Here is a 282,332-nt window from a genome sequence, read left to right as displayed (position 1 = left end):
AAAAATTTAAAATTCATGTTATGCAGAAAAGTCAGAGACATTAGGTAATTTCCCAACAGTTTTCATAAGAATTAGCATGTGAAATCTCTGGACTAGTAGCAAATAATATTCCTCTATATTAAGGATTGAACATGGCTGAAGAAACTCTAAATAAAATGTATTTAAAAGAAACTATCAAGAGTGATAAGGTTTTCCAACCCAAGTCACTAATATGTCTCACGTATAGTGTGCTAAAGGCTTTGTCTAGAAGAAAAACTAAAGCTGACTTTGCTGAAAGAAGCATATCTGTCTGGAGACAAACTGCAAGTAACATTTCTCAAAGATAACTTGACTCATACAAATTCACTGTTTTCATGAATGACCACAGCACAGAAGTGAAGAGTTTATGAACTTTCCCTATTACTAACAATACACAAAGACCACACTATTATCTCTTCTAAGGCCATTTATTTCTGCTTAGTAACTAAAACAGCATGAAATTTAACAGTACACAATACAGTACTCTGTACTAACCATATAAAAAAACAAGTCAAAAGCTGGGAGTTCTTTGATTGGAAAATGACTAGAAAGGAAATATTCTTGGCCTGCAAATCTATCATTTCATTGACTGCTGAACAAAGATTCCATTAAGTCATCCAAGAGTGCACTGTTTCTGCAATATGCACACAGCAATAAATACAGAAAATACTTTACACACAACTCTAAAATCAGCAGCACTGCAATGAACTTTTACAGCTCTAACATCTGTAACTATAAGACCACTCAAATCTAGATATATACAATCTAAAATGGAGCACTCTGCTTTTCAGAAGCTCTTTAACCTGACCTGTTATGTCCCCAGAAATTTTAGCTGGTTAGTTTCCCCATCCACACTTGACAGAAGGTTTTCTCAAATAACTTGAGAATTAAATAATGTGTTATCATGTGAGGCACGCATATAGCATTGCTGTTCCTAATAAATAGAAATTTGCATTTGTATTCACAGATGATCTTATACAAAAATAATTTGTCATGTCAAATTTACTCCACTGATGTATTCCACCAAATTCAAGTTTCAGCATCAAAAGTGTCCGTCTGTTTTAGCTCTGCAGGTTCCCTTTAGTTTTATAATTAAAACTGAGGTTGAAAGGAGAGCAAAGGTAGACACATTACTTACTGTCTTAAAAACAATAACTGAGGATTAATTTCACTGGGAAAAGAGGTTTTTTTTGGTTTTTTTTAAAAAGTAGTTTCCCATGAAATGAATCATTGTTTGACACATCAAAGTAACACATCCCAACACACTGCAGTACAGACAGTTCTCTTGGACAGTCCTGCCCTAATCTTCACCAATAAAGCATTTTCTAGGGTGTACTACATGTAAGGAGCAATGGCTTCTTTGGATGAGACTGATAGGTATTTGGATTTTTTCTTAAATTATTTTTTAGGAAAATAGGTGGAAAATGAAGAGTTGAAGATAGCAAGACAGACTGCTCAGTTAAACTAGTCAGCCATAAACATTACTTACTAGATATTATCTCAAAGCCATCCCAGAAGTCACGCACTTTCACGTCTGAAATTATGGCACAGTTCCTGCAGTTCACCAAATCTACATCTTGATCTCCAAATTCCAGGCTGAAAGCTTCTGGTTTCCAAAGCTCTGACTTCAACTTCTTATGGACACCAGATACCAGCACGGGCTGAGAATACAAAGATGAATGCTTACTCCACCATAACCAAATTTCTTACACATGCAGCCAAACTTTCTTAAGAGAGCCATGACTCCTGGCTACCACCATACAAAAGACACCACAAATTTATTTTCATCCATGTCTGGTTTTTGTGCAGAGCAAACAACCAGAGTCAAAGCAAACTTTAGTGCCACGCCATGTGCAGTTGTCTTAGAAGTGGCGCTGGACTAGACTTGCCAAGGCAAGTGCATTAGGTCTCTGTGGCAAGGTGCTGGCAGCAGGTGTAGACTCTGTGAGAGGAAGCTGGGAGCTGCCCCATGGTTCCACCTGGCTCAACAGACCCATCACTGGCCAAAGTTGAGCCCACAATTGATGCTAGTGGCATGTCTGTGATAATGAGAAAGGGTAAAAAGCTCTCCACAGCTGATGCACGTGCATGTGTGTGTGTGTGTGTGTGTGTGTGTGTGAGAGACAGAGACAGAGGGACAAACAACACATGAACGGCAGGCAGGGGGAAGAGAGAGAAAGTAGCTCTGCATACACCAAGGTCAGTGATGGAGGAGGTGCTTGCAGCCCATCAAAGAACATGGTGAGGCAGGCTTTCCCCTGCAACCTATGGAGGACCATGGTGAAGTAGAGATCCACCTGCAGTCCACAGAGTATCCTGCACTGCAGCAGAGGGATATTTGCTGGAGGAAGTCCATAGAGACCCCATGCTAGAGCAGGCTCTGGCAAAAGCTGTAGGGAAAATCTCACTAATAAGCAAACTTTCTGGCAAAAACTGTCTACTGGGGACTCACACTGGAGCAGTCCATGGAGAAGACTTACGTTGGTGCCATTCATGAATGACAGCATCCTGTGAGAGGTACTCTACACAGAAGCAGTGGGAATACATGAGGAGGAAAGGGCAGCAGACTCTGTTCTGTCTCACAGATCGCAATCCCCATCACCCCCCCTGTCACTCCAGGGGTTGTGGCAGAAAGGAGGTAAATAGTCAGAAATGAGAGAGTCAAGTTGAGCCTTTACAAAAAAGGTGAAGTAGGGGTAAGAGGTAAGGTGTTTACTGATTTATCTTTCTTCTCTACCATCCTACTCTATTTTTAATTGGCAACAAATTCAACTTGTTAATCATTAACAAGTTAAACCTGTTTTGCCCATGACAGCTAACACTAAGCGATCTCCCTGGTTTTATCTTGACCCAGAAACTTCTTCACCTGATTTTCTTCTACTGTGCTGTCAAGAAGGAGGAGTGAGAAAGCAGCTGGGTAGAAGGGTCTGGCAGCCAGAGTCAATCCACCTGTGGTGGAATCCCACCACCTGTCCTTTTTCTGAGGCACACGTGCAACTATCACTAGAAACAGCACTTGTACAAAGCCTTCTCATGTGAAATTCTAGTATTTGAATATTAATTATTTAACTATTTCACTTGTTACTCTTGGGTACCCATAGACCAACATTAATTCCGTAGGACTAAACCAAGTAGCAGAAAAAAGGCTGTTCACTTGCAAGAGGGGTTTTAAGATGGTTAGGCTAATGATGTATATGTATTTCACACAGATATTTCCATGGTCTCTCCCCAGAAACACTCAAAGCATTTGCTAAATTGACAACAATTGGGAAAGGTATACCAGACAATCCTCCCAACACTGCCAAAACCTTTTCAGTTCCTCTCACCCTGCCATCTCAAAACAGAGTTACCAAACTTCAGAGAAAACAAAGAGGGTACACTAAGTGAACTTGGACTATTCTCACCTGAAAAGCTTTAGCTTTAGTAACTGCTGTTTATGTTCAAATGGCAACTATGTCCAAGGCTACGCAAGTTTGAATTAATTCCAAGCTGTGCCCTGTATGTCAACAACGATCTGATGGTGAGTCTTGGCTTTTATTCACCTGAAGAGCTCAGCACAACCCTGAGAAGCACAGATGTCCCTAGACGCATTATCAGTGTGTTAGGCAAAGATACCTACAAAGCTATATACAAGCAACTTCAAAGTTACGCTGCTTAAAAACAGTAACTAACTGCTGCTTCCTTTGTATTGTCCTATGGCCTCTAAAATGCCTAGTTTCAATTTTAGTTCCTAAGTGACGACAACTATTGAATCAGAAATAAAGGGGAAAAATCCCAACTCTGGGGATAACAGAAATGGCCTTGGTTTTCAAATACAACACAGCCAATAAGTTCTAGAAGGCAGCAATAAAACCTCAACTCCAGAAGAACTGTTGGTTCAATGTGCTGCATGCATTAGTGTACAGGTACTTCAGAAAGACACCTAGTCACTTTCATTTTCCAGAAATGGTGTGAAAGCTTTCTTCACAATGCTGTGATGCAGAGATCCTTACTTACATGCATATACTGGAAGTGGACATCTATAATCTATGAATTCTTGAGCAAGGGATTACTCCTGTTCACATCACCTCACGCAGCTTGCTTGGCAAATCAATCAACTAATTTCTTCATTGATCACTGGTCATACTCTCCCTCCCTTGCTCCTGCTTATAGCTCACATAAGGTTGCCCAGCCTGTTGGCAAAGATGTTTGTTGGGGTTTCTTTTGTTTGTTTGTTTGGTTGGTTTGGTTTGGTTTTGGTTTTTTTCTTAGATGGATCCTATCTCTTGCAATCCTCAGAGGTTCCCGTGATCTTAAAACTCTCTTGGTTAAAACCAGCCTTGCAAACTATGGTTGACATGCAGGATCTGTCCACTCCCCTACCCCTCACTGGCAGGAGTAAGAAAATCATGAGGGCTCCATGGCCCTGATTAATACTCCCAGAGTCATACAATCACTCTTGATACTGTCCTGGTCTCCCCAGTAGTACTGTGTATGCCAATATGGAAAAGCAGCAGAGAACACATGGCTTGAGGGACAGATAAGCTTTGGCAGTCTTTCCACTATGTCCCAAATATGACACCCTGACCAGGAGCAAGCTGCCCTAAGATGATAAAGCAAATACAGCAATCTCAAATCTTAATATAGTCCCTCATCCCAGCAAAAATGTTAACATTAAGGCAATAAAAAAGTTTAAGCATATTCTACAACAAATATTAGGGATCACGCATGAGTAAAATAACAGTGTCTTTTGCAGGATGTGTAGAAAGCATTGCCTGGTAGACTTGAAGCTGATGGCTGTCTTCAGTACAGAAGAATAATGACATTTTGATCCTTGCTGTATTCACTTGACCACTTGTAAATAGCACTTAGAAGCCCCAAAACAACCAAACAGCTTAACTTAGTAGAACCCTTCTGGCTATTAAGCAGCAAATTTGCCAGGGAAGAAAGAAAATATTCTCTCTAGTGAAGAACAGATAGGGCTCCAAGATAAAATGATAGTGGACTTGCCTGGTAGACATCTGCCAAATCTACTCTCAAACTACAGGGAGGTAACAATAACAACAACGCTCCAGTACCATACCAAATTTTCAGTGTCTCAAAAAAGAGAAATCCTATCATGAAAATTCAGAAAATACCAGGCTGCTATAGGATGAGAATCCTAACAGTATCCCCAGATGAGCAACAACCATTTTCAGGAGAGCAAGATGCTCTTGAAAAACAACTTCAGCAAGAATTACTCTTATGGTCTCTCTGTGAATTCTGGGATAAGATAGAATTTAACTTATTTCTGACAATTTCTAAGACAAAGGACTCAAAAAATGTCGCTCTTTTTGAGTGACACAGAGTGCCATTTATTGTCTAAGCATTAAGGGAAAAAAATTTTCTCTTTTAACAATTTGGGATGCCACCACAGCCAAGACCTTCATATGGCACAGATCTAGTGTTCAGTGTGCATTTATGTGCCAGGGAGGGTGGATAAGGGTTTTTTTTTCCAAATAACCTTTCCCAAACCACAAAACAGGAAGAGGATCTGGGGAACGGTGGTAGAATCAATGTTCTTTCACTTCACTTTTAAAGGTGCAGCTGGGATGTACAGGAGCATACAAGCCAAGGAAGAACTGTGACAGAGCACAGTTTCTTGAGAGAGTCTCTGCTAGAAGAAATTCAGTTTAAAATAACCTTGTTGAGACAGTAACGCCTGCCTGGGTCACATGCTCTCTCTTTTGCAGAAACAAGGGAGGTTGTTTGATTCCTTTTCATATTTCAACAGGAAACTCCAATGACTGCAACACCACCTCGAGGATTGCTGAATGAGCAAAGGACATGCCCAGTCTGTTCCAATTCAAGGGGTCTATTGAATGATAAAATGATCCAAAAGCATCAATAGCATGCCTTGGGGCAAAGCCTAAAACAGCAAGTCACAAAGAGTTCACGAACATGGCAGTTGTAGCCAGAGCCTCAGGGTGTGCACCAATTTGCATGGCGATGCACACTGCAAGTTACACATCAGACACAAGATCTGTAATCACGTCTCCAGACTCCATAAGCAGTCTCTCAATACTCATTACCAGTCAAGAACCCCACAGTCACAAGCAACATCTTGCATATGGTGACTGCCACTCTCATTGGTAAAGAAACTGACAAGCACCCTTTTTGTAGGCATTCCCAAGATGTTTAGAATCCTCCTAGGAGAGACAGCAGTTGAGTGAGAAAGTGTTGAGAAAATTATCATGGTAGACTAACCAGAAACTAAGAAGCTCTTTGCAAAGAAAATGAGATGATGGACACCACAGCACTGCAGAAGAATTACATGAAATCCCTTGTAAATCAGAAAAATATAACAGGATAAAAATAAAAAATAATAGAAGGAGATTTCTATGCACCCCAAAAAAGTCAGGACAGGAAGGCAACTGCACTTAGTGGGAAGCTGTCAATGAAGTTTGTAGTCAGATAAGCAAGGGTGTGCTGTGCTGCACAGTACCTTCCTCTAACTAGCAGGAGCTGGCCAGAGGAATTATGAACAGGAATATGGCTGGTGGCACAACAGTCATCTTTGCAGCCCTCACGGCTATGTGCTAGTACTGCTTGTGCCCAGGGAACCCAGAGAATGTGCAGTTCCATGGGATAGATACACTTAAATGAAAAGTACACTACTTATGTAAGGAATCGACTCTGAGTGCCAAAAGAGGTACATGCTGTTCCTCCACCACACCTCAGTGTCTTATGAACAACCACAAATAAGTATGGAATGTGACTGCCAAGTGCATTAGCACTGTAACAACCAAATAGCTGATGACAAGCATTTCTCCAGAAAAGATGATGAGGGACCTAATGGTCTTGCACCAATGGTCTCAACTGTGAGAACTCAGTGAAGGTAATTGTGTCAGAGGCAGCTGCAGAAGCAAGTGCCAAGAATACAGTTTGAACAGCAATGGACACTATCCCCTGTTAGAGCTGTGGGTGCACTTCCTTGGCAGCAGCAATTACTCACCCAGGTTGTCTGACCAGGCTGATCTTACTGACTCTCTTGAGAAGTCTAAGCTACACCACTACAGACTGACATCTGAAAAAGTGGCAGAGCAGGGCTAAGGTACAGTCTGTTCTCTGAAAGCCTAAGTGCTCGATGGCACCAAAGACAATCCACGAGAGTGCTCCATGCATGAGTTGCTGAGTCCAGAACAACACTTGGGTTCCCACTGGCTGTAGGGCTCAGGGTGAGATACTGTATCAAGTATGTCCAAAATTCAGTAGACTACTGCAGGAAGCATTTTCGCTCTTGCACATGCTGCAGCTGGAAGGAATGGACCTTTCCCTGAGGCTATAAAGCATCAAGTGTGGGGTAAACGCTAAGGTGCACACAGGAAATTACAGTGGATTTACTACTGGGCTGTAGTAGTGTAGAACAGGTTCAGTGCAAAGCACACTACAACTGAAAGGGCTGTCACAGCAAACACACTCATGATGGTAAACTGAGAAAATTTCAATATGCAAGAGCACATGGGCTCAAGTCAATATAGCATAGAGTGAACAGGGCTGCTGTGTCCCCTGTTTATAAAGCTACAATTGAAATATTAATTCACCATATTCACTCAGGAGCAACTGGCCAAAGTTTGAATGGACTGTTTTTACCAAGATACAGCTTACAATTTCAGGACACTTATAAGCAGCAAGGGTTGGATACTTATCACCCACCTGGCCTTGTTTCCAGCATTCCCTGAAGATCTTCCAGTTGTTTTTGTTGCTGGGATCATGAAGGCAAAGAAGTCTACCATCACACAGCCAAGAGTGGGAAGTGTGTGGATCCAGCACGTTTAATCCCATTACCATTTCCTTCACCTCTCTCTGCGTGTCAGCTAAATTACTAGCTCGTTTTGCAGCATCAGACGTCTTCTTATTTTCCACCACAGAAGCAATGATATGGTCCAAGAAGTTTGGCAGGCTGGCTTTACCTTTCACTCCCTAGAAGATGTAAATCCAGAGGTAAGTTTAGTCTTGCAACAGTGTAAGTATTAATGTGTATCTGTTCTCCTTCAGACTTTAGTCACAGACACCTTGCTACCAGGAAAACATACAACAGAAACAAACTGGGTCAGAGACAGACATGCATCCAAGAGAAATGGCTATGGCTCTGTTTTACAATGGTAGAAGTTAAAATAACCAGCTAAAGGCTACCTAGAAAACTATTACACAGACATAACAGAAAACTTTATTGATCTAACTTCAGCTACTTTGATATGAAAAATAGTTAATATTTTTCCTAACTTCATTAATAACTCAACTCTATTTCCCCATTTTCCTCACCCCATTACTAAGGAAATGAATGAAGCCTTGGGACATGTAAGCTGATGGACATGTGAACATCAAGGAAACACCAACAGAAAGAGAAGAAAGTGCTTCCTGTATGTCAATGGAACCACTAGTAGATAGACTCTCCAGTTCTGGTTGCCATGCTCCTCAAGGGACATTTAAAACTCAAGGTGTGTTGAAAATTTGTAATGGGGTAGCAACAGCCTTAAATTTTGTTTTAACTTAAAAAAAAAAAAAGCCTGCCTATAGGCCTTGTATATAGTGAAATACTTAATATACTAAATCTATTTTATGTATTCAACAGAAAATAAACACTTACTGAATCTTTATTCACACATCTGTGGGAGGGGGCATGGGTGTGAGAGATTTCTCATTCAAGTTTAAAAAAAATCATAACAAACCAATCAACACCACTCCCTCCTCCACCCCAAAAATTACCATCTTCTTAAAAAACTAAAGTTCAACAGATAAAAAAATTACCATATATAGAGCTATCAATCTAAAACATATAATTATTAATTACTGAATATATTAATTCAGGAAAAAATACTTAATGGAATTGTAGAAGAGTCTAGGTCCAATAGAAGATCTAGAGATCATCTGGTATAAATTTCTGTTGAAACTAGATTTTGCTCCCCTGGGCTGGGTCATGCCAAATTTTAACTTCACAGGGAAGGAGATTAACTAACTTCTCAGGGCAGCCTATTCCACTGTTTGAATGTAAAGGGAGAATTTTTTCTTATATCCAGATAGAATTTCTCCTGAAGCAACTGGTATTGCCCCTTGCCCTGTTAACCCTGCATCCTTATGAAAGGAGTACCTCCATATTCCCTACAACCACCTTTTAGATATGGTAAGATTGATCAGCTCCCCAAAGCATTCTCATCTCTAGGATGAAGAGAACCAGTTTCTAGAACCTTTCTAAATGTGTCAAGGTCTCCAATGCTTTAATCACTCTTTATGGCCCTTCACTGGATCCTGTGAAATTTTTCACTGTCATTCTTCACCTGGTGAAATCAAAACTGGAAACAGTGTTCCAGGTCTAGCCCATCAGGGGCTGAATAAAATAATGACATTCCTTGATGAGCTCCAGCTGTATGCTTCCTGATACAGCCCAGGAGTGTTTACTTTTGCAGCTGTAGGTGTGCAGTGCTGGCCTGGGTGCAGCTTGCTGTCCTCCAGGACCCTGGGCTCCTCTGAGAGGCACTGCTCCACTGCTAGCCTGTATCCACTCTCTACTGCTGCCTGGAATTATGTTAAGTTTTCTACAGCCCATCTTACCCAAATAAAACTAGATCATAACGTCATCTGCTTCGGATGGTCTTAAAAATGCACCGTTACTCTGACTCTCTAGAGGCCGTAAGACAGATATTATGCAGCTTAACTGTTAAAGACAATGCTTATCATTCTTCACAACAGACTACCAATGCTCCAGAAAGATTAAGATGATTCTCTCCATGAGCAGCAGTCTTGCTTCTCTCAATTTGAGTAACACAACTGTTGTTTCTCAGGTATGGTTTGCTCATTCTATATGAAGCATCCAGACATTCAAATCAGGAGCTGGACCAGAGTGCTCTGTAAGTTCTTTAAATCTAAATTACTCAGTGAAGATCAGAAGTCAGGAAAATAAAAAAACACTTTACACAATAGATCTGATTAGATATGGTGAGAGAATGCATGGAGTTGCCGGAACAGGGATACAAGTTCAGACAAGTTCTCAAGCCTTGTAGGAATAAGTCACTTTAAAACAAGTGACCACAATTTCTTCCTGTACTCAGCGATGAGAGGCAGAAGTATTCTTAGATTCACCTTCTGGTAGCAGCATCATATTTTCACGTGTGGTTCCCTCTACCAAAACCAATGAACATGAAATATTATCTAGTCTCCAGACAGACAGACAGTCTGGCAGAGAGTTACAAAAAAACCCACTGAGACAAGCCATTTCATCTTCCTCCTTACTCTGCCTAAGCTTTTGGAGAAAATATTCACCAAAAAGAGCTAAGCATTGATAAATTCCATAGAACCTATCCTTCTCCTTAAATGAAATGCTTCTAACCACTTCAAACAGTATTGATTCATTCAGGTTTTTTCAAAGTTATTTCTTCCAAAATGGATTAAAATATCCTTATTCCTGAAAAGGCATTCAGAAATAGCAACTACACCTTAAACTCACAGAATCACAGAACCATAGAATATGATGAGTTGGAAGCAAGCCCATCAGGATCATCGAGTCCAACTCCTGGCCCTGCACAGGACACATCAAGAATCCCATCCTCTGCCTGAGCACGTTGTCCAAATGTGGCTATTCAGCTGTCTGCTGGATATTTTGTCCAGAAGGATACTGAGAGAGACATCATCAAAAATTTACTTCCAGAAAGATTACATCTACTGGCTTTCCTACATGAATGAGGTGGCCCTGTCATAGAAGGAAATCACATTCAACAAGTAGGACTTTCACCCACACAAAGCCACACTGGCAGTGACTGATGAGTGCATTGTACTCCAGATGTTTTCCAATACTTCCCAAAATAATCTTTTCCATGATTTTGCTGGACACTTAAGTGAGACTGACACACTTGTGGGCTTCCAGGGTACTGCTCTTTGCCCTTCCAGAAAATCATGTTTTGCCAGCTTCCAGTCAGACCTCTCCAGATTCCCACGATCACATGAAACTCTTTGAGAGAGGCTCTGTGATGACATCAGCAGCTCTGAAGATTCGTCTCTGCTCAGCTGAATCCCATCAGACCCCATAGATTTGTAGCGATCCAGCTGGAGCAGCAGATCCCCTGCACGTATATTCTAGCTCAAACGCCTTTCAAGTACACATAAGTTTAAGGAACTCTTTGTCTTTTTTTTCTGTGGTATGCTCTTACAATATTTTTAAAGATGTGAATTTTTAAAGTGAGCTTTTGAAGGGATGCTGATTATCAACTAAACAATTTATAGCCTATATTTAACCCATTTTCTTGGTCTCTTGAAAAGAATAGCTTCTCCTCAGCAGCAGTAAACTAAAACTAAAAGTCAGCATGAAAACTCTCTTCAAATATGTGGAGTGCTGAGTTTTGGTGAGATATTACATTTGTTTCAACATTTGAGAGTAGAATACTATAAAAACATTTAGATGAAAATTCTTCCCTAGAACAGGTATCATTGAAGGAATACAAAATTATTTACCGTAGAAGCTGCAGAAAAGACTGGAGGAAAGGGGATTCCTGTGTCTGATGGGACCTGAGGAAGCTTTCCTGGCCCTGTGTGTAGCAGATCTCTGAGGCTGGAGCCTTCAGCTTTGTTGCTAGATGTCACTGGGCCCAACAAGAGGCTATTAAACAGCTTTGGGGTTAGCGGGGAAACCTTTGTACTGGAGTTGAAGGAATCTAATCCAAAGGGTGAATGGGATTCTTTATTAAGCACTGATCTCAATGATCCTGATTCTGCAAGATAAATATAAACATTACAGGGAGGGGAGAGAAAAAAACAACCCAAGAGACAAAGTTAAAATGATCACAAAGTTCTCTGAAATTATTTGCTCTTGCATTACACAAAGGATATTAAAAGAATCTTGTGGTTATGATAACAGTGTAGGAGGAAAACTGTAAACTGATAAACTGTAACAGTGAAGGAGGCACCTCAATGAGAATCAGATATTTCACATGGATTTTGCTCTCCATATGCTACTACACTTTCAAATAGCACAACAAATCTGAGCCAAAAAGATCTGACACACGCAAACACACAATTTGTTAACAGATTCAATTAAAAAACGTTTCTCTGATTTTCTTAATTAATGTTTTGACATCAAATATTTCAAATTTTAATGGTAATCAAAATATTACAGTGACTAAGACCTGCAAAACTTGCAAATGATTCACCAACATTTAACATCAACATGTAAAGTAGTCCCTTCTAGGCATAAGAACAGGAACAAATCCTGTGTTAGTCATGCTACCTCTGACATAAAGGAAGTGTAATCAGTCCAGCTACTGAGTATTAAAGATGCTCTAAGCTTTCATCCGACTCTCCAACTGGACTCTAGTCTCAGTTCCTTGGAAATGCACTCTTCACATAGCACACAAAAGAGCTGTATTTACTTCAACAGTTATGAAGCGACAAAGCTGCATCTGAAATTACTAACTATAATTTCACATCAGGAAAATAAATACACAAACTGGCACAGAAATAAAGTGTGAGTGACAAGACAGTATTCTGCAGCTGTGTCATCTTTCCAGCTCTGCATTTTCCTAAGCCTGTAAAATAAAACTGGTTCTAAGAGGCAAAGGAAAACATACCTTTTTTTTATTTAGGGCTAGACACTCTGTCACAAAGTATAGCAATCAAACAGTATATTATCATTTACCTTTTAATTCTAACCCCAGAGGTCACTTCTTTTGCTTACCTTTTGTTTCCTCTTTTGCTTTTTGCGTTGCTAAATCTGCAAGCCAGTGTAAAGCTGACGATGGAGCTGTTTCTGGACAAAGTGGTCTGTTACTCTTAACTTCCCCAGTGTTATTGCTTGGCAATGTCTCTGTTTTTGCAGATTCTTCTATCCTACTATCAGCTGCTTCAGATTTTGGTACAGAGTCCATTTCTACTTGCCCCACTCCTGCTGTCCCTGCTCCAGTGGAAAAAGCGTTCTCGTTTCCAGAGACTGATACACTAGGATTTAGAGTTGGAAGCTAAAACAAACAAACAAAAAAAAACAAAACCAAACTGCTAAATGTTGAATAAAGGGAAGAGTTCAACTTGAAAGACATTTTCAATATCCAATGCATTTGATTTTGTCTGCTGTTTTTCCATTTGCTATAAGCACACAGTAAAATTCATTTATGCTTAGGCAGCAGCAGAATACAGGAGCTTATCTGTGTGTATTCACCTTTGCACTGTGGTGTGAATTCTTACCATGTCATCTTTTAACAAAAGCCAATTCTTTTTGATTTCTTTTCTTTCTGTTTTTTTTTAATTACAGGAGGATTTTTTTATGTCGATAGTTACAGAACTGCTCTAGCTTCCTTCAGGAACTACAACAAAATAAAAGCATATGTTGCAAGCTACTCACAGTGGTTTGTTTTAAAATGCAGCATCAATATGAATGGCTTCTTACCCAATTTCTACTTAAGAGTATTAGCCCAAATAACCACTTGGTAGATAACAGATGCAGTTCATGTCCCTAAAAATTGACCCAGAAGACTTACTAAACTAAAACACTCAGAGAACACATGGAGAAGGTAAAGTCCCTGTCTCACAATAGATTCGCCTCAAGGATCTAACATCTTAATCAAACATCTTAATAGATCTTAAGAATGTAAATGTCAAACAAGGTTAATTTCAGCTTCAAATTACATACCTGTGATATTCCATTAGTGACAGCTGGTCTCAACACCGATTTGTTCTGTCTGTTAATACACGGACAATTGGCTTTAATACCCCATTTGCCTCGTGCTGCATGGACCATGTCTCCAATATTGTAAAGTGCTGTAAATAAAGTTAGGTCTTTAATACCACATGCAAAATCTAAAAAAAGGCCTCAACTATATCTTCAAAGAGGTGGGGATTTTTTAATATTATTGCAAAGTATCTTTAAGGTCACATGCTATATAACAAGACATTATGCCTGAACAGTACAATGTGGCAAACAGTGCTGACTCTACCTTCGTGATGTCACTGAGAGGCTGTCAAACCTGGCAAATGCTACGGATTATCATCTGCTTCTACTGTTCCATGTAGGGTCCAGCAACACTGCAGTGATATGACTTTGAACCACCACAAGAAGCTATATAACCCTTGAAGCAATGCTGAAAGGATCTAGAGCACAGATGTTCACCTCTATCCTCCTAGTACACAGACAGATGTAATGAATTGACCACGTGAATACCTAGCTGCGTGGCTGGTTCCATACTCAGCAGTTTTGTCTTCTATATCCACAAATCTACTTCTGAGAAGTCAGGTCCCTTGGGAGCAGATGGGATTCACCTGTCCAAGCAGAGCAAGAGAGCCTCTGCCAACAAGTTGACCAGATTTATATGAAGAACTGTAAAATTAGACTTAGTAGTGAAAGGAGATGCAGATTTGAGCAACAGACAAGAGCCAGGGGCTACCAAAATATTAGAAGGCAATAGGGAAACGCCTGTGAAATAACTCAAAGGAATCTGGGCATGTTCCTGTCAAGAGGGGTAAGGCTGATAGCCCAGTTGGAGGGCCTCTTCATACTAATGCACGCAGCTTGGGTGATGAGCAGGAGGAGCCAGAAGTCATGGTGCAACTAGAAAGCAACAATCTAATCATTATCACTGAAACGTGACAGAATGAATTGTAGAACTGGTGCATTGTGGGGAGGTGCTCTCCATGTGGAACGGCATACCGACCACACAGCGCTATCTTTGAAAAACAGCGATGAACAGGTCAAGAACTTACAGGTAAAAATGAGGGACCAAGCCAACAAAGAAAACCTCACTGCTGGGGTTTACTCCAGTCTCCACCCAGCCAAAGGGAGCCTGCTGACAAAGTGCTCTTACTTCAGCTACAGGAAGCATCATGCTCACATGATGATTAAGGAAATTCAATCACCTTGACATCTGCTGGAAAAGCAACACAACCAGCTGCAAGCACTCCAATTCTGGAGTGCTTTGAGGATAATTTAAACCATGACATAGAGAGACCGACCAGAAGAGAAGAGCATTACTGGACCTGTCACATATGACCAACATGAAAGAACTTATGAGACATGTCAAGACTGGTGGCACCCTGGGCTGCAGTGACCAGGCCCTGGTGGAATTCACAACCTTGAAGGATGCAGGCCAGATCAAGAGTAGAGCCAGGACACTTTTTAGGAGAGCACACTTTCACTTGCTTAGGGAATTAGTGTATGGGATGCTCTAGCAAACTGCCCTCAAGGACAAAGGAACAGAAGAGAGCTCACAGCTCTTTAAGAACGCTTTTCTTAGAGTGTGAGCGCTCTCAGTTCCCCTCTGCCCCACCCCACCTCCCCACGTGGAGTTCAGCCTTCAACTCTGGGCTGCCCAGTACATGACTGACATGGAACCTGTTCAAGGCCATGAAAATTATGAGAGGGCTGGAACTCCCCTCCTATAAAGAAAGGCTGAGACAGTTGAGGGGGATTGGCCTGGAGAAGAGAAGGCTCTGTGGAGACCTCGTTGTGGCTTTTCAGTACATCAGGGGGATGATAAGCACAAAGAGATACTTTTGACCAGGGCATCTAGGGACAGGATATGGAACAACAATCTTAAACTGAAAGAGGGTATGTTTAGATCGAATCTTAGGAAAAAATTATTCCCTATGAGGGTGGTGAGGCACTGGCATAGATTGTCCAGAGAAGCTGTGCTTGCCCCATCTCTTCAAGGGCAGGTTGAATGGGATTTGCAGCAACCTGGTCCAGTGGAAGGTGGTCCCTGCCCATAGCATAGGGTTGGAGCTAAATGATTTTGTAAGGTCCCTTCAAACCCAAACCATTCAATGATTGTATGCCTGAGGAGGAGCTCTAGATGGGGGGGTGGTTGGAGACACTGTCAGGACATCAGAAACCAAACCCTCCACAAGTTCTGAAAGAAATCTTTCTTGCTTGTTAAACAAATTTACTTAAAATGCAACTTAAAACCAGCTAAGGGCAACAAGTCACAGCTAATACTAGAAGGATGCACACTTCAAATCCACAGCTTGATCTTACTTGGGTTACCTTCCCTTGAATGCTCCTGCTGTTGCAAGTGGAAGTGTCCTCTAAATCCATGTCAGAAAAGGTATCAGCTACAACATCACCATCTTTATCTTTTTTCCACTTGCTCACTCAGAATTAATACAAAATTTGCTATTTTTCCTTTCATGTTTCAAGCATTACCTGTACCAGGAATGATCTGTGTTGGCATGAGATTCTCTGGTTCATGAGACTGACCCTTTGCACACTTCAGCCATGAGAAAACTTCTTCATCACCAATCTCCTCTGTCTCTGGAATAAAGAAAAAAAGATTTTATACCAAAACTTTACAACACAGAATATTTGTGCATTGTTTATTTAGATTCTTTACAGCGCAGGAAACTAACCTGGTGATCTCAGAAATAAACTATAAATACAGACAATTAGGACTGGATATAAAGCAACTTCTGTCTCTTCAGATTATACAGCTACCACAGTAATTTTCGCTGCATTTCTTTTTTCCCCCTAAACCCTTTCCCCCAGAAATGGAAACCTGGGAAATGGAAGAATGGAACAGCAGACAAGTTCCAAACATGCAGCCTTCCAAGCTGATACTCAGTAACTCTCCCACAAAACCTTCTGCAACCTCCCACAAACTATTTCCTGACTACAGTCATTTCAAAGATTACAGTGGGGGGGAAAAATGTCCAGTACTCACCACTACGCGGACGGTTCTTCCTCAGCCGGTAACAGTCCAGACAGACCCCAAAACCACACTTCCGACAAACCCAATGAATATTGAAGAGTGTCGTCTCACATACATCACACATCTCCCTCACACCACGTACGGCTCGCTTCCATGCCACCTTCTCTATAGAGAAAAGGCACACTACGAATTATTGCTTTGGCATTTTGCATTTCTCCCACCTAATTTGAGAATATCACAGTAACATTGATAAATTCACAACAACATGACCTGAAGGCAGAGTATAGAAACACGTAATAGCCCCATTCTTTGAGTTGCTAGTCCAGTGGCATTATTAAAATTCCCATTTCTAAGAATAGGTAAGGTTAGGTATCAAAATGCACACTACAAGGAAATGCAGCACCTTTGAGTGTTCTGTAATAACTGAATTTAATGGAGCACTAATGGAACTTACAGCAAAATTACAAATCTTCTAGTACTTTCATGAACAAGTGACATCAATATATAAAACTATAAAGAAAGTGTATTTTGTTTTACTAATCAGATCTCTGTCAACTATTTAACGCATTTGCCGAGGAAGGGGATCTCCAAATGGCTGCCCTTGTACATTGCAGAAACTAAAGGGAAAAAATCAGACAGTCAGTTATCCATGTGATAAGCTAAACTGGCTATTTTTTTTTCTTTTTTTCCCCTAAACCCTTTCCCCCTGAAGTGGAAAGCTGGCAACTAGCTGCTCAGCTAACTCCTTGTGGGTTAATTTAAGGTACTGCTCCCTCCCTAGAAAACTGAGCTTTTACATGATGTCCCTGGAGCATAGAAGGATAGGGTAGGCGCTCTGGCTTATTTCTATTTTCTTAGGAGCATGAGCCAGCTGATTTTTGCATTTAGTTATTGAAAAAATAATTCAACGTCTGGGAAAGTTACCATTAGCTTTCCTTGGTGGTAATGTTGCACTGATCCAAAAGAAAGTATTCAAATGCTGGTCCCTCAGTCACACCCTCAAGAGGTGAATATAGCCTCTCTTTGGAAGAGCAGGAAAAGTATTTCAACAAGAAATTATATGACATTTTCAATTCTATTCCACTGTATTGTACATGCATTATACAGAAAGCGTGGAAAAAAAAACATGACAAAAGCCCAACTTACGATGTGGCTCCACCATCATCATTGCCTCCTTCTCTGACATAACAAGCTGGCAGAACTGGTCCCCAACATTGGCCAAGATATATTTGGAAGTTTCCAGATCAATCCCCTCTGCAGGGGAAGAAGAAGGAATCCATAGGCTCATGGCATCAGGGTCACTTTGTTGTGGATTCAAGAAACCTTCTACTCGCAGTATACCTTTTCGGGTAAATACCAGCCTGCAGGAAATAAGACGGAGTAATTGAGAAACTGCTCAACCACCTTTAATTAACTTACAATGACATCTCTATCAAAACATAAACCCAGAAGGTGGGGGGGGAAGACGTCAGCTAGAATGCTATATTCTACAGACAGTACACTTTTTATGCAAATCCCAGTAAGACAGAGAATAAGGAATACAGAGCTGTGGCTACAACAGCCATTAGAATGAATCCCAAGGTCCTAGTAAACATTGGTGGGAAATTCCACCTAAAAGAAACTGCTATGGCTTGCTAAATCCCACTTCTCCATCTTATTAATAGAAAGAGATTACAAAATTCAGTTTCACCTGCTGCATGATGCTGTTTGAAAATTCTGTATGGCTGTCACTCTAAATTTTAATTCATGAGAAAGAAATATTTTCCCAACTTTTGAGAAAACAGTGTTTCAGTTCTGGCTAGAGCTACCAGCACCTTGGCAACTCTTTTAACAGCTCACATTACAACATATGGAAAAATCCTTGTCACACTGGTCTCCAGATAGATGAATCACTACTGTTTTACCAGTAGCTGTTCATCTTCCTAATCCTTGTGTGGTAAAAGGTGTAAAAATGTATGACAGAACCCTAAACATCTCATCAATATCAAAGGTAACTTTGTTTTTAAGCAGAAACCATCTCATCTTTAACCTCAAGCTAGATTAATTTTTCCCAAGTTTAGGAAAAGAAGCAGCATGCTTACTGGATGGGTGATACATACTAAAAACACACTTCATCCATTACATGCCAGAAAGTCAACTAACTACTTTTAGAAAAAGATGCGTAGCACTTTCTAGAATAGTAGTTAAAGAAGACAAACACTACAGGTCATGGAAGTGTAAGACACGTACACCACACAGAGGGAACACAGACGCAGTGTTCTACTCGTGAAAATTAGTCACTTTATCTTTGAAAAGCAGCTCTTTCTGGCCCAGTGAGGGAATTCCCAACAGGTGATGCAAGGAAATGCAAGACACTCAAAATCCTACATTACTGTACCCAAGTATATTTAATAAGTAAAACATAATTACTTTGTGCTTGGACATGGCCCAAGCTCTGCACAGAGACTACATATGAAGAAAGGAAGAATTTGAGCACCTCCGGAAATGGAAGAAGCGACATGCCACAGTTGAGTCATCCTGCTCTTGCTCCTTAAATTTGCGGTACCGCTCCAGACGGCACTCCCGACACTTGTGCAGATGTGGAGCTACATTGATGCAAGAGCCATCCTGGAGAAAAGGCTCACCTGACTGCTTCAGCTTCCTCACCTTACTCATATCTTTCAGCACAGACTGGCCAACTGAGTGAGGCAAAGTAGAAGCAAAAATCTATTAGTTAACTGCAGCAGCAAAAGGATACTGGCTTCAATAATCTTTTCAGAGATCTGTATGTTCATACATGTAAAACCAGTAATTCTCTTCAAGCCTATACCATATCACACTTCTGTCCTGAAAGATTATGCTTAAAGATTTATCAAACTGAACACCAAACTCACACACAAGAAGCATTAAGCTTCAGCCTTGTAAGCATCCTGCGTGCTGCCTACTGAGCATGAATGAGGTTTACAACCGTGGTTAGTTTACGCAGTTCATTACACAAAAGATAACCCAGTATCCCACCTTCTTGTGCTTCCAAAACATCATCTGCATTCAAGTAATCACCTTTCAGAGGAGCTGTGCGGGGCCGGCCCTTTGGGGCTTGCTTGCCCTTTCCTTTACCCAGCAGTAATTCCGCATTGTGCTCCGCATTGGGGCCCAGCTTCGCCATCAAGTGGTCTGGGATACCCTTCATACAAGCCTTAGCCTGCAACTGGTCTTCAGAGTCACTCAAATCTGACAGATCACTATTTGTACTGGAGTCGGAGTCCTGTTTGGATGTTAAGCTCCGCTCATCTAGCGAGAACCTTTTCACAGCTTCAAAAGGGGCTTTCTTCTCCTGTGGAAACTCTGCCTGTGAAGAGAAAAGGGTAGGTGGATGTCTGCCAAACACATTAGAAAAAGTTTTCAGAAGAGGATTGTCCTGCTGCCCAGGTCCGACAGTTGGTTTTTCTTCTGTTGGACTGGAGGAGAGCGTGGGCATCTCGATAGGCTGTGTCAGGCTGCTGCTTGGTGAGCTGGAACGGCCATTCCCTACAGTGGAAGGGCTCTGAACACCAGCAGCAGCTGTTGAACCAGAAGCACTGGAGATCATCTTTGAGGGGTCAGTTGTTATAAACAAAGTTTTCTTCTTAGCTAAAGAGTCTGTAGAGGTGAGTGATTCTGGCCAGGCAGAAGTGGCCTTATGACCCACAGGTATAGAGGGAGCACAAACCCCCGCGTGAGATGAAGATGCAAAGCCACTGAAAGGACTAAGTTCTGCTTTCTCAGCAAATGCCAGGAAAGGGTTTGAGGGTTCTTCTCGTGATAGCTTTGGGGGCTGTAAAAATAGGTTTTCATGACTATCAGGGGGACGAGTATTTAACAGACTTCGTGAAAAGGCTGGAGTAAGGGTAGGCATAGATTCCACAGGCAACTTCCGCTCAACAGAACTACCAGACTGCGCTCCTGGCTTAGTGTCCACTGAAAGAATTTTACCTTTACAAGTCCCAGTACCCACACTCTCTGGACACTGCTTGAATGAGTCCCGACCAGAGACATTTTCAGCCAAGCTCTCTGAAATGACCGTGAAATAGTTACTGGAAGGAAGATTCTGGGACATGCACTGAAAAAACAAGTTCTTGGACGAATCAGAATCTTTCTGAGCCTCCTGTCCAGTACCACAGCCAAAAGGAAATCCAGAAGGTTTGCTTTCTAGAGCCATCACTCCATTTGATTGGCTCCTTCCAGCCCCAAATACCAAGGACTGGGAAGCACCTGGGAGAGAGACTCCAAATCCAGAAGCCAAAAGTGAATTTCGGGAATTCTGAAACAAAATTAATAAGTATTAGTCCATTATAAGATTGTTATTTGATTCAAGAATACTTTAGTTCACCTCACTGTAACATGAGCATTCTCCTTACCCATCAAGAATAGAAATTTTAAGCAGACTGACTTACTATGAAGAAACTCCTTTAAACAATCCTACCCATAAGCTATTGAAGATACACAGAGAAAATGAATACTTAATGTCTTATCACACTTTAGAACAAAGGTGAGACACCAGACAGGTGAACTAACTAATAGAAAAGCAAGTTAGTAAAAATGCTGATCATTTGAATTCAAATCAACAAAAAGGGAACCTTAATTGAAACTGCTTTTGAATACTCTCCAATCTTTCACCCTCTTGCAAGAGCATTCTGATAAGCTTCACCTATTTAAGTAGCACCCCTGAAATAAGTAATTTAATTTGCAAGTACAGTAATTTCACGACTATAAGGCGCACCTTAAAGCCTAAAATTCTGGTCCGAACTCGGAAGTGCACCTTATAATCTGGTGCCCCTTATATATGGACAATGTTTGGAAATTTGCCAACCCGTAAGTGCGAGCAGTGAGCTGAGCCATGTGGGGCCGCGTAGGGCTGGGGGGTGCTGGAGTGGGGCCACGCGGCTCAGCGGGACTGGGGGGGGCCGCGCGGTTCGGCCGGGCCGGGGCCACACAGCTTGGCGGGGCTCGCGCAATTCCGTTTCTTATTGGTTACTTTGTTGTGCACGAATGCTTGCTGCAAAAAAAGAGGCGCGCCTTATAATTTGGTGCGCCTTATATAGTGAAGAAGTTTGGGAATTTTTCCAGCACCCGGAAGCGCACCTTATAATCCGGTGCACCTTACAGTCGTGAAATTACTGCAATTTCACGATTACAAGCCGCAGCATTTTGACTAAAATTTTGGTCCAAACCTGAAGTGCGGCTTACAATCAGGTGCGGTTTATATATGGACAAAGAACGAAAAATTGCAGTTTTAGTTTGGAGGACAGGTGTCTGCTAAGAAAGGCAGGAGCTTCTCTTTGAAATGGAGAATATAAACCCCCTCCCTCCAAATTATTAGAATTTTGAAATCAAGGGGCTTTCAGGCAAAATTATGGGAATTAGGAATAACAGTTTTTTTCTAGGGAAATTAAAATAGAAATACAGTACTACAAAGAAACAAACTCCAAACCCTGACAAAGTCAGAGTACAACCTGACACCCGTCAGGCAGGGTGTTGGTAGCAGTCCCATTAAATGGTGGCTGTATTCCTTTTGTAGTGACAGATGTGGCTCAGTTGGAGCAGTGCTCCTGTACAAGGTGCAGTTTCCCTCTAAAGGTCCAGTGGTGATGTGGAGAAATCCCATTTTCCTCTGGAGTCCAGTGGAGAAAGGGGCTGCCTTAGTGTCCCAAAACCTCTGTTTTTATTTTGGTAAGAAATGTCGGGCTTTCCCCCCCCAGCTGGAGCAACTCCCAATGGGATGCAGTAATTTTATCAGTCCCACAGTGGGACTCAATGGCCATGAGCAGCTGGAGGAAGGATGGGTTGTGAAAAGACAAAGAACAATGCCCTGCCTGGTTTCAATGGATGGCCCATCAGCAGAATATCTGCCATTGAGATAAGGATCACTGCCCCCACACCCAACAGATGGTGATAGAATAGATACCTTTTATCACACTCTGTATTGTAATGTGCGGCTTATAATCAGGTGTGGCTTATATATGGACAAAGAATGAAGAGTTGCTGACACCCGAAAGTGCGGCTTATAATCAGGTACAGCTTATAATTGTGAAATTACTGTACTGTAAATTAAACAAAGTATGCCCCCAGAAGTTAGCAGACAAACTATTCCTGGGCCCCATAACCCATGTCTGCTGACAGGTAGGTAGATGCCTAGGATGTGGTGCCTCCCAGGGAATAACCCAGTAGAGATTAAACACAAAAGGCTTAAATTTTATGACCACTAAATACAGGAAGGTTTGGTGAATGGCAGATTTCTACTAGAGCGATAACTGTGATATGGAATATTCACTTGCTCTCTTCTCAATTGGTACTTGCTCAGATTTTCCAATTCTGACAGTACTACTTTAACTAACTATATACTGTGACTAAGTCCTCATAGGATCATTTAGATCAGCTGTACTCCTTTTCTTTGAGTTTCCAGTTAGAAATCTGCTCATCATTATCAGTTTTATTTCAAGGTCATGTTAAATACAGTCACAGACTGTGCAACATATCCTACAGGTCACTAGTGTCCCTGCATACTCTACTGCATAGTAATGTTTGGCTTGTTCCTCATTACCAATCTCCAGCTGTAATAACTTTAATAACTTAAACATTTAATAATATTAACAGTTCTTCTGGATATTAGAATTTCACCTATTTCTTTTTAGAGATAAAAATAATTTTAGAAAACTGTGTCCTAATACTTTTTAAAAGAATATTAATTTGAATGGAAACCAAGGTTGTGAAGTCACAATGACCAAGTCACACTATGATATAGTGGACAGTCTGAAACAGTAATACATGCGAACCATCCGCAACACTCTTGCTGATTTATGCTGGGTTCCCTCCAGCAAAAAAAAATGTTTAGAATGGACTAATGGTCTGCCTACCAACTCTGAAGCCCAATTAATAATATTTTTAAGAAGTGATGTGGGGTAGGAGAGAGGGAAAGGAGGAGAGGTGGTACCAAAATTTCTCAGTACAATTACATAGTCTGCAGTTGCCCCCAACTCTGAATTTATTTATTGGGGGGATAGAAGAGTTTATATTACATTATATTACATTATAGGAGTTCATATTACATTACATTATATGTTCATTATACAACACCCCTGTTTTCAACAATTCTATTTCTCCTTTACAGCTTACCATCTAGGAATCTTTATCCAAAGGTAAACATTTAACCTTTCCACCTATACCATTACCTACTACAAAAGACGGGGATGATAATAATGCCTTTAACTTCTCAGCAATCACACTGGACTCTCTTCACGCATCTCTCATTTTCTTCACTTTTTTTATACAATAGACAGTGAAATTCTTTATTTTTGTTGTACTTACTGAGGTGGGTTTCATTTTGTTTTGTTTTTACAAACCTAAACTTCATTTATTTAAGAAGTCACATTTTGTTTTTAACAAGGTTTCCCTTCTATTTTTCCACTCCTTTCCTTGTAAACAGGGCAAGTCTGAGCTCTCATCTCCGATATTTTAATTCTTTCTTTGGTTTTAGTCCTAGGCAGTATATAATGCAACTAGCTCACTTTTCTACTATATATATAACACAGCTCTAACACACAAGATAGACATCTGTTAATGGTCCTCTAAATGTAGGCTCATTGTTTTTCTGGTTTTGAGGCTTTTTTAAAGTACAGTAATTTGATGAATATAAGCCACACCACTTTGACTAAAATTTTAGTCTGAACCCGGAAGTGAGGCTTATAGTCCAGAGCGGCCAATATATGGACGATGTTCAGAAATTTGCCAACCCGGAAGTGCAGGCCTGCAGCAGCCCCGAGCCGAGCCGGAGCCCGCCTGGCCCCAGCGGCCAGGTAGCGGCAGCGCTCCCCAGCACGCTCCCCCGCTCCCTGGGTGGCCGGGCAGTGGCCAGGCACAGCACTCCCCCGCTTCCGGGCAGCAACAGCCGGGCACGCCACTCGGAGCTCCGCCAGCCACCCGCTGGGCTCCGCTCGGAGCTCCGCTGCCCATGCGGCTTTGCTCAGAGTACCGCTGCCCGCCCGCGCAGCTCCACTCGAAGCTCTGCTGCCCGCGCGGCTCCGCTCAGAGCACCGCTGCCCGTCCACGCGGCTCCACTTGGAGCTCTGCCAGCTGCCCTGCCCGGAGCTCCGCCGCCCGCCCGCCCGCCTGCGCGGCTCTGCTCGGAGCACCACCGCCCGCCTGCCCGCGTGGCTCCGCTCAGAGCTCTGCCGGCCATCCGACTGTGTGGCTCCGCTCAGAGCTCCGCCGGCCGCCCGCCCACACGGCTGAGCGGCTGCTCAAAGGCAATGCGGATCCGTTGGAAATGCCTGCAAAATGACCACACTGTTGTTCATATCTTTTTCTGCTTTTAAATAAATTGCAGGGTACACTGCCGCAGCTATTGTCTGTATCTTTTTTCACTTGGAAATAATGTTTCCAAGGTCAGCACCTGCCAGTAAACCCTGTGATTCTGTTACTAATTGGCAACTTTGTGAAAGTTCGCTGTCAACGGAAGTGCGGTTTATAATCCGGTGAGGTTGATATATGGACAAGACCTAAACATTGCCAACACCCGGAGGTGTGGCTTATAATCATGAAATTACTGTAACTTGAATGTTCAACTCTGAGCACATTTTCATGTAGACTTGTTTATATAAAGGCAAGAGATTTTAAGTAGGTTATCTTGTGTATGACACAACAAAATTAAGTGCAGTGCTTAGTGTTGTTTTAAAGAAGCATTTTTCAGATTAAGGCTGAATAAACATAAGAGTGCTACACAGTTATCTCTTACTACTCCTTCACCAATTACCTTAATTTTCTTTTCAGTCATTTCTTAGATCAGATAACAGGTTTTCTTTGGGAGGAGACACTCATGAGAGAAAAAGTAATTTTTTCAATTCCATGGACACACATTTTAACAGGAGTATGGTGCAGAACATCTGTTGTAAACATGTCAATCTTTCTAGAACACGTTGAATCAACATGATTGAGCTACTCACCTCTCCCTGAGCCTGCGATCGGACAGCTTTTGGTTTCTCCTGTCCAGTAACAGCTGGCAAACTGGTATCAGAGATTCTCACAGTTGTTGGCGTCAAAGCAGTTGTAGTAACTGCAGTTGTGGAAGTCACTGTGCCTTGGCCAACCTGTTCCAGTGGTTTTCCTGCCTCTTTACATCCAGATCCAACTAGTAATGGTTGTCCAGCCACAGAAGAAAATGGAGTGAAGGGCAATGGTGTGTCACCAACAACTGGCTCATCTTGGACTACTAGTGTTCGGCCATTCTCTTTGGTGTAAGTAGCAAAACGAATATTGCGATTAATCTGAGGAATAAACGAAGGCAACTGCTTGGCCCTTGGATCCAGTCCCGTTTCACTACTGGAGACTCCTTTCCAGGGACCTCTGCTTGCCTCACCTCCATCACTACCATTGCTATCTGTCTCACCCTTCTCCTTTAGCTTCTTTGTTGCAGGATCGCAACTGGGATCTGACACAGTTTTCCTTCTCCTTCCATCCTTTCCCTCCAGGCTTTCTTTCTTCTTTTTCCCTTTAGATGATGATTTAGCTGCTTTTAGGCCCCCTCCCTATAACAGACAGAGCCACGCAATCACGAAACAGAATAATACAGATCCAAGTTCAAAGAACTTTTTGTTGTTAGAACAGAATATATTACACTACTCTGAAGTTTAGGGACACTCTATCACAAATTGAGACATCTAGAGAGAGACTCTGTGAGCACAGAACACAAGCATTAAGCACAGTCTTGACTTTTTTGTACTAGACTAAGACCCGCACAAGAAATTTTTTAGCTGAGCTACCTTGCTGTAACATGAACCACATCTTGGCAAATTTTGAGAAACACACAATACTCCAACAAAGCTCCTCATAATGTATGAATACATCCGTACTCTAATTTTTGCTCCAAGTATAAACCCCATGATCCTTTTGAAGGCACGCTTTCTGTCCACTACACAAAACCTACAATATTTAACTGCAGGAGATAGCTTTAGCCTAAGGTAAAAATTCAGATTCAAATGTTAACATGGAACAAACATCTCAACTGAAGCAGTGAAATGTCACAAACATACAAGCCTGCTTACACGGCAGAGCACCAGATGGCAATTTTCAGAAATCACTTAAAAGATATGTGAAGCAGCACAGTAATCCTGTTAGAAAAAGGCAGCAACACTACACTTTAAAACCACCACGGTTATACCACTACTGATCCCCTACTGATCCACAATAAACTTAGTAAACAGGCCTGAACAAAAAGAGAAGACTGTTTGAAGAAAGCTATGACTATCAAAATGGTGAACAAAACTTTCCTGTTCCAATTTTTAAGAGGAAAATCACTAAAATTATCCAAAGTCCACAGTTAACACTGCATAATTTTTTAGTCCTTTACAGATTTTACTTATTTCACATAAAAAAATTTATGAAGTTTCACGCTGTATATACAAGTCCTGAATGCACAGCTGCAGTACCTCACTTGGAGAAGTGTTATCCATCACCACATGAATCAGTCGAGGATCCACCGACTTTATCTCACCACTCTAATTTTTATACAGGTTGATAAGGAGGAAGTAGAAGAAAGAAAAGTAGAGGTTAATTTTTAATTCAGAGTATATAGTATCAACATAAGAGACCTAAACACACAGTTACTGTGCAGGCCCTCTCCCATTTACCTTTTCTTACCATCTCACTTCCTTACTAATACTACAGCCTTCTAGTTCACCTTCTATCCTTTTGCTCTTTTGCTATTGCAAAACCTTCCATATTTGATGCCTGTCACTGTCTCCTTGTACGTTTGTTCTATTGAGCATTTCTAAAGGTATTTATTACATTAAGTGCAGTCCTTGAATTTAATTTAGCATTGTTACATGCATGTTCACTCCACGGGATGTAGAAAGGACTACTGTGGAAGAAGCAAACCAGTTCAGCCTAAGTGTCTCCCCAAAAGGAGCAACGAATATCCAATCTCTGTAACTGCTCTTGCAGGATACTTTTTATTTCACAGTAAGTACACAGGAAGCTCTGTGCTTCCTAGCATGCATCTGCTGAATGCACATAACTCCACAATTTCTATGCTCCTCCAAAGTACTTTACTGATTTACCATACATAGTATACTTTTTTCCCTGTGTGCCAGCAATAGCAGTAGCCAGAGTACTGGATTACTGCTCATTCAGTGCATTCAATCTACACATCGAAGAGGCTGCAGGGGCAGCGTGCATGAGACACAGGATGGGACCTGAAAACCAAGACAAGTGCTGCTGCTACACTGCACCATGGACCTGTCCTAGCTGTGCCTGAAAAAGGAAACCATCAGGAGCAGGTCACCGGCAAGACTGAACTACCAGTCAGACCATACAAAAGCACACAATAAAAATCAGAAATTCTAGCAGTGCAGATTCTCTGTGCTGTACACAGGTTTCCTGATAGGAACAGGGCAAAAGTAAATAGTCTGAGATAAAATACATACATCCAGTTATTTATACTAAGACTTCATTTGATTTGTTACAACTGTTTCAAACCACTTGTACAGTCTATCAGATGGAAACCAATAGAAGGCATAGGAAGGTCACAATATAAGAGACCAAGAAGGTAGCTTTCTATACATCAGCATGCCTTCCTTTCTGAAGAGTCATTTCCAATATTTTTGCTTACAGCACTCACTTCCAGTGAAACTTCTACAGCTTTTTTTTTTAAATAGAAGTGGTCTGTGTGACATCATTTATTCTGTCATCGTAACAGGAAAAAATACTGTGAATCACAACACAAATAATTACTCATATTTTAAAGCAAAAAACCAAGCCAAAGTAACAAATTTTGGCAAAGCTGTCATTCTGCACATATAGATATTGAGGAATGGTATTTTAAGAATACCAAAACAGCACTTCATATTTTTACCTCAGTCACAGACACCTCCATAAGACGAGTTATTGGGTCTTGGTGGCTCACAATACCACAGAGCCAGCTATTTTCATCCTCTGGTTGATAAACTTTAACTCTTTGGCCTTGGACACTGTAAGGACCTGAAAAAGAAGGACTTTGAGTACATTTCCAAGCAAGCTTTGTATCATACTAGTTAAAGAGTCATACAGTACAACGGTTCTGTGCAGCTAATTAGGGCTTGAAGTGTCATCTTCCAGGTGGAAAGAAATTAAAACACTAGGGCTTCTGCTGCAAATCCTGTGGCAGGCACTTTATCCTAACAAGGCATTTTATCCTAAAAAGTCAATAAGTTCTCACTGTTGTAACTCAAAGCTATTGCGGAGACAAAATGAATACCATTTAGGCATAAAAAAACCCCAAACGTGAAAGACCAAAATTGCCTCACTCATTTGACAAAATCAAACTACATGGGGGATCCTTGCTAACTAAATTATTTTGTTTTCTAACCTACAGCTTAGTAATTATGCAGCATCCATCCAGTGAACAGTCCCAGTAGTCTGACTTGGTCCAGATGTGTCCAATCCCAGAAGAAAAGCCATGCATTTCAGAGTAGAACCATGTATTTGGATATCCAACATATCTAAACCAACCTGTTTCAGTTCTTGCATACAGATAAAAGATCATCTACAGAAAGGTTTCCTCTCACCCTGCCCTTGTTCTCCAGATCAGCTTGCTGAGCTTTCCTGCCACCCTAAATCCAGACAAAATAAACCTCTACTAATCTTGGATCACCAAAATCCACATGATCCAGCAACCTGTATGTGGCACAGTCAGAATTAGGCACTTTAGAAGGCTTCAAACTGGACAGTTTTTAAGCTACTTGCTCATGTGAGAAGTATTGTCCTCAGAATTTCTACGAATAAAAATTTTATTTGACCGAAAGGCACCAAATTCCCATTAAGAATTACATCATCCTTCAAATGTAAGACAGTGGTCTGTCACTAGGGTGGCTCCCTGGCACATGAACTCTGGATAGGAATTATTTTAGCACTTGACCAAGATGACCCGAATCTGACAACAAAAGTCACAATCAGGCTTAACCTAATACACAATCCAGACAATATATATTAACTCTATGCTGACCAGCCACATCCACCCATATATTCAACTTAATTGATGAATTAATTATCAAACATCAAAATTTGAATTGCCATTACAAGGAAAGTTTCTGAGGGTCAGCAACTACAAAGAAACTTCACTTCTAAATTTCCACAGTTAAAGAACAGAACCATAGAAAAGAACCAATACTTTAAAAATTCCAAACTAAAACTTAAAACAAAGAAGTTGAAAATACAAGGCCTACTCCCTAAACAACCATTCAAGTAAGTATTTCTGGTTGTATCTCAGGCACTATCTGTGATAATGTTACTTTGTAAAGGACTTGCGAGATACAGAAAATCGACCTTCCAAATGAAACAGTAACAGAAACTATTGCAATCCTCTTTCACAAATTCTACCACAGTATTATAACTGTTGCACAACAAAGTATCTCTAAGAAAGAAAACACACCTCACCTCTACTAAATATCTCTTGAAGCTTCTGGTCGCTGAGCAGTGCATTGACAGATTCTCTCAGTGAAGGTTGTTCCTGCAGAATCTGATTTTGACTCTCTGTTCCCATCTACCAAAAACAAACAGTTTTAACAAAGTACAGTCTTCTAAGGTAACAGAAACATCAGTTTTTATAAGACAGCTCTTCTTGGACTGCAGTCAGAAATTGACAAACCAGATAAAAAGAGTAAAATAAGGAAAAATACTACTGAATATGCCAGGAGAATAAAAGAATTAACTATGCAAAAACTGTTGAAAAACTTCCACTGTAATTATCAGCTACTCAATGACAGCTACTCTCCAGCTGAACAATGCAGAGAGTATCAGTACTTTTCACATGCAAATGGAGCTCAGTGTAAGGATCCAGAAAGCAGGGAAACAAACACAAATATGTGACAGGGCAGTGAAAGGAGAAAGATGGGTATGTTGATGGAACAGTAAAAAAAAAAAAAAAAACAAACCCAAAACTAATCTGATAAGAACAGCACACGAATAAATTTACATTTTAACTGAACACAGTTCAAATACCTGAAATAAACGTAATCCACTGGCATCAGACAGGAAACGTAAATGTCTGTCCACAAGAAACTCCACTGGGACCACAGAGCCTAACCCCAGCTTATCTACTAGAGGAGTGAAGGTCTGTGATGTACAAAAAAACAGAAGTTACCAAATGACTGAGCACACATACAGGTCAACAACAGACGAATTCACATGCTATTCAGATTTTTAAAAATTAAAAATTTTAATTTCTCAACTTGTACCACCCAGTGCTTGAGTTTTAATGTAAAGTATTAAGCCAATAATTCTTGCAATACAAGCAGGAATTACAGGCAACTGGATCCACTTTTTCATTAGATCTTAGAGCAGAAATGAAAATACCTGTGGTGGTATTTGGTTTATCATAGGTAAGTGCCTTCTGATGTTCAGGTTAAAAAAAAGAAAGCTCTGGTTAAGGTTAAAAAAAAAAAGCTTTGGTTAATAACATATTTCAGATGTAGCCTCATGAAAGGAGTGGTTTTATTCTTCTGTAGAAGTTAGCTGTAAGGAATTGATATGCTTATTATTAAATGAGAGCATTTTTGGCTAGTGTTTTGTGAAAAACTAAAGTTCATAGGAAACGTAGTATTGATGTTCAAGATGCAGAGCAAATCACTAAAAATACCTAGTGAATTCAGAAACCTTGTAACAGTAGAATCAGACAACTTTATATCATAACTTGCTGATGGAAGAGGAAGTTGCCAACCAGAGTCTTTGAAATGTTACCCGTCTCATGCTCACACTTAACATAATTTTAACACAAGTATTCATGACATTTTCCCTTAACAGCTCTCATCAAGTTTGTTTACACTTCATTCTCTCGTGCACAACAGCATAAATATAGAAATCCATTTTCTCAGTTTAAGCAAAACTATCCCCTGAAAGCAAACAGGGCGACAAAAAAGAGACAATTAAGAATGAAAGCACATTCGTAAGTGATATAACTTAAACAAACAAAAAAATCCCAACAAAACCAACCATCCCCCACACTCCTGAAACACACCATCCCCTTTGTAATGCTAAGTAGTTCGTTTCCCATTGCAAATATGTACTCTGGTGCTTTGACTAACTCCAGTCTGCATTCCCGTGCAGTTATCTGGGTAGGCCTGTAGTACCTAGAGAAAAACTTCAACGCTCACGTGGCTGTCCTGAGTATGGATAACAGAAACATTTTTTCAGCAAGTTTTCAGATAAAGCTTGAGCTGTAGTGGAAGTAGTCTGGAATCATTACATAGACAGCATGCAGACTATGGTAACACCCCCAAATCACTCCGATTTTGACCGATTTGGAAAACAAACGAAAGATGCTCATCACACGTAAAAACAGTTTCCCAGATGAAAGTAACTGGAGTTCATTCTTGCAGACAGGATGGAAATACACTGAAAGGAAAACTTCGCCTATGGAAAAAACACTCTCGACAGAGAGTAAAGGCCTTGTTTTCTTCTGCCTTATGCCAAGTGCAATAAAGAAACTGTCAGAGAAAGGCGCAGTGATGGACTTGCTGCTTTGAGCCCAAGTGCCCATTTGTAACACTAATTTCAAATTCTACCAAGGCACACAATCCTTGACAGGAAAAAACTTATCAGTGTACCCATGCACAAAATGTGTTAAAAAGCAGAGAGTAAACCAAGGACTACAAGTCCAAAAGCAGTCCAAGGACTGTGGGAGGAGAAAAGAAACAAAAGAAGGCGCAAATAATAAAAATTAAACAGCATAAAAATGAGGGAAGGATTCTCACGTATCTTTCCTCTTCAGAAGCCACTAAGAGAATAAATATATAAGGAATGCTCTTCACTATATACTACTCATCAGGATGTGTGCAGAATGGGTATATTCAGATATGCTAGCTAAAATATACTGGCTTTGTTTTCAAGTGTCACGACATGTAACTGCCATGTAAATAGCAATACGGTTAACCACATCAAGAAACATGAGAAAATTCTGCATGTCACGTTAGTTAATGCTGACGACAAAACTGAAATAAAATCTTTAGATCAGGAGTGGCCAATTTATGGTTTATATGTCAGGCACAGCACGCTGTCTATTCTCTTCTCGAAAATGCCTTCTGGTATATCTATTTAATTGATGCAACAGCCTTTATCATACAGAGCTCTGAAGAGTCCTTCAAAAGGCTTATTTGCACAATTCAGAAAACCCCAGCATATACAAAGTTTTAAAGTAGGGAAAAAATAATCTTTTCCCATATATAACACATTTCTTCAGAGATTAACTTGTAAGTCACGTAAGAAAATATCACTTTTCTTTACAACATGTCACAGCAATTTCTGGGGCAGGAACTGGAAGCGTACTGCCTCTCCAATGCCTTCCCAAAAGGACTATTAAGTGCCAGTTAAGGAACTCCTATTAGTAAAAGTCAATCCCCAAGCAATTTTTGAACCTCCAAAATGGTGCCCTGTACAATATCCAAGCCCTGAACTTCACAGTGGAGGTGATGAAAACCTCAGAGGTTCTAAGGGCTTCTGGTCAAATACTCACCAGTGCAGGCCACTGTGCCTGCGAGACTCGAGTCCCCTGAAGCATAACTGGATCATTTCTAGGTGCCCAAACCAATGATCCTTCCAGCAGCAATACTATAACTTCTTCAGCGTGGACTTTCACCCACGCATGTTGGTTCCAGTTACAGCCATCAAATTCCACAAAGATCTGATTAAAAAAAAAAAATTCATCTCTTTTCAGACACTTAACAGAAAATCATATTCCTACAATCCTTACAGAAAATGAGACAGCAACTTTAGTAAGAAAAATCAGGATAATTATGGCAATGTTAATATTGAGAATACATCTACATAGCTAAGGGAATCAAATTAACAATTACTAACCTATGAAAAATTATTTATCCCCAAACATGCATCACTGGCTCCAAATGCCGTGTTTTCCTATACAAAATTAAAGACATGAAAATTGTTCATCCCAAAATACAGATGATGACCCAATGCAAGTTCTTTCACAGTAGGATTTTTTAGAGAATTTCAACACTCTTACTTGGCACTTGAACAAACAGCTTGTATCAGTATGGTTGACTGACATTTACAGAACTAAATCCTTCCACCTTCAAGGTTTGTGTTTGCAAAACACACTCTAAATCAGAAGTTTCGTCTTGTCTTATTGCACATTATTAAACTCCCTGAACAAATGCAAATATTTTGGATGGCATGAGATTACTCAGAATTACATATTTGCTAGATTTTAATAATCTTATTTACAAGTGTAACAATATAAACCAAACTACACACTACAAATCTAAATCACTACTCTGAGATATCATCCTCTTTTCTTCCTATCACAAAAGATAACTGTTAAAGTCATTTGAAATTACATGGCAAGAACGCTAAGGTTACAAATATCATTCCATGTCCTAACAACTGGAGCTATTAAGTGTTAGAAAAGTCATATTCCAACTTCTCATCTATAGAACTTACTTGCCAAATATAATCAAACATGTCAGATAAGCAGCAAAAAATTACTTAACAATTAAAGGAACATCTTAAGCTGGGTATCAAAACAGGGTTTTGTAACCATTACAAGATCACTGGGAAGCGAGAAGGCACTAACCGGAGACAGACAGCTCTCTGCTTTATCAATAAATCCTATCAACAGAAGTATTAGAGACCACTTACTCCTCTACCCCACTCCTCCCCCCAGATTCAAAAGCTCAAACCTCAAGGAATGAATAGGAAGCAACTCCCTTGAGGAATTCTTGAAGCTGCCCTGCTGAGAAACAGTACCAGACCTTTCAAGAGATCCTTCTACCAATTCAACAATTTGCAGCAATATAAAATAGACTAAACACCTTTCCATTGTCAGTGGGCCTACAGTTTTCTTAATATTATATTTGTGCTACTTTGCCAGTAGTCTCTAGTCAAAACACTTTGTGTCCTGGGCCTCCTAACTTTCATGGTATTGTAGAGTTTGCCTATCTATTAAAACAATCATCTCTCACACTTCTGTTCCATGTAAGAAGAGCAGTACGGTTCTTCATGTGGCACACAGAGTTATTTTGCCATTAGTACGCACCATGTATTTTTACAATATTAGCAACAGACTGAGATAAAGCTCAACAGGTCTTCAATGATCCTGTTGTAGTAAACATTTTGAGAAAGAGGATAACACCTGTTTCCATATAGAAGAGGCAAAGTTGTTTTCTAATTGCAGCATAATTTTTCCTCAGGATTTCTTCTAGATGCTCTGAAAATGGGACAACAACTAAGACTGGCCTTTATATATATTATTTTTGTGGACTAACCACAATTAGATTACTCCACAATATATTAAAGTAAGAATGTCTAAGAGCTACTCTCTGTAACCAAAATTTTACAGGGGAAAAATATCCAAAAATCATTCAGAGGTTTTACTCTACCAGAAAAAAAAAAAAAAAAAACCAAACAAAACCACAAACAGAAAAAAACCAAGACCCATGTTTTTAAGTTTTATAATTCTTGTTTGTTCCCAAGATTTCTGGCCTAGAATGGTGCAAACATGCAACTGCACTTTTGTATTTCTATAAGCCCAACGTGAGACTACAGGCTAGTAATTGAAACCATCCTTATAGGATACTATGAGAAAGGACAGACTTAGATAGATCAAAGAGAAGAAAATAAATTTCCTAGCCTTTATCACACCTAGTCCACATTATTGCCTTAGAAGAGTATTTCCTAAGCAGTGGTTGACTGCTTGGTGCCAACTCACCACTTCTGACAGAACGAATTTATAAAGAACTCTTTTCTTCTGACAGTATATCAATGCCATTGTCACAGTAGCATTCATTATGCATGAAAAAGTCCACGAAAACACTGAATGTCCCACATTACTCTAAATTCTGCCTCGACTATTTTACTCAGTTCACATTTTACAGTTCTTGCATAGATTTTTGAGATGTTTAGAGACAGTTACACCCCTGAAACATTAAGTGGTTATTAAGTGTTAAGGTTATTGATGAAAGGAACTGGGGAGAGAGTTGCTGAATGAAGATAGTGAATTCACACACCAATGAAAATGTAAGAGTACTGATGACACACATGTCCAATGTGCCTGCTACAAGAGCGGCTCTTCAGCTGGATTTTAGCCCTGACACACTTTCACAATTCAGATAGTCTTAAACACTTGACACATTTCCATTTTGAAGAAATGTTCTCTGCATGGGTTCTTTCCTCCTCCTTGAACAAGTTAGGCAGCAGCTTGAGTACATGGCCACCGCTCTCAACTGCAGACACAGGGTGCCAGGCCCCTCAGGTTTGCAAAGCCAAACACACCGCATTGCTTTCTGCCGACAGCCGTAGGTGCAGTTCTAGGGCAAGGCCAAAGAAAGCAGTAACACTAGAGGATGGATATTAAGGAAACAGCTCAAAGTTGGAACTCTGCAAACAAGCCCAAAGAACTTATGCTAACTACTAATTTTTAAAAAACTAAAACTCTTCATAAACACAGAACCTCATTCCTGCTACCATGGGTCACTAAATCAGACACAGCCCTCCAAAGCATGCCAGCCTGCAGAACTGACCACATGCAAAGAGAAACGCTGCCAATACATTTCAAGAGCTCTTTTTAGGATCTTCACCCAAGCGTTTCACTGAGCTATACTAGAAATAAACCAGACAAATGCTAAAGAGTACTTAAACACATTACACGAAGCCTGAATCCCTACAACTTAGAAAGAACAAAATCTGAGAGAAAATCAACTGGATTAACCTCACTCGAAACTCAGCCTTCAATATATATTTTCATATACAATTCACGCTGATCGAGAATATTTAACATCTTCCCGGCGGAAAAACAAAACAAAACCCCCCAAAAAACCTCCCAAAACGACACTTTGAGGTTGTATACATACAGATACATCGACACCAGAAATGTCCCAGACGTATTTGTTTCATATATGTGCTACTTCCAATCACCGCAACGGCGGTGCTGGACCCTTCACATACCACCTGCCCTGTCGCTCCGCCGTTGCGCTCGACGCAGGCAGGGCCCGCCACCCCCAGCCCCGGAGCGCGTCCGGCGGGCCCGGCGCTGCAGAAGGGCTCGGGCCGCCGGCACAGTTCGGCCGCGGCACCCCGCCCTCCCCGAGTCTAGCCTGGCCCGTCGGCGGCCCTGGCGGGAGGCTCGACTCGCGGCCTCGTCCACGGTACTGTGCGCCCCGCTCCCGCCCCAGGCCTCACCGCCAGATCCTGGGGCACCGCTCCGCTCATGGCCCTCACTGTGCCGCTCCGCCAGGCTCGCGCGGGCAGCGCAGGCCCCGGCTCCGACCCCGCCGTCTCGCCCTCGCCCGGCCCCGCTGCCAGCAGCAACAGAAGCCGCTTCCCCACGGGAGACGCCGCCGCGTCCGCCATCCCCGCCGGGCAGAGCTGCCGCCGTCGCCCGAGCGCTCCGGCCGCAGCCGCCGCCCGAGGCACCGAGAGGCTCCTGCCCCGCGCTGGGCCCGAGCGCCGCCCGCCGCCGTCCCGGCGTGCACTGCGCGATCGACCCGGCCCCACAACGCCCCGCGCGGGACGGGCGGGACCCGGGCGGTCTGAGGGGCCGGCGGGAGGGACGGGCCCCGCGGCGGAGCGGAAGGGGCGGCCGGCGGGCACGGACCTTGCCTCGGCTGAATCGCTCACGACCGCCAAGTCAAAAATCTGGAATTATCGCAGAACTGCTGCCGGCCCTAGAGGACCGGTAGTGCCGCACAGGATAGGTGCTTCGCTTCCCAGTGAGGCAGATTTTGGAAAGGGAGTGCATTTAGGAAGTAATTAAGATACAAAATCACTATGGGGATTAATTCAGCTTTCATGATTAGCTAATACATCTGGAACAGTTATCATGTAGCACAGCACAATGTCCTAAACCTGCGCCTTTTCAACATGAACCACAAAGTACTTAAACATCCTACAATTACAAAAATTACATGCGATTTTTTATCTGTTTCTGGTTGTGCCGTTTCTGGTTGTGACATAAACTGGAATGAGGAGCATATGCTATACTCCATGTTGTTCTTTTGCATGCATTGTTTCTTCATTCTGGCAGAGTCTCATGTGACACTGAATTAGCAACAGCGAAGGTAATTTGCTTGCTTTCACTTCCATTTATTCAAATGATTGTGCCCGATTCTTTTAAGTAGATATTTCCTTTTTCTTACTTTCTAGTTAGAGGGATGAAATGTACTGACTGGAACATGGGTAAAGCAATTGCCAATACCAGTTGAACAACTACGCAGAATTTAAGAGTATCAGCGCCATCAGCACTCAGTGCTCTCCTCCTGTACAGCATCTCCGAGTTTGATTTACTACATACAGCTAGATTTGTTAACTCCCCTCCCCCATTTTTTTTAAGTACAATTACCTACATGAAACATTACTGAATGGTAGCAGAGCCAATTATGTCTTGCATCTGAGTGCCATGGTAAATTCAACATCAGTACTACATTCTCTGAAGACCAGCTTTTGCCTCATGTCTTAAGTTTCTTCACTGAAACAGTAAGATCATCAGCTGTGCACCAGAAAGAGTACCAAAATGTGAAAGATTCTAAGTGCTCCTATGCCCCTTCCCATTCTACCAGCTCAGACTCCCATTGTCATGATAAAGCAAGCCAAACATTTCCCATCTCCCAAGCACGGTGCTGGATATTCCAATGGCATATAGCACCAGGTGGGCCAACAGTGATAAAATTTATCGATACTAGGAGGTTTCGTTAGTGTCATTAATGATTGACTCAGACAGCATAGGCCATAAAGCATGAATTAAATTCAATTTATGAAACACCTAACAACTTTTCTATGCTAATTCTATTGCACCAACCTCTATTAAAAGTTAGAAAAATTAGTTTCATGAGCTGCATGTTGATTTCAAATACTATTTTACTGTGAAAGCATAAAGACAGCTACTGCTGTTAAACTACATATTTAAATGGCTGCAAAACCAGACATCACAATTTTAGCATGTGAGAAAACAGGTAAGTAACCACCAGCATACATCCAAAGGTGTCCCCTAAGCACTGAAGATGGATTCTTCACCAGACTGCCACCTGCACAGCAGCCTTGACTGATGGTCAATGCTACAGCATACAAAGAAAGTAATTTCCCAGAGTGGCTGATCCAGGGACAGATTTTGTGGAATTCACATAATTTGAGAAAATTGGGACTGATGCAGACACTCACTTGTACAGGTTTTCAACCCTACCCTATGGCTACCCCTTCCATAGACAGCAGCCATGTTCTTTGGAGAACTTTATTAAAATATATCCAAGAAGTAATCAAACATTTTCTAATGAGCCAGGAGAGAACTGAAGTGAGGAAAACATCTGTACAGAGGACAGTGCTGTAAGGTTTTGTTTACATGCTTTATTTCAATGTTTCACAGTTTAATCATTGTCTACAAAAATATATTTCTGAAACTCTGAGTCCTCTATAAAAAAAGCTGGTCAGCAGCAGTGACCCTGACAAACAGAATGTACCTTGGGATAGTGTGAGCACCTCCTGTAAGCAGATTAGTGCGGCTAGGGGAACTCCTGCCTCACCCTAGGAGACTTCTGTTCTTTGGGATTAAAGCTCTGCACTAGTTCTGAAGGAAGGCGTTAACAAAAAAGTAGTTCCACGTCTGTATACTGCACTAAGCTTGGGAAGAGGAGCTGCAAGTTCAGTGTATCACACAACAAAGAGTGCTAACAAAGCACTTGGCACTCAGGGAAAGAAGACAACAGGATGCTTTAGTACCAGTACATTTTTCTTTGAGTTATCCGTTCAGAACAGCCTTTGTCTGGTGATAAGAGGTTCAGGCTGTCAGCAGAGGTACAAACGGCACACAAGCAGAATAATCCTATAAATGCAAAAGGAGTCCTTCTTTGAGGACAAGGTGAGGGTTCTGTTCTTTTTTACCTCAACATTTTCTGCTGTGGCTTTAATCAAAGGCAAAATTGCTGTCATATCCAATAACAAGCCTGTATCGTGTTGGATAGAACAGAGCCACTATCAATGTTGTCAGCTTCAACTCCTTGGAAAGATTTCTTACATTATCAATCATTTAATTCCTATGCTTACTAGTCACTACTGTATCTAGCCACCAAAACTGAGAAACTCAAGTTCCCCCAAATGAAATCTTTCTATCCTTCCTCTGCTCAGTTATTTGACTGCCTATAGAGTTACTTGCAGCTAGGAAGAAAAAAAATAAATTGCCTCTTCTAAAAAAATAAATCTATCTTGCATTGTGCTCTAGAAAAGACAAGATCAATGTACCCTGATCCTCAAAGCTCGTAACTAGAAGCCCCTTTCTACAAAATAATCTCAGACCTGAACCCCTGGAATTATCAGCAGCAAATAAAGCATAGTTACTGACAGACTGCTTCCCTAGTGTGGTAATAGAAGATGAGCTCTCTGAAAACTTTTCCACACCTGCCTGTCAGAAGATTTTTCTGAGCCAGCAGCTTGTGAAATCTGAATTTCCTAGAGATTAGAGAATTCAGGAAAGTGCTGATGGTTATTTTAGGTACATCTGCAATCAACGGGCTTCTGAGCTCCAGGCTTTTGTTCAGAAGAAGTCCTCCTGTAGCTCATGCCTACCACCAGTCTCAGTCTGAACTGCTAAACCTGAGCAGCCAAGGAGGTATATGAATTTGAAGTAGAATCAGAATCATCCACAAAAACACAGAAGCCAAAAAACTTCACTGAGACGAATACCTTATCAAAAAAAGATAGCACTAGAAAACTAGTATTATCTCACTAATACTAAACAGCTAAAGTGTAAAATTTGTAAGAAAACACCTGAAGTTTACTTCTTAACTATTTTCCTTTCTTGAATTGCTGGGGGGCGTGGAGAAGGGGAGGAGAAAGGAATGAATCACTGTATTAGTAGTAAGCCACTACAGAGAAGGCAGTATTGGAGAAAAATTTTGAACCAGGAAAAAAAATCTGAGAACTTAGTTATTATGAAAGCTTTCCTTACCTTCCTAAATAAAACAGCCTAAACAGAGAATTTTGTCCATACTTAAAGTTGTTTTTCCAATCTGTTCCCATCTGTTCAGCTTCCAGTCACAGACACACAATAGAGAGAAAAATCAAGGGAGGCAGAGAAACCCACACATAGGTTATGCCTCCCACATAGCACCTACTTTAATATATCCAAACATTAACAAATCAATCAGATATTATTACATCTTGTGCATGGAAAGGCTATAACTGAAGTGTAACAAGATGAAATTAAAGGAAGATGTGGAATTAAAGAAAAATCTTCTCCTGTGGAAGCTCTTTCACTGAAGACTCCACACCCCTCAAAGAAGCAATTCATATTCAATCATTTGTGAAATGGAGAAGACTTGCCAACAACAAACCTGCTTTGGCTTCAGGTGAAAAACTGAGAGTATTAATACTTCTTTTAGTATCACAAAGCCTATTAATGTAAAACAAAACTGCTGTCTCGTGTTGCCCTGCTGCCCTGCCCTGACACAGAGATGCAGTAGATCATCAAATCATAGAATACGCTGAGTTGGAAGGGACCCATCAGAATAATGAAGTCCAACTCCTGGCCTTGCACAGCACACCCCAAGAATCCCACCACGTACCCAAAAGCATTGTCCAAACACTTCTTGAACTCAGGCTTGGTGCTGTACCGGCCTCCCTGAGGAGTCTATTCCAGTGCTCAGCCATTTTCTGGGTGATAAATGGTTTTTTTCCCTGACTGTTAAAAGTTGCCTTCTCCACCAGCACAGACGAGTGGGACACTATTTCTAGATGATACAATTATGCAAAAAGAAAAAAAAAATCTGTATCTTAAAGCTGTAAATTCTAGTGTGATGGATCCCACGTGGATAAACACTGCCACAGACTACGAGGTACTTGCGTGTGAGGAACCAGCAACTGCAACTGCACATTATTGCTACTTGCTGTCTCTCAGTGCATGTTTTCCCTATTTCTGCATTTTCTTACCTTCTCCAAGTTACAGACTCCACGGTGAACAATTCTGAAGTCTCACAAACATGGTGGCCATCAAAATACATTTGATGACATTTTACTCCTTCCCTTCCAACTATTTAAAAGGCTGGCTTTGACACTGTTACTTTTAACTTCAGGTCTAGAACTGCATAGAGAAAACTTTGTATGGTCAAGAACTAACAGTGCCTGCGCTATGCCTGTTCTCACAGGAAACAATAATTAAAACAAGCAAAGTAACACACAGCTTAGCCTGGCTGCCTTCTATGAAGGTTATAATGAAGACAATAGTCACAACTTCTCCAATTCACTAATATTTCTTCTAATATTCCCCCTGGCTACACTTAAAAGAGGTTCAGCCAACTTAAATCTAAGCTACAAGTCACAACTGAAAAGTGTGTACTTAAGTTCGGAACACCGAGGACCATGCCCGATCAGGTGGCTTCACTTCCATTTTCAAGCACACAAAGACAGTTCCCTGTCACAGATAAAACTGAAGCAGATGTGTGGGAGAACTGATTCGTTAACCCAAGGGGAGGCAAGGTCACTGCTGCCATGCCCCAGAGAAGGAGAAAGATTCATTAAGAAATTATAACTAAAAGGTTACAAAATAAAGGCAAGAGCTAAAGTCTGTCGGCAATGAAATGCATTCTCCTGTCCCATGTGAACAGGAAACAGTGTCTGTAGGGCGTTAAAGAAGGTCCTAGGAGGAGATGCCCTCCTACTCTTTCCTGCTGCCAAAGGAGAGAAACACGCTGCTATTGGTCAGCAGGAATCTCTCTGTCTGCATCCAGTTTGCTTGTCTCTCCTGGGGAAGGGGTACGTGGTGCAGAGTGAGAAACAGGAGGGATCCCATGAGCTACAATCCCTTCCACTACTGGTGGTTCTGGTAGCCCAGGGTTGGCTACTCCCACTACTCCTGGAGGAAACCTAAAACCAACAAAAACATAGAAATTACAAGCTTGTCCAACAGAATCATTCAAAGGAAAAGGAGCCACACCCTCAGATGTGCTGAAAACAAATCCCTCTTTCTAACAGAAACACTCTGACATAGAACACAGGAAAAGTCTCCAGAGCTGAAGAGTAGTAGTGGTATCCTAATACCACATGACACCTGTTTGCAGACAGACCTAGACAGTCTGAGGTCACACGTTAAGCATTAGAAGACAGATAGAAAATTTATCTCCAGTTGAAAACTTCATGAAGCACTCTATGAAGGCACCTGGAGGGCTAGGAATTCCCTCCCCAACAGCAGGAGGGGTGTAAGTTGCAGATATCCTTCACTGAGCTCCAAGGCAGAAAAAGTAAGAAGCTGAACTAATAAAACAGCATGATGCAAGATGAAAAGTAGGAGAGTGACAGTCATGAACTGCTAATGAATTATTCTTCCATCATTTCCATTCTGCTTCTCTATGCCCTCTCCTTAAATACATCTCAACTTCTGTAGATCTCTCATAGAAGGAAAGAAAATGTATTTCCTACTTTGCAGATGGGAGACAAACAAAAGGGAAGCAACCTGCCCACAATCACTTAGCAATCACTTAGTAACAGATAAATTCAAATACACTCTGTTTAGACTACTGAACAAATCCACTGGACCATGTCTCAGTAATAGTCCATACCTGGGCTACCTGTAAGAACTGTGCTTTGTTTATATAGCCCTAATGATATGCACGACTCCTAATGTAGAGTTGCAGTCCTTTTTTGGGACATTCAGCAGGCGTTCTTATATTAAGGTATCTATTGGGCATGACTTCCAATGATTTGGAAATACCGACCGGTATGCAGGTGGAACTAAATATGACCAAGTACATGTTAAATACTCGTACAGCTTTAGAAGTGCTGCTGTGAAGTTTTTGGAAAGAGCTCATATACAGTATACAGGAACAGAGACATACCTGTTTGCAGGTACAAACAGTTCTCAAACCCCTGGCCTACTTCAGCAGGAAGATATGCTTGGATAACCTACGTATCTCACCTGTAAGCTGCAGCTCCGTTGAGTTCTGGGTGGACAGTTGCAGGATCAATATTGGACCACTGAGCTGCTAACAGCAAGTACTCCTTATTAACACAGTTCCTCAAAGCATCAGGTATGTGACCTGCAAGGGCACCAAAAAAGAAAAAAAAAAAAAAAACAAAAAAACAAAACAAACAGAAAACAGGTAGGAGAGACTTGTTCCCTTCAGCATTTACAAAGGAAAGCAGAAAGAGAAAGTGCAAAATCTTTTCATCCACCTCCACAGAGTAACAGTAGGTATGGGAGACTCTCCTCTAAGCATCTGGCATCTGGGGATGGCAAGAAATTAATCTTTTCTTCCCACTTCCATGATCATGTGAAAATTATTGCCACAAACTGCAACTGGCAAGCCTCACCTTTTTCAATAGACAACATGTATTGCTCAAGGAAAAAAAGCATACAGTAAAACTGTCAAAGGGATTTTTGCAAAGGATTTGGAAGATGTAGGTTAAAAGGCTTTTCCAAGGGAAAGAGCCCATTCTGGCATTAGGTGTAAGAATTCTCAGAATTGCCTCAGAAGGCAAAAGATACAATTACCAACTTACACTTCAATTCCAGAAACCAGTTAAGGAGTCTAAGTTTTCAGAACAATCAGCATAATCCTTGCAGTGAACTAACAAAAAAACACTAATTCAGCAGCAGCTGCAAATCTTCTTCATTACCTGTAATAGCTCTGCGGATCTCTTTAGCTGCGTCTTCTCTGGATTCAATGGAAGCCTGTTCACTGTACCAGGCAGTGTGAGGGGTGCAGATAACATTGGGCGCATCTTTTAAAGGCCCCTGAGCAAAACTGGGGGGAAGAAGGAAAAAGAATCACTTTTTTCCAGAAGAAGGAAAAAGAATCACTTTCTTCCAGAAGTGATTACTCCATCTGTCCTCTTGTGCATCACTATAACCCAAATAACAACAAAAAAACAACAAAAAAACACAACCCACTGAAAGAACCATCCAGTTTAGGTGAACCACCAGATAGCAGCAGGCATGCAGGTACAGCATTACCTGAAAGGCTCAGACTCATGCACATCCAATGCTGTTCCTCTGATTCTCCCCTCTTTCAAGGCTTGTGCTAAGGCTTTCTCATCTACCAGCCCTCCTCGGGCTGTGTTCACTAAGAAACAGCCCTGACGCATCTGGAAGAAGAAAAATAGTATGTGCATTGAGAATGAGACTTTTCATGAAAGCTAAGTGAATCTTGGGAAGTCTACTGGAAATGAGCAGGAGTCTGCAGTGATTAGATGAGGCCTGGAGGAACTAGGAGTGCTTTCACTGCAAAGCTTACCACAGGGGAAATGCCTGCAAGCAATGCTTGAGAAATTTGCTTTAAAAATCAAAAAACAAAACCACAGGACAACAAGGGCAAAAGTGGACTCTCAAGTTCTGCACTCCGTATTAGTCCTACTACATTAAAAAAAACCCGAGGATGGGAATCATGAATCAAGTATCCAGCTGTACAAAACTGGACTAAAATGTCTCTCATAATAGCACTGGAAAGCATTCATAGACTATTAGAGTTTAGCCTGAGACTAGTTTTGCGGTGGGCTTGGGCAGAGAGGATTTGGCAGTGCTGTGTAAAACAACGTACACAGTCCCAGCCACACCACATCTAGCTCAAACCAGTGCAGTAAATTATTTTAAAGATAGTTTGAAATTATGGAATCACCTAAAATATTCTTTATAAAGGAAACTACTTTGCAAGAAGAGTCAATCCTATTCTTCTCTTAACATAAAATTCTATACAGCACAAAGCACAGGCACCCGGATCCACACGCTCCCAGCCTCCAAAGGCAGCAGGAGGCACACAACAGAGGCAGCAGGATTCACATGCTCTCAGCCTCTGTGAAAGCAGCAGTTTCGGTTTGCATTCATTTCCACAGTGCTCTGTGGGGGAAATCAAGCTCCTGCTGCACCTGTTTAATAGTGAAGTCATTGATGAGGTGATGGTTATGTTCATTCAGGCTGCAGTGCAATGTGATGCAATCGCTGTGCATTAGTAGATCCTGCAGGGTTCCTACTCGCTGTAAACCCAAGGATCGCTCCACTCCATCCGGCAGATAGGGATCATAGAAAATCACGTTGAAGCCAAAGGACTTGGCTCGCAGAGCCACTGCCTGTCCAACTCGGCCTTCACAAAAGAAAACCCACAATCATCAAGGAAAGGTAAAACAAACTTTAAAGACAACACACTAGGGTAGACTGGGAGCCTACACTGAAGTTTACTGCCAGGGCCCAAGGGACTGCAGCCCTGGAAATCCCTAGGATTGCCATAAGGATCCAGAGGAGGCTATTCAGTGCTGCTCCTATGTAGCTAATTCTAGTTCTTCCCCATGCAATAGCCAGACCTTAGTCAAGAAGCAGTTCTGTTTTCAAACAAGTTTCTGTTTTCATACCAAATCTAGACTTCGAGTCAGAGATAATAATCTGGCTACAAGAACTTGGAGAAGGAATTGGTAGCCACCTTTCAGGCAGCTTTGTTACTGATACAGAACCTAGCACAGAGGGAAACAGTTACTGAGAAGAGCTGTACGAATGTTCCAATTCTTCTAATAATTTGAAATTGAAAAAAGAATACCCAATCCCCCGACATATACCCAACTCTTGAAGATATCCAGAATAAAGCACTATCTTTCCTTAGGAGTCAGCGTGTCTCACAAAGAACAGTTATAGAATTACCACTTTTCTCAGTATGTGACTCTTAGCTTCCCAAAAACATTCACAGTTCTCTGTTCAGTCTAACAATTCCCATCACTTACCTAGTCCAATGATGCCCAAAGTCTCCCCACGGATACGCACAGCACCTCCAGCCACCTCTCGAATCTGTTCTACACTCGAGGCTCGATTCCCTTCCCGCAGAGCCTGATGTAGCCAAGTAACACGGCGATAGAGGTTCAAGATGTGGCAGAGGGTGGAGTCAGCAGTCTCCTCTACTGAGGAGGAAGGGATGTTGCAAACTGCAATGCCTACAAAACCATAGAGGTCATATAAGATTTTTAGCATCACAATTCTGAACCAACATAAAGCTCTTTAAGCACAAATGCTGAAAGATGATTCAGTACTCCAGAAATCAAGAAACAAAGGATTCATTTCAGAACCTCATTCTACAACAACACAGATATGACCAGCCATCTTTTCAATCCCCCAGGAAATACCATTCTTTCCTTATAAATATCTATTTGATTAACACACTCACCAGAAAAACAAACAAGTAAACAAACTGAAATGAAAAAACTGGGCAACTGACTGTTTTAAGAGATCGGCATTCAAAAAGATGTGCTCCTTCCACACATACTCCTGACAAATTAATTACAGCAGACTGTAGAAGAATTGAGACAGATGGCTGAGCTCCCCATGCCCCGTGGTCCAGATGCTCACTGCAAGCACCAGCCTCTCCAGGAGCAACAATAAGTAACTAACTCATTCAATGCAGAAAAAAGGCCCAGGAGCTTCTCTAAATCCATTTGAAGGACCATAAAACGCATGGCTACAACTATCAGGTAAAATAGTAGTGTAAACAGAGTTTAAGTCCTAGAAGCATAAATTATTGTCAGAAAAGGGAAAGATGGAACACTATCAAAATCTGGTAAGTCCCGAGCAGTCTATCGAAAAAAAAAAGAATAGGAGGGAGGAGGCTGGAAACATACCATTTCATTCCTGCTGCTCTTCATTCGACAAACCAGCCAAGAAATGAAAAAAATTAGATGGAAATATGGTCTCTTCCCAAACATAACCTCAGACACTTGCCAAACCAAGGCAAATGATCTACCTCAAAAGTCCACTACTTAGCTAAAAACTGGAAATAAAAGCTAGGCAATGGTTGAAGGCATCAGTGTTCTATAAGCCTAGTCAGAGGAGACATCTGGCTAAACTCAGACCGTGCTTTCCCATGAGATTTAGGAGAGCAATGGCAAAAGACAATCCCAGATATCTGACTGTTTTTCTCTACCAAATTATTTCCAATTTTGCCATAATGCCACAAAGATAACTCAGACGATATGAGTAGGGGTGATAGAAAAACCCAATTTCTCTTAATCTCACTGGTTACCATCTCATTCAACTCTAGACAAGCCCTATTCATCCATCTATTACACAGCCAGACACAGATTTGTGTTCACACACAGTATTATACCTAAATGTAAAAAAACACAAACACAGACAACAGCCTTTTGGTCTGAAGATTCAGAACACACAAGGAGCAGTATCTTTCCTCTGAATGAATTAAAAGGCCTGGCTAAGCATTATAAAATAACCATTAATTGTCCATGTGTAAGGGTCATCACACTGTCGCTCCAAAGCAAAAGTGGTAAGCAATGGTCTGATGCTGAAAGAACTTTGACTCATTTCACCTTGGATAATCAGTGTGCAGTGGGGGAAAAGGGAAATCTTTGAATCAGAATAAATCAAAGACATGGATGGTGACCTTAAGTAGAGAAATGTAAGACTAGTTTAGGTTCCAAACTCAGCACAAATACGTAAAGGCTGGATGAAAGCCAAGGACCTTGACAGAAACTCTCAAGATTGTTTCTTTGAATCATCGAAATGAAAAGGCTCTTTTGACCTAATTCAAGCACTAGCCCAATACACACTCTCCATTTATTAGAAATTCACCTGTTTTTACAGATCTGAAAATTGCAATACTTGCCTATTTCAATTTTATATACTAATACCTGTATTTGATTTAAGCTTAACAAGACTTGCTTTACATTAAGGAAGCATTTGGATCCCTTGCACTTATAAAACTTAAAAAAGAAGGGGAAGGGTAAGTGATCCATTTCACCTAGGAGACGAAAAAGATCCAGAAGTCTCACTGTCACCTTTTTAGTAAATGGCACCCTTTTGTCACCTGATCCAAACACTTCTCACATGCCTAGGGCTCTAAAGGGATAAATTATAAAGTTTTGTATCAGAACCTACTTGCATATACAAAATTAGGAGGAAAACTCATGAAGCATTTACAGTGAGTTTATCCTGCATCAGCATTTGCAGGTGGCTTTTAGACATCAGTTTGCTCAAGGGTCACAAAAAGACGAAAGTCACCTCACCAAAAGTTACCTAGACACTATATTCAGATTCCTGAATCCCAAACAACAAAGAAGACACCAACATCCATAGCAGAGCAATCTGAAAACTGAGAATCTTTATTTTAAGCCACCTACCAGCTCCTCTATTGGTCAGCTTCCTAAAGACACCTGATACTGAGCAGCACCAAATCTAAGTTTTTAAATGCACTCAGTTATAAAGCACAAAAACACATGCAGTGTTCCATTTCACATCCAGTTCTGATCACAACAGACACCTAATGGTGTCATCATACCTAATTCGGCAGCAGATTTGATGTCAACATTGTCATAGCCACTGCCAATACGCACAATGACCCTGAGGGCTTTGAATTTCTCCAGATCCTGACGAGAAAGGGTAATGGTGTGATACATCAGAGCTCCTACTGCCTCATTCAGCACCTATAACAAAAAACAGTCCAAATCAGTATCTGGTTTGGTTATCTAAGAGGCAATGCTCTATTTCTGAATCTTCCACATGTTCTTGCTCACCTTTTCATGAATTTCCTGAGTTGACTGAGCATCACAAAATGCCACTGTAGCAACATCCTTCAAGATGGGCATCTCCACAGTGCAATCTCGCCCATCCAGGAGTGCAACCAGTGGCCGTGCTGGCATTGGGCCATTCACAATAGGAGGCCGTATGCCTATTAAGAAAGTCAGCAGGAGTGATTAATGACAGACAAGAACTCTGGAACCCTCATCTGCTAGTCCAATAAGTTACTAATAGTATTTAGGAACAGATTAGGCGAAGCAAAAGACATGAATAGGAAAAAACACGGGGAAAAGACATTGGGAAAAAACCCACAACCACCTCTGCTACTACTTAGACGAAGAAAAATAAAGTATCTATTATCAATAATAAAACACTAGAGGTGATCTACTCCAGGCTCCTGAAAGGAGTGACAAAGTCGCTTCATACCTCCTACCCAGTGACCTGCCCCACCTCCATCCCAGCATGCCCAGATAGTATTTCCCCCTTAAGCGAGCAGAACTTGTACATCCACAGAGTCACTAGCATCCGGTCCTTTCCAGAAGGCCGCAGGCAGCGCCTCCGCGGGCGAAGGGGCCCTGCTCGCCGCCGGCCGGGCGGACGCTCAGTCCCACAGGCGCGCCGCGGCTGCGTCGCGTCCCCGCAGCACAGGGCAGGTGCCGCTGCTCGCCGGCCGCTGCCGCTGCCGCCGCTGCCGAGGGGCGCCCGCCCCGCCTCACCTTCGCAGATGCGGTCCAGACGCTGCCGCTTCACTTTGTGCCGGTCCATGGGCCGGGCGGGGCCGCGCCGCCCTCGGCGCCGCGGAAGGACCCGGGACCCGTCACTCGCCACCCGCGCCGCTCCGACGGAACCGGAAAGACGCGGCTGGGCCCACGCGAGCGGCATCGCCGCCACCGAGGGGCCGCGCGCTTCCGCTTCCGGTCCGCGAACCTGGGGCGTGCGGGGGGAGCGGGACCGGGCCGGGCCGGGCCGCTCCCGGCTCCTTCGGTACTCCCGGCTCTTTCGGCACTCCCGGCTCTTTCGGTACTCCCGGCTCACGCCGGCTTCGGGCCGGCTGGGGCTGCAGGGAGTGGACCAGGAGGGTGGTTAAAAAAGCTGGGAGGTGGATCCTGGGATGTAGCTTCAGGTCTTAGAAAGCTCTCTGTGCACGGGACAAAACAGGGAGCTGTTCAAATCGGTTCTGCTTCTGTTTTGTCACCTTTGCAGGCACCTTCCCACACCTGTCCCGTGCTTCTGGGAGTGGATCAGCGCTGCAATACTTGCTCGTCCTGAGAATCCACTACATAAATCACGATAAGAACGCCACTAAGCAACTTCTGTACAGTTTATTGACAAACAAATTAAAGCTATTTATTACAAAGACGTTCCTGATGTGAAGTCTATACAGTTAATCTACTTCCATGCGGCCCTTTTCTTCAATACCTCCTACATTTCATTCAGTTAGGCCATGATATGTTTTAACAGACCTGTGTGCATTCTTCCTGCTGTATGTTAGAGTTAGGTGGGCAAAAAGTAACGTGATAATTGGAACTGCCAGCTGGTGTTGGGAGGAATGGGTTAAAAGTATATGACTGCCTGTTGAGGAAGATTGTAAACATGAAGCTGGGAATAACCTTTGCTAAACCAGTGTGAACACTCTGGTGATCCTCTGGCATGAATCCAGTTTAAAAGTGCCTGTGTCTCCCCTTGTGTGCCTCTGCCAAAGGGTTGCTGTGGGGATCCCCCAGTTAGCAGGGGAAGGGAAATAAACTACTCTTTGGAGTTAAGCCACGGGTTTGTGGCTGTCCTGGCTGCTGCCCACCTGTGCTGACACTCGGGCAGTTAAACAATAGCAAGGTTAGAATGTTTGGCAAAGATAGAGTGCTTAGAAAAATGTGTTTCAAGGCCCACTGGGTTTGATGACCCTTAAATATCTCGGATTATTTCATGAACTGGTTGAAATAGCGACAAAACCATGAAGAGTGACTCTTATACCAGGAACCTGGATGAGGCAAAATCCCATCTGTGTGGAAAGAGACAAGAGGATAGGCTAAGGAATATGAATTAATAAATTTGCCTGTAATTAAAAAAAAATAATCTGGTGCATGTAAGTTGTTTGTGGCAATCAGTGAGACTACTACTCGTTTCCAACAGTTTGTCAAGAATTAATCTGGTGTCTATGCTACATGAGGCTACTTAAAAGAAATTGGGTAGATTTATCCATTTGGTTTGCATACCAAACCTCAGAGGCAAGCCTTCTAGCACATTATTCAAACAGCCCTTGTCTTCTGGAGCAAAACTGCATATGGCCCAGCGAGTCTCCCTTTACATTTATGCTGGCTGACCTTCATGTCTGTATAAAAAACCTCAGCTAAAATCTCCCTGAGTACATTCAGGTATCCTCCTCACCTGTCAACACTCTTGCTGATAGCTCTTCAGGCAAGTACTTTGTTGGATGCGTAAAAAAAATAAGGGATAGGAGGCAAGAGAGGATTTTTGAGGACAGACAAATAAATTTGAAATCCTAGAAACCTTGTTGCCAGGGGCAAAATTAATAAAGAAAGCCTCATCTATCTGGGTACAGCTACTCTGTATGTACTCAGTTGGAAGACTCATCATGATCATCAAATCTGACTCCTGGCCCTGTGCAGGACATGCCAAGGGTGCCGTGATGTGCTTTGAGAGCATTGTCCAAACATTTCTTGAACTCAGACAAGTGCTCAGCTCTGTGACCGCTGTCCTGGGGAGCCTGTTCCAGTGCTCAACCACTGTTTGGGTGAAAAACCTTTCCCAGATACCCAATCTAAACCTCCCTGACTCGGATCCATGCCTTTTCCTTGAGTCCTGTCACTGGTCATGAGAGTGAAGTGATTGGCACCTGCCCCTCCACTTCTCCTCATGTTGGAAGAATGTTGGAAGACTCCAATGAGGTCCCCTCTCAGTCTCCTCCAGAATGAACAAACCAAGTGACCTGAGCCATACCTCATAAACTTCCCCTCCAGTCCCTTCTCCATCCTTATGGCCTCCTTTGGATGATCTCCAGTAGCTTAATGTCTTCTTAACATTGTGGTGCCCCAAACTGCACACAGCACTCAAGGCGAGGCTGCACCAGTGCAGAGTAAAGCAGGACAAGCATCTCCCTCTACTGGCTGGCAATGTTTTGCTTGATGCACCCCAGGACATGGTTGGCCCTCCTGGCTGCCAGGGCCGTACTGTTGACTCAGTAGGAGCAGCTTGTACCTCACTCTTTCCTGGTAGTCTCTAAAGCACATAATGCTGATGATAAGATGCAAAGTAAACAGCCCCTGTGCTGCTGCCCTGCCATGTGCCCATCTCTTTTAAAGCAAAGAGGAGAAAATTTACAGGAGTGATTAAAATAAGAACCTACTGGCTCTGGTTCTGTGTTCCACAGCACTGAAAGGCAGTGAAGGTGCCAGCAGAGTGAGACCACTGATCTTTGTGGCCTAATGTGGCTTTAAGTCCTCTATCTCATGGCTTGAATGAAGTCTAGTCCATTTCCCTACAGAAAGCAGCTGCAGGACTGCTGCTGAAACAAGGGGAAATAATTTAATCCATGTTCTTTAACTTGATTGCTTTAATACCTCTTTAAGTACCTTCCCAGCCTACAGGAAAGTAAAATCTTTGGTTTGGTTCCTGTCCTGATTTTGGCACGGATCAGTGGGAGGAGGCATGGCCAATATCCTAATATTATTTGATACCACCTCACATCATTACTGGAGGCAGAGAAAGGAACTTTCACTTCTGAGGAGAAGGGGTTCCTTCTGGTGGGGGAAAGCATGGTTGGGAAGAGCCAGTCAGTATTGCTGGACTTTCCATGCAAATAATTTCTTTGTCTTATACTTTTGTTATTAATATTGTTGCTGTTACTGTTCCTTATCTCATTCCTGTTTCTTATCTCCACCCGTGATCTTTGCTTTTTGTTCTTCCAATTGAAGAAAGATGGAGAAGCAAGCAGTGCAGTTTTAGTGGGAGAACTAAATTGGGAAATACTCTTCCAAAACCATGACAGTTCCATTATTTTTCTGACTACACTGAACAGCTACAACCCCTAAGGCCTGGGTCTGTCTTGCCACTGCCAGATCCACTGTCCTGCATGCTAATTAAGCTTTGCTTGGGACAAGAAGAGACATCTGCAATAGAGAGAGACAAGGAGAGACAATATGCATCATGGATATACCTGGGTCAAAAAAATGGGCTTACAGTGCATCACTTAAATGTCTTTGACTCAAAATATAGTGGAATGCACTATTAAAACTATTTACTTTTTCTGCATTCTTGCCTCTGAAAAAATGTAGACTTAAGGTAGCAGAGCAGCACTGTTCTAAGGTACTTCTCCTTTCTTCTCTTGAAAAAGTATTTTTGTTTTCCTTTTACAAATAATTTTTCTTCTGAGTTGCTCATGCCTTAAATTGCTTCTGTCATCCAAGCATGTGCACACTAACCACTGCCTTAACTAGCTGGTAGAGGGGTCTCTGATCCAACTTCTTTGTGCTAGTCAGTACAGATTCAAATATGTCCATAGATAACCCATTTTAGCACTGCACCAACTTTTTAGTGAAAAAGTTTTTCATAGCACCCAGCCTGAACAACCCGAGATGAAATTTATGGCCATCATCATATCTTGTATACCTGCCATTTGGGTTTATCGCCTTTGCAGTTCACCTTTAAATAGCTGTATGGTGGTACAAGATCATCTCTAATTCCTCTTTGCCAAGAAAACAAGCCCAGGTGTGATAATCCATTTGTAGGTCATGTGCTACTATCTCGGTAGCCCTCCACTGGACCCTCCCTAGTTCCTCCGTATCCCTCTTAAACTTCAGGGGCAGGAAACTGCTCACAGCAGTCCAGGTGTGGCCACACCACTGCTAAGTAGACATGAATAACTTCTTTCAGTCTCTGGCCATGTTCTTCTTAATACAGTGTGGTGTGGGGGTTGTTTTATTCACAATCACATCTTACTGGTATCCATGGCAACTCCCAGGTCCTTCCAACAGGAATGCTTCTCATTCACTCAGTCTTCAGTCACGAAAGATGCATGGGGTCACTGTGCCCTGTTTCAGAACTTGACTCTCCTTCCTAAATGTCATAAAGCACCTGATGACCTAGTTCTTTCATTTCTCAAAGTCCCTCTGGATTGAAGCTATGTTGTTCAGCATGTCCACTGCTTACCCCGAATTTTTATCATCATAAATTTATTAGTTCCTTTTTCCTGTAGAATGACTTGAAATTATTCTCACCAAAGATATAGTCTACCCATTGAGCTGTATTACTGTACTTAACCAGACAGACCCCTAAACACTTCTCACCTTCCTACTGTGAACCACACTGAGGCTAAAATACAAGAGCAGCTTTGAAATCTTTATTTATAGGAACAAAGGAATAAAGCCAGAAGTGGCCAAGTATCTCAGGAACTGAAGCACAAAACTATGGGTAGCTGCTATGGACGTCAAACCCCTGAACCTTCTTTGGCAATGAGCAGCCAGAGCTGTTTAGGGCACTAGCACTCATGCTAGGGAATGGAGGAGGTTTTTATTTGGTTTTCCATAAATACAGACATCAACTTCTGCTGGGTTGTTTGCATTAGGTTAATATTTCTGTAGTGTACAGGTGTTACTATTAGCTGTAAAAGTCTGTTGTCTTTCTCTAACCCTGTAAAAAGCAGAGTGTGGTGCTGTAAATATTAACCCAGGCAGAGAAGTGTTTGCTCAGCCCTCCTCTGTGTTACCTCCCTCAGTAGCTCTCTGACAGTACTCCGGACAAATGGCCAAGACTCAGCACCTTTTGCACTTCTCAGTAATGTGCTCTGGTTTTGACTCAAGAAGGGTTGTAGTGGTCAAATCCTGAAAAAAAGCAGCAGAAGCACCAGCGTGCTGTAATCTTCATAAGGTAAATACTATATAAAATAAGGTATGACTAAGTAACTCAGCACCTACAGCAAACAAAATACTTCCTTGGTCAAACCCACTATTCCCTGGCTGTGGCAGTCATGAAATGTCTAGCATATCACTGAACTGCTACTTGTTTTAATATGATGATAGACAGTAATTTCCATGCAGAAGAATTCTCTCACAGCAGTTCCCTGCAGTAAGCAGGAGAACTAATCTTTCTTAACTCAAAAAGAGGAGGGCACCACTGAATTAAATTGTGAATACTTAATGTAATTGCAAATTACCCTTTATGTTGGGGTTTTCAGACAGATGGGGTAGGTTTGTCTATTTATGCAAACAATTGACTTACAAAACATTTGCCTCATTTTCACATACTAATGTTTGACATGCATGTGTTGGGCTGTAACTTCTTCACACTGATTAATTTGATCTTAGGATGCAAATTAAAATGAAGTATCTGCTTGAAAGAAGCACAGCTGCCTAAATGTCATGTGGGCTCTCAGAAATGCCATCTTTCGTGTGGGTGCAGACAAGAAGCTCAATCAAGACAGAGGCAGCAACAGGTGAGAAATTGAAATAACAGCCTTCACAACAAAGCCAAAAGGAAGAAGCCACAAGCTCAGTCATCCCTTCCACAGACCCAAGAATCACTTGGGGAATCTACAGAGTCAGGCTCTGTATCCTCCAAGAACACTCCCTCCAGAGTGGAGACCCTTCTAAGTTGGAGATTCACTGTCCTTTACCCAAGTACGCCCCCGAGGGCGCGCAGTTACAGCTCTGCTCTCGTTACTGAGGTGTGCTACGAATCACAAAGCAAACGCCTCGCTCAGCCCCTTCCAAAACGCCCCTTTTGAAGCGTCCGTGCACTGCCCGGTAGCCCTGGGGACAGCGGCCGCTGGATGACCCCCGCCACCCGGCCCACGTCGCACCAGCCCGACGGCTGCTCCGCTTCCCCGCGGCCTCCACGGGCGGGTCCCGGGCCAGCGGTGGGCCGGGCCGAGCCGAGCCGGGCCGGGCCGGGCCGGGCCGGGGGCGGCGCTCGCCGCGCGCACCTCGACGGGGCGGGCCGGGCTCGGCGGCACCGAGGCGGGGCTGCGCGCAGCATGCGAGCTGCAGCCCTGGCGCTCGGAGCCACCGACCGCCAGCATGGGGCCGGCGCTGCTCCTGGTGCTGCTTCTCTCCCGAGCCGGTAACAGCGCCCGGGGCGCGGGGCGGGCGGGGCGGGGCAGGGCAGGGCAGGGCAGGGCAGGGCGGCACGACCCCGTCCCTCTCCCGGCGGGCAGACAGCGGCATCGCCCGCACCCCGGGCCCGCCGCGGGGCGGCCGTGGCGTGCAGGGGCCGCGCCGGGGTCGCTGGGGTTGAGCGCTGCTCCCCCGGTACCGGGCGGGCGCGGAGCGCGTCCCGAGCGCGGCGCTCGCAGCCGCTGCCTCGGGCGCAGGCGGCGGGTGGGAATTGGCGACTCAAACCGGGAAAGGCGGCAGCTGCTTTGGCCCGAATGGAGAGTCTCCGGTGTGATTGTGGCCAGACTGGAGGGACGCTCTGGGGAGACGACCGTCTGCCCTGGAGGCAAGGCGTGAGGAGGCGAGAGGAGATGCCGGGAGCCGATCCCCGAGTGCGGCCGGACCGGCACAACGCGGGGATTCGTTCTCCGGGGCTGGTCCCAGCTGCGTCGCGCTCTCGCTGGCTTCGCCCAGAGCAGTTTTTCATCACTAACCCCCATGCATTCGCCCTCTTGAATGCTTAAGGCCCATAGTTTTTTGAGACTAGGCTCAGGTTGCCAAGACCAATCCAAGGAACTCCTGCAGAGATGCAGCTGATTGTTCTATTCTGCCTTCTACTACTGCAAAATTATAAGAGCTGAGGATTGAAGTTATTCCTTTTTCTAGTTCATCTCTTATTCAGGCTTCAAGGCTGATGTGACTAGGAATAAGGAAATTAGAAACTGCTCTGAAGCATTCCTAATTTCTGTCTAGGAGTGCTTTGCACCCAGAAAAAACTGAAGCTTTTTGACTGCTAAAAGATTGGTCGCTGCACTTAGACCACAGTAGGAACTGGTAGCCACATGATTGCAAAAGATTTCCCACAATTTGCCATATCCAAATGTCAATGCTTCTTTGGTAACTGTGTTTAATAAAGGAAGAGTTCCCTTTTGTAACTATTGTCTCTTTAAATAGCGTGGTGCACCAGGGCCAACAAGATAGACATACCTATATGACAAGACATTGAAAAGGGAGAATAAAGGTTTATTTTAGTACCTGATTTTTTTTCCTAAGGTATAAATAATCATAATGTGTTAATTGGTTATTACCTTTTAACTTTTTTCTTTTTTTTAACTACAGATGTAATTCCCATGCACATACATCTTTAACATGTTCTGCAGCCTAGACCACAGATCTAGGAAAGAATTAGCTTTCTCATTCTTTCATATTTTTACTGGACTACTAAGACAAGATTTTGAAAAAATTAAATGACTTGCCAAATTTCAGGGCTTGCAACAATGCACAGCTAGTAAATGATGTCTATAGAAGAGGACTGTTTTAAAGCTGAGGTTTAGAGCAGCTTCACCTGAACCCACTGAATGCTGGATACAAAGCATTCCTGATGAGAGATTTTTCAGGGAGTTTGAAAAGTCATAAGTCTCTACGTAAGTGCCAGGTGAACTACAAAGTACAGTAAGTTGTTAGAAGAACAAAGAAACTTGTACAAGTGAGACGAGGTACCTAGATAATATGACTGGGCTGTAGGGAAAGTAGAAACTTTGAGAAGCAGGCTGGCATGCGTTCTACTGCTTACAGCAAATAAACGGATGAAGCTAGCAAAAATGAAGTGAGAGAACAAATTACACAGGGAAGATGGTACGCTGGGCAATATGAGTTGTACCAAGATTTCCCCCTAATTTATAGTGATGGCAGACTGAAAGAGTACTACTGCACCTGCTGAACAAGAGAATGATAGGTAATATGGTGTAGCCAAAGAACACTAAAGGTAGATGCAAGGCTCAGCACAGTCATTTCTTAAAGCCAGCCAAGAAGAAACATATCAGCCTATATATAAATTTTGTTAGGAAACTGTCTTGTTTCAGGATTCATTGTACTTGTACCATAAGCATAGATTCATATACTGCAGAAATGAAGAAAGATTACAGACTGATTTCACCTACCCGTGACAACATAATCATAAAATTATAGAAAGACTTGGGCAGGAAGGGACCTTACATATCATCTTGATCTACACCCCTGCCACGGGCAGGGACACCTTCCACTAGACCAGGTTGCCCCATGTCCCATCCAACCTGGCCTTGGACACTTCCAGGGATGGGGCAGCCATAGCTGCTCTGGGCAACCTGTGCCCTTACCAACCTCTGAGTAAAGAACTTCTTCTTAACATCTCATCTAAATCTTGCCTTTTTATTTTAAAACTGTTCCCCATTGTCCTATCACTATCTGCCTATATAAAAAGTTGCTATACCTCCTTTTTTATAAGTCCCCTTTAAGTACTGGAAGGGGGTCCATTGGGGGTCTCCCTGGAGCCCTCTCCAGGCTGAATAACACCAGCTCTTTCAACCTGTCTCATAGTGGGAGGTGCTCCAGCCCTCAGAGCCTCTTTGGGCCTGCTCTGGACCCATGCCAACAGGTTACTGTCCTTCCTGAGGAAGGGCTGGATGCAGCACTGCAGGTGGGGTCTCATGAGGGCAGAACCTACTCCCTTGATCTGTTGACCATGCTGATTTTGATGCAGCTCAGGAGATAATTGCTTTTCGGGCTGCAAGTGCACATGAGCAGCTCACCTCTGAGAACCCCCAAGTCCTTCTCTGGAGGGCTGCTCTCCATTGGTCCACCTCTCAGTCTGGACTTAGGTCTGGATTGCTCTGACCCAGGTGCAGCACCTGTACTTAGATTTGTTGAACTTCATGAGATTCTTATCGGCCAAGCCTTCATCTGCATTTTTGGCAGGGATTTTGGGGACTGGGTTCTATGTACTTTAATTGACTGCATATCAGCCCTTCTAATATGAAGCTACTTGCATCCTTTGTTAAGGGCTCATTTTATTATGCAAAGAATACATATTCTTAAGTCTTCAGGCTCATTAAAGAAGTTGTTTTTATACTCCATAAAGGGTTTTCTCAATACATCTCTTAATGACTAGCATATACTTTAGTAGTTGCAGCAGCACTGACTCACAGTACACAGTATGGTGTTACTATGTGCTTATTGCACTGTGGTTTTCAGTGCTCAGATAAAAGAGCTTCTTCAAAGCAGGCCTCAGCAACCCAAACATTTCACAGGGATTTACTAGTCCCTAAAATACACAGCAATCCTGATTCTGACCAAGTTGAACAAAATTATTTTGGAGGCTTTTATTTAACCTTTTGTTCCCTCTTTCATTTGTACTCATCCTTTTCTTTTCTAAATGGAGACAGCTCTTGTTCCTTAACTACTCCACATGGAAGATCTCAACAACTTTTGTTTCTTGCAAGGAATCCTTGTTGAAGAGAGGATCCCTGCAGGACAATGACACGGTGCTTGTGTGGCATTCACCTTGACTGGGGCCCTAACAGTCTTTTCTCTACCTGTTCAGGGGACCTCATGGCTCTGCCCAGCAGTGACTGTGTCATGGCAGAGCAGCTGTGCCTCTCCGATTCCAGCTGCAATGCCACATACAGGACCCTGGAAAACTGTGCCCTGGCCAAGACTCGCCTCCTTTCACTGGATCATGATAGCAGGGTCAGATGCCTGAATGCAGAGCTTGACCTCGGGAACAGCTCTTTGCTGCACTGCAGGTGTCACCGGCGCATGAAGAGACAGGAGCACTGCTTACGCATTTTCTGGACCGTTCACTCCAGCATGACAGATGGTGAGATGAAGTAAAATATGTTTACAAGCTACTAGTAAGGCTTATCCCCACCCCCTAGCTGAAAACAACTGTGAAAGTCCACTTCCCAGCACTGTAGGTAATTGCTCTGGAACCATATCTCCTAGTAAAGAGCATTCATTACTGCTCTGTTTGATAAGCAGTAAAAACTGATCTGGTATGGGACTAGCCCTTCAAATACACCAGCAACCCTAAGAGAAAAAGACAGCTACACTGAGATAGTTAGATTTAGTGCTGTGAAAAATACCTCAAAGTCCTGTATGTCCACCACTGAAAGAATATGTGAATATGACACATATTGCCATGGCATCTCTAAGTGTTCTTCTGCTTTCTTTTGTGGGATGCTTCTACTTGACCTCCCACTAGAGCCTACCTATGCTCTCAGCTCCTCACACTTACTGAAGCTGAAAAATGCAAATGACAACATAGACCAAATTCCAGCTGGACAAAATGTAATTAGGGTTGTACACAGTAATAGCTTTGCATTTCCAGAAGAACCATTCTTGGCATTTGGCTTTGACTGAGACAGAGCATTTCTGAACTCCAGCCTGAGGAAAGAACCAGGCATAAATAAGAAAATTATCCATTCAAGAATAAACAAACAAACAAACAAACAAATAAATAAAGCTGGTCACAAAGCATTTCTCCCACAGCATTAAATATCTTGTACCTTGCCTAGGTTATTTCAATTTGGAGACTTCTCCGTATGAGAATCCAGCAAATGAAGAACACTGGAAGACGGATTATAATAAACTGGCAGCTCTGGTATCAGGTAAGAATTCTAATGGTTACATGATATAACACTGCCCTCTCTTTTCATGGGTTGAAGATTATTTGAAGAACAATTTGGGGTAATGGCCCCTTTAATCAGAGGAATGCCTGTTCTGGCTACTAGCCTCAATTTGTCACTCCTACCAAGTGTAAATATCGCCACAGATCCAGGCCCATTAAACCAGTAATAACCCACAAGGATCCATTTTCTGAAACAAGCACCCTACTATGAACCAATAAAAACATACTCTTGTGTAACTAGTATAATTACAGTGTCATGCCGCAGGCACATAGAAGGACTGGTTTGTTCTTTTTGATTTTTTGAATCTGACCATCAAAGAAGGAGTACTCCTGCTTTTATACACAATCTCATCTGGAGACTTGCTTCATGGTTTTTGAGTTTCTTCTGTCTTTATAGGCTCACAGTTAGCAGGAGATGCAACAAATCCATGTCTGAGAGCAACACACGTCTGTAATCTGAGCAAGAAGTGTTTTCGTCTGCGCACAGACTACGCCTCCATCTGCACCAAGGGAGCAGGAAGTGAGGATGTGTGTGACCGGCGCAAGTGCCACAGAGGGCTAAGGAATTTCTTTGAGAAAGTTCCTGAGGATTTCACCAAAAGGATCCTGTTCTGTCCATGTCAAGATGAATTTTGTGGAGAAAGACGCCGTAAAACCATTGTTCCTGATTGTTCCTTCCAGTATAACACCAAACCAAATTGCCTCTGGCTTCTGGACTCCTGCTTAGAAGACCATATCTGCAAGTAGGTCAGGCAGCAGAGGATGTTATCCAAGAGAACAACATCAACACTTATGGTCTCATTTTCCTTCCCACAGATCCCGACTGGCTGACTTCCAACAAAATTGTCAACCTGTAGAGATGTCTCCAGATGGCTGCTCTCTGCACAACCATGCTGCATGCCTGCAGGCTTACATGGGGATGATTGGTAAGTGATATCCACAGGAACATACAGAGTAGACACTTTCAGGCCACAAACTTGCAGGCACTCTCTGATGCTGTGAAGGACCATCCTGGTCTCCTGCAGGAAGTAGCACTCAGTATACTGGTGAATATGCCTTACAAATTGATGCTAGTGCTCTCCCTTGCCTCAGAGGTAAATGCAGTCTAAAAAGAGCTCTTCTGTGGCATTTTTTGCTGTACTTTGCCCCATCCTTGCCTGAGATTTCTGGAAGCCTCTCTGCATCATGGATCGGTGCAAAGCACTTTAAGTGCCTCATCAACAGCAGCTTGTGTGAACTTAGTCACTGTCATTCCTAACGAGGGAGTTACATCCCATCACAGCAGTGATTAACATGGCATTCCATCACTGCCTGACTTTTAAACTCCTGATGGCTTGTTAGTATTGTGCACCGGGCCAGCCAGAACATAGGACTACCAGCTGTTGGAAGGAAGGTCATCTTTGGTTTTAGTTATTTACTATTTATCAATCTACTAAAACGTTTTCGGAGTGGCTCAAAAGAGGACGTAAAGAGCAGCAGTACCTCAGAAGCTGTAAAGCTCGACTATACCTTCCATTTTCAGATGGCTCTGCTGGTTTTGTGCTAGATGAACACTGCCTGAGTGGCACACTACACGTGTGCAGTATTTGTTTGCCAAAAGGTACCTGGCTACACAGTGTTGCCAGCTACACAAGAAACAAGAGTACCTTTTGCTGCCATATGTTAGAACCACAGCTCAGCCCACGCAAGTCCTTCACAATTTAATGCTTGCAGCATTAAATTGCTTTGCCCCCATCAGTCTGCACTGAGCTCTGCAGGTACAGTTCTCAACATTGCTTCTGCTGTGTACACCTCACAATTTAATGCTTACACCAGTTTCAGTTCTCAATACATCTCAGAGTGCTTGAGTCAGGGGTAGCAATCTCAACACTTTCTCACAGCTCAGCAGACTTCAGGTAGGTTCATCAAGCCTGGGCCACCTAGCTGGCACTCCTGATCTTGCCTGGGTAACATGTTTATCACAGTGGAAGGCTTCTGCCTCCAGGGCAGCATTTCCTTTAGTATAACATGATTCATAATACTTCTTTAATCTGTGGGGTTTGGGACAGGCACACCCATGACACCCAACTATGTCAGTAACTCCAGTGTGGAGGTCTCCCTGTGGTGTACATGTGAGAACAGCGGCAACCAGAAGGAGAAGTGTGACCAGATACTCGGCATGTTTGAGAGCAACAAATGCCTTGGTAAGCATCAGTCACATCACAGACAAACAGCTCAGCAGAGAGCAATTTAAATCCTGTGGTTTTAAGATCCTGTGTTGCACTGCTCTTGTGTATACTTCTATCTTCTTCTGCAATGTCTCCATGATCTCCTCTGCAACCTATGGGACCAGCCTGGATCTGCTCTACAAACTGTTTCTGTACCTTTTGGCAACATTTCTCTTCATCTCAAACACCCTTGAAGCTATTTCCAAACATCATTCAAATGAAGGACACTGCAAAAACATCACCAAGGGGAGGCCAGACATGCTGTATCCATAGGTTGCTGAGTAACCACATCTGTGCACCAGGATTATGGGTGAGGATTCCCCTTGTCCTCTGTTTCGTACTCATCCCTGGCCCTCATTTACTCAGTCAAGATAAGTAGCTCCTGACGCAGCCTGTTACTAGATTCAACATAGCAGTTGCAAAAGTCCTGTTACATCCAACTGTGTAATCCCAAGTCTGTATTTCTTTTACCTCAGTAGCATTTTAGCAACATACCTTAATGAGATTTAAATATTTCATGTATGTAAAAGCTTTAAAAGGATATAAAACAGCATAATTACATAAGTGATTAATATTTAAACCTACCTCCTGCAGTATATAAAAGGCCAGCACTATAGACACAGCTACAATTTAATCATCTCATCCGAGATACTACAAACCTGCCCCTTACAAAATAGAGTTGAGAAAATCACAGAGGGACCCAAAAGTCTTCAAGTACAGTTCAAATTGTTTTTGCAGTCTGCTCAATCTCACAAGTAAACCCACAAACTGACAGGCCATTCACGAAACAGAGAATACATATTTTCTAAATCAAGGCCATACAGCCTGTGAGTGCCTTTCCTAAAATAGCTTCTGTAGACTTCTGTTCACTAGATTCCAAGCACAGTAAGACACTCACTTTACTTCTGTTTGCAGAAAATACCATTTGGTCTCAAATGCACCTGAAGCAGAGAGCTCTAGAAAGACAGGAAGACTTACTTTATTCATCTTCCCTAAGCTTCCAAGGAGACAGTGCCAGCACATCTCTCTCTTCAGCAATGTCCCAGGTACGCAATGCTGTGTTGCCTTCACAAAGCAGCAAGTCAAGTAGCCTAGAGACAGTAGTTGAAAAACCTTGGATCTGGAAATACATGACTTTGGACATCAAACCAAGGGATGCCATGTGCATGCAGAACACTGGACTACTCTACCTTAAGTTGCTCCTTCCACAGACAAGCAGAAATAGGAGGCAGTATGTCTGGCCATAGGAGTTTCAATAGTCTCACATCAGTGCTCAGAACTAGAGGTTCTGCAGCCAGAAGTCTGAGCATAAATGTGTCTAACTGAGATTCATCCCTCCTTTTTATTTCCTAGGTGGCTGAAGGGAAGACACAGCGAGACAGCTCCAAACAGAGCAGTATGCCTGTGGCCTCCTCTGTATATTCTGGAGCTGCTACTTCCTGGCCTTCTCTGGCTCTGTTCCTGCCCCTGTTGCTGAGCCCACATTAATGTGGCATAAATGGAATCTTTCTTTCCCATATTATTAATATTATTCCATATCCAGGCATGTCCCAATACAGATTTACCTTTGGGAAACAGAAGGCTTTCAGACAAGAGGAACCGCCTTAACCCAGAATGGCAATCACTGGAAACCTCCCACGTACTCGCACCCCGCTTTCCCCCTGTCAGTTTGTGCTGAGCTCTGCAGGTACAGTTCTCACCACTGCTTCTGCTGTATACACATTCTGAGTAACAGGCTAATGTTTCAGCTTAATAGGTTCAATCAAAGGTCTGATTTCTTTCAGAACTTGTGCAGGGTTTGGTTTCTGATGTCCTGACAGTGTCTCCAACCACCCCACCATCTAGAGCTCCTCCTCAGGCATACAATCATTGAATGGTTTGGGTTTGAAGGGACCTTACAAAATCATTTAGCTCCAACCCTATGCTATGGGCAGGGACCACCTTCCACTGGACCAGGTTGCTGCAAACCCCATTCAACCTGCCCTTGAAGAGATGGGGCAAGCACAGCTTCTCTGGACAATCTATGCCAGTGCCTCACCACCCTCATAGGGAATAATTTTTTCCTAAGATTCGATCTAAACATACCCTCTTTCAGTTTAAGATTGTTGTTCCATATCCTGTCCCTAGATGCCCTGGTCAAAAGTATCTCTTTGTGCTTATCATCACCCTGATGTACTGAAAAGCCACAACGAGGTCTCCACAGAGCCTTCTCTTCTCCAGGCCAATCCCCCTCAACTGTCTCAGCCTTTCTTTATAGGAGGGGAGTTCCAGCCCTCTCATAATTTTCATGGCCTTGAACAGGTTCCATGTCAGTCATGTACTGGGCAGCCCAGAGTTGAAGGCTGAACTCCACGTGGGGAGGTGGGGTGGGGCAGAGGGGAAGAATCACCTCTCAGCCTGCTGGCCATGCTTCTTTTTATGTAGCCCAGGCTGCAGGATGGCTTTCTGGGCTGCAAGTCTAGTTTTCCACCTAGCCATGTATCCAGGTCCTTTCCTGCAGGGCTGCTCTCAATCCATTCACCCCCCCAGTCTGTACTGATACTGGGGGTTGTCCCAAACCAGGTGTGGGACCTTGTACTTGGACTTGTTCCTCTTAATGAGTTTTGTTGGTATCCACTTCCCAAGCCTATGAAGGCATAGAGTAGAACTTATTATCCTAAAGACTAGAAGTCTGTTCTTCAGGCTGGGTTGCAAATAAAGCTCAATAAACATACACGTGAAGTCCCTAGTAAACACCATCTCTGGATTACTTTCAGTTCCCTTTTCAAATCCATTCTTTTAAGTGTATGAAAAATACCAGTCCAGATCAAGAAGACTATACTAGTGTTTATGCTCCATTGTGTTTTGTCCCTTCAACATATACATAATCCATTATTGCAGCTAGTGACACACTTGGGCTCTGTTCAAGATGAACAACTTCACCTTGAAGTGCTCAACTTCAGTAGATTTAGGCTTATTTCCATAACTCATAGAGAATGCATTTGGCTCCTTGAAGGTACATTGACCACAACCCTGGGACATTCAGTTGCAAAAATGTCCTTCTACCTGTCCACATATACAAGTTACCAGTGTTCCCTTCCAGCCACCTGCCCCATCTTCCTTCTCTGCCACGCACTATTTCATGACCTGTTTATTCTGAATGTAAATGTGTGCACTGTGTAACTGCTGTTAGTTTGTACTGCGTTTTGTCTGTTAAAATGTGGTGTTAAGTGAATATTGATTTCTGAGCATAGGTTAACAGTCTACAATCAATTGTGTGCAAGAGTTGCCTCATCAGCCAGACTACATTTTCAAACAGCCAGAAACTCAGCTCAAAACAGCTCCTCCATGCACACATGTAGAGCCCATTGCTCATCCTGAGAGGCAACAGATATGAACAGTACTATACACATCCAGACAAGACTGCAATCCTGATCAGAAGCAGAGTAGCTGAGTATTTCTTTTTTTCCTGTGTTTTATCTGTTGCCTGGGAAGTACCAGCTAGGTAATATGCTGTGGTTCCCAGTCACTGTCAGACACCTTATTACAGAATCTTACATTGTTGTGTGTATCAAAGTAATTATCCTTCTGCAGTGGTAATATTTCCAATTCCAGACTTCTCTTTATTTCCTGGGCAGGTAGAGCAAAGAAATCATGCATGCAGCAGCATCGTCTCCTCTGTCACACAGAGAAGCAATGTATTATTTACATGCAATAGGAATGAATATGTCTTCTTAATAAACAGAAGTAATAATGCTGGTATTTCTCATTACCTACTGAAATATGGCTGTTTGGAGCAAGAGACATGTTTCCACATGTTTACCACATTAGTTAATAAAAACAGAGTCCATGTAACCCTAATATAGTATCTACATTAGGTGATCCTCCATATGGTGGGACTTAGAAATGTGTCAAGTCTCTTGACTGTAACGTAGCAGCTTCTGTCATCTTAGGAAGTTAATGGAGAGTGACAGGGAAGAAGAAAATGTTATTCTTTCCACTATTCCACACAACAGAGAGAATAGTTGTGAGAATAATGGAGTAGATTTCTGAGTGATTTGTACCACACACACTGGTACACAATGTACTTCATTGATCTTCCACTCATCTGCGCTGTGATCTTTCCTCTTTCCCAAATTTAGTGCCGTAAGACAGATTGATATGGAAAAGGGGATGAGCATTTTCTTGTTCATGTTTAGGGCACTAAATCCCTACTGAGAAGGTTATTGATTGCAATTACAGTCTTCTGTCATATCCTGGATTGTACAGGAAATGCTTGGCACTTGGACAAATCATGCTCTAGACTGAAACTGAAGCAAAACATGTCAGTTTGTAGGTTTTTTTTTTCCAAGTGTCCTGTGTCCCTTTTTCATGCACCTTTATATACACAGCTGCCTCTTAGCTTGTTCATCAATAACTGCAAGTAAAATTAACTTCTAACTACTTCTTGATTCATAGGTACTTACACTGTTGTGAGTACAAGCCCATTTTCACTTAGACTTTTCTAACACCTGATCTCCAAATATCACAGTTTTTCAACTACACATGCATACACAACTTAACTGCTACTAGAAATATCATGCCAGTATCACTATCAATTCAGTTCTGTCAGCACCACCAATGTTCCAAGACTGACACATTTCATACTACAGGGCAATTAACAACCTCCCCTCAGCTTGAAAACGACATCCTGGGAGCACCTGTGGTCACACAAAAGATAATCCACGAAACACAAAAATAATCCAATAAAAACTCTCTATCCAGACAGTTTTAACAATGAGCATTCAGCAAACATATACAAGGAGGGAACCTTCTAATTACTGTAATGTAGATTATTTTTTAAGGAGTAAAACAATGCGAGGTCTGACTAATAAAATTTATCTTGCAACTCTAGAAGTCTCTTGCCTTCCTTTGCATTTCATTGAAGCTACACTTCTTGTTTCCACTGATGGAGGCATTATGGAACAAAAATGTTAAGAACAGAGTTAGAATTGCTTACAAAACAATCTTGACAACTCACTGTCAGGTACTTCAGATGTGGCTTGGAGAACTCTGATAGAGCCTTGGAACTCTTAACATGATCTAATGTAGCATTTACAAAGGGCATTCATATAGTCCTCCAGCAGTGAGCTCAGCCAACTGTTAGATGAGTGGTTTCTTGCAACAAGTGGGAGAAGCAATTCACATTTCTTGCCTGAGGTCATTAAGCACGATGATGCCAGAGATAAACCTTGATTTTGCAAGTCCAAAATTAGTGTCCTTGCCTCATTCAAATCATTCCCACTGCCTCCAAGAAACGCCTATGTTGTAGTAAGAACCAAGTGGCTGCAGCTTTCCTTTTAGAAGGGGGAACAATATGTTATTGCAGATGGCAAAAAGCTAAAGCACTGTTGCTTTCAAACAGTGATTCCTGGCTACAGATTCCTGGCACACCTCTCAAAATCAACTGACAATAAAAAATAATTTCAGTTGATTGGAAAGGGCTACAGGTTCAGCATTCTTCATATAAAGAATGAAAGTATCTTTTTCAATACATCCTAAAAATCATGTCACTATATTTGCCAAAATGGTAGGCAACTTTATACAAGAATAAAAAGGAGAATTGTCAAAGTAGTAGGCAAAGTAGTGGTGGTAGGCAAAGCTTTGGGGGACAGCAGTGGAGCAAGAGGAAGCCAATCAGCACTGCTGAGCTCCATAGGATCGTTCAGCACTGCTATGGAATCACAACCCACAGCTATTCCACTGCTGCTCCCCCCACTGAAACAGATCCTGGTAAATACAATCAAGGGCTAATCACTTCTACCCCAGGGACTTTGTGGCTGAACCTTTTTTCATTTGAGGCAGGGTCGGTTGAGGCTGAGCTTGGTTAGTCTCTAATGGAAGCTCTTCTGATAGGTGATTAGCTCTCCTCCAGGAAGTGACTTGGTGTTTGGGTTTCTTGCAAACCCCAGGGTTAGCAGAGGTCAGGGGACGCTGCACTTTCTCCAAGTGCCTCCATGAAAATAGCCCTACATACTTTCCATTTACAGCTGATCACCTCCATTATCCCCAAGCTAGGAGGAGATGATCAGCAATTGTTAAGTGCTTGAATCAGACTAATAGCTCATTGCTAATTCCCCCAGTAATGGGAATCTAAATTCCTGGTAAACAAACGGACTGCTTTTCACACACAGGGATGAATGCCAAAAGCCTAATATTAGTGCTCTGGAACTAAAGCTTTTAGAGCAATCCTGTCCACTCCAAGATGTTTAATGACATTATGTACTAAATAATTAGAAAATGAAGGCCCACTTGGAATCAATGAGTTACTGTCTAATTAAGATGACAAAGGGGCTCTACTCTTTTTTAAACAAGTTTATACTAAAATGGTGTACCCGATAAATGGTTCTGATAACTGTGTCTTTACCTTTGGGCAGAACAAACAGGCATTAAGCTAGCACAAAAAATTGTGTGATTTTTGGCTCATCTTTCTTCCCATTGGTCCCACCTGTTTTCCTGTAAGGCATGTGATTCAGCTATTCCTACCCCCATCAGATGACAAAATTTATTAAGCAACACTCAAATCACTTATCCTGATGCAGAGAAAATAATCTTTGCTTTACTGTATGGCCAGAATCACAGAGTTCACACCATGCAATGCTTGAAGAGCTAAGAGGTATGGACTGGACCCTCTAGAAGCACTTTGCAAGAAGAATTGCTAGTGAGCCTGAGAACAGAAGATTATTTATATACAGAGATAACTGTAAAAATACTGAGAAGTGTTTTACTGATAATATGGCTGACTCAAAATTGATTAGTAAATCACAAGATATCCTTATCTCCAAACTGAAGAGATAGAATTTTGAAGGGTGGACAAATTGGTGGATAAGGAATTGGCTGGATGGAGGCAACAAGAGTGTTGTGGTCAATGGCTCTGTGTCCACACAGGCTGAGCAAAGTGCCACTGTACTCTCCTCCCTTTCACCTTTTTTCCCCACCAGTCTACTACTTAAATTACTTTATCTTCAATGTAAGTTTGCCCATTAGATACTGATATTATAGGACACTGAGCTTCACTGCAAGAAACTGAAATTTCTTTAACCATCTGCACACAGTCACTTGTTCTCCAGCTTTCCAAAGCATCATCTTCTTCCCTTTTTTTTCTCCTCTCCCTAAAGAATCTTTTGATTAACTGAAGTCAATTTTGCTAAGTGCTAGTGGCTCTAAGAAGCTTGTCTTGTCAATGATCCCCAGGGCTCCATTATGTTTTCAGGGCTACAAAACAGGAATTGCTCGGTCTTTCTGTAGAAATGTGAGATTAGCAGCTAATTCTTCCAGCCACAAGCTCTTTGGATTTCACACCCATCATTCCAAATCAGAGTATGTGCACCTGATATGATAGTTCTAGCAGAAATCAGCTAAGAGATTTCCCATCTTTTTTCTCAATCTCAATGCATTCTTGTGCAAAAATTTTAATGCACAAGGAATCCAGTTCCACGAATACACTACACAACCAATTGCTATTCTACTCCCAACTGAAAGCTGCAGTGTTATCTCAACAGAAGCTCTGTTGTGCACTGAACACTTAATATTTCATATGCAAATACAAATCAGAGTGTAAATTAAACTAATACAGAACCACAAATCACAGTGAAAATGTCGGTTTCATACACATTTTGAACACAGAAAGCTCTTGAGAGAAAGCAATTTACTATAATATTTGGAGTAATATCTGAGCTGTTTTATTAATACTAAGTAGGACTCTACAGTCACTCTGCAAGGTTGAAATGCTGACACTGAGAGCTCAAGCTTGGCCTCTGTTCTCAAACATCACTGAGTTACATCTTTCATCTGGTAAATCAGGCACAATAAAATGGTAATGAAATGGAAAAGACGATGAGCTGATCGATTTGCTAGTCTATTTTTCATTTGTTTTTGACTGATCTCAGTTAGCAGGTGTCACCAGGAGTCCTGCTATCACTCATCATAGCATAGTATTGCTCAGGTATCCGAGTCTGTATTTAATTCAGATTTTCAAGCATGAACTTTTCAATTCAGATTCCAGATGCCTATGTTAAGGTATTTCCAAGACTGACTCTAATGCCCTGTTTTAATTTTTATTCTTCAGCTGTCATAAGAGAGATGCTGCAGTCTCCACAGCAAGAGAAAGCAGCTTCCTGCAGCACTTGTCACTGGGTTTGAAGCTTCTACAAAGGTAAAAATGTGAGAGAATACTGACTTCACATAATTTTTCCTGAGACTCCCAACCTTCTCCTAAAGAAAAATGGCAAACACATATGTCACAATAGCACACATAATGAACCCAAACAGCTGCTTATGATGAACTTCTGCAAACTAGTGTCTTTAACTTATTAAGTGATGTAAAAAACTATGCATTTTATTTTTTTCATATGTTGACATCAAAATTTCCCAAACTGAGAACTGGTGGCTTGTAATTTTGGCAACACGGTTTCATAAGCAGATTGCCCATTCCAAGCTAGCAATGTTTTTAGCTTGATTTAAATCCCTTACATCTCAGTTGTTTCATAACATAAACCATACAAAATGACCCATTATCCTCAGATCTTCATAGCCCATCTTTATCTCAATTTACACCTTTCTTGGCAGCCTCAAATCAGTCAAAGGAGCTAATAGTCCATGGGGAATGAAGGTTTAGAAAAGCACCCAGTGAACCAGCTCTGGACAGGCTTCCCAGCAACACATGCCCAGGAAAAACAGGCCGAAATGGAGACAGCAGAAAGATAAACTTGCTTTACAAGGTATTTAAAAGTAAAGTCAATCATTTAGATGGTCTGTTTTGCACAGACTCACCTAATCTGGGCAAAATATAACAGAAGGACACATTTCATAACACAAACAAGTGGACAGCTTCAAGCAGGGGGCTCTTTTTCAGCCTAATGCAGATGTCAGTTAATTAGAGTAGAAGGCTCTATCATTAGCAGCCAAATCAATATAAAAGGAATTAAGAGCTTGAACAGCAAGCTTTCCTGCTTTCCAGCACAGCACCCAGGGCTGTATTTAGCTAAAATTCAATACACATTAGTGGACAATCAGTGTAGTCTTGTGTAGTCTTGTATGGGGATGTCTTCTTGAAATATTTTAATTGGACTCTCCAGTGTTATCAGTGCTAAACAAGATGTCAGATTAACGTAGATGCCGTCCCAAATGGGACCGGCAGCCCACAGGCTGGAGAACACATTTACTTCTATTAAAACCTCACTGGTTTTCCAACATGTATTAATAGTATTATTTTCACAGCTACCTTAATAGTGGCAGAAAAGCATCTTTACATACAGCTGCTCCATCCTGTAAAACTCAGCAGTCTCCATACTGACAATAGCAGATTCACCTGTTTTTGCCATTTCAGTGCCAGGCTTCATTACACAAGATCTCATCAGGCATACCAGACCGACAGATTTTACTCTGTTTAACACCTCTGCAGACAATACAAATCTAAATTGAAATCAGCAAATGTAAAATACTTGAATGAGAACTCCTGTCACTGGTATGACATTTGACATGGCAACATTATATGTTGCAGCATAAACTTCTCATGACAAAAATTAAAACTACTTCCCATTCTGCAGCAATACTGTCTTGTTCCCCTAACAAGGAAGTTATGTTTACTGTGTTAAATTTTATCTTTAAAGGCAGCATCCAGCAGCTACATTACAAATTTTCTGCGCTGTAGAGTGGATCTTACGAAACAAATCAAATCTTTCCTCTGAAATGTTTTACCTAACAAGATCCAAAACAAGATGGACAGTACTCAGCGAAAATTCCTAAGTTTATATCAATGCAATCTGTGTAGCTTTAAAATGTCATATCACTTCCATTCTGTGTCTTGGAAAAAAACATGAAGCCATTATTTCTCCCCAGTAATAAGTCATCTAAGCAATCTAGTACTTTCTGTAATGGAAGCGCTATACACTGTATCTTCCATTACCTTCCAGTTTAATTAAATATTCCTTGAATAAATCTTGTGCTTACACTCTTGTGACATGCTACCAGTGCTGACTTCTCCATTTATAAACTGTCTGGATTCAGTCCAATCACCCCTGCTTATTGTACCTGTCACTCCCTGAAAACTCCAGACTCAGTCCTCCTTGGACCTTTTTTTGCTAGTTACTGACTTGATATGTGTGTAGAACTGAATTAACCATATGAGCTAGGTATCAACATACCTCTTGTAGCTTGCTTCTTTGGAGTGGCCAAGAAGTTGAAGGAGGATAGGACACCAACATTTTCTGAAGTGAAACTACTAGAAGAAATTCAATTTACTAAGCAGCAACACAGGCACTTGATTTAGGTTCAGTTTTCAGTTAGGCAGAAAGCATTGATTCAGTGAGCATGAAGAGTCTTCTCTGCCTTTAAATACAGAATCTTCTTACTCCTCTCCCTTAACAGTGCAACAGCAGTGTGGGAAGATGACTTCAGACAAATATTGAGCAATTTTAAAACATGAGTATCCTTTAAATGGTTATATATTTCTAGCCCACTGAAACACCATGGTGATTTAAGCTAACCTGCTTTGTTTTTAGTAATAACAGATGAGAGGAGAATGTATGTTCAACTGCCTTCCTTCAAGATGAAAGGACATCTTACAGAGAGGATGCTGTAGTAGTGCAAATCACTCTTAACTTAATGATTTCAGTCATGTGACCAAATGACACTATGCAACCTTGGAAGAGACAGCCTCAAGTGCTGTAAAGTTATTTCAGATCATGTCAACACAGAATGAGGTTAAGCAGTAAATCACGTGCCACTGGGCACCTACATAAAGTGATATTTTTTCTTTTCTGAACCAGGGCAGTTACCAGGAATGTTGTATTGTTGCTGTGATGTTGTATTTTGATGTACACTCATGGTTACTGGGATTTGTCCGAATTATTCATGGTGATATAAAAGCAAACTACTTTTATCAAAAACATCCCTACATAATTCTTTATATTGCATCTCCACTACAGAGATGCAATCTAGAGGGTTTTGTGGGGATTTTATATTTCCTGCTCCTAAAAGAGAGGAAAAAGGACATAATCCATACATACGTTTAAAATATTTTAACAACCTGGGCATCTAGACAAAATTCACAAAACTCTCACAGAAACAGTTTAAAAGTATGAATTACAGTAAACAAATACTTCAATGGCTAGAGGTAGCACTAACCATATCAGTTGGAGTTAAACTGGAAGTTCTTATTACCTCAATTTCTGTTGACCTGTGGAAAATTCATAGGAAACAAGCTGTCACAGATTATCCATCATAATGCAGCTAGCACCAGACAATTTAGATACACTAAATTCTGTTTCAGAATAGCATCACTCTCAAATAAAGAAAATAAAGTCAATTATGTACAGAACATACTTTAGAAATACTTAATGTAATTTTCCTCAGGATGTCTAGTATGATACACTGATACACCAAGGAAATAAATTTTGCATTTGTATCAGATCCAGTGGCAATGGAAAACACTTTTGAAGCAACTCATCAACATGGTAGAAGTCTACATGCACACTACTTTATTTTCCATCCAAATGAGTACACCTCAATCTAATTAGCACAGGTTAAAAAAGCCTTGTAATTTAGCACTGCTGTTTACTTGGATAGTCATGATGTCCTCAGAAATTCTTCACTTGAGCAAGGCTTGCAAATCATTGTGTTCCAAAAGAACTGGTGAAATTTCAGGAGCCATCACAACTATACTGAAAAGTTTATTAAAATTAATTTTATCACCACAACAGTAGAAAATAACCTGCTAAAAACCACTTTAAACTTAATTCTAACAACAGACTATGAAGCAGAAAGAAAATTACTTTCTTAATACATGCACCAGTTTATGCTGGGGGCCACCCAGCTAGGAAGCAGAAAAGGACCTTGATCCTGGAGGCGCCAGGCTGCACACAAGGCAGGAGTGTGCCCTCGCTGCAGATGGAGTGGGATGCATCAGGAACAGCACTGTCAGCAGGTCGGGGGAGGCGATCTTGCTCCTCTACTCAGCACTGGTGAAGCCACACCTGGAGTGCTGTGTCCAGTTTTGGTCTCCCCAGCACAGGAGAGACACGGACCTACTGCAGAGAGTCCCACAAAGGGACATAAAGGTGAGGAACCAGAAATATTTCACAAATTCAGAAGGCTTTCATAGTAGTCCAAAAAGCCTTCTAAAGTACCATGTTTTAGACAAGTTTCTTCCTATCACATACTAGTTTTTTTCCCATAGGAGTAAAAGACAACACACAACCCAAGAGTTCTGTTTCATAAACTCTTCAACTATCCTTCATTTTCTCATTTGCTGAACTTCTGCTTACTCTGGCTATTAAAAAACCTCTCAAACAAACAAAACCAATACCAACCAACCAAAGAAAAAAATCCAAATCAAATCCAAACCAAACCTGGGTGACTCTCTTCACTTTATCATCTTGCTCAGACATTAGTTAGGATTTCTGCTCTTGAGCAGTGAAGATGATACTCACCACCTTTCATAAGCTGTCCATAGCTGCCAAGACAAGCTCTTTTTCAAGGTAAATTCTACAAAGGTATCCAGAGTACCAACATCTTCAGCATATTCGTGAAGATATTAGCCACACCCTTTTGACAGCTATCCACCTCTGTTTTGTTTTTGTTCTCCAGTACATACAGCTCTACTTTGCACTGTGCCTTAATTTGCCTCAGGAACTGTTATGCAGAAAACAGTCAGAACATTATTTTCTGGAGATTCACTGGTTTTATAGCAGGTATTTAAATAATTGCTTTTTCATTGACCCAGTATGCAGAAAATATTAAACACTAAGGTTCAAAAGAACCTTAAAGAAACATTGTGTTTTATTTTAAAATATCAAATTGAGGATGACATCCTTCCAATTAAATATATCCTCTTTGTTACACTGATGCGAAATGGAAATGCTACCAAGCATTCTGATTTTGTGCTGCACTGAGCAACCATAAGTCCCCCTCTTACAATCAGGAGGAGCTGTGGGTGCCAGGCATTCAGTTATTTTGCAAGGTCAGAACTGTATAAAATGGTACTACCTTAAAACACAGTAATGGATTGCTGTTCACCATAAAACATCCTCTTCTTTTCTCAAATGGAGAGTAAGTATAATGAAAAGGGGAGAGGGGAAAGTGCCTGGACAGACCAAATATAAGTAAGGATTTTGCAGAAAGCACTTCTAAATCTCCTGACATTAGAAATCTGTTCTGACTTTCTCAGTAACAAAGCTCACACATAAACTACTAGCAGCTTCTTTACATTTTTTTTTACCAGAATGCTATTTACTTCCCTCTTAAAGGGAGGACAGGGAAAGAAAAAATCACAGCATATCAATAACTTCTATTTATTCCAGCAATAACAAAAGGGGTAGTTCTGCTTTCCCAAATCCACTTGCCTCACTCTTGACTTCAGTGGCCCCAAGAAAAAACAGCAATGGATTTGAGACCAAATGAGTTTTCCATTACTGCCTAGGTACACAGTCTAGCACTGAAGGGAGGATAACAGGACTAGGACTAACCTTCACAGCACACACGCCACAGTTGTGTCAGACAGCAGTGCCATGGAGCCCCAGGCTCCAGGACCTTAGCACTGCCCAGGCTTCTCAGCAGTTGCAGATTCCAGCTGCACACATGGCAAAATGATCACTACTCCTTGTATCATCTCCAGACTCCCTTCTCTTCCATGACTCCAAAGATGCACAGCAGCACACTAAATGTAACCCAATCAAACAAATTCCTAGTTCCCAACATCCAGCCTAACCATAATTTTGACAACTGGTTAAAACAAATTTCTTGGTCTCCTGAAAAGGGAGCAAGTCCATGCTCCATTAAATGGGGAACTGCAGTTTAGCAACAATATGAAGGTTCTGGAATAACAGCATACTAAGTATCTGCACGATTCTTTACACCCTCACTGTGATATCCAGAGGTCTTAGTGGGCAATATGCTAAGCAAATGGTTGCCTCATGCCATATATTTTCTAGTTTTGAGAAATTTGATTTAATTGCAGCTTTTGATGAGCTTGGAAGTAGTAGCAGTTAGGCGTGCATGCTGGTTTTCTCAGCATAATCTGCTGAGATATATGCACGCCTAACTGCTACTACTTCCAAGCTCATCAAAAGCTGCAATTAAATCAAATTTCTCAAAACTAGAAAATATATGGCATGAGGCAATGAATTTTTCAGATATGGAGAAGTGATTCAGGCATAATAAACACTTCTGCTGCATTAGTCCACAGCCCTCAGAGGCATTTTATGTCACTTCATCTCAATTAACCTCTCAAGAAAACAACTGAGATCTGAACAAGGGGGGGAGAATGACATTACTGACTAAACAATAGCCTACTCTGATGTCATTATGCTGTATTAATTGAGTCATAGGCAGATTTCCTGGAATTCAGGTCTCCTACCCTTTGAAACTATCCCCAGTTGGTGCAAATTTATTCTTTCATCTCAATTGAAATCAAGTATAAATGGTTTTTCTCATACTTTAGGGTCACATAGTTTCAAAGTTTTAACATTAATGATGTCCCAGCAGATTACAAAAAGCAAAAGTGAGAGTTGTGTTAACTATGCTAAATAGTAGAAAAGAAGTTCTTATCACATCAGACTTCTCAGTGTAAGATTATACTGGAAACTGTAATCATAGCTGATCTTTAAAAATGTTTAAAAGCAGTTTTACAGCATCATAATAAAGAAGTTCAATTCTCTAACTGTCAATAGATGAAACTAACTGTATTGGCAAGACACTTCACTCAGTAGACCACTTACATAGGATTTCATCGAGCATCAGCTGTACATTTGAAGATGTCAGTTCTGAAAAAATATTTCTTTTAAAGCACCTGCACAACCCATCAGTATGATGGACACAATTTCCAGCCTTTCATCACCCACCTTCCTTGTTTTTGTCAACGTGTTTCTCTGGGGGACTAGAGACAAGCTCATCCAGGCAGCTGTGCGATAACATGGGGCACAAGTTCCCCTCTTCCGAGCACCCAGTTAGTATTCTCAGTTAATCTGTATTTCCCCAAGATACTGTTTTCATGCACAGAGGATTTAATTAGTCTCCTGGCTCTAAAAGCCAGCCTCGAGTGTCACTTCAGACCCATCTATTACAGAATGGAATGACAGGAAGAATTAATTACGAGTTCTCATTATGAAGCAAGTATTAAGCAATTGAATTATTGAACTCAGCCAACGCGAACTTTCCTTTCACCCTCTTCTTGCTGCTTCGAGAGCGCAAAGCGCCATCTCCTGCTGAGCAGCTGCAACCACAAATACTGATTCCGGCAGCTGATCAACTGCTCCAGGGACTCAAAGCCGTCTAGTTAGCTACCAAGAATTAAATACGTTTTCTCCCTGAACAGCTCAGTATGTCACAGCTGCCAGAAACGCTGTTCTGCGAGAGGACCAGTCGTGAACAGCTGGATCACAGCTGCCCCGGGCTCACACACCAGCAACGTGGCACAAACGGTATTGTGCCTGGATGTCAGCAAGAAGACAAGCAGCTCTGCGCATTTTTGCAGCAGGTTCCGTATTTTGTATTGAAATCTCACTTCAAACGTGTTGTCACAGTTTCCACCGGGAACACAGCACATGATACCCAGTGGGCCCAAAACTGAAGATAAACAGACCGTAATAAAATTACTTCATAGACCTCACACACGCATACAAATTTCTTTAAATATCTTTGTAGTCATGTAAAAACTGGACATCCTTAAATTGAAATCAGTAGAAAATCACAGAATCATTCAGATTATAGGATAAGAGTTCTAAGATCATTGAGTCCGACTAATGGACCGATGTAATTGTCAAACAAATAACAAACACAACATTTAGGAGCATAGAACGCTATCAGCTGATCCCTACATATGGAGAACATAGGTGGTAAATACAACAAAAATTTATCATCAGAAAAAAATTCTGAGGCTCTTTTCACGTGTATTTTGGGATGGGGCAAAGAGAGAGAGAAAATGAGGTATGAACCAGGCATTGTGTTGACAGGACTCATCTGTGTAGTAGCAACAATAACGAAGAAGTTTTTATTTACATTTTGGATATATGGGCTGGCAGAGTAATAAAAGTATTTTCTGCCAAAGCTACAACTGAACTTGCAACACATTTGGCTAAAATTAAGAGAGGGAAAAACCTATGTAACGCTAAAATTTTACTTCAAATAACGGTCTAATTGGCTTTGTTTGAAAGACTTGTGAGTCTATAAGGAAGTCTATAAATAACTCATCATTTCCCACTTTAACAACAAACTGGGCATTTCCTATCTCTGTCAATCTTTGTAGAACAACCTTAATTTCAGCAGGGGACTCTAGATGAAATGGTTCCAGATCAACACAACCTTGAAAAAAACCTTGATTTTTAGCACCTAGCAGTGTATGAGTAAAAATTTTGAAATTATATTAAATGAGAAAGTGTTATCTATACGCAGGCAAATTGAAATACCTCTGTAATATATGTTATGTTGTAATTCGTGTTTATATAATATAAAATGTTTATATGAAATAAAGAAATAAGGAAACTTTTAGCGACAGCCAGGCAAGGATTGCTTCACCAGATTCCAGCACATGGAGCCATGAACAAAAAGCCTTGATTAACATGTTAACAGACCTAGGGCAGACCTGAAACTGCATAACGACCGATCGGGAATAGATCAGCGATAAGGACGTGACAAGTACCACCCGTCAGGACGAGCCGAGAAGCCCCCGGCAGAGCCACATATCGATACCAGTTCCCGTAAATCCAGTCATCTCCCCTGGGAAAAATTATATTCCAAAGCCTTGGTTCCCGTAAGCGAAAATGAACCCTCCCAAGGAAAATCACACCTCGATACGGAGCACACCCACCCCTCATCGGGATCCATCGATGCGCAGGGAGGACCTTTGTCCTGGGCAGCACCAAGAAAAGAAGTTATCTGAATATGAAAATCCACGGCAAAAACAAAAGGGACTCCTTGTCCCTGGCCAGAAAAACTATAAAAACAGACTTCCAGGATGGCATTGGTAAACACGGGGACCTGGTGCGATAGAGGCCAGATCATCGTTGCGTGTTCACTCAACTCCGAACCCGAGCTCGGTGTTTTCCTTTTCGGTTGTGACTTCCCAGGACCGTATTTTCGGTCGCAAAAATAAAAATTGCTATTTTAATATTTTAATTCAGCTTAATTCCTTTATCACCTATAACACCTCCTTAAGAAACAATCAACTGATCTTGAAGACTAGAACTTGAGGGCAGGGTGGCACATAATGAGCATTTCCCCTGTCACCGAAGAACTAAACGAGAAACTAGGAAGCCTGGTGCTCTCGGGTGTCGGAGCGTCTCGATCCCTCACGGCCACCGGCGCCGAGCCCCGCGGCGGGAGCAAGGCCTGAGCCCCCCGCGAAGAGCGCGCGCCCCGCACAACCGGCCAATCAGACGGCACGGCTGCGGCGCGCGCCCTCCAAAGGCGGCCAATCAGACGGCACGGCTGCGGCGCGCGCCCTCCAAAGGCGGCCAATCAGACGGCACGGCTCCGGGGCGCGTCTGGGATTGGTCACCCAGGGAGACAGCTCCGTATGGGGACGGGGAGCGCAGTGCACGGGGCTATGATTGGTCGGGCTGGCGGGTGGGGGCGCCCCGGCTGTGATTGGTGGAGCGGCGGGCGGGCGCGCAGTGTGCGGGGCTGTGATTGGCCGGGCCGGCGGGCGGGGCTGTGATTGGCCGGACGGGCGCGATGGCGGCGGCGGCTATGGTGGTGGCGGCGCCGGCGGGTGGTGGCGACTTCTCGGATCTGCGGGAGATCAAGAAGCAGCTGCTGAACGTAGCGGAGCGGAGCCGCGAGCGCGGGTTGCAGCACAGCGGGAAGTGGTGAGCGGGGCCGGGCACAACTGACCGGGCCCCAGCTCGGCGGACCCCGGCCTAACATGTTCTCTGCCGAGAGGGAGGACGCGACGGAGATAGGTTTATTTAGTCTTGAGAAAAGGAGTTTCGCGGGTACCTCATAATTTTCTGGAATTCCCTGAAAGGAGGTTGCAGTAGGGTGGGAGCCAGTTTCTTCTGCCGTACCTGCAGGGAGGGGACCAGAGGAAATGGCTTTAAGTTGAGATAGGGAAGATTCAGTAAGATACTGGAATTTTTTTTTTTTTCTCGTTATTCAGCTGGTCAAGCACTGGAATAGATTTCGCAGGGAGGTGGTAGAGCTACAGTCCTTGGAGGTGCTTAAAAGATGTCTGCATCTGGCGCTAGGTGATGTGGTTTAGGGATTATAGTGGTAGTACTGGGCTGACGGTGGACTTTAATGATCTTACTGGTCTCCTCCAGCCTTGATGTGTCAATGATTCTAATGCTCTCTTTCCCTCAGGGCTGCTGAACTTGCATTCGCCCTGGAGCCACTGCCACTGAACGAGCTGCCACCTCCCCCCGAGCTCACCGAGGTACGGCCCCAGGCTGTGCTTGGGGGAGAGTGGCTGAGAGCTCTAGGAGAAGGTGCTGCAGCTCTTGGGGGTGGCCTGTTTAATCTTTAATACGGAGGAAAATACGTGATTACAATCTCCAAAATCCCACGGGTGGGAGTCTGTGCTGAGCTCCAGTCCTGCCATACTGGGAGCATCGTTTCCATAGTGTGTTCAACGGGGTGACAGCTGTATGTGCTTTCACAGATAAAAGCATTATCTGTTGCTGTATCTTAAATGAGGCACTCTGTAAAATTCGAAATCACACGCACGCTACGTTATTTTTATTCCTTTTTACTGAGGTCAAAATTTATTTTAATGCTAATTATGTTTTGGCATTAAACTTGTGCTCATTGGGACACAAGAGAAACAAGTTGTGTCTCCATTCCCACCTCTGTAGGAATGCAGTAGAACTCATAGGTATCTGCCTGTGCTGGTGTATTATAGAAGTGTGATATGTCGTAAATGTATTTCATGGTATACTTACCAAGGAAGTGTTCCCTTGTGTGTTGGCCAATTAATATTCTTTTATATGGAATTCCTTAGCATACTAATTCCTTCATACTAATTGAAAGGCTAAGCCTTGCCTCCTGGCAGCTTGCCACAATTTGTTTCTGGAATCTCACAATTTATTTTAAATGTTCCTAAGTAGTCTGTACTTGTTGTTTGAGAACTCCAGAACTGGATCATGTGAGGGAGTGGAAGAAGTTTTCTGATAGTACCATCTGTACTGTATCCATCTGTAAAGATGGATAAACTACATCTTTAGCTTTTGGAGCAATTTCATTGCTATGTTTGTAACCATGATTTTCCTAAAGTCTGTCAGAGCTTCTTGGGTCTTAAAACTCGTGTGTCCCTGTAGGAGGATGCTCGTGATCTGGATGCCTACACGTTGGCCAAATCTTACTTCGATCTCAAAGAATATGACAGGGCTGCCTACTTTTTACAGGGCTGCAAGAGCCAGAAAGCTTACTTCTTGTACATGTACTCCAGATACCTGGTAAGGTAGAAAAAAAGGTTACCTCCTAGCACTGAACTCCTTTACCTCCTTACCCCTCTCTGGCATATTTTATTTTTTTGCTTATTCTGTTCCTAATGACCACCTTGAAGTCCAAATTGTGTGTTGGAGTAAAGGAAGATAGGGGTGTTCTCTTCAGAGCTGTGTTGTCTGAAAACTCAGTTTATACACTGCTGCTAGTGCTTTAGCAAACATAGGAAATATACTACTGTAATGTAATCTTAATCTTGGATTTCCTTTCTTTTCCACAGTCAGGGGAAAAGAAAAAGGATGATGAGACAGTTGATAGTTTGGGTAAGTCTCTGGTGTCAAGAAACTCATGACAAGATAATGAAGCTTTCACTGTTGACTCTTTATGTGACTCATCTTGGGGCTATGGCTTTCCCCTAATTTTTTTTGGATAATAGTGTGCTGTAACGTGATTTCTTTCATTCTCTTTCAATTCATTGATGTAATTACAGGTTACAGATTTTCATCTATTAGGTCTTCTTTTAAACTGGATGACCAGACTAAGCGATTTTCTTTAAAATGGGGAAAATAAACACAGGCTGGGAAGCCTTCATGTCATGTCAGTGATAATTCTGATTGTACCCTAAACTTTGCATTGCTGTGGTGAGACTCCTTATTGAAAGCTAACTGTGTGACTTTCTTTTCACGTAGGACCTCTGGAAAAAGGACAGGTGAAAAATGAAGCTCTACGAGAACTGAGAGTTGAGCTCAGTAAGAAACACAAGGCACAGGAGCTAGATGGATTTGGCCTTTATCTGTAAGTGCCCACATGTATTTCTTATATATTTGTGTGGATATGCAGAATTTCATGATTCTTGTCAACCTGATACTTTTTTTTTTTACAGATACGGTGTTGTGCTGCGGAAACTGGACCTGGTGAAAGAAGCAATAGATGTGTTTGTTGAAGCTGCTCATGTATTGCCTTTGCACTGGGGAGCCTGGCTGGAACTTTGTAACTTGATTACAGATAAAGAGATGGTAAAACTTTGGTGATCCCAAGATGTGGTAACAAATCTCAAGAGTTTAGCCTGATTCAGTGACCAGTGGTTTTGTTGCCACCAGATTGATGTTGCCCACGGCTTCATTCTGTGGGACACTGTCAGGCAATCTGTGACTGTAAATTGTTAAATCCTCTTTATCTTTGGTTGCTTGCCATGCTGTAGGTTGAGAGTCTTTATACAAGCAGGGCTAATTTATTATCATTCACCCACAAAGTGGTTTAAGAAATTTCTAACTCGTGTTTTGGAAGTAGTTATCACCTTGTCACATGAAGGAGATCCTCCTAAGAGACTTCCCTTTTTTATTTTTCTTAATCTGGTTCTAATTCCTCAGTTACTGAGCACTTTTGATAGCTCTAAAGGATATATAGAACCACTACTTTCAAAACTGAAATGATAATGTACAAAGCCAAATAGGAGGTGAATTGTATAAAAGAAACAAACTGCAGATATAAAACCAAAATAGATTATTTTTCTTTCTGCATGGAATTTGAGTCCACTCCTGGAATTCTTCAGTAAGTTCTGTCTGATTAAGTATTTAAAACAGTACTTTAAAAAAAAAAGTTTAAAAAAGTGATGCAGAAGAGAGTATTACCAATTTGTGGAAAAAGGGAAGTGCATTTTTTTATTATATAATTTTGAGTTGGCTCACACAGTTCATTGAAATTAGTGTTACAGTATTGATGTTCAAACATAGGAAGAAAGTGCAGTCTTTCAAAGGAATTCTGAATTTAATGGCTGAAACAAGAGCCAGATGATGTCATATTTGAGGACAATTTCTCCCCCCATTGATCAAATGGGTTTAAGAAAGTGACTGCAGGAAAGCCTCCTGCCTCAGGATCATCTGCTAAGTCATGGGAGGGAGGATAATGGATTCTTTGCCACATGTAGCTTGTAGAATACTTCTCATTGTCATCTCTTCTTCCTCTGTTTAAATTCTTGCTAGCTGAAGTTCCTGTCCTTGCCAGATACATGGATGAAAGAGTTCTTTCTTGCACACATTTATACAGAGCTGCAGCTGATAGAGGAAGCTCTGCAGAAGTATCAGAGTCTCATTGATGCAGGATTTTCCAAAAGCACTTATATCATCTCTCAGATTGCAGTTGCCTACCACAATATAAGAGGTTAGTGACACTTCGCAGGAATGACCTTAATGCAGACTTGGCATTTATAGTTGTTGGTGTCCCATATGCTGTTCTTTCTTCAGATATTGACAAAGCTTTATCCATCTTTAATGAGCTGAGGAAACAAGATCCTTACAGGATAGAAAACATGGACACTTTCTCCAACTTGCTCTATGTTAGGGTAAGCACTCTTCCTGTGGCCTGTCCATAGTGATGGTGTTTGTTGGAGATACATTAAATGCTGGCAAAGCAGCTGGTGCTGTCTGGCCTGTCTGAATACAGGCTTTCTGCTTCTCAACTCCATAGAGGAGATGCACTGTATGCATTGCCAATTGCTAGGTTTTCTTTCAAAACATAACGTACTCTCTCTCATAATTTTAATCTTTTGTTCCACTAGAGCATGAAGCCCGAGTTGAGCTACCTGGCTCATAATCTCTGTGAGATAGACAAGTACCGTGTTGAGACCTGCTGTGTAATTGGTGAGAGCCACTTCTTTCACATGTTATTTTTACATCTTACTTTGCTGTGTGAGGGAATCTTGGAAACAAGGCAGCAAGGCAATCAGAATCATCACTTGGTGAATCTGGATTCAGGCAGCCTGAAAAGCAGACTAAATGACAGAGTACTCTTTCCCTCATTTATCTCTGAAAGCTGTAGTATTACCAGGGTAGAAAGGAGACCTGTGTATCTGAAAATCCCTTTACAATCTTCAAACTCCAGTGGAAATAATTCTGTGTCAGGAGCAGGAAGTTAATTTGTTAGATCATGACATTACAGGGGGATGGAATCATAAATTGATTGGTACAGCTGAGAAAGGATTGACCAGAGCACTGGTGAGCAGAGTGCAATTAGGTCTTTTGAGGTTTAAATTAGTTCTGTCTTTACTAGGACTCTTTGTAATTTGTTAGGAGGTAGTAGATAATACACATTACATCCTTTTTTCTACTTTTCTACTGGTGTTAGCTTTTTTTGTTGGTTGGTTGTGGGTTTTTAAAATTTATTTAAATATTATGCCTTTTACTTTAGGAAATTATTATAGCTTGCGTTCCCAGCATGAAAAAGCAGCACTCTATTTCCAGAGGGCCTTGAAACTGAATCCTCGTTATCTAGGAGCCTGGACACTTATGGGACATGAGTATATGGAAATGAAGAACACATCTGCAGCTATCCAGGCTTATAGGTACAGCTCATGTACTGCACAAAATGGTGTTTGCTTCTGAAATAGTATCTTGTGTTTTTAATTAGTGATTTGCTGCAGTTGGTTTTGATGCTGACTTTCTGTCTAGTTAATCTCCTTTTCTTTACAGGCATGCAATAGAGGTGAACAAAAGGGACTATAGAGCATGGTATGGTTTGGGGCAAACCTATGAAATCCTCAAAATGCCATTTTACTGTCTCTACTATTACCGACGGGCCCACCAGCTCAGGTAAGAGTTGAGAATGGAGCTATGTTTATTGGTCTTCATTCTGACATGGTTGATACTGGGTAAGGAATTTACATACAAGAACTAAGTTAGGGGAGGAAAAAAACATTGATGCTTTGTGATATGTGCAGTCTCAATGTTTCAAATCCTTTTAGTTGTGTAAGTTAACTGTCAACAAAAGCTTTATGAGTTAAATGTTGAGGATTACTGGTTAGGAGTATGAGTGATGCTCTATGCTAAAGGATGACAGACTGCCAGGTGTAGATTATTTTTTTCCCTTGACCACCTACTCCCACCTTCCCTTTACCCTGAGATTAGCTGGCAGTGCATTAAACTACCTGAAGAATTGCTCTTTTACAGACCAAATGATTCTCGTATGCTGGTTGCTCTAGGAGAATGCTATGAGAAACTCAACCAGTTGGTGGAAGCTAAGAAGGTGAGAACTGATGTGAAAGACTTTAGGGTGTCTCCGAGAACACTGGGTGAAATTGCAGCAAAATTATGTAGCCAGTGCTGCCTAAACTCGTTGGCAGTTACAGTTGGGGAAGTACTGCAGCAGTATGCCTAGAGCGGCTGTAAGGAGTTGTCTACAGATACATGCCCCTTTTGCTGACAAGCCCTGTAGTTTTTTGTTTCTGACTTGCATGCTGGAGTCATGAGCTGGAGTAATTTTTGTGGCCTGCTTGACTCACTTTCCTTCCTTGACAGTGCTATTGGAGAGCTTATGCTGTGGGAGATGTGGAGAAAATGGCACTTGTGAAACTTGCCAAGTGAGTATGTACCCTCACTGAACTGTCAGGGCTGTGTTAAATGCAAGTCACACTTTGATACCTAATGACAAAATACAGAATGTAAACAAGTGTAAAAAAAAAAAAAAAAGACCTGTGTAAGAAGTGTAAGACTTGGTATCTTTAGGGCTGTAGTGACTGCAAATTTTGGTGTCTAGCTTTATCTTTGTTTCCATCAGGATAACTAGAGGGAATGATAGCGTAATGTGGGTTGCAAAGGACTTCAGAATCCTGAGGTGATTTGAACAGGCAGTGCTAGCAATTGTATTTGTCGTATTGCAGCTTAAAAGCAGCCCATGACAGTAGGTGATGTACACAATTGTTTGATTTTATTTTTCCTTTCTTGTATATGCCTGTGACATTGGAAGAGGTCTAATGTGAATACTGTGACATTGGCACTATTTTTTTTGGTGGGGATAACATAACATAAAGTGGGAAAAGTGAAGGGGGAAAAAGGGCAAGTGAAAAGTGAAATTGCTGTACAAATTTGGTCTGTAGCAGAGGAAGAAGGAGCACTGAAGGAAATAACAAGTAGCAGGGCAAGGTAGAATGGCAAAGGTCTGTTAAAAGGTTTAAAATGCAACAGAATAAACAAATAAATTGCTTTGGTTGTCACTGCTTCTAGCTGTCTAGTCACTATCTGACTGCCACCCTGTCTGTCAGAGTGAATGCAAACTGGATCATCCCTTTCTACGAGGGGCAATACATGTTGCATGTCCTGCAAATTCTGAAGGAAAGGACCTGGCTTTAGTCCAGGTCAAGATGAGCAGGTACTTTCTCATAGACCAAGAAGGTCTTCAACAGTGCAGTCTTATTCCAGTGACCCACTTTTCTCCTTTTCTAGGTTGCATGAACAACTGAATGAATCTGAACAGGCAGCTCAATGCTACATCAAATACATCCAAGATATCTATTCCTGTGGGGTAAGATGCTGTCTTGGGAATAAAAGAAGTAAACACGGTGTAGAACTACTTTGGAAGGCACTTACAGATGATGATTTTTACCCCACTCACTGTAGGAGGTAGTGGAGCACCTGGAGGTCAGCACTGCATTTCGTTACCTGGCCCAGTACTACTTCAAATGTAAGCTTTGGGATGAAGCCTCAGCATGTGCTCAGAAATGCTGTGCCTTCAATGATGTGAGTAGCTGTGCAGTCTTTGGTGCTTTTTTCTTAAGGGATCTGTGACCTTGATCTTGGCTCCCCTCAGAGTAGAAGGAATCTTTTATGAAGGAATGAGGACTGTCGGCCATACAAGTCACATCCTGAATGGTGGTCGTTGTGTATAGTCATGCTGAGTATGGTTGATAAAAGTCATGCAATGTAATGTAGATAGTGAAATTGAACCATATCTCATTGGTATTCACTAAGTAAAAGAATTTGAAGCTTCATATGGCAGTCCTAAGGCTGCTAAAACTCTTGGTGGTGAGGAAGTAGTTGAATGGTCATGAACTCCCACACACTGTGGAGTGGTGGTACTTCTAAAACTTCTTTTTTCTCATCTTCTCTGTGTAGACAGTGCAGAGAATATAATAGTACTTGGGTTTTGCATGCAACTCCAAACTCTGCAACTCTAAGTGGTCGGTTTGGGATTTTTAATTTCAGCCTGAATGCAGGGTGTTTGGCCTGTCTTTGACAAAGTTTCCTGGAGCTCTCTACAACCTGAATTCAGCTTATTTGAAGTTTTCCCAATTTACTTTTTGCTGGAATATTTAGACAGCTTCAGTGGTTGATAGTTGTGTTCTCTGAAATACCCAAGAAACACACCATTCAGGACTAAAAGGAGGAAGGATTAAAACAAAAGTGACTTACCTTAAGGAGCAGAAGAAAAAATAATTGGGAATGGCTTTTATAGCTTGTAGCCTTACAGAATGACAAACTAAGTTACGCTGCTTACATACTGAATTTGACCCAGAAACCATCCACTCATAGGTGTATTGTTCTGTTTTGTACAAATTTCAGACTAGAGAAGAAGGAAAGGCCCTGCTGCGCCAGATCTTACAGCTTCGCAACCAAGGAGAAACATCATCCACAGATGTTGCTGCTCCCTTTTTCCTTCCTGCATCCTTGTCAGCCAACAACACTCCCACACGTCGTGTCTCCCCTCTCAATCTGTCTTCTGTAACACCATGAACAATTCTGATACTTCTAACATGTGCATTGGATGTGACACTGCAGATGGGACATGCAATCACTTACTTCTTTCTGGGGAAATTCCTCCTTTTGTTGTTGCCCTCACATGAAGGGTAGGAATTAGCTTGAGTCCACAGCTGAAGACAGATGGGCCCCAACAGGCAAAGGGGAGCCTGAGGTGAAAGTGCCTATGCTGTGATGTGAGAGCCTGCTCTACTCACCAAGTCATTCCAGTCAGGGCAGACATCTCCCACTACACAGGACTACTCCTAAGTGAGGCATTGGGAAGAGCTTGTCTGCTTGAGTTAAAATACATTTTGATTCTGCCAAGTTACCTCTGGTTTTTACTGAACTTCTTTGGATGACCTCTTAGTGGTATCACTGCTGTCCTCGTCAGACTATTAACCCACCTGTCTACTTAATCACTTTTGCTTGTCTTGAACTACACAGGAGACATTTCCCTAAAGCAGTAAAATAGGTACTTAGAGATAGACCCATGGGTCTGTTAAAGGATTGGCGAATGTCAGAGGAATCCCAAGTAGCTACAGATGACAGCTCTCTGAGTTCTCACTGTAGATCTGGTGGATAGTTTTGGCTTTCAGTAGAAAAGCAGTTGGGATAGCACAAATAAAAAAATAGTGGTGAAGTTACAGTCCTTGGGCTTCTTTATGGTGAGGCTTCCATGTGTACTGTAGCAATGGAATCAAGTGAACTATAATGAATCATTTTGTTAAGGAGGCAAAAAGAGAATTATGCCTTTGTTTCAGAACTAGTGGGCTTGTTCACCCTTGTAAATTTACAGCCTTCTCCCTATGTCTGTTGCATGACTTTAAATCAAGGTCAAAGCATTTTAAAAACCCTTTCCCATTTAGCCATAGTTTCCTGTGTTTCATGAAACCAGTTATTCAGGTGGGCACATCAGGAAACCTGTGGGTCACAGCCCTGGGCCCTCTGAACAATGCATTTGCATCATGTGCATGGAGCAGAGGGAGCCCATGTTCTTAGTTCTGGGCGTATCTAGAAATTGCCATCTTGTTTTATGTTCCATAGTATCCGTTCAACAACCCTTTCTACTGCAGATGGTTTTAAACAGTAAAACTGACTCTTGATGTATTTTGCAAGAACTCTCCTAATTATTCCATGCAAACCTGAGGATATCAATGAGACCATTTTTTAAATGGTTGTCACTTAGGGGCAAATTGTGCTTGATAAACTTGGTGGCCCTCTACATGGGGGGGTTAATCTGCTGGTGGTTATGATACTGTGGCTTCCACACGGTGTCCTTATCTCTAAGCTGGAAAGACATGGATAGGTGGACCCCAGCGTGACAACGGTCACACTCCCAAATACTGTGGACACCGAGGTGCTGACCAAGTGGAGACCGGTGATGAGGTGTGTCCTTCGGGAGTCGCAAGGCCTGGGGCGAGCTCCAGCTTGGGGCCACGGGCGCTCCGGCCCTCTCGTGTCCCCCGGCTGTGGGCCGAGGGCTGCAGCCCTTCGCCCTGAGGCCGGCTTGGCAGGGAATCCTGAGGGACGGGCGAGCGCTCCTCGGCCTCCCGTGCCCGCGCTCCCCGCGGCGCTGCCGGGGCGCAGCTGCGGAGGGGCGGGCGGGGCTGCCGCAGCCCCGGACCGGCGGCGCAGCCTCGGCCGTGGGGCGGCGGCGGCGGCGGGGCGGGCGAGCGCCCTCAGCGTCGGCGCGCAGGAGGCGGCGGGGCCGGTGCGGGCGCTGGAGCCGCCGCGGCGGCAGGAAGATGGATGCGCCGTGCTCATCCCTCGCCGCTCGGCATCTTTCCCTGGCGGCACGGTGAGCGGAGGCGGCGGCCGAGAGGGTCGCCCGGTGCCCGCGGCAGTCGAACAATGACCGGCAGGCTGCGGGGGGCCGGGGCGGCGGCGCGGCGGGGGAGAAGAAGCGATGGAGGTGATGGGCGGGAGGGGAGGGGAGCACGAGCGGGAGCCGGCGCTGGTGATGGAGAGGAGATGGCGGGAGAGGTGTGGTAGGCGCAGCCCGCAGCCGCCTCAGCCTCCCGCCAGCCCTGCACCATTGTACGCCCGGCGGTCATTGTCCGCCCGGTGCGGGCGCGGCGCGCTGGGTGCGGCGGCTGGTGCAGGGGAGGGGAGGGAAGGGAAGGGATGCTCCGGGGCTGGCATCGGCCATCGGCGGAGCCCGGGCTGGGCCTGGCGCCGCGGGGGAGCCCCAGCGGAGCGAGGCCAGCGCGGCCCTGCCGGCGCTCCCTGCGCTCCTTTCCACTCGCGGTGCATCTGTGCCCGCTCCGCCGCTCCCACGGCGGTACACAAGGCTTCCTGCCCAGCAGAATGTTCAGAATTGCACCTGTACGTGTCCTGGGCTGTCAGGGCTGGCGTACCTGTGTGTGAGAAGACATTCTGTCTTGCGAACACAGACCCCACAGAATGCATCTCTTTGTATATGCAACGCATGTCTTTTCCACAGCCACTGATAGAGGAAAGCTACCTCTTGGTCTGCTGTGTAATTTACGCTTAAATTACCGGATTCTCATCACTCAGTTTCGTTTTGGCCACTTATGGCAGATCTAGATCCTACATTTGAGCTATCTAAAGGCACTACTCATTTGTAGTCTGTTTCTGATTTTTCCTGTGAATGCAAATTTTTAAAAGATGTTGCTCATACCTTATAGGTTGGGAGCATGGAAACGTACATATTTAAAAAATTTAATTTCACCTCTTGTAAGGAAAAAAACCCCAGAGATGCATTTTTAAAGAACACTTGCATTTTGATTCTGTCCTGTGCCTCACCGTAAGGGGACATGTTGGACTCCCATTCTCAACGTCTCTGATTCTGCCGTGGTGCAGGCATGTGCTTGGTGCATCAGGGTAGCCCATCAGGAGAATGTTTTGTTCATTTTCAGGCAGTAATGTGACGTTTATTGCTTCTGCTCTGACTCAGGTTTTGTTTCTATTGATCTGGCCTACTGCTCTGCATAGGAATTTCAAACCTAGGGCTGCTTGTGCTGCAAATGCTGCCTCTGCTGGCACTCAACCTGACTCTGATGGGTATTTCAATGAGGTAAACTCCTGGTAATTTTAAAAGGTTTTCCAGGAATGAGTACGATTTTGGTGAAATCTGGGACTGGTGACGTGGTCATTGTTGAAGAGGGCACAAGACACAAGTACTCCATCAGTAGTTCTGTGTCAATCAAAAGATGCCAAAGACATTGAACTATTGAGAGTGTGTCCAGAGCAGGGTGACCAAGATGGGGAAAGGTCTTGAGGACAAGGATTAGGAGGAGTAGCTGATAACATTTGCTTTGTTCTGCTTGGACAAGAGAAGGCTGAGGGGTGACCCCATCACAGACTACACCTTCCTCAAGGGGGTCAGCAGAGGGAGAGGTGCTGATCTCTCTCTGGTGACCAGCAGCAGGACACAAGGAAATGGAATGAAGTTGCATCAGGGCAGGTTCAGATTGGACAGTAGGAAAAGCTACTTCACTGAGAGGGTTGCTGGGTACAGGAACAGACTTTCCAGGGAAGTAAACCTATCAGAGTTCAAGGACTATCTGGATGATACTCTTAGTCATGTGGTTTAGTATTAAGTAGTCCTGTGAAAAACAGGGAGTTGAACTCACTCATTCGTATGGGTACCTTCCAACTTGAGATATTCTGTTATTCTAATCAAGTTGTGTGATTGGAGCCAGTTCCAGCCTTGCTTCCACAGGAAGCAAAATCCCAAGGAGAAGCCTCAGGGAGGAAAGGCTGGAAAGTTTTTGCTGAGGTTTCCATAGGAGTTACCCAGTGGTGGTGGCTGCCAGGAGTTGTTGATGGATTGCCCCTTTGGCTTTGTCTGTTCCCCAGAGCAGTGGCAGTTTGGTGGTCTGCTGGGATTCCCTGCTTGTCAGCAGAACTCCTAGCAGGAAGGAGTAGGCTGTCAGTGACATACTGCAACCTTTCCCACTTCCTGCTCTCTGACTGACTGTTGCAGTAGTGCCTAAGGGAGAGAAATGTGGCTCTCACCTTGGAGACGATTTCCAGTGTCCTCTCCAAGCCTAAGTTCAAGCTCTGTGATACTGCTAATGCATTGACTCAGCCTCCCTTCTGAGAACCATGGTCCTGTTTCCCTTCAGTGGCTTCTGTTAATCCCTCTGCTTTCAGAGGCCATTCCCAGCTCAATAATTTTATGAATGAGGACTTTGGTATCCTACACCTTAAGAAATGAACATAAGGTGGAGCTTATGTGTATGTGGCTATATATGGTTGAGTGTGGTTGTGTTTTAAGGAGGTGATTAGCTATTTAAATTTGTATATATATGCTGGGTTCTGATAGACTTTTTGCTATCAAGGCTTCAGTGTAGCTGCGTAGGTTCACTGTCATTACAAAGCATAAGTGACCTCAGGGTATTCAAGTCAGGAAAATGCTGTGAAATGTAGCTGTAAAACAATGCCCAGAATAATTTTCAGTTTTCATCTCCATTCATTTAATCGTTGATTTTGTGGTTTAGAAAGTTATAAAAATAATCCTCCTACTGTAACAAAGGTGTGGTGATGGATTCTACTGCTGTAAGGCTGGTATAACTCAGATGTAGCTTGAGCAGTTGAAATCCAAGTAGTTTGTTAATTGTAATGTCCAAGGTTTTCCCCTCTTCTTTTTAACCAAACTGCGTGAGCCTGAAGACGCTTTCACTACTCAGTCATGGTAATTTTTAATAGTGGTTAATATTTTGCTTCCTATTGGCTTTGTGAAGTTGCGGGGCAGCAAAATAGTCCTTACCAGATGCCTGAATTTTGAGTCACTTTCCAGTGTTGCTGTATCTTCTAGGTCCATCAGATTTCTCTTTAATTTTTGTGCATGGCAGTGCAATATTTGTACTACAAGACTGCAAACCAAATGTTTTTGTTTTAAAAAACAAATTTTAGAAGTATTTATATTAATGTTATTTACTTGAATTTATCATTGCACGTTTGCATTATGTGTTTTGAGATCAATAGCTTAGTTAAATTCCAAGCAGGTAACATCCTCAAAGTTGCTCTATAAATCTGTATCCCTTCAAGGCTGGGACTTTATCAGATTAGAGCAAATTTATCTTCCCATCTTCAGAGATGGACTATCTGCTGCCATCTTTTTATAGGTCTATGCAGAGCATCTTTGCAGTTCTCTGTCATCAGCTCTCAAAATCCAGAATCCATGAGGGTAGAAAAACGTAATTTTTGTAGTACTTCTAGTTTCTGTATCTTTAAGGTCTTTTTGAATTTCTCCTTTAAGATATGAGGACTAGAAATCTTTGGTCCAGGAGGTAGGGCTCTAAATAGAAAATTCAGCTGCTGGAAGGACCATGAGAAAGCTCTGTGGTGTGGCCGCACTGAATGCTGTCAGTTCAAATGAGCACAAACACAGCTTCTTTGGAAACAACAGAACATTGTGGATCATGGTCTGCAGTTTGGACTCCAAAACATCCAATAAACTTGAAAGGAAAAATAATACATGCGAGTATTTTCAGGAACATGGGCTTTCAGTTCTTCTTACTAGAACTGATGATGCTGTATAGTTTGCTTGCCATGCATTTGGATCACTGGTGGGCTGCTGAGAAGCCATCACTGGTTCACTAATATTCACTAAGCTGATTTTTTAAATGGGTGCAGAAAAACTTTTAATTTTTCGTTTCTGTCATGTAAGCAAGATCCTAAGAACTCTTAAATGTTACAAGTGATAGAAATTAATTAGAGTCAATAATTTACTGTTTGGCATGTATTTGGGGTAGATGTGTACAAAAATTATAAAAAGACTTAAAATTATGTTTAATACATAATGTACACTTAGACTTTCATGAACATGATTTTTGTTTTAAGTTCCATGATTTGTAGGTAAGTCCTTGGGGTTTTTTTCACTATTTGTGAAATTAACTATTTGTACTTAATATTTGAGGTTCTTTTAGATGCTCTGTTCCATCTCTGTGCATTGGCAAGGAACAAAATGAGATGCATCATTTTTTGATAATCTGCTTTATTTAATACAGCCCTTTTCATGTCCCCTCTCTGACAGGAAATTGTGATCAGTTACAATGAGTCTTAGGTGAGCAGAGTATGTGGGACTGTTGCACTGGAAAAAGACTGAATTATTTACATCTGAAAGAACAATTGTGCTGGTTACTGTTTGGTGGCTCTTAACTAAGGAAAGACTGTGTAATTAATTTGGAAGCACTTTCAAGAATCCTCTAAGTCTAATGTGTGTCCAGTACAGGTTTCAGAGGCACAGTGGTGAGCTGACAGTGCCTTTGCTGTTGGATCACTGCCCCAGCCATGTCCAGCAAGGCGGCTCGCAATCCCTTCGGCATTATGCCACGGATTTTTGTGGGTTGCAACATGACCTACATGTTGCTGTTTTCTTGGAATATGCAGTGTCTGTGGCTTGCATGGTAGCCTGTGTTAGGTGAACTCAATGAGGATTTAAGCATTGTCCCTAGAAATTTATTTTAAATTATATACAGTAACTTAATGCTTATTTGAATCTCTCTGAAATTAATGTCTTACAAGTGAAACCTCTCAATTTTTTTCGTATCACATCATGTAGGAACCAGCATCTCAGCTGGATCTAGTGGGTGGTGTTTCATGCTTACACCTTTTTCAGCTGAGCAATCAGCTCATCACCTGCTTATATGGGAGGAGAGTACTGCTGCCCTGGCCATCATAATACAAATGGAAGCTGGTGCTTCCATTTTTAAAGCAGCAGAGTTTAGCTAAATATCATCCTGTAAGTTTCCAGGGGTACTTTTTGAATAGTAAACTGTAAGGATAAATTCTGCATTTAACATGAGTTTCACTTGATTCTAGTTGTTTATTTATCAAGGTCTGTTCTTCCCATTACGAGGAGAGCTAGTTAAGTTAGCATGTGTGGTGTTATGTGGTGCATTTTCATTTGGTTTGTTTTGTTGGGAAGCACAGGCAAAACATGACAGGTACTTGTTTCTCAGCTGACCTGTGCCACTGGCAGGAAAGATTTCTGTTGTTTCAGACCATTCTTAAAGAGTTCACAGACTCTAGGGATGACAAAGGAACGTATCTTTCCCCACATGATAGAGCAGTAAGATTCACAGCAGTTCACAAATGAGAAAAAAACATTGTGTCTAATGGTTTTCATTTTTAGAGGTATTTTGAATCTAAAAGATGTATAGGAACGACTAATGTAAAAGATATGTTTATATTTCTGCTGAGAAGTTAATGTGAAGAGATAAAATACTGCCTTTGTTTTTGCTGAACTTCCCTGCTAATGGGAACATTCATATTCTTTTCACAGAAAATGGAAGGAAGAGGCAAGATGGGTACAGGATATGGGAAATTAGAGTGATGTGTACATGAGGTTCTTTAAGGCATTGATGGCAATAGAGTGGGAGAAGAAAATACATTTTTTGAAACTATATTGAACTGCAAGCTGATAAGAAACTGCAAGAAGGTAGTAATCAGGTTGGAAGTAAGGTATTCAGAAAAGAAAACAGTTCATTGTAGAGACCTGTGTTGTTATAAGTGAACATGGGAGGCCAGAGTGCAGATTTTTTCCTGATTTGTTCTGAAACCAATGCCTGTGCTTATTGACTTTATCAAAAGCTGAGCTAAAAATGGCAAAAACTTCCAAAGTTAACCATATTGCTTTAAGAAGAGAAATTACTTAAGTATCTGACAATTTTTAGTAGTGAATGTAAGATGTCTTCCTCTGCCATCTGTAAGACAAGAGGTGATCATCTGCATGGCCTTAGAAGGAAAAGGGTTTTCAGGGGAAGGATCTGAGGCATGAACTTTTCCTCTCTGTTGTTTTCTTGTTTATATGCATTTCAATTAAATAAAAGAGGGGTTTGTTGGCTTGTTAAGATCAGATAAAGGAGAGTGATATGGTAAAATCCATGAATTGCAGTGTTTCTCTTCCAGGTGGTGTGCATTGTCTGGTGTTTGAGTGTGATCTACTTACATAAAATAATGCACAAAATACAAAATGACTTAAATGTGTTGTTAGGCCCCCATCTTGTAGAGAGCTGGGCAGGTTGATAGAGCTTGTCCTTGTCCTGACATTCCTGAGTAGAGTCTCCAGTCAGTATCCATTTCCATCTTAGCCTGAAAAGTACTGATTCTGGAAAATGTCCACTTCCTTTTGGGATAGGGCAGGGTTTTCTCTCTCACTGTTAGTGTTCTCAGTGTGCATTGTGTTATGCCAACTTCTAGGAAAATAACTGTATGAGAAAGAGACAGATGGTATTTTAGCCACAGAATACTAGAATATTGTTTTAACAAATCTGCTTAGCTTTGCTGCGGGTAACAATAATGCTTCTGTCCCCTTTTTACTGTTTCCATGGAGTCACCAGCTTGGATGGGGTTTTTTTGGTTCATGTTTTAGAGCAAGGGCCAATGGTAATTTTAGCATGAGCAGCCTAGCAGCACCAGATTCATTCTGTATTCCTTGTGTAGAGCCCCATATCCAAGGGATATTGTGAGCTCAGTTCAGAAGGTATTTTAATATTCCTGAAAATTATTATGGTATTGATTAGAAATCTGACTACAATACAGTGATTTTTGTGCAGTCAGAATCAGAGGGGGATTAGGATTTGTCCTGAAGAGCTGTTTATCAAGTCTGAGCTGAGTGTTTGGGTTGATGTTGGCATGCTGAATTATGATGTAATACTAAAATAATGTAAATCATGCTTTTAATCACAGTTTTCATTAATTATGTATTTTGTGATGTGGTGTAACACAGACGGTATGATATGCAATAATTAGGGCTTGAATTTTATTCTGAACTTACAGAGGCAGTATTTTCCAGAGAGCATGCAGTGACAATGTGGTTATAAATATTTGTTTGGCAGTACTGCCCAACACAATCCAATCCGGCAAGGGTTTGCAGCTTCTTCAGGCTGCTTTCCTTTATCACCAGAGCAGCAAGTTTGACTTGGAATTGTATAGGTCAGCTTGAGAATGGATGGAGGGAAAGAGTGGCTGTTATTGATCATGATCTTTTCCTTTACGTTGTAGAAGCTTCCCTGAGAGACAACCAGTTGATGTCAGTTCTAGTAAATAAATCTTGACAAAACTCACAGGTGGTGTGAACTGAAGCAATAGTTTTGCTACCATTTTCAACAGTGTTTAATTAGTGTATGGTTTGAAGGAGTTGCTTAGTTTTGATGCAGCTGTTTCAGTTTTAAGTGTGACAGTATATAAATCAAAATAATATACTCAGCAATGATGCATTGATTTCACAATAGCAGGGCATTTTACTAAGAAATCTTCAATATTTCCAAAAGAAAAATATCAAGGTTTCAATTTACTTTCTGTTAGGCAGGGAAATTCTTAACTTCCAAGATTTTTCACACTACGCAAATTACGACTTTTTAAAAACCAGCTCTAGATTTTGGAGACTGTATTGAAATCTACTTAGATTCTACCTCTTTCCTTCTTCCTTCCCCTATCCTGCAGCATCTGGTGTAGAATTTTATTGTATACACTTAGTAACCAGGTGTTAAAAACCCAATTGCTAGATTACAGTGTCGTATTGTCATTCCTTGCCTCATTTGTAAATTAGGATCTTGATCCTCCGAAAGGCACAGGCACTCGTTTCTTACTCTATGGGGACAATTTCTAGTGTGAACAGGCCCTTGCATGTCATTAGTTTTCTGCTTCCACAGAGACCTGGAAGGCTGATGAGGCCTTCACTTGCCCTTTCCTCCTGTGACAGATGGTAGGAGTGTTATGGAGAGTCTTTGAGTTTGGCACAGGGTCTTGCAGGGGATCAGGGGCTGGGAAGAGGAAGAGAATGATACTGTTGGTAGATCCTTGAGACTAAAGTGTCTGCTTTGTGGTGACCTCAGACTGCAAGGACTGGATTAAATAACTTGTCCCTTCTAGTCCTGTACTCTCAACAGCACTAATCTTTATGGTTAATGGATGCCTGTCTTCAATGCATGGTGTCTCTTTCTGAGAACAGAAAAAGGGCAAACATGGAATTCCCACAAGTGTACCAGACTGGTGTTCAGAAGCATGATTGTGCTGGGATATCCCTTGCAGATTTTCAGACAAGGATTGCAGTGTTTGGGGATGGGAGTGCTCTGTTGTGTTCTGTAAGCATGTGAGCTGTCCAGATGCAGTGTCCACTGACAGATAACAGTATTTCTTATTTCTCGCAGTGCTTCCAAAGCAGCTGAGTCCAGGACCTTAAGGAATGTCACGCAGTAGTTGCTGAACTAACTGGCGCTGAAAGGAACAGAAAAAGATGGCAGTCCATATTTGAAATAAACACGTGGACTCTCGCTGATACGAAACCATGTCAAAAAAAGGACGGAGCAAGGGCGAAAAGCCTGAGGCACTGATTGTTGCCCTACAGGCTGCCAATGAGGAACTCAGGACTAAACTAACAGACATTCAAATTGAGTTGCATCAGGAGAAATCTAAGGTGAGTGAGAGTTGGGTTTTAAATAGAAGTCTGCTGAAGAAGACAAGTGGAAAAAATGGTACCACAGAATTCAACAGAGGCCACACAACTCTTTCCTAACCAGTGGTCTGATTCTTTCTCAACTTACATCATTTACTGTGGATGTCCTGTAGCTTCTGTGGAAAAGACTCCTTTTTACTGAGCTATAAGTTGGAGAAATCTCTAGCCCTCAGATGAACGAGTATGTGAAAGTTTTAGGAATTTTGCTATTTCTGAGCCCTCCAGTTTTCTGGTGAATTTGACTGCTGGATTAAAAAGCTTTTAGACAAATACACACATATATACAGAATCTTATTTCCTAAGGAGATGTTAAAAGTACATGTAGCATCATTGTGTGTGGCAGGACACCTGGAGAAGACAGGGTTTTTTGTTTGAGTAAAGACCATGTAATCTACATAAATGCCTCAGGAGCTGGCCTGTATTTTGTTTTAGGGGTGTGGAGGATTTGGGTCTCAGCAGGGTCTTTCTCAATTTGACATGGATGTGTCTGGGTGGGCTTATTTTGATAATGTTATGTTGGTAGCAGATGACTTCTATTTTATCTCAATGTAGGTTGCTAAACTCGAAAGAGAGAAGACTCAAGAAACGAAGCGTATTCGTGAGGTGGAGCAACGCAAGCAGACCGTGCAGATCACAGAGCTAAAAGCCAAACTCCATGAGGAGAAAATGAAGGAGCTGCAGGCTGTGAGGGAGAACCTCATCAAACAGCACGAACAGGAGATGACGAGAATGGTGAAAGTGCGAGACAGTGAAATCCAGCGCCTCAAGTCAGCGCTGTGCGCGCTGCGCGATGGGAGCAGCGATAAAGTACGGACTGCGCTGACCATTGAGGCTCGTGAGGAGGCCAGGAAACAGTTTGACTCTGAGCGCCTTAAACTTCTGCAGGAAATTACTGAACTGAAGTCTGCCAAAAAGCAGGTAGATGAGGCCCTTAACAATATGATCCAGGCCGATAAGATCAAGGCAGGCGATCTTCGGAGTGAGCATCAGTCCCACCAGGAAGCCATTTCCAAGATCAAATGGGAGAGTGAAAGGGATATTCGACGCCTGGTCAGTAATCAAAACAGTTCATGTGTTCTCTTAGGCTGCACTGAGTTTACCTTTTGTGTCTCTTAGCTTTTTCTGCATAACAGATCTCTGCAATGCATTACAAATTTCTCACTGTCATTTAATAAGTAGATCGCAATGGGTCAGCTGTGGCATTGTGATGGCAGTTAATAGCTTAAATTAGTTGAGCAATTGGCCTAATCCATGAAGATTTGGCTCTCTGGTTTGCTAATACATACAAGGTGCAAAGGGTTAGATAAAGAGCATTTGCATCTGCATTTGCACTTTTTTGGTTTCTCCACCCTGTTTTATGGTATCTGAAACACAATAAACCATGGCAGGAGAGGAGCTATCTTTTGGTTGGCCTTGGTGTAACCTTCAGTAATTACTGTGGAAAATGAACAAAAAGAAGCCCATACCAGCAAAGGTGCAGGTTTCATTGTTTCACTGTGTTATGGTTTAGAAACTTTGCAATGTGTGCTCCTCCTTAGACTTTCCAAACCATGCTGATGCTTTCTCACTCCTCATCCCCTGCAGTGGGCTGGAGAGGAGAATTGGAGGCACAAAAGATAAAGATGAAATCATGAATTGAAGTAAGACCACTTTACTGGAAACAGCAGTGAAATATGTACATGAGAGAGGGGAGTGACCTATGTGCAAAATGCTCACCATGGAGCCTGTGACCCCACCACAGCCATGCTACCCTCATCCAGAAGGGAGCCCTTCCACCGTCCCCAGAAAATGACATGAGATCATTTAGAATAACCTCTGGGTCCCCTGACTACTGCAAAAATTAACCTTGTCCTGGCCAGAACCAGGCCACCCTGTCATGTGGAGAGCTGGACCTGCTTGTAACAGTAGAAAGTTTAGCTTGAAAATTGGAATTCAAGAGTTGACAACTAAGTAAAATAAATGGGAATTTAAACTGTCAAGAATGATACCACCCCCCTGCATCTGAGGTGTATTCTTGTGTTGCCAAAATGCTCAATGAATGTGCTCCTGTGCTGAATTATGGGTATGGCTCAGACTGTTGTTTTACAACTGGTGCAGTGTGGTAGACCGGATTTGAGGTATGGTCACTACTCTTAAGTAAATAATACAATACAAATGGGAGAAATACTGTTGCCTTCACACAGTAATATTGTTCTGGTGTTTCTTTCATTCAGATGGACGAGATCAAGGCTAAAGACAGGATCATATTTTCGTTGGAGAAAGAACTGGAGACACAGACAGGCTATGTGCAGAAGCTGCAGCTGCAAAAGGAAGCTCTGGATGAACAGCTCTTTTTGGTGAAGGAGGCAGAATGTAACATGAGCAGTCCCAAGAGAGAGATCCCAGGAAGGGCTGGAGATGGTTCAGAGCACTGCAGCAGCCCTGTATGCAGGTTTTAATGGTCCCTGCAAAACAGTAGCATGGATGTGTGTTTCTTGCTGACATACCTTCACAAGCACTGGGGAAACATTCCCACTCATTCATTACAGACAAGTTAATGTCTGTAGAGTCTTCAGAGGGCATGGTAGTTGGGCAAAGCTTAGCACTGCTGGTTTTCATCAGTTGTTCTATTCACAAATATAACACATCTGAAATAATCAGTGCCCCTTTGAAAGAATCATCGATGGCCCTAACTACCTGGATAACATGCATCCTCAAAACCAGATAGAATTAGGAGGATGAGCAGGGAGGGGCAAAGAGAAGTCTGGGCATGGAGAATCTGTGAGACTCTTAGGAGATCCTGCTCTTTGTCTGTCTTCCCACAGACAGCCCTTGGGTGTCATTCACAAAGCACACAAGTCACCCATTCTGTGACTAAACATATATAAAAGCATATTTACATATGTACAAATGAGGAATAATATCTGTAATTGATACAGAAAGGGTTGTCCTGACTTTTTCGCCTGAGGTAGTGGCTCAACAAATAGAAGCAATCTATAGGAAAAAGCAATAAAAATTAGAATCTTTTAGCTTTTTCATCTCTGTCATAAAAAATTATTATCTGTTTGGTTGTTTTCTCTTAATTTTTAAAAACGGCTTAAACTTTTCAATTCCAGTATCCCCCAAACCAGATACTTTGTCCAAAATATATATATATATTTGCCTACATATTCAGTACTGTAAAAGTCCCTAAACATAATTTGTTGATGATGACAGCTTAAGTTGACTGGTGTGTGTTTTTTTAAGGATTCTTTTCCCAAGGGTGTATTTTGAAGAGGATCAGTAACTGTGTGACATTGTTGCCCATGCACAGGACTTGCGCAGAAACCAGAAGAGGATAGCAGAGCTGAATGCCACCATACGGAAGCTGGAAGACCGGAACACGTTGCTTGTTGATGAACGAAATGAGCTGGTATGTGAACTTTTGCACTGGCAGACAGAGGACGTTGAGACCTTTGGGGAAAGGCAAAGAGAGGGAGGATCCAAGGATAGAGCTGGTGATGAATATGCCTTGTCCATCCATCAGGCCCATCACTCAGGAGGCTGAGGAGGACTTTTTATCCTTAAATTAAACAGCAATTTCACTGAAGTTAAGCGAGTGCAAAATCACAGCAGCGGTCAAGGCAGCAAGGCTTGTAGGATTCTGTGTGAATGCTTTTGTTCCCTCTGTTTCAGCACACAACAATTGTGCTCGGTAATTTACCTTGTACATGGTGAGACTTACCTTGTAAATGAAGTAATGTCTGTAAGGTCTGTAGTCCAGTATTTGACCAGGTTGAAAATAGGTAAGTACAAAGTCTGGGAAGAATTGACAGCTGTGAATTGATCCCTTTATCTGATTTTCTACTCTGTGGTGATAGCTGTGTGTTGAATCAGGACCCTGGCTATTCAACCTGTTTATATTTCTCTTCTTAGGGATGAGGGTGATAAATTCAACTCTTGATGGTTTTTCTTATTCCTGAGCTAGAAATCTTAGTGCACTCCTTCATATCAGTTTAGCCAGCTTCAATGTTTTTTATGTCATAATTACAAAATAGATGTCAAGATTGCAAATTACAAGTATATTCATGTGTCTCTCATGACAATTATTAATTGCTATTATCAATCCAGTTGAAGCGTGTCCGAGAAGCTGAGAAACAATGTAAACCTCTTCTGGAAAAGAACAAGTGCCTCACGAAGAGAAATGATGAACTTATGCAGTCTTTGCAGCGCATGGAAGATAAACTCAAAGCAGTCACTAAAGAAAATATAGAAATGGTTGGTACTGAAGAGCAGAATGAGGATTACTGGATGAACTATGTGTTAGTAGCCACATCTGCATAGTGCATGATGTGTATAAATAGACAATATGCATTCTTTATAATGTGTAATACTATTGCTAAGATACAGCCATGTTTGGTCTGTATTATGCTAGATTTATGTACCATAACATTGTGTATTATGCATACATGGGCAATATACTTACATGAATGCATAATCACAGTCTTTAATTCTATTCTTGAAGTTAGAATATTGAGTTTCACTTGTCTGAAAAAAAAAAAGAAAGAGGAAAAAATGTTATATCATTGAGGCATGTCCTACTGTGCTATTTTTCATCTGGAACTCAAAAAGGAAGCTGTTAAGAGTGATGTTTTCAACTAGAATGATATTCTTGCATCATGTACACATTCTTTTTAGAGCTGATGATGACAAAGTAAACTTCTGGTGTGGCACTAAGCACACAGAATCTTTCCATAAAACATACGCATGGTAGATGGGTATGGCAAAGGGAGAATGGTGGTGTTTAAATTTGGTTAAGGCTGTACATTTCCCATATCAGGGCCATAAGAAGTGGGGTCAAAGCAGTTACATCTGCATATCCTTCAGATGGGATTGCCTTGGTAATCAGTCTCCTTCCAGGCTCTATGTTCCTACACATGCACTGATGTTGCTTTGGCATTTATGGAAAAGGAGGTGGATCTTCTGGCAGACTGAGACAACTTCCTTGGCTAAGAGTGTTCATGGACCTTGCCCTGATGTGTAATAGCCACTGTCCTGAGCAGGCTAACTGCCCTGCAGTGGGAGCAGCTTTCCAGCTGATTAAGCAGAGATGATCAGATTCACTTTCCTGTCCCACAGAAAAAAGACTTTAGTGTTACATGGTTAATGCACTTAAAGACTCTGTAATTCACCTATTATCTGCCTAGGAGACAGATAAACTTTTTGCAGTTGTCATGTGTCAGAATTATTCTACCACAGCTGTGGTAGTGCAGATCACAGTCCCTTGGGATCTCCCACAGCAAAGAGAAAGGACTTGGGAATGTGCAGGCATCGGCATCAGTGAGCAGCACCCCTGGTGCATGTCTGTGGACACAGCATGTATGTGCTAAGTTAGCTCCCTGACATCTGCTCATCACACTGTGAATGCCCAAATCATGAAAGTTAACAAGCTGTGGGTGGCTAGAGTAATTCTCGCAGGTTTTAGCCATCTCCTTTCCCACATATGTTCAGGAGCAGGCAGGATATTGACCTGTGGTTAAAGTAGGTCTGTTACAAAAGTTTTTGCCTTTTCTCCTGGTGTGACTGGATGCATGTCTTTCACATGAGTAAAGCATGTCCATTACCTCACTGTGTATGGTCCTGCATTGGCTATCAGTAAGGACATGGAGTCATGACAGATTCAACTGTATTTGCCACATGTGGGGGCATCTTGATGCATGGCCAAGGAAGAGCTGTGGTATGTGACCTTTAAGGGCTACAGAGGCTGTACTGCCACATGGTAATTAAATAGATAAAACTTTGTTGTTCTGGCTGAAGAACTCAGCCTTGCTGTGCTGCTTTATTGTTAAGAAGTGCTGATGGGCATTAATAAAAAATGTAGCTGAAGCATATTTAAAGGTCTGTTTAGCTTAAATGAAAGATGATGTTTAGTTTTTAACTGAAAGGTGGTCTTTTAATTGCCGAATCATATTTTATCTTACTTTATCTTTTCTTCTTACCACAGAGAGAAAAAATAACATCGCATCCTCCTCTAAAGAAATTAAGATCTCTCAATGACCTGGACCAGGCTAATGAGGAACAAGAAACGGAATTTTTAAAGCTTCAGGTCATAGAACAGCAGAACATAATTGATGAGTTAACAAGGGTATGTCCAGAGCACAAGGACATTAGGGATGATTGCTGTGTACAGTTTACCACTGATAGTATTTCTTCTTATTACTAGAGGTCTGAGCATTAATATCTTACCTGCCTTTAACATCTGCAGGTGCTTAGCTGTAGGTGTGCATGTGTTCAGTTCACTGAATTTGTAGTGGAGCATCAGCTCAAAGCATAACACTGTGAATTGAGCTCCAGAAAGGAATGCAGACTGAGAACTGTGGAGTTTGGGAAGGTCCCTGCATGTTCACAAGACAGGCTTGTGCTGAGGTGTTCTACCATTATAACGGAATTGTGCTTAACAAGTTTCCTTAATAAGAGGCTGGCCCACAGTGCCATATCATGTGCTGGAAAAGCATATACAGCTAGACAGTGGGTTTCCAGTTCTTCTGACATTTAATGCTGACAATTCCTTTGTCAGTGGACTTTGCATTATGATGCTGAGGAGGAGAAAGATTCCAAAACGGGCTGTTGTCTCTTCTGAGACATCATTGCTAGGAATGGTGAGATCAATGCTCCCATCATTTAATGACTTTGAGACAGAGGCAGCATCTCCTCATGAGGGAAGGCAGACAGCCCTTTGTACAATGCCCAAACCCATGCACCAAGCCTCCCAGTGGTTTTAGAGGGCTATCCATCCATTCCTGTTGTTTGACAGCTGCTCAAGGCAAATGCACAAGGGCTTTTTTCAGGTGGTTTTCAGCTGACACACTTACAAATTTGGATATAAATCCTCCCTTCTACCTGGAATCAGATTCCTGTTTAAACATATGGAGAGAGTCACTGGAAGTTCTGTTACTTATTTCGTCTGTATATTTGTTCATGTAACAGCTGCAAAGAAGAGAAGAAAGAGTAACTTTTTAATCTTTCCAGGACAGGGAGAAACTCATTCGTCGGAGAAAGCATAAAAGGAGCTCAAAACCAATCAAGGTAAGATGAAAAATCATTTCTCATTTACGGTATTCAAATAGGCTGTGTAGGAAAACACACTTTAGCAATCTGATTAAAGAGAGCTTTGTGGATTATAACAATCTGCTTTAGTGATCAGGTTTATAAATTCCTTAGTTACTTTGGGAGAACTTTTTAAATCCACTTTGAAATTCTGTTAAAAGTCTACAGCTATTTTATTTTCAGCAGAATGGGGCTCCTGTCACATCTGTCATGCTTCTCCCCCTCCCCAAGTAGTAATAATTTGCCTTCCATTTGGTTTCTGTAAGTATTGGTCTCAAGGTCTGTTACGCTGAAAAATATTTACCTTATCAGAGACCTTCCCATTTTTCACAGCTCATATGAGCTAAAGCCAAATCCTTGTGCATCTCTATTCTTCAGGTGCAAATTTCTGCCTGAGATACTATGTCATGCTCTCCTGCTCAGTTCCACATGCCTTTGACTAACCTTTGTATCACCCTGAATTAAGTCCAAAGCTGGTATAATTTACTGCAATTTTAGAGCTGAGTAGTCAGGAGTAGTTCACATAGCTCCTTTATCAGTTGGATGTGAAGCATGACTTTGCAACATTCACATCACGCCTCCAAAAAGTGGAAATACTGGTTGCTTGGTTGCACTCAGCCCTCCAAGGACATCCCTTAGTGCATCAGTCATGTTCTGTGAAAGTAATGCAGCACTGTCTACACACTGGGAATTTCAGACCAGTAAGTCCTAGCTGTGTCATCACATTGTTTCTGTGTGGGTCATGAAGTGCTGTACAACAGACACAACAGGGATCAAATAGTATTTTCATCAGTAAATTTTATTTCTAAACCAGAGATTATAACACTGGAGAATATGGCAATTGTCTTCAATTGACAACACAATGAGCAAAAATTGTAGTACAGTAATTTCACGAATACAAGCCGCACCAATTTGACTAAGATTTTGCTCCTAAACCGGAAATGCGGCTAATAATCAGGAGCGGCTAATACAACCTCAGAAGTGCCTGCCAGAGTGCTGAGCCGAGCAGCTGCAAAGTCGGCATTTTGCGATTGTTACAAATCGCTACTCTGTTGCACCGCGGGTGGAGCCTGGCTCCCTGTAGGCAGCACGGGGGGCGGGGAGAGAGGCGGGAGAGCTCTCTTTCCTCCTCTGCCACAGCCCAGGGGAGAGACGGGGGGGGGGGGGGGGAGCCCGGCGCCGCCATTGCTGCAGCTCGGGGAGGAGAGGGGGGACCCGGGCCGGCCCTACCGCGGCCTGGGGAGGAGAGGGGGGACCCGGGCCGCCCCGACAGCGGCCTGGGGAGGAGAGGGGGGACCCGGGCCGCCCCTACCGCGGCCCGGGGAGGAGAGGGGGGACCCGGGCCGCCCCTACCGCGGCCCGGGGAGGGGGGGGGAAGCCCGCGCCGCCATTGCTGTGGCCCGGGGAGCCGACGGGAGCCCCGCGCAAGCCATTGCTGTGGCCCGGGGAGCCGACGGGAGCCCCGCGCAAGCCATTGCCGCGGCTCGGGGAGCCGACGGGGTGCTTTGTCCCCGCCCGCCGCTGCCGCGGCAGGAGCGGGGAAACTCCGTCCCTGCCCGCCGCCGGTGCCACGGGCGCGGGAAAGCTCCCTCCCCGCCCGCCGCCGCTGCCGTAGGAGCGGGGAAACTCCGTCCCTGCCCGCGGGCGCGGGAAAGCTCCGTCCCCGCCCGCCGCCGCTGCCGTAGGAGCGGGGGAAGCTCCGTCCCTGCCTGCCACCGCGGGGCAGCGCCGACCCGGGGTGACCGAGCCCAGGGGCAGCGGCGGCCGGCCCCGAGCTGCAGCACCGTGCTGGACCACCTGGCCCCGTCAGCGGCCCCTAGCGGGCCGAGCCTGCACAGCCTTAGCTCAGCCAGTAAACCCCGCCCTCCCGCCGTTCTGTTAATAATTGCACGCGGGTCCTCGCTGCGAACGACAGAGCGGCTTATATTCGTGTGCGGCTTATCTATGGACAAAAACCGAAATATTTGCCAACACCCAGAGATGCGGCTTATAGTCAGTGCGGCTTGTATTCGTGAATTTACTGTATATTAAAAGCTAATTGACATCTTTGGTATGTGTTTTTTGTGTGATTCAAACTCCAGGTTTAGAAGGTTTTAACCTGTCAGCAAAGTGAGAACTGTTGCTAAAAGGTGCTTCTTAATTGCTCATCAATCAGTTTGTCTTCGGAATTATCCTGTGGAGCATGAGCAGTTCTTTATAACATATGCCAGTTACTGTAGTCCGAGAAAGATGCAATGCAAGTTCCTTCACATTAGTTTTTTATTAGCATAGCTTTCACTCACATGGTCCAACAGCAGTATCAACAAGAGAAGCACCTAGACATTAAAAGCATCAGCAGTGTCTATAAGAGGAGGGCTCCCTGTTGTACACGTGTTTCCAGCTCCTTATGATGGTACCTTTGCACTCTAATCTGCATATTGATAGATGTCTTCTGAAGAGCTTTGTGGTTAACAAACAATTCTCCTGCCTTCTTTCGAGGGCAGAGACTTTTCCTCTGGCATGCTGCTGCTCACACTGTGTTTTCCAATTACACTGAGACACACCCTCAGGAAAAGTATTCAGCAAACTTATTCTCCACCAGTACAAGACCTGATGTTCAATGGGTTTCCTTTGTGTTTGTTTGAAGGTGGTAATTGCAGGGGTAGCCTGCTGTTCATTTTTCACACCTCATCTTTTAAGTAACTAGCAACTCCCCCATCTGCCCCTCTCCAGAAAACATGCTACAAGTTTACATGAACGTTCAGAAATCATGTTTTTCCTTCTACAGAGACATGTGATAGATACAGTTTTTGGGTATGATGATGATTCTATGGACTCTGAAACATCCTCTGTGGCCTCATATAGAACAGACAGGACACCAGCAACCCCAGATGATGATCTAGACGAGGTAAGATCTGACTCTTGCCACAGAAAAGTTACAGGTTTTCAAGAGATGATGCCTTTCAAAACAAGAGGCCAGGCTCTCAAGAACATTGAGGTTTTTATAGTGCATACTGAGTGATAAGTACTTTTTAAGTTTTACCTTAATTTTGGTTACTCATATACTGAAATACTGGGAGTTTCTTCCACAATCTAGCCCATAGAGTCTATAGCTATGACTATCCTGCAATTTGAGGTGATTTTTTTCCTCTCCCCTTTCAAGGAAATAAACCTATCACCCTTCATATCAAAGGGTTGTAGTGAATGGGATGACATCATACTGGTGACCGCGTACTAGTGCGGTTTTGCAGGGCTCTGTCTTAGGCTCTGTGCTCTTTAATTTCTTCATAAATTACTTGGACATGGGACTGGAAGGGATACTGAGCAAGTGCTCAGATGATACATGATAGGGAGGAGCTGTTGACTCTCTCAAAACCAGGAAGGCCCTGCAGAGAGACCTTGGCAAATCAGAGGGCTGGGCCATCACCAGCCAGATGAAGTTCAACAAGGGCAAGTGCTGGATTCTGCACCTGGGATGGGGCAACCCTGGATCTACAGACTGACTGGGGGATGAGATGCTGGAAAAGCAGCGCCTGGAAAGGGACCAGGGTGTTGACAAAAAGTTGAATATGAATCAGCATGGCAGCCAGGGGGACCACCCATGTCCTCAAGGGCATCAGGCCCAGCTTTGCCAGCCAGTCAAGGGAGGGGATTGTCCTGCTCTGTTCTGCTGTGCAGTGGCCTCACCTTGAATATTGTGTGCTGTTTTGGGTGCCAAAATATAAGAAAAATATTAAATTGTTAGAGAGTGTTCAAAGGAGAGCAACAAAAATGGTGAAGGGCTTTGAGGGGAAGCTGTATGACGAGCAGCTGATGTCACTTGGTCAATTCAGTCTAGAGAAGAGATTGAGAGGAGACCTCATTGCAGTCTACAATTTTCTCATGAGGGGAGGAGGAGGGAACAGACACTGATCTCTTTTCTGTGATGACCAGTGACAATGCCCGAGGGAATGGCCTGAAGTTGTGTCAGGGGAGGTTTAGGTTGGATATTAGAAAAAGGTTCTTCACCCATAGGATGGTTGGGCACTGGAACAGTTTCTCCGGAGAAGTGGTCACAGCACCAAGCTTGACAGAGTTCAAGAAGTGTGGACAACAGTACAGTGACTCTTGGGGATGGTGGTTTGCAGGGCCAGGAGCTGGACTCAGTGATTCTTGTAGGTGCCTTCTAACTCAGCTGATACTGTGATATAAATGCTGTATAATCTCCCCAGTTTTTAATTTCAGATCACAATAAGCTCACTGTGATCCAAAAAGCTGTTTGAATCAAGACCTGTAAACCAACTACTGTGCTTAACAAATTACATTTGCATTCTTTGCTTTGACAATGCTTTGCTCTCCATGGCTTAGACATGTCCCTTCTTATTCTTCAGGGTTTAGCAGCAGAAGAGTCGGAGCTGCGGTTTCGACAGCTGACAAAGGAGTACCAGGCCCTGCAGAGAGCGTATGCACTGCTGCAGGAACAGACAGGAGGGGTCATAGATGCTGAAAGAGAAGCCAGGGTCAGTATTTGTTTGAGTAACAGTATTCCATTGCTGTCAGGACAAGAAACCCCTCAAAGAGACGTACAGAGGAATGGAGCTACATACAGCGTCCATAATGCTGAGAAATGTCTGTTCACTCATTTATTGAGTACATTTTTAAGCAGAGTGACCATTAAGAATGGACACAGTCACTCAGTTTACAGGAAACCATCCTCCATCTGAACCTGAAAACTCTGCAGTCAGGCAGGCATGCCAAAGCGGACAACTCTGCAGCCTGACACAGAATCACAAGGGTTTTCTCATCATTTGCCTAGGTGTGATGGAATTGGGTTTTAAAGGCAAATAAAGGTCTGTGGGTTTTCACAAAGGCACACATTGCACCAACTTTAGGAATATCTGAATGTTTCTAACAGAGAAATGCAAATTACATTCGAATTTTAATGTGATGCAGGCTACAGTAAGCCTTCCAAGGCTAAAAATGTTGTCCTTCTAATAAAATTATAAAAATCATTCAGGCTGGAAGGCACCTCAGGCAGTGTCCAGCCCAAATTCCAGCTCAAAGCAGTCAGCTGTGAGATCATGTCAGTTTGTTTAGTACTTAGTTGAGTCAGCTCTTGAAGACCCCCTTGGCAGTTAAAATTGCCTCTTCCCACTACCTGTTGCCACTGTGATCCACTAAGCACTTTTTTTGTAATTTAGAGATTGCCCCTTATTAGGGTCTTTGAGCAGAGCACCCCAAATACCTGAGCTTGTGTTTTGGATTGCTCTGATGCAATCCCTGGTGGAGCAGGCTTGGGTGGGGAGCTGGGGCTGATCCACCGCTCTGTTCCCCTGTGTCATCTGTGTGCCAGTCTGGGGGGTGGCACAAAACATCACTGAGTCAGAATCTTTCTAATGGTTGCTCACTCAGTGGAACTGACAGCATGAACCCAGGCTCTGCTGGTTTTGGTTTCTTTTTAATACCAGTCACATTGCTGGTTTTGTTACTCTTTAATGTTGTGACTTCAACAGGCTCAGGAGCAACTTCAAGCTGAAGTCCAGAGATATAAAGCCAAAATAGAAGATCTGGAGAAAACTTTGGCTCAGAAAGGGCAGGTAAGTTATTGTGTGTTTTTTTCCCCGTATTTTGTACCTTACCTGCTCTGCTTACAAAATACCTAGCACAATTTCAGTATAAACTTCCATGAGATGTAATGTTGCCAGTCAGTAAACAGACAGATCCGGCAAGTTCAGAAGCCTTGCTACACCTTGGTAAATTTAAAATGTTGTTGTACTGTAAAAGACAGCTTGTTCCTGTAGCATGTTCAAACCTGAATATTGTAGCTCCAATTTTCAATAAATGTTCCCAGCCTCATAGAATTTGATTATTCTGTAGTACTACTGCTTCATCCAACAGGACTCACACTGGGTGGAAGACAAGCAGCTTTTCATTAAGAGGAACCAAGAGCTTTTAGACAAGGTAGGTTGCAAAGGTTTGCACGTTCACTCTGAAGGGTTATCTGGGTGCTGTGAGACATCTTAAGGGTTTAGATTTTGCACAGCCTATGCTACCTCAACTACTACTCACCAAATACTTCATGGTTCTTGTAACAGTCACACAGGTCATGATTTAACATATTTCTGTTAGATAGAGAAAACAGAAGCAGAAAACAACCGTCTGCAACAGGAGCTGCAGGATGCGCGAGACCAGAACGAGCTGCTGGAGTTCCGCAACCTTGAGCTGGAGGTGATGGATGCGCTTCTTGCAGAGGAGCTGGTAGAAAATGAAATGACTGCACTTGCACTGGACACCAGCTTTAATTGAGGGTTTGCCCAAGTGTTGTAGCAGTAAAACAGAGTAACAGATCAGGCCCAGCATTTTTAATTGTGAGCTGAAGTATGTCAGCTCTAATATCCTGGAAATAGTAAGCACCATACCCAGCTGGTTCACTTCACCAGGTGCCCAGTGTGCACGGGTAAGCTTAGCTGATTAACATACCTGTGGCCATGATTTTTCTAATACTTGGAGAAATCTGTCTGCCTATGTGCAAGTGCTGTTCCTTTTGCGGGCACTGGACACATTCCCTGTGGAGCAGCTCTCCCATGACCTGCAGGGGGCACAAACAGTCTCTAAGTGACACTGGCCATTGATGCAGGAGCATCAGAAGCCTCTGCAGCTTCCAGACTCAAGTTCCACACTGCCTCTAGTTACAGACTCTTCTTTGGAGTCCCAGCCAACCAAAACTTCACCTGCTCTCTTCCCCACTATACACTGGTTTATTTTTTAGTTGTTCTTTTCAGTTGCTGTCCAAGACCAAATACATTTGCCACACAGAGCCTTTCCTGGGTCTTGTAAATTAATGCTAAGACTTGCCCCTTATTCATAGAACTGTCCCACAGTTTTACCTGACAACTGGCTTTCCATATGGCAGGGAGCTGAACTGATGAAGTGAATTACACATTCATAAACCAAAAATGTGTGTGAAAGTGAAGTTTAATCTTCACTTCCATGCTTGCCTGAATACCTGAAAGGAATGAGAAATAGCGTCTTAATTTTTTTTTGTCTCTAGTCCTTTAAAACTGGACAAATATTTGTAAATTTTAAGCTGTAAAGGTGTATAAATAGCTAAGTTGATCAGTTTTTTTGAACACATTATTTTCCACAGATGTTAGAATGTATACAGCATACCAGGATGAGGAAAATGTGTGATCTGAGTCTCCCTGTAGTCTAAAGTCAAACACATGTTTCTAAAGGGAGCATTTACAACAATGTGTAGTTGTTCAACACTTCATAAAGCAAATCACTTGAATCTTAGGTATGTGACAGCCTTTCCACAGCCAATTTGCAAATTGACATAATTTATCGAATAATCTGTTAAACAGTTACCTTGGGTTTAGGATCCTGTCCCACTTGGCTCACTTTTTCAGACTAGGTCTAGATTAGGATCTTTCCTTGGCTTGTAAAACAGCAGCTGTGGCATTTCCTGTGTGCATCTTCTTCATTCTAATGGATTCTCTAGCATCTTTTCCATTTATTTGCAGGAAAGAGAGAGACGGTCCCCACCATTTAATCTCCAGATTCACCCATTCTCAGATGGTGTGAGTGCTCTGCAGATCTACTGCATGAAGGAAGGGGTTAAGGTAGGTCAGTTGTGTAAAGCAGTGCTTCTCCTTACAGGAGTGGTGGGTGCTGCCCATATAATCCATTACACATAACTCCACTAAACTTCAGGTATTTAAACTCATTCTAACATAAGAATGTGGTGACAGACAAAGTTCAATTAGACTCAAAATTCTCACCATAATGGTAAAATCTGGTTCAAAGGCAACTGAAATCAATGTGTGATGCATTTCCATAGGATAAAACAAAGTGGCTGACTTCCATATGGTTCACAGGGTATCTGTCTATGATAAAAGGTGCATGCCATGCCTTTTACCTTACTCTCTCTTTGCAGGATGTCAGCATCCCAGACCTTATAAAGCAGTTAGACATCCTGGGTGATAATGGGGTAAGTTGAAATGGCAGATATTTTCTCTTTACAAGCTGCATTTTGTACAGTTCAGTAAGTGATATATGTGATTATGATTGTTTTCTAAGATATTTGTTAAATTATGCATCTATTACAGGTGGTTTAGCAGACTGTGAAGAATGTTCACTGCCACACATTCACTCAAGAAAACACATGAATGAGTTTGGCAGTTTGAGTAAAACACTCTTCATCAGGGCTAGGATTCTTTCTAACAGTTTCATAAATAGGCAAGAATTATCAAATTCCCTGTGGCTTTCTAAGAGGGCATAGCTGCCCACGTAAAAGAGATCCTGTATCTCTGGCCAACATTAGATATGACTTTAAGAAGTTTATAAGAAATAAAGGGTCATTATTGTCTATTCATGTGCTTATGTAAATCAGCACTTTTTTAATAAAAGCTTTAACGGAAATTCAGCTTTGTAAAACTAGCATGAAGACAAACAAATGGGTATAATTTTAGTTTACATTTCTCTTAAGGTGTAATGGAATGAATAATACATTTAATCCATATCACATAGAAAGGCAAAAGTACTGATCATGTTAATATGTTAACAGGCTCTGAATATTTCAGTGGAAATCGAATGCTCAGTACTACAGGGATCCTCTGAAAACTGTGGACCTGGTTTGTAGGCTGGATTGTCTTTATTCGTGCAGGAAACTGCTGCCAATTTTCTTCTTTCCTGTCTTTCTCTTCACAGAATTTAAGGAATGAAGAACAAGTGGCCATAATTCAGGCTTCCACAGTATTGTCCTTGGCAGAAAAGGTAAATTATGTGATTGCTTTTCTCACATATTATCTAGAGCTGCATCTAACACATTTTCTGCCCTGTTGTTGTCATCAATATTGTTAAACTTTCTAGTGTTGGGAGTAATTCCCCAAATAAAATAAACTGTGCCAGCAGAGTCCCAAACACCTTGCTGAAGCAGCAAAAATACCCAACTGAACTTGCCCAAGCCGTGCAGTAGAAAAAACTACAAATACAAAAATAATATGAAACAAAACTTGCAATTGAAAACTGAATGAGAAATCATCAGAAATGTAAGCTGTAATTAGATAATATTTGGGATTTACAGTCCTGAGATTTCTACAGCTTCTAAAGGGATCTGTATGCCAAAATTTCACTGAAAGTATGTGGCTACATTCCTTGTTTTGAAAATTAAGAAGAAAGTGGAGGTTTGGTTAAAACTGCTTTCTAAGGCTCAACTGCAGCACATAGGTTTTTCAGCATGACAGCTTCCAAGAACTCTGCTCAGCAATGGCTGCTCTGCAGACAGAGCTGCCATAAAGCCAACTGAGATGCTATAGCCCCATTGTGTCCCTTTATCTGTGGGATGAAATGGGTTCCTTGTCCATCCATCCATCCATCCAAGGGCCTGGGCTTTTCTATCTTGCGGTGACCCAGCAGTGGAAATCCTCTTGCTGCTTCCCTACCAAGTGTTACCTGCAGATATCATGACTGCCTTGTAACAAACAGCCTCAAGATGAGCCCAGCACTAGCAATAGGCTGCTAAAAACAGACTAACAAGATGCTGCAGATATCCCACTTGCCACTGCTTGTGTGCTAGAAAACACAGCAGGTTACAGGTCTCCTTGTCATCTCTCCAGTGGATCCAGCAGATTGAGGGAGCTGAAGCTGCTCTGCATCAGAAGATGATGGAACTGGAAAGTGATATGGTAAGAAAACTTTCTTTACTATACATTTTAGTGATACATTTACATGTGTCGCACTTACTTGATGTGTCCAAAAATAACTAGAAAATTCTGTTGGCAAATGAACTATGCAGCATTTCTCTGATTATTGGGGAATCCATAAAATTGTTCCAACTCACATGCAGCAGCAGAATAACAGAAGCAGAAAAAGTACAAGTTTAAAAAATTCCTCTCTCTTTCTGTGAGGCTGGCTGTTTATTAATAAGTACAGAAGGTTGAAAGGTTTCTCAATAATTTGCAGAGATGCATGCATTATTTGTCTCATAAGATTTATCAGCTGTTGTGTTGCATTTTATTCAGGACCAGCATGTGAGAAATGATTGAACTGAATAATAACACTGTTGGCTTTCATTACATACTGAGTAAAGTTAGTACTATACCCTGTTCTTACTCTAGTTAATGGCAGTAGCCTACAAGATGAACAAGCATGACGATAAGGATTAGACAGCTGTAGTGGCTTGCATTTTTTCCTGTGGTATGTCTGTACTTAAGTCTGTTCAGCTTAAGGTAGACTGGTAAGTTAAAGCATAGCAGCTGCCCCCAAGGAATGTGAATGTCTAGTTAGTTCCTGTTTAGTTTAGTCCACTTTTACAGCTCTTCCAAAATAAGAGAAGGCACATAAAGAGTAATTCCTGATGCCAGAGGAAGTATCTTTAGAAAAATCATGTGGAACACCCTGAATTTCCCTACTGAAATGTGAAGCAATAGCACTGAAGCCAGCAGAGAGGATGGATTTAGTTCCTTGGAGATCAGATGTATTCATCTACAAGAGCAATCTAGAGCTATTTTCCCTTGCTTCTTTTCTAGCTGAGTCAGAGGTTGATAACTGCTTAGCAACAGTGGAAAATCAGTCTCGCTGAATTAGATACCTGTAAATGATTTGATAAAACTTCCTGAAGTATTTGGAGTAACTAATTTGTTTTTCTGTCCAAATGATCCTTCATTATAGGAGCAATTTTGCAAGATAAAAGGTTATTTGGAGGAAGAATTAGACTACAGGAAGCAAGCTCTTGACCAAGCATACATGGTATGTACAAAGGAAATTCTGCAGCACATACTGGCCAACTCTGCAATAGCACACAGATTGTTGTTGAATCAGGAGGAGAGATTTTTGCCTTTTTGTTAGTATTGGGCTTTCTAAAATTTGTTCTTTCCTCATTCTTCTGATGTACTAGCATGCAATCTGCACAGCTTCAACACAATATATTGCCTTTTCATGTCATGAAAGGGTACATCTCCTGAAGTCTGAAACTTGTCAGTTTAAGGCAGGTATTTCTCATTAATGTCACCTTGTCCAGCTGGAGTTTTTTATTGCAATAGGTGGAAATTTTAGAATTGGTGAAATAATTTACACTTCAGATATGAAAATTCTATCCAACTCTCTGCAACTCCATAAAAAAGAGTAAAAGTGGAGGATTTCAGTGAAAATTAATATTAAAATATAAAAAAAATAAAAGTTCCTATTCTTTTTTCAGTACATGGAACCATTTTCTGAGTTCAGTTTTTCACATTTTTGCGCACTTGAGCACAGGGACTGCCTCTCATGCAGGGGCCTGAGTCTGCCATCAATCCCCCAGTTCCCATTGCAGTTCAAACCATTTTTCATCTCTAATTGACTTTTGGTATTGCATCAACCAGAGGATCCAGGAGCTTGAAGCCACCTTGTACAATGCTTTGCAGCAAGAAACAGTGATAAAGTTTGGGGAGCTACTCACTGAAAAACAGCAAGAAGAGCTGAGGACGGCAGTAGAAAAGCTAAGACGTCAGATGCTGAGGAAAAGCAGAGAATATGATTGCCAGATTCTTCAGGAGAGAATGGAGCTGCTCCAGCAGGCTCATCAGGTAAGAAGAAGGAACCACACACATGGTATCTACTCAGCCTTTCTGTGTAAGGACACAATCTGAGGGACACTGCCACAGCAGTTCTGGCTCCTGAGAATGACTCTGAGCCAGCCTCAGTTGCAGGCACGGTTGGAAGTGGCTGAGAGGCAAAGGAAGGAGGAGGTAGCCAAGCAATAGGACAGGACACTCTGGGCAGAAGCTGTTGCATGAGAGGTTCCACCTGAACATGGAAAATAATTTCTTCATTGTGCGAATAACCAAGCACTGAACAGATTATCCAGAGAGGGTGTGGACTTTCCCTCCCTGGAGATATTCCAAGGCCATCTGGACACAATCCAGTGCCATGTGCTCTGGGAATGACACTCTTGAGCAGGGAGGTGGGACCAGGTGAACTGCTATGGTCCCTTCCAACCTGACTCATTCTGTGTTGTTGTGGTTCCATAGAATTTGAAAGCTGCCATAAACTAGTAATCTCATCTCCAGACATTGAGGAAGACAGTCACAGGTCACTTGTTCTCCAGCTGCTAGGGCCTTCAGGCATCTCCTGCTTTGCCTTTTTGGATTTCTGCTATTTGCTCATGACCTGACTTAATTAAAAAAAGATACTGAGATTCAAGGCTCATTTTTTGTACTTAGAAGTTCTGTTCTGAGGGATCTCTCCTCCCAAGCAGGCAGAAGTTTGTCACACTGCATAATTTTTCTTGAAGTACCTAGTTCTGCTAAAAATACACACATTGTCTATAAGTTACATGTATGTCAATTACCACAGAATCAATACATTCATAGTATTGTGTACATTTATCATTTTGGACCTAATAATAACAATCCTCTTTCAACACATCAAACTGTGAGAAATCTTAATCAATCATGATAGAATTCTAAAGATTATAACCATGATCTTACACTTTTCATCTGTTTAACACAGGATTAATAAATAGATAATGCAAAAACAAATCAATCATTGATACTAATTTCCAGCATTTAAGGATCCAGTTACATATGTGCAAGTACATATTTTAGCAGTTGAACACATGGTAAAGCTGTGGTTTGGGAGGATGAGTGGATGATGTCACATGTATGACACAAGATTATCCCTGCCACAGAAATGGATTTGTTGATTTCTAGGCTTTTGGCACTTGGAATATCAAGCTGCTTGTTCAGTGGGACAAATTTACTGTGAAATTAGCGTAGATGCTTTCTTTTCTGATTTCCAGAGGATCCGAGATTTAGAAGATAAAACTGACATCCAGAAAAGACAAATTAAGGATCTGGAGGAAAAGGTTGGTTCTGTTACACTTCTGAAGCACACTGATGAACTTTGTTTTGAAAGCAGTGCTCCAGTTCTCTTGAACTATATGACCTTTCTGATTTGCTCAGTCATCTGCACCTGTTGATGATGGTCCACTCTCCTTTCTTTTCAGTTTGTGTCAGTAGATAGAGACTTTAATCTTAAAATACTACATGACATTATTAAATATGTAATGGGAATTTGATATGTGTGTGTGTGTACATACCTGTAAACATACATACATGTGTACATATATATTGATATATTGATATATTTGTATATCCAGGCTATTTCTAGCATGGATTGCAGCCACTGTTTTTTAGCATGCTTAAAAATACAACACATGCTATTTTTGATATCCAGCTTTATGACTTATCGAACTGTGGGGTATCATGATGTGACAGTTACACTTCAGGTTTTCAATATGGTGCCAGTTGTAACCCATCACCAAAATTATTGGGATCTGTTTTCTAAGCCTGGGAGGTGGTGTGGTACTTACAGAAGTGACGAGGGAAATAACAGTGTTTTCTGAATGAATAAATATTCTAATTGTTCTGCAGAGTGCAAAAATAATTCTGATACTTACAATGCCATTACCTTCCATTTTTACACAATCTTATTTTTCTTCTGCAGTTTCTATTTCTATTCTTGTTCTTCTCTCTTGCCTTTATTCTTTGGCCTTGATGTCAATGTGCCTCTTGGTAAGGTAAGACTGTTTTATTTATTTCCTCAAAGCTAGCACTTCTTGCAGAGAGCAGAGAATCACATCCTTGTATGTTCTTGTGGATGTTTGGAGTCAGCAAATGCAGCAGGTTGTTATCAATTTGTAATAGTTCACAGTAGAGGGTTGTCGTACTGCTGAGTGATACTTTGCTGTTCATGGCTGTGAAAATAAAAGTAACAAGGAATTTCACAGTAGCAAAAAGCCAAGGGAATTGCAGGAGAAATTCAATGTTGATGTTTGTAAAGGGATGCAGATGAAACAAAGTTAAAATAACCTCAGCTGTAAACACACTCTCAACTAACATTCAAGAGGGAGATAAGGATTTTAAAACAGGTAGAGCTCTGTGTCCAGCAGCAGGAAAAATACAAAAAAGGGCAAGGAAGAATGATCAGCTGCTGAGAGACAGGAAGGGAGAGACAGAGAAATGGAAGTATTTTTCTGACTCAGGAAGTAACACTGCTAAAAGGAGGTATTGGAGAAGTTTAAAGAATTTGTCACAGAATGGATGGACAGATGGACAGCTGTCTGTCTAATACAGCTGTTCACTGTCTAATACAAACAATTACCATGTGATAAACTTAAAGTAAGCAAAAATTTATAGTTAAAGACACAGGTTGTAAAGAAGTCTGTCACAATATACTTAGCAGCTGAAAGTTCAGAGTTCAAAAAGTAATGTGAAGATGGCGAAATAAATCAGAGACCTATAATGGTCCCATTTTTCTCTGTGGCTGGCCACTTCTAGAACAAGGATGCTGGGCTAGGACAATTTTTCTTTTGATCCAGGATAACAGAAGGTAGCCTAGAAAACATAATGTTAAAGTCTCAATGTGTATTGAGCATAATTTTCTGATTTGGTGACAGACCCATACCATTAAATTTCTCAGTCTCTCTTGGCTCTGGCTTCAGCTGTGTCAGTGAATAATTGCTCTGCTCTACACTTGAGATAAGCTGAGATACAGTTGTGTGAAAGATGTTCTGCTATGCCCTTCCACAGTTTGTACCAGCTTTGCTTCCAGATACAATTCAAGATACTGATTATAATTAAGTGGCATGGGTCCATGGTGGGTTTTCCTTTTCCTTTTTAGGAAAAGCCCCTACTTTGTGCTTCATTTCAGCTAGATCAGAGCTTTCATTTGCAGTTTTGTGCTGATGCAGAGACAGCTCTCAGTGTTATCCACATCAACTGGAATCCACTTCATCCTTGTTTGGCCAGACCTCAGAATGAATGTTTCCATGGGCTGAGGCAGCAATATAGGTGGAGGTTGGCTTGAATGGAGAACAACCCATAGAAAAGAATTAGGAGAAATGTGGACAGATCAGTGTTGTTTTACAGCTCTTGTAAACAACAATCAATATGATTATAAAGTTGCTGTTGTTTAAAACATACTGCCTTGATTCAGTGGTCTTAAAACCCATTAAGTTACAACTGCATACTTAATTGTGTTCCTACTGCAAAACTTCTGAGAATGATGGTACAGCATGGAATGGCTGTCAGATGTTTTAAGTGGCTGTGACTGGTGGAAGTTTGACTTTACAGTTTCTTGCTTATTCATAATGGAGAAAAAAAATCAGAAATTCTTCTGAAACAATCAAATTATGGACAGAATAATTTCAAGAAGCCAAGATTTTCACAGTACACAGTAGTAACAAATAACTTTATATGACTGTGTCTTTTGCTGTACCACAGAATCCATAAGTCCAGAACAAGCAGTTGACCTAGAGGGAGATTCCAAATAAAAAGAATTCTTGGATTTAAGGTCCACCTTGAAAAACCACAGGAACTGGTGGTGACATTTGCAAGAACCTGTCTGCATGATTTTTTTCCATTTGCCTGTACTGTCATCCTTTTTCAGTTCCTGTCACAACTAGAATAATGTCCTTGTGCAGCATATGAGAAAAACTTGGGCAATAAGAGGTTGAGAGTTGTATGTATATATAGTTTGCACCTACATTTTCCACCGGTGTGGGTATGGAACTCCAGTGAGTATTTGCCTCTTGTATTACAGCTACAGAATTGGTGAGAAGCTTTTATGTCCTAGTTTTACCAATACCAATCGCCTAATACCATTTGCTGATAACACATCCTTTTGGCCTAATTTGAGGGCAGGTATTGACTGATTAGAAAAGCTAATGACATGCTTAAGGTCAGAACTCCATATTTTTCCTAAGTTCTAGGAGGTTTCCAGTTTTTCACTTGGAGTCATCCTGCCTCCATGGACTGCTGGGTCCTGCTCAGCTCTCACTCTCCACTGAGCTGATGCAAACCTTGCTGTCATGTTCCTTGAACAGGACTAATAGCCAAAACAACATAAACATTTCTGTGCTGTCTTTAGGGCTGACACTACCATCCCAGCTGCACAATTCACTGATGTCATTGCAGGGGAATTACATGGATCCCTTAGGGACGGTATCAAGATGTCCCTCACCACCCTCTACACCCCATTCTGGCCCAATCTCCTTCCATGGGTTTTCCTCTTGTTTTACATAACATCTAAGGTTTAGCAGGTATAAATCCCTTTGGGATCATTTTGTTGAGCCCAGAAAGGCTGCTCTGACTGCAATGCCAAGATGAGTTTCATTGGATTCACTGTTGCTCCATAATGGCTGGTCCCTCGAGCACACAGGGGTGCAGTTGCCCATAGAGAGGATGAGAAGCATCAGCAGGAGCTGAAAGCCCCAGAAAGCCTGCTAGGCAGTTGTGGCACTCCTAGGACCACCCAGGAAATGAAGGATTCTTTTGCCTTTCCCATGCTACTTCTGCATATTTGGCTTTATGAGCATCAGGTGGGGATCAGCAAGACAGATTACGGTGAGCTGAGTGACAGAAGAAGGACCCATGACAGTGGTGGAGATAAAATGATTTAGAGAATCGACATTGACTATGAAAGTGGAAAAATCTTATGGGTGAGGTGTGTGTGGGGAATATATAAACTCAATGCTTTTCCAGAGGATCTGCACTGCTGTGAACTCCCTTGAACTGTAGAGACAGCTGCAGCAGGCCCAGCATCACAGCACGCATGATACCTGTAGAGTGTTTTACCAAGGCCAGTCACTCCACAGGTGCAAAGCATCAAGTCTTGTAGCAGTTCCTCAAAAACAAGGTAATGGTAAGCTCCTCATCCCCTGCCTTCACCCCTGCATTTTCCTCTAAGGGATCCTCTCCCCTCGATACCTGAGGGGCAATCTCCAGACACAAGCAATTTGGGAATGGTGTTGGAGAGGGATTTTAGCAAAGTCATTTTCCAAGGCTGGAATACATTGAATTGGAGAGAATAACAAACATTATTTGTGTTGCCCATTCACATTAAAAAACACCTGCCTACCCAGGTGATTTAATTCAGCAAAGGTGAGCATGGCATGGGGAGTGTGCCATCAGCATTTCTTCTTACAACTATTGAGCTATATATATTGTCATAGATATAATATATATATCGCAAAATTACTTCAACTGGATGTGAGTGAACTGTCTTAGACTTATCATAAGGGAGTTCAAACAAATCAGATCCCCGATAAAACGAAACAAAAAGCCCAGCTCATCCTAGGGAGCCACTTGATGGTGAAAAGTCTTTGGTTTTGTTCATGCCTTGGTGCAGTTTATCCTTTACTGGTTTTTTTAACCAGCAGAGAGAAACCCACAGTGTGGTCACAGGTGATACTTTCTGATTTCCATCTCACCCAGAGTGAACACAGAACTCACTGCTGTACTGAAATAACACAGGACAAGAACGTGCAAATAAAGGAAACCATGTGCAGCAGATACAGTATCCAGACCAGAAGCTCACTAATTCCTGCTTATGTGGGATTTTCCTACCTGCATTTTCTCTGTGCTTGTGAACATAAGTATTCACTTATTTGTGGTCACATAAGGAAGTGCAGTCTGTGTGGATTTTGCACCCAGTGAATTTTACTATGTAAGCTTGAATGCTGAGATAACAGAGACAAAAGATGCCCTTTTTTTCCTGGTCACAAACCCAAGAACCAGTTCTTTTCCATAGGTGAGGTAGGGTTGCTCAGAACAGCAGCAGTTTCTGTTTGTTTCAGTGCTGCAATAGCCAAAATTCCAGGCTTGCTCTGACACCCCAAGGATATTGCCCTGCTGCCATGGCTCTTGCTAGGGATAAATTTTAGGCAGCTTTGGTTCAAGAGTCATGGAAACTAATGCATACTTACTCATGTGAAGATGCCCATGGGGACTTTTATGCACCACGGGGTTGCACTTTGGGGGATTTAAATGGACAACTTAGCAAAATACTCAGAATTCTCACAAATGCTTTTCATATAAACAAAACCAGTTTCACACTGATACCTGTAAGAACTGATCTTTTTAGCTTCCTGAAAGATTGATAGATTGTAACTTGGTAAAGCTGGGATAGGTAGGTAGAGGAACTTTAAAAACTTACACCTTATCTGATAATATGATACAGATATGTTGTTCTTGTTTTTGTTTTTTTTAACTTTTAGAGTGCCCGACCACACAGATAAATCGTTATAAAGGCAAATGCTTCCACCCCTCGATGAAGAGAATACTGTTTACACCTATTTTCAAAAGTATAAAAATTAACAACCTGTAGCCAAGACTGCAACCACCTTGTATTTTAAAGCCATCACTCAAAATTTGTTACCTGACATTTCCTGTCTAAAGCTATGATATATGCTGCATCTAATGAAATCCTGTATGTTGAAATTACAAAAGAGGAAGAAAAATAAACTGACAACCTACATCACCTAGGAAGAACTTAAAGGGAAGGAACCACTTTCAGCTGATCAAGTCAATGTGTCTTGGGCATGGAACCAAAGTTACAATAGAAAAATCTATTCCTGCTGTGCAGGGCAATCATTTAAATGTCACCCTGTCATCTGACAAATGGATCAAAAATGAACAGCTCAGAGTAGGAGAAACTCAAGAGATGCTGACAAACTGCTCGCTTTGAAGTGTGTGGCTTTCTCACTGCAGGGACTCCTGCTCTCCCTCTTTGGTTTTAACCTCAGGAACAAATGACAGCTGCAAAGTGGAAGGAAGAAAGGGAAAAAAACCCCCACTCTGGATTACTGCAGGATGGACAGGACAGATCACCATGTTTTGTGCTTGAGATCGTAACAGCACCACCTGCCTTGGCCAAGGAATGGAAGAAGAGGGTGTCTGGCATAAGGAGGGTTTCCAGTGGAGTTGAAGCCTTACCTCTCCTTACCATCCCTCCATGAAGAACAGCCTGTCTATTACCAGACACTTTTCATACTCTTTAAAGACTGCCATTGAGATAATAATGACTATACTTGGTTTCACTGTAGAATAACCACTGAGGATCACTGAATAGCTTCTGTAAAAGAAAACAATGCTGGAGGACAGGGCAGGGAGGAAAGCGAATCCCCTTATCCATGTGACATGATTCACAGAGCATCAGCTTCCAACTGTTTTGTCCCAGCTTGGAAAAAATGTTTTGGTTCAGCTTGTCAATTGACTTTGTTAGTTGGCTTCCTGATCAATGATACATAGACCAAAAATGGGGAAAAACTTTGTGAATACAACCTTACTACAAATAAGAAATATTGTAGTCTGTTTAGATTTTTCCACAGTTAAGAGTAACTAAAAGTAGTTTTCATTTCAAAGCATTACTTACCTCTGTAATCACAAAGCCTAGAACCCAGCCGTGGTGCCTCCCTGAGGTCATAGGTCCATGCACCCCAGTACTCCTTCAGAAATGTCCCTGAGGAGCATAATGCCTGCAGCAATCACTGTGAGGGTCCTGTGCTGAAGGGAAGCAGTGCAGCAGCTGCACCCACCCTCCCTTTCTCACTGATGGGCTGACAGCGCACTTCGCAGTGCCTCTGGTTTCATTTCCCAGGGAATGGAGTCCTGCCTGTTCAGACTTGGGGTTCCTGTGCCAAGGCTCTGTCTTCTGCAATGGAGCCTTAGTTTTAACTGGAAGAAATGGGTTTCTCTACTACAAACTAGAAAATTAAGGGCCAGAATGCAGCTTGTGCGTTACTTACGCCATCAAAGCAGGGATCACATGTACCAATATCTTACGATCTTACGCACATCAGAAGCTTTTTAAAGTGTTTTTCAAGGAGCTTCTCCTTTGGTTGCCTGTTTACTTTTACAGATGAAGCAGTGAGATCACTTGCCAGAGCAACTCAGCACAGCAAAAGCAGTTTCTTAGTCCTAGGAGGGAGGAAGTTCCTCTAGTATGCCTGCCCCTCACAGATACCCTTTTTTTTTTTTCCAGAATAGCTTTTAATCAGTAATATCCATTTGCCCAGCTGCATTGCAATTCTGGGCTCAGTTTCTCCACAAAGACTGCTAACATCCTCATTTCTTGAGTTCCAGGAGATAGTGTTAAGCCTTCCATCGAGGATTACACGTTATTAGCAAGTGATCTTTTTTTTTATCCTGCTCCTTAAAATTAATTTAAATTACAGAATGACCACATCTTTATGAAACACTCTGGTTCAGCCAAGGGGTTTACTGAGTTCTGGCACCAAACTCTATGTTTGCTGTTTCATTTTTTAAAGAAATAGGCTTGTAGGTAGATGTGTTATGTGACTGCCAGCACATTGCATGCTTTTTGTTCAAATTCCTTTTCCCTAGTGCAAGACTCTCTGGATAAGGTTGACCAAAATGTACATCTTTCCACAAGCTAGCAATTCAGTCCTAAAGCTCTGGAGTCGGGACCTGGAGGAGTGGTCCCACTCCTGTGACAGCTGGAGATCACTGAGAAGCAAAACAACAGTTTGTTAGCTACAAAGAGGGGGCTTTCTCTCTGGTTATTCCTTCTTCCCACCTCATTGTTTTCACCTCTGTTGCAGCATCAAGTAATTTCACACCTTCAGGCTGCTTTCCTCAGTGTTAGGGCTGGCAGTTAAAGCATGGAGTTCTTGAAGAAGAATGAGCAGCACTTGGTTTCAGTAATGGTGCAGTAACTTCCATGGCTGGTTTGGTTTAAAAAAAAACTCCTACAAATACTTATTCCAGGCAATCATACAGAAGTTTTATGGCACAGATAGAAATACACAGTTTCACAACATACCTGACTGGTCTTGTGGCAGGCTTCATCATTTAGACTCCCTGAGCCATGTTATCTTAGTTAATTTCTCTTTTTTGTCTGATTCTCCCTCCCTTACTCCTGCGTGTATAGATATGCAGGCAGGTATTGCATTCCAAAGAGCTCAGGGTGGGATGGAGCTGGTAGTCTGACCACAGCAGACCTGGGTCTGCAAACTTCAAAGATTATTCTTCCCTCCAGGGAGCTGAACCTCCACTGCTTTACTCTCCTTGCAGTGTAACACATGCCATGCCTAAAACACACTTGCTGATATGAGTTAATACGAACTTTCTGCTATCAGTTAGATCAAAATGAGTTTCATGTCTCCGTGTGTGTGTATATATATATACACACACACATATATCTATATGTATATGTACATATATATACATATATATGCATATATTTACCTATTCTGTATTGTATATAGAAATTATTGCTATAGCTTATGAAAGTATACTTCAATCTAGGCATGGGGAACTGAATCAAGATTGTTTAGCTGCCACAGCTGGTATGGTATATTCCTCCCAGTTTAGTTTCACATCTCATGGGCAACTAGTTTTTGGATTCTTTTTTCTGGACCCTTCTCTGTCCTTGGACTGTTAATCCTGGGCTTTCTGGTGTTCCTGACATTCATTGAAGCAAAGGATTGAGAATCTTCCCTCAGATTAGTCACCAACCTCCCCTCCCCAAAACCAGCAAGAAAAATAGAAATCAATTCACTGCAGTGTTTGAGGACAGCAAATACAGCCCTGGATCCCTCCCATGCATCCTTCGAGGCTGTTCAGGAGCAGCAGCACTCCTGGCTATCCATCCCGCCAAAGCAGGAGGTGAGCCACAGAAGGTAGTAGAAATCAGCGTGACCACTATTTGTCTTGCTGCTTTTTTTACCAGTGACCAAGTTGGGAGATTTTGAACACTATTTTTTTAATTTAAGCACTTCAGATGAGGGCCTGGTTACATGAGATGAATTTAGGCAATTGGGGTTGCAGTAAGGAAATGGTACTTGGAGTGTTACCAGCCTGACTCACAGCTCCATCCTCTCTTACTGATGTGCCTGGAGGACAATGGAGGATTTTTTTAGATGTTCTTCATCTTCCAGCCCCCTACCATCATCTCAGTGGGAAACATACCCTGAAACCCAAAGCTTTCAGTTCTGTGGCATCCCATGAGGACTGCCCAGGCCAGGCTCTCCTGACATGAGCAGGGCTCAGAGAACAAACACACAGCTGCTGGTGATCCAAAGGGTTTTCTCTTCCCCTGCCCTCTCTCACATCAGCACCTCTGTGGTTTTATATATACATTTTGTTCCAGATTTTTTTGGTGTCTATTCCAGAACAAAATTGTAAATGACTTGGCAGAATGACCCTTTGATAAACACTGGACATGTACCTGTACTATATGTATTAATGTGTAGGAGAGAATCCTTATTGTATGTAAAGTTTTATGAATGGTTATTTTTTAATTTATGTATTTAATATAGGATTCAATGACCTCTGGTGTTTTAGTTTGTATAAAAAATTAAAAAGCAGCATTTTTAAAAAAAAATATCACTGTACGTTCACGGAAATATTCAGCATATCTGGAGTCCGTTCAGAGAAATCACGGGGGGCTGAGGCGGGGCCGAGGCGGGGCCGAGGCGGGGCCGGGGCTGAGGCTGAGGCGGGGCCGGGCCGGGGCTGAGGCGGGGCTGAGGCGGGGCCGGGGCTGAGGCGGGGCCGGGGCTGAGGCGGGGCCGGGGCCGGGGCCGGGCCGGGGCTGAGGCGGGGCCGGGCCGGGGCTGAGGCGGGGCCGGGGCTGAGGCGGGGCCGGGGCTGAGGCGGGGCCGGGGCTGAGGCGGGGCCGGGCCGGGGCTGAGGCGGGGCCGAGGCTGAGGCGGGGCCGGGGCTGAGGCGGGGCCGGGGCTGAGGCGGGGCCGGGGCTGAGGCGGGGCCGGGGCTGAGGCGGGGCCGGGGCTGAGGCGGGGCCGGGGCTGAGGCGGGGCCGGGACTGAGGCGGGGCCGGGGCCGGGGCTGGGCCGGGGCTGAGACGGGGCTGAGGCGGGGCCGGGGCTGAGGCGGGGCCGGGGCTGAGGCGGGGCCGGGCCGGGGCTGAGGCGGGGCCGGGGCTGAGCCAGGACCGGGTGCCGCTCTTCGCGCGTGCCGCCAGAGGGCAGCGCGGAGACACCGGGCCGGGCGCGGAAAGAGCGGCTTGGAAAAGCCGCGGTAGAGGCGCAGGGAGTGCCCGTAACCCAGAGCTGTAAGGGCGGTGACCGGCTCTCGGCCGCGGCTGGCTCCCGCTTCTGTTTCACTGAGGGCGTCTGCGCCGCACCTTCGGCCCTCATTAGGCTCAGACTCTGGAATCGCCTCCCTCCCCATCAAATCTTTGCAATTTCTCTGCCTAAAATGAATTTAAAATGATAAAATAATTTCATTTTGAGGAGTGGGTCGGCAGTGCGCAGAGGCACTTCGTGGCTGTTGATGTTACAGAGACAAAATGCTCGGCACCTCCAGTCCGAGGGCACAGGGAGCTGTGTGCGCCGCCAAACAGCCCCTGGGGAAGAAAATTGTCAAGAAAATCCTAGAAAGTAAATGGAAAGCACATTTGGAAATGCAAACTTGTAGCCAGGTATTTATACCTATGTCGTCCTTTTTACCCTTAAGAAATCTAAGCGAAAGAATATGAGATTGTTACAGAATAACCCATTAACGTATTCTTTACTAAAAAATCCCAACGTTATCTTTCTCAAGATCCAGTCCCCAAGAACTGCAGTTCCTGTCTTTAAAGTGCTCAAAGAAGACTGAAACACATTAAATGGGTCTGAAACAGAAATTTGGATCTAGATTTAGTTCTCTACTATTAGAGAGTTCAAGCGTTCATTTCCCTTGCACAATAATCTTCAAATAATGAGTAAAGCAAAGAACTTGAGGCAAGAAGTCTTGTTTTCTTTGAATGGAAAAAGGGAAGGGGCATTTAATATTAGAATACACTCATTTAGAATTAAAGATAATAGATATGCATTATAAACTAGATGTGTGCTACAGGGCCTGTGGGATGAGCTCAGCTCAGGAGGATTTTGTGGATCCTCTCTGGATAAGGCTGTGGAGTGCAGCTTATTTGCCTGTACAAACACCCCCAAATGATGTGCAACATAGTTGCCCAGTGACCAGACCAGGAGGCATTCGCTTTTCTAAAAATCTCTAATAATATTAAAATTTTATTTCAGGGAAACTGCTGGTAATGGGAGTTGGATCAGTAGGGGTGTAGAAAAGCTCCTGCATGAACTCCCAGCCTGAGCACCTGCTGGAGTAAACCAGGAGTATTTTGCTGATGGGATGAAGATACAGTACAAGACAACCTGCATCCTATACAGATACAGCCCAGAATGGTAAGTCTAGGTGTTGTAACATCTGTTATGACTGATTTTGCTATCTCCTGTGTACAGGTGGAAGCATGGCCATCCAAGAGATCCTTTTTATGACAAGTATTTTGAACCAGATTTTGGGTCTAGAATGTTGGGGGTTTCTTTGGGACAACTGCAAGGTATCTTCAGCTACAAAACAATAAAAGGATGGAACAAGGCAAGGGAGTTGCAGGACTGTCCTGGGACAAGCCGTGGATGGGCCTGGTGTGAGTCTGTCCCTGGTACATGAGAGCACATCAGCCTGCCCCACCAGGGTGTATCGTGGTCATATGAGGCCCCAGGTTGCAGCTGTGTGGGCCATCCTTGAGGCATCTCCATTTTGTCCGGTATTTTATCATAAAACACTTTGGCAAGCAAGGGACTAAGCCCTGTCCCAGACCGTGCTTCTGCCAGAGCAGGATGCTGAGTGCTCATGACTGAAGTTTGGCTATGCATTAGAAGGTCTCTGCTTGTCTCTGCAGCCCCTTTGGATGGCAGCAGTATTCCATTGTTTGGGATATTGTCTAAACATAATAAAAGCCTAATAACTGGCAATATGTCATCTGCTTTGTGTTGAGGTGGGCTAAGTCTGAACATGACCAAAGTATACATTTCAAAGCCCTGTTCCTGCTTGGGCAGAGATGCATCCCATAGCTTGTGCTACACTGACAAGAGACCTTTGTGCTACATCTGCTCCAGTGCCTGGACAGCAAGCGACAGCCATGAACAAGCTGCTTTGCACAACAAAGAAAATCCTGTGAAAACCATTTTAGAAGCCTGAAACAGGACTGAGACTAGAGATATAATGATTCCAGTGTGTACAACAGATGGAGACTTTAGACCATGGAGCCACTAATCTATGGATTACAGACTCCCTAATTATAGACTAACATTTACCATTTATGAGAGGCACTTCTGCCACGGGAGGGATCTTGCAGGTCATCATTCACTTCTGTATAAACATATACATAAAAAATAATGGAAAGGTAAATCATAACAGTGAATCAGAAGGGCCACAATGCAAAAGTAACCTGCCATGTTCTTTGCCTTGTTCTGCCAAGAGAAATCTCTTACTTCGTAGCAATGGAACAAGTAAAGGGAAAGGGAAAAGGATTTTAGTTTCATGGAATGTAAGTGGTTAATTTGGCAGTTATGGGTCTGAAATTCTTAAAATTATATGTTTTGTGGATGCATAAAAGCTGCATTGCAGGTAAGGCATTAGCACATCTGGGGTGCAGACTGATTTCAGTCTCTGGCATTCAAAGCTTATCATAACAGATGTAATATTCATATGCTTTCACAGGGAAATGACTAACAAAGTGCCTTTCATAATTTCTCAATCCATAACACCTTACTTTTGAAAGTATTTTGAAAGTTCACAGCAATTGATGCTGATAGCTCACCCGTGCTCTGGAAAAGACCAACATCAAAATGTTGCAATTTGACCTTGGGTTCCAGCCTCTCCATCAAGAAAGCATCTGGCTCACCATCTGTTCACTCTCTCTCTCTTTGGTCTTTATATTTTCATACTTAGTAAAATTCATAAAGCAGTGACACTCACTACAATGGAATTTTGTGGTGCACAATTCCCTATTAGACAGCCTACAGTCTGATGAGTCATCTCAGCTCTTTCCACCACTGTCTGCCTGGAGTGTGGCACTCACAGTCCATTGGTTTAGAAGTAATAAGCAGCTGAGATGAAAGAACCAACCCAGAAGTTAGGAAGTTAGGAAAAGCAAGGAGTAAAAGTGGGTATGAGCATACAGACACAACCTTGATTTTAATTTAATGTCTGTGCAACACAGTAATCTCATAAGGTAAGGTGAGGATTTCCCTGGGAAATAGCAATGAAGGGTGGTCTGAAACTGGCACAACCTGCTCTTCTCAACCTTTGAGTCTGTCATGGGCTGACACTGACCTTGATGCAGCAGGCCTTATTTGGGATTAAGTTCCCCTTTTTCATGTGATTTCTTCCAGGTCTATTTGATGCAGCTGAGATTGGGCTCTGGCCTTTGGCCAGAATCTTGGGTTTCACATGAGCAGCTGAAAAAGAGTTGAGGGAACAACCAATTCCAAGACTGCTTGCAAAAGAGTGGCCTTACAAAGGATTGGAAGGTGGGCTGTGTTTGAGTGATGGATTTTGGTAGTGCAGAAGCCTTTTTCTTCTGTTCCCTGAAAAAGGGGGACTGTAAGCTGTGCTTGCTTTTCCTTAGGACATACTTAGTGAGCAACATAGATGGGCATTGTCTATTTTTATCTATTTTAATATCTGTGTGGAAGGGATAGCCCACCAATCCTTAATGGTAGGACAACTTAACAGTGATTTCAAAGGATAATTTGGTGGGATAGTGAATACAGACTGAACACAATTTCTAGCATAACTAGATCAGCTGGAGGTATAAAAATTAAGTGAAAAATTAAGAAGTGGTCCCAGCCATGGTAAGCACAGGTTCTACCTCCTACACGGCATCAATCACTCCAGTTTACAGAATACAGATTTCCTCCCATCAGTCAAGCAGACTGGGATCTTCAGTCACAGCCTAGGTCCTGCAGTACCTAGAGAACTTCTTTTGTGCATTATACCACATATATTTTGTGCAGGGCCATGACAAAAATGCACAAATGGCAGCTCTGTTTCCTTCACTAGCCTGGCCTAATTATATTTGATTGCTTGCTTCCTCATAGTCACAAGGAACCATAAAACAAACAAGCAAACATAGTACCTTTAAATCCACTGTAATTCTACTCTGCTGACACCTAATTACTTGTTATAGCCTTGTAATCACTGGCACATAATCACAAATTATCTCTAGATATACCACCTGTTTTTGCATCAGTGTGCTCCCCTGAAGCCACAGGTTGAAGAAGAGAGAGGTTGAAGGCAAGGACACTTTAGGTCTGCAATGCTTGATTAGGTCAAGTGCAACACCATGGAAACAAGGAAATCTCAGCTTAGCACTCCAAGTCATTTCTGGGAATAAAAGCAGGCACAGAGGAGAGTAGCTGGTGATCCCTAAGAAAAGCTGGAATGAGAGGGAGTCACAATAGCAGCTTGGAAGCAAGCCAACATTTGTTACCACAACAGAGGCCAAACACAGAGTGAGACCAACCAAGCCAGGCTTCACAGCTTAGGGAAGATGCTGGATGATGCCATACAAGAAGCTGCGAACAACCAGGACTAGGTGGAAAGAGACTGATTTTGAGAGGCAGAACATGAATTTGGAGAAGTGGACTGGCTGCTTTTGTAGTGAATCTCATGGCACACATCTGGCAGAGTATTCTGGGCTTCAAACTTACATGTGTAGGGTGTCATCCAGGCCCTAACAGTCCACACCACACCAAGACAACTGTTACAGTGGCAAAAATCTCACCATTCCTGAAACTATGATCCTGAAGGTTGACACGCAAACAACATATGTCTACAAGTTTACTTGGCTATTCCTAGAAATCTGGAGTTGCATCTCTGGGTTGGTCCATCCTTATACAAGGTGGCTGGAGCTCACCTGATGTGCAGAACCTCCAGGGTTACCACCCATTCCTCCTTTTTAGTTCAGGTGGACCCAGCAGACTCTAGCCAGGTTGGAATATTTGGGGTTTCATACTGATGCCACATCTTTGCTTCTGACCCTCTTGAAAACAATACTTATCTTTGGTGCCTTCTATCCCCAAAAACTTCGTAACTGAGTGACTCAGTTTGCATCTGACTGCAAGGCCTGCAATGCCATGGAAGTCCTTGGACACTGAGAAGACAGTAGTCCTTCCTTGGAGGACCTGATGAGGGAGAAGAAGAGTCCAGATTCCCCACAGAAAATTTTTCACAAGTCTTTTTTCACAATTAGTATTTCTTAACATTTTGACTAGCAGTTTACTTCAGGAGGAAAAAAATACCCCACACATTGAAATACTGGAATTTTCCATAGGTTTTTGCTCAGCACTAAACAAATCTGGGAGCAAAAAGCATTACTGCATTTCAGAAATATTCTTGGAGTAACCAAGCTCAGAAGATTATAACTTCCAGCTGCTTATCAGATTTGTGGTCTCTGTTAGTATGACAGACTGACAGCATGCTGAAGTCAGGCTGTGTGTGTTGCTTGAAATTACTCCCTCCAACAATACAACAGCATTCTGCAGTAGAAATTACCACACTATTAACTCACTCTCCCTGTGGTTTTGGCACGAGATACTGGGAAGGTTTTGACAGAGTCAAATGCTTTGCCTTTCTGACTCTGCAGTGGTTTGGCTTTGGCAAAGGATTTCACCAAGGACAACACCCTGCACACAGCAGTACCCCAGGAACTGATATGCACAGCAGCCTGGAGGATCACAAAGGTCTGTCTCATCTTCTAACATGCCTATGTCTGAAAGTTTAGAAACTGGAGTGTGGTGCTGGAGGCATCAGGCACTGGCCCTCCCCAGCTGACTGAGATAACAGACTCATCAGTCACCTGCCCTTCATAAACATTCCATTTCTGGGTGAACGAAAGAGCCCACCCATCTCTGACCTCTGCTTCTAAATGTAAGTGGGACAATCAGATTTTCTTGGCTCTTTCACAGTTTCTTCTGCATTTGTATTTACCCTGACTTTCCCTGAGGCACATGAAAGGCAGTGTTGGGGACTGTCCTGACATTGCTGCAAGAATGATAGTAGAACAACCCTGTTTATCTGGCAGCCTCCAAAAACGGGACACACTTGTAAATCATGACTGCAGACTGTGAAAAGGCAGTTCTAACTTTGCATGAAACAAGACAACTAGGACTTCTTCATTACAACTTATCATGAATGTAATAAAGGGATGCAGTTTTATCAAATCCTGTAGGAATCAGAAGAAATCAGTGTTAACCTGCTACTACCACTGTCCTGCTGCTTCTCAGCTGAACTCACAGACCTTCGAAGAAAAGCTACAAAAGCTGATGTGCATTTATCCTGCTCACAATGTTATGCAGTCGTTACATCACATAATTTTTGCATGCTATCAAAGATCTGCTGCCTCCAGACCCACAGGAAAACCAGTGTAAAACCATTCTGTATGGATCTGACATCAAGGAAGGAAATGTTCTCATTCAGGACATGGCTCAGTCTTGTTGGCATTGGTGAAGGAATTGCACCTAATGTCAACACCTAATGTCGACAGTCTTATTTCCTTCAAATAACACAATATTCTCTGAGTCTAATGACATTGTATGGAGCTATGTATATCACAGCTACGGAGCCTGAGATGCTTCCTGGTGTAATGAGCAACTTCCAGTTACACAGGCAGCATTATGTCACAATCCGGGACGTGCTTCACTCTTTTAAACCATTTTCTATTTTTATTACAGATAGAATGAGGTTGCACAAAGCATCTGGGAGCTGGGAACCAGCAAGAAGTTTGCCAGCAGAAGATGTAGAGTTTTTTGAATTAAGAATCTGCCCATTGCCCTGACAAATGGAAAATAAATTAGCAAAGTCATCAGAAAATACCCATCAGAGGACAACAGTGCCTTAGCAGTGGCAGGCAAAATGACCTAATTTGACTTCTCTGTCAATAGCTTTGCTATTTGAATGATTCATTTGGCAATTTAAATTCCTCTTCAGACATTTAAAAGATAACAGTAAGTTTGACAGCCTCATGAAGAAAATGCTTGAGAAAGGCACATGACACGTTGTGCCTCTCAGTGGATAATCTGAGGCTTGGGCTGCCACCGTTTAGAGCCTGCAATTCCCAGCACAGACTCTGCCAGGAACACAGCCAGTGTTCTTGTAGTAGCCAATGAGGACAAAGAAAAACAGCACTGGGGTTTTGAGAGCACAGAACAAGAAAATGCATACCCCAGACAGGATGACTATGTCCCATCTTATTAACTAGTCCTTTTGCAGAAAGGGATTTGCTCAAATACCACTTCCCAGAAGCTGCACCATTCCCCCATTCATAACCAGTGCGGCTCACCTTGTAACATGACTGATTTCCATTTCTCAGTGTGCCTTAAACAGTTCTTACTGTAGAACTAGAAAGACATGAATTAGAAGCTTGCCACTACAGAACTTCCCATAAAATAAATGCTGTTCCCTGGATCAGAAGAGCAGCCAATTTCTATTCCTTTGCAATACAACCAGCGGTGCCCATGTGGCGGGCGCAGCTCAGATTCCTGACCCAAGAGGAGTAGCACTTCTGTTCTGGGGTCAGGATATGAACCCAGCCTCGAGCCAAGGAGACCCTTGCAGGACTGACAGTTGGCTCTGGTGGATCCTACGGCAGCACAAAGCACATGAGCTCACATGCCTATGATCTCTATCCTCCCTGGGCTCAGGCAGGGGAAACAGCCTTCCCACTGGATCCCTTCCCTGATCTCTATGCTCAATCTACTTAATACAGAGAAGTGAGAGGAGAGCTGCTTTGCCAGCAGGGTAGTAGCCTTACAACACCTAACAAAAAAGATCTTAAAAGTGAATGGCAATTTGAAAAGTAAAAATCAATAACAGTCTTTTATACAGCGAATGATTTTCATTAAAAGTCAGATTTTAAAGCCTTCACTTCTCGGAAGAGCCCTATACTCCTTTACTGGTGCAGATAATTTCAGTGCAACCCTCCATGCAGCAAGGCACTAGGAAAGATAAACACTGGAATCAGGATTTAAATAAATATTGCTATTAAAGTACAATGCTGAAACTTCTGCATGTTTGCAGAATCAGACAAAGGCCAGGCCCTGTTCCAGAGAATTTTAATTCCCCATAAAGTTGCACATGGAGATGTCCCAGCCAAAACAAGGGGTTCACTCTAACTCCAGTGTGGGTCAGTGCACACAGGCACAGCGCAGCCTGCAGTGCAGGGGCACGCTGTTCCTCCAGGAGAGGATCACTCCTCACGTGCTCTTGCTCGGCCCCGAGGAGGCAGGGGCTCGTCTCGCTGGGTGAAGCATGCCAGGCACCAGCTCTGAGATCAGCACATCCCACTCACTGGGGGCAGAAGCTGTCTGAGAGGGGGTTTCATCTACTCAGTGGATCCCACTTGCAGCAGGAGGAGGATAAATTCCTTTATGCTAAGGCAGTGCCTCAGAAAGGTAAAGACCTGGTGGGCAGCCACTTCATGTGCATTTGCTTGGCCAGTACTGGTGGTCTTGCTGCTAAGCATCCGGTTGCAGAGGAAGAACGTTTGCTGGGAGAACAGGAGTAGAAAAAAACTCCAGAACAAATGTGTTCTGGCTATTTGAAGGAATACTTCCTTCCCTAGGTGCCAGTGACTGCTGCTGCCCCTGCACCTGAAATGTGACAGCGCTGAGCTCTTCTCCTGGCACATCCTGGTCAGGTGGCAACAGGGCTGTGGTGCAAGCAAGACACTCATGGTGCTGAGCATCATGAAGCCACAATGCAGGGGCAGCTGCATATAAAAATTCACGTAAGAGCACAAGAACACCAAATGCAACCCTCTCTGGCGCTGCTTTAGAGAAAGTAAGGGCAGACACTGACCAGTATTTCACTGTGCCGTGAAACACAAGGCTTTTAAAGTAAGTTTGCAGATACAGTCGATTTATATTTAGTGCATCCTCTCTTCTCCTAACCCTTTAGACCTGAATAATTAGTCAAAAATTCAAGTTACTGTAGATTACTCCACCTAGATGGAGAAAAAACAGTTAATGACACTGGTACAAGTCCAGTTACAAAAGCAGACTGCTTCCCACGGTGCAAAAGGAGGGAAATGATCCTAAACCATTTCCTCCCACACGGCCTCAAGCCTCAGTCAGCCAGTGCCTCCAGACTGCCTCTTCAGGCTTAACCACAGGATCATTTTTCTCCATGATGGGTCAGGCTCCATGTGGATTTTCCTTACGAACCACCAGTCCTCGGAGGACTGGCAGAGACAATGGCACTGTTTTGTTTTGCAGAAAAGGTTGAAAAAAGCATGACTCACAACATCTCGTAACACAAAAATGTATGAGAAATCATTTGACAGGATTTAGAGCCCAGGTACCATGTACACTTGTTATAGATAAAGAAATGAGCACTTGGCAAAACGATTTTAGTCAAAGCTCCAGTTTTGGTGCTCATGATAGATTTCACAGGCTACTACTGGTATACAGCCGTTAGCAATTGTAAGATGCAGTCTTGGCAGTCTGTCTGTCCTTCGGGCCTACAGTACTTTTGAAATGAAGTTCCAATGGAGCTCTCAAAGCAACACCTTAAACTGCCAACACACGGAGCTTGTTTGCGCGGCCAGTCAGGAGCACCCGTGCTTGCGTTTGGGAACAGTGCAGCCTTTGCGCAGGGGACATTGCCGATGTGTGGCTGCAGTGTCCGGCCAACCGCAGCGCCTCTGCAGGGAGCGCGGCCCGGGCACAACGAGGTGCGGCCCCGGCTCGTGAGCCAACGCTGGTTTGCGGGCTGCACCGCTCTACCGGTGGGGCAAAACGGACACGCGGCTGTCGGGGCTGTTGCCGGTGCGTCCGAGCACGGCCAGCAGCGAGGCTCTCCCGTGTGTCCGCTCCGTCCTCACGGCTCGAGTGGCCCGGGAAGGCGGCTGGCAGCTCCCCGGACAGCAGCGTCCGGCCCAGAGGACGCCGAAGCATCCCACCCCAGCTCCGTCCGAGTGCCACCCACCCAGGTCCCGGCGCCGCTGCCCCTCCCGTCGGGCCCGCCCCGCCCCGCGGCCGCGGCCCGGGCCCGCCCCGTCCCGCCCCATCCCGCCCCGTCCGTGCCGTCCCGCCCCGTCCGTGCCGTCCCGGGGCGCAGCGGGGATGGCGGCGGACGGGCGGCGAGACGACGAGGAGCTGCCGGTGTACCTGGCGCGGCCCGGCTCGGCGGCGGTGCCTCGTCAGAAGCGCGGGGGGCTCTTCTGCAGCGTCGAGGGCGCCTTCGAGAGCAAGACCCTGGACTTTGGGGCACTGCGCGTTGGGCAGCGCCGCGCCCCGCCGCCCGCCCGCCCCGGCCCCGACCCCGACCCTCCGCCCGCCGCGGTCCCTGGCCCCGGTCCGAGCACCGACGACCTCCGGGCCGCCTCCGGCGAAGAGCGGCTCCCGGACGCAGCTCCCGCGGACGACAGGGTAGGAGCCGGGGCTGGGCCGGGATCGAGGCGGCGGGCGCGGGCCCCGGGGCGGGTCTCGGGGCGGTGCGGGGCCGCCGGTGGGTCCGGCCGGCGCTCGCCGCCGGGGCTGGCCCTGCAGGAGCCGCTGGCCGTGCTGCGGTGACTCTCCGCCCCGCAGCGTGGCCGGTGCCCGAGCGGGGTGTCGGCGCTGTCCCCGCGGCACCGGTGGAGTCACAAACGCTGGCTCGGGTTGCTGAGCGAGCTCCTTTATACTTGTATGAAAGAATGCCTACTCCCGCGCCACCGAACATGGAAAAACCCCAAAAACAGTGGGGATTTTGGAGCTGTTACTCCAAACCAGGCAGATCCTTATTTCTCATGGGCACAAACTAGAAGTACCACACCAGCAGTGTGGGGCAGCACACTGATCTGGAAGTGACAGTGGTGAAGATATCACAAGGCACAAAGTTTCTCAGCTTACACCAAAGTGAAAGTGATAAACTTATCCATCCAGCTCCCTAGTGTAGTCGTTCTGCTGGGGGGTGAGATGGCTTGCTGTGCTGGTTCTGGTCCTATTTGCACTAGCAGTTGGGCAAGAAGATGGTTAAGTTAATAGTGTTGAGTGAATATCTTGGTTAGGATTTCAGTGTTCCTGTGGCTCTTTTTTGCATCAGGCAAGTAAGGCTATTTGCTGCTGTTGGTCAATAAGTTTGTCAGGGGCTGAACTTTTAAATAGCCATCTTAAGGTCACTTTCAACCGTGAACAGGGACAACTCCCCCTTTTTTTTTTAAACATGGAATAAAAAATCACCTGCATCTTAGCACAAAGAGGTGGAGTAGTTGTCTTGGGGTTCTGCAGAAACCTCCATTTTGGTCTGGAGTGCAAACTGATAAATAGCAGACATATATGATCTGGCCTAACCTCACCAGCTTGAGCCTAGTGGAAGCATGGCAGTGAGCTGTAGTGACTTGAGCTGTCTGTTTTGGGGAAAAGCATCAGGCTCTCGTAAATGTCCACTGTCTTGTGTAGGAATGTCTAGCCAGGCAATGCTTAATTTGAGCTTTCTTCATTGCACTTTAATTTCTTCAGCCTCTGCTTTTTGGTTTCCTACTGGCATGTTTCTCAGTTCATGTTCCTGAGCTTTGCTCCGTTACAGCTGTTTTACAGAGTCAGGAACAAAATGAACATTATTTCTGTCAGTACCAACTTTGTCCACGTGGTTTAAGTAGTAGCTGCAGAACTGACCACTGCATTAACAATTTTATGCTGCTGCTTGTTGGAAAAGGAGCTGAAGCTCTCGACAGCCTGTCTGCATGCTTTTCTGTGAGCTTTTCTTCATTAGCTGTGCCAAAAATTCAAAAAGAGCCTTGTTCCCTTTTAAGGTCTTATTTAGACTCTTATCTCCGGTGTTTTGTTGCTGGGGATCATCTTCAGCAGTTCCTCTCTTCCTGATGATTTCTACCACTAGATTTCTTCCTCTGAGGCCTTCAGCATCAGGAACCAAACCCCTTTTATCTGCAGATCTTGAATAAGAGGGTGAGCAACTTCATACATGTATTTTTGTGTTCATGGCTAGAAGGAATTGTATGACTTCATACTCTGGCTTTCAAGCTTTGGGGTGACCTAGAATAGGAAAGTGTGATGGGAAATGAACTGTGCAGACTGAGCCCCATTGCCTGCATAGCCATGGGGAGTTCTGCCTGTGTTGGACTCTGCAGACTCAGGGCACACAAAGGCACTTTTGTCAAGGGAAATTGAACTTTGAATAATTTCACAGATTAAGAAACAGTGAGAGAGCTCAAGTCATCTACTTTTGCCCAAGTAACTTGTTTATTAGAGAAGCTGAAAGTAAGAGACTTGCCTGCACCCAGGGCATCAGACAGAGATCTATTTTCTAATTTTTGCAGTGAACAGTTTATTGGAAGACCAACAGACCTTACACTATGTGTCTGGTGCCTGGGAAGGTCAACCAGAAGCCTGTGAAAGCCTTCTCCACGTTCATCCTCACTGCTCAGCCATGCAGAGACCCTGCATTTTCACCCTCCTGTACGGTCACAGGCAGGAGCACATGGTGCTAACCCCCAGACACTTGGTCCTTCCTGTCATTTCCAATGCCACTGGCTGTGGTCCGACAAACATGAGATTGTGGCTTCATCTCAGGGGCAGCTCCATTGGCTGGGGAGGAAGGGGAAAAGGAACACAAGGGAAACCAGTGGGCAGTGAAAGCAGGCAAAGAGTTCATCCCCTGCAGAAGACTGGCAGGAGCCAGTCCTGGCTTTTTCCTGTCAGTCAGCCAGTGTCACACACATCTGATTGTGTGATACCACTTAGATATCACACCCTGGAAATACAGGCAGGACTGTCTCAAATGGAGAATGGAGCTTGGACTAACTTGATTCTCTCTTCATTTTTCCAACACTTGTAAAATGTGCTCTGACTTCAGGATTCAGCTTTTTGGTTTCCAATGCCAGTAATTTATAGCAGGAAAACCAAGCCAATGGCAGTCTGTGTCTCATGAGGCAGCTTGGCACAACCTGAAGTTGCAGTTGTGCACTGCCTTTAGCACTTTAAAGTTCCTGAATTTGTGGAAGGGATCCTAAAGCACTTTGATAGCATTAATTCATCACCTCAATACCACCCCATTCAGCAACTGTGTTTTGGTTTTACTTGTTCTTTTTATAAGGGAATAATTTGGAGTTACATTATCTCTGTTACTTTTACAGACAATAGGAACAAATCCAGCCCGCTGAACTAGTTCCTACAGTTAACAGTTCCAACTAGTTCCAACAGTTAAACTTGCATTACAGTACATGGAGTTGAATGCTAAAAGTTCAGGTTTTTGTTGAAAAAAATCCCACATATATGTGTTTGTGTTTTTTAAGAAATCTGATGCCTGAAGCACAGCAATAAGAGTCAGTTCTTTGGCTGCTTGTGCTAGGACAGAGGTTATTGCCAGCACTTAAGCAAAACTGCTGAGTTTGTTATCCCACCCCTCTGTTTAAGAAGACAGATATTGGATTCCATGGGAGTTATGCAGCAGGGCTAGATTTCCAGAGAAATGAGGGATTCAGTTGAAGAGTTCCTGCTTGCTGCAAAGAGCTTATGTTTTACCACAAAACTTACCCTAGCATGGAAGTAGTTTGGCTTTTCACACTACCTTGTGGCAGTAGTCCTTGGTTTCCTTCTGTCCTCACTTTCAGCTCTGGATGGTCAAGGCTTTGGAAGTGGCTGGCCCTGGTGTGTGGGCAGTGCAGTGGGAGCAGGGAACTGGCTGGCAGGAGTGACCTCTGGGGTACCTGGCCACTGCAGCTCGGGCACTGAGCCAGCAGGCCAATCTTGAACTGCCAGGGCTTTGATATGATGCTGTGACACGTGTTATTTGGGCTGATGTGGTCTTGAAAACATGATACTCTTCTCAGGACGCGTTGGTCTTTATGGAATTTTTAAGTAGAAAAGCAACTGAGTTTTGCAGCCAGGTATGAAATAGAAAGCCAGCCCCACATTGACACAGCCTGTTTTCAGTCTGCTTGAGGCAGATATTTCCAGGAACATGGCAGGGGCTCTGGGTATGTAGGATTCTGTGTTCTGGGAGCACAGGATTTCCCACTTTGATGCAGGAGTGGTGCTTCTGTCCCTTGAATTCACTGCCTCTGAGGTAACTTAACCCTGAAAATTCATCTGCTAGGGGAGCAGAGGGGGTGGTTTCATGCAAAGAATATGTATGGGAGGAGGAGATTGTGTGCATGGGGACAGGCTGGTCTAGCAAGTCTGCTGAACATTATGGCGTTTGAGCCCAGATAGTCCCATGACTGGTGATGTTCACTGAATGCTGATTGTGCCTGTGTAAGGGTCATTGGTCACGGACACAGAGCTGGTGGGATTTACCTTTTTCCTTTGCATTAGAGCCAGGTCAGGAGCCTCCTGGTCTCCAGAGAGGAGGGTTGAGCCAGGCTGCTGAGCACTGGTGAGCCACAGTCGGAGCTGTGTTTATTTTGATGCCAAAGTCCTTGCAGCAGTATGGGCCTTCTCTTCTTTCTTCACGCCACTGGTGCTCCTCGCCCTCCTGCTCTCACTTGTGGATGTCCACAAACACCTGGAGCATGAGGGACTTTTGAGCTCTGAGGATTGCCATTTTAAGTAAGTTTCAGATTGGCCATGCTTCTTATAGAGGATATTTTGAAGCATGTGAGTAGCGCCTCACACACTGCACCTGGAAGAGATCCTATGGAAAAAGTTTTTTTCCATTTCGAATGTTTTGGGCCCAGGGCAGGGTGTTTGATTGTATTTGTGTGAGTGTCACATAGCAACCATGAGGAAAGCACATCTCTTCAAACGAGGGGTCTGAAGTCACTGTGGCTGGCCAGCATCCAGGGGGCTGATGCAAGCTCGGCTCTTGAAATTGTCCAAGTGTTGAAGTCAGCAGCATCTGCATAGTCATTTATCTATTATTAACTAATTAACTGCTGCTCTTTCTGTTACTGAGCCTAGACAAAGTTAACGTGGCACCACCAGGCATGGTGATACTCATAAACTTTCCAGAAAATGCATGAGTGAAGTTTTGAGAGGTTTGGTGATAGGAGTTGAGGCTCCAGCCAGTCTAATTTCAGTAGAGACCAGGACCTGTCCTTGACTTATTGCAGTCCTGTGACAAGAGCAGTGTGGTCTGGTAGCTGATCTTCTCCCCACAGGTTTTTAGTTGCAGAGGCTGTGGCACAGCACTGCTCCCCCATTCCCTGCCTGATGCTTGCAGACATCCCCTGCCCATGGATCTGCCGTGGAGGGGAAAGTTTCCAGCCCTCTCTTGCTGACTGCAGGAGATGCTGACTGGGATGCAGCAGCTCACCAGCAGTGGCGTAGGAGCTGGGACAGAGAAGCAGCAGCCCTTGCAATTTTGTCCATATTCTCACAGTCCTGGTACTAAGAAGTAAGGTGTTGAGCATCTGCTGACTTTGACTTCAAGCTGGTGAGAAGTTTTTGAGTTTAGAATAAATACATATTCAATAAAACTATCCAAGAAGTTCAGCAGAAGCACACAGAGTAACAGACTCAGTGGGTAGTAAAAGCTTTAGGCTGGATTGCTGTGGAGCACATGGTACTGACAGTTCATGCTGCTGTCACCTCCTTCTCAGGGCTTTGTAGCAGTCAAAGCTGGCTGCAGTGTCAGGGGTTCTGCTGTGAGATGGCTCTGCCTGTGCTGTTGTTAGGTTCTAGTTCAGAAAGCAGACTCAAGGAGGGTTTGGGTGTTGGTCACCCAGGTCAGATGGCTTGTTTTTCTGCCAGGAAGTAGAATTGGATTTACAGCAATGTCCTTGCCAGGTGTGGCTGTAAGATTTTCCTAGTGGAGCTGGGAGCAGGGTGTGTAGGAGCTTCTTGCTGATGGTGTTCAGAGCTCTGCACAAGGGTGGAGTTGCAGCTGGCCTGGAAGAGAAATAAAGGTTCAGGGTGGTCGTGGTTCTGACACACAGCTGGCAGCACAGTGGATTGTGGCAAACAGGAAAGGGTAGATGAGTTTGTCCTATTGTAGTACAGCTTTTGCTGGCGTGGTCCTGGCCAGCTGTGGGCCAGGCTTGGCATTGCCCGTTTCAGCACACATTGAGTGTGTGAACAACTTGTGAACAATTCCACCTTTAAACCTTCCTGCTATAGTCACAGCAGAGAAAAGGGAAAAAGTCCTTGGAAGAGTCGTTGCCAGCATTTGTAGTGTTTGCATGGCCTGTAGGATTTCTGGAGCCAGATGTATGGTGTATTTTATTATTTTTTAATGTTTCCAATTCTTATGTGTGTGAAAGAAAGTTGAGGTGATGCAGACACATGTCAGCAGCCCGAGACAGCCTGTTCTGTTACAGAGCTCGCTCATTGTACTTGCCAGTGTTACCTGGAAAGTCTTGGCCAGCACAGAGCCCAGATTGTGGCCGCTTCCATGGGCTGTCCCTGCGGACTGGACGGGGACGCAGACTGGACAGCGCTGGTGCCCGGCACCAGTATTGATGCTCGTTGCCAGTGCTTGTTGCCGGTGTTGGTGCCCGTTCCCGGTGCCCGGGGTCGGTGTCGGTGTCCGTTCCCGGTGCCCGTTCCCGGTGCCCGGGGTCAGTGTCGGTGCCCGTTGCCGGTGCCCGTTCCCGGTGCCCGGGGTCGGTGTCGGTGCCCGTTGCCGGTGCCCGTTGCCGGTGCCCGTTGCCGGTGCCTGTTCCCGGTGCCCAGGGTCGGTGTCGGTGTCCGTTCCCGGTGCCCGTTCCCGGTGCCCGTTCCCGGTGTCCGTTCCCGGTGCCCGGGGTCGGTGTCGGTGCCCGTTCCCGGTGCCCGTTCCCGGTGCCCGTTCCCGGTGCCCGTTCCCGGTGCCCGGTGTCCGTTCCCGGTGTCCGTTCCCGGTGCCCGTTCCCGGTGTCCGTTCCCGGTGTCCGTTCCCGGGGCCCGTTCCCGGGGCCCGTTCCCGGTGTCCGTTCCCGGTGCCCGTGCCCGTTCCCGGTGCCCGCACCTGCCGGGCGGGGCGGGGCGGGCGCTCCCTGCGCGGGCCCGGGCGCCCCCTGGCGGCGGCGGGCGGCGCGGCGGGCGGGGCGGGGCCGGTGCCGTCCCGGTGCGGCGGGCGCGGGCTCGGTGTCGCCTTTGTGAGGAGCGGCTGAACGGAGGCTGAACGGGCGGCGGGTCGGGCCGGACCGCGCGGAGTCATGTCGTACCAGGGCAAGAAAAACATCCCGCGCATCACGGTAGGTGCGGCGGGCGGGCGGGGCAGGGCGCCCCGTGGGGCGGGGGGAAAGCTCGGTGCGGGCGTCGCGGGTCGGGGCGGCGGCGGCGGCGCGCAGACAAAGAGCCGGTGCCCGGCGGTGCCCGGTGCCGCCGGGGGCGTTCCCGCGGTGGCTGCTCCCGCAGGGGCTCCCCGCGCTCGGTGTCCCCCCGAGCAGCTCCTCGGTCTCGCCGTTCCAGGTGCGGCGGTGCCGCCGCAGCGCTCGGGGACCCTCCTGGCCCGGAGCGGCGGCGGCTGCTCGGTTCGCCCCGGAGCTGCGGAGCGCCGGTCCCAGCGGTGCTGCTGCCTCGGGGTTTTCCTGCTCTCATCGCTGCCGTGGCAGCTCTGCTCCGCCGCTCGCCCTGCGGAGGCTGCGGAGGGCTTGCTCCTGGGAAGGCAGGCTGGGCTTTCATCCTGCCGGCTTTTCGCTGGCTTCACTGTAGCTCCTGATTTTTCTGCCGAGGACAGCTCTGGCCCTCTGAAGAAAAAGGAAAAGCAAAGCGCTTGACTTCCGTTATTCTTTTGCGTGTATAAATGAACAAAATGCTCTCAAAGAAGCACTAAGATCTTGACCACTGCCAAGTGAAATTCCTTTGTCAGCCTAGATTCAGATGGTTTCACAAGCAATATTATAGCTTTATACATATTGCCTTTTCTGTATCTTTAGACCACCATGGAGACACCCCAATTGCTAATGCAGGTGGGATTTCTCCCATTCTCTGGGGCTTTTTCTTTATGATATGCTTTATCAATATGTAGGGCTTGTACCTGTTCCTCCGGAATCCAATGGCAGCTCTCTCCCCTCAGTGATAACAAAATCTTCCAAGCTGCTTGATTCATCCCTATTAAATCCTTTTTTTTTTTGCCTGAAGCTGAAAATGCTGCACTTCTGTCACCCAAGCAATGGGCAGGTTGGGCTTGCCTGAAGGATGTATTGGAAAACTGGGTAATTGTACTTCCCAACAGCTATTGTTTCAACTGCCTAGTGTGTTTCTGGAGATGCAGAAACACTCCCTCCTGGTTCTTCTTGTACTCAGCAGTGCTGCAGTCAGTATTTGTAATTGATTGTTGCCAGTAACATCTGAAGAACCACAGTTTGCTTATTGCATCTGTTTGCAGCAGTTTCTCATCTTTTCTAGGACAGCCATTTTAGTGGAGAGGCCAGGAGTGAGTGAGTGGTGCGTGTGTTAGCGTGAGATGAATTTCTGTGCAAATTATTCCCCACATGAGTTGTAAAAGCCTGGTCCAAAGCAGTGTGTGACAGTGTGACAGGCAGGACTGTAGTCCGTGATGGAGGGCTGGGAGGTGCAGGCGTGTCTGTCGGCTGCGCAGTGGAGCAAACGCAGGGAGGGGCACTCAGCCAAGGCTTTGGCTTTCTCACTGATGGCTCCTTCAACATGGTACGGATGTGTTGCTCTTCAGTGTCCCGTGTTATGCACCATGCATCAGAGACCACTAAACATGGTATTGCTTTTCACATGTGTGCTGATGCTAGGATGCCCAGCTCAGGTGAATAGTAATTTCAGGTCTTGTGTGTCTGTTGAGAGACTTTTTGTTGGTTGCTTTTCTTTGGCTGTTTGGAAAGATAACCAAAGTGTTTCCTCTCTTGCTGTCCACAGCATGTTTTTCTGCAGAAAGAGAGGTGTAAGACTAAAATCTCTTGTCCTGATTTTACAAAATACCTGTTAACAGAACTGTTAGTTGAATCAAAATTACTCAGTCTTTGTGCTTTTGTCATAAAATCCTTCCCTAGGCCAGGTAGACTGGAGATCCCATATTTTTTCTTGGTGTGAGCCATGCCCACCCCAGTGCCCTTGCTGGAACCCACAAACACCATCTCTGTGATGTCTCTGCCACCTCTAAAAACAAGGACATCTGTGTGGTATTGGCCTGTATGTTGTATCAGACGCACGTGGGGAGGGAAGCCTCATTTACTGACTAGACAGATTTGGTAAACTGGTAGCTATCAGTATGTCATTTCTAAACCACAAACCATAGGGAATCACGGTGTAGCTGGCAGCTAACTCTCTCTTCCTATGACACTTGCTAGGGAGTTTTCCATGCTGTTGTGTGGTACATTGGTACCACACATAAGCTTCTGATGAAACACCACTGCAATTAGTGTCTCTGCTTTTACAAGGGAAAAAGCAGTAAAACCATACACCTACTTCTGTGCTCCCCTAATTATGCCCTAGTGCTTTGTAAACCAGGTGAGCACTGTTCTTGGATGGGTTCAGCGGCCTTCTGGAAGTGCTGCCTGCCTTTCTTTCTGCAGCATCACTCTGAAAAGTGTTGAGACCCCCTGATACTTTGAGATCTCAAAATTAGCAGATGATGCTTAAGGGCATCAGGAGCAGAGTGTGGGCCTGAGGGAATAGGTAATGGGTTTGAAAGCTTGATACCAAATACAAGCAGGCAGAGAGACAGGGAGAGCTCTGCATAAAGGTTTACCAGCATGGAGAGGTGTTGAGGCTGGTGGTGAATCTGACAGGTTTTGGCAGAGCTGTGCTGGAGGGAAAGCTCCAGGCGTGGTCTCATAGGCATCCCTTGTGCCTGCAGAAATGGATCCTCACAGAAAGCACCACACCAGTGGCAGATGAGCTGTCACTGGCTGCCCGAGTGCTTTGGAGGCACAGCCAGCAGTGGAGTCAGAGCCTGACCTCTCACACCTCGCATCTCGCACCTTCGCCCAGAGCTGTGCTGGGCAGTGCCCGGGGCTCGGGCTGCTCCCTCCCTGGCCATGCCCCCGTGCCTCCTGCTGCAGGGGGCTTTTCCTTCTGCTCCATGGCTGATGACACAGCCTGATGCTGGCTGGCAAGAGCTGTGGTGGGTGTACAGAGGCACAGTGAGCCCTGATAGGGGAACAGTGCATTTATTGTGATCTGGAGCTGCTCTGGTAGCGTGCACTGCAGAAGCCTGGCTATTAAATCAGACTCATTTCCTCATAACTGCTTAATTCTCTTCCTTTCTTCTTCCTCTGCTTCTTGACACCTGGGTGCACTTCTGAACCATGCTAGAGCCTGTAGGCATGTCATTTGGATTTTCCTTATTCAACTTAGTTGCATTTTTTCCTTGCAGTCAGTGGGTGAGTGCCCGTGCAGTCCCTTCACCCTTCACTGTTGGGTGGGCACAGTGGGTTCTAGCAGTGCCTGATCTGAATGGATGTCTTGTTTGTGTTTCAGCCACTGTGGGTCTCTCAATTTTGTGTACTGACAGAGTTAGCACTGAGCAGCCCTTCACATCTGCCACAGAAAGACCTCTTGTGAATGTGGAGCAGGCATATTTGTTGAGCTCATATTAACAGTTTATTCAGTAATTGTCAGTGCAACAGTCTCCTGCCCCTGTGCTGCCTGTGCCTGACTCCCTTGGATTTCTCTTGTCTGATGTGCAGGGAAGGGCAGACCAGCATCAGTATTTGCTGATGCTCCCACACTCCAGTGAGAACCAACTCCCAGAGAAAGCAAGTTGGGGAGGGACAGAAAAAAATAAATGGAGGACTGTTAGTGGATCTGGGCAGGGAAACTTTTTTTTGTAGCCGTGTCTTTGCTCAGAGTCCTCAGCCCCAAAGCTGAGCATCGCCCAGCGTGTGCCCCATGGGGAGAGGTGTAGTGAGACTGTGCTCTGGCCCAGGTCTGGGACTGCCAGGCTGGTGCACACCAGCTGTCCTTGTGCCTCTGCTCCTGAGAGGTGGCTGTCCCCAGGTCGCTGGTCAAGGTCAGGAGCTCCGTGTGCTTATGGAGGTGCGTCAGTGCAGGATGTTTGAAGGAGCTGTGCATGGGGGGCTGTGGCGAGCCCTTGCTTTCAGGCCCCCCATAGACAGTACAGTTTGGGCAGTCCTCTGCCCGATGTGTTAGCTTGGGTCGGGGAAGAAGCGGGCTGATCCTGGGTGTGCTTGTTGGAGGGGACGGTGAGTGGTAGGAGACCCGGGAGTAGCTCAGTTGAGCTGCGTTCCTGGTGGGAGACGAGGCTCCCTATGGGCTGTGCTGGCGGAGAAGGTAAATCCCCTTCGCCGGGATTGGGGTGCCGGGATAGGGGTGTCAGGATTGGAGTGCCGGGATTGGGGTGCCGGAATTGGGGTGCCGGGATAGGGGTGTCAGGATTGGAGTGCCGGGGTTGGGGTGTCAGGATTGGAGTGCCGGGATTGGGGTGCCGGGGGCCGGAGTGCTGGGCTGGGTGCCGAGATTGCGGTGCCGGAATTGGGGTGCCGGGATTAGGGTGCCGAGATTGCGGTGCCGGGATTGGGGTGCGGGAATTGGGGTGCCAGGATTGCGGTGTCGGGATTGGGGTGCCAGGATAGGGGTGCGGGAATTGTGGTGCCGGGATTAGGGTGCCGAGATTGCGGTGCCGGGATTGGGGTGCCGAGATTGCGGTGCCGGGATTGGGGTGCCGAGATTGCGGTGCCAGGATTGCGGTGCCGGGATTGGAGTGCCGGGATTGGGGTGCCGGGCTGGGTGCCAGGATTGCGGTGCCAGGATTGCGGTGCCGGGCTGGGTGCAGGGATTGGGATGCCGGGGCCGGAGTGCCGGGCTGGGTGCCGGGGCAGGGCGGGAGCCCGCGGCTGTTCCCACCCGAGCTGCAGCAGGGCTCAGCGCGCCGGCGTTCCCCTCCTTTCCCCACCCAGTTCCTTTGTCTCGGCTGCGTGTGGATGAGATTGCTGTAAAAACGCACGCGGGGCTCTGGGCTTTGGCTGCTGCCGGGATGCAGGAATATTCTTTGCATCCTTCTGTTGACAGAAAGGAAGCTGCAAATTCCCACCACGGTGGTGATACTTCAGAAATTGCTCCAAGGGTGGCGGGTGGAGAGCAAATCTGTTTCCCTGCAGAGCAATTAACCACACAAGAGCATCACAGGGCGAGGCTGGCATGTGAGCCCTGCTGATGGCTCTGGTTAGCCCTTGTCCAGGCTCAGACTGTGGCAGGGGAGTGTATTTACGTGCCAAAACCGGGGCCGTGGGCAGCAGGGGTAACAGAGAGAAACAGAGCTCAAGGACTTAACCAACCTAGCTGTGAATACCATCAGGGTTGGGGCATCCGTAACCTCCCTGGGCAACCTGTTCCAGTGTCTAACCACCCTCCCAGTCAAAAGTGAATGAAGCATGTGTGTTACGTGCTGCTGACAGCTGCTGTGCTCTTCCCTTTTCAGAGTGATCGTCTCCTTATTAAAGGAGGGCGAATAGTCAATGATGACCAGTCATTCTATGCTGACATTTACATGGAGGATGGCCTCATCAAGTAAGTATGGGATTTCTGTTATCTCCATCTCCCCTTAAACTAGCTTCAGGTTGGATGGTTATTGGCTTTTTGGGGCTATGGTCTGTGCCCAACTTGCCAGGCAGTAAAACTGGATAAACCCCTCTATTCAGAGGCTCACCTCTCTGCAGTGTGTGTAAGCACAGATGTGATTGATGTGTTTTCAGAGGAGCTCCAGTGACTGAATTGCAGTCAGGCTTGTGGGACTGTGACACTGTCCATTGTACAGCAAAGTTGTGACTAATTGCGCCAGGAACAAGGTTTATCTTTGGCTTTCTGGTTTTCTGTTAACCTTATTAGCATGAATGACCCCACACAGGATCCTGTTTGTTAGCACTAACAAGGATAGTGCTGTGCTGCAAGTCATCTGCATCCTTGAGATTTCCAGGAATGGCAGGGAAACCTCTGGGTTCCCCCAGCTTCTCCATGTATGTCTCAGAGCTGCAGGAATGGCTCCATTGTGTAAAGGCTTTCAAACTTGGCCAAAGGTATTGTGCTGGGGCCAACTCCACACTGGGTGAAGTGAAAGAACCATGATAGTTCATAGCCGTGAGACTTGAAAAGGCATTGCTTGCTCTATGGTAAGAGCTAAATAAATATCCAGGCTTCCCAGGCTGGTATATATTAAAAACCTAGCAGCAGATAAATACTTCAAGAAGTGTGATTGTATTTTTATCTGGTGGACAAAACCATTTGTGATTGACAACTGCTTGTACGCAGGCAGGGATCAGAGCCAGCTTCAGGCATTGCTGTCGTGCGTGCTTTCTGAGTATCCTTGGTCAAACCACTGAGCCTCACTCTGGAGGCCACAGAATTTCACTTCTTATGAGTGAGTTCTGTGAAGAATAAAAACCTTTAGTGATGGATTAATCTCTATAAAATCAGTGGGAGAAGCTGCTGGTGTATTGCTGTGAGGACAGTCAAGTGAGCAGTTCTGTCCACAGAATTTTTGTTACACTACAGAAAAAAAACTGCAAAGTGACTCAGCTTGAAGGAAATGCAAAAATGGAATTTGTTTCTCATTTTTACCTCCCCAATGTGCCAAGGATATCAGAAGTTTTCCACTAAAACCAATTTATCTTTAATCTTGATTTATCGAGGAACACTGAGAAAGGCTTGCTGAAAGTAGGATTTCTGAAGGCAGAAATTTGAAGGCTGAGTTGAACATATGGACTCAAAGGGGTTGAGGAGACAGGGTCTGAGAAAGGGAATGTTGAGGTTCAGGTGGCTTGGCTGCAGGAGGGCTGGATATGTCAAGTTGTGCTTGAACAGGACAGGCTCCAGAGCACTATAGTTGTGTATTACATTGCTAGTGGATTTATGCTGGAATTCTCTAGATTTCCTGTTTTCAGAAGACATTTTTAGTTGTGATTTTAGCTGCCTTCACTACAGTGTGACCCTGCTGATAGCAAAGTTGTCCTTCAGGGTCACAGAAGAGACAAGGTCAGAGGGGGAAACTGTGCATGTTTTGGGAAGACAGTGAGCCCAGAGCTTGCAGGTTGTGCCATGAGCCGAGGAGGCTGCAGCCTGTCAGGCTGGCACTTCTGAGCTATTTCCCAGCTCCCAGGAATCCCTTCACTCCTGGGACTCTGTGCTGTGAGCAGCATTACAACTCCCTGATAAGCCCTGAGCTGGCCCAGCAGCTGTGGCATTACAGTGGAAATCATCTTTCTCTGTCAATAAGCTCAGACTTGAGCCTTCCTTAAGGTGGGCAGAAGGATGGGAGACAGGAGAAATTAGGGGTGTAGCTCACTTGGAAGCAGGGCTGGTGTTGGGTTTTGTGAGCATGCACCCTGGGTGAGCAGTCAGCAAATGCATGCTGCAGCCTGTATGGTGTGAGGTGTCCTAGGCAGGTTCTCACCACACACTGCAGAGATCACCATCAGAACATACTCCCCAGCTACCCCAACCCAGTGCCAGCAGGTGCCATCCAAATCACCCACAGAGGAGCTGGACAGATGGCAACCACCTCTGGCCTAAGCACAGCACAGGTGTTAGCCAGATAGTCCTGCACGTTGCTGCAGAGTGGAGTGATTTTGCTCCAGCAAGCCCCGGTCTGGGAGCAGGACAGAGTGGGGTGTTCCTGCTGGCAGGGAGCTGTCCTGGCAGTCCCTGGCTGAGCTGTTCAGAGCTTTTGTTGTGCCTGGTTTTCCTTTGTGTGAGTGTCTTGGTGTGATCTCATCAGGCAGATCGGAGACAACCTGATTGTTCCTGGAGGGGTCAAAACCATAGAAGCCAATGGGAAGATGGTGATCCCTGGAGGAATAGATGTCCACACTCGCCTGCAGATGCCCTACAAGGGAATGACTGCTGTGGATGATTTCTTCCAAGGAACAAAAGCAGCTCTGGCTGGTGGAACCACCATGATTAGTAAGTGCAGCAGGCATGGCCTGTGCGTGACACCATCCAGCACTCCTGCAAGATCATCCAGGTTTTTTTTTTTCTGTGCATTTCTCAGTCTTCTGTGTTTTCAAAGTTCACGACATGCATTCATATTTTCTGTGATCTCTGTCAATGCAGTCTAGGGCGTAAGGATTGGGATGAATATTTGGATCCTTAGAAATGATGAAGTGATAGGACAGGAGATGTGTGTAGGACCCCTTGCCCTTGGAGAGCCTATGTTCTGCAGTGCATGTCTGCAACCACTGTTGCCCCTGGGACCCTCAAAAAGGGACAATGGCATAACTTCTCTGTTAACTAACAGTAGGACAGCATGGTGCTCAGATGGCTCTGGGCAGAGGAACAGAGCAGTGTGTTGGCATCCCACACTGCTTGAAAATAAGCAGTGCTAACAAAAAAGGAAAGGGAATTCTGAGGTCCTTCCCTGGAGGATGCTATGGCTGTGCACGGGTTTGAGGTCCAGGTTTTATCCTGTGCAGTGGCTATAACTGTGTGCCCTGCAGGGTTTCTTGGGATGCAGGAACAAGTATTGATCCTTCCAATAAAGGGCTGGGTTCCTTGTCCTCCACCCACCGTTTTTCCTTCCTCTGTGCCAAAAAAATATGTTTTGTGAAATGGTCTGTGGCAAGGTGCTGTGCAATAAAAGGTACATTAGTGTTGCAGTGGGGGAGGAGGCTGTGTGCTAATGGGGTGGGAGTGGGGATGGGGAAGGAAAAAGCTCTTTAGCTTCCAGCCACTTTCTTAGCAGAAGCGTGTAAAAACCCCTGGTCCTGTGCCAGAGGCCATTAAGCAAAGGCTCTGTGCACTTCCCTATTCTGTGCAATAAATGCACTTGAGGGGCATGTTGTGCAGGTGGCAGGGTGCTCTTGGGAGCTGCCCGGAAGCTGTTGAATGGAGCAGCCCGGGGTGGTGGAGCTTCCAGGCCATGGTGGAATGGCCGGGGGGAAGCCCTTGCCCAGGCCGTGCTGTGCTGTGCCCTGCAGTGGATCACGTCGTGCCGGAGCCCGAGGGCAGCCTGGCCGAGGCGCTGGAGCGCTGGCGGGAGTGGGCGGACGGCAAGGCCTGCTGCGACTACGGCCTGCACGTGGACATCCCGCGCTGGAGCCCCCGCGTCAGGCAGGAGCTGCACACCATGGTCCAGGACAAAGGTTCGTTGCCTGCTGCTCCCTGGCTGGCCTTGGCCGACTGTCCCCTGGCCAGGGAGGGCAAGGGGTGGCTGTGCTGTTGGGTGTCTGTGCCCACAGGGCAGCTGGTGGGGAGGGCGGCCAGAGCAGGCAGCCTAACCCAGCTCATCTCTCTCTCTTCTCTGCCCTGCCCCAGGTGTTAACTCCTTCATGGTGTACATGGCCTACAAGGATTTGTACCAGATGTCCAACACTGAGGTGAGAGCCCCTGCATCGCCATGCTTGTGTTGATTCGAGGAGCAGTGGGGGGTGACAGCCGTGGTGGGCATGGGGCAGCTCATAAGGCTGGTGGCTGCTGCCCTTGGCCAGCCCTTGCTGCTCCTCTCCTGTACCCTGGCTGCCTGTGCAGGGTGCCCCAGACTGTGCTCTGGGCTGGCAGAGGCAGAGGTCTAGTGTGGAGATCACCAAGGGCAACTGCTGGTGACTGCATCCTTCAGCGAGCTGGTCCCTGCATGGCAGAGCGCTGCCTGGCACGGCTACACTGGTTCCTGCTGCTGCCAGGGCCAAGGGTGGAAGGGCCACGAGGGGTGCCAGGGCCAAGGGCAGCCTGCTCAGTAATCATTTATTCTTGTGTCTCTTCCAGCTGTATGAGATATTCAGCTGCTTGGCAGAACTGGGTGCCATAGCTCAAGTTCATGCAGAAAATGGGGATATAATTGCACAGGTAACTAACTACTTCTGGCATGCAAGAACTGAAAATCTTTATCAAGCAGATTTGGTGTGGGGCATTAGCAAAATGGCTCTGAAGCCGGACATCTTGTGCAAGGTGGTATCCTTGCTGTTCAGCAGCAATGTCAAAGTTAGCAAGATTTTATATTGTGAATACTTTGTGCATAAGTCTGATATAGTGCATTAGCAATTACCTAAATGGAATTGAGTGTCCATCAAGTATGATACGTTTGCTCCAGCTGCAACTGTCTTCAGTGTGGAGAGGCAGGGACTTTTGCCTTGCACATCACAAGCCAGGAGAGGTAAAGTCCATTGAGGACTGCCTTGGCAAGAGAGATTTTCTCCCTGTAAGCAAGCAGGAGGCTAATAAAGCTGGATTCCCAAGGCAGGTGTTCTGAGGGATGTGGTTTAGTGATCAAGTGGGTAGTGTGTGTTGGCCTGCTGTGTTGTAATTGGTGCTGGATGGCAGAAGGTCCAAGTGTTTTCATTCTCTTTAAGACACAGAAGACATTGCTCATTTAAGCTCTGCAGCTATTTGGTTTTTTCTCTGTTTTGTTCTTGAGAGTTGAAGGAGCATGAACCAAGACATCATTCTTGGAGCATCTTTTCAGACTACAAGAATTCAGTTTTTGTTTGGACTTTTAGAGCCACAGTGCACAGTTCACATGAAAATCGAATGGTCAGAGGAATTGTATTGGCCAGAGCTTCTCTCTATTTTAGCACCTGCCTAATTTGTAGCACTTCACAGGCCTGGGAATTGGAGAGGAGGGGAATTTTGTAGCCTGTTTTTGTCTCCACATTGTGCTTGTTTCATTGAAGAGGTTTAAGTCAGTGCCTGCCCTCCCATTTCCTCAGGTTCCCTCCTTCTCTTTCAAATCCCTTGAGGGTAGAGCAGCCTCTCACCATGCCTGATGGTCCCACACGACGCAGGATGTTGATGGTCCTGAGGGAAGGGCTTTACACAGAAGGGATCTGCTTTTTTGGTTGATAGTTTCTGTCCTATTATTTCAGTAATATCCCTCTGTTCTTTTGATGTCCTAGGAACAAGCCAGGATGTTGGAGATGGGAATAACTGGCCCTGAAGGCCATGTGCTGAGCAGACCTGAGGAGGTAAGATGCAGAGGACAGTCCAGCCTTGCTTCACTGAAGAGTCTTCCCAGGCACAGTAGGGCTCAGTGTGTTCAGTGTGGCCAGGCAAGCATTGGGAGAGTGTGTGTGCATGCAGGGCTATCTGTTTATACAGGCACTGCTGGCTTTTTCATCATCAACCCAGGGAGGAGTGAGGTGCATGTTTGTGACAGACATTTTTCAGTCTTGCTTGAGTTACCCAGCAGAGACAGAAACCTTTGTTCTGAGTCTCACAAAGAGAAATCAATCAGCCAAAGTGTCTGTATGGCTGTAGCAGCCTTTGAGGCTGCACTGGGGGCATTTTTATGATGATTATATAGGTGATTCCACAGATGTGAGAAGCCTAAGAAGAATCTAATGATTAGTTTTAGTTTCTCTGAGAATTCACTGTTCCTATCTAAGTGCTGACAGATTCCAGCCTCTTTCTACTTTATATCTGCTTAGTCTGTAAAGCGTGTTTCAGAGTTAGATGGACAAAGTGTTTGGTAGAAGGAGTGGGAGGGAAAGAGAAGGGGAATTCCCTGGTTACAAATCATTGTCAGAACACTAATGAGATTACTTCTAATTTTAGCTTGCAGGGATTTTTCTGTTTGGTCCATTAATATGAGTTGAGTCTAATTTTAGATAGGTTTTCTTCACATAACTCCCTGCTGAGAGGTACTTTGACTTTCCACAGCATGCGAAAGAAGAAAACAATAGGAACAGTTTTGTACTTCAGGGCCTGCTGAAATAAAATCAGTTGGCTTAAATTAAAAATATAAGAAGTTGGCTGTATTTGGGCTAGTAACAACATAAATGGCCTAGTGTAATAACAGTACTTACTCTCTTGGAAATACAAGAGTGTAAAGCATTTCCTGTACAGGGAGCAGTCTCAGTGTCAAACACAGTGGCTCAGAGTCCCTCTTATTTTTATGACTTTAACCTGTTGCCACTAGTTGGCAAGCTAAGGTGCAATTACAGGATGCTGTGGTTGTGTGCATATTTGAGAACTGTCCTGTTACCATAAGCAGTGCAGATCTCATCCAAAGCCAAGAAAACATTGTGTTTGCTCTTGAAATGCCATTAAAGTATAAGGCAACTGAGAACAGTGCAAGATATTAGATATTATCTATTCAGCCAAATCCAGATCCATATCTCATTGCCTTTGCAAATAAGCAGTGTCCTTCTTCCAGAACATACTCTACCTTTGAAAATGGTAGGTGGAACACAAATGACCCTGCTACCCCACAAAGCCTGCAGGCAGATGGCAAAGCATTAGGAGAGTGATCTGTGGCTCTGTGAGTCTTCTCTGTCCTGGAGGGACCTCAGTGGTGGTTAAAGACTTGTTCTTCTATCAGGTGATGATGGTGACTTGGTAGGGCAGGATAATGCTGCTCCAGATTGTAACCTGCTGTGAGGGGTATTCAGTGATGACTGTTTGCTCCTGTCCACATGTTAAACCCCATCAACTACTACAGCGCATATGTATGGTGATAAAAAATGGCTTCTTGCTTAAATTTCTATTTAAAGAGTATTTAAGAAGAGAAAAAACTCTTTTCACTGTACAGCAAATAGATCTGCAGAAGTCTGAGAGGTGTAGGGAGTGCATGTGTGTCTGGATGCAGTGCTCTGCTTCTCTGCTCTGGGACATTTCAGCTGGCATGGTCCCAGGCATTGCCCTGAGGGCTGAATCATTGTGTCTTTTTAAGGCTTCTGTTTTGAACTTTCTCAAGCCAACACTTGAAGCCGAATTGTAGAGCAAACACTTGGAGAACACTTGGGGTTGAGCTCAGGCTGAGCACAGGCTGATGTAATATTCCAAAGATATCCCTCCTGGTGGAAATGTCCCTCCACAGCAGGACAGTGAGATGGGGCTGCTGTCAGCAGGCTGGGGCAAGCAGCAGCTGCACTGCAGGCTGGCCCTGGTGCCTGCCAGCATGCAGCCTGCAGCCCTCTTCACCCTGCCTCGGGGGTGCCAGGGGTTAAACCTGCTGCAGCCGTGGGACAGCCTGGAGCAGGGGACTGCTATGAAGGGGTGGATCTTCCTCCTGCCTGGCATCAGTCTGCAGGCTGTGCTGGCAGGCTGGGCAGCTGTCCCTGGGCTCCTTGGGCTGCTGGGAGAGCTGGAACCAGGCAGTGGAAAAGCAGCAGGTGCGGCTCTGCTGCCCCCCAAGCAGGGCTCAGGCAGTGCTCCTGTGCCAGGCACTGTGTTACCATAGCCTGTCTTTGGGCCAGGCCCTGGGGAGACAGAAGCTTCTCCCCTCAGGTCTCCCTGATCAAACTGCCCTGGGGGAGCCAAGGGTAAAAGTGAGGGCAGAGCGTGTCCACAGTGGTGTGCTGAGAGTAACGGGGGCTCCTCCCTGCCCAGCCAGCGCTCCTCGGCAGCTGTGTGCCATCCTCTCTTCCAGCTGGAAGCAGAAGCTGTCTTCCGGGCCATCACTATTGCCAGCCAGACCAACTGTCCTCTCTACGTGACTAAAGTGATGAGCAAAAGTGCTGCTGACCTCATCTCACAAGCCCGAAAAAAAGGTGAGTGGCAGCTGGTGCTGCCCTGCTACTGCCCCAGGATGCTGGATTATGTGGTCCTCATGTCCTTTGGTGATTTTGTCAGTATCAACACTGTGCTTCAAGTGCTGTCCGGTGCTGAGGAATTTGCCTGACTTGGGAAGGGCAGGGTGACACTGCAGTAGGTCAGATGACAGGCTCCTGTTGTCAGTCAGGTAACATCAATATATGGGGCACAGGTAGGCACAGTGCTTTAAACACCACCGTTTGTCTGCTCAGTGTGGATACTTGTTCAATGCACATGGGTTGAGCTGCTGCATAGCTGTGGCCTCCCTTTGAAGTGCTGGCCCCTTGGAGGTGCTTGGGTGCCTTTTCTGGTGGCTGGGAGCTCCATTTGTCAGTGGTGGTGGTATGTGGGAATACAGCTGGAGAGCAGAACTGCGAGTACTGCTCAGCTTGTCACAGCCCATGTGGATCTGTTAGCCGCAGTAGGCCCAAGCCTTGGCAGAAGAAAGCGGCATTTTGGAGAAGGAATGTAAGAGATGAGAAGGTGCTTGGTGCAGAGTGTTTAGCCTGCAGTTTCTGTGGGGATTTGCGGGAAATATTGTATCTACCTGGCTAGCTTAAAGGAGGCCTAGATTGAGCAATGTTATCTAGTTACAATTAAGCAATATACCTTAGTTACACGAATATTATGGCGCGCTATTTTTAGTAACAATAGAAAAAGTATATAAACTTTGCTTTGTGGATCAATAAATGGCTTCATGGCTCCTTGCAAATCATGAAGACCCCATCCCTTCTTGTCCACAAGTGTGGGCATGCACACAGCTCTGTTCCCTAGACTCTGCCCCTGCTGCAGGTGCTGTGAAGGAGGATTCTGGAGCACAAGGATTTGTGCCCTTGAGCAGGAGCACCCTGTGGTGATGTCACGGGTCTGGGTATTCTCAGGACGTGGCAGGTTGTTGGTAGTGCTGTGCAGCAGAGAATGCTGCCAGGCTCCACCGAAACACTGTCCTTTCCGTGTCCTTCTCCAGGCATTGTGGTGTTTGGTGAGCCCATCACAGCCAGTCTGGGGACTGATGGAACACACTACTGGAGCAAGAACTGGGCAAAAGCTGCGGCATTTGTGGTCTCTCCACCACTGAGCCCAGACCCAACCACTCCTGACTACATTAACTCCCTCCTGGCCAGGTGAGTGACAGCTCTGCTGGGGCTACTGCTACGGGAAGGTAGAGTCTGGATAGGGAAGAAAGAGGTTAGTCCAACTGGAACCACTTCACTGTAGGCATGTAATGAACCTGGCGGTGAAATGGTTCTGGCTCCAAGCCATGTTGGTTTATCCTTGAGAGTGGAGAGAGGACACCATAAGCTTAGTGAGAAAAATACCAGTAGTCATAAACCATTTTAAATGCCCTGAAGAAGACAAAGAAATGAGGAGAAGCTAAAACAGACTTGTCAATGGAATGATGTCCCCAGAAGTGGGGAATGGCTGCCTGGATTGGGATTCTGCAGGATGATGCAGGATGCTGCACCAACGTGGAGAGCATTGCAGTTTCACAGGCTGGTGGGGACCCCAGTCAAATACAAAGCAGATGTATTCACACACCTGTACAGGTGAGCAGAACCTGCAGAGTGCAGGAGACCTTTGGGAGCAGGTCCTGCGCATCCGGCTGGGCTGGCAGGTTGTTTTTTCATCCTGAAGGCAAGAGGGTAAAGAAAACATTTGTTGTAAACAAAGACAAACAAGAAAAGCACTTCAGCAGTTTGCTGTGACCTTTCACAGTTACACTCCATCCTCTCACTGGCAAGGCCAGTGCAGCAGCTGAGGATGCTGCACATTCCTAGCCCTGTCTGCGTTCCATGGATGTATGATATAGGTGCAGGTCTTAACAGCTGGCAAGGAAATGTGAGCCCTGCTCCTGAACTGCTTTTCTAATCCTTAACCTTCCACTTCCAATTTACCCCAGACCTCCAAGAAAACACAAGCAATTCTTGATCCCTGCAGCTCATAGGTGTCTGTCTTGACACCTTTGCCATACCATATTCTGTGAGGTTGTAGCAGGAGGAGACACCATGAGGCTCCAGCTGGGCTGGATGGCTTGTTTGTCTCCAGCAGGAAGCATGTTGTGTTGTCATTCTGGGCCTCTGTCTGTACAGTTCATCAGACATATGGCAGAAATTATCAGAGGAAGGTGGAGATTACCAGTGGATTAGGGCAGATTTGCAGCTTTGAGGAGAGTCACTGTGTCTGCACTGTCCAGGTGCTTGAGGCCCCTTGCCTCATGCAGACAGTGCTGGGAGCTGGCCTGCCTTGGTCTGCTTCCTTTTGCCTGGCAGCAATGACTTTCCAACTGCTGCCTGTGCAATGTTATCTGAGCAGCTGTTGGGTGACTTTTCCTTTGTACAGGATGCTGTCCATGCTCAGGTGGGTAGCACAGCATGGCAGAGGTCTCTTGCCCCCATGTCACACAGCTGCCCCAAGGGCTGGGTCAGGTAGAAGCCTTCAGGCTGAGGGACTGTGGAAATGAGGGTGCAGAGTCAAAAAAACTGAGCTGGGGACTGCCTGTGGCCAGAGGAAATCCATATCCATCATATCTCTGTTGCTGTGTGACTGCAAAATGACTGATGGTGGGTTTGTTCTACCCCTCTTCAGTGGTGATCTGCAGGTGTCGGGGAGTGCTCACTGTACCTTCAGCACTGCCCAGAAAGCCATTGGGAAAGACAACTTCACAGCAATCCCAGAAGGAACCAATGGCATAGAGGAACGAATGTCTGTCATCTGGGACAAGGCAGTGGTAAGTGTCCCACCAGGGAAGGGGCAGGGTGAGCAGAGGTGGTTGCCATTTCACACACGGATGGTATTGCCCCACAGAGCTGGACACCCAGCTTGTTCCCTCTCTGGCTGTGAGAGTCAAATCAAGCTGGAGCAGGAGAGGTGGCTCTCACACGCTTGGGGTGAACATCCAGAAGCTGTAACTGTGCCCCCAGTTCTCAGTCTGTCTGGCACTAGTTAGTAAGGTCAGCTTTAGAAGCTTGGGCCCAGCCAGCCAGCACCTTTTGCTGGAGTGAGGATGGTGCTTCTCAGGCCCTTACTCACCCTTTTCCCATAGAAGGACTTAGTTCTCTTTGTGTGTGAGCAGGCCACTGGAAAGATGGATGAAAACCAGTTTGTGGCTGTGACGAGCACTAATGCTGCCAAAATCTTCAACCTGTATCCACGAAAAGGGAGAATAGCGGTGGGCTCGGACAGCGATCTGGTTATATGGGATCCTGATGCAGTGAAGATCATCACAGCCAAAACCCATCAATCTGTAAGTGCTCTGCTCATCTGTGTGAACGCTGGAGGGTGGCGTGTGAGTCGTTTTGTAGAAAGGTTGCCTGGCTGCTGGGAGCGTGGTATTGTCCTGCTTGGCTCTGAGGAGGAGGGATTGAGCCCAGGCTCCAGGCAGTGCCTGTTGTGACTGTGGGTTGAATGTTCAGGAGCCCTAGGGGCTCATGGTGCTTTTTTCACCCTGCTTGGGTATTCTCCTGACTCTGGCCTATGCAAATGTAAAGACACATTTCTCCTTACCTTGGTTCCTCTTCCAGGCACAAATATTTTTCCTGGTTTTGCCACAGTGCTTTGTTCATGCCTTACCTCAAGCATACATCCTGCTTTTGTCTGCTCTTGGAGTTTTTGCTCACACTGAGCTTCAAACCAGCAGGTCCTGGTTCATGCTGGGAGTCCTGGTGGGCTTTTATTGTGATGGGTTAGTGATCTGCAGGAGACCTCTGAGCAGGCAAGGCTGTTAAAGGTGTCTTCTGCCTGCACTGGTGATGGCAGCAGTGAGGTGTGGGGAGTGCCCTGAGTGGGCAGGCAGTGTCCTTGTCCCTCCTGACCATCATCCTGGGCTTGCTGCAGGTGGCTGAATACAACATCTTTGAGGGGATGGAGCTCCGTGGGGCCCCACTGGTTGTCATATGCCAGGGGAAGATCATGCTGGAGGATGGCAACCTGCATGTGACCCAGGGGACTGGACGGTTCCTGCCCTGCAGCCCTTTCCCTGACTACGTCTACAAGCGCATCAAAGCCAGGAGGAAGGTGAGCAGATGGGGATGCCAGGAGACAGAGCTGGGATACTGTTAGCCCAAATTGCCCTTAATAACTGGCTGGTTTTCCTTTGCTGTTCTTGGCGGACCCTGTAAGCAGTGCTGGTGTGTTTTGAACGTACAGAATAGCCGAGGCTTGGATAGGGAGCCCTTTGTGTTAGTGACGTGCCATGGTGGAGGCCGATGCTCCTCAGGGTTAGCAGTCCTCATCTTGTCCTGCTGCAGCAGGAGCCTGGAGGGAAATGCTGTTTGAAATGAAGAGATTGGCCAAAATTGCCTTCTCCCCCATTTGTGAGCATAAACCCCCTCTGGGTGACAGCCTGTTGCACTGGCTCTGCTCACCCTGCAGGGCAGTGGGGCTGTGCCAGGCCTCAGTGCTGCAGGACTTAGGGTGCATGTCAGTGTGAGATCCTTCTGCAGGGGGACTGAGGAGCTGATGTTCCCTGGGTTCAGAGAAGTGTCACTGTCCTCTTCTGTCTGGTGACAGATGGCAGAGATGCATGCTGTGCCCCGGGGCTTGTATGATGGACCCGTGTTTGACCTGACCACCACCCCCAAGGGGGGCACCCCTGCGGGGTCAACCAGGGGGTCCCCCACACGTCAGACACCGCCCATCAGGAATCTCCATCAATCTGGATTCAGCCTGTCAGGTGAGCACGTGTGCTGGCAGGGCTGGGAGGGGGCAGAGCCACTGGCCATGTGTCCCTGTCCTTGGCCTGGGGCAGGGAGCAGTCAGAGGTGGCCTGCAGCAAGGTAAGCACAAGAGTGGGTCATGGCAGGGCAAGATCCTGTGTGTCCCTTAAAGGACATGGCCAGAGCTGCACCTTGCAGTAAAAGCCAGGCAGACTGTGGAGGCCAGCACGGCATCCCATGCTGTTCTTGCTCTGTGGGTCTGTTCACAAAGCATCTCCAGAGACTTCCAAGCCACTGCGGCTCTTGGGGTTGCTGCTGGAGTGGGAGAGGGAGCAGGTTGTAGTAGATAACCTCTGGAGGACCTTGGCAAGACTCCAGCTGCCTGACTGCTCAGTCCTGTGAAGAAGACACTCTTAACTTTGCTTTCCCCATTCCCTCTGTACTTTTGTCCTGTCCCAGGTACCCAGGTTGATGAAGGCATGCGCTCAGCCAGCAAGCGCATTGTGGCACCCCCGGGAGGCCGCTCCAACATCACCTCCCTGAGCTAAATGTCCTGGCTGAGGAGGAAACAAAATCCCTGTTCAAGCAAAGGAAGAAAAATGGTGCATTGGTGTTGAAGAATGAAAATAAATAAACCTGTTCTGAAGAATCAATAAGCCTCAAGCCTTATGTTTCACAAATGCTACTTGCTACCTAGCTTTAAAGATGTTGCTTCATTTTGTTTTTGCATAGCCTTAAAGTTCTGTTGTTACTGTTGTGGGTTTGGTTGGGTTGTGTTTTGCTCTTCCTCTCTGTATGCATGCTGCTCGGACAGGTTGCTCGGTTCAGTGTTGTTGGTGTTGAACGTGTGTGGGATGCCGTGGTGTGGGACAGTGGAGTGGCCCACAGGGCGACCCGGCCAGGCAGGTGAGGGCAGGGTCTGGCTGGAGGCAGGATGCCAGATGGGGAGGGCAGGTGCACTGAGCTCGTAGGGAGAGGTGGGTCTGTCACATTCATCTCCTTCATCTCCACCCAATGCTCTGGCGTTTCATCACAAGGCCTGTGGGGGAGCTCGAATCATCTCTGTAACAGCTGTTCACAGCACCTTGTGTAAGGAGTTTTACTACTTTGTACACTTTATTAAAAAAAAAGTTGTTCCTTCAAACAACTCGTTGTCGGCTGTCTCTTCTCTTCCTCAGGCTGCTTGGCAGGGGCAGTGCCCAGCTGCAGAGGGGTTTGGGTGCTTTTGGGGCAGGAGGGGGCTGCAGCAACAGACTGTCAGGGCAGCACCATGCAGGGCACACTGCTACGTGTGCCAGGGTGTTGGTGTAGCTTCTGCATTGCTAAGAGTGGGAAAAATGTCAAATCAGGAGTGAAACCTCAGGCCTGTCAAAGCATTTAAATAATAGCATCATTCCTGGCATTAGCAGGAATCTGCAGCAGCAATGCTTTGGCCAATCTCAGTCTTGGCAAGACCACACCAGCAGTGCGGTTGTTACTGAAGACAGGCATTGCTTAAATCAAGTGTGATTTCAGTGGTAGAGAGATTCAAACTCATTCAAATTCCCCTCTGGTTTTGGAAGCCAAACCCCATCAGATTCAGTGAGCTGCAGCAGTTTAACGTGATGGTGAGTGTATTTTTCAGGCTAGACTGGTAAAGTATCTGGATTCACCAGCACCTGGTTGTTACTGCTTGGTGTCCACATCTGTCTGCACACTGACCACCCACCCTGCCAGCCCTGCTGGGTACAGGGAGAGAGTGAAAAGGGCAGGAAACCTTTGCTGCCTCCTCCCAGCTGAGGAAGGAGCTCATTTCCAGCCTGCTGTGCCCGCCCTCACAGGATGTTAGCAGGAGCTGTCTAAGCAAACGCTGCTTTTGTCACAATGCATTGGTGAAGTCCCTGCATTGGGAGCCACCTCTTCCCCCTGGGGCAGACAGCCACGAGCTGCTCCCACCCAGCTCTCCCCTGTGCCCTGGGCTGCCGGCAGGGTCCCAGCAAGAGAGGACAAGTCCACAGCCTGACACTGTGAAGGTGCATGGGTGGCTGAGCCCCAGCCTGAAGAGGAGGTGCCCTGCAGGGCGTGAGTTGTTCTCAGAGGCTGTTGTTCTGATTGTCCTCCCTGTGTGGGCCTCCACTTTCTGTCATGGTCTCTTGGATGCTGTCATGGTGGGGTCTTACCCTTGGGGATAGAAAAGGATGATTGAGCTGTGATGGGAAGCCCAGGCAGTGCCAAGAGCCCACAGAGGCACAGCTGCCTTGGAGCTCCCCACTGCCTGGCATGAGCTGCCACTCACTGCACAGCTCCTCCAGCCCTGGGTGCTCCAAGCTGCTCCAGCACATCCCCCCACCCAGCTCCCCCAGCCCTGGGCCCCCAAAATCTGTCAAAGGCTTTGGCAGGGGCCAGTGCCTCTTCTGCTGCCTCTGGATCAAAACTTACTTTTCTCTGTTGAAAACAATGAAGTCCCTCTGGAGCATTTCCAGGTGCTTCTGGAGGTGGCTGGCCTTTCACATTGGAATGGAAAAATTAGAGGGAATAAATTCACAGTTGATACAGAAAAACATTACAAAGACAGCTTCAATGAGACATGGCGATGTGTTTTGGCACAGAGCATCATTAGCCCTGCAGTGGGAAGGAAACATTAAGGCTCTCTGTTACAGTAAACCAGTGCACACACATTCTGCCTTTCACCACAGAGAAGATGGGTGAGAGTTCTAGGAAGAAAGTTAGTCACAAGGGAAAAAATATTCTGTTCAGTTTACTGTTTATCTTGCTAGATGGCAATCATTGGAAAATGAAAGACCTCCTTGACCACATGCTTGTACCTGCTTGCTCTTACCTGGGATGAATTGCTTTTCCTTGTATCTTTCTCCTTCTTAGCCAATCGCTTTTTTTTTTTGTGAAGAGGTTTGGATTCCAGGATCATTTCTTCCAGTTCAAAGGCTGGGTCACAGTTCAGTCTACCTTTCTGGAGGGGAGAGAGAGATGGCCTTAAGTGATCAGAGCCTGTCTTAAGGAGTCTCTTATAACCTGGACTGCATCTGGGAGCTGAATTTTGTAAAAAAAATGCATTAATTATAATTGCACACGCAGACAAGAGCATGGCTATACTCCTGATACACTGTCAGTCCCTTCAGCTAGGGGCCATATGCAAGGTCACAGTGGCTCCTTTTGGGCTCCTGCTTCTACTCTGCCTTTGGCTGCTTTGGAGTGGCAATGAGGATGAGGACAGTGTCCTGGCTGGGTTGTACCTTCTAGAGAATACTACAACAGCTCAGCAGAACTGGTCTTCAACCAATAAAAATTGTACCCACCACAGAGAAACCCAGCAACAAGGGTGGATATACAATTGACAAATATTCATAGTTTAGCCCAACTTCTGTGGAAAACCATTTAGAGTAGTTGAATTATTCTCCATAAGGGTTGTGTTACTTGTGTGCTGTTTTAATTCAATTTAAAAAGGTCCAGAAACACAAATCTAGTGTATGTGCTATTTACTGTTAACAATGAGCTTGTTAGGGGAGGCATTACAGGAGGAAACAATTATCATTAGATGGTGAGTGATCTCCAGGCTGCTGCTGAGCTCATCCTGGTGCACTGGGATTTTGGATGTGGGGAGCAGCATTGCTCAGAGCACGGGTCAGCAGGACAGGGCTCACTGTCCCTCCCACACAGGACAGCTCCACCCCAGCCCAGTGGGCTCTAACACCAGTTCTGCACCCAGAAATTCTGGGAACATCACTAATAGGGGATATCAGTTTTGGGGCACCCACACCACAGCCTCCCTCCATTACTCTGTGCTACACATCAGGGAAGAGACAGCTCTGCCCTGATCTCTCCTCTCCCCTTGTGACACCTGATGCTTCAGTGGGAATTTGTCAGACTGTCCCATGTCCCAGTGCTGGGAGTGAGGAACCTTTACACTCCAATAGCCTTACCATGGGAATGAATTCTGGAATTATTCTTTTCTGGAGAACAGCATCCCAGTTGACATCAGACAGATATGGGAAGGACTGAATGTCCTTCAGCTGAGAAAAGCGTTTCTCAGGGTTCAGCTCCAGCAACTGCAGCGAGAATTAAAGGGAAGAGATGAGCCCATCCCCACAGGGAACACACTCAGCGGAGCATGGTGAGGATACATGGAGCCAGAGACACCTCATCAGTACTGGCATTTGGACCAGTGCCTCTCCTGCTCTGGCTCAGAATCCCTTCACCAGGCTCACAACTCTGCCTCTGTTTATTCCCATTTTTACAAATTACTTTTATCCCCATTGTAGGAGCAGGCCATGAGGCACTACAGTGGCATTAAACAATTTGTCCAATGTTAAAAATAAGCATTTGTTTGGAATGGGGAGTTCCACTCAGGTATTTGTGTTTGCTTTTAATACTGGATCAGTAAAACATCCTCTTTTCTCTACTAAAGTAGTATTCTTATTCCAGTGTGAAAGTATGCCTTCACACTGCTTATTTGCATAATTTTTAAACACTGCTGTAGGGATTACTTGTGTGGAAGAAAAGGTTTGAAGCTGTCTCTGTTCAATGATCATACACTGAATAAACTCCTGACACTAGGCACTCCTAAAACTCAGCAGGAAAACCAGACGATCCAAACCCTTTGGGGAGGGTAGGGCAAGCCCTCCTCGTGCTCTCCTGCAGCCAGTTACATGCACTGTCCCCAGGGTCCCCACTGTCCCCAGCTCCCTCTCAGAGCTCTGCTCTCCAGCCTCACTGCAGCCCTGCCAGGACGAGCATCTGCCAGAAATCCACAGGGAATGGTTGAGCCAGGAAGGAGCCACAGTTGGCTTCATGTATAATACATATGGCTGTTAAACCAGATGCAAAAGAGCACTGGGAAATTTAAATAATTGTGACATTGTATTATTTATTCACAAGGGAGTCTCCATGACTTGTGGCCTGCTGTGGTCCAGGAAAAAGCTGCCAGCATAGCAACAGCGAGGACATCTGCAGCAAATATTCCTGTATGACTGTTAGGCTTAATGAAATACTGGCTTCACTGAATTTTCAGTGAAATTTCAGGAGATATTCTGCAGTTTGCTTCTTGGAAAATACATCATGATTCTGTCTCAGCAAAGAACTGACAGCCTCTTTTTGTTAAAATGTTTGATCATCTATTTCATTAGAAATGACAGAATGCATAAATACATTATTTGGAACAAAAACCAGTTGAAAGCTACAGTAAGTACTACTTCATTGCCTACACTTACCTGAAATTAAAATCTATTTACATGCATCCCTAAAATTTGCTGCCAGTGCTGCTATGCAGGGCATGAGTGCTCAGCTTTGCTGCCACTGTTAAGCCATACTCTTGTTTATTGAAGATATGACTTCATTTCAAATGGGATTTCAGCTTCAAAACTATTCCAGTAATGATTTTGAAGCAATTTTTATTACAGCTTTATTGAAAAAGAAATCGCAGTGGTGCACAAGCCACACAGCATCAAAGGCTTACAACAGTGTCAGCACTTCTTGCAAATATTCCCATTATTGGGAAAAAATGTTTCTTGAGGATTAGAAAAATGTAATGTTGGGGCTAAATGTATTGATACGTATATCAATATCTGCTTCTGAGTCAGTTAATTCCAGAGTGCAGTGGAAGCTGAGGCTGCGATGTCCCAGCACAGCTGTCCCCAGGGCCAGCCCAGGACGCAGCGCTGCCATCGCCTCCCTGCAGCTGACATTTATCACACAGTGAGAGGCACTGACACGGGCCTGGACACCACTGCAAGGGCTTCCAGCGCAGCACTCCCAGCCCCCTCACCTTCCTGATCAGTGCCACCATGTCCGGGGACCAGGCGGCCGGGTACATCACCGCAGCCGTCCGCAGCACGCGGGCGATCTCATCGGCGGAGGCGCTGGACCGAACGCGGTATGGCCTCTGTGGGAAACGCCGCCAGACAAGCACTTCAGTTTATCTGCTTTTCAGACTGCTTGGGAAATCTGGTTAGAGCACAGAACCTTCACGCCGTCTCACTGTCCAGTCCCCAGCCTCCTGTGGGACATCTCCCCCTGTGTCGCCATGGCTCAGTTGAAAAAACAAAATGTCAGCAAGAACTAGGCTAATAACTGGGCATTCAACAGCAGGACAGCAGGAGCAAACCCCAGAAGTCAAAGATATTATCCAGTGGGAATTTGCTTGCTTTTTTCAGTGTTTTTATCTTACAAGGCTATGACACATAGTGCTGTGGTTAGAGTACTCCTAATATTTCCTGTAAAACGTTCTTCACTCATGTTGGGGACAATGCCAGTGAAAAGGAGACAGATGTCTCCCAACAATAAAATTAGCTCAGAAAAGGATGTCCCAAGAAGGGTCTCCAGCCTCGGGTGGGCATCAGATCTCAGGGTGACAGTTCCCTCTGCCCTGTGGCAGTGTCATGTCACTGGGACACGTGAGCCATTGCACAGGAGCACCAGGGACGACTCCTGCATCAACACGGGTGCACAGCCAGGGACAGAGTGACAGAGGGACACAGTGACACGTGCAGGGCACAGCCAGTGACACAGGGACACAGTGACACATGCAGGGCACAGCCAGTGACACAATGACACAGTGACAGTGACACAGTGACACAGTGACACATGCAGTGCACAGCCAGTGACACAGGGACACAGTGACAGTGACACAGTGACACGTGCAGGGCACAGCCAGTGACACAGGGACACAGTGACACAGCGACACGTGCAGGGCACAGCCAGGGACACAGTGACACAGTGACACAGTGACACGTGCAGTGCACAGCCAGTGACACAGGGACACAGTGGCACGTGCAGGGCACAGCCAGTGACACAGGGACACAGTGACAGTGACACAGTGACACGTGCAGGGCACAGCCAGTGACACAGGGACAGTGACACAGTGACACAGGGACACGTGCAGGGCACAGTGCAGGTGAAGTCACCTCCCTACTTATTCCCCATCTACAACAACTCTGCTGCTTTGCCTAGAGAGAGAATTTTAAATGGCAGTGTTTCCATCTTGAAAGTTTTGATTCACAGATTTTTACCTTGTTTTGGTGGGAAGAAGGCAGGAGGGTATTAAAAGTGCATTTAAAGAACAGCAGCTGTAAATAGTGAGGTCAGGCCAGGTGCAGTGAGCACACTGCACACTGACATGTGCCAGCTTCGATTCCCCCTGCAGCCACCCAGGTGCCACCATCTCACCAGGGCTGTGCCATCAGGTATCAGCACAAACCAGCATTTCTGCTCCTGCCTTCAGAAACAGTGCCATTGAGTCAAAAAACAACATGATGCACAGTCCTGACATTAATTTTGCATTATGGGTGGAAAACTCAAATATTGCATTAAGATGTTTACAGAGGGTGCATGGCTTCAGTTACCCAACAGGTCAGACAGCCACATCTCCTCAGTGTCTGATAAATTGATCCCTCACAACAGAGACACACAAATTCAAATGAAAAAATCTGTTCATCAAAATGTCTCATGCAAAGACTGATGACAGTGGTTTTAAAAACCTCTAGTGTATGCATAAAAAAACCTTGTGTTGCATACTCATACTGAAAGAAGCTTCCAATCCTCACAAAGTCTTAAGCATTCTTCTTTAAATTACATTATTTTGTTTAGAATAATGTAATTTTAAAAATTTTCCACATTTTTTACCCAACATAGTCAAAGCACTGATGTATTTGTCTATCTGCAAGGCTCCCAACCTTGCCCAAGTCAGCAGCAGAGCCCTGGTGGCACAGGCAGGGGTTGAGCTTTTCCAACTGCTCAGTCTTGTTACAACAGCAACAAGGTTTTTTTTCAAGTTTTCATTTTCCTTGCAGGACAGAAGCTCCAAATAAAGGATACTGCAGCCCAAACTTCAGGAGCTGTTGGTTGTTTGCCTTGCCCCATTTTTACCAACCCAGCCACAGCAGGGAACTGCCACAGCATTCTGTTCTGCACTGCAGCAGCTTCCCAGAGCTCTCAGCCATGACCACAAGGTGAAGGTGTGGTCTCTGCTTCCTCTGCTGTAATAAGCCCTAAAGGCTCGAGTTGAGCTTGGCTCTAAAGCATTAACCCTGCCAAGTTTCCAACACGTACCCGGGTCCTGAGCAGCTCGTAGGCAGTGACTCCCAGCGACCACCAGTCCACGGCAAAGGAGTAGCTGGTGGGTTTTGTGGAGCTAAACATCTCAGGTGCTGTGAAATAGAGGAGGAAAATAAATTGCCTAGCTGCAATCCCAAGTGGAAATGAGCAGCACAGAACACCAGAGCCATCCCCTGCCTGTGCTGCCAGGCTCCCAGCACCCCCACAGTCCTCTCCACATGAAACTCTGTGTCTCTGCCCCCAGAGTCCAAAAAGAACAAATTCCTTTTGCTGACACAGGAATTGCCTGCCATTCACAGTAAATGTGTTCCAGAATTCACTCAATGCAGGCACAAGGTGGCCTAAGCATCCCTTCATCTCCACCAAGAGTGGCACACGCGCGGTCCCCAGCTGCTCTGGCATTTCTGGGAGGGACTCCTGTCCCCACCCTGCATCCCCTCTCCAGGGGCTCCCCACTTCAAACCGTGCATGTTTTGATGTGGCTCAGGAAGAACAGACTCCCAACTCTAATTAAAAATGTCTTCACCTGTGTCCCAGCACAGCAGTCCCCCCACGCCCACAAAATGGTGATTGAAGAACAGGAACTGCTGTTGGTCCTCACCCATGTAGGGCTTTGTGCCAGCTATGGTGGTGACAGGGCTGTCCCTTGTCAGTGTCGTGGCAATATTGAAATCGGTGATGTGCACGTGTCCTGGAAGACAGAGCATAACGTGTAACAGGGCTGGCTCTAATTTTACACAAGAAATATCTCTGAATCAGAAACATAAAGTAAAACACTCCATGGAAAGGAGTTTCCAGGTAAAATATCTGGTGGGGGAACTGATAGAAAATCTGCAGGTTGCTTGTCTCTTGTTTCAAATATCCCCTCATTTTCCCTCTAGGGAACCAGAAAATGTAAGAGTTCTCAAAAAAGTAATTTAGTGATGATTGTTTTGAGTCTTCCTATATTTTAGGGTCAGTCTGGGAAAAAATGAACTCTGTGTGTGTCCAAAGCTTTCTGTATGCCTCGTTAGACAAACCTTTGCTGCCATGGGTGAAGAACACTACAAGTCACAGACAAAAGGACACTGGAGTCAAGGGTATGTCCCCAGAAAAAACACTCTGAAACCTCTGCAAGAGAGAGTTAAAAAATCACAGTGAGCAGAGAATAGACTCAAAACTCATCCCGAATTGCAGTGTCATTATAGAAATTAGTGGCTTGTGTCTTCCTGGGCTGAATGCAGCTGCAGAGATGGTCAGAGCCTCTTCCCCCTTTTTTCCTCTCTTCAGGGAGTGCTGACCTACATTCCCATGGCCACGGTGATCCCAGCTCCTCTGAGGAAGCTGTGTCACCCCAGTCTGAGACATCCCAGGTCTGGGACAGTGGTGATGGGTCACCAAAGCATCCAGGAGCGAGGACTGACCAAGAGCAGCCCCGCAGGAGATGGAGCCCAGCAATGCCAGGTGCCCCAGGGGGACAGGGCTCTCCTCCTGCCATCGTCTGTGCCTGGGGCAAGAGCCAAGAAGGACCGAGCAGGGCAGGACAGGGGCTCCAGCAACTGCAGGCAAACCACTCTGCAGCCAGCTCCTAAATAAATGATCAACCAGTGCTCTGAAATTAGAGGTCATATGCAAAGGGATGGAGCCTGGGCTCGGTGCTGCCAGGCAACCCTGGTCACACACACCCGGCCTCAGAGCCAGGCAGGGCCTCCCTTGGGAGCTGCAGCATCTCTGCCACAGCCTCTGGGGTATCACAAGTGCAGGTATAGAATACCTCCTCCCTGCACTGACCTTTTCTCTTCAAGCACCTTGCACTAGCTAATGAACATTTCTCACTACAAGCCAGTTACTTGAATTTTTAAAAAAATATGAGCTAACAAGATGTTTCTCTAATGAGTTACAAACTAATAAATACCAGACAACTCCTCACTGCGAGATCTTTGCCAGGAAAAAAAAAAATGTGACTAAAGAGCCATGGAAGAATATAGTCAAGAGTTTTGCCTAAGAAAGACTACAGACAAACTGATAGCAACATTTATACCATACCCAGCCCCAAATCCTCATCAGAGCTCCTCCCCATGCCAAATGCTCAAGGAAAAAGAAAATATGTGAACAAGGCTTATCTATTGCACCATAATTAATTCTGTTTGTGCATAAACCCTGCAGTGACACAAGCAATGCCCTTCAAATTATGCATTTTGAGTAAGTTTTAAAAAAGAACCAAGAAAATGTTAAAATCAGGTGTGCTGGGCTCCTGACCCCAAGCTACACCAAACATGTGTTCCCTGTCAGTGCCCTGTAGGGACACCATCAGGTCAGTCAGCCAAAGGAGGAGCTGGTTAAAACACCAAGGCAACCCCAGAAACACCCCAGGGTGCCCACAAGGCATTCACTGCTGCTCAAAGAGCAGGAGACAGCCAGGGGCACAGAGGGATGGGGTGATCTGCTCTCAGTCAGGCACAGAGCACAGCGAACGATGGCACCAGCCTGTGCCTCTGGTCTCCCACTGCTTTTATCCACATGCAGGACTACGAGACACTCACCGTGCTCATCCAGTAAAATGTTGTCAGGCTTGATATCTCTGAGAAAAAAAGCAGAGAAGGAGAGAGAGCCATTAGCTGGGAGAAGTGTCAGGACACAGGGCTGCTGGCACCCCAGGAAAGGCCAGGCTCTGGGCACCCTCAGAGCCCCGGGGTCTCAGCTCCAATGCTGGTTTGATTTGGGCCAAGAGGAGGACTGAGCAAACAGTGGGTTGGATCAGCAGCCGTGGGTACACTGTGCAGGCTGCAGGAGGGGCTGAGCAGCACTCAGGGAAATCCACCCACAATTTACAGTCTTTTTGTCATTTTCCTCCTGTACTTTTCAATCTGTTTCAATACCATGTTGAGAAGGGTTCCTCATTTACTCAGTTAAATTATTTTAACATCTTTGTTCTAGATACAAATGGGTTTCCCACATGTTTTATTCCCGACTAAAAGAGCCCACAAAACAATACTCATAGCAACGCTGTAGGGAAACACTGACTGAAGGGAGAAAATGTACACCTGATACTCTGATAGAGCCACCTGAGTGACTTTACAAGCCATTACCTGGCTTTAATGAGCTCATTACACCGGTCCCCATTGAGCACCTGCCCAGCTGATCCCCCAGAGAGAAGGTCCCAGCCAGGAGTGCAGTGACCCTGCGCCAGCTGGAGCTCCCACCCAGGCCCACGAGTTCCAAGTAAAGAAATGAGCAAGCTTAGGATTTTATCTTTAAAAATTCAATCCTTATGATACAGTTTGATTTTTCCAAGTCACCTGGAATCAAAACCCCACAATATATCTAATTATCATCTAATAGCTTACAGTTCTCTGGCATCTTGTCACCCCAACAACTTCCAGTGGGTGACAAACACTGGTTACCTTCCTGCTGCCATCCCATCACACAGGTGAGTACAGGGACAGGCATCATTAGCAAAGCACAGGGCAGTGTCAGCTAAGCAGCTGATTTTCCCCCTAAGCACAATAGAACGGTGTCCTTTTTTAAATTATTATTTTTTAATTTCTAGTGTGGCTGTTTCTGATCTCCCTCAGTCTGGCATACAGCCTCTGGAATTACACCAGCACAGTAAGATCATTCTCAGAATGCAAACAATGACCAGAGATAATTCTGGTTATAATTTCCTAACCTACAAGATATTACTATTTCCCAGTCTGTTACATCTAGGTGGGAAATAATTACAGCCTGAGTCTGCTGTCTCTGCACAGCTTTGTTCAGCCAAACAAAGCCATTGCTTCTGTCTCCTGATGTTCCCAATTACAGCTGTTGCAGTATAATTGACTCCGTTGAATCACTTTATCAATCAAATACTATCCCACTGGGTTACAGTGTTAATTAAACAACTTGCATTACAGTGTTAATTAAATAACTCGCAAATTTTACAGCCTGCCATACATGTTTTGTTGTACTTGATTTCCCTTAAACACATGCAGCTGTGTGAAAAGCACACTGCAGCCTCACCTGCAGTTCTGGGACCCCTACTCACACTGGGGAAAGATCCCTGTATGTAAAGCACAAAAGCAGCAGCACGGAAGAGAGACCCTGAGCAGGTGGGGGCTGTCCCCAGGGCCTGGCCCTGACTGCAGAGCTGCCTGGGGCTCTTGTGGCTGCAGGGACAGCCACGGTCACTCTGCCCCCACACCTTGGCCATGGCAGTGGGCACTGTGGACAGAACAGGCATTCACCCTCACCAGCCTGTGCTGTCCCCACTAACAACCAGGACCACTGCAATTTTATGCTTTCCATGCTTGATTCTTATACTGCTCATCTGGAGGGATATTTCTGATGAAGTGACCTTCTCCCTGCAATTACTGACCCTCACATTTCCCCCCCGTTCACCCTCCCTGACAGCAGCTAACTGGGCTAAACTCTGGGGCCCCTGGGCTTTGTGCTGCCCGTGGCTCCAGCAGAGGAGCCGTGTGTCCATCCATCCACAGCCAAACCCTGCTCCCCAGCCACGGGAAGCCTCTGCCTCCTCTGCTGTTCTGCAGGTCTTCAAAGGTATGGGAAGAGCTCATGCATTTTTTCACTGGCTATGAGAAATTGTGGTAGCCAAGAAGAAACTCTCAGCAAGGGATTTACCTCATACAGGAAAAAGCTGTGCTGTCCTTGTATTTTGGTGCAATACAGAGATGGGGCAAAGGGAGACACCTTCAAGCATGAACACAGGAGTTCTGAGTGCTGACACCCCCTCCCTGGACCAGGATGAATGTGAATGAGCTACAGCTAATTCAAACCCATCAGAGACAAATTTTTGCAGGATCAATGGACAATCAAATATGCCATGTCACAGCTACCCCAGAGGGACAAATCAGATGGTCTCTGCTGTATATAAGATATTTTCTTGGGGAGGCCTTGTGTTTCACATAAAATCAAACACACGTGGCACAAGATGCTGTTTACCACTTCAGCTTCCATTTGTCATTTCACATCTAGGAGGAACAAGCCTGCCCACAGCACAGCCTGTGGCCTGGCTGACCTGTGGATGATGTGCCTGCTCTGCAAGTAGTCAAGGGCCAGCACCAGCTCACAGATGAAGAGTTTCACCGTTCCCTCTCGGAACCGCACGTTTTGTTGGAGATGGTAGCGCAGGTCCCCTCCGAGCAGCAGGTCGACCACCATGAACATATCCTCCTCATCCTGGAACGAGTACCTGAAACAGCACACACACGGCTCCAGGACAGAGCCACTGACAAACGACAGCTAATAAAGGAACATGTGGCACCTCTGGGAATACTCATAATTTCTTGGAATTTTTCACTTGGGAAATTACAATTTTGCGACCTTTCCATGCTCCATTTCCCACCATTGTCATGCTTGTGACGACAATAATTTAGTCTCAGATCCACAACAGAGTCAGAGCAGATTGCATGAACAACTCAGGATGGGCATTCTGCTTCTCCAAGCACCAATGGGAAGTGACCCCAGAAGCAGCACAGAGGAGCCCTGGACCAGCCCCCTGCCCTGAGGTCCCTCTGTCAGGCAGTCTGTCTGTGACCCCCTGTGCTCAACACCACAGGGGTGCAGCTGGTCTCTGCTGGTCCTCAATAAGTGATTTCATTTGATGGACTGTGTCTCTCTGAGAGGGGCTGACAACCAGCCACGAGCCCTTTCCTCATGGATTTTTCCTTATCAAAACACGGATTGCTTGATGTGATGACCAGCACCACAAGCCAGACCACTGCTCCACACAAAGCTTGTAGTTTGTGTGTCAGGCAGAGTGCAGGCACGCCACAGGACTGCTGAAGGCATCCTGGAGCCAGGGATGGCATGGCAAGAACAGCAGCAGGGACATTTGGGTGTTTGCTCTGCACAGATCCCTACACGTACACACACTGGTCAGCTCTCAGATCCTGAGTGAGCTCTGCCTGGAACTTTATGTCCAAGTAGGAAAGACAAGTTTGGAGACACGATATGGGAGGTGTAGCTGCACCTCTACCATTCATTCCCCAGTAAGAACAACTCTAAATGGCAACAGGAGCAAAACACCAAGAGTTCACTGGTCTCAAAGGTGCCTGTAATTGAGTGCTCTGACTCAACCAGTGAGCCAAGGAGCCACCTCTTACCATAAATTAACCAAAAACGGGTGTTCCAGGCCCTGCATAATCTGCAGCTCCTTGAAAACATTTCTCACTTCATTACGCTCCACACACTTCTGTTTGTTCATGTATTTCATGGCGTACATCTTCTTGGTGTCAGTCTTCTGCACCACACACACCTACGAGAGCAATCAGGACAAATCAGAGGCGATTTGTCAGCAAATTTGGGCAGAATCAGTGACATGAGTGTTTTCCAGCAGCTTTGGCAGTGCCCACAGTACCAGGGCACAACTCCATCCCCCAAAGCTGCAACACTGGGCACTGCCTGGGAATTTCTTGGGAATTTCATCCAACGAAAAATTTTTGGGGGAAGATGAGATGAAGGAATTTATCATCACGACATGGGAGGCAGGGAATCACAGAGAAGTCAACATTTTATTTAATGTCATTCACTAACCACCCCTCCCACAGAACTACAGAGCCCCCTCCACCACAGAACTACAGGTCAGACACAGACCAGCACCTGATCCTCACCTTCCTGAGAAGTGTCACTCAGTTCAGTTAATCTGGGGCTTTGTTTAAGGGGTACTGGGCTTTGAATTTTAACTTTTCTTATATGTCACCAAATCTAGAAAGAAACATGACTTCAAGGAAAGCCTCAGAGCCTGTGAGAGTGCAGCACAAAACAGGTTTTCTTTACACAATAGTTCAGGAGTTTGGGGTGAACCAGATGCTTAATAACAAACACTGTTCCTCACAGAGAAAGAGTGAACATATTAAATGTGCTAGAAAACCTGCCAGGATTTCATGTTGATTGTGGTTCTTAATTAAAAATGTATCATGGTGTTCAGTGTTGATTTGCTGAGAAATGTTAGAAAATGCTTATTCAGAAACCTAATTAAATTCAGATAATTTGAGTGATCAGTTTTTCATTTAAATCTCATGCAAAATGATTTGTGGCTAGAGAATGGATAAGGAATTGGGCTCTGATTCCTTTCTGATTACCAGGAATTGAAGCTCAGTGCACTGATAGTGCATGGGCTTTGGCTCTGTACTCCCATGTGAGCCTCCAACTCATCCATTTCCACCCAGTTACATCTCCAGCTGCCCACTCGGTGGTCAGTTCCCAAAACACTCACTTTTCCAAAGCTCCCCTTCCCAATAGCTCGCAAAATCTCAAAATGGTCGAAGGTAACTGCAAGAAAGAGCAACATTTCAATATTAAATGACTGAGCAAACGTTTGACAATATTATGTTATTTCTACTTTTTCTCCCTATGAGCTGAGAAAAATGAGAGGTACCCCAGAAATATTCTGCTCCTTTTGAAGATTTGGGTGTTGTTTAAACTTGGTGTGTTTAACAGGGTTTTTTTCTCTGTGGCTCAGCTGCAAAGGCAAGCTCCTTAGGTCAGCCTCTGTCAATGGCAGATCAGGCAGGAAATCACCAAGTGAATGCTCTCATTCTGCCCTCCTGCACTGTCTGTGGAGATATTGGCATCACCTTGCTCCTGCTGAGACCAAATGCAAAGCTGAGTCCATCAAACCCTTATATCCCGTGAGGATATTGCCATTACCCTTGCACAGTCTGACCACAGCAAAGCTGACGTGACCAGTTACAGCACTTAGGAGGAACTCAAGCTTTTAGGCACAGATGCCCCTTCTGAAACTTGGAACAGCTGTAAATATCAAAGTAAATAGAAGTTGCTGATGACTGAGTTTAAATGGATCTGTTTACCCGTGAGACTGTCTGGGAGAAGGGTGGTGGATACCTGCAGAATAAAAGGGGAGAGTGAAGATGCTTATCACCTGCAAGGGGAGATGGGAGTGGTGCCTGCATGGGGGAGAGGAGAGCTGCAGAAGTCCTGTGCCACAACCCACAGCCACAACCTGTGGGGAGAGAGGGATCTCAGGTCCCTGGCACTGAGTCCCTGCATAGAAGAAAAGGCCAAAGATTTTGCCCTTCAGGGAGAAAACTCACATGTTCTGCCAGCTCAGACAAGCTGGGTCTAAGAGATGCAAAGAAAGATAATACAATTGCCATAAATAAGCGACTGGTATAAAATCACAAAACACTATTTTGTAAGCAGGGGTCAGATTTCTAAACCAAGGCTTAAGTAATAATGTTTAGATTAAAAAAATACAGACCCTAACCAGCCACAAAAAACATCCTTAGCAAAGACCAGTCAACACTGCCGAAGTCCCCGGGCTCATCTGCCAAGCAAAGTCAACTTTGAGGGCTCAGGTTCCCCACCCCTGGGCTCACCACAGTACAGCCAGCACAGCACCACACGGTCTGTTACAACTCATCTTCCTTTTCTCGCTGTTATTTCCCCAGTTTTCATTATATTCCCTCCCTCCATCTCTCTTCCTCTGCTCTGCAGCTTCAGGAAAACGCTGGCACACATCTGGGAACGGCCATGGCAGAGTCTCCATGCTGGGGACAGGCTGTGACACAGACCCAGGAGAGGAGCAGGGACACGCCTGATGCTCCGCCTGGTCCAAGGTGGTTTAACCAGAAAACTTGCTGGTGGGCTGGAGAGGCAAAGGCCAGGGACTGATGTGTGTCCTTCCCAACCCACCACTGTCCTCTACTACCCACTTCTGCTTCATCTTGCAGCAAACTTGGCCAGCTGGGGGAAACATCTGGCTGCCATCCCCCAGGACACTTCCCACACCCTTCTGCCCAGGAGCAGCACAAACAAAATCTGGCTTCTTGTATGGTCTCATCTTGACTACAGTGGGAATCAGACAGATCACCTTGTAGCCTTGAATCGTCTGTCTGGTTATTATATTTTCTTTCCATTTCACTTGCTTATTATCCACAACTGTCTGCTCAGAGGAAATGCTGCGAGAAAAATAATCCTGTCATCCTGCTTCATCTGAAGGTAAACAGAGCCCTTCAAGGAGTTCAAACAGAAATCGTGGTGCTACTGAAAACAGTGAAATTATAGCAACAGCAACTTGGAAAAATATGCAAGAATCAGGACTGGCACTGAAGCACCTACACAACTCATGCTGCTCCCCCAACCTCACAGTCCCAAAGGAAAATTCTCCCTGGGGCACAGCTGCAGAGATGGGACCGGTGCCCACCATCCACAGCTCCTGCCATGGAGCAGTGTGCTGTTTCTTAATGAACCCAGAAGCTCTTAATTAATTACAATTTTAATTGAAATCAGAATGAGAACAAGATTGTGCTATCTAAGGTGATATAGCCTCTGGTTTCCAAGATAATGGAAAATTCCCTAGGGGATATCACTGTTTCAGCTGGGTTTCTCTCCCCTCAGTATATTAAAACATGACTAATTAGAGAAAATAAGTGCTACCACTTTTTAAATTTGTGCAGGGCCATGGAAACAGAGCTGCACTGGTCTGCAGGCTCTGTCAGCACGCAGGGGTGGCCCTGAGCCCACTGAAACCTGACAAAGTGACAGTGACATGGTCAGGACAGGACTCTCCTGGCATTGTGTTTCTCAGTCGTAGAAGCTGGTGCTGTATGAACACTGTGCCCAGAGAGAGACCCAGCAGAGAGCAGCCACTGCCAGGAAAATCCCACAGGCAGGGCACATCACCCTGAGGAAGGTGGTCAGGAACAGAACTGCTCATTATCCCAAGCAAGCCTAAGTGGTTGTTTACGAGAGATGCTGATACTGAGCACTTAGATGCACCAGGAATAAAATCTTCAGGAAAACTTCACAGCACAGATTTCTTCTGCACTACAGAAATGGAAAAAAACATGAAAAACAAAGAAAAACTGCAAGCAGTTGCCTTAATAATTTGGAAACTGAAGCTGGTTTAGCTGAGCAGCTGCAGACTGGCAGCAGCACCACATGGCACATTGGAACAGTGGCTGATGGGGTACCCAGCTCCTCATATATTTTACGTTTATTACTATGTATTTGTATTTATCTACATGTGCATATTGTTGTTGTACCTAGGTGAAAGCCCATATGGCAGTCAGCAAGCTGACTCATGCAACAGCAAATATATTTATGGAGCAATCTTTAAATGACTGTCTCTGTAATCTTGGCAGCACAAGGACCCCGGTCTCCAAAGCTGCTCCCAGCAGTATTTTTCCAACTCCTTTTCCAGCCAGCCCTGTGCCTGCCCAGCTGGGCAGCCACCAGGAACACCCACAAGAACATCCATTGCTCCAGCACCTTCCCACCATGCTCCCTAAAGTCCTCCCAACACTGGGGCCTCCAGAACAGACCTCTCCAGCCTCCAGAGCAAAAGGATTTTGTCCCTGCCCTCGAGGTGCCCGCCCGTGTCCCAGGGACTCCTCAACACCAAACCTCTGCTGACAATCTTGCTTTCAGAGCTGCTGGGAGAGGAGGCAGAAGGACCCCAAGAGCAGAGTGCAGGTTGGTTGGGACCAGGGGCACACTGCTGCTGCTACTGCCGACCTGCACACACCTCTGCTGCCCTGGGATGCCCAGGAGTTTGCAGCCCCAGCATGGGCACTGGCTGGCACCCTCACAGTCAGACTGCACTGAGAACTCTGCAGTCCCAGACAACAACCAGGAAAAGTTCTTACCATCCTCACTCTCATCAAAGGGTGGTGACTTGCTGGAGGTGTTTGCCCCCATGGTGTGCTCAGCCCAGGCTCAGCTCTCCACTGCTCTGGGTTGTGCTCTGGTGCAGCGCTGCTGTGGGTCAGTCCTGCCAGACCTTGGCCATGTCCTGCTGACGCATCCTGCAGAAGGCAGGAAGCAAAAGTTCATCATCACTCAGGACGAAGAAACATTTACAGCTTGCCAATGTCTCACTGGAGGCTCGCTGCTCTAAGGACAAGACTGACAGACAGGGAAAAGCGCGTTGTAATGGAGCTCACAGAGAAACCAGTAACACCTCGACCTGCTAACCCAGGTCAGGACTGCTGCCACCACAGCAACAGCAGAAACAGAGCAGCAGACTCGAAGATCCAAGGAACTGGCTCATGTTTGCTGTATCACTCAGCATGTATTTTGTAGCTTCAGGGGTGACTAACTGTAATGAGGCCAATATCTAAAATAAATGGACATACTGGCTTGGCTAGATAAAACCAAAAGGCACTTTTGACTACTGAGGTCATGTGCAAGGGTAAAAGCTATGGAAAAAGGAATTCAAAGTGTCAACCTTTTGATTTAAGCAGTTAAACAAGTCTTTAATTTTGGGGAAAAAGTCATACCATTCTGGTATTTCTAAGGAAAATATTCCATGTAAAATCAAGGTACAGTTTCCACTCAGGTTCTTCAGAATTTTTTTTTTAATATGAACTATGAACAAAACAGCAAACTTGATTTCTGGCTTGGTGCTGGCTTTCCCCTCCCAGGTCTGTTCATTAGCAGAGAGCACAGGAATTTTCCAGTATCTCCTGACATGTATGGGAATCCTGAAATGTAAAACTCCACAGAGGTCACTGACACTTGAGAGACCCTGAACCCTCTCTATAAGGTACAGCAGCCACTATATTTTTTAAGCATTCACATGCAATGCACCTTTATGTCCTTGTTTTTGACACTGATACCTCTGTGACATACAACTTTATTCCTTGTTGGAAGTACAAAGCCCTTAATGAACAAAATGAGGCAGTAACAGTGCAGCAAGATCTGGACTGGGTCCAGCCCAGAGCATTCTCCAGGGCATCCATATGTTCACTGAACATTTTCTCTTTAGAAATGCCCTACTAACTAACTTCACTTCTTTACTTTAAATTAACAAAGTTATGGTAATGGAGCAGGAAAGGGAGGAATCCTAAGAAAGATGCTGGAGAAAAGAGAGTTACTGGGAACTGGGTCTGTCATGGGATACTAGGAGTTACCCCACCAGCACACACAGCTCCTTCTCTGCAGCTAACCAAAACAAAATCTTAATTTCCCATCTCAGAACCGAAAAAAGATTCAGCAATAAAACAAATGAAGCAGCAAATGTTTACGATTCCCATCACTGCTTCTGAAAGGAACAGGTCGAGCCTCCAGTCTCAAAGCCACAGCAGCAGTAACTCTTTTTGAGCCCCAAAACTTATTCTTCAGAGTAAAAACAGACCATCAGATGCAACAGCCATAAACCAGGTTCCCATATCTCAGGTTCCCAAGGAAACTTCCTTGCACAGCAGTTCGGAGCCAAGTTCGTTTTAGTAAATATGTCAATACATACAAGCTCCGAGGAAGGAGGGCAGATACCCCTTGAAGTTAAGCCAGCCTGGGTAATAATTACAAGGATTTGAATCTTTACAAAGTGTAGCTGGGGTATGGAAATGATAAATCTTTTACTGTTTCACAAAATTATTAAAATCATTACTTTCCCTCGGGCCAAATTTACTAGTGCTTCCACGCTAGCCCCCTGCTCGGCCGGAGCCCGCTCCCCCGGCGGCAGCAGCCCCGCTCCGCCCGCAGCGCTGCCGGGGCTCACGGGCACAGCGGGCATTTCTGCGGCGTGAGGGCAGCGCCGGGGCAAGCCCAGCCCGAGCCACGGCCGAGCACGCCTTAGTCCCGAGAGAGGAACGCAAACCCCGAACAAAGCCGAGGAGCGGAGCCAGCGGCGGGGTCCGCGCTGGCACGGCGAGCAGGGTGCGCTCGGAGCGGACGGGACCGCCCGAGCGGCTGCGGGCTCGGCCGAGCGAGGGGCAGCGCTCACACCTACAGACACCCCTGCGGACACTGCCGGAACCCGGGAAGGGGACGGCTGCCTCCAAGGGCTCACGGACAACTTCCCTCCCCACCTCCGCACTACCCGAGCGCTGCTCCGCCGAGGAGCTGGGACCGGCGGTGACACAGCCCGGGGGGACATCACCCTGAGCGCTGGTCCCAGAGGAACGAACGATGACCCTGAACCCCCCCAGCCACCACGGCGCTCGGGAAGGACGAGGGGAGGCCCCTGAGTCTCCCCATCAGTGCACCAGGCACTGTGTGCTCTGCTCCGGCTCTCGCCGCAGCCACGGCCCCGGCAGCGCGACCCCCGCCCGCCCCGAGCCGGGGACACAACCGGGAGGCGCCTACCTGGGCAGCGGAGCGCAGGGACCGGGCGCCAGGCTGCGGGAGGAGCGCAGGGACCGGAGCAGCCCCGCCCGCGGGGTCCCGGCCGGGCCCGGTGGCGGCGGGAGGAGCCTGCGGCACCGCGGGTGACACTCGGACACGCCGCGCCCCCAGCCTGGTGTCCGTGTCCCCGCCCTGCGGCGAGCAGCGACCGTCCCTCTGCGACCCCCGTGCCGCCCTCCCGCTGCCTTGCTCTTCTGCCAGCCCCGTGCCCGGCCCTCTGCTGTTTTTGGAGGGGGATGCGAGCTCTGCCCTCCGTGCCCGGTGGGTACAGCCCCACACCCGCAGGGGACAGAGCACAGGGGGACAGAGCACACAGGGGACAGAGGGACAGAGCACTCAGGGGACAGAGCACACAGGGGACAGAGCCCGCAGGGGGACAGAGCACTCAGGGGGACAGAGGGACAGAGCACACAGGGGACAGAGGGACAGAGCACTCAGGGGACAGAGCACACAGAGGGACAGAGCACTCAGGGGACAGAGCACTCAGGGGACAGAGCAGACAGAGGGACAGAGGGACAGTGCACTCAGGGGACAGAGCACACAGGGGACAGAGCCCGCATGGGGACAGAGCCCGCAGGGGACAGAGCACTCAGGGGACAGAGGGACAGAGCACTCAGGGGACAGAGCACACATGGGACAGAGCACTCAGGGGACAGAGCCCGCAGGGGACAGAGCCCGCAGGGGGACAGAGCACTCAGGGGGACAGAGCACACGAGGGACAGAGCACTCAGGGGACAGAGAGCTCAGGGGACAGAGCACACAGAGGGACAGAGCCCGCAGGGGGACAGAGCACTCAGGGGGACAGAGCACTCAGGGGACAGAGCACTCAGGGGACAGAGGGACAGAGCACACAGAGGGACAGAGCACTCAAGGGACAGAGCACTCAGGGGACAGAGCACACAGAGGGACAGCACACAGAGGGACAGAGCACAGAGGGGACAGAGCACAGGGGACAGAGCACACAGAGGGACAGAGCACAGAGGGGACAGAGCACACAGGGGGACAGCACACAGAGGGACAGCACACAGAGGGACAGAGCTCTCAGGGGACAGAGCCCGCAGAGGGACAGAGCCCGCAGGGAACAGAGAACTCAGGGGACAGAGCACTCAGGGGACAGAGCACACAGAGGGACAGAGCTCTCAGGGGACAGAGCCCGCAGAGGGACAGAGCCCGCAGGGAACAGAGAACTCAGGGGACAGAGCACTCAGGGGACAGAGCACACAGAGGGACAGAGCACACAGAGGGAAAAGAGCCCGCAGGGGACAGCACACAGGGGGACAGCACACAGGGGACAGAGCAAACAGAGGGACAGAGCACACAGGGGACAGAGCAAACAGAGGGACAGAGCACTCAGAGGGACAGAGCACTCAGGGGACAGAGCACTCAGGGGACAGAGCACACAGGGGACAGAGCACACAGAGGGACAGCACACAGAGGGGACAGAGGGACAGAGCACTCAGGGGACAGAGAGCTCAGGGGGACAGAGCACACAGGGGGACAGAGCACTCAGGGGGACAGAGCACTCAGGGGGACAGCACACAGAGGGACAGAGCCCGCAGGGGGACAGCACTCAGGGGGACAGAGGGACAGAGCCCGCAGGGGCACAGAGCACTCAGGGGGACAGCACACAGAGGGGGACAGAGCACACAGAGGGGGACAGAGCACACAGAGGGACAGAGCACACAGAGGGTCAAGTCTGAACCTTGGTCACTCTGATCTGGGTAAGGCTGAGCGCTGGGGTCAGGCTGCTGCCCCTGCCCATTCACATCCCCCCTGGAAGGATCCCATAAGAAGAGAAGCACCACATTTCCCATCCCACTGTCCATACTCTTCGGACACTGGCTTTTCTCCTCTCATTCCTGAGTGCCAGGATCAGGCTCAGGCTCCCAGGGCTCTAAGGAAGAGCAGTCCTTGCCCCAGGACAGACAGAAGTCAGAGCAGTTATCCAATTTTAGCCATGTTTATGTATTACTTAGAGAAGAACCACTAACCCGAAACACAGCTGGGGCTCCCCTAAACTACCTAAACCAATTCAGATCGTCTGAAATACAGACCCATGGACTACAGAGGAAGACGGAGGCTGGATTCCTGCAGAGCTGGGCTGGGCCAGGGGACATCTGTCCTCAACACCCAGCTCTGAGGTGAGGACACGTCCAAGGGCTCTGGGGACAGGTGAGCTCTAGGTCGGGACAGCAGCTCCTGTCCAACCTGCACAGCCCCATGGCGAGGGTGGGCATCCTGCAGTCAGCACAGTCAAGTGACAAAGTCCTTTAAAGTAAACCATCTGTGGTGGATGGGATAAGAGAATTGTTAGCGATTTATCTACAGCTCCAGCATCAGGAAATGCTCAAGATTTCCTTCCCAGCCCAAGACCAAACTCTGCCTTTCAGAGGATCCACCTGTGGTCTTCTGCATGTCTGAATAGACTAAAAGTTGCTGGATTGAAAATCCTTTCGATTTGACTTTTCATGAGTGATTTACATGAAGCTTGAACATTTTTACCTTAAGTAATTAGAATTCTTTTCCAAACATTATTCTTCAGCTTTTATTTCCAACAAAAGCTACAATCCAGGACAAACCCAGTACAATTAGCTGAATCAGTCATAGAAATATTACAAAAGTAGTAGTCCAGAGCTGTTCTCTGCAGGGTGGGTCATCTGGAGAGTTTCAGAATGTTGTATGTTGGCAGGAATTAAATATTAAAGTAATTACTGAGTAGGCCAAAGAAACAGCAAATGAGAGGACAGAGGGCAGCTCTTCTGCAGCAGCTCCTGTGGAGCAGCCAGCTCTGTTCCCCACAGGACAATGGGAAAACACCGTTCTGCTCGGTGCAGCAGAGGAATTAATTTTCCACGGGAAATAGAGACCCTCGTGTCCCAGAGTTGGGGCTTTGGTCTGCAATAAAAAGAGAGCACACTTAGCAAGGAAAATCGGTAAAACATTTCCCCCAGTTTTCTCAAGAAATGGAGTTTTTCTGCTGTGTCAGCTCACGAACAGGAGGCACGTCCCAAGCCGGGGAATTTTTTCACTGGTGCTAGAACAAGGAACTCAGGGAAGTGAATTGGGCTGTCCCAGTCACCCGCCATGCGCAGCAGCCACCGCAGCTCTCCTGGCTCCAGAAATGACAGCGCCGTGGATCTCTGGTGCCTTCTAATGGACAGGAGGCACAGCTTATCCCTCTGCTCCAAGAGGCTCCTGCCACCGACCCAAACACCCCCCAGCACATGAACATCACCTCTCCCCCCGCCTGGGCATGCCAGGCAAACCCCTGGAGTCTGCAGAGGTCAAAGGGGGAAAAGCCCCTAACAGCTGCCACTGAATTCAACAATAATTTTTAAAAGTGTCATTCACTTTTACAGTTTTAACTATTCATCTAATGATACTTTTGATTCAACTATCAAACTAATTTCGATCAATGGCTTGCAAAAACAGAGAAGTTTTGCTATACTTATTCTATGTATTTTCTGTAACTATAAGTCTTTAAAGAAGTGAAATTAGCAGCCAAAACTCAGCTATAATCTTCCAGCAAACTTTAACATTATGGTGTGCTTGTAATGTGTTGGATTTCACTACCCATTGCTGGTCTCTCCTGTGATGAAAGCAGGCTCACCGTCACACACTGTCCACAGCTCCTACTCAATGAGAATGGTCTTGTGTGCTTTGCATTGGCTGCCAGTCCCAAAGGGTAGGTATTGATAGTCATACTTAATCGAGGTTAAAACTCACTGCAGGCTGTGCAGAGGTGTGGACCACCCCGGGCTCCCCTCCTGTAGCAGAGGCTCTCCCATGATCAGGGTTCAGGTGTTTCTGGGTGGGTGAATCTGTCCCTGGTGCCTGATCCCATTCCCAGATTTCCCAGCCCCTGATGATGGCACAGATGATGGCACCCAGTCTGAAATGTGCTGTGAGGTGGCTGCTTCTGAAAATACCTTGGACATCCTTTTCATAATGCAAACCACAGTGTCCCAGAACCTGCATTTTCAAACACACCAATCCCAGCCAGATTTCTGTAGACTCTGAGCTCCAGTTCAGAGAACACACTGGGCAGTTTCTTTTCCTGGCTGCAGGATGTGAAGCACTAGGATTCCTCAGCTAGGGGTCACTAGAATTTAAGGCAGGACAGGACTTCAGAATCTAAAGGGAAGATATGCTCTGCAGAGAGACTACTGGATAAAAGCTTTCGTCACTCTGAGTCTCCATGGCATGACCCGGACCGAGCCCAGCACCAAACCTGCCCACTGTGAAATGCCAACATTTTCTGTTCCACATTTCACCTGTGTGTAAAACAGGTGAGGCAAAATGTACTGTTCCTCATGGCTCCATTTTCCAGCTTTCTTCTTGCCTGGAAATTCTTTGAGATAACATGTGCTAGGATGAAAGGAAGCCAGTTGTCCTTTGAGGCAGTGGATTTTTGTGCAACAGTGAGAACTGTGTTGCAGAAAGGGAAATTCTGCTGAACTGTCAAGAAACAAGGAGCAATGGTGGTTGAAATCCTAATTTCTCTCAGAGAGTCTTAACACAGAGTATTGCTACAGCAGCAAACAGTTAAAAGCACTACAGCTTAATAATACATCTTTCAATAGAAATATCTGTAGTAATCTTTTAAAGCAGCTATAAGGCACTAGCGATTGCAGGCAGATTTTGAGGAAAGTGTTATAATGCATTGTAAAGCTCCATGCTTGGGTTCATTGCCAGGCAGTTCACAACTACACTGACCACAAACGTGAAAAAAAATTCTTGTGGTAGTAGTAGTAGTAGTTTTTTCCTTTTTCACTCCCTCTTTAACAGGTGGAGATGACTGGGAGCACTAATATTCTGATGGAGGGAGGCTGTGACAAAGAGCGTGACTGCAGGGCCTCCTGACTCTGTGCTGTGCCAGTGATGTGCAGGGGACTGACTCCGACGGCTCCGCTTCCCAAGAGCCCTGGCAGGGCACGGGGAGAACAGAGGGTGATTCATAGCCAGGACGATGCTCTGGGCTCCGCAGTGCTGGCCGTGGCTCTGCACGGAGCTATGACACCAGGTGAGCAGAGACCTCTCCTCATGCAGGGACTGCTCCTGCTGTGTGTGTGCATGTGTGTGCACGGATGTTCATTTAAAAAAGGACAAGCTGTACTAATGTATTGTATCTTCTTTCTGAATGTGTTTTCCTGCCAGGATTTGGAAGCCTCATGCAGGATGTGCTGTGGTGCTTCAGTCAAGTAAAAGGAACTACAGATACCGGAGTGACAGAATGTAAGTTTATTTTTCCTTTTGTTGCTGTGACCATAAATAACTGGTCACATTCATCAGCTGGTGTGCAAGGAGGTCATTTGTGTGCTGTTGGGAGCTGCTGGTACGGAGCTGAGCTACACCCCTTGGTCTCTGCCCTCGTTATGTGCTTGTACATCTGAAAGAGATGGGCCTCAAATTAGCTATTGATCCAAGAATTCATTTGAAGGCATTATAGCGTAATCATATCAATAACCTTTGAAATGGATTTTCTTTTGGTTTTCAGCTGTTATTTACAGAGTTTTTTGGGGAATTATGAGACAGCTTCTCCCACAAAAACCTTTACCAGAATCAGTTCTGGGACTGAGATGGGTTATTAGACACACTTCTGTTTTGTTGTGGTCCACAAAATGTGATGTCTTATTTAAAAGCAGAGACTAAGAGGACTGAGTCTGGCCATGCCTCTGGGAGCAGAGCTCTGACTTCTCCTGGTGGGAATGCAGCTCTGCCTGGAGTGCTGTCACCTGTCCTGCTTCAGCAGCACTTCTGTCACTCTGCTTTTGCAGGAGAGAGGTTCAGTCTGTAATCTCTAGACCACAACGGGGCACAACACTCAGAAGAATATCTAGCAATTTATTAAATCTCTAGAGAAAAACACTGCCACAGTGATTAAAGCTAAAATATTTTTTTACTGAGATTTTTCTTTGAGGTAGTTTTTGGTTTTGTTTGTGTATTTTTTGTGTTTGTTTTTTTTTTGTTGTTGTTGTTGTTTGTTTTTTGTTGTTGTTGTTTTAGATTTTGTTCAGAATTATTTACATAATTGAGATTTTGTGTTTTGGGCTTTTACTGTAGAATCAGCAGATCATTGTAACTGCTCAGGAATACTTTAGGATTAATGAAATGTTAGGTTGCCTCTCTTGCTCTCTCTTCTATTCTTAATGGAATAATTTATCAGTTGAGGGCTATAAGTAGTTTTTGGGTTTTTTTTTTTACCAGTGGAGACTTAGTGGATGAATCCAGAGGCATGATGGCAGGAAAGGATTTCTGCAATTTTTTCTTGGGGTAATCTGGGCTCACAGAACAGTAAAGGCTGATTAATAATACTTAAAAGCTGTATTCAGTAAAACTAGAAATGAAAAGGGGATACCATTGGTGTATTTAACCTGAACAGACACAAACAGCATGACCACGACTGAGGAGGAAGCTCACACGAGTGTTCCTTGTGGGCTGGGCTTTGGTTCTTGCGCTGGTTTGTGTTGGTATGTGAATGTACACGTGTACAGGTACTAATGTGTGCACACACACATGAATGAAGCCATAAATGTGGTACTACAGATGCCTCATAATCATCAGAAATTTATCCATAACTTGGTACTGTTATGCAAGTCTTTGCAGCCACATTTTTGACCTTCAGAACTCTTGGTAAGGTCCAAGCATCCTGAACTTGCACGATGTGATTTCTTTAGCGATTAGGAAGCACGCAGTTGTGTATGGTCAGGTGAGAAGAGATGTTACTATTATTACAATGCTCTTCACCTTTGAATGTAGTAGAGCCTTTCTCCTTCAGCAGAATGGACTGTCATTCTGGCTTTAAATGATACTCCAAAAGTTGCCAACAAAAATTCTGCATTAATTTTGTGATAACTGTGTGCTCTTACCCACATAGAAGCTGCACAAACAGATCTGCATAAACCACCTCATTTTGTTCTTTCCTTGTTCGTTGCTTTCTTTATTTTGGAGAATGGTGTCACAGTCCGTGGTACTTGTCCCGATGAAACCGGGGGTGTAATGGATCCTTTAACTAAAGCAACTGTGGGGATGAATGAGCTCCCTTGTGCATAGATGGGAGGCCTGAGGCATCTTTCAGCTGCTCAAACACTGATTTCAGTGTTGAATGTGAAGTACATGATGTTGCTGACTGCCATTGTCACATCACAGTGCTGTGAACTACATTTCAGTACTGCCAAAAGGAAATAGGTTTCAGAGATCTTGCCTTATTGTGATATCTTGATTATTAGGAGTCTACTGTAGAACTAAGAGGTGAAATCTCCTCGAGGCTGGTGCGGTGCGGGGCTCGCTTGGTCCGGGTGTGCGGCAGGGTCGAGACACACGTCCGTCCCTCCGGCCCTGCTGCTCCCGGGATGCGCTCCCGGTGCGGCGCTCCCGGTGCCATGGTCCCGATGCCATGGTCCCGGTGCCATGGTCCCAGTGCGATGGTCCCGATGCCATGGTCCCGGTGCGATGGTCCCGGTGCCATGGTCCCGGTGTGATGCTCCCGGTGCCATGGTCCCGGTGCGGTGCTCCCGGTGCGGTGCTCCCGGTGCCACGGTCCCGGTGCCATGGTCCCAGTGCGGCGGTCCCGGTGTGATGGTCCCGGTGCCATGGTCCCGGTGCGGCGGTCCCGGTGCCATGGTCCCGGTGTGATGCTCCCGGTGCGGCCCCGACGGCGGCTCCCGGCAGCCGGGGACACTGCGGCGGAGCGGGGCGGGCTGGGACGGCCCGGCCCGGCCCGGGGCTCTGCGGCTCGCTGCGGGGCTGGGCTGGGGCGGCCCGGCCCGGGGCTCTGCGGCTCGCTGCGGGGCCGGGCTGGGGTGCCGGGGGTGTGTTCGCGGGCGGGACGGGCTTAGTCAGCGCTCCCGGCCGCGCTGCAGCCGATGCGGCGGGGCCGGGCCGGGCGAGCCGGGGCGCTCCGCTCCGCTCCGCCGAGACCGGCCCTCCCCGCCGGGCCGGGGGTGCCGCTCTGCCCCCGGTACCGGTCGGTGTCTTAGCTCGGCCCGGCGCGGAAGATGAAATGCTTCTCGCGGCTCCTCCCGTACCTGCTGCGGCCGCAGGGCGCGCTCCGCTCCGCCAGCTGCCACGCGCAAGGTACGCGGGGCGCGGGGGGCGCGGGGCCCGGGGATGCTGCGGCCGTGCGCGGTTTGTAGATGTGGCTTTAAATGCATCCGGATATTCCCGAGGAAATGGAACAATCCTGCCGTGCTCTGCCCTCCTCCGGTCGCCCGGCCGCCCTCCCGCCGTCAGCGCGTTCCCAGCTCTGCAGCAATTTGGGGAAAAGGAAGTGTTCTCAGCGGTGTTTCAACTTTGCATTTCCAGGGTAGGAAGGCACAGTAGCGGGATGTGTTTGTCGAGACTTCCGTGGGACTCTCGCAGCGGAGAGCCCATTCTTGCGGATTCATCCCCGTGAGATGTGCTGAGAGCTGTCGGACGGGTCTGCGGGGCATCCGCAGGCACCCAACAGCTCCGTGGGATTTATATTCCCGGCACTCCTGTTCCCCAGGTGGATTCACAGCGGTTTTCCTCATTTACCCTAAAAATCAGTTAATGAGGAAAACCATCACCCCGTCACCCAATTTTCTGCAGACCCATCAGTCTGTGTACACTGAATTGCCAACCTGACCCAACAGGAAAATCCAGGCGAACGCTGGAGGGATGTTCGGTTGCTGAGGATGTGGAAGGGGCAAGCAAGGAGCACTTGGCAGCAGACGGTGACACTCCAGGCTAAGTTATTACAGCTGCTCGGGTTGCTGTAGTCCAATCCAAGCAGGCACTATGGACTTTTTTGTTTTAAAGTTTGTCTGAGGTTCTAAGCAGATCAAGTTATCCAAACAGATATCTGACTCTGAAGTTCTTCTTTCTCTTAGACTTTTCCTGAATATTTCCTTTGTTTTCATGTTGACTTTTGTCCAGAGGTACAGCTCCTTAAGACATCTTGAACACGTCACTTCTGGATTATTGTAGGGGAACAAGTAACTCAGTGGAGAAGCACGCCTGTGTGCTGTTTTAAGGGAGGTGATATGACAAGTCTGAGGGGGAAAAAAAATAGAGTTAAAGAAAAAATGTCACACTGGCGTGGTATGCATCCTTCTCCATAGCAAACAAGATAGGAAGAATGGAATAGCACTCTTTCTCAGACCATGTTTAAATGCATATGATAAACTTGGGCTAAAACAGAGGTCTGGGGACTTTAAAGGACCCTGTGCCACGCTAACTCATTTTTTGCTTTGGTTAACAAAACCAAAAAGAGAACCCAGGTAAGAGCTGCCTCCTGCCTGAAAAGGCAGTTTAAGAAACAGCTTTTAAAACCCCAGTGGGGTAAATATTATGTATTTGGTAGTGAATGTTTCTTCCAAGGCCTCTGGAGAGCAGCTGGCCCCGTGCCGAGCTCAGCCTGGTGCAGCTGCAGGCACAGGGCAGGGTCTGTGTGCAGCCAGGGGAGCATGGCCCCAATGCTGGGACACAAAGTCCTTGTCCTCGACCTCCAGCACCCCCGAGGGAGGGCACAGCCTCGGGGGCTCTCCTGAGGGCTGCCAGGACGAGTGGTGCCTGCTGGCTTGGTGCCCCTGTGAGCCCGTGGCGAGCTTGGCTGGCAGAGGGAGCTTGGCTGGCCACGGGGATCTCTCCTCCCACCTGCAGTCCAGGTCTGTCCTGCAGCAGCTGGAACAGAAAGAGAATTTACATTTGATCTTCCAAAACTACATGAGCTTCCAAATTACGCACTGAATGTCAAGAAAACAGCACAGGTGAATTCTGATGCCTTCTGCTTGATAAGTCACAGCAACTTCTGTGTCATCTTTTGGGTAGCTCCTGTGTCTTTTCTTCTTTGGAAGTTACGATAATTTCCAGAATTTCTGTATAATAGTACTCTGGCTGACAAACAGTCCAGAGAGTGGAGTGATGCCTGTGTTTCAGCAGCCCTGAGGTGACTCTCTGTTTTCACTGAAGCCTTTTACAATTTTCTGGTTTTCCACATCTCTGTTTGTGTCTAGGCTCTGAACCAGCATTTTAGGAGGTTCCAGAGGAGGTGGCACGAAGGCCGGGATGTTCAGTCGCTTATGTTAGAGCTGACACTAAAGCTTAGCTCAAAGGTGCCCTTAAGCTAGATGGTTAGTTTTGTGGGGGTCTTTAAGATGAAAGCTCAGCCAGAAGCCCCTTAAAATGAAGCTCTTTACCTTAGGGGCACCTCTAGGCTAAGCTTTTGGCCTTTGAAATATTTTTGAGTGATACATGTAAAAAGTAATAATTATTTCCTCATACACTCCAGGCAGCAGATTCCTGCATGGGTAACCACAGAAAGTGTGGTCAGGTTTCAGTGGGATCAGTAGGACACGCCAATTAATAAGCTTTTTGCAGGCTCATGATCTCATCTGTGTTCTCTCAAAGCTGTTGGGTAGAGAGAGGGGTTGAATTTGGTATGTCAGGGGTGTGACATTGAGTTACTGTTTTAAACAAATTAATGTTCATGTTCCCCTGTGACCCTTCTGAGTGAGAAAGGAGCAGTGGGCATTTTGGGGTGCTCCTTGGGGTGGGCAGGGGGCAGAGCCACAGGAGCTGTGCGGAGAGCATGGGGTTGGCTTTGATCAGACTTTGGGGGTGACAACCAGAATCAGTGCTACGTGGGCTGGATGACGGGACCGTACATCACGCGTGGAGTAAACTGTGACGAGTCTGTCCTTTTAGGATTTAATTTTGAGCAATACTCTTTAAGCTGGTTGGCCAAGAAAGGGAAAGTTCCTGACCACTGACTTCATTATAGAGAGTAGAGCTGAATACAGAGCAGGAGGGATTCTGCTGAGCTTGGAGTCTTGAAAGTTTTGATTAAATGGAGCTGAAGTGGTGGCTCTCGATTAGCTCTGCCAGGAGGGGTCATGAGAGATGCTTGTGGTTTGCTTAAATAACTCCTTGAGGGCGTTAATAACTCCTGTGTGGTCTGTGCTGAAGCTTTGTCTCCAGGCTTCGAAGCTGCAGATTTTATCTCAAAATAACAAATGAGACATTACTTGTTTGCAGGAGACAAACTCCACGTGTAGGGAGATGTCTGCTGGACAGGACAGGGACTCAAAATTGGGCTCAAAATTGGGCTCAAAATTGGGCTCAAAAGTACACCTGGAACAGCGCGCCCGGCCCCGCCCTCGGCCCCGCCCCTCCGGTTTTGGCCCCGCCCCTCCGGCACTGGCTCCGCCCACCGCGGGTGCGCTCCCGCCGGCCGCCGGGAGGGGGCGGTCTTGGTGCTGCTCGCGGTCCCGGTGCCGTTATCGGTCCCGGTGCCGTTATCGGTCCCGGTGCTGTTCGCGGTCCTGGTGTCGCTGTCGGTCCCGGTGCCGTTATCGGTCCTGATGCCGTTGTCAGTCCCGGTGCCGTTCGCGGTCCCGGTGCCTTTGGCACTCCCGGTGCCGGTGAGCGCCCCGGTCCTGCGGTCCCGGTGCCGGTGCTGCGGGCAGCCCCAGCCGCTCTGCTCCGCCCGTTCGCCTCTCCCCGCGGGGTCTGAGCGCTGCGGGGATGCTCGGGGCGGCCCCGGCCGGCGCTGACCGCCGGACCAGCGCCCGTCTTTAATGACACAAAATGTCGCTAGAGGTTTTTTTTTTTAATTAAAAATACTTTTAGTTGTGAACGCTCAATCCTGGCGTTGGACGATTTTGAAAATCATTTTTCTTCTCCCCCAGTTTGTGCCGGGATGCTGCTCCCCACCCTTCTCCCTCTGATCCCATTCCTGTGTGACCATCGGCCTCTACACTTCCTGGAACTTCCTGCAATTTTCTATGTCGAACGGCTCCAACGAAAACATAAACCGAATTATAAGCACATTTTCAACACATCTCTGGAGATATTTCCATTCTGTGGCTGTATTTTCCTCACTACAGATGGGTTCAGCTGTAGCTTCCCAGCGTTCCCCTGTTGTCTATATTTAGTTAGTGCTTAAATCAGCATAAAGGTGCCTTCTGTCATCCCTCCCACTCGGAAGGGACCTGATGGAGGTTGCAGGGAAACGCTTCGGAGGGAGAGGGAAGAGCAGCTGGCGGGGGCTGAGCTTCAGAGCAGATCTCGGGCTGAGGCTGCCTTTAAATGCAATTATTTTAAGCACTTGTGGGGAAGGCGGGATGGTGAGCGTGGTGTGGTCAGGATGACCTACCAATAAGAGGAAACAGGGAAATTGACTCTGTTGCCCCTGCCACAGGTAATTTTGTATTTCAGCAGAATTCCCGAACCCGTTCTCCTGGGCAGGGCCAGAGCCGAGGGTGCCCATTGCCCCAGCAGCACGGGCTGCATTGGCACAGTGCCGTGTCTCTGATCAGACCCAGAGAGATGTTCAGCTGCTGTGCTGACCAGATGGGAAATACCCAGTGACAGCCCCTCGGGTTTCGGGTGCCATCTCTACCGAGCCCACCCAGGAATGTCACAGGTCACACATGAAGGGTCACAGGGTCACACATGGAACTCAATGAAAACCTAAAAAACCCCAATAGTTTGAGATTTAACCTTTCTTTTTTTTTTTTTTCTCTGCAGACAGCTTTGCAAAACAAGCTCACCAAAAAGGTCTCTGAAATTCCTTAAATATGTTGTGGTGGACCTGTGCAGGTGCACTTGCTGTGGATGAGATGCTGCTCTTACTGTGAACTTCTTGTGTTACACCAGGCACCCAACAAAGCATGCTTGATACTACACTCAAAATAATTTTCTGACATGGATTATAAAAGAAAACCATGCTGTCAGAGGCTGATTTGGCTGTATTTGGGAAATAAACACACTCTCAGCTTTGTAAAGCCATATGGTGGATTTATTCACAATCAGCAGTTCCTTTCAAATGCAAGTTCATGTCATTTCGTGATACATTTTCCAGTATACAGCTCAGCACTCTGTTGTCTCTGTCTCCTCTTGCAGCGTGTGATCTGGGAGCGGTCAGCTGGCCGCAGCCACGGGCCACCTCTTGTCTCGGCAGTGCACATTCAGCACTATAATTAAGCACTTACATTAGTGAGTTCTTACCAGCTCCTGTGGACTCCATCAGCAGTTTTTGTCCCTGCTCATTCCAGCGCTGTTTTCCTCTCTGTGCAGTGTTGCACAGCAGTGCAGCTTTTGGCTGGGTCTCTTCTGGAAACGGGGCTGCAAGACCCTGCATGGAATGTGGGTCTGAGCCGCTCTCCTCCACTGCTCAGGCACTGGCTTGGCCTGCTCCAGCCCCGGGCTGGGGTCTCAGAGGCACCGGCTCTGTGGGGACGTGGGCAGGGGGACACCCCCTGTGCTCTCTGGGGTGGGGGTCTCACCCGAGGGGGGCTCTGTGTCCAGAGCCAGTGACAGAGATGCTGGGCACCAGTCCCCGAGCGGGCTCAGCAGGCAGGTGTGTTCAGCAGACAGGTGTGTTCAGCGTGCAGGCAGGTGTGCTCAGGGGCAGGCAGGTGTGTTCAGCAGACAGGTGTGTTCAGTGTGCAGGTCTGTTCAGGAGCAGGCAGGTGTGCTCAGTGTGCAGGCAGGTGTGTTCAGCAGGCAGGTGTGTTCAGTGTGCAGGTGTGCTCAGCACCTGGCAGGTGTGCTCAGTGTGCAGGCAGGTGTGCTCAGGGGGCAGGCAGATGTGCTCAGGGGCAGGCAGGTGTGCTCAGTGTGCAGGCAGGTGTGCTCAGTGTGCAGGCAGGTGTGTTCAGTGTGCAGACAGGTGTGCTCAGGGGCAGGCAGGTGTGCTCAGGGGCAGGCAGGTGTGCTCAGGGGGCAGGCAGGTGTGCTCAGCGCCTGGCAGATGTGCTCAGTGTGCAGGTGTGCTCAGTGTGCAGGCAGGTGTGCTCAGTGTGCAGGCAGGTGTGCTCAGGGGCAGGCAGGTGTGCTCAGTGTGCAGGCAGGTGTGCTCAGGGACAGGCAGGTGTGCTCAGGGGCAGACAGATGTGCTCAGCAGGCAGGCAGGTGTGCTCAGCGCCTGGCAGGTGTGTTCAGTGTGCAGGCAGGTGTGCTCAGGGGCAGGCAGGTGTGCTCAGAGGGCAGGCAGGTGTGCTCAGCGTGCAGGTGTGCTCAGCGGGCAGGCAGGTGTGCTCAGCGCCTGGCAGGTGTGTTCAGTGTGCAGGCAGGTGTGTTCAGGGGCAGGCAGGTGTGCTCAGGGGCAGGGAGGTGTGCTCAGCAGGCAGGTGTGCTCAGCACCTGACAGGTGTGCTCAGGGGTGGGCAGGTGTGCTCAGGGGCAGGCAGGTGTGTTCAGTGTGCAGGCAGGTGTGCTCAGCTCCTGGCAGGTGTGTTCAGGGGCAGGCAGGTGTGCTCAGGGACAGGCAGGTGTGCTCAGGGACAGGCAGGTGTGCTCAGGGGCAGGCAGGTGTGCTCAGTGTGCAGGCAGGTGTGCTCAGCTCCTGGCAGGGCACATCCAGCCCCCGTGGTGGCTGCAGTGGGTGAGCAGAGAGCGTGAGAGCGCCTGAACTGTGAGATGCTCTGCTGCTCCCCATGTGTCCCCAGGATGGGGCCCTGGGGGACTCTGGAAGGGCTCCCACCCTGCAGATCTGGAGCTCTGCAGTTTGTGGAAGGAGAAAGTCGAGAGCTGCTGAGAGGCATTTTCAGGAGATGCAGGATGGCAGTGACAATTCCTGGGGCACAGGCAGGTCTAGGCCCAAGGACAGCTGGTGCAGAGCGAGAAGGAGGGCTTGGCCCCATGTGGGGTGAGTTGGGGCTGCCCAGGGCTGCTGTGTGCACCCAGGGGTGTCCTGTGCCTTCCCTGGAGGCAAACAGCTCCCCATGTCCTTCGGAGGGCTCTGTGCCCTGAGCACATGCCCTGCTGCACAGCAAAGGCGTTGCCTGCAGAATTACAGCCCCCTGCTGCTTGGGCTGCCCTCAAATCTTCTCCTCCTTTTCGTGCTGACTTTGTAATTTCTCAAGGGTAGTTGTCCTTGAGAGGAAAGATATTGCAGGTTTGCTGTGCTTGACATCACTCCTCATGTTCCTGAAACTTCAAAGCCATAAAATCCACACTGATGAATTTTCACATGTGAGTCTGTTTTTGATGAGAATGTTTTTGGTGGACTGTTATGCCTGTATTTTTCTGACACCCCTTTTTGGAGGGCAGGAGCGAGGGGAACCTTGCTGTCACATCTTGGACATTCTGTTCCCATAAATTTGGGTCTCAGGAAAATGAAGCACCAGAGCCTCTTTGTCAAAGCCCGTTGGCAAAAGATGTGCGTGATGGTGGTGATAGGTCTAAAACAAACCCTGCAGTCAGCAGGATGAAAGGGTTATGGCAGAGTGGAGTGGAAGGGCTGAGTGGGCGAAGTTGGGGAGTTCTGGGATGAGCCAGGGAGGGTGTTGGGGAGCGGGGGGCTCAGTCCTCTGCCCAGGACAGCCTGCTGTGGCAGGGCTGTGTGCTGCTGCCCAGACAGAGGGAGCTGCTGGTATGTGTGACCTGATGTGAAATGCACAACTCAGCCCCTCTGTGAGCTCAGGTTCTTGTTCTGTGGCAGCAAGCAGGGTAAGGCTGGTACAAGCTGGCACCAGGAGCTGCATGTGTGGAGGTGTGAGGATGGGCTGCAGCGTTCCACGGGCTGTGCTGAGCGTCCCAGAGCACACAGATTGACAGTGTTCCTGCTAATGAATCAATTACTCTCCGTGCATGGATGTTTCTGCCTTTAAATGTTCAGAAATCACTCACAAATATAACAGGAATTGAATCAGTTTTGTTTATTCAATTGGATTAAAGTAGCTTATTCCCATGTTTATGAGGGCAATTGGATTTAATGTTACTTTGCATATTGTTCCACTCTCATCTTCGGGGGGGTAGTTGCCTTATTTTAGGAAGTAATTTTTTTTAAAAGGACAATAAAATCTTAATGATCATATCATCACATTTCAGTGCAGACTTCTGTGCCTAATGCCATGCTGACCTCACTGCTGATGTTGTATCTAATTCAGGAAGAAGCCTTGGAAAGGCGTGAGTGTGTGTTCCTGTGTGCTGGAGCCCATGTGCTGCTGCTTGATTCATGGCTGGGTCGGGGCTATTAGATTTCCTTCCCCCAGGCATTTTATAATCTGTTTAACATAACACAGTCGTTTGTCTTGTTTGCTGACTGCTTAACAGATGGATATGTGATTTTCATAATTACTATATGAACGTTAATAAGACATGATATCTTTTATTAATTAACAGTTTTCCAGGTTTATTTTTCCAAATGACATGAGGTAGATTGTATGTAAATATTAGTGACATATAAATATTAGTTTTACAGCATTGGCATTCTGAGAAGTCAGGCAAACTTTTAGGGCTCCCCACGGTGACTCTTGTTTTCCTTTCTTCCCTCCCCTAAGCTGTAGCCCATGAAGATTCTTTGGTAGCACAATTAGGTTTATGTTTTGTTAAAGGCTGGTCTCCCCTTAAGGAAAGCCTAGGCTGATGTCCTAGGCCATCCTCTGTATTTATCCTGACAGGGCAGTGTTCTTTCTTCCAGCCCATTCCGATCTTCCTGTGGTGCTATCACCCCATCTTTCCTGCTGGAGATCTCCAGCAGTGGGAATTTGTGTAAACAAGTTCTGCTTGTGTGAACACCCCCCAGAGGAGAAGGTGGCTGTTCCTGGAGCTCTCCCTGCTCCGTGGCTGAGGAGCAGCCTGGGCAAAGGAGCTCAGCTCTCCTGGGAAGGGGTGGCAGTGCCAGGCAGGGCTCCCCAAAGTCACATTCTGACAGTTGTGGAACTTGAGCTAATCCCTGTGCAGGTCAGGAGTGCTGCTGTGCCAGACACACCTTCCTTTCCTTTGGGGAGTGAACTCTGGTCAGCCTTTGTGCTCTCCATCGGGTAAGGCTGGCTGGCCAGGCTGTGTCCGGGTGTGCTTCACTCTGCGCTGCTGGGTGACATCTGAGGACAAGCAGAATGGTTTTTATGTGGTAGTAATCCAGCCCCAGGTTCCTAATGCTCTGAAACTTACTGTGTTCGTGTTGCAAGACATGGGCAGTCCTATTTTAATTGACAGCATGATTTCATTACTTTTTGATGTGGGACATATTCAATTAATTGAAGGCTGTGAAGTAATTGCTGTTCAGGAAATACAGTTCACAGTGACCTGGATGTGTTGGTGTTTCATTGGTGAACATTCTTTCAAATAAAATCCACCTTTGACACCACATGAAATTTTGTCTGTTCATTGCTAATTTAGCAGAATAAATGCTAAATAATCATTTTTGCAAATGTCCCAGGATATGTGGGGAAGCATCTGAGTGTCCAATGTAAATACATGACACGACACAGTTTACTTTTTCAGTTCTCAGACTGATCCCTGTTTCTCTTTTGTTGGTTCTTCTGATCATCAGCTGATGGATTAACAGTTTGCAAATTGTTGTTTGTTTGATGGTTTGAAGGCAGGTGCCAGCTGCCCTGCCCAGCCCCGATGCCCGTGTGGATGGCCTGGCCGGGGCTGTGAGTGGCTGGTGGAACAGGCTCGGATGTGCAGCCAGCTGACCACAAGCAGTTGTGCCTGTTCCACTCAAAGGCACGTGTGAGTTCACATATTCCCTCCTGCAGGTTGACCTAACCTAATAAAAACATTTTGAGAGCTTTATTTCCATATGAAATAGTTGAATCGGCACAGTGATTTTCTTCCCCAACTGAAAACAAATCAACAGGAAAATCCAAGAAACAAAATAATGCCTTTCCTTTTGCATTCTGAGCTTTCTAGATTTAGTAATCCAGCCTGAGATTTGCTGTTGTAGTTCTCTGATGAACAAAGCTCCAGTGTCCTCCTGTATGCTCTTTAACCCCATCCCACTGTGCTGCAGCAGCTCTGGGTGAGTGGTGTCTGTGCCTGGGCTGTGCTCAGAGTCCAGGGCTCCAGGGACCTGCACTCTGCCCTGCAGAGTGTTTCACTCCAGATACCCAGCCCAGTTTTGCCCTTCCACCGTCCCCTGGGGTGGAGTTTGTTGCTCCAGGTAAAACCCGAACCCAGAGGGGCAGAACAAAACCCCACCATGGACATTGACTGCAGCATGGCTCAGAGCCACGTAAAAACTTATTCCTTAGCGTACAACTGCTTCAGATGCTCCAGTGCTGAAGCATGTGGCCTTAATCTTCAGAAGTGGAAAATCCTATTTATTAAGTATTTAAGCTAATTATATCTCTGATGTGAGGAACATGTGACAAACTGTTCACACTGTATCCTTTAAAAGACATTGATGTCTCAGACCCCCATAAAATATTCTGTGCCTCATTCCATTCTTGGGGTATTGTATTTGTTCTGCTGTATATCACTTAGTAATAATATAGAGGTAATGAGTATGTTTTGTCTGGATCATCTGCAGAATAGAGTAAGAAAAATTCATAGCAAGTTTTTCCTGGAAGCACCATGTTTATGTTGCTGTTGCACAGGTGCATTTCATTGTTGCTGTGTGGCTGTTGCATTATAGGAGAAATCTGAGAAACAGGAAGATGTCTGAGCTTTTCTAAAGCCTGGCATGAAATGGCTAGTAGGGTAAGCGTGCATCTGAAGGAAAGGTTGCTAAAATGCAGCAGAAGTGGGTTGGTCTAATGGAAGGCAGGAGCAGCTGTTCCCCAGCCAGGCTGGGAGCGTGGCAGTGCTGATAATCACCTACAGCTTGTACCAGCACCTATAACGGCACAGCAGGGGTCAAGGCCAAGTAGATAAATTTATCATTTGACCTTTGGGAGGCAGAAGTCTTCACCTATTTTGCATTCAATGAACTGATTCTTACCTTTTCTGCCTCAAGGTCCTGACTCTTGCTCTCCATCATTTGGGAAGAAGAGGGCTGCAGCTTGTCCTCTGCATTTTCTTGATCTTGGTTTAATCTGGTAAATTATTGGCCTTCCTCAAGTCATGCTAATTACGGCTCGTATGATTGGGACTTCATCACAGATGTGGGTTATGGCTTCCCCAGCTTTCTTACATGATTAACAGGAGAAAACATGAGAACGAAATTGACTTAGTGCAGTGAAATCAGAGTCAGCTCGTGCTGCACTGCAGAGCACAGGGGAGGGTGCACAGGGGCTCAGTGAGGATATTAACATCTGGTGGGGGTTGTGGGCATTCCCTGGGGACCACACAGCCCAGCACATTGGCTGCAGGTACAGGGGATGGTCCTGCACGAGGTGCTGACCATGAGGGTGTTCATCTGGAGAGGGTTCACCCTCTGTGCATGTCCCTTTGAGGCTGGATGGGAATGGTCTTTGCTGGCTGCTGGAGCCCCTCCTGAGCCTTCCCAGGCTGGAAGACAGGAGCACCAGTCCCTCTGAGTGCTCAGCTGGCACGGTATTTATAAACTGTCTGTGAAGGACTCACCTGTCTGTGGTCCCCTGGAGACCAGGATCCCTGACCTGGTGTCTGTGTCTCTGGCCATCCCTGGTGCCTGTGGCACTGGATGTGTCCAGCTCTGGGGGTGGTGAGAAGCTTTGGGTTCCTGCGGTGTGTGCAGCATGGGGGCTCTGCCATGAGCCAGCCTCCTCCCTTTGGAGCTGTGCCTTAAATATGGGCCAGCCAGCCACCAGCCCAGGTGGCTGACACCAATTACATGTGGAGAATAGGAGTGTAATTACCCCATTTCTGCTGCATAATTAGCTCTTCCGATTTGTGAGGCTGAAGTGCTGTCTTCACTGGAATCTGTGAGCTGAAGGACTTGGAGGGCTGGACACGATAGGAGGAATTGTACAAGGGCTTTAAGTGCTCTCCTTCTCAGAACAGTAATTGTGTGCCATGACCTTCACCCAGATCAAAGACCAGGTGCTGGCTCTGATATGAGATGTTGAGGGGTGTCATGAAAGCCCTGGTTTCCCTTCCTTGGCAGAAATGGGCTTTAACTGAAAGCATCTCAGACCTGGCCAGTGCAGGTGCCCCACTGAGGGCACTGAGATAACCATCAATTAACCAACAGAAATAATTCTTACAAGTTTAAAAGAAATTTTGTTATCTATATTTAATGGTTAAAAGATGAGGGTAATTGTTCTAACCCAAAACAGTAATTAGAAAAATAGATTTAGTGCTCATGGATGAGGGGGTAAAATAAATGCTGTGAAGGAAGTTCTGTTCTGAGCATAAAACTGGAAGTTTGATTCAATTATTTCTTCACACACTGTTTAGATCCCACAGAAAGCTGAGCATGGAACTCTTCAGCCTCTCTAATTGAAGCAAAAATCACTGGAGTGGAAAGTGTCCTGGCTCTTCATGAGATGTCAAAGTACAGAACATGGCAGACACCTGGGGGTTTGGGAAACTGTGACAGCTACAAGCTGACCTTTGACGAATTTAATCTGCAAATGGATTCCTGCTTAGGACAGCTAATGCTTTTAGTTATTGTAAAGGCTTGTTCCTGGATTTTAAAAAACTGAGAATAAATGGATTTCATGATGCAGTTCCTATGCGTGTTGCATAATAAACAGGTGGCTTCTGGATCTGTTTAAATGATACAGTGTACTGAAAACCTGCAGAACTTATGAATAAGTATAATTCATGCACAATGAGGGAATGATTTTTGCTGCTTAGTAAAGGAGAAGGAACTTGGCACTTGTTAAAATGAAAATACACGGGAGGTGGTGTCAGCTGAAAAGGAAGGGAAGGTCGCTGGCTGTGATTGTGACATTCATGGGCATTGCAGGGGCTCGGTACTCAGCTGGGCATTGCCTTTGGCCTGGGGTGTGGCATCTGGGCTCTGATGGCAGGAGGTGACATGGTAACAACTGCTTATTCAAAACCTGTCCTTATTTTTCTTGTCTGAAGCTGCTCTTGCCTCTTCCAGGACTCCTGCAGGTGAGTGCAGCTTGCAGACAGAGGGAACTCCTGGCATAGTGCTGTGATGTGGTTTTGATCTTTCCTTTCCGTCTCTCTTTTCCTGTGGGAGGTCCGTGTCCTTCCCTGGGGACACAGGACACCACAGACAGAGGTGGCAGCGGCTTCCCAGAGCCAGCAGCACTTCCAGCTCCCGAGCTGTGCTGGGCTCTGGCCCCTGTGCTGTCGCATGCACGAGGAGCTGCCAGCAGCACAAACGTTATTTCTAAAGCGTGATGTGAGGGCTGTGGCTCTCGCTGGCCTGTGAGACAGCTTTGGTCAGCATCTCTGTGCTGTGCCATGGCCATGGCCAGCTCCTGGGCCTTTTCACAGGGTGTGAATTCACACTAGCCTGTGGCTCTCACCCCCTGCAGCCAAGAGCAGCCTCGGCCTCAAGTACAATGTAATAAACACATGCCTGGTGATTACAGCAAGTAACTCACACTCCAGGGTAATTCAGTGAAGGCTTGGGCATGGAGACTTATGCCTGTCTGATGAATGCTTCTGGCTTGTCACATTAGCAATCCCGGTATTAATGAGTGGCCTGTGACGTGATGTGGTTGACTGACGAATCCTGAAGTTATATATGCACGTGAGTAAGTGCCAGAGCTCTCCAAGGTGCAGTTTTACAACGTCTTGTATCAGCCTCTCTGTGACAGCGTGTCAGAAAACATCCTGGGGAGGCAGGCAGCTGTGGGCCAGGGAATTCACCTTTCCTCATAAGGTCACAGTGCGTAGACCAAGCTTTCCATCTCCTGCCTCTGTCAGAGAGTACCTGCACACCCTCCCAGAGGCATGTGGTGCTTGTGGGGGGTGTGCTGGTGTGGGAGAGTGTGCTGCTGTGATTGTGCAGCACAGAACGTGGAACATGTCCAAAAGATGTGCATACTGGGTGTTCTGGAGTCTTTGAACCCTCTTGCTCAGGGGTACTCTCTCCTGCACTTCCCCTCGAATGAGCAGCCCCCAAACTGGCAGTGAATCTCAGCAGAATAATAATATACGCTGTAAAATCTTGCACCTTCCCAATGAGATTTTAATTATGATGCTACAGTTGGGAGAGGAAATCAAGCTGCAGTGCACCACTGTGTTTACAATGTTCTCCACCATCTTTGTCCATTCCCTCTGCATCCTCCCGTTCCAGTAACAATTACACTCGCTGCTGAGTGGCCCTGGACTGCCAGGCAGCCCCTGTGCCGTGGCACACTGAGCTCTGCAGCTGCTGCATGGCCCAGGGGTCTCGGGGGGTGCTGGGTGGGTGGGTGGGCACGCAGTGTGAGGGGGCCACGGGCCCTGAGCCCCTGTGTGCCAGCTCACTGCTCACCCAGCCAGAAACAAGGGTGTTCTTGTGCAGAGGGAGCCAAGGCAGTGCTGAGGTGGGTCCTGATGGCAGTGGGGTGCTGTGGGGTGCTGTGGGGTGCTGTGAGGTGCTGTGGGGTGCTATGGGGTGCTGTGGGGTGCTGTGGGATGCTGTGGGATGCTGTGGGGTGCAGTGGGGTGCTGTGGGGTGCTGTGATGTGCAGTGGGGTGCAGTGGGGTGCTGTGGGGTGCTATGGGGTGCTGTGGGGTGCAGTGGGGTGCAGTGGGGTGCAGTGGGGTTCTGTGGGATGCTGTGGGATGCTGTGAGGTGCTGTGAGGTGCTGTGGAGTGCTGTGGGGTGCTGTGGGGTGCTGTGGGGTTCTGTGGGGTGCTGTGGGGTGCTGTGAGGTGCTGTGAGGTGCTGTGGGGTGCTGTGGGGTGCAGTGGGGTGCTGTGAGGTGCTGTGAGGTGCTGTGGGGTGCTGTGGGGTGCTGTGGGGTGCTGTGGAGTGCTGTGAGGTGCTGTGGGGTTCTGTGGGGTCCTGTGAGGTGCAGTGGGGTGCTGTGGGGTGCAGTGGGGTGCAGCCCGGGTCAGAGCCCAGGCTGTGTCCCCTTTCCTTTCAGCAGCTGAGTAGTGGAGAGTGGGGAACAGAGGGGACACTGTGGGTCGGATGTGAGGGTGGGGAGTAGTGGCCATCCTCTCACTGCTGGCCGCTGTGCACATTGCTGCCTGGCTGGGGATTTCTTGGGCCCTGATGCTGCCTTTGGGTTTTACTTCGAACTTCAGGTGCTGGAGTTGAGGGAACTTGCCCCCTCTGAGTTTCCTCCCTGTGTCTGCCAGTGGCTCATCCAGTGCCAAGTCTTCCTCCTGGGCTCCACCAAGACACAAAATGCTTCCAGTGTGCAGTTGTTTCCCTTTAGTGTGCACCAGATGATGAGTCCAGAACACAGCCTGTCCTTTCAGAGATGTGACCTGAACAGGAAAGCTCTCCCTTCCCCCACAGCCCTTGTGTTCATTCTCTTCTCGGGATGCTGCCGATCCTCCCGTTCACACCGACCTTTGTGGCCATAAATCACCGAGCATTCCTACCCTGTTCCAAAGTCAGGGCAGGGTGAGCCTGGGCCAGCTGCCCGCGGGCACACATCTCCTTAGCACTGCTGGCACGGCCACCTGCATGGCCCTGACTGCATCCCCTTTCCCGGGACACCCGGCGTTCGTGTGCTTGGCAGTGCCAAAAAGGGGTCTGCTGTCAGCCCTCGGCCGCGATCTTGTGTTTGGGGAGGCAGGTCAGGGAGCAGCAGTCCTGCCTGAAGGCTGCAGCAGCTTCCCCAGAGGCAGGGGTGTCCAGCAGGGGCAGTGACGCCCCGGGCAGGAAGGAGCAATCCCGGGCAGGAGCATCACCAGGTGTGACAGCGTCCCTCGGGCAGGAGCATCCCGGGGCAGGAGCATCCCCCGGGCAGGAGGGCGCATCCCGGGGCAGGAGCATCCCCGGGCAGGAGCATCCCCCGGGCAGGAGCATCCCATGGCAGGAGCCTCCCCCGCGGAGGGAACATCCCCGGGCAGGATCGCTCCTGCGGCAGGTGTGTCTCCGAGCAGCACGGTCTCCGGGGCCGTGGCTGCGCCGCGCTCCGCCCGCCCGCGCGGTGCCGGTCGGTGCCGTATGGGAGGAGCCACCGGGCACCGCCGCCCCTGCGCCCCCCCCGCCGCATTTGGCGGCCGCCGCCGCGGAGCAGGGCGCGGGGGGGGATGATGGATCCGCGGCTGCGGCTGCTGACGCCCCGCGCCCGCCTGCCCGCCGTCAATGGAGGAGGACGCTGAGACCCGTAAGATCAGCAGCAGTTTCCTGCGGGATCACAGCTATGCCACGGAAGGTGAGCCCGGCCCACAGCCCCCGGCCCGCCCGCAGCAGGTGAGGCCGCCCCGCAGCGGCCCCGGCCCCCGCCCGCATCGCTCCACGCATCGCCCCGCGCCTTGCCCGCATCGCTCATCGCCTTTCCTGCATCGCTCCTCGCCTTCCCCCGCATCGCCCCGCTCCTCGCCCGCATCGCCCCGCTCCTCGCCCGCATCGCTCATCGCCTTGCCCGCATCGCCCCGCACCTTCCCTGCATCGCTCATCGCCCTCCCTGCATCGCCCCGCTCCTCGCCCGCATTGCTCATCGCCTTCCTCCGCATCGCTCCTCGCCTTCCCCGCGGCTCTGTCCCGGACCGGCCCCGCTGCCCCGCCCGGACCGCTCAGCCCCACGGCAGCGGCCCCGAGGGTCGGTGCGGGCGCGGCGAAGCCGCTCCGGTGACTCAGCAGCGCCGGGTGTCGCCGGGTGGGCTCCCCTGGGCCGGGCTGGTCCCCCGGCGGAGCGGGGGCGGCCGAGCCGAGGCACCGAGAGCCGCCCGCAGCCGCCGCCAGCTCCTCGCGTCCCGCCCTCCCGAGGAGCCCCCAGCCCCGCCGGACCCTCCAGGAGCCCTTGCGCCTTCGCTCCTCCGGCTCCGGGAGAAAGCGGGGTCCCGACCCCTCCGCTAGCCCTTCCCCTCTGGAGCGGAGCCGGAGGGATGCGGGCGCGGCCGCGGTTCGGGACCGGCCGCCTCCGCCGCCGGGGGCGTTCGCGGTGCTGCAGGTGGCTGGAGCGGAGCCGCGCTCTGAGGTGCGGGAATATGGCAAACGCTGGTGCGGGTCTCATCAATGGAACAGTTGTCGCGGGGCTATTTTCACTGCAAGCCGCCTCAGGGAGGTGTGTGAATCCTGGCTGGTGCGTTGCAGATGCAAGGAGATGCCAAGGCTGTTGGACACGGATAATGTCACAGCCCTGGTGAGGCTCATGGTGCATTTGAAAGCGGCTTCCCATGATGGCTCCAGAGCAGAGAAGATGGTGTGGCCATGTTCCGTTCAGGCATCAGAACATGAGCTCAGCCTGCACATGATGCTGCAGCCACCACAAAGGCAGCTCCACCAGCGAGGGTGAAGGAGGGATGGGGATGGAGCTGCTGCTGCCTCTGCTAACCTCTCTGGTAGCTGAAGAGCTGTCAACTTCACATCAGCTCTGTCACAACCTCCCTTTGCTTTCTCGCTTCAGGAGGAAAGTGCAGCTGATGTAAAACTGAACCCCCCACCCTTTCTGATAGCACTGACACCTTCGATGAGGCTTCAAAAACCAGACTCCATACCAGAATCTGAGCAGGTTTATTTATAGCTCAATTAGTAGCCAAAGAGGCTTTCCCTTACTGTGTCATCCTCATGAGACTTAGAGCAAGCCAGACTTGGGAAATTTTGTCACAGGGCTAAAGGGGGGTTTATCTAGTGGGAAATCTTTGGCTTGAGATAGTAATGGAAAGCTTTGGATACCTGGTGAGCCAAAGAAATGGTTGTTGGTGTTGCTTGTGTGTAGCTGTAATGCGAGTGCTCAGCATGACAGCCCCCGGATTTTGGGGAGGGGCTGTCCTGGGGCACCTCTGGCTCTGCTGCTCCCCTTGGGTGTTTCACTCTGGGGGCCTGGGGTCCAGCAGGACTCGATGTGGGGCTGGGGAGCGGGCAGATCTGCCGTGGGGCTGAGGGATGCACCTGTGGGAGCCACTGACTGGACGTCTCTGCTGAGAGGGGTGGTGTGAGCCGGTGCTTCCAGGGGATGCTGCAGCCGGGACGGGACTGAGCTCCCATATCTCCTGTTGTCAGGCTCACACCACCATGTGCTGTGCTCTCTGAAGGATGAATTTGCTGTTGCTGCATTCCAAAAGGCAGCTGCAAATGTAAAATGGGGCTGTAACTACCTTGCTGTGACCTGCTGAGAACTCGGGTTTTCTGGTGGGGAAGGGTGAGGGCTTGAGATGAGCCCGCAGTGATTTCTGCCGGTGGCACTGGGAAGGCTGGGGATTTTCAGTGCTAAGATCCAGTCTGTAATCTGTGGCTGTGTGCTGGCATTTTCAGAAGAACCTTGTGCATAGTATTGGGGAACCACAGCAATCCTCTTGGTAGAAATGAAACACAGAGGCGTTTGTGCAGTGCATGGCCGAATCAGCCGGTGTGATCCCTGCTGGGAAGTACAGGGGGGGATTTAAGGTCTGTGTTTCAGCTGGGAGTTTTTCTTTACTTCGTGCTGTATAGATCTCCTGACTCCATGCAGTCGTTCTGCTACAGGGAAGCTGACTGTGCTTTGAAATGGTAGACTCTGCTAAGATGAAAAAATTAGATAATTCAGTTTTATTTTTTTCTACATGTGGAAACAGCATATGCCTAAAACGCTGCGGTATCTGCTTAAAAAAGAAAATCCTTCCAAATGCTGTGCAGCAAGTGCAGACTTGCTTTGGAAATGAAGGTGTCTCTGGTGTATCAGCTGAGGGAAATAGCCGGTTATGTAATTTGCTTTAGCGAAGTGTCGTTGTCACTTAAATAGGTCTGGTATTTTCATGCAAATGTGGGGTGATGAACGGCATCATCACAAGTGCACATTTGAATGCCTGGTTCTTGTGCAGCTCGAGGATTGCTGAGAAGAATCGGGGCCCTTGTGCTGGCTCGGCCCGGGCTGCCAGGGGAGGTGTGAGGTGAGCCCACATCCCCACGAGCTCTGCCGGGCACAGGAGCAGGGCGAGCGGGTCCAGGGCAGTGCCAGCTCAGATCCCAGAGCACTGCTGCAGAACGGCAGATCTCACATGAAACACGTCCAGAAAATACTCTTGATTTGCATAAATCTATCTTCATTGGCAATTCTGCTGAGTGCCCAGCCAGAAGTAGGACAAATTGAGACATTTGAATACAAACAACCGTTGGAGCAGCTTCCACTTCTAGATGTGCTTGTTGGAGATGTGGCCTTAAGGGGAGAAACTCCTGAGGGGGATTCCCAAACCGAATAGGTTTTGCTGTTGAGAAATTTATCACTAAGCCTTTATTTCCCTTTCCTGGTTTAATCCTGTTACTCCCTCTGTAACCCTGTGTCAGCCTCTCAGTCATTCCCATCCCGCCTGTATTCCTGCTTTTTGTTTAAACACATGTGCTGTGTTTAGACATCCCTTCCTCTTCCCGAGCCTGTGCTCCCCCAGGTGGGAAGGACCCACAGACACCTCCTAATCTGGGATCCCTGCAGAAACACAGCACAACTCAATGTTTGCAGTGCTCTACGTCAAAGCTGATTTGGGGATACTTTAATCTACAGATTAAGGAGAGAATAGCTGTGCCTAGGGACTCTCTAATCTAGAGATTACTGAGAGGGCTGGGAGCAGGTAGTGATGTGAGACCCACTGCGGATGGACTGTGAGGAGGGTGCCCGGTCACTGGTGCTGGCTTCACCTGCCTCTGTCGCCTCAAGCCTGTGCAAGAACCAAGCTGCTCCATCTCCAGTGCTGGGGAAAGCTGTGTCACCCCCAGCAGGCTCCAACAGCCAGTGGAGTGATCTATCCTTACAACCTGGAGTTACCTGGTCCCTGCTGCTGTGGGGTCCCTGTGTACTGGGGACCAGCTGCAGCAGCTCAGAACCCAGCACTGGCCAAGCCCCCAAGCCCAGGAGCCCAGGCTATGCTGTGGGTGCTCACAGGGTGATCCTTGGGGTGCCAGCCAGGACAGCCCTGCCATCAGGTTTTGAAATGGAATTGAGGGACTTGGTGAAGTGGTCAAGATTCGCTAAACCTAGAGAAACCACCTCTGGTTCATGAGCTGAATGTTGCAGAGGGTAGGAGAATATCGGTGGAAACACAGCATGGTTGCTCTGTTTTTGTGTCTGTTGGAGACAGGATGCTGGGCTGGATGTGCTCCCGATCTGAGCCCGCAGGTTGTTCCTGTGGCTGCTTGTGAGAACAGGAGTCTGCACGGCTGTGCCAAACCCCTGATGCCTCCTACCAAAAGAGCTGGACAGATCTGGTGCCTGGAAGGTCAATAGGTGGTGGAAGGGCTGAATGCCACGGCAGGCTAGGTGATCATCAGCTTCCCTAACTCGGCAGGCTGGAGCAGAGGTGTATCCCTGCAAGCAGGAGTGGAATCACAGAATCATGGAATGATTAAGGGTGAAAAAGACCTCCAAGATTATTGAGTCCAGACTTGCTTGTTAGCGATTGGCTGGGGGAATAAATGCTTGTGGAAAATATCCTTCGAGAATGTCCATGCCAGCTGCTGGATCACTTGGAAATGGTGCAGGTGTGTGAGCTGGTGCCCCCCCGTACCGCTGTATGGATGTGTGGAGGTGAGGGCGCTGAGCCGGCACACGGAGTGGGGCCCTGGTGACCTGGCAGGATGCTGATCAGGCAGCTTAAAAATAGCGGCTGCTGCCTCCCTGCTCCTCCCCACGGCGGCTGTGCAGCGATGTGCTGAGCAGGCACAAAGCCGCAGCTGCAGGCAGGGCTGGCAGGGCTCGGCACCGCAGGGAGCGCAGGGCAGTGCCCGGTGAGCAACCTGGCTCTGGGCAGTGGCCTGAGAGCAGCCCGGCTCTGGACACTGCCCAGTGAGCACCCCGGCTCCGGGCAGTGCCCGGTGAGCACCCCAGCTCTGGGCAGTGCCCGGTGACCAACCTGGCTCTGGACAGTGCCCGGTGAGCAGCCCGGCTCTGGGCACTGCCCGGTGACCAGCCCAGCTCTGGGCAGTGCCCAGTGAGCAACCTGGCTCTGGGCAGTGCCCGGTGACCAACCTGGCTCTGGCCACCCCTGGTGACCAGCCCAGCTCTGGGCAGTGCCCTGAGACCAGCCCGGCTCTGGGCAGTGCCCTGAGACCAGCCCGGCTCTGGGCAGTGCCCAGTGAGCAACCTGGCTCTGGGCAGTGCCCGGTGACCAGCCCGGCTCTGGGCAGTGCCCGGTGACCAGCCCGGCTCTGGGCAGTGCCTGGTGACCAGCCCGGCTCTGGACACTGCCCAGTGACCAGCCTGGCTCTGGGCACTGCACGGTGACCAGCCCGGCTCTGGACACTGCCCGGTGACCAACCCGGCTCTGGGCAGTGCCTGGTGACCAGCCCAGCTATGGGCAGTGCCCGGTGACCAGCCCGGCTCTGGGCAGTGCCCGGTGACCAGCCCAGCTATGGGCAGTGCCTGATGACCAGCCCAGCTCTGGGCAGTGCCCGGTGACCAGCCCGGCTCTGGGCAGTGCCCGGTGACCAGTCCGGCTCTGGGCACTGCCCAGGCACTGACCGAGGCGCCTGCCAGGGCTCTGGGCAGCCAGTGCTGGTGCAGCTGCTGCACGCCTGCTCTGCCTGGAGCTGACCAAAACACCCAGATTCTCATCTCAGCACCCTGTGTGGAGCTGCTGTGACTGCTGGGCTCTGGCAGCCCTGGACAGTGGCACCTGAGCTCTTTGCAGCCCTCCCAAAGTCCCCATGCGCTGGGGAGCTGGCAATTGCCCTGCCCTGGAGAGGGGCATTTGGGGCACAGAGAGCCCAGACTGGCCTGGGCCTGACCCCAGCGCTCTGGGAAAGGCTGAGACGCCACCGTGGCCACCTGCCTTGGCGCTTGAGGCCAGATGTGTGGGCACTGGTGTGTTGTTTGAACGCTGTCAGGAGTGCTGTCCCCAGCCCAGCTCCCGCCACCCTCCCAGTGAAGGTGTGACCGAGCTGCTGGAGTCAAAGTCTTCACTGAGGGCAGCACTGCTGGTTGTTTTTTCCTGATGCATTATGTGCCTGATTTCTTGAGGGGAAAGGGTCTCCCTCTCTGTCCCAGGGATCCTGGGCTGCTGTGTGGTTTGTCTGGGGTGTCTGCTGTTTTGGATTTCAGCCTTTACTTGTTTAAGCCTCCAGCAGCACAGCCCTCACTGCAGCTCGGTCCCACTGTTTCAGGTTCAGCTCCCAGAGGGTGTTGTGGCACTCTGGAGGCAGTGTGTCCCTTGGGAAGGAGGTGACATGCCAGTCAGGTCAGGAGCTCTGTGTTGTGACACCGCAGGAAGCTGCAGGGGCTCAGCAGAGCAGAGTCGCTTCCAGGCAGCTGGATCTCCAGCAGGATCCTGCCTCCATGCAGTGCTGCTTGTCTGCATTGCACAGAAGTGTTGTGCAGCCTTTTTGTTTCCTTCCAAGCCTGTTTGCTCACTTGCTCGGCTGCCAGGGGTCAGCTGTTCGGCCATGCACGTGGACCATCTCCTCTGATGTCATGCTAAGGCAGGTCCTGGAATGGAAATGTAACCAGAATAGAAACCAGAAACCAAAGTAGCCAATTAATCCCTCATTTTGATCTGCTCTGTCCTGCATTTCAGCTGATTCCCTGGTGCACTCATAAAACACAACCATTATCTCAGCTTCCCCAATATGCAAACAAATTGCTGTGATTTTCCTATGCTTGGATCAGTCCATATCCATATTCTCTGAACAACAATAAAACATTAATGGAGATAAAGACTGTTATCTCCCTCATGTCTATTTTGTCATTGGAATAACAACTTTAAATGTTAAGAGTGCTGAGATTTATAATGCCAAGCCTGCTCAGCAAAAATAAATCATGTTTCATAGAGCACATTACCATTTATTGCTGCTGTATTATCTGAAGCCAGAGTGGGTGTTAACCCTGTGATAACGTCCTCAAAGGGGATTTTAAATAATTTTGTAGTTTAATTTAAAAATTCTGTTGACTGCCTGGTTTGATCTGCAACTCATTTTAGTGCAAGGGGTATCAAAGCTGAGCCTCTCCAAATGCTGATAATGAGCTCGCTGAGTTACAGCAGTGGGGGAAGCCCTGGACCACAGAACGGCTTCTGGTTCAGCTGTGGCTTCAGTGAACCCCAGCCCTACCCAGCCACACAAGCAGGGCTCCCTAAATGTGCTCCCTTTCAAGGTTTTGTAGACTTTGCAAGATCGGTGGGTTGTTAAAGTTTCCCTTTGGTGTTTTCATTCTTGCTGTCTGGGTCCTCATCAGCTGATAGTAAGCTCATAGCAAGAGGGATGTGTTTCACTTGGGACTTGATGTGTGATCTGAGCTGCTGTGGCTCCCCAGCCCTTGGGGTCCTGCCCTGCCCTCACCCTGCCCTGGCACCCTGGCTGCTGCTGGGGAAGGAGCAATGCTGTGCCACAGCAGTGCCTGGTGATGGCCAGCCAGCTCCAGGCTGTTCTGGGTGTCCCTGGCTGGCTGCAGCGGGGTCAGGGAGCACAGGGAGCACAGGGGCACAGCCCTCGGGTCTGTCTCACCCCAGAGCTCAGGCTGGTGGTGCCAGATGCTGAGCAGTGCTGGGGGGCTGTAGCTTGCTCAACTCCTGGCTCTGACCCGTTAAACTGGAACAGGCACACAGTGCACATCACTGGGTGTTTGTTCTCTCGTTTGTGGTGCAGCTCCTGCACAAACCTGCTGCTGGGAAGAGTGAAGGGATGTTGTGCCCATCTCATGTGTGGGGTTCCAGGGGCACTGGAGCGCTATGGAATGTGCCTGGACACCTGCTGTGTCCAGATGTGCAGGTGTGAGGCTGTTCAGCCAGCGTGAAATTGCCCACAAGGAAACAAGCTTTGCTTCCATGGGGTCCTGCTCTGTGGATTCCTGAGGTGCTGTCCTGAAGGTGGGGTGCATGGCATTGCCCCTCGAGGCAGGGAGAGCACCAGTGGAAGCTCACCCACCTATACCTGCCTGTGGATGGGACACATGCCTGCTGCTCCTGGTTCCACTGGAAACCTCTCTAATGATTAGGGGGACCCTTGCACTTGTGTTTTGGAGCAGGAGATGGGGTCTGCTGCTGGAGGACAGATGTCAGCAGTGGTGGAGCTTGCTCCAACCTCAGCTGGAAAGTTGTCTGTGGAAACATGCATCTCTGTGGGATCTGGGGAATTGAACAGAGAGAATTAGAGAGGCACTTTTGGAGAGCCCTCCATCACAATCCCTAAATAAACCTGGCCTTCATTTCAGCAGACTGTCAGATTCTTAATTATAATAACAGCATGAGCACTGTTGCTTTGTAACTGGTTCCCCACTGGAAATTGATGGCCAGCAGGAATGGTGTGCCAGATGTCTGCCTGTGATTGCCTCTGCTTGGGAAGATCTGTTCAGGTAACGCTCTCAGCTGGAGGACACGAGTCGTGCAGGGATCCAGGGGTACTCTGCTTGTTTTCCTGATTTCCTGGCAGAAGCCAGAGTCCCACCAGGATCTTCACAAGCGTCTCTGCAGAAGTTTCCTTCCACAGAACTGCTCTGTTTGAAGGCACCAGAGCAAACAGGGATGTCTCTCAGCAGTGACAAACTGTTGAGTTTTGGTGCTGGTGCTGTCCTCCTGGCCTTAGGTGAGGGCTCTGTTCTGGGGTTGGTGCAGCCACCAGACCCAGCACGGTGAGTTCTGTCTGCAGCTCACAGCTGGATCCTGCAGCAACAGGAGCCTGACTGCCCCCGGGTGCCTGTGAGCCCCAGGAGCTCTGCTCAGCAATGCTCTGAGTGCTCCTGCTGTGCTCCTTGCTGGGTGGGAAGCAGCCCGGGGGCAGAGGAGGAAGCACAGCCTCTGTGGGAGCCTCTGCACTGCTGCTCACAGCTGTGGTGGTGGAGAAAACCCCAAAGTGCTGATGGGCTGTCGTGCTGCTGCATCCTGGAGGCATTGAGGGAAGCCCCTCTGCCCCTGCAGAGCTCAGTACAAGCTCTCCTGCAGCAGAGATCAGGCTGTGGATCCTGTTTCATACTGTCATGTGGCAACTGGATGTGACTTTTTCATTGGGAGTCCTGCAAAGTACAGCAGCAAGGAGTTACTGATGGAGTAGCTCCAGCTATGACAGGGTATTCAGCTTTTTTCAGCAGTGGAAGTCATCAGGCAGAAAAACATCGGACATAAAAACAAACCCAGAGGTCAGTACCTGTGGCACTAAATGGTCAGGTTCACTCAAGATTGTGATGATGTTGTGCAGAGATAACCTTTGTAGCTGGGGCTGTTTTGGTGTCTCCCATGAATCTTGACACAGCCAAAGCTCCTCATCCTCACAGTGCCCATCAGTGCTGACAGGCTGGTGTGGAGGTCAGGCTGGTGTGGTCAGGCTGGTGTGGTCAGGCTGGTGTGGAGGTCAGGCTGCTGTGGAGGTCAGGCTGGTGTGGAGGTCAGGCTGGTGTGGTCAGCCTGGTGTGGAGGTCAGGCTGGTGTGGAGGTCAGCCTGGGTCAGGTGCCTGAGAACTCGATCTGGGTGTAGCATTGAAGGGAGAAGAGCAGCTCCTGCTTCTCATCCAGCACACCTTCACTAGCAGGCCTCAAAGCACTTCACAGACAGGATCTTACAGATGTATTTGTTGACTCCTGCCCATTAGTCCAGTGCCAGGCTTGGCATGGGTCGTGCTTTGAAGCTGGAGCTGAAGTCTGCAGTGTTACCTCGTTTGCACGAGGCTCTGGGGTGGACACTGAAGTCTTGTCATATTTGGACATTTGATCAAATGTAAAAACTTTTCAATTAGGATGTTTATGAGTTAATCACATGTGATACTTCATTTGCCCCCTGCTGCAAGCCTGAGATGTGTGTGAGGATGTGGGGAAGTGGATCATCCTTTTTTTGGCTTTGTGTCACCCTAATGCATTATCTCCATCTGGTTGTCTCCTCCCTCCTCGTGTCCCTCAGCTGGAAGTGTGTACCAGTGGCTATTAATAGATGAATCCTGCAACAGTCTGTTCTTGCAGATGGGATTCTCAGCTTCTGAAGCCTAAAACTCATTACAAATAAAGCAATACACTGTGTGGTCCCTAATACAATTAGCCTTGCTCTAAGTTAGGCTCTCGGGGCCAAATGCTGCTGTCAGTGTCCATGCCTGGGAGTGCTGTGGTGTGTAGATCCCAAGCCACACAGTTCCCTTGCCCTGGCTGGTCTTTGTCTGTTAAATACAGGTGTGTATTTAACACCCTTGTCTGTTAAATACAGGTGTGTATTTAACATCTTTGTTAAACACAGCTGTGAGATTCTGTCCCTGACATCTCTGCCTGTGTGCTCCCAATGTCCTCGTGGTTTGCAGGACTGGGATGGGAGAACTGTGGTTCTGCATGTCTGTGTTGCAGAAGGATGTTGTGTTTTGGGGCCTTTGACTCACCACCTATGCTGCCATCTCCTTGAACAGCCAAATCCAGCCACAGTGCTCGGCGTCCTCTCTGCACCAAGGCTCTCTCTCGGGCAGGCAGAAGCCATCTCCCCCTTTCCCATGGGGAATTTACCTGTGCAAGGAGGCAGAAGGGCAGAGGAATGTTCACAAGCATTTTGGGACTCCCTTTCTGAGGGAAGAGCAGTTGTGAATCAAAAAGCCCGTGTGGCTGTGGGCAGTTGGTTGTGTCTCACCTGCTGCTGTGCACGTCCATGTGCTTGGCTGCAGACAGACACACGGACAGACAGACAGACAGACACACGGACAGACAGACACACGGACAGACAGACACACAGACAGACACACAGACACACGGACAGACAGACACACAGACAGACACACAGACACACACACAGACAGACACACAGACAGACAGACACACAGACAGACACACAGACACACAGACAGACACACGCATAGACACTTGTCACTACCTCTGCTTGCTGCCATTGCAGTCATGACTCTTCCCTCTTTCCTTCCCTCGCCCCTTCCCAGCTTCTCATGGGGCCAGTGGGGGGGTCCAGCCGTGGCCCTGCTGATGTGGGAGCAGCAGGAGAGTGGGGCAGGGTGAGCCAGAGCCCTCCTTTAGAGGCAGGAGGAAACATTCTGCACAGAACTGCCAGAAATTGCTCCAAATTGTGCTTGTGTCTGGTGTGTTTCCCTTTGCCAGGGACCCACGCAGCCTGGGCAACCAGAGCGGCTTTGGAGAACTATTCTTAAAGGCTTTGTTTCTTTAATTAAGAGGGATCTGCTTTCTCTTGAGAAAGGAACCTGCGAGGCTGATTTTAGATTAATTTTACTGCTCCTTGTGCATTCTGGAGGGATGCATCTCCTCAGGAACGCTCATGTTCCCATGTGCAGGTGTCTGTCCGTGTCAGGACAGGTCCTGCCCTGTCTCAGCGTTTGCTGGGGATGGGAAAAGCATCTTGCTCGGCATCTTCAGTGTGTTTACAGGCTGTGGTTTGACAGCAGTGGGCAAGGCCAGTGCCAGCCCTGCTCTCCAAACAGGGCAGCACAGCCCAGCTCTGCTGTGCTGTGTGTTGTCCCCCAGGGATGCTCAGCCAGGCTCAGGAATGTGTGGTTTTCACTTCCCTGGCTGGGAAGGATTTTCCTGGCTCCAGGGAGGAGCCGTGCCCTGGTTTGAGGTACTGGGTACAGCTGAATTCCAGACTTGGGAGGCACTTTGTTCTTGATCTCCTGATAGCTGCTGCCTCACCAAACCCCTTTCTTTCCGTGCCATCTGTTTCTGACAATGTGCAAAGTTATTGATGAGGTGATGAAATCAAGAGGACTAGGGTTTGCCAGAAAAAGGCTTTTTTCCTCTGCATGTGCAGTCTCAGACTTTCAAATGAAACCAGCCCCCTGTAAATCCCGTGTGTGAGGCTCAGGGCAGCAGGGGTCTCACGAGCAGTGGGTCCAGCCTGTACCTTCTCAGTGCCCATCAGGCCTGGGAAGAGGTGTGGGTGGGAATTAGCAGCAGAAAAACACACCACACTATTCTGTGAGGGAGTTCTCCCCGTTGGGTGCTCAGTGTGCACCCCAGTGTGTTTCCACCCCTGCTGCCTCCCGTGTCAGGGGTAACAGGCAGCTTGGCTGGCTTGTTGCACTCAGCCTTTGTCAGTCCTTGGCAGTGCTATCTGGAGCCTGCAAGGCTATTTCAGGTATATTTAATTACAGTTTTTCTTGCTTAGTGAATAGCTGCAGTTATTAACATGCAGTGGAAAGGGTTTCAGGAGGCGGCAAATATTCAAGGCATTCTTTTGTCCTGTCCTCCAAAAGACAGAGAAAACAGGACATTTATCAGCAAGTGCTGCTTTCTGACTAGCAGAGTTTGCAAGCAGTTTACTGTGCTTCTTTTACTTTTCAAAACCATTGATTTTTACAGTGTTGCAATTAGAAAACAAGCCTATAAACTGATGTATTCCTGCGTTTTCAAATGGACTTTCAGTCTCCTGCTGTCTGTTTATTGGTTTCCCCCTTCCCAGCCCTGCTGAATGTTGCTTAAGTCAGCATGTTGTAATTGGCCTGTGGAGATCCAGGTCTGGCTGGTGTCACTTAAAACCCAAATGGCTTTGCAATAATGTCACTGTTCCTGGACTTCCTGCACAGGAGCAGAGGTGCCCACTCCCACACAGCTCCTGCTGCATCTCTATTGACTGGCAGCACTTGGCTAATCGCTTCCTGTAATTAAATTCTCCACTAAGAATAAAGTTAATCTTCTCAGAGCATATAAAACCTGACCTGCAGCCTGAGCAGACAGAAATGCTGCTGTTTATAGGCACCTTTATCCAAGTGTAAAGGGCCCATTCCCAGAGCAGAAGCAATTAGGATAATTAGATATTCCTTGTCCTGAGTCAGGGGTATATAATAATAAACTATAAGTGATTTGGTAGTTTTCTGCTGGAGGGTCCCAGGCTCTTGAGGCTGGAAGGGACCATTTTGGAATTCTTTATGACTCTGGTAAGACACCACTCTGCTCTGCCCTGAGGGCATCGCCACTTCTGCTTGTCAGGGTGCTGGGGCTGCCTGGGGCTTTGTTGGGTTTTAGAGTTTTTTAGATTTGCATTTTCTCTGTTTGATGATACTCAGTAAGTTTGGCAGAGAGAAATGGATGAGACTTTCCCCAACTTTTTTTCTCTTTGTTTACATAAACAGATTAATAAACTAATTGCCCAAATCCTTGCTGGCTGGCAGAAGCATTAAGATTGCTATAGGTCGCTGACTTAAACCATATGGTTTGATCCCAAGGCTTCTTTGGGTTTTTAGAAGAGGTTTAAAAAGTGCCTGTTTGCATCATCTTGAAACATTAACATTCCAAGCACAAATAGTTTTGCATAATTTATTACTCTCGCTGTAGCTTTGCTCATACTCCTAAGTTCAACTTCAAAGTACTGCATCCTCACTCCTCATTATTTATGTACAGCAAAACAAAACAACATTAAGTGCCACCCAGCCATTGCTGTGTTTCATTGGATGGAGAAACTGGGACTTCTTCTGTAGCTGTATCATTTCTGGTTCAATTATTAAGAGCCAAATTCAGAAGGAAGGTAACCTTTCAGCATCCCTTCCTGGAGCACAGACTGATCAAAACCAAGTGCTTATGGAGAGAAAGTTTGTGGTACTCGGAGGATGCCAGGTTCTTGCCATCAGCTGTTTAATTTGGACAATTACAGCACATTTGTCAGTCCCACTTTGATTCAGAGTGAGATCCACTTGCCAGTTCTCACACTGTTTCAGTGCAGCAGCATTTCATCAGCAAACAGGGTCCAATATGACAGGGCTGTTATCGATTCCCCCAGCTTATTTTGTGGTACCCATTACCTTTGCAGTAAATGTTGTATCTGAAATCAGAAACGTGAGTGAAACGTGCAGCAGTGCCCCAGCGAGCCGAGTGCAAGGGAGAACCCAAAAGCAGAGCCCTGGCTCTTTCCTGGGAAGCCTGGAGTGCCACTTGGGCTCCCTGCACGGTCTGGGGTCCAGCCCAGCAGCTCTGCCCCAGCTGATGCCCTGTCACACCCAGCCCTGGCACAGGCTCTCAGTCTGCATTCCTCCCATCGCTGTGAGAGGAAGGTGTCAGCCACTGCACTGGATGGGAGCTGAATAAATCAGTGTGCATGGATCATTGAGCCTCTTTGTTGTAAAACAAATGGCCTGTGGTCAGTTAATCATATAAAGAAACATCTCCCAGACCTCATGGCATTATTCATATTCACTAAATCCTCTGGCAGCTTCATAAACAGAATCTCTGTTAAAATATGGGGAAATTACAATCTGGAACAGTGTTAGAGATGTGGCTGCCACAGACTGTGGGGCAAAAGGAGCAAGAGAACTTTTTTTCTTGCCAAGATCTTGTCTCTCCCCCATCTGAACCATCCCCTTGCCTTCAGCTCACAGATCTCCTTGTGCTGGACACCTGTGTTTGCTGTGTCTGCCAGAATTGTGGGGTGCTGTGGGAGTCCTCAATGGACAGCTCGTGCCCTGGGCTGCTCTGTCCTTGTCCTTGTCCTTGTCCTTGTCCTTGTCCTTGTCCTTGTCCTTGTCCTGTCCTTGTCCTTGTCCTTGTCCTTGTCCTTGGCTGATGGCTCTGGAGCCTTCATCCCCAGTGTCACAGCCCCTGGAGTGGGATGCCTGTGGGTGCCAGCCCTGGGGCCCTGGTCTGGCTCCTCTTGGCATTGCCCCTTCCATGTGATGTGCCCATCTCGGTGCTGATGAATCACCTTTGTTTCCTGCCCTCGTTTCCCCCTGCTGAAGGGGAATGAGTGCTGGAGGGTTGCCTGCTCCGATGGTAACTCCCAAATTCTGTCTGCCCTCTGCTCTGTGGTGAGTGACAGACAAGTGAGAGCAATAGAAAGTCACAGATTCGCTGAGTTCTTTTATCCAGGTTTACCTAATTCTGTGTTAAATGGCTCTGAGGTGGCTCCCAGCCATGTGAACCTGGGCTCTCTGTGCCATGTCCAGAGGGGCAGCTGCCTTCCCATGGCACCTCTTGCCTGGTCTGTGGTCCCTGAACATCCCTTTCTTCTGCTGAAGGCCTGGGATTGATGTCTGTTGCTTTTCCACCATGATTCAAAACAAGCCCCTAACTGTGGTGTCCCAATTTACAGTTCCTGTTTCAAGAAAGTGGCTCTTATGTGTTGCCAGCCCTCAGCACGTTCACTTGTTAAATTATGCACATGCTAATGAAGTGCGAAAATCAGCCAAATAACAACTCTCTGTAATCGCTTGATGTCCCCAGAGCATTGTGACTTTTTTATTTTTATTATTTTATGATTTGTGACCCATTTTGAATCATGTTTCTGCAGGGTGTTCTTCCAACAACTGGGGTTAATTAGTATTTTCACTTTTCCCCCTTCTGAACGAAGCCCAAACGTGCTCACAGCCCACAGTGCAGTTTGTTTTCAGTTCTGAATTAAGTAATGCCTAGATTTCTATCAGGATGGGAAGCAGCTTCCCAGCAGAGCTGTTAAAATCCACACCTTTACCTGCAGCACACACCTGGGCATGTGGCAGGGACTGATCCGTGCTGAGTCCCGCAGGTGCTCTCGCTGCTTTGGGCAAAGCTGCTGCTCCCGGTGCCCGGGCTGTGTCCCCAGCCCTGGGATGGAGCCCTGACAGCAGCAGTGACACCATGGGCTGTGTCCCCAGCCCTGGGATGGAGCCCTGACAGCAGCAGTGACACCATGGGCTGTGTCCCCAGCCCTGGGATGGAGCCCTGACAGCAGCAGTGACACCATGGGCTGTGTCCCCAGCCCTGGGATGGAGCCCTGACAGCAGCAGTGACACCATGGGCTGTGTCCCCAGCCCTGGGATGGAGCCCTGACAGCAGCAGTGACACCATGGGCTGTGTCCCCAGCCCTGGGATGGAGCCCTGACAGCAGCAGTGACACCATGGGCTGTGTCCCCAGCCCTGGGATGGAGCCCTGACAGCAGCAGTGACACCATGGGCTGTGTCCCCAGCCCTGGGAGGGAGCCCTGACAGCAGCAGTGACACCATGGGCTGTGTCCCAGCCCTGGGATGGAGCCCTGACAGCAGCAGTGACACCATGGGCTGTGTCCCAGCCCTGGGATGGAGCCCTGACAGCAGCAGTGACACCATGGGCTGTGTCCCCAGCCCTGGGATGGAGCCCTGACAGCAGCAGTGACACCATGGGCTGTGTCCCCAGATCTGGGATGGAGCCCTGACAGCAGCAGTGACACCATGGGCTGTGTCCCAGCTCTGGGATGGAGCCCTGACAGCAGCAGTGACACCATGGGCTGTGTCCCCAGCCCTGGGATGGAGCCCTGACAGCAGCAGTGACACCATGGGCTGTGTCCCCAGCCCTGGGATGGAGCCCTGACAGCAGCAGTGACACCATGGGCTGTGTCCCCAGCCCTGGGATGGAGCCCTGACAGCAGCAGTGACACCATGGGCTGTGTCCCCAGCCCTGGGATGGAGCCCTGACAGCAGCAGTGACACCATGGGCTGTGTCCCCAGCCCTGGGATGGAGCCCTGACAGCAGCAGTGACACCATGGGCTGAGTCCCAGCCCTGCCCTCCCTGCCTGGCTGTGCCTGCCCCTGTGGCAGGAGGATGAGCGTGGTCATTTGTCAGTGCAGCTGCTGCTCCTCTGCCTGCTCTGAGCTGGTGCCAGATGTTTGGGTGCTGCTTCACCCCCCGAGCTGGGTGGGGGTGAGTGCTCGTGGTACCGACCCCACTTGGTGGCAGAGGCTGTCCCAAAACCCTCAGGCTGTCTCAAAACCCCAGCCTTTCCCAAACCCCTCAGGCTGTCCCAAACTCCTCGAGCTGTCCCAAACCCCCAGCCTTTCCCAACCCCCTCAGGTTGTCCCAAACCCCCCAGCCTTTCCCAAACCCCCAGCCCTTCCCAAATCCCCAGCCTTTCCCAAACCCCCAGCCTTTCCCAAACCCCCAGCCTCCCAGGACACCACCAGGCTCACAAAGGCTTGGCTGGGCTGGCAGTGACTCTCAGGGTCACTGGAGGTCGGTGATGCTGTTTGGTGGGAGCTCTGAGCTAAAGCTGAGTGTGGCTGAGGCAGCTGAGATCTGCTCTACAGCCTTACAAACGGGATCAGTCCTGGTGTGAGAGCACACAGTGCCTTGTCTCTGGGTAAGTATTGCACAGACCGTGGATGGTGTGTAGGAGCAGAGTTGCCCAATGTCAGGTCACATCCAGTTACTTGTTTTTCCCTGATAATGAGAAGGAAAAGAGATGAAGTACCAGCTCTCACCTCACTTTTAGAAGTTTATCACTGCAGCTTTTCAGTGGAAGTTGTTGGGGTTTGTAGAGTTGTGGTGACCATGCTGCTGCAGACACCTCACTGACCCTTTTCCTGCTGCACCCAGCAGCCAAGATCATCTCAGCCCAACAGCTTTGTCAAAAATATTTCCCACTGATCCTGCCTGGGGAAGCACCATGTTCTGGTGTCACAGCCCTGACACCAGAAAAGAGCTTCCAGCAAAGACTTTTAATTCTCTGTGAGAATCAACTTAATTAGATCCCCTCTGAGTGGAAGGGCGTTTTCACTGGATCTAGTGAATGTCCATGCTTCCATCTGGAAGCCTCTAACATCCAGGAATTTATTCCCTGTAACAACAAGGGGTTTGTTTCCATTAAAGATAGATGTATATACAAAATTTGTTATTTTTCAAGAAAAAATATTTGTTATTTACACTTGCAGTTTATAAACAAGTGGTTTTCCCTGTCTGCAACTTACCAGCAGGAGGCAGGAATGCTGCCTTGCCTGCACAGACCTCGGGCCTTCCCCAGGGATTTGGGTGCTTTCTGCACCCCAAGTGGCAAACCCCATAAAGTTCAAAGACAGGCTCATTTATAGCTGCAATCTGCTGCTTCAAGCTGCTGCACAAATCACTTGTAAGCAATTCATTTCAGCGGCTCAGGACGTCACTTAATGAACCCAACCAAATTGAAAGAAAGAAAGTTTAATTAAAATACTGCAAGGAAAATGTCTTGAGACAAGCTCTTCCAGGAGCAGATTGAAAATGATGGCACAGACATCCGGATTCCATGGGAGGAAATGTTAAAGTAGGCAGAAAATACAGGAAAATACAGTTTGTGATGAGTTTTAGAGGGAGCAGATACAGCCTGTGCTGTGGTCTGGCCCCATGCAGGGGCTCTGGGTCAGCCTTGTGAAGGGTTTGTGCCCCAGCAAGGAGCGGTGGGGCCACGGCAGGCAGTGGCACTGAGGAGTGGCCACCTGCCAGGGGTGTCACCGTGCCTTTGTCACTCTGGGAATGGGGACAGTGGCACCAGCTCTGACGGCACCAGGAGGGCAGTGGGGTGTAAGAGTGTGGCTAACAGGAGTGGCTGATAGGCCATGGCACCCCCAGAGAAGGGGTCTGTGGGCAGTGGGCTTGGCTGGGGCAGAGGAGGGGAAATGCTGCTGGCAGAGCACGGTGGTGGCTGATGTCAGTTTGACATTTCCTGTATGCCCAGACAGGTGCTGAGGAGGGGGTGGCACAGCCCAGGGCTCTGGGTGGCACTGCCTGCCCAGCCCCATTGTGCTGCCGTGTCTGTACTCAGCACAGCCCCAGATGTTGGATTAAGCCATCTTTAGCTGATTAAATCCAAAACCGTGCAACAAATGCCAGGGACTGTCTGCACAGCGTTGGTGTGTTTGCTTTCCTGCAGAGCTGGAATTGGAGCGTTAAGAACATTTTTTCAAATGCCCCCACTCTGATGGGCACGGCTTCTGTGGGTGCTTGCTGTGGAGAGGGAGATCCTGGCAGAGAAGGGTCAGTTTTGCCATACAAAAGGTGTTCATATTCCATCAGCCACATTCCCCGTTTGCCTGCCCCTGTTCCCCACCGTGTGTCAGGATCCTGGTGTCTCACTGCTGACCCATTTCTGTTCCAGACCCAGCTGTGTTTCTGTCTCGGTGCCTCCCTGGCAGCTCATTCAGTCCCCTGTGCCCAGGTCTGCCCGTGGGCATCCATCCCTTGGGTCTCCACGTGTGCAGCGTGTTCCGTGATCCTTTGTGGAGCTCGGTGCCAGTTCCTGTGAGAGGCTCCTGTCACAGCAGGTGCACCTTGTGCCTCTCCTGTTCGGCTGAGGGGTTTGTTCCAGGGGCACCAAACTGGAATAATGTGACAGAGAATGACATCAGAGCAAGATGGCAACAAAATTGGGTTGTAAGCTGAAAATAGCTGCTCTACGTGAGAGCAAAGCTTGCTGCTTCTGAATTTTACTCACTTAGCTGACATTTGGGTACTTCTAATTAAAATTTTTTAACAGTCAATAGTTTTTGCTGATCAGCTAACAGATGGCTGCAGCAAGATGACCAGAAAGACAGACTGCATGGCACATGAAGTGTGCTGGAAAGGATCCACGCCCGTGTCTGCACCGACCCTTCCTCTGCAGGAGCAGTCCAGCGTGGGGTGTCATTGAGGGGCTCCTGGGTTTGCAAGGCAACATCCCCAGCACTCAGGTCTGTGCTGAGGGTCAGAGCTGGTGTGCAGCGCTCACCACAGTGCAGCCTTCTGAGAAAAGCAGCTTTTGTGCTCCTGCTGCAGATAAAGATCTTGTAAATACAAAGAGCTCAGCACTGTTGCCATCTGTGAGTTCCTGCTTCCTGTGTCAGATGTTCAGGTTTTTCAGCAACCAGTGATGTGCCTGGAAATTACAGGTTTTCAGAAGGTATTTTGGACCCAGGCCATTTTTTGGGTTGCTCATGCCTTTATGCCCATGTATGAGAAGTGCCCATACCGTTCTGTGGCAGAAATCACTGAAGTTTGTAAAGATTTTAGTGTGGAAAGGGTGGAGGACTTGATCAATGCTCAGCTGCTTTTTACAAAATCTCATTTTTAAGGGTATATTTTGCAGATGGACTTGGGTTTTCCATTACTATTCCTAAGCCCAAATCAGCCATTTTGAGGCGGCTGTGTCTGCTGTGCTGCTAAAGCCTCTTGGCACAGGGATGGCAGCGTAAATCCTGCAGCGAGCCAAGGGACAGAGCGCTTGGATGAGCTGCCTGGAATGCTCTGGCAGTGGGAGCCTGCCCCACAGCCCAGCTCAGCCCAGCCCGGCCCAGCTCAGCTCAGCCCAGCCTAGCCTAGCCCAGCCCAGCCCAGCTCAGCCCAGCTCAGCCCAGCCCAGCTCAGCCCAGCTCAGCCCAGCCCAGCCCAGCCCAGCCCAGCTCAGCCCATCTCAGCTCAGCTCAGCCCAGCTGGGGGAGGCATGGCCATGGGTGCCATAGGTTGTGTTCTCCCTGAAAGCTCCCTTCACTCCCTTTTCTGTGTTGTTGTTCTGCTCCCGTTGATGACCCAGCCCTTCGCACCCCGAGGCTGCACGGTCTCTGCTGGTCCCTCGGGCTCTGCCCTTGCCCACTCCTCTCGTGTGCTTGCCCTGGGCACCTGGGACTGTGAGAGCCTCTGCTCTGTGAGAGTCTCTGTGCTGAACCTTTCCATGGTGTTAAATCCTCCTGACCTCTCCTTTCCAGGAGTTCAGTAAATGACACCTGGCTGGGATGGTGGAGTGATGTGAATTCACGTTCTTGCACGCTGGCACTCTGAGATGGGTGCTCTGGTGGGGGACATGGGGGCTGCTGCCAGATGGGAGCTTCTTTCCTCTAGGCTGGGTGGCACGAAATCACTCTTTGCAGTAACAAGGGCAGAGAAATTTGGAATGTGCCAGTATTTTTAGCTCTTCAATCTAGGAGAGTTATTCCATTTTGGGGAAGAGGAGCAGCTGCTGCTGGCTCTGCAGCATCCAGTCCTGGTGACAAGGAGCCGTGCCACGCCGTGCTGAGCTGTGCCGTGCCGTGCCGTGCCATGCCATGCCAAGGTTTGCTGTGCTCGCCTTCATGGTGTCAGCAAGCCATGGTGTTCCAGGGCATTTTGCTGATGCTCTAGATCCTTACTGGGCTTAATGCAGTGGAATTGATTTCTGTTCCTCAGGCTATCATTCATCTCAGCAGGGGATAATCAATGCTGATCAATCTTGTGATTTTGCATGCCATTAGATTGCAGTTTAACCTCTGCTGTCCTCTGCCCTCCCACCTCACTCCCCCCTGCCGTGGACCACACAGTTTGGGGCAGGATTGATGGCCCAGGCTCCCCACACCGTCACTGAGGTCAGACCTGGGACTCCTCCCTGAGAGGCTGAGGTTGTGCTGCAGTGTTCAATTGTAATTCTAAAGTTTGTGTCCTTCTCAAACCCCGTTCTGAGCTCAGGGTCCGTCTGCCGTGTGTGGTGGGATGCACTGAGACCTGCACAGGGGATCTCTGACTGGACTTGTGCTCTGTCTCTCCCATTTGCACACATTCCCTCCATCAGCCTCTTAATTTTTCATTACCTCTTTTGTGCTTTCTTCATCCACTGGAGCGGTTTCAGATGTAGGTTTTGTTCTCAAAACCCCCTCATGTCCCACTTGCCTTCTCCCTCCCGGGCAAGCAGCAGCCAGGGAGTGCCCACTGTGCCGTGGTTTGCTGTGCTCCCACCCAGGGCACATCTCTGTCTGCCTGGCAAACCTGCAGCCTTCCCCCTCCGGAGGGCTCTGATGGGGGGTGAGGGACATGGCTGTGGTGAGTTATTATCCCACACTGATCAGTATTAAACTCGGCTTGGTAACTCAGCCTGGGATTTGAATGATCTAAATCCTTCCTTTGGCAGCCTGGTTCGCTGTTATTTATGGTGCTTCCCAATTTACTATCATCTGCAGTTGGAGGCTTTGTGTGTGGTGCTGTCCACGAGTGATTTATGGGCTCAGTGAGGAGAGCAGGGTCCAGAGCTGTGTCCCAGGAACGGCCTCAGGCTGGGCCAGGGGAGCCTCAGGTGGACATTGGGAACAATTCCTTCCCTGAAAGGGCTGAGCAGCCCTGGCACAGGCTGCAGTGAGGGAGTCACCATCCCCAGAGGGATTTAACAGAACTATTGGTGTGGCACTTGGGGACTGGGGTTAGTGGTGACCTGGACAATGCTGGGGAATGGTTGGATTCAATTTTAGAGGGTTTCCAGCCCAAATGATTCCATGATGGTGTGTGGTCCCAAAGGAGGCATTTTCCCTGGGACAGCAGCAGAGCCCCTGGCAGGGCTGGGGGCACGCTGTGCCCAGGGGGTGAGCCAGGGCTGTCCCTGCCACCATGCAGTGGCCTGGGCTCACGGGCAGGGCTGGGGTCACCCTGTGTCCATCAGGAGTGACCTGTGCTCCTGGCACAGGCGTTGGCACGCGTGTGGTGTCCTGTGTGGGACACGTGTGGTGTCCTGTGACCTCCCCACCAGGACAGCAGGGACCAGGGCCCTCCTGCATGGAGCTGCAGCTGCAGCTGGAGCAGATGGGATGTGCCAGGAGCAGGGATGATGTGCATGAGAGAAGGCATGCTCTGGGAGCAAGGACAAGATCTTGGGATGCTCCAGGAGTGAGGATGATGTTCCTAGAGGCTCCAGGAGCAGGGATGATGTGCCTGGAGGCTCCAGGGGTGAGGATGATGTGCCTGGAGGCTCCAGGGGTGAGGATGATGTGCCTGGAGGCTCCAGGAGCAGGGATGATGTGCCTGGGAGCTCCAGGAGTGAGGATGATGTGCCTGGAGCTCCAGGAGTGAGGATGATGTGCCTGGAGCTCCAGAAGCAGGGATGATGTGCCTAGAGGCTCCAGGAGCAGGGATGATGTGCCTGGAGGCTCCAGGGGTGAGGATGATGTGCCTGGAGGCTCCAGGAGCAGGGATGATGTGCCTGGGAGCTCCAGGAGTGAGGATGATGTGCCTGGAGCTCCAGGAGTGAGGATGATGTGCCTGAGAGCTCCAGGAGTGGGGATGATGTGCCTGGAGCTACAGGAGCAGGGATGATGTGCCTGGGGGCTCCAGGAGCAGGGATGATGTGCCTGGAGGCTCCAGGAGTGAGGATGATGTGCTGGGATGCTCCAGAAGCAGGGATGATGTGCCTGGAGCTACAGGAGTGAGGATGATGTGCTGGGATGCTCCAGGAGCAGGGATGATGTGCCTGGAGCTACAGGAGTGAGGATGATGTGCCTGGAGCTACAGGAGCAGGGATGATGTGCCTGGGGGCTCCAGGAGCAGGGATGATGTGCCTGGGGGCTCCAGGAGTGGGGATGAGACACCCAGACCTGCCCTGGTGGCAGGAGGAGAGGGGTGGCCGTGTGGGCAGCTCAGGCTGCAGATCAGGGATCCAGCTCTCAGCACTGCCTGCAGCATCCCTAGTTTATCTTCTTTCCTTTTAATACCAGATTCATTCCCTGCTCCTGGCAGGGAGCATGCCTTCCTCCACGCTGGGAGAGGGGGAGGGGGGTGTGTTGTAGTTTCCCATTTTTCTGATAAAACTGTATCGCTACGGCGGAAATCAAATCCCATCCTGGATATTTTTAGCACGAGAGCGTGAAGGCGCAGAGATGCCGAGGGAAGGGAGGATGGGCGGGGAGGGAGGACGGCGGGCTGGGTCTCCATGGAAACTGTTTGCTTTAAATTCCCGCATTGGGGCACTGAGTGTGTAGGAGGTGATGAAGGAAATGAAAAAGCAAAAAAGAAGCAAGGTTTTTTCCTTTCTGTTGTCACAAAACTGCTGAAGGACCCTTGGGAGAAATGGGGATGAATTACTGATCACCTCAGGACGAGTCCATGAGCACCCTCACTGGTACCTGCTGCCTCTGGGTGCAGGTGGGGCTGACTCTGGTTTGCTCAGAGACACCTTTGGGATGGAGCTGTGCCACTCTGTGCTCCTGAGCTGTTTCCTCCCTGGGACTGCCCCTCTGGGTGTTCCTCTGTGCCAGGCTGCTGTTACTGCCCAGAGCCAGAGCCCAGACCGTGGGCACTGCGAAATGATGCTCCTGTCAGCCCTGCTGGATTTGGGCTTGGGAGACACTTCTACTCAGAAGAGGTTTTTTAATATTTAACATATGAAAGGTGCTGCTAGCCAGGCTCTGTTGGTGTCCTTGCCTGATCCTGATGATGGGCATGAGTAAACAGCAGGTCTGGGAGGGTCTGAGGACCTGAGACCCCCTTCCCTGTGGGTGCAGTGTGAATGGGCTGGGGTGGCACAAAGGTGCCCTGGTGTCTCAGCCCACGGCCCTGCTCCCAGGCTGATGCATTAGATCATGTCTGAAAAATGCCTCACTGCAGCACACAAAGTTATTTTTAATTCATTGAAAAGGGAGCGACCTAAAATCGGCAGCTGGTAATGGAGAGGATTAAATAGAGCAAAACAGTATATTTCAACTGAGTAATTTTAGAAGGAAGCAGTGTGTCCCATTCTGAGGTGTATGTTAGCACTGCCCAGCCATAGCCAGAGTCCCCTGGCTGCTGGAGCAGCAGTTCCCAGCCTGTTCCCAGCGTCCAGGTGACATCTCAGTGACACCAGCCTCAGCCCTGGCATTGCAGGGATGCTCTCCAGCGTGGGGGCACATGCTGCAGGAATGAGAACCTCTGTGTGAGCCAGGCTTGAGCTGGAGCTGCTGAGCCAGGCTTGGTGCAAAACACAGAATTTCACTGCTGGAAGGTGTCTGACTTTGCTCTGGCTCCTGTCAGCAGCTGTGGCTGCAGTTACCTGTGGGAACAGGAGGCTGCTGTGGGTTGGCTTCCCAGGGATGTGTTTGTTCTCATGTGTGTTAGCCCCAACAGCCATTCCATGGAATTGCAGTTAGGCTCTGGTTCTGCAGGGCTGTCACAGGCTGTAGGGAGGTGGATTGGTTCCAGCAGCGCAGATGGAATTTGCCCTGTCCCAGTGTCCTCCCCAGCCTCTAACAGGTGTTAAAAATGCCTGTTTAAAAAATTTCTGCCCTTTGGGAGGAATTTGCTGCACGTGGGGCTTGTGCAACCTTGCTAAATGGGAATTATATTTAACCAATAGTTCAGGTCCAAACAAGAGAGAAGAGCAGGTGATCTGAAGAAGTTCAGAATCCATTCCACAACTTTAACTCCCAAAGACTGAGATCTTTGCCAGGTGCTGCCCACGCCCGGCTGCAGACCTCCCCACCTGTGTGAGCAGCACTCCTGAGCCTTCCTGAGTGCTGGCAGTGGGGTGAAACCCTTCCTGGTGTGTTCTGGCCACGATAGCCACAGGGCATGTGAGGGAATGAAGCGTTTTGTCTTGGGGCTCTCTAGCCCAGTGCCAGCCAGTGCAGCCCTGTTTGCCTGTGGGCAGTGGTGTGTGCTGGTGTGTGTGGTGTGTGTTGGTGTGTGCTGATGTGTGTTGGTGTGTGCTGGTGTGTTCTGGTGTGTGTGGTGTGTGCTGGTGTGTTCTGGTGTGTTCTGGTGTGTGTGGTGTGCACTGGTGTGTGCTGGTGTGTGTTGGTGTGTGTTGGTGTGTTCTGGTGTGCACTGGTGTATTCTGGTGTGTGTTGGTGTGTTCTAGTGTGTGCTGGTGTGTGCTGGTGTGTGTGGAAGCAGCAGTGTTTTGGTGAGCAGTGTTTTGGTGAGCAGTGCTTTGGTGAGCAGTGCTTTGGTGAGCAGTGCTTTGGTGAGCAGTGCTTTGGTGAGTTCCACACTGCCAGCACAGGTTGGCAGTGTTCTGTTCTGACTCTCTGCTCTGCCTGGAGCCCTGGCTCAGGGATGCTGTCTGGGACACAGAGGAGCTGTTCTGGGGGAGCTGTGGGAGGGGGCTCTGGGGGGCCTTGTCTGGGTGATGCCACAGCAGGGGCTGTGTTTGCTGGGTGCTGTCTGGGCTGGCATCCTGACATCACAACACAGAACCCCAGTGGTGTTCCGAGTTGCACCAGGAGCTTGGGTCAGTTGCTGCATTTTATCTTTTCTCGTTTGCTGAGGCAGCTTTCTAGTCTGTATCTGGGATAAAACTCATGGGGAGCGAGAGGAGACAGCTCAGGTTGTGTTTCTGGGTTTCTCTCCTGTCACACACCAGAGCTGACACGCAGGAGGAGCCACAGCAGGGCTGGGAGGGCTCTGAGTGCCATGGGCTGTGAGCACAGGCAGTGTCTGCAGCCTGTGCTGCCCCTGCCCTGGGCTGCACAGGTGAGAAGGGCAGGAGTGCAAGGGGCAGGAGAGAGCTGGCAGCTGTGCTGTTCCTCACAGGATCCATCCTGCACCCAGTGCTCGGGCTCCAGGGCTGAGCCATTCTCCAGTTCCCAGCTCCGTGCTGAGGAGCGCGGCTCCCCAGGCACTGGGTGAGCACCAGTTGGGCAGTAATTGCCGTGGAATTAACCTCTGACACTCTTCTAAAAATAGGCCAAATAAATCCAATCATTAGCAGCTCCCATGCGTTGCCTCAAGGGTAAACAATGCAGATTAAAGCGTTTGCAGTTACAGGTCTCTGTGTCCCCTGGCTTCTCCTGCCACTGAGCCCAGGGCCCTGGATGGATGTGGGGAAGGGCAGTGGGGTGAGTGCAGTGGATTTTCAGCTGATAGAAGGTGGAGAGGCATCACTTTAATTTGCCTTGGTGGGTGATGGTACCTGCCCATTTCCTCTGCAAAGCTGCAATGTAAGTGTGGTCACCTGAGCTGTCCCATCAGCCAGGGTGAGGTGAGGTGCTGGGGGCACCAAGCCCTCCCCAGGTCCCAGGAACTGATTGTATCACCCCCGTGGTGCTGGCAGCTCCCCAAGGGATGAGAGGAGTGTGCTGTGCCGTGCTGTGCCATGCTGTGCCATGCTGCCCAGCCTGTGCCCTTGCTGCTGACAGTACCCTCAGGCTGCATTTAGAACAGGCACAGTACCTGGAAATCAGGTTCCCACTGGAGCTGGTGCTGGGGCACAGGCCAGGGCAGGGAGCAGGAGCACCAGGCAGGTCTGGGCTCATGACAGCACAGTTCCAAAATGCCCAGCCCGTTTAGTGTCAGAGATGATAAAAAAATGGATTTGTGGAGATGCCACAGGGCACAGAGCACCGGGGGGTGTAGCTGTACATGGTGCTTTCTGGATGCCTGTGGAACTCAGCCTTAAGCAGTTACTTAAATTATCTTTGTCTTCTCTTTACCAGCTGACATCATCTCCACAGTTGAGTTCAACCACACTGGAGAGTTACTGGCAACAGGGGACAAGGGGGGCCGGGTTGTAATATTTCAGCGTGAGCAGGAGGTAAGTGCCAGTGAATGCAAAATGCCCATTTCATCCTTTTAAGAGAAGCATCCTGCTGTTCCCTAATCTGCCTGTGTCACTCCTAAGCTCAGGGCTTTCCCGGCATACTATGAGCTGAAAATCAGCTATTAACATCAGCAGGGGCAGATTTCCTCCTGCCTAACACCTTCCAAACATTGCACTGCCTGCATTCCTCTGCTCCAGGTGTACTAGGGATCAGGCAGCACACCTGAGTGTGTGACAGGTCACATCTGAGTGTGTGACAAGTGTCATCTCCCATCTTGGACATGACACCACCCCAAGCACCCCTCCTACTACCCAAATTCTGGACAGTGTAGATGGTTGCAACAATTTGTTTCCTTTCCCAAACTTTGCCCAGGAAGTGTTAGCAAATAAGCATTTGGAAGCTGGAGGTTGTGCCTGCTGGGGAAGTTTGTGTCTGGCCCTCAGCATGGCCCTGCGCTGGCGGGCACCTGGCCAGCCTGGCTGGGGGAGCTGTGCCAGCTCCTGCTGCCTGGGATGGTCCCCAGCATTCCCAAAGCTGTCCCAGTGAGCTGCTCTGGCCTGAGCCAGCGAGACCTGTCCTCAGCTGTGCTGGAGGAAAGCATCAGACCTGGGCATGAGACACGTCACGGTCTGACGATGGTTTTAAATTGTTCTCAAAGTTAAAGCTTTAAAATTATTTCTATATATGCTGAAGAGAACTCAGTGTTTAACCATCATATGTGTAGATACTTCATCAGCTTTTCCAGCACTGTTTTGTTTCTCTTTTTCCTCTCATTTCGTTATTCTACTGCCTTTCTTGAACCTTAAGCCTATAGTACATCACTGTGAATGTACTGACTCAGCTCCTGCTCAAGGGGACATGGGGGGCTTCACCCACCCACCCAAAACAAGGCTGCCCATCCTGCACCAGCAGCTCTTCTGTGGCTGGGTTCAGCACCTGGCAGAGCTGGCGCTGGGTCCCAGCCATTCACCAGGGACAGACAGATGGATGGGATCCCTTCCTGCTACAATCCCTCTCACTACCACTCTGTTTCCCCACATTTCCCTCTCCATTCCGGCTCCATTCCCTCTCCATTCCCTCTCCATATTCTCTCCATTCCCTCTCCATATTCTCTCCATTCCCTCTCCATATTCTCTCCATTCCCTCTCCATTCCCTCTCCATTCCCTCTCCATTCCCTCTCCATTCTGGCTCTGTTTCCTCTCCATTCCCACGGAGCACACCAGCAGCTGTGGTGCCAGCAGAGGCTGTGCCCGGGCACTCAGCCCAGAGCTGCCAACACCTTCAGCTGCTCCCTGTCCCTCTGCAGAGCAAGAACCAGCCCCACCGCAGGGGAGAGTACAATGTCTACAGCACCTTCCAGAGCCACGAGCCGGAGTTTGATTACCTGAAGAGCCTGGAGATTGAGGAGAAGATCAATAAGATCCGATGGCTGCCGCAGCAGAACGCGGCGTATTTCCTGCTCTCCACCAACGGTGCGTGCCCAGGCTCGCTGGGCTCCCACCACCAGGCAGGGTCTTGCCTGGGGTGATCCTTTGGGGAAATCTTGGTTAGAAACCCTCCCTGCAGGTGTCCTGGGGGAATGGGTCTGGCAAAGCTCAATCCCTGTGCACCAGGTGTATCCCATGGCAGCCCCTCCCTTTGAGAAGAGAGGGAGGCTTCTGCCCTGCCAACAAATTATATTTTTTATTTTCAGGATCCTGGGAATTTATTTTTTTAAGACAAAACTGCAGGTGTTTTGTTTTAGTTTGCAGTTGTGTTTGGCTCAGCAGTTCCATGTTATGTTCCGATAAATATCACGAGGATATAGGAATATTATTTGGGATGAATGGGACCTTAAGATGAATGTGACTTAATTACTTCAGGGGAAAAGGAGGGGTCTAATTATCTTCCATAGCCAACTTACTTTGTGTTATAGAATTGACTCTATTGATCATTGTAATAAAATTCGAAGACTTATTAAACTCGTTTGGGGGAGAATCATTGAAATGCAATGAAGATTAATTATACAGCATAATGTTCTGTTAATTGATTTTTTAAATAGTTTTTTGATTAACAGGGATATTACCCTTCCATTTGGGTGGTGTTCCATATGCAGGCAGGTTATCAAAACAATTACTTTGGAAATACTCCTGTGTTATGCTTTCTTTTTGTTCTTACTGTTACACTAATATTTAATAGTGAACCCCCCAAATTGAGCATGTTAATAAGAACAAAATTAATTGGCACTGCTTTGGAGTTGCTGTGTAAGAGAGAAAATGAAGATGGATGATGGGGTTTTGTATGAAACCTGGTGGAAGTGATGATAAACTATGGATGGAGTCCCTGCCAGGAGGGAGTGAAGAAAACACCATTATTGAGAATAACCCCCATGCTCCTGGTGTTCTTTCTGTGGGGCTCTGTGGGGTGGGATGCTGGGAGGAGACAGGAGCTGGGGAGGTGGAAGTGCCTTTGGTGCTGTGAGAGCTGGGCTCTGCACAGTTCTGGATGGGGATGTCAGCATGAGTGAACTCCAGACACCCGGCCATGTCCGAGGAGTGTCCAGGCCGGTGTGTCCTGCCCGTGCCTGCTGCTCTGCAGGGCTGGGCACCAGCAGCTCCCTGGGGCACAGGTACCTCTCCCAGCACTTCCAGCACTGGGGGACACTGGAGGCTTTTCCAGCCCGTGTGGCCCTGGCACATCCATCAGTGGGTGGCTCAGGGAGCAGCACCTTGATGCTCTCCTCTCCTTCCCCAGATAAGACTGTGAAGCTCTGGAAGGTCAGCGAGCGGGACAAGAGACCAGAGGGATACAACCTCAAGGATGAGGACGGGCGTCTCCGAGACCCCTCCATGATCACCGTGCTGCGGGTGAGTGTGGGCGACCCTGGGGGCTGAGGAGCTGCTCCCTGCAGGGTCCGGGGTGAGACTTGCTGCTGGTGTCACCCGAGTGCCGTGGCACCTGCAGTGCCATCCTGCCGTGGCTGGTGTTGAAGGGCTCCTTGTACCAAAGGCTGGTGCTGAGAGTGGCACATGGGCACAGCAGTGGATGAGGGAGCTGTGCTGGTGGTGGTGCTGGGCAGAGGTGCTGCCAGCTCTGTGCTGTGTCCCTTGCCTGGTACCCAGTGCCACAGTGTGCAGGGAGGAGGCAGGGCAGGAGCTCTCCCAGCTTGGAGCATTCCCAAATGTAGCTGCTGCTGTAGGAGCAGGAGTACTCCTTCCAAACGAGTTTTCCTCCTGGTCATTATATTAATCAGACCAGACCAACTTGTAATTTATTAACACCGTGTCCGAATTTGCATTTTGAGTACTTGTGGGTTTTATATTTATACATACGAAGTTGTTACTATGATTGTGCATGCCTCACTTTGTGGGTCCCACTTCCATTGTGCATGAAGCCATCGAACAGGGCAGTTAATTCTTGTCTCTGTCATCAGGACTGCTCCTGGTGACTGGCAGCGTTTTTCTCTACAGAGCAAGAGAGCATTTACTTCATGTAGATGTGTATCTGCTGTTATGTTTCAGGCAGCATTTCCAGCCTAACACACTGATACCTGACAGCCTGTTGGAGAGGTGCTGTGTGGCTGGAGGTGCTGGGTGCTGTGTGCCTGGAGGTGTTGGGTGCTGTGTGCCTGGAGCAGCTGGGTGCTGTGTGCCTGGAGCAGTTGGGTGCTGTGTGCCTGGAGCAGCTGGGTGCTGTGTGCCTGGAGCAGCTGGGTGCTGTGTGCCTGGAGCTGCTGGGTGCTGTGTGCCTGGAGGTGCTGGGTGCTGTGTGCCTGGAGCAGCTCAGTGCTGTATGCCTGGAGGTGCTGGGTGCTGTGTGCCTGGAGCAGCTCGGTGCTGTGTGCCTGGAGCAGCTCGGTGCTGTGTGCCTGGAGCAGCTCAGTGCTGTGTGCCTGGAGGTGCTGGGTGCTGTGTGCCTGGAGCAGCTCAGTGCTGTGTGCCTGGAGCTGCAGCTCAGTGCTGTGTGCCTGGAGCAGCTCAGTGCTGTGTGCCTGGAGGTGCTGGGTGCTGTGTGCCTGGAGCAGCTCGGTGCTGTGTGCCTGGAGCAGCTCGGTGCTGTGTGCCTGGAGCACCTCGGTGCTGTGTACCTGGAGGTGCTGGGTGCTGTGTGCCTGGAGGTGCTCAGTGCTGTGTGCCTGGAGGTGCTCAGTGCTGTGTGCCTGGAGGTGCTCAGTGCTGTGTGCCTGGCGCAGCTCAGTGCTGTGTGCCTGGAGCAGCTCAGTGCTGTGTGCCTGGCGCAGCTCAGTGCTGTGTGCCTGGAGCAGCTCGGTGCTCTGTGCCTGGAGGTGCTGGGTGCTGTGTGCCTGGAGCAGCTCGGTGCTGTGTGCCTGGAGCAGCTCAGTGCTGTGTGCCTGGAGGTGCTCGGTGCTGTGTGCCTGGAGGTGCTCGGTGCTGTGTGCCTGGAGGTGCTGGGTGCTGTGTGCCTGGAGCAGCTCAGTGCTGTGTGCCTGGAGGTGCTGGGTGCTGTGTGCCTGGAGCTGCAGCTGTTTGGTGTCTGCCTCTGCTCTGGGGTCAGGCACTGCCTTTCCTGCTCCTGCAGAGGCACAGGGCACTGGGAGGTCAAACACGTTTTAAATGCTCGGTGTGCTGCTTATTGGTCTCTGCTGTGCAGTGCCTGTGGTCCCTGAGGACAGAAGATTAAGGAATCTTCCACCAGCCTCATCTGATCTAATGTTTTGATAGTTTTACTCAGACAGATATTTACATAGCTGTAACCGTTTTCTGCAGCTTGGTGTAAATCTGACGTGTAATTGTCCTGTGATGGGTGTGCTTTAAATTAAACCCACATCCATCCATGGTTTAATTTTCAACCACAGACAAGTGAAAAAGGGTTTTAAATGCACCTTGCTGCCATAATTTCTCACCCATTTGGTTTAATGGTTTAAATGCACTTGATGAGCATCATCCTCTGAGGGATTTCTAACCCACATAGTGCAAAAGGAATATTTAACTCTGCTCAGGCTGCGCAGGGAGGTGTTTACTGTCATTGGAAGAGCTCTGCTGATTTGAATTGTCCCCAGTGTAATATCTGCAGCCCTTTGACCTTGTGTAACTGCCTCGGTGTGCTCCCAAATACCACTGCATCTGCTCTTGGGATGTGTGTAGGAGATAATGAACACAGCTGATGTCCAGAGCTTAAACCTTTTCAAAGAGAGGATGTGTTTGCCGTGGTGCCTCACAGTGCAGGGCAGTCTGGGGTGACACTGCTGTGCTGCTGGTGGGAGGCTGCAGTGGGCAGGTCATTGTGTGCCTGTTGGTGCTTGTGACTGTCACAGAGCCCTCTCTTAAGAGCTGCCACTTCACTCTCTCTGTTCCAGCAAATTCCATCATAAATCCTGCTGTGTGTCTCCCATTTTGCCAAAGCACTCCGATTTCTTGGCCCCTGTGCAGTTTCCCAGGGAGGCTGTGCTGTGCCCCAGTGCATCTGATTCCCTGACTGCAGTCCCAAAGTGGCTGTGATGGAGATGCCTTGGAGGAGCTCTGGGGTGCTGCTGCCGCCTTTCTGCCTCTTTTCCTTGTACACATTCTGTGGAACGTTTCAGTGACAAGGCAGGGACAAGAGCTGGGAGCGGCAGCTCCATCAGGATGAGCAGTGAGGCAGCAGCTGTGTCCTCCTGTAGGAAGATCCCTTCTGATGTCACAGGGCAGGTCAAATGTGACAAAATTCTGAGCAGTATGAAGTTGTCAGTCTGCCATGAAAATAGTGTTTGATGCTCATTTAATGCAGAATGCTGAGTTTGAGGTGGCACTGGGCAGTCACAAAATGTAACTTATGTAGGTAGGAATTGAATGCTGGGGAGCATGCCTGGAGGAGCTCAGCTGCTGGAGGAGCTGAGCCGCTGGGGCAGGCTGAAAACTCCCTGGATTTATCCCTGAGCACTTGCTCTGCTCCCTGATTTGCCAGGGACCGGATTACAGTTTCCTTCTTGGACACTCAAGGCTGGGGTCAATCCGAGCTTCAGCTTGACTAATCCCACTTGGGCAAATCCTGTGGAGCAGCTGAGCTCTGGCCCTGCTGGTGTGGAGCAGGGGCTGGGCTGGGGAGTGGAGCTCGTGGTTGCCCACTGTGCTGGACTGGCACTGGTCTGGCACTGCCGCTGCTCAGCTGTCACCAGAGGGGACAGAGTGTGTCCTGCTGTAGATGGAAATGCTCTCCCCCTGTGCCAGTTCAGAGCCTGGCTGGTCAAGGTGAGCACAGTGGTGCCCATCAGCAGGCAGGGTAAGCTGCCTGTGGCCAGCTCTGTCACACTTGTCAGGTAACCACAGAGCTAAAAGTAGGAATCAAAATTAAGACTTTGTTGTAAATGAAAAGTGTCTGGCATTGCCCCCCTTCCTGAAAAGAGAAAGTAATTGAATTCATTAGTGTTTATTTTCTTTGACAGTGTCTTTCTGTGTACTTGATGCGCTTTGTTACACTGGATTACCATTTAATAATGGGTGTGTGACACCAGAGCCTGCCCTGAGGTGGGCTCTGGAGCTGGCACAGGGATGGATGCACAAAGAGGTCCCTGCTGTTCAGGATTGTTGTGGCACTACTGATTGATCTGGATGGGCTGGGCAGAGCCTGACTTGGCTTGTGCCTGCTTCAAAAAACCACAAGAAGCAGTCCCAGTGGCTGTCACATTGCCCCATTTGTTGGTGTCTGGGCAGCTGCTCCCCTTGGCTGTCCTGAGCCAGGGTCCCCTGTGCTGCAGGATCCCTGTGCTGCTGTTGGGGAACAAGCTCAGCTTCTGCTCCTGGCAAATTCCTGCTCCTGCCTCAAAGCTTCAGTGCTTTCGGGGTTAAATCCTCATTGCTGATACCCTTAAGCAGGAGCTTGCAGCATGTGAGCACGTTGCTTTCCATATTTCAGTGCAGATTCTTGCCACTGTAGCAGATAAAAATCCCTACTTTAGCAAATCACTGATGGATAACCAGGTTTGTCCCTCTTGTGGGGTGTTACCTGGTGATGGGCCAAGAACCAGACATAAAAAAAGTGTCCCTGTGGTCCCAGCGAGGCTGTCCCAGCCCCAGCCCCAGCTGGCTGAGCAGGATCTGTCAGTGCAAACGAAGCATCATTGGCCGTGTCAGGTGCAATTAGTGCCCAGGCTCGTCACATTAGGCTCAGGCTCTGAGCTGGCAGCACCAGCGCTCCCGTGTCACTCCCATCCCCACCTCTGCAGCCAAGGAAATCTCTTCAGGCAGCACACAGATAACACAAGTAATGGGGTAGCTGGAGGAAACAGCTCACTGCCGAGCAGGAACTTGGGCTGGTACGTTCCTGGTGTATTGGATTGCCTTTAGAGCACTGAATCCAAAGTTATTACTGACCCCATTCCTCACACACATGGTGCGCTCTGCATCTCCCCACTCCCCACAGGGTTATGCTGGTTTATCTAAAGGCAAACACCCACAGTTCTGTTCCTGTCCTTCTTTCTGTCCCTGTCTGTGTGTCCCATACTCTGCCCCTTCTCATCTCTTACTTCCATCACTTTACTGTGAGACAATGCAAAAAATTTTAAAGAAAAAACGTGATCATTTGGCTCTCTGAAGAAATGTGTTTCTGCCAGAAATGCTCCAGGAATCTCAGATCCTGGCTAACAGTGACAAAATGAGGCAGAAGAGGTTCTTGGGTTGTTTTTTTGTTTCAAAGCTGGAATGGTTGTGCAGCAAGATCAGAGCCTGGTTTACAGGACTCTCACTGCTTCACTGTGCTCTAACCATCCTCTTTCAGAATTAGATGTGCGCTTAGGTGTCAGAATTTTGTGTCTGCTTGTTCTTCTTGTCCTTGGGAAAGCATTATGCTTTTCTGTTAGGGGTGGGTGTGCAGCAGCACTGGCAGAGCTCTGTGGGACCCTGTGAGGGGATCCCCCAGGCTGGGGCTCCGTGGGTCTGGAGCCTGTCCTGGTGCTGATGCTCTGCTCCTCGCCCCGCAGGTGCCCGTGCTGCGGCCCATGGACCTGATGGTGGAGGCCACTCCCCGCAGGGTGTTTGCCAACGCACACACCTACCACATCAACTCCATCTCCGTCAACAGCGACTACGAGACCTACATGTCCGCAGATGACCTGAGGATAAACCTGTGGAACTTTGAAATCACTAATCAAAGTTTTAGTATCCTTTGGTGTGTGAGGCTCTGGGGACAGCCCTGGGTCCCAGTGAGGTGCAGCCCCAAGGGAAGCAGCTGGGCTGTGCCCATCCTGTGGGGATGGGGACAGAGCAGCAGCTGAACCCCATATCTGACTGTGGTGCCTCGCTGCAGGAGCTTCACCCTCTGGAAAAGCTGGCAGCAGCTCAGGAGTGTGAAACAGAGCTGCCTGCTGTGTCCCTGATGTCCCCAGGTCCATGTGCCATTCTCAAGGTGCTGCCCTCTCATCTGTGCCAGGCTGTGTCCAGAGGAGCACCCAGCACTCCCATGGAGCCACTCCCTGCACAGCACAGGGCTCAGCTGGCACTGCCACCACTGCTGGCACTGCCACCACTGCTGGCACTGCCACCACTGCTGCTGTCACCCGAAGATGTGTGGGTGACACATTTCTGAATTTGCCTGCAGGCTCTGGTGGGGCAGGCACATGGGAGGTTCTGCAGGTGATGGAGGAGACAGATGCCTTGGGGAAGATGGGAGCACTGATGGTGCAGTCCCTGTGACATCCCTCAACGGGTGACAGGCTGCCAGTCACCTCCACAAATGAGGTTGTGACAGTCACGCTTGTAACAGCCACATTGGAAATAATAAACAGGGCACAAATCATTGGTGGTATTTACGTGGTGTTTCCTGCTGAGAAATCCCTGGGGCATGATTTAGGCAGATGGAGAGGATTTCAGCAGCCACAGGCGTGTGGCTGTGGGAGCTCTGAGCGGCTGCAGAGAGGAGGGCTGTGGTGCCTGCTTATGTGGAAGGATGAGGGTGAGAAGTGTGTCAAACCTCAGGGAGTTCACATGGCCTCAGGGACTTACCCAGGGGTTTTCTGCTGTTTGCTGTGCTCTGGGCTTTGCTGCCATTGCTCTTTTCAGTATGGCTACTCACCATGCCGCAGTGTTAGACTAAAAGGCATTTCCTGAGGGCTGGGGTGGGTGGGCAGAGCAGGTCTCATGCCCCACAGAGGGTTTTCAGCCCTGGTACCAGAGCTGGGGTTCCCAGCAGCAGCCGCGCTGGACCCTGCTGGCGCGGGCTGGTCCCGCTCCGTGCCGCGGTTCTGCCCGGTTCTGGTGGTGCCAGCCCAGAGCACACGGCTGGCACATGATGGGGGACAGGGCCCAGAGACAGCAGCGGGAGCCTGGGCTGGGCTGCGTGGGCTCCTTGACTCGCCCTGCCAGACATCGTGGACATCAAACCAGCCAACATGGAGGAGCTGACGGAGGTGATCACGGCGGCCGAGTTCCACCCGCACCACTGCAACACCTTCGTGTACAGCAGCAGCAAGGGCACCATCCGCCTGTGCGACATGCGCACGGCCGCGCTGTGCGACCGCCATGCCAAGTGTGAGTGTGCCACGGGGCCTGAGGGGACAGGGAGGGGACCCGCCTGGCCTGGCTGTGCCACAGGGCCTGAGGGGACAGGGAGGGGACCCGCCTGGGCCTGGCTGTGCCACACGGCCTCCTTCCCTTCTCCCCAAGTGCCAGGCTGTGATCCCCATGGCTGTCCACCCTCACCTATGGCACCATGGCAGGGCTCAGGGCTCAAGGCTCGTTCCCTTCTCCCCGAGTGCCAGACCATGATCCCCAAGGCCGCCCACCCTCACCCGAGGGCCATGCCAGGGCTCAGGGCCGTGCCAGGGCTCAGGGCCGTGCCGGGGCTCAGGGCCGTGTCGGGGCTCAGGGCCGTGCCAGGGCTCAGGGCCATGTCGGGGCTCAGGGCTGTGCCGGGGCTCAGGGCTGCCGTGCCGGGGCTCAGGGCCGTGTCGGGGCTCAGGGCTGCCATGCCGGGGCTCAGGGCCGTGTCGGGGCTCAGGGCTGCCGTGTCAGGATTCAGGGCCGTGTCGGGGTTCAGGGCCGTGTCGGGGCTCAGGCCGTGCCAGGGCTCAGGGCCGTGCCGGGGCTCAGGGCCGTGCCGTGGCTCAGGGCCGTGCCAGGGCTCAGGGCCATGCCGGGGCTCAGGCTGCCCATGCTCAGAGCTGAGAGGCTGCTGTGGCAGGAGGGAGCTGGCACAAGGAGCTGGGGCGGGCAGGGCAGCGCCCGCTCGGTGCCAGGGAAAGTAGGTTTGTTGTGTAAGAGAGAATTAGTGCTCAGAAATCCTTTCCATGAGCTCAGCAGCCCAGATCTGCTTCTGCAGCAGGAGCAAAGCCACACAAAAGCCTTCAGGCCAAAGCAAAAATAGCTGCCCTGAGCCCCTGGCCTGCCTGGCCACTGGCTTTGGTTCCCAGTCCCACTCAGGGAGTGGGAGCACCAGCTGTGTGCTGGGACCCCACTCCTGGCGTCTCCTCATGTTCTGTGTGTGCTGGGAGCCTGGCATGGCCCTGCCTCTGTGCTGGGACCCCAGAGAGACCCTCTGTGCCAGCAGAGACTGCTGCTGCCAGGGCAGGGAGCGAGCAGGGTCCAGTGTCCCACAGCAGAGCAGGTGGCCACAGCCCTAGCGCTCATGGCCAGAGGCACCCAGAGCCCTCCCAGGGGGAGCAGTGCCTCATGGCTGACTCTGTGAGCAGCACGGACACGGCCTGGGCTCAGCTGCTTTCTGCCTGCCTCAGAGCTTTATCTTGTCTTGTTGCTATGGCTTTTTATATGGAAAAAGCCTCCAGGTTTCTGCCGGTGGTGAAAGGCCCCCACAGCTCTGGGTCCTGCTGTGGGCAGTGCCTTTTTGGCTTTGTTGAGGTCATTTATATGGGCACTTCAGACGTTTTCCCCATTATACTGGAGCTCCAGGACTTGGTGAGAGGGTGGTAAACCTAAACACATGTGGGTGCTGGGAACAGCTTCACGTGGTGCCAGGACAGGGTGGCAGGTCCCTGGCCTGAGATCAGGGAGCTCCTGCCTCAGCTGGGGCTTGTTCTCTCTTGCACAGTTTTTGAAGAGCCTGAAGACCCAAGTAACCGGTCATTTTTTTCTGAGATCATCTCCTCAATCTCTGATGTCAAATTCAGCCACAGTGGAAGGTACATCATGACCCGGGACTACCTCACTGTCAAGGTGTGGGACTTGAACATGGAGAACCGGCCCATTGAGACCTACCAGGTGAGCGTGGCACAGCCAGGTGAGCGTGGCACAGCCAGGTGAGCGTGGCACAGCCGGGCACACACTGAGCTCCTTCCTGAGCCACACTCCTGCTTTGGGCTCCTGCAGTGCCGGGGCTGTGCTGGTTTGTCAGTGCTGGGGCTGTGCTGGGCAGTGTGGGGGCCTCACCCTTCCCCTCCCTCCGGCAGGTCCATGACTACCTGCGGAGCAAGCTCTGCTCGCTCTACGAGAACGACTGCATCTTTGACAAGTTCGAGTGTGTCTGGAACGGCTCTGACAGGTGAGCATCTGGTGCTGCCTTCAGCCCAGGGGTGCTCGCTTTGGGCTGGCCCAAGGGGTCCCTTCCCTGGCCTTTGGCTGGTGTGGGGTCTGGAGGGGTGCAGCAGGGACCACCTGCACCTGTACACAGGTGGGATGGGTGAGGGTCTCGCTCTCTCCCGGACAGAATCAGTTCTGCCTGGAGGAATGTGTGATGGGTTTAGCTCCAGATTGCCAGAATCTGGAGATAATGAGGATCCAGGTGTGACTTACACTGAGCTGGGTGGCAGGAAGGGTGTGAGCCCCTGGCAGGGCTGTCATGGTTTTTGTCTGAGCCATCAGAGAGAACTGACAAGGCATAACTGGGCCTGAGACAAATTCCAGCGCACGCCCAAACCTCATCATGCCTCTGAATGTTGTCTGCCTCTGGTCACCAGTGGTTTGCCTCTGAAAAGGTGTGAAAATCCTCTGTCCTTCCCCATTGCAGTGTCATCATGACGGGCTCCTACAACAACTTCTTCCGCATGTTCGACCGCAACACCAAGCGCGACGTGACGCTGGAGGCGTCGCGGGAGAACAGCAAACCCCGCGCCATCCTCAAACCCCGCAAGGTCTGCGTGGGTGGGAAGCGCAGGAAAGATGAGATCAGCGTGGACAGTCTGGACTTTAGCAAAAAGATCCTGCACACAGCTTGGCACCCCTCCGAGAACATCATTGCTGTGGCAGCTACAAACAACCTGTACATATTCCAGGACAAGGTTAACTAGGAGGGCCAGGTGTTCTTTAGGAGTCTCATGTACTGATACCAGTAAACACAAGGTTTCAACTGTTCCTTTTCTTTCTTTCTTTTTTACTTTCTTCCTTTCTTCCTTTCTTCTTTTCTTCCTTTCTTCCTTTTTTATTTTCTTCTTTTTTCTTTTCTTCTTCTTTTCTTCTTTTCTTCTTCTTTTCTTTTCTTCCTTCATTTCCTTTCTTTCCTCTCTTTCCTCTTTCTTTTCTTTCTTTCTTTGTTTTCCTTCCCTTCCTGTCCTTTGCTCAGTTCCTGCTCTGCAGATCATGGTTGTGCAGAGGAGCACTGGGCACCCTGGCCCAGGGGCCACTGGGGGCACTCCCCACACACCAGATTTACACAGGGAGAGCTGAGACTTCTTACAGGGCAGAGTGAAGATGCCAGGCCTGGCTGTCCCGAGTCCCCAGGCAGTGCTGGGGTGGCAGTGGCCCTCTGCCCAGGCTGAGGAGGTGACGTGGAGGGGCTGTCAGCTGGGGAAGGGATTGATGGGGTAACACACCGTGGGCTCTGGCCAGCTCTGGTGGCAGTGGTCCCACCCCAATTGCTTTCATCCTGATCCCAGAAATATTCCACCTGTTGTGTTGAAGACTGGAATGTTGCCTCCCTTTGCCATTTTCCACGTTTGTCTTTTTATTACAACTATTTTGTGTTTTACCAACAGAGACAGCAAAACCAAACGTAAAATGGAGAAGTTTTGCAATGGACAAGCTTGGGGCGGGGGGGTACGTGCTGCACCTCCAGATGTGTCTGCTCCAGCCAGGTTGCTCCCCCAGCCCCCAGAACCCTCCTGAGGATTTGGCTTTGTAGATACTGTGGTGCCTTCTTTGGTATATGAAATACCTTTATAAACAATGCTTCCGACCTGCATTGATCGCAAACCAAACCAACCCTGGGCTCTGCTGCAGTTCTGGGCTTTGCTTTGGTCATTTTTCTCATTCTGTTGTGAGCTCTTGCATGTTGTGACTGACTGTCTCTCTCTTTCTCTCTCTTCCTCTCTTTTTTAATTAATTTATTTATTTATTCAATTTTTTTAAAGATAAAGTATAAGTTGCTAATTTATGACCTAAAAAAGAATCCAACTGTATATTGCTGTTAGCCCCTGACTGTGTCAGAGAGAGGCTGTCTGCAGTCCTACATTATAATAACAATGATAATAATAATAAAACCAGTAACTCTTTCTCTTTGCATGGCGAGGCTGCCTCTTTCTACTCTACAGATTGGTCAGGTCTCTCTTTACTTGAGCAACTGTTCAATAACAAAAGATTGACTGGATTTTCTGTAAATCTGAAAACTGCTCCTGCAGCAAGAAGCAAATGCAGTCGATTACAAAATTCAGCAGTGGCTCCACAGGGGTGACCCCGTTGCCGTCCCCGAGGGGCAGCTGGCACCCCCAGCACCCACGGCCTTCAGGGACCGGCGCCGAGGGCCAGGTGTCCCCTGGACAGCCTCTCTGACCACCAGGATCGCGGCAGGTCCCGAGCAGGAGAGGAACTGCCGCACACCCCCAGAGCTCACGGACTGCGCGCAAATCCAGGAGCTGGTTGGAGGGTGGGGCTGTCCCCGCCACCTCCAGAGGAGCCATTCCAAGGCAAGAACAAAGTGCACTGGCGTACGGATTTATTCCAAGGGATAGCTTTCAGGAGTAACTTTTTTTAAAAAAGGAAATGGTAAAATAAAATAGCAAGAGTAAACAAACCATTTTATAAGAAAATGCTCCTTTTTGGTCCTGTAAGGAAAGCCTGTGCTGCAGTGTCAGTAAAGTTGTCCCAAACGTGTCTGTGTGCAGTCCCTGCCTCTTGTGCCTTGCGCTCCACCTGCAGTGTCAGAAGCTCCTGGGCTGGGGGTGGCTGCCAGGGCTGTGCTGATCAGGGGTGACCAGAGGGTCCCCTGGGGGTTCTGGGTCCCTCTGAGGATGGGGACAGTGGGGCAGTGTGTAATGTGAAGAGGGAGCACCTGCAGGTCACCCACCGCACAGGAGCCTCGGTGTTTGATCGAGCCCTGGGAAGATCTACCAACAGTTCCTGCCCTAATTCTGGGTGCTCCAGCTGATGAGTTCAAACAGCAGCCCTTAATTAGCAGCTGCAGGGCACGGACTCTGTGGTCAGGGAGATGGGAGATGTTCCTCACTCATTTACCCTCACATTAGCTGCAGCACCTTATTCAGCAGGAGCAGCAAGAACCTGGCCCTGGCTCTGCTCCATCGGCTGCAGCGCATTCTGGGCTGCTGGATCTGGTAGTTCCACAAGGCAGAATCTAGTTCAGCTTTTTTCAAAAGTGGAGTTTCTTTATTTCTTAAGCTTGCTTGGATTCAACCTCTGCCCTGCTGTGAGTGCTTGGCCACAGAGGGCAGGGCCAGCCAGGGGCCCTGCTGGGCTGCCTTAGGAAGGGTGCTGGGGAAGTGTCAGCCTCCCTTAACAAACCCAACCTTCTCTCTGGATTCCACAGGCTGCCCCCCACCCCTGGGGAAACCAGGGACTCTGCCTAGGGGGCTGCCAGGGCGACCAGCTCCATGCTCCACCAGCAGCACCCCCAGCCAGGAGCCCTGCACATGGGCATGATTGCTTTATCCACAGAATAAGCAAATAAAAAAGTCTTTATGAACATCTGGTCTCCATAAAACAGATCCATTAAAATTAATAGTCATCTTATTAATGAACAGGTTCATGACATTCTAAACCAGCCATAACAAACACACAGCTTCCCACTAGGCTGTGTTGAGCAAGAGGAAATCCAGGTGCTGGCAGAGTGGCACAGGGACACAGCTCCCAGCAGTGTCCTGCTCTGGGCACCACCTGTCCCAGACAGGGCCAAGGCCACACACGAGGGCACTGTGCAGCTGGCAGGGGCAGATGTGGGGAGGGCAGTGGGGTCCCCCTGTGCCCACCCTGTGCTGGGGAGTCAGGGGGCTCTGTGCTGGCAGCTGAGCCCTGGGATGGGCTGCCCTGCTATCACACAGGGAGATTGTCCCACAGCCCAGCCAGGTCTCCCCCAGCCCTGCAAACCTCCCTGGCCAGCTGTGGTTGTGCTCTCTGGGTGGGAGCTCCACGTCCCACACGCTCTCACACTTTTGGTGTTAGCCAGCTGCAATCCTCATTACCCCCTCCCAGCAAAGGCATCAACCAACACTGGTTCCAGATGATTTGGATACCCCCACACCACTGGAAGGGGCAGACACCAAGAGGGGAGGGACTTGACTTTGTCAAACAAGGACTTGACAATCTTTGTCAAACAACTCCTCTTGATGCTCAGCCTGCACGTCCTGACCCCGGCCACCAACACCAACTGCTGACAAGAAATCACTTGTCAGGGTGAGGGAAGAAGGGACTCCTGCCCCAGCCCTCCTCTAAGAGCAAGACACATGTAAACACAAGCAGCAGAAAGAAATTAGCTCTGTAAGCACTACCAGCTCATGTTTAAGCAACAGACAAAAGAGCTAAACTGGGAAATCATTCTGCTCACCCCCTTGACCTCACACTGCTCAGTGGCACAGGCCCTGTTCTGCCCAGCACAGCCAAGAATGTAGGCAGGATCACTTCAGTCGTTTGCTTTACTCATAAATTCACAAGTCCAACAAAATCCAACAGAAATCGGGATTAGGCCTGTACAATCCATATATAAAAAGGGTTGGTTTATTGTAGTTCAAATACATAAACTGAACAATCCCAACATTTCAAAATTAAACTTTAGAAACACAAGTTTAACATTCAAAACAGGAGTATAGTTTACAAGAATTGCCCAGAGGGGGTATGCACAGTCTAATCCAGAAGTATGTAAAGATCACTTTATTGTAAATAAAAATGTGTTTATACAACCGTCCTGGCCTGCTCGGTCACCTCTGGGATTTCCAGCTTCGAGCAAAACTCATCAGACAGAACTTCACTTGGGCAGAGCAACCTGACTGCTGCAAATCAATGGCTGGGGGCAGGAACAGAGCAGCCTGTGAATAAACCTGGTCTGGCCTCCAAGTCCCTGTTCTCCACTCAGCTCTAAGCTAACAGATTTAGTTCCATTCCCAAGGGTGGAAGCAGAGAACTGGGACTGGTGTTTGCAGAGGGGGCTGTCAGTGATCAGTAATTTCAGCCAGCAGAGCGTGTCACCTCCTCCTGCACTGAGCTGGTGGCACACACGTAGGACACGCTCAAAGCACCCCAGGATCACCCCTGGGACGCACAGGTAGGACACTGCTGAGAGGAAAGCCCCAGGTACCAGACACCCACACCTCACACACACTACCCTGAGAGCCACAGTCACCAGACAGCCCTGGGATTTGTCAGTCATGCTCCAATTAACTCATAAATATCTTTAATGTGGGTTTGTGTTGTTGGTTTCCCCCCAGAGATCACTTCATGTTCACTAATGCTGCTCCTGCCTCTGCTGCTCAGATGTTTGAATATATTCACGGCAATGGATGTGTGTAACCTGACAGATGGCTCATGCAAGCGTTTGGGTGAACAGCCAGCCCTGGGCCAGGAGCACTCAGCGTTTACTTGGTGGTTCTGCGCGTGGGCTCGGAGGCGGTGGGCGGCGGGGGCGGCCCGCGCCGGTCCAGGTCGTCCACGTAGGACACGATGAGCTTGCGCCGCTCCTCGGGCACGCAGTCCAGCACCAGGTACCGCTTGTCGTTCTGCAGGATCTTCTCCACGTCCTTCAGGTGCTGATCCGACTCCTGGATCAGCTTTTTGGATCTGAAAGCAAGCGTGAGAACAGCCCTGGAGGCAGGGAGCCCTGGAGGCAGGGAGCCCTGGAGGCAGGGAGCCCTGGAGGCAGGGAGCCCTGGGCAAGCACAGGGAGCCAGGGCAGGCTGCAGGGCCTTGGCCACCAGCTCAGCCAGGAAGAAGCCACGTTAGCCTGGGCACAAAACACTGCTCTGGGCACTGACAACACAGCTCGTGCCTACACTTGTGCTGTGTTCATTAAGCACCATGAAAGATTTAGTAACAGACATCAGCCAGGAAAAAGCAGACATCAGTCTGCTGCTGCTTGTGTGGCAAAGCAGAGCAAAAGCCAAGGCTGCCCTGGCAGGGCACTCCCCACCTGTACGTGATGAATTTGGTCTCTTTGAGCAGCGTCCGGAAGTCGGCTTTGGCAGTGATGTATTTGTCCCGGATGTATTCCTCAAACTCCCTTTGCTTTTTCTGGAAGATTAAAGATAAACATGGCACACTGAATGCAGCTCCAGTACCTGAACACACTGAACAACAGCAGTAATTACATGTTAACTGTACTTTCCCTTACCTTCTACATTTTTAATTTTTTTAAAATCGTATTTAACTACTAACGCCTGTGTCCTGGTGAACAGAGCTGAACCCACTGCAGCAGCCACCAACTCCCTTCTCTGCACCCTGCACCAGAGTGGAAGTTGGCAAGAGCGATGCAAAACACTCACCCTGTCACTCGAGGAGAATTTAATGCACCTTGGATCTTCTTTAATGATTTTTTTCACTTCCTTCCACGTTGATGTTAAAGTTATCTTTCAAAAGAAGCAAAAATAATTAAATTAAATGTGAATTAGAATATGGAATGCAAACACTACTAACCTCTGAAGTCTTTAAATATATCCAAAGTCCAGTGATGAACTTGGTCTCAAGTGCTGGGCTCTGATTACTTATACAACTACAGTTGTATTTTATAATGAGTTGATTTTACATAGTGAATCTTCTTTTATATTTTGAGATGGCATTTCCAGATCAAGGTCCTCCAAATATAATTTACTTTCTGAAGTATTTTTCCAGTACAATTATGAATATTGTATTAAAAATTATCTGCAGAAAACTTGTCTCTAAATTAAAATAATTAAATAATTTTAAAAATGCATTAAAAATAGGTAAAAACCTCCAGGTTAAATGGAAGCTGCCTGAAGCTGGCACAGATCTAAAAGAGAAGAAACCTCACTAAACCCCAAATGCAAAGAATCAGGGATGCATTCCACAGCATGAGCAGAGTAAAAGTTCAGGTTCAGCAGCAGAACATCAGAACAGATGAACTGAGTAGGACCATACTGATGGCCACTAAAGCAAACACCCTGAATATCTGAGTATCTGAAGGAGACAGACAGTGAAGAGGATCAAATAACGCAGTACTGAAGAAAGAAAAAGAAGATGAAAACATCACTGATCAGAAGTTTATATGTAAATTAATGGTATGTTGAATCAAAGCAAAACTCCAGATAAACAGGTAAGGAAATGTAATGAACAGATTTTGTTATGAAGGAGAAAAGAGAGCGGTGAAGCAAAGAGGTCAAGGAAATAAAACCAAACCAATCAGATTGTGGGACTGAAAAACAGAAAAAGAGAAACCCCAGCGGGCTGCAAAGATTGTCAATCAGAACATCAACAGCTCTCACCGCTGAAGTTTCATCCAGAAGTTGCCGGAAATGCTCCCTCTTCTTTTTGGTAAGTGCCTCGATGTGCTCATTGAAGAGCTTCTCCTTCTCCTCCCTCTCGAGCAGGGAGCCCGACTCCCAGCGGTGATCTTTGCGCAGAGTCCTCCTGGTGTCAGACCAGGACACGTCTGAGGAGCGCACCTAGGCCAAACACGATTCCTTTTAAGCCACTTTTTCCACAGTTCACTGATAATTACTACATGCTTATTTTTTATCTCATTTGAAGTTAAGGTTAGAATAGGAGATAAACCTTCAGCTTTCAAGAAGAGATGGTAGCAGGTTCCCCACAAACACTGAGCAGGCAGTGGCAGAAGGAATCCTTCTGCACTGGTTTGGAGCAGAGATGTCCCACTGGCCTGGCTGAACACTCCCAAAAACAGAAAATCCAAGCACCCTCCTTTCCCTCCTGCTCTGAGTGCACCACCCTGTGTTCACCAGAGTGCTTGGAAAGGCAGCCATGGAGATCTTTATTTCCAGAGACACCAAGACCTCTGCAGTGACCTGTTTCTAGCCCAGAGAGCACCCTCAGGATGAGAACCCTAAATAAACCCTAAACAGCCTTCTCTTCCAACCAGGGCACAACCAGAGGGATTTCACCTCTTTGGAGCAGAACTCCGATGCCAAAACGTTTTTTTCCTGAGGAGCCAAGGCTCCTGGCAGTGCCTCACCATGTCTGAGAGCAGTGCTTTGAAGTTCTGGATGGCCTCCTCCCGCTTGTGCTGCTCGCGCTCGCGGTCGATCTCCTTGGTCTGCTCCGAGCGCGCTTTCTGCACCTCGCGCTCGCGCTCCCGCAGGCTCGCCTCGATGCGCGCCTGCCGCTCCAGCTCCTTCTCCTTCTCAGAATCCAAATTCTGAAATGCAGCAACAACCTTTCCTCAGTAAAAGTGACACTCTTCATCACAGAGACAATTAAAGGGCTATCAAACTAAAGGCAGCTCAGAACAAAACACTTTGAAGGGATTAGGGATCTATGGATTATGGAATTTCACTTCAAGAGCCGTGCTGAAGCATTAGACAGGAGAGACAAGTTTGGCCACTCCCAAGAGCTGTATTCAGTGACAGACTCCAAACAGGGGAGGCCAAGGGGATCACTGTGTGTTGGCCCAGTTCTACATTCTCAACCATTAACTGCCTGTAAGAGAAAGGCAGGAATATTGGATTAAGAGAGAGGCAGCAGTGAAGGAGCTGGGTATGAACACACATCCCTGAAGGAAGCTCAGCTGATAGGGAAAATCACAGCAAAGGAAATGCAGCCCATCTGAGGAGGAAGTAATCCATGTGGTGTCTGTAGCTGCTGCAGTTTTACAGTCATTTTTAGTTAGCACCAGGGATTTCATAGGAATCTTTGAGGCATTAACTTCTCCCAGATACTCTGTGTGTGTGCATGCACAGAGGTCCCACAAACATCCCACCAGGGACAGAATTCTAAGTTCCAAGCTGCCATTCTGGGGTACTCCTAGAGTAACTGTGGTATGGAATTCTCCTCAGCACAGACCAGCCTGCCCCCAGCACAGCAGAGGCACAGCCCAGAGCTCCCACCCACCTTGGCTATTTTCTCGATGTACTGCTTGAACAGGTCCTCCCTCTGTGAGGAGCTGTCCACCGCCTTGTACCGTGGGTCAGTCTCCACTTTGTCCTTCACTTTGCTCCAGCGAGACTGACTATCCAGGTGGTGGTTTGCCAGCAGCTCAAAGAAGTCCATTTTGATCTGTTACACACACAGAAACAGAAAGAAAACACTTGAGAAAGACGCTTTAATATCCCAGTTTGCTCTTATGATAAAAGGAGTTGACTTACCTTCATCAGAGGGATCACATTAACATTACACACCATAGCAATTTACAGCAATCACTAAAACTCAATTTAGTCATAACTGCAGCCCAAATTCACTGCTCCTTCAGACAATTTTGCCAAAGCAGATACATTTAGGTGATCTGCTACATCTAAAATGAACTCTTATAAAGAATCATCCACCAATACACTCTTTATTATTTTACTCCAATTTGAGTTTGTTCTTGAGCTTTTATATATGCCAAATTAACAAGTTACTGATGCTGCATAATAGCATTTTGCATATCAGTACTCCAGAAGCCATGCAGCTTGAAAGAGGGTTTAGAGAAATCAGGTGTTCATGGATTTATTCTCCAGGTGCACAATTAACAGGGATAAATGCTTGGATATGCCAACAAAGATGGATCTAACCAATAAAGAATTATCCACATAGGGTGGCTAACAAAATTATATTTAGGATGGACATGCACATTTAGATAAAAGTTTAAAGGAACTGTTTTAGTGTACTTTGTCAGTTGGAAATGGCATGTCACGTTTCTGTCACAGCCATTGCAAGGGCTGGCAGAGGATCAATCCCAGCAGGTTTGATTTCAATACAATGAGCAACATGTTTTCATCCAGAGTCCCAGAACCAGCAGCTGAAGGGCAACTACTGTGCCTTTGTTAGATAGCTTGATTTCTGGGGAAGATGATGTCCCTGCTCCTGCTGCACTTCAGTTCTCAGGTCACCCCCACTCCTGGGCTGCCCTGCTCGCTGGGGCCAGGGGTGCTCCAGGGCAGGGCACAAGGTTCTGCCTCCACAGCACCCCACACCCTGCCAGGCCACAGCTCCACAAAGCTTTATGGCACGTGGATTAAAACCCCAAAATCCAGGAGGAGGACTGGCTGATACTTCTCTCCCCTCCCCATCCCTTAAAAAAGGGGAAGCAGGAGAAGCAGTTTAGCTGCAGAGCACTGAGGTTCCTCAGGAAGGGAGCACAGACAGAGCAGGCTCCAGCTTGCCAGAGACCTGGCACATCCTCACCCTCTAAAATGTGTTTAGTAATGGAATGAAGATCAGCACAAACATTCTGCAGCCTTGCCCACCAATACTTTCAGCTCTTCAAATATTAACATATAAACATAAAAGGCTCTATAGGCTTTCTTTACTATTCCAAAGGAGACTAAGACAGTAAAGCAGAGCTCAGGAACCAGCCCCCTAGTGCCAGTGGGATGTTGTGCTACAGCTACAGTACTACTGCTTTATCTTAAAGGAGCTCAACAAAATGCTAAGCAAACTGTTTATTCATTGTAAAATTAAGACTGTTGTTTCAAAACATCATAAAACATGCATGCAGTTTCAAAATATGAAGCTTTCTAAGCCATGGCATTTGAAATATTTGTTAGAAACCAAACAGTCCCCAGCTGTTACTACAGAAGTCTCTAAGGTAAGGGTATCCCCAGGCTCTTGCACAAATCACCTCTGTGTGTATTCCACAGGATGAGGTGCCAGGGGCAGTGCCACCAGCTGCCACACAAAGCTTCACCCAAGGCCACCACCAGGAGGAGGCTCCTCTCCATCTCCTGGGAGCTCCTGGCAGCTGTGTGGTGCCCAGGGCACCCCTCACCCCCTGGGACCCCCCAGCCCCTGCCCAGCTGCAGCCTTGCCAGCTCCCTCTGGGCAGGGGACAGGAGGGCACAGCCAATTCCCCCCAGGAAAAGCAGCAGCACCTCAGGCTCGCTGCTCTGAAGCACTTTTCACTTCACTCCCATGCCCTGTACACAGCACAGGCATTGCCAGCTCATTTCAAATTTTAAATAGAAGATGCAAATGCCTCAAATAATTGAGTGTAAAGCATCTCACCGAGCAGTAACGTTTCCAGGTGCCAGCTGTGGGTAGTGGCTGTGTGCCTGCACACAGGGACCGAGGGCAGTGCCACACAGAGCTCTGGCTGGGGACAGCCACCAGAGCAGGCTCTGCAGCCCAGCACCCAGCCAGGCTGGGGCAGCTCACACAGCTCACCAGGGACACGGCAAAAGGAGCAGCCTGGGCACCAGCACCTGCCCACAGAGCCTTCCCTGACATCCTTAACCCCCCTGCTCCTCTCTGCCATCTGAGAAGTGCTGGCATGGGATTTACTCACTGAAATCAGCCACTGGAAAAGCTGGCTGCTCCATCCCCATCCCATGAGCCATAACCCCATCATGCAAAATCAAACATTGTAGATATAATCTAAAACCCTTACGTTAAAGATTTCTGTAAAGTTGATTCTCCCTAAGTAAAGATTTTGGACAGACTGAGAAAGCTTCAGGTTAAATGCCTTAAATTTTCTTTTATGTTTTAAGCACTATCAAAATCAAAGGAAAATAAGGCTGAAAACATTTCAGGTGTATTTAGAACTCTTTTTTTTTTTTTTTTTTTTTGGCAGTTAACACATTGCAGGTACAACTCTCATCACTTCACAAGGAAAAAAACTAAAAAAATGTAAAGTACCGGAACTGCGGGAGGCTAAAGTCACCACACAGAGATACCAATGCTTTCCTCACTAGGGAATCCCATAATATTTGCGTGTCAGTGATTGACAGCTGTCAGACTGAACTGATTGACAGGCCGCACAGCACATAACTGTAAAGTCTATCCACTTGTTATAAAACAGAATACATAAAATGGTTACAAAAGGCTTTTGGAGAAAAAAAAAACATTATTCAAAGCAAACAAATACAATCTCTTCTTTTAACTTTTCAACTTTAGAACAATCATGCAACAACAAAACTAGTATTTATTCTTTAAAGTCTTCAACTGCACTATTAAGCTGCAAAAATGCTTTAAAATTCCATATTCAAAATCAAACTGTAGTATGCAAAATCTAGTCTTGAACTATATCAGTTCCCCTCTGAAAGCACAATCATTCATGGAAAACAGCAGCAATAAGGCAATGTTTGAGAAAATCAAGTTATATATACAGAATCAAATTATACCAGATCACCCAGATTTTAAAAATATGCAAAGCTTTTTAAAGAATGAAATTGTCCCCAGATCCAACTCGTACCCCAGCACTTCCCTCTCCTGCAAGTATTCCATGTAAGGAAATCTGCAATAACTTCACACTACATAATAAAAACTGCAGACTTCCACATGTCCAAAATGATTGGCCTTCAGAGGTGACCTTCTCCACTCACACACACACAGGGACGTGGCAGTAAGTGGCCCCAGGTTTTGGTGGCCCAGGGTTCTTGTGGCCCTGGGTTCTGGTGGCCCTGGCTCTGGTGGTCCTGGTTCTGGTGGCCCGGGTTCTGGTGGCCCTGGTTCTGGTGGCCCTGGGTTCTGGTGGCCCCAGGTTTTGGTGGCCCCAGGTTTTGGTGGCCCTGCATTCTGGTGGCCCTGGCTCTGGTGGCCCAGGGTTCTGGTGGCCCTGGTTCTGATGGTCCTGGGTTCTGGTGGCCCTGGCTCTGGTGGCCCAGGGTTCTGGTGGCCCTGGTTCTGGTGGCCCTGGTTCTGGTGGTCCTGGGTTCTGGTGGCCCTGGCTCTGGTGGCCCAGGGTTCTGGTGGCCCTGGCTCTGGTGGTCCTGGGTTCTGGTGGCCCTGGTTCTGGTGGCCCCGGTTCTGGTGGCCCTGGTTCTGGTGGCCCAGGGTTCTGGTGGCCCTGGTTCTGATGGTCCTGGGTTCTGGTGGCCCATCTCCAGGGCTGCTCCCCACCACTGCCAGTGCAAGCAGGTGACGTTGGGAGTTCATTCATCCCTAACAGCTGACCTTTAATAATGGGCAGTTTACACACAAGATCTAGTTATTCAAAGCTTAAAAAGTCCCTCCCTAAGTGCCTAAGTGAGATGGAAAGGGAACTTTTGAAACTTAAGAGACTATCCTCAGGGAATTGTAAGTTCTGCCTGCCCCCACTGAGGGAACAGAGAGGTAATGACCAACTCTGGGGCTCCAGCCAAACAGGGTAAGACTCCTTTGCCTTTTCAAGCATCAGGATAAAATAACTTAATTTAAAAAATTTAAAAAAATCAAGCATTACTTCAGTTAAGAAGATAATGTTACTGCTTGGGTAAATTTTGAAAAACAGTGTTGTTGTTTAAGCAAACTTGGCTTCACAGGTGAACAGAATTCAGTTTTAAATACTTTCAAAGTCAGTAGACTGCAAACTTGAAATTGTTCAGGAAGACCAGGGGGACACCCCTGAAGTGTTTGCCTGTAAGAGCTCTAGGAAAGTCTTGGGGAAGGCTGAGGGAAGCCAAGCACTGGCTCTGTCCCATCTCACTCACACCACTCACACTGCTGGAACTCAAGAGTCCCCTTACCTTCTCTCCCCTGGTCTTCGAGTCTTCCTTCTCCTTCTTTCTTGCCGCTGTGATAAACTCATTAAACAAGGCCTCTCGATCTTTCATCTTTTCAATTGCCTTGAACCTCGAGTCTTTAGCATGCTTGGCTGCAAATTCACTAAAAGTAGTTCTGCAACAAAATGGCAAGTGAACTCATTTGGCAGAGCTGTCTGGGCTGTGAGGCAGGTTCAGCAGGGAGGTGTTTCCTCTGCTGCAGTACATGCCAGAGCACAACTGACAAAAACCCAAAAGGCAAATCCTATGGTCTCACTACAGAGTTGCTCGACCAATGAACTCTACAGGAGGAGTCAGCACTCACACAGAGGTGTTTGTCAGAGACTTGGTTTGTTCAGGTACAGCCACCTGCAGAAGGGGCAGGTGTAGAGAGAGACTACAGTGCAACCAAGGAGAAGAAACGAAAAAAAACCTCAGTTGTCTACAAAACTCTTATCTTTTCTGTGGGTTAGCAGTTCAGGCACCAGTCTGTCCAGGTATTTCACAGCTGTGAAACCAAAAATCCCAGGTGCATTCACTTGCAGCCAAACCATGCTAAGAGTTCACCAAGAAAGCCAGCCTTTGACAGCAGTCCCCAGCTGTACCAGCTCTTCCCCTCGCAGGGCACACTGCAGAGCACTCAGGGCTGAAACCCCTTCAAACACCATGGGCAGAGGCAGCAACACTGGGCTTTCACCCCCTCATCCCACAGCGTTTCCCTGACTGTTCTCTCACCTCCAGGGCCAGATTCCAACCTGTGCAGTAGGTACATTACTGCCACTTACCTCGGAAAAAAATCACTACTGTGCTTTTTCCAAGCTCTGATGCAAATCTGGCCCCAAGAATACGTGAGACACTTATAATCATACGAATGTTTTCATCACAGCATGGAAATAATTAGACTTGGAAAATCCAGCCTACTGTTGCTGTAGGGTAAATTGAAACAAGAAGAGAATTTGGTAGCTTATTCAAAAGGATTAGAAAGTGAATGTACAGCTAGATTGAAGAACAAGAGCTGCTCAAGTGAAGTGGAACACAAACTCTTGAGCATGTTGGACTGAGATGGATGATAAAAAACCAGTCTGGCACTCACAGAAGTACAGCAATATCTTTAGACAAACACTGAAACCAGAAGACAAAGGATAAGATTAAACAAGACAGTATTTCAGCTGGAATTCTCTTTCCCACCCCAGCCCATAATCAGGTAAAGAATCAGTCCCAACACAACATACTGAAGATATGCTGAAAGATGAGGATACTAAAGCTAACATAACTGTTTCTTAAGGTAGTTCCATGCCTCCAGTCTTCCAGCCTACCACTGAGTCATTAGTCAGCTCTGAAGCAATATAAAAGTTACCACAGCACTGTCACCAAATTTCCAAAATGAGTCCCTGGAAAAAACTGAGCTGAAGTGAAACAAATGAGCTGTTATTTCACTGGGAAAGAATTAATGCCAGATGAGCCAAGAGATGCTGAAAGAGGACACCTTGGAGCTTATCAGGTGACATAAGCATGTATCTCATGACCTCTGTGTGCAGAAGCTGTGAAACAAACAAAGCCAGCAGTGAAATCTTGAACGTACATTCACTGTCATCCCTCGCTCTGACTGCTGCCAGGGGTCTGAATGTGAGGGGGGTGTAACCAGGGCTGTATTAAAGCAACAACAACATTTTATCATATCATTACTGCATAGTTTTTAACAAAAAAAACATCCCTATAGCCCCCTCCAAACCCAAGAAACCTCCCTAGTACTTCTCAAAGACTTGTTAAGAAGAAAGAGGGTTATTAGAGAAACTTGTGGTGGATCTGAGACCTTTCTCACAATCCAAGCAGCATGCTGAGGATTTCTTCAACTTGAAATATGGAAATCACAAGTTCTATTATTTCATGGATTAGGTGAAAACAAGCACACAAAGGAAGATTTCAACAATATCTCACAATTTTTCTTCTCTGTGCCCATTCTGAGCAAGGTTAATCAACCCAATACCACCCAACACGCTGCATCCCAGTAGAGCTTATGCACACGAACCACAAAGAAACTCCTACCTTGGATTAATCTTTGCTTCTTCCATCATTTTCTTGAAATCCTCCTTGGCCTGCATTATTTTATTTTTCTTCTCCTTGCGCTCCTCCTCTGCTCGGGTTTTCACATACTGATCAAACACCTACAGAAACACCAGTCACCCACAGCAAACACACGAGGACACAAAGCAGCTCCAGGGACAAGGGAGGAAAAATCCCACTTCTTTCCTTCTCCCTGGTTTCCCTTCCTCTCACCACAGAACCAACACAGAAGAGGCAGAAATCTTAGAGCCACTTTTCATTTCCATATGGAAATGTTCCAAGCATTTATGCAGGGTGCTGTACCTAACACAGCATCTGAGATCTGGGAAGAAGCTCCTCACACATTCCAGTTAACATTTTCCAGAGTCCCATGTTTCAGACACTTCCCATGCTCTCGAAGCTTTCCATTTCCCTACATTCACTCAAAGAAAAGCTGCTGAGGTGAGAACTTGCTTAACAATAAAAATGCACTTTAGGTTCCCCCCAAACACCTTTTTAAAAGAAAATAGCTAGATTACTTATTATGCCAATACTCTGACAAGGTACTGGTGACTCTCACTGTTTCACTCAGGTTTCAGCAGTGCTCTGCAGACATACAACTTGCACTGTGTTAAAATATGAGACAGGAAATAAAGACCATCAACACTTTCCCTTGCTGGTTTCTTCCATTTCCAGGCAAACCTTAATCATGACAAAAATCCCCTGCAGTACTAATCAGTCTGAAAGGTTTGCAGAAACAAAGACTGAGGATTCAGATAAACCTGTAGCAGCTGTGTCTGACTTCAATTATTTTACCTGTTTCCTTTCTTTTGGGTTGAGCAGCAAGTAACGAGGATCAAACACGATCTTGTGCAGTTCTTTCTCCCATGTTGAAAAGGCAGAGACCTTTAATTAAAATGAAGACAAGTATACAAATTATACAGCAGTTGTACAGTTTTCCTTGAAAATACTAAGATGTGATGAAGAGGGAACCAAACTCATCCTGGAGTTTTCATCACTAATGGATGGCAGAGGCTGTCATAGAAAATTTCAACATCAATTTCCTCTGAAATCTAAAGGATGATACACACCTATTTACTACTGCTGTGTGACATTAAAAATAAAATGTACATAGAAAGAGAGCCTTGAGAAACTGTGTTCCATAGGCAGCTGGAACCACTTCCATTTTTTAGTTACTATCCAAATTTATATTTAACTTGTTTAATTTATCAAAATTGATTAGCATCAAGTAGATTTCTTTAGTTAACTAAAAGCAAAAACTCTCCCATTTAAGGGTAAGACTGTACAGACTAGAGTGGAAGTTGCTGCTTTTCTCAGTAGGAACATTTCCAAAAACATTAAGGACATGTCCAGTTCGTGTGTCCTATTCATCCTCACTGGCAACGCCCACTTAGGTAATTACTTAATTTGGGGAAAAAACTGGGGGAGGGAAGTTATCTGTCTTGACCCTGTCATTTCAGTAACATAGAAATCAAAACTTTTCTGCAATTTTGTGTTTCTTTGAAATTTGGAGTCTTGTACCAAGACCATTCATTGATCAGAGGAAGGATCTGACCCTTCCTTCTCCCCCTCCTCACACACACACACAGGTTTTTGACCTTCCTTCTCCCCCTCCTCACACACACACAGGTTTTTGACCTTCCCTCTGCCCCATCTCACACACAAACAGGTTTTTGACCCTCCCTCTGCCCCTCCTCACACACACACAGGTTTCTGACCCCTCTTTCCAGCAGCATGTCCTTGAACTGCTTCATCCGAGCCTCCAGTGGGACGATGGCTCTCTCTCGAGCAGCTTTAATCTCAGCCTCCATGGCAGCCTCCTTCTCAGAGTCAATGTCTTTGATATCATCTTTCCTGAAAAATATCAAACATTAAATGTAAATAACAAATAACACAGTAAAACCACTCTTAAAGCAGCATGTATCTCATATAACAATTCCAAAAGCAAACCAGACCAAAAGACATAAGCCAAACTTGTAAACATCTGTAACAGAGTGAAAATAGAGGAACCACTATGAAAATCTGGGGGGTGGGATATTTTGACAATGAAGTCTTGTGCCCAGAAATTAACAAACAACAGAAGCAAGCTATTTAAGACATACTACACTCAAAATATTCTTTGGATTCACCAACTTACACCATTTATTTCCATTTCAAATAACTTCCAAAACATATTCTATTGTCCCTCTGCATGGGCCTCAGCTATCTCAGGGAAATATCAAATACCTGAGCTGCTGAGCAGCAGAAAGCTGAGGACTCTCCTCATCAACCCTGCCTGTTCCCATTCTACTCTGCTGGACACAACATACACAGCTCAAGTAACAAACTTCAGTTGTTTCACCTACACAGATCACTTGGTATTGAAAAAGCAAAAACTTACTTGCGCTTTTTTATTTTAATAGGCTCATCTTCGTTTGCTTCCTCTGCAGCTTCATGCTCTTCTCTGACTGTAACAGATTTCAATAAGACTTCAGATTTTCCATCGATGAAAATTTTTAAACTTATGAGTGAAAGCTCATGCACAAACCAAGGACATGGATAATTGTGTTCTGACATGTGGGTCTCAGTCACTTTCAGAGTAACACAATGGGAATCTGGGGACTTCAGCCAACTTGAAATTAGAAATGATAAACACTGAGCTCTTATTTTTAGGGGAAAACAACTCTGGCTAAACAGTCCAGTGAAGCACATCTGGAGCTACCTGATTACTTGCACTTTACTCTCCTCCAACTACAAAGCCAACATGTCATCCCAGGACCATTTCCTAGAACTCAGGCCAAAGAGAAATCCCATCTCAGCAGCCTTTTGAACATTTCTCTTGGCACCTATTTCCAAACTCTACTCCAACTGCTAATCTCAAAGTTAATTTCTCTTCTGTGAGAACCTGATTGTACATTATGATTAATCTTTTCTGGTCTCTTTCTTATAAAACAAACACAATCCCTTTTTTAGTCAGTAAAAACTGTGGGGTTTTTCAACCTGCTGGCATTTAGCAGAACAATTAACTTTGTTAGTATCTACTTTCTTCTATGGGTTATCTTTTTCCCAAAGGACTCTGCAAGCTGCATTCCACCTTTTCAGTATGTGCTTACATTTCTGTCAGTTATTTAAAAGTCACAAATTTTGGAAGGCAAAGAGGTAAGTCCCACTTATGTTTCCTAAGAAGGCAATAAGATTGCTCTTACTAAGTTTTTTTCCTTCTTCCATTCCCTTTTTGTGAGGAGGCTCCTGGATGATCTTGTCCACGTCAGCTCTGCCGATGAGGTCGTCGGGCCGGTCCCACATGGACAGCCGCGTGGTGGGGTTGTAGAAGAACACGCGCTCGTCCCCCGTCCACACCACACACCTGCACGGGGCAAGGAAGCCTGGCATTACCTGCACTCCCTGGGCACCTGCCAAGTGTCCTCAGACTGACACCACAGGCACAGCCAGCTCCCTCTGCCTGCAGCACTGCCAGGCATCGCTACTGCCCAGCTGGACCCTGCCTCACTCCGCTGCCAGATGGGAAACACAGTGATGGAAAAGTTAAACATGCAGCACACTAAGGGCACGCTCTGCACACACTGTCACTTGTTCCAAATCCCCAGCAGCAGTGTCAGTCCCACAGCAGCAGTGACCTACCATGGAGTGCCTGGAATTGGGGTGGTGGCCACTGGCTTGGCCTTCTGAGCTGCCTTCTCCTCCTCTGTCATTTCTTCCTCTTTCGGCTCCTCAAGGAAAAAAACAAGTTTGAGGATCAGGCAATGACAGCTGCCTAATTATTTATTACAAAGTAACCCACTTGTTTTACTGAAGCCATGCTGACAAGCAGCTCACAAGGACACCTCATCCATGCCTACCAACAGAAGCACTGGAATTGCAACAACAGCTGCTACTCCAAAATCTCTATTCCAAAACCTCTAAGCATTTAATTAACAGTTGATTAACTTTCTGATTAAGCTTTTAATTAACTTTTCAGCAAAACCTTGCTTAAATACCTTCCCAGATGTGCATGAATCCTGGAAACCCAGGAGGGCCTGGATACAGGTGTAAGGGTGTATTTTCTGACACAGGAATTTTTGTGTATTTTGAAAATTAGTTTATTTGATAATGAGACACACAGTATGAAACGGTGAAAACCAGAAATAACCTGTGTAGCAGAAATCAGCAAACTGGTAACTACCTCAGAAATAAACAGAGTGGAGTGGCAGCAAAAACCAGCAACTGAACTCTCTGGTTTTGCCTATTAAACCACATTGAAGTTCACAGAAATCAGGATAAAAGCTTTGATTTTTATTTAAACAGCCCTTCACATCCCTAAAAACTATGCTGTTCAGCACAGCAAAATACCTCCAAAAGGAGAAGTCACTTTTGTTTACTGAAAACACTACAGTCCACTCTAGGACATGTTCCTAACAGCCTCATGTTCCTCAGCCTAGCAGTTACAGCACAGGGAAAACGTGAGCTTTGTGTCAAACTGTTCAAATAATGAAACAAAGAAACAGAGAAAAAGCTATCAAATATTTCAAACATTCAGGAAAAGATGCATTTTCTGAGTACCATAAAGTCAGTGAGAGAACACCACATCTGTGTAATAAGGTAACCTCTGTCCCATGTTCTTACTAACTTCTTAACTGACATATATGTTTCTTTTGAATGTTCTTTTTATCTTACGTAAAAAAATTAAAGAAAAAAATATCTGAGTCCAAAAAGGGAGGCTTTCAAATCCCCTCAGGAATTTAAGAACTTGAATTAGTTGGCATTAACCATGGTTCCTGCCAACCTGCCTGGGCTAAGATGCAGCCAGAGCAGAGGAATGTGAGACTTCAGACTGGCTTTTGGGTTCAAGGTCTTTTACCTCCTTTATCAGTTCTTTTATAGGTTCTTCTTTAGACTCCTCTTCTTCTGTCTCCATTGGTAAAGGCTCCTCCGAGGGCTCTTTAATTGGCTCTTTGACCTTCTCTTCCATTTTTTCTAAATAAAGATTACAGTTTTCTTGAGTATTATTAAGAAACCACTGTAGAACCAGAACAAATTTATTTTTATGGGTATAATTTTCCAAATACAACACCAACCCAAAGCTTCTTTTCAATATATTCTCACCACTCTCTGTCTCTCTTGGGCTTTACAGTGTCTGCTTATAAAGTCGTGGTTGTCTTCTGTGCCAAGATCTACTTGGTACTGGAAAATGAAATCTTGAGAGGCAGCTATTACACTAAAAGGTTGACTGAAGGGTACCAACAGAAATGCTAAACCAATAATAATTCTCGACCAACACTGCAACACTCAAGACCACTTCCACATTTTAAATGCTGCGGACAAAATAAAAATAAAAATCAAAGACAGTGCAGAACCACCTGGGGATTTCTCTGCACTCATTTACAAAAATTATAAAAGATACAATCTTCTCTCAGCAAGATCAGTATTTGCTGTCTTGGACACTTTCATTTCAGTAAAAAGACCTATTATTTAACCTGATTTATTAGGAAGATGGGCATTAATTGAACCAATAGTGCAAGTGTCCTGCATTTGTCTAAACAAAGACTTCTTGTAACTAAAAATTCAGGAGACAGTAAAAGGCACTACTGTTTGGATTTTCTTTCTTAAAAGACTTTATGAACTGAGTAAGAGCCATAGGACCTTTGCCCCTTCCTCCTTATTTATGATACAAGAGCAATCTCCCTCCATATAACACCACCCATGGATTTAATGTGCATTTACACGAGCACAGCGTAGGGATGTGGACAGGGGGAGGTGTCATCATTTTACTTGATACTCCAAATCTATTTATACATTTAGTTTTTCAAGATCTGAAAATCAGGACAACAATCTTAATCTTTGCCTGGTCTACAGCCTTTAGTATGACTGACCTCTCCCCTCAATTCCCCTCACTTTCTGTCCGTAACTGGAACCTTCTCGACACGTGTGCAGGGGCGGTGCTGGCACAGGAACATGCACTTGCCCTAGGCACGGGATTTGGAAGCAACTCTAGAACCAAACACTCTCAGCACAGTGGGAAAAGCTGCAACTTCCAGACTGAAGGCCAGCCCATGTGGATCCTTAGAACCAGAACTTTAAAACATTCTTAAAGGTGATCAGGGACTGAAATGCAGCCACTCGCACTTTCACACACAACCCTGGATGCTCTGAGCCGCGTTCCCAGAATAACGCTCCAGTTAAGAAACCCCTTCAAGTACCTTTCTCCTTCAGTTCTTGGGGCTTTTCCCACGTGGACTCCAGAGTCCTGTTGTTGTAGTAGTAGGTCTTTCCATCTGCAGTTTTGTACTCTGTCCACTCGGAGACGGCGGCTCCGGCCAGCGAGGGGGAGGCGGCGATGGCCACCTGCGGGTGGATCATGGGCACGATCGGGGGAGCCATGCCCGGCAGCACTCCTGGCACAGGGAAAAGGAACAAGGAACAAGGAAAGGGCACAGTGAGTGACCAGCCAGGGCCTGAGCACAACACTGACTTAACTCACAAATATTCAACCCGTAGGAATGAGCTGAAGGATTGTTTTCAAAGTTAAATTGGAATGCAAGGCATTGTTACCAAATTTCCTTCCTGTGTTCTGCAATCAGTAATGCCCAGGCAAATTGGATTTTAATTAATTTGTGTAATTCTGCTAAGCACACAGCTTGTTAGCTTTTAGACATTTATTCTACTATTTTAAAATTAGGTTCTCTATTTATTAGAAAAGACTTTATCAGATGCCTGCAGCAAATAATTGGGGTAAAGTCGATCCCACTGCTTAACTATGCTGTCATTGTACAAGATATTCCTATTGCTCTTAAAAATGCAAGAGTGGATTGAATTTGAGCCATAGGACAGAACTCTATTAAATACTGGCATTAATTCAGAGCCTTGGATAAAACCTGATGAGAATGGAACAGTATCAGATTGTTGGGTTTGTTGAAAAAAACCAACATTTTATTGAAATCCTAAAGCAAAATGGCAAGTAAATATTCAAAGATAAGAAAGCCAGAATGCTGCAGCATCCTATTATCTCTCCACTCATCCCAACAAACTGAGTATAATGAACAGATTTGGAATGACAAGTTCTAGAAGAACCAATTGGATAGGACTGGAACTTCAAGATCATAAATGTGAGCCTTTAACATTGAAAAAGTCTCATTTTAAATAACAGAAATCACACATTACACATTGCCATAACGTGTTCTCAGCGAGTGACTGTTCATAAATCCACAATTTGAAATATGAAAGTTCACACTCAGACGCACAGACACGCACACAACATGCGAGCACAGCCAGCCACTGCACATGTGGAGCAGGAAAACAAAAATCCACACAAGAAACTAGGAACTAAGTATGGGCATGAGAGTCACAGTCATTACAGAACTCAATGGTTACAGAAAACTGTACGGGAGTTTGGGTACAGAATAAGCTGACGCTAACAGTTACTTGGGAAGTTATCTCCTGACCAAATATGATATTTCATTTATACTGGCTTTGAAAATAAAGTATATGTATTCATTCAAGTGGGGAAGCAAATAAAGAAATAAAAGAAACAACCACATTCACTACCATGCCAACTTACAGACAAAACGAACTAGGATGGGTTTGGAAATTACCGGTCTTGGTGGTAGCGACTGTCTTTACATACGGGCAGCTGACTATTTGCATCATTGCTACACCTGCAAAACGGATAGGAAGCATGTTGGAAAGCTGCCATGGGATGTCAGCTACCACGGGCTGCTACGGACTTCCTGCCACAATTTGGAATGCCATTTGCAGCTGGCAGAGAAGAAGCCTCCCAGCAAGAAAATGTGAATTACTTTTGCTCAACATTTTAGGCCAGATTGAATATAAAACTAATTTTAAGCTGCAGCAACAGTCTCTGCCTATGTTAAACCAGCTGCTTAGCAAGTTATTGGGATGTCATTAAAAAGAAAAAACATATTTCAGTGAAGACTCAGGGGTTTAAGTTCATCCAAGGGGGAATGCAGCTTCCCTTGTAGGGCAGCACCACAAGGAAATATCCCACTACTGGGGCTGCTCCCACAGGAGCCTCTGCTGGGACAGACTGTGGGGAGCAGCAGCACAACAGAACTCACAGGCTTTGAGCTCCCCAGTCTGCTGCTGCAGTTATAGAGCAGAGCAAGGGCAGAGGACAGGGCTGAACTAATCAGAGCAGCAAAGCAGGACAGGGTGGACGGCCAAGTGCAACCCAGGGGGAAAGCTGAGAGCACAGGGCAATTACAGCAAGGCTGGAGGTGAAAGAAAGGGGTAAAAGAAATCAAAGCACTGGAGCTGCAGACAGAGGTACATAAAGCTGCACTAGGCCAGGGGCATTTTCTTTATTTTTCATTATCAAGAATGGCATGAGCTGAAAATGCTTTAAAAGCCAAAACTCGCCCTGAAAGAGGTGGCACCATGCACTGGTCTGCTCTCCAGCTCAGTGAGAAATGATACAACAAGGCACAAAAAGGCGAGCAGCTCATCCTCTTTGATCAGATCCAAATCAGTGGGAAAGGATGAGGGGAATGCATTTCCATTTGGGGTGCAGAAGACAACTGTAGAAGTGCTCCCTGGCTGGTCCAGTCTGGATGGTCAGAAACTGAAACACTTCCCTTCAAAAGTTTAAATTCATCATGTGAGGTGGGAAATGCTCCAGTGCAAAGTGAAATTAAACCCCTGTTTAAAATCAAAGCAGTTTCTGGATTTGGTCATTAGAGATCTAGTATGCAAAGCATACATTAATACTGCCAATTTATTTGAAAACAAATTTGTGAGGAGACAGAATTGTAATGTTTTCTAAAAATAATTTCAATGAGAGAACTGCAACTAGTTTTATTTCTAAAAGTATTGAATTGAGACATAGAAACATTGACTCATACAGCACTGACTGAAGTGTTTGTCTGAACTGGAAGGGTGGTCATGTTATGTACTTGACAATGGATCTGAAAATTCGTTTTGTTAAGGAAGTTGCAGCATGTCTCCAAGGTGAGTCAGTACAAATAACTATCTGGGGATTGCTGGAGTTAGGGATGCTGCAGCACAGATTAGACTGAGCAAACACCCAAGCTGTTTCTGCTGCCAAGGTCATTCCCAAACATAAAACTGACTTAAAACATAGGAATTGAGAGAAAGCAGACTTACTTTTTAAGATCTGAGATTATGGGATATAATTAATGAACTCTTGCATTACTCCTTCCTACTACAGTTTAACACAGAGATTAACTCTGAAATCCCTTGACAGTGTATTGTTCAGTGCTCTGAATCTGGCTGATATCACACCTGGTGCTGGAAGCCCCAAACACCTACAGCCTACCTGCATGAGGCCTCCTCACTTCACCTGATACTGTCTTGAAGTAATTTGACTTCTCTTCTGTTTCTTGGTATTGTAAAGAATTTTACAGATTTCCTTTTCTTTTACTGTGTTTAGAAACCACCAAAACCAACTCAAGTCAGAATCAGCTGAAAGCAGCTGACACATTTCATTCTGTACCTAAGCAAACTGACAAATCAGACCCACTAGTGGAAGCAGCCCTTTGCTGCCAGGTGTCCTTCCTACACCCCATGGGCTCCACTTGCAGCCCAGCTCACAGGGAGAACTGGGCAGAGACAACACTTCTCACCACGGAACTTCTTTAAAAAATCATCTTCAATAATGAGTTTCAGGAGCTTGGTGTTCCTACTTGGTCTTTGCACTACTCTCAAAACTTTTTGATTAAGAGCTCACAATAAAGCCCAGCCTGGGCACACACCCAGAATCTCCATTTCCACTGGCACTCTTCTCCACTGTTCTGACCATGCACTTCGCTCCCCAGGTCACAGCTGTGTCGATTATATCCCTCACAGTGTGTAAGGACCCTTCATTCCATGCTGGTCCCTTGCTGGCAAGGTTAGAAATGGCAATTCAGCCAATCACCTTTAAGGCTTTAACGTTTTTATTATTCTTCCAAACGTCACCAATAAACAGACTTCTTCCTCCTAGCCTTCATTCATTTTTTGTTCAGCCTGGAGTATCATGTTCAGAGTATGTTTCCTAGTTTAAATCACGAGTACTACACTGTGATTTCCTTTTCAGACCAATACAGATTACAGTAGCTCTGCACAGTTATTTTAGAACTATTCTAAAAGCAGAGGCAGCTAAAAGCTGGTGCTGTCTTCTAGCCAGCACTTTAACTGCTTTCAGGCTTTTCTCTCTTCTCAAAAGAGTGTTCTGAAGGGTTACTTTTCATCCATCCAATTCAGGGGGGAGGTGAGGGCCTCCCTCCACATCCACTGGGTGGCTGCATTAGGAGGACAGCAGGAATGTCACCTCACTCAGCTTGTACAAAGAGTCAGGAACACGAAGATGCTGCTCAGAGCTGCTACTTTGTCTTTTTAGATCTGAAACTAACTTGGATCCAATACAACTGCCATCTCCAAGCTCCCTCTGCAACACAAAATCATCAGTTCCTGGTGTATGTTTAGTGCCACTCTATACTGCAACACATCAATTTTGTATCAGAACAGGAACTCAAATTAAACTTGGTGTGTAAGTGCTAAGTGTCATTAGTGATCTCCTGGGAGGCCCTCTGCAACAACTACAGACAGTGAGTCCAACATTTTGCCAGCCTAAAATTCCTTCCTTAGGTATCTAAATATTTCATAAAAATTTAAGAAACTATGATATATCCAGAAGAAGCGTGCTGCCACTTAAGGTTCATTCTCTGTGTTCTTTACATCTAAAGCCTGGAGCCCTAAATGCCTCATTGTGGTCCTCAGGTCACACCTCAGCACTCAGCATCCCACCCAATGGCTGCAGCCTAAGAGAACTGGGAACACCTGCTTTCACTGGGGTCATGATTTCCATGGCAACTCTTCCTGCTCATCCATGTCCTAGTGAATAATTACGCACAAGACTTAAGGTCTAAATCAAGTAAGTAGAAAAAAATTAAAGCAATATTGCAATTAGTAAAATATAGTGCTCAATATACTCGTTTAAACATTACATGTTTAAATGCAGCTGTTTGCTGCCAAGCATAGCAAAGAACTAGAAGTCAAAAAAAAATATATGTTCTTTGTTCATTAAAAAGTCTGTCTGCTAACCCTGAATTCTTTCAGAGATACTCTGAGGAGAGGATCCAGGCAAGTTCTGTACACAGTGGACACATGAGTGCAAACAACTGACAACATGGACATGTAGCAGACAAGACAATTACAGTTTGCCAATTTACCTGGAAGTGGAATAGGCATGCCAGGAAGGGGGACACGAAATGGAGGTACCATTACTGGTGGAAAAGCAGGAATTGCTGCAGTTGGTTGAGGTACTGCATGAGGAACTGCAGGAGGCAATGTCTGTGGGACTGGCTGGGGTACAGTCTGCACAGGTGTAGCAGAAGGAGCAGAGGTTGAAACACTGACTGATGGTGTGGCAACTGAAACACCCGAACTCGGGGTCTGGTCTTGTGTGGTAGGTGCTGATAAAAAAACACAAAGAACACCTTGTATCTTAGACACTGCAATAAACTGCTGCAAACATACTGGCGCTCTGTTTCCCGGTATAGCAGCTATGCTCAGATAAAACCAGCAGGAAGACACTCCTGGACAAAAAATACTTTGCCTTCTCTGGAACATTAAGTATTCACAAAGAAAGCCAATTTCCAATTTTCATTTGTTCCATTCTTTACACCTGTCTCTACAGCAGTAGCAGGGCTGTATCACAGGACTAACACAGGCTGAAATGAGGTTCTGCTCTGCTCAGAGAAACAGAAACATTACAGAGAGTTTCCAATGGCAACAGGCTGTCCTTGTGTTACACCAACACAGGTTCTGCTTTTAACAGCAGCAGCACGTGCATGACAGCAGTTCTGCCTTAAACCATGCTGGGCTTTGCCCCCAGAACAGGAAAATGTCAATAAAAATGTGTAAATAAGCATAGAAAAGGAAAATGCTGCTCTTCAAAAGCTGCCAGAACTTTCCTGGTCTTCAGTGCCTCCCAGCAGGAAAATACACAACTGGCATTCAGTTCTATAATCCTTGCAGCATGACTGGTTTCAATTTCAAATTGGTTTAATTGGGAGCAAACAGTCTCACAGCACAGGCCAACAGGAACTTGAGACAAGTCTGCTTAAACTTGTAAACTCACTCTGTAAGATTTGGTGCAGAGGAGAAGGGAAAAAGGAAAAAAAATAAAGAAACCACACCACTTTAGAGTCATATTCCAATGGTACACCGTGCACTTTCTATTACTATCAGAAACATTCCAAACAACATACCAGTATTAGCATATTTAAATAAAGATTCCTGATCTTTCAGTAAGCGTTTCAGAAAGGGTGAAAGTTCTTAGCAGTGTCTAACATTTAGGGAAACAGAGCAGACAGTCAGTATGTGATTTATAAGGCCTAAGTCAAATCAGTACAAGGCAAGAATGAAGCTCAGCCAGAAGTCCCAGGGCTTTTTTACAGGCCAAGTCCAAGAGTTTTAAAATTATTTTAAATTACAAAATTTCATCGCCTAGGCACAGACACCAACAGTAACAGTTATTGAAAGCAAAGACAAAGTTTAGCAGATAGAACAGGTAGAAGTGGAACAGATTGTCAGCATTCAACATTAGGAAATTCAACTTCAGAGAAGGTGCATAAAGTGCTGCTCCCAAAGCATGACTAGCTCTGCCCAGCCTGACACGGGGTCAGAAGTTAACATTTACCTCCCACCTGAGCTGTTACTCAGCACAACAGTTGGAGCAGACCATAGTTCAACACAGAGAATTAACACCATACTGAGTTACCCTTCAAATTAAACAAAAGCCCTAAAATGCTTTGATGAATACAAGCTCTTTGCTGCTCTAATGATGTGTCCTCCCTCCAGCCTAAACGAAAGCAGAATTGGAGGATTACTTAAATTTGACTCCCCTCACACACAGATCGTGAAGTTCAGGTTAAAAGGTGAGTTAAGCTTGACTTGTCTCACCTGTTACACAAAAAAGATGAACCCCAGAGAATGCAACTCTACTGCAAGCAGGAGTTGGAACAGTTCATGTCCTGCACACTCTCTGGCCTCTCAGTGCACACATCTGAGCCAGTGCAGCTACAATGCCAATGTCCATGCCAGACTCCTGCTCAGCACCAGTGCTGTCTGTCTGTGGCCCTGCCTGCAGGACAGGATGTGCTCTGAGCTGCTCCTTCCCCTGCACACCTCACTTTGGGCACGGGGACTGACCTTGCTCGCTGCCTGCTGTTGACAGACTCACAAAAAGCAGACCCACAGTACCTAACACACGCCTCCATCAATGAGCCTGGACAGCTCACACATGCCAAAGTGCAGTGCAAACCATGCTGCTCTGGGCACAGCCATGCATTTATGTGCAGGCTGCATAAATTCAGTCCCCTTTCCTTAGCTGGAAAACGCCTACAAGCAAACGCTCAGTCTGTGGAAGTGGTAGTAATGTCCAGACTATCATTCAAAGGTCATAAATGAACAAAAATGGCTCCAAGGACTTTCTTTTTCCTCTCTGTGGAGCTCTAGAAAATAAGAACTGAGAAGGCTTAGGCAGAATAATGCTAATAAAAGTATTACAACAAAGAAGCTCTACTCTGTTATCAACCAGGGCTCATAGACCAGCAGCTCCGAGACCTGAGCTGCAGAAACAGATGCCATGGAGAAAATTGATACAACTAAACTCCTACCTCAGATCAAGGTTTCTTGTGAAACATTTTTGGAAACAATTTAGCTCTATCTATAGTCAAAAGGAAATAGATGTGTAATAGCTCTGAGATGATGTGATAAGGGCAGAAGAAAAATATACAAAGACCTGAAGAATTCTTTGAGACTGGGGAGAAAAAAAGTTTGCATGCAAGGTTCTTCTGGACTAAACATTGCACTTTAAATTCACACTCCATGCTGAAACAAGTCTGTCCTGAACACCCAGGCTGTGCTGCAGCCGTTCCCCATGCAGCATCCCCACACCACGAGGCTGAGGCACCCCCAGGTACTCACTGGAGTTGGTCTGGGACACGGAGGTGGCCGTGGTGGTGGTGGAGGTGGTGGAGGACTGCGTGCTGGAGGAGGTGGATGGAGATGCTGCAGATGCAGGGCTGCTGGTGGTGGGGGTGGAGGCCCCCACGGCCTGGGCCTGGGCTGCCAGCATGGGCGTGAGCTCTGACTGCTGGATGACCTTGACCCCGTCCGGCTTGCTCCACGCCGACTCGCGTGTCCGCGCGTTGTAGAAATAAACCTGCGGTGGGACGGTGGCTGTCACAGCACTGTCACTGCTGCCAACAGCCCTGCTCCTGGGGACCCCTGCCCAGGCCCTGCCTGTGTCACCAGGGCTCCCTGCAGCACCACCCACGGCACCCATCTCACCTTCCCGTCTGGAGTTTTGTTCTCTACCCAGATCTCCTCGGCTGGGGGCATTGCTGGTGTTCCTGGCGCAGAGACCGGCGGCATTCCTGGAGGGAACATCATACCAGGAGGTGGTGGCATGCTACCCATGGGAGGAGGCATAAATGGTGGTCTCTAAAGGCATATAACAACAATAATGATGATAATGATAACAACGACATAATTTCAAGCAGTTTTCCTTGCTTAGAGAGCCAAGAGACACTGCACCAGCAGTAAGGACAGCTGTGCCAGGCTGGGAAGCCTCTCTAACAATCCAGTGTTCCCAGCTCAGGGAATGTGCTTCTGCCAACCCCCCACCCATGGAGAACACCTGAAGCCATCACTTCATTCTGACATGCAAACATCAAGGCACCTGAAAAAGGTGGCATGAACAGAAACATGGTCAAAGGAAAGTCCGAAAGTCCTCTCCTGAAAAGGAGAAAATACCTCAATGCAAGGAAGAGAAAGAATGGAAGAGCTGTTCCTGAACAGCTGCAGCTCAGACATCCCCATCTGTCAACCAAATACCTCAGAAACCCAACGACCCTCCCAGGAAAGAAATGTTAAAAAAAACTGAATGACAAGCAAGCATCCAGTTTGTCAGGACAGCTGAGCAGTGGGCTTAATTAAAATCCAACACACTCCTAAATTTCCCACTAACTAAAATTTTAACTAGTGCCAATTAAAATAAGACAAAATCACATGTTCATTACTGCACGATAAGCAATCCTGACCTGTCCTGCACACAGTTACCTGAAAGCCTGAACACCTGTCTGTAATTCAAAGTACATTCAGTTCTTTCATTTTATTTCTTTACTTGGACTGTCTGAAATTCACTATATGCAACAAATGCAGCGAACACTTCCCTGTAAACACATTTGACAAAATTCACTGAGTTCTTTACTCTGCAAACACCAACAACTGCCCCAGTGATGCCATCACTCCAGCTCTGAGAGACAGCCTCGCTCACCCCGAGCCTGCCAGGGCCGGGCTGGGGTGGGACAGCCCAGGACACCCCACGCCACAGGGAGGGGTGGCTCAGTGACAAACTGCACACACGAGCTGCCTCCCTGCACCCACAACAGCAGCTGTACCCCTGGCAGCTGCCAGTGCTTGGTTTCTGTCAGGAGCTGCCCTGAGATCCAACTTTCTGCTCTAACAGCAGCATTTTAAACCGCTCCTTAAATCCACATACCAAACCAGTAATGACTATTTGCATTAAATGCTACCAAAAAAGGAAGCCAAGAGTGTATGGATGGCGTTCTACACAAACAAAAAAAGCCCTCAACTCAGCTGCAGCCTGCCTTCCATCCCTGCTCCTCCCCAACAGCTCCTGCACCATGAGCTTCCTCCTTCTTGCTCTTACAACCTGCATGAAGAATCCAGTGAGGAGCAGCCCAGTTTCCACCTGCTACAGCTGCTTTCCCCAGTGCAGGAGTACAATCCCATGGGCAGGCAGTGCCAGGGGTGCAGCCAGGGCCCCACAATCCTGAGCCCTGCTCCAGGCACAGCTCCCCCCACTCTGACCAGGGCCCTTCACCATCACATCTGCCTTTGCACTGGGCACTGGGCAGGGGGTGAGGCCCAGCCCTGAGCGTGGAGCAGCGCCGTGCCAGCACAGCCTGGACACCCAGCCACGGCTGGTGCTGCTGAGGAGCTCAGAGCTCACGGCCTGGGTGACAGCTGGGAGCAGCAGCACACCCTGGGTGGAAATCAAACAGAAACCAGGGAGACACCCACAGCCAAGCCTGGGATCCAAAGTAACTTTGGTTGGTTCTTCAAACTGTCATTACAAATAGTGGATTTAATCCATTATTGACAGCACGTGGTACCATTCAGCTCCTCAGCCTGCCTGCAGCCCACACTTACACTGCTCTAATGGGAAGGCATCCCCACAAAGCAATTAATTAACAGCACAGGGCAATTAAAACAATCCATTTCTCATTCACAAGGGTGCTGTCCGTCGCAAACAGGCCTCAGAAAAATAGACAGAAGACCTTAAACCATCCATCAGTTTAGCACGGAAGAACTGAGCAGAACTGTATTTGCACACTGCCGGTATGCAGTGGTACATAACACCACACCTGAGCCCTGTGCTCTCATCCTGCCTTGCTGTTTCCTTCACCCATTCCAATGTCATTCTCATACTATTTCCACACAATCACAGAATCAATTACATCAGAAAAGACCTCCCAGACCATCGAGTCCACCCTGTGCCCAGTGTCCACCTTGCACCCAGCCTAGAGCACTGAGTGCCATGTCCTGTCACTCCCTGGACACCTCCAGGGATGGGGACTCCAGCACCACCTTGAGCCTCCTTTTGTCCAGGCTGAGCCCCCCTAGATCCCTCAGCTGCTCTCATCATACTTGTGTTCCAGACTCTCCACCAGCTTCACTGCCCTTCTCTGGACACCAACACTGAAACTGAGGGGCCCAGAACTGGACACTTCCACGCATGAATACCAATGAAAAATCGCTCTATCCCAGGAGAATTCCTTACCTGTAGGTGTGGAGGCCCCATGGGCGGGGGGATCCCGCCCGGCGGTGGCATCGGGGGCATGCTGGGGTCAAAGGGGGGTCTGCCGAAGGGGGGCCGGGGGGGCGGAGGAGGGCCCCGCATCATCCCGAAGGGCGGGGGCGGCCGCAGGAGCGGCGGGGGTCCCCGCAGCACCGCGCTGGGCGGCGGCGCGGGGCCGCGGAACCGCAGCGCCTGCTGCTGAGCCATCCTGGGGAGAGAGACACAGAACACGGGTCACTGCCACTGGCTGCTGAGACGGGGAAAAGCAGCTGCGACAAGGAACCGGGAAAAACCCAGTAAACACCAGCAGGGTGTGCAAAACACGTCACGTTTGAGCGGGTAAAGCGTGCAACTATTTCAATATGTTCTGCTTCACAATTCAAGGTTATTAGTCCTCAGCTGTGAATTTCTCCTCATAAAAATGGGTAGCCAGAGCTGGGATGGGTACGCAGCCCCCGGGAAGCGCATCCCTGCTGATCTGCCGAAGCTGCGGAGCGGACGCGGTCCCTGACCGCTGCCAGGTCCGAGCTGAGCCTCTGCACCGGGGCCTGCCAGCAGCTCCGGTGCCCCGCAGCTCGGCCCTGCTGCGCTGTGCCCGCCCCCGGCCTCCGCACGGGGTCTCAGATTAAACCCGGCCCTCAGGAGCAGCGAAAGCTCCCCTGCGCTCCGGGGGGACAATTTCACCCGGCACCGAGTGCAGTGCGGTACAATGGCTGCATGAGGACTCAGATTCGAAAAAATCGAGGATTATGAGACGGTGAACGACAACGGACGCGGTCTATCCGCACTCCGAGAGGACTCCCCGGGACCCGGTCCCACGGCAGGGAGCGGCCCCGGCCCGGTGAGCGGGAACAGGGCCCGTCCCGCCGCACGCGGGGCCGGGAACGGAGGCGGGAGAGCTCCCCCCGGCCCACTGGCCCCGCCTGGCCCCGCCTCCGCTCTCCCGGCAGATCAGTCCCGGCCCGGCAATGGCCCGCCGTACCGGAGATCGGTGCCAAAGCGCTCGCCCGCTGCCGCCGCCGCCTCCCCGTCGCCGCCGCCGCCCCGCTCCGCCATGGCCGCCACCGTCGCGCGCACCCGCCCCGCCCCGCCCGGGCCCCGCCGCGTCCCATTGGCTGGCACGCCCGCCCGTCAGCGCGCGCGGGGCCGAGCCCGGCCCGCCATTGGCTGCCGCGCCCGCCGGCTTTGAATGGGGGGAGCCGGGCGCGCCGCGATTGGCTGAGCGCGGGCGGCCCGCGCCGCTCGCGCTTGGGGTCACGTGAGGCGCGACCCGGGGAGGGGACCGGAAGTAACTCCCGCCGCAAGGGGAAGGGCAGGAGCAGCACCCAATCAGCGATCAGAACCGCGTGCGCCAATCAGTGCCCTCGGCCGGCGGTGCGTGCCCCCCCGAAACCAAATAGGGACTGTCCCACCCCGTGACGTCACGGGGCGTGGAACCAATGAACTGTGCCGGCGCGGGGAGCCCCGCGGCCGCTAGGGGGCGCTGTGCGCCTGGGGGCTGTGGGGGATCCGGGGTGTCCGAGGGATGCGGGGGTCCGAGGAATTCGGCGGGGCGCGGGGGCTCGCACCCCGCTATGGCGGGGCAGGAGCCCCAGGCCGCGGTGGGCCGGGGTCCGCAGCCCCCGCTGGAGGCAGCAGCGGCGGGTCCGGGCGGGAATACGGGACAAGAGGAACGGGGCGGAGGGGGAGGCACCGCCGACCTGGGGCCGCCCTGTCCCGCCGCCTGTGACCGACCCCGTGGGCACCGGGAGAGCGGCTCCTCCTGGGGACACTCAGCAGCGACACCGGCAAAACCCCGGAGTTGGGGTGAGCCCCGCGGTGATCAGCGCCGGGAGCTCAGCTCTGGCAGCGATGCTGTATTTGGAATGCATGGGACATGGAACATGGAACACTGCTGGCAGCTGCAGCGCTCGTTGCCAGAGCAGGGACCTGGTCCGCATTACACACTGCTGTGGCCGTCAGGCTTTCCATCTCTAACTGGTTTTGTGATCCTACATTTCCCATTCCTCTCCTGCTCTCAATAAAAAGATCTGTCTTTTCTCAGATAATGAAAATAAGGAATTGCTAGGGAACCTTTTGCTAGGGCGGTGCTAAGCCACAGAGGCCTTTATACACGTTGAGTTCAGAGTCTTTATTCAGGTGTTTTGCATGAAGCTGCTGCCACTGTGAGGATTTGGGACAGGTCAGCGAGTGCTGGGACCCCCTGGGAGCCTGTGTGTTCTGCTCCGTCCCAGCACGTCCAGTTCCATCCCAGCACGTCCTGCTCCATCCCAGCATGTCCTGCTCCGTCCCAGCACGTCCAGTTCCATCCCAACACGTCCTGCTCCATGCCACCATGTCCTGCTCCATCCCAGCACATCCTGCTCCATCCCAGCACATCCTGTTCCATCCCAACATGTCCTGCTCCATCCCAACATGTCCTGCTCCATTCCAACACATCCTGCTCCATCCCAACACATCCTGCTCCATCCCAGCACATCCTGCTCCATCCCAACACATCCTGCTCCATCCCAGCACATCCTGCTCCATCCCACCACATCCTGCTCCATCCCAGCACATCCTGCTCCATCCCAGCACGTCCTGCTCCATCCCAGATTGTCCTGCTCCATCCCAACATGTCCTGCTCCATCCCAACATGTCCTGCTCCATCCCAGCACATCCTGCTGCATCCCACCATGTCCTGCTCCATCCCAGCACATCCTGCTCCATCCCAGCACATCCTGCTCCATCCCAACACGTCCTGCTCCATCCCAGCTTGTCCTGCTCCATCCCAGCACATCCTGCTCCATCCCAGCACATCCTGCTCCATCCCAGCACATCCTGCTCCATCCCAGCACGTCCTGCTCCATCCCAGCACATCCTGCTCCATCCCAGCACATCCTGCTCCATCCCAGCACATCCTGCTCTATCCCAGCACATCCTGCTCCATCCCAACACATCCTGCTCCATCCCAACACATCATGCTCCATCCCAACACGTCCTGCTCCATCCCACCATGTCCTGCTCCATCCCACCATGTCCTGCTCCATCCCAGCACATCCTGCTCCATCCCAACATGTCCTGCTCCATCCCAGCACGTCCAGTTCCATCCCAACACATCCTGATCCATCCCAGCACATCATGCGCCATCCCACCACGTCCTGCTCCATCACAGCATGTCCTGTTCCATCCCAACATGTCCTGCTCCCAGCCAGTGCATCCTGCTCCATCCCAGCTTGTCCTGCTCCGTCCCAGCACGTCCAGTTCCATCCCAGCACATCCTGATCCATCCCAGCACGTTGTGTGCCATGCCACCATGTCCTGCTCCATCCCAGCACATCCTGCTCCACCCCACCATATCCTGCTCCATGTCCAGAGTGGCAGCAGGGCGGGGGCCGGGGCTGTCCCTGCTCTGCCCACGGTTGAGGACACAGCGCCTGCTCCACTCT

At 47.0% G+C, this 282,332-nt stretch overlaps 9 protein-coding genes and 2 long non-coding RNA genes across 23 annotated transcripts in view; 7 read left to right on the top strand and 4 right to left on the bottom strand.

Annotated features, from left to right (window-relative positions):
• Positions 1-37,098, bottom strand: part of KDM3B (lysine demethylase 3B) — a 45,348-nt gene extending 8,250 nt beyond the window's left edge. The window contains exons 1-17 of the mRNA XM_033073501.2: positions 36,831-37,098; positions 33,151-33,318; positions 30,642-30,755; positions 30,078-30,183; positions 28,519-28,643; positions 27,095-27,163; positions 25,613-26,194; positions 19,695-20,934; positions 19,132-19,333; positions 17,802-18,016; positions 16,668-16,820; positions 16,154-16,261; positions 13,649-13,776; positions 12,701-12,980; positions 11,482-11,738; positions 7,693-7,959; positions 1,508-1,679 (exon numbers count right to left, since the gene is read on the bottom strand). Coding sequence (XP_032929392.1) covers positions 1,508-1,679; positions 7,693-7,959; positions 11,482-11,738; positions 12,701-12,980; positions 13,649-13,776; positions 16,154-16,261; positions 16,668-16,820; positions 17,802-18,016; positions 19,132-19,333; positions 19,695-20,934; positions 25,613-26,194; positions 27,095-27,163; positions 28,519-28,643; positions 30,078-30,183; positions 30,642-30,755; positions 33,151-33,318; positions 36,831-37,001 — 4,357 coding nt within the window. The 5' untranslated portion in view covers positions 37,002-37,098. The remainder of the gene's footprint in view (positions 1-1,507; positions 1,680-7,692; positions 7,960-11,481; positions 11,739-12,700; positions 12,981-13,648; positions 13,777-16,153; positions 16,262-16,667; positions 16,821-17,801; positions 18,017-19,131; positions 19,334-19,694; positions 20,935-25,612; positions 26,195-27,094; positions 27,164-28,518; positions 28,644-30,077; positions 30,184-30,641; positions 30,756-33,150; positions 33,319-36,830) is intronic.
• A 1,760-nt stretch (positions 37,099-38,858) lies between these two features.
• On the bottom strand, positions 38,859-50,013 carry LOC117003287 (C-terminal-binding protein 2). The gene is made up of 9 exons (XM_033073122.1): positions 49,848-50,013; positions 49,128-49,282; positions 48,893-49,037; positions 46,335-46,541; positions 45,492-45,706; positions 44,584-44,714; positions 44,247-44,374; positions 43,546-43,666; positions 38,859-42,497 (listed from the first exon to the last, which is right to left on the bottom strand). Exons 1-9 carry the CDS (start codon positions 50,011-50,013, stop codon positions 42,326-42,328), a joined length of 1,440 nt encoding a protein of 479 aa, XP_032929013.1. The 3' UTR covers positions 38,859-42,325.
• A 25-nt stretch (positions 50,014-50,038) lies between these two features.
• LOC117003288 lies at positions 50,039-50,499 on the top strand. Its single transcript, XR_004419492.1, has 2 exons — positions 50,039-50,151; positions 50,335-50,499. It is a non-coding gene; the product is annotated as an uncharacterized LOC117003288 (long non-coding RNA).
• Positions 50,500-56,103: 5,604 nt separating this feature from the next.
• GFRA3 (GDNF family receptor alpha 3) lies at positions 56,104-66,629 on the top strand. Its single transcript, XM_033073470.1, has 8 exons — positions 56,104-56,205; positions 59,596-59,871; positions 60,569-60,661; positions 61,079-61,424; positions 61,498-61,607; positions 62,730-62,864; positions 63,804-63,934; positions 64,242-66,629. The coding sequence occupies exons 1-8, from the start codon at positions 56,163-56,165 to the stop codon at positions 64,374-64,376; spliced, it is 1,269 nt and encodes a 422-aa protein (XP_032929361.1). The 5' UTR covers positions 56,104-56,162; the 3' UTR covers positions 64,377-66,629.
• Positions 66,630-80,553: 13,924 nt separating this feature from the next.
• CDC23 (cell division cycle 23) lies at positions 80,554-89,657 on the top strand. Its single transcript, XM_033073359.1, has 16 exons — positions 80,554-80,710; positions 81,204-81,276; positions 82,157-82,294; positions 82,564-82,606; positions 82,973-83,078; positions 83,167-83,299; positions 84,266-84,443; positions 84,527-84,624; positions 84,841-84,922; positions 85,470-85,623; positions 85,751-85,870; positions 86,228-86,303; positions 86,576-86,637; positions 87,500-87,578; positions 87,674-87,793; positions 88,616-89,657. The coding sequence occupies exons 1-16, from the start codon at positions 80,577-80,579 to the stop codon at positions 88,784-88,786; spliced, it is 1,767 nt and encodes a 588-aa protein (XP_032929250.1). The 5' UTR covers positions 80,554-80,576; the 3' UTR covers positions 88,787-89,657.
• An 825-nt stretch (positions 89,658-90,482) lies between these two features.
• On the top strand, positions 90,483-128,080 carry JAKMIP2 (janus kinase and microtubule interacting protein 2). Of its 6 annotated transcripts, none has more exons than XR_004419482.1 (22): positions 90,483-90,590; positions 98,917-99,182; positions 99,774-100,271; positions 101,435-101,644; positions 102,514-102,612; positions 103,311-103,457; positions 105,184-105,324; positions 106,209-106,265; positions 109,054-109,173; positions 110,636-110,764; positions 111,758-111,841; positions 112,143-112,205; positions 112,374-112,472; positions 113,768-113,866; positions 114,181-114,234; positions 114,954-115,019; positions 115,862-115,930; positions 116,916-116,993; positions 117,605-117,808; positions 119,023-119,088; positions 119,730-122,921; positions 124,282-128,080. XR_004419482.1 is itself a non-coding variant. In XM_033072860.1 (22 exons), the coding sequence occupies exons 2-21, from the start codon at positions 99,054-99,056 to the stop codon at positions 119,778-119,780; spliced, it is 2,463 nt and encodes an 820-aa protein (XP_032928751.1). In that variant the 5' UTR covers positions 90,483-90,590; positions 98,917-99,053; the 3' UTR covers positions 119,781-119,802; positions 124,282-128,080. The 6 variants fall into 6 exon arrangements, 5 of the variants coding, with proteins under 5 accessions (XP_032928751.1, XP_032928752.1, XP_032928748.1 ...); XM_033072860.1 differs by having other exon boundaries at positions 119,730-119,802; XM_033072861.1 differs by having other exon boundaries at positions 119,730-119,802; positions 122,768-128,080.
• Positions 128,081-138,948: 10,868 nt separating this feature from the next.
• Positions 138,949-164,946, top strand: DPYSL3 (dihydropyrimidinase like 3). 2 transcript variants are annotated; one of them, XM_033073031.1, is made up of 14 exons: positions 138,949-139,260; positions 151,106-151,194; positions 153,398-153,582; positions 154,596-154,760; positions 154,933-154,994; positions 155,380-155,460; positions 156,507-156,575; positions 158,981-159,101; positions 160,112-160,268; positions 161,731-161,872; positions 162,218-162,388; positions 162,979-163,158; positions 163,654-163,816; positions 164,259-164,946. In XM_033073031.1, the coding sequence occupies exons 1-14, from the start codon at positions 138,955-138,957 to the stop codon at positions 164,345-164,347; spliced, it is 1,980 nt and encodes a 659-aa protein (XP_032928922.1). In that variant the 5' UTR covers positions 138,949-138,954; the 3' UTR covers positions 164,348-164,946. The 2 variants fall into 2 exon arrangements, with proteins under 2 accessions (XP_032928922.1, XP_032928923.1); XM_033073032.1 differs by lacking the exon at positions 138,949-139,260 and adding an exon at positions 145,790-145,946.
• On the bottom strand, positions 160,279-184,965 carry STK32A (serine/threonine kinase 32A). Of its 2 annotated transcripts, none has more exons than XM_033073033.1 (13): positions 184,881-184,965; positions 182,438-182,596; positions 179,044-179,099; positions 177,932-178,083; positions 176,845-177,018; positions 174,368-174,405; positions 172,447-172,536; positions 171,840-171,937; positions 169,558-169,674; positions 167,717-167,842; positions 166,618-166,746; positions 166,218-166,282; positions 160,279-160,773 (listed from the first exon to the last, which is right to left on the bottom strand). In XM_033073033.1, exons 2-13 carry the CDS (start codon positions 182,487-182,489, stop codon positions 160,632-160,634), a joined length of 1,239 nt encoding a protein of 412 aa, XP_032928924.1. In that variant the 5' UTR covers positions 182,490-182,596; positions 184,881-184,965; the 3' UTR covers positions 160,279-160,631. The 2 variants fall into 2 exon arrangements, with proteins under 2 accessions (XP_032928924.1, XP_032928925.1); XM_033073034.1 differs by lacking the exon at positions 160,279-160,773 and adding an exon at positions 165,020-165,959.
• A 4,853-nt stretch (positions 184,966-189,818) lies between these two features.
• PPP2R2B (protein phosphatase 2 regulatory subunit Bbeta) lies at positions 189,819-247,587 on the top strand. 3 transcript variants are annotated; one of them, XM_033072950.1, is made up of 10 exons: positions 189,819-189,942; positions 190,077-190,154; positions 235,267-235,364; positions 236,679-236,844; positions 238,106-238,218; positions 243,267-243,444; positions 244,648-244,812; positions 246,329-246,498; positions 246,687-246,778; positions 247,244-247,587. In XM_033072950.1, the coding sequence occupies exons 1-10, from the start codon at positions 189,933-189,935 to the stop codon at positions 247,521-247,523; spliced, it is 1,350 nt and encodes a 449-aa protein (XP_032928841.1). In that variant the 5' UTR covers positions 189,819-189,932; the 3' UTR covers positions 247,524-247,587. The 3 variants fall into 3 exon arrangements, with proteins under 3 accessions (XP_032928841.1, XP_032928842.1, XP_032928843.1); XM_033072951.1 differs by lacking the exons at positions 189,819-189,942; positions 190,077-190,154 and adding an exon at positions 192,902-192,995; XM_033072952.1 differs by lacking the exons at positions 189,819-189,942; positions 190,077-190,154 and adding an exon at positions 208,622-208,789.
• Positions 193,030-205,209, top strand: LOC117003215. Its single transcript, XR_004419485.1, has 2 exons — positions 193,030-193,224; positions 204,939-205,209. It is a non-coding gene; the product is annotated as an uncharacterized LOC117003215 (long non-coding RNA).
• A 3,572-nt stretch (positions 247,588-251,159) lies between the features above and the next one.
• TCERG1 (transcription elongation regulator 1) lies at positions 251,160-279,960 on the bottom strand. Of its 4 annotated transcripts, none has more exons than XM_033072958.2 (21): positions 279,887-279,960; positions 278,887-279,112; positions 276,369-276,521; positions 276,003-276,240; positions 273,242-273,484; positions 269,648-269,710; positions 268,256-268,450; positions 266,917-267,032; positions 265,701-265,789; positions 265,265-265,425; positions 264,460-264,526; positions 263,798-263,933; positions 262,875-262,964; positions 262,062-262,180; positions 260,001-260,151; positions 255,472-255,636; positions 254,597-254,779; positions 253,890-254,069; positions 252,933-253,016; positions 252,581-252,681; positions 251,160-252,231 (listed from the first exon to the last, which is right to left on the bottom strand). In XM_033072958.2, exons 1-21 carry the CDS (start codon positions 279,958-279,960, stop codon positions 252,030-252,032), a joined length of 3,036 nt encoding a protein of 1,011 aa, XP_032928849.1. In that variant the 3' UTR covers positions 251,160-252,029. The 4 variants fall into 4 exon arrangements, with proteins under 4 accessions (XP_032928849.1, XP_032928850.1, XP_032928851.1 ...); XM_033072959.2 differs by having other exon boundaries at positions 265,701-265,786; XM_033072960.2 differs by lacking the exon at positions 269,648-269,710.
• Between the last annotated feature and the right edge of the window lie 2,372 nt (positions 279,961-282,332).

This window comes from Catharus ustulatus, chromosome 15 (genome assembly GCF_009819885.2).
Source record: "Catharus ustulatus isolate bCatUst1 chromosome 15, bCatUst1.pri.v2, whole genome shotgun sequence".
NCBI lineage: Eukaryota > Metazoa > Chordata > Aves > Passeriformes > Turdidae > Catharus > Catharus ustulatus.
The sequence above is the reverse complement of the archived record's forward strand: the minus strand, read 5'-3'. Positions and strand labels throughout refer to the sequence as shown.

What these genes read in the sequence shown, in the direction of transcription:
- LOC117003287 (XM_033073122.1), bottom strand. Translation starts at nt 50,013, where the DNA reads ATGCCGCTCGCGTGGGCCCAGCCGCGTCTTTCCGGTTCCGTCGGAGCG. An exon ending in CTCAGGAAATTCATGAAAAG is followed by an intron (nt 49,038 to 49,127) that starts GTGAGCAAGAAC and finishes TTTTTGTTATAG; the next exon opens with GTGCTGAATGAGGCAGTAGG. An exon ending in AACGGAGCTGCAGCTTACAG is followed by an intron (nt 42,498 to 43,545) that starts GTGAGATACGTA and finishes TGTTGGTTTTAG; the next exon opens with GTTTCCTCCAGGAGTAGTGG.
- GFRA3 (XM_033073470.1), top strand. Translation starts at nt 56,163, where the DNA reads ATGGGGCCGGCGCTGCTCCTGGTGCTGCTTCTCTCCCGAGCCG. An exon ending in TCACTCCAGCATGACAGATG is followed by an intron (nt 59,872 to 60,568) that starts GTGAGATGAAGT and finishes TACCTTGCCTAG; the next exon opens with GTTATTTCAATTTGGAGACT. An exon ending in TCTCTTCAGCAATGTCCCAG is followed by an intron (nt 63,935 to 64,241) that starts GTACGCAATGCT and finishes TTTATTTCCTAG; the next exon opens with GTGGCTGAAGGGAAGACACA.
- CDC23 (XM_033073359.1), top strand. Translation starts at nt 80,577, where the DNA reads ATGGCGGCGGCGGCTATGGTGGTGGCGGCGCCGGCGGGTGGTGGCGAC. An exon ending in ACATGTACTCCAGATACCTG is followed by an intron (nt 82,295 to 82,563) that starts GTAAGGTAGAAA and finishes TCTTTTCCACAG; the next exon opens with TCAGGGGAAAAGAAAAAGGA. An exon ending in CCAACTTGCTCTATGTTAGG is followed by an intron (nt 84,625 to 84,840) that starts GTAAGCACTCTT and finishes TTGTTCCACTAG; the next exon opens with AGCATGAAGCCCGAGTTGAG.
- JAKMIP2 (XM_033072860.1), top strand. Translation starts at nt 99,054, where the DNA reads ATGTCAAAAAAAGGACGGAGCAAGGGCGAAAAGCCTGAGGCACTGATT. An exon ending in GGAGCTCAAAACCAATCAAG is followed by an intron (nt 106,266 to 109,053) that starts GTAAGATGAAAA and finishes TTCCTTCTACAG; the next exon opens with AGACATGTGATAGATACAGT. An exon ending in GCATGAAGGAAGGGGTTAAG is followed by an intron (nt 113,867 to 114,180) that starts GTAGGTCAGTTG and finishes CTCTCTTTGCAG; the next exon opens with GATGTCAGCATCCCAGACCT.
- DPYSL3 (XM_033073031.1), top strand. Translation starts at nt 138,955, where the DNA reads ATGGCGGCGGACGGGCGGCGAGACGACGAGGAGCTGCCGGTGTACCTG. An exon ending in ACCAGATGTCCAACACTGAG is followed by an intron (nt 154,995 to 155,379) that starts GTGAGAGCCCCT and finishes TGTCTCTTCCAG; the next exon opens with CTGTATGAGATATTCAGCTG. An exon ending in ATCTGGATTCAGCCTGTCAG is followed by an intron (nt 163,817 to 164,258) that starts GTGAGCACGTGT and finishes GTCCTGTCCCAG; the next exon opens with GTACCCAGGTTGATGAAGGC.
- STK32A (XM_033073033.1), bottom strand. Translation starts at nt 182,489, where the DNA reads ATGGGGGCAAACACCTCCAGCAAGTCACCACCCTTTGATGAGAGTGAG. An exon ending in TGGCACAAAGCCCTACATGG is followed by an intron (nt 171,938 to 172,446) that starts GTGAGGACCAAC and finishes TCTATTTCACAG; the next exon opens with CACCTGAGATGTTTAGCTCC. An exon ending in TTCCAGAATTCATTCCCATG is followed by an intron (nt 166,747 to 167,716) that starts GTAAGGCTATTG and finishes TCTCCCCTCCAG; the next exon opens with AAAGGTAGACTGAACTGTGA.
- PPP2R2B (XM_033072950.1), top strand. An exon ending in AGATACCGGAGTGACAGAAT is followed by an intron (nt 190,155 to 235,266) that starts GTAAGTTTATTT and finishes TCTCTTTACCAG; the next exon opens with CTGACATCATCTCCACAGTT. An exon ending in AATCACTAATCAAAGTTTTA is followed by an intron (nt 243,445 to 244,647) that starts GTATCCTTTGGT and finishes TCGCCCTGCCAG; the next exon opens with ACATCGTGGACATCAAACCA.
- TCERG1 (XM_033072958.2), bottom strand. Translation starts at nt 279,960, where the DNA reads ATGGCGGAGCGGGGCGGCGGCGGCGACGGGGAGGCGGCGGCGGCAGCG. An exon ending in AGTCGCTACCACCAAGACCG is followed by an intron (nt 268,451 to 269,647) that starts GTAATTTCCAAA and finishes TCCCTGTGCCAG; the next exon opens with GAGTGCTGCCGGGCATGGCT. An exon ending in GGAAGAAGGAAAAAAACTTA is followed by an intron (nt 264,527 to 265,264) that starts GTAAGAGCAATC and finishes AATCTGTTACAG; the next exon opens with TCAGAGAAGAGCATGAAGCT.